General features: G+C 41.0%; 2 protein-coding genes across 4 annotated transcripts; one reads left to right on the top strand and one right to left on the bottom strand.

Moving 5' to 3' along the window:
* Window positions 1–4,980: 4,980 nt before the first annotated feature.
* Window positions 4,981–151,438, bottom strand: zfhx3 (zinc finger homeobox 3). 3 transcript variants are annotated; one of them, XM_036534780.1, is made up of 10 exons: window positions 151,080–151,438; window positions 94,911–98,031; window positions 90,045–90,541; window positions 66,274–66,505; window positions 29,591–29,698; window positions 20,186–20,322; window positions 19,436–19,636; window positions 13,207–13,330; window positions 7,316–12,832; window positions 4,981–6,834 (listed from the first exon to the last, which is right to left on the bottom strand). In XM_036534780.1, exons 2-10 carry the CDS (start codon window positions 97,993–97,995, stop codon window positions 5,069–5,071), a joined length of 11,667 nt encoding a protein of 3,888 aa, XP_036390673.1. In that variant the 5' UTR covers window positions 97,996–98,031; window positions 151,080–151,438; the 3' UTR covers window positions 4,981–5,068. The 3 variants fall into 3 exon arrangements, with proteins under 3 accessions (XP_036390673.1, XP_036390674.1, XP_036390675.1); XM_036534781.1 differs by lacking the exon at window positions 151,080–151,438 and adding an exon at window positions 120,191–120,245; XM_036534782.1 differs by lacking the exon at window positions 7,316–12,832.
* On the top strand, window positions 104,697–209,224 carry LOC118782303. Its single transcript, XM_036535609.1, has 11 exons — window positions 104,697–104,837; window positions 203,340–203,411; window positions 203,628–203,717; window positions 204,507–204,578; window positions 204,795–204,884; window positions 205,675–205,746; window positions 205,963–206,052; window positions 206,843–206,914; window positions 207,131–207,220; window positions 208,476–208,547; window positions 209,207–209,224. The coding sequence occupies exons 1-11, from the start codon at window positions 104,697–104,699 to the stop codon at window positions 209,222–209,224; spliced, it is 879 nt and encodes a 292-aa protein (XP_036391502.1).
* The last annotated feature ends 79,134 nt before the right edge of the window (window positions 209,225–288,358 follow it).

Genomic DNA, 288,358 nt, shown 5'->3' on the forward strand with positions numbered 1-288,358 from the left:
CATTCACACATTCAGCATCAAAAGAGCACAGGGCACCAAAGCATTTTGCTCATACTTTTTAATGTATCACAATGAGCAAGAAACATACTTGATGAAATATTTTCAAAGGAGTATATTCAATTACCATCTACAATCAACTTAACTAGGACAACAAGGTTTTTGTGACAAAAGTTTCTCTTTAAAAGTCTGAAGTTCCATGTGGTTTTTGTATGTTAGTCTCCATGTAATTTGGTACAGTTTGGAAAACTTCATCATATAATTACAGTAACAAAAAAGCTAACAAGACTACAGTATAGAAAAGACATCAAGAACAACATTTTTGGTTTAACTTGCTCTTATTTGTACATTGCAAGGCTGTTTTTTTCTACCCTCAGGTGGGCTGACTGGAGCCACAGAGCCGTCCTTGCATGGCTCGGAGGAGGAATATTTTGAGAAAACAGGAACAGAAAAAATGCATTAAAATAAACTCTGTGGCACCAGGAGTCACAAAGGTATCAGGGAGCTCCAGGTAACAGTTCATCTTTGAAATTGGAGCTAATGGTTTGTTTGGTTGCTTGTTAGTTTGGTAGATAATTTTGGTTGCTTTGCTTTTTTGTAACCACCTCTTTAGGAATTACAGTCTTGAGAACCCTCCTCCTCTCATTCTGAACCAGTTTTTTGATGCTGCAATGAGATAAGTTGACTCAAGAACAGAGCTCATGAGCTGCTGCCTGTTTGGAGATCTCTGTTTTTCAAACAGTGAGAGAAGCAAGAGAAAATGAAATGAGCAGCAACAACATTGACAGAAAAAAGGAGCATTTCTGCCCACTCTGTATGGAGTGTGGAACACATCAATCATAGATGCAATCGAAGCAGAACTGAAGGGAGAAGTGGCAGCTCCAGATATGAGAGTTCAGCTTTTCAAGATCTTTCAAGATCTCCACTGGTTCAAGAGTCTGTTCCCCTCTCAGAGTTGTCTGTAATAAACGAATGACTTGATATTGGAGCCACCGTAACTTGCATTTTGCTCCCATGCCCAGTTTTGGTACACCCACCAGCGCACAAAATAGCCTTCTCCTTCACCTCAAGGTGAGCTCTCCAAAGATTTCCCAGAGTTCTTTTTCTTTTTCATTTTTATTTTTTAAACAAAAAAGCTGATCTCTTGTTTTTAAATATATCTATATCTGTATACATGTTTATTTTCACAGTGGGTAAAAAGATGACCTCTACAGCAATACCTTGTTTTTTCTTTGTAAAATGTCCATTGAAAATCAAGTAAGCCAACATGAGTTGACACTTTTTTCAAAAGTGTTTCAGTTATCTTCTTGCGTCCTGTGCCGCAATAAAATATACAGTTGGGAGGGGCACCACCATACATTTTTCTTTTTGTGTTCAACTGCATAAAGCTTTGGCCACATTAATATATTTAAATAAGATAAAAACTGCTCAGTGCTTTATTATCATCAACCACCTTATTCACTTTAAAATTCAAATTTTAAAATCTTTGCTTTTAAAAAATCCAAGTTTGCAGTTCAGTACTTTTTGTGTGTAAATAAAAGTATACAATAAAATTAAAGCAATTGAAATGGATGCTGGCTCTTGCTGAAAAAAAGTGCGTGCATGCACGCCCCTGCCCGCCTGATTGGACGCAAATACACATGCAAGCACACACACAAATGCACATGCACACCCGCTTGCACACGCACGCACACACGCACACGCACACAGAGTCCATGCAGGCTGAATCTGCTGTGAGGACTTCCACACCATACCCCAAAACAGAATACACTTTGAAAACAAGAATTCAAACAGTGTCAGAAAACAAACAAATACTACACCATAAAGTGGCCCGATCATTGTATAAAGAGAAAAACAGACAAATTCAGCTATTCAAATTTAAAGCTAGTGTTAAATGTTAATTTATATGAGAAAAAGTATTATACAGAACCAAAATAACATACAATTAGTTATATGAAAATAATAATGTTTAGGACAATATCCAAAAACAAAACAAAAAACAAAAGCTTTCAAGAATAAACTGTACAACATTATATATATATATATATATTTTTAAAATAGTCATATGAACAATATTATAGAGAAAGTTATGTTGGAGGAGTGGCAAGCCTGAATGGCAAATCAATCCAAATGTCTGTGAAGAGCTTAAGTGTTTATACCACATCACATTGTTCTGCAACACCTAAAACTTTAAATACACTCCCAAAATCTATAAACCTGTGGCCAAAAAGCAGTTATTCACCAAGTTAACAAACTGGTTTGAGTTGGTGCAAAGAAATAAGGATATTTGTTTTTTGTAGGTGGTGGGAATATTTATTGAGCAGAAACAATTAAACTGCAATCAGAAAGACTGAGACACCTCTTTGGACATGAAGGCATGGCCATACCTCTTAACTTTCGGAAATGAACAAAGAAACAAACACACAAACAAAAAAAACACTTGCTCTTTTCTTTAGAGTGAAAATGTTCCTAGTAAATCTGTCCTAAAATCTGTCAGATTGTGCTTGAAAATGATTTTGCACTCTATCGAAACCTGGGGTGAGTCCCTTCTTGTATTCTTAGGAAGGATGGCTGCCACTTCAGATAAACACCAAATATTTCCTTCAGACGCTTGTAGGACGTTGAGAGGCATGATAACACTAAACCAGTGAAAAAGGTGAAAAGTCATTATCAGATGTGTGTTATGTACATTTCCGGTGACCACTACAACATTGTAATCCCTTTTGAGTGAAAGATGACCTTTTTTGGTTGGAGGGATTCTGTTATTGGTAAGTCCCCATGCCAGAGCTACTAGTGAGAAAACTGGAGTCCTACTGTTTTGCAATTCAGTATTATAAATTTACACAACAGCTTACAGTCACCTTTGGGAAAAAAAAACAAAAAACAGAAGAAATTATTGTAATTATAATTTATGAAATAAAAGGGTCAGTCCTTGATTCAGGGAAAAACCCAACAAACTCTTAAATGTGGTATTTGGAATGCACTGTTCTGTACAAATAATATAGATCATTGGCTTTCAACATTGGTGTGTTCAAAATAAAACATAATAAAAATAAAGTTAGCCAAACTGTCCTTTGGAACGTATATTCACAGTCTTCAAAGTTCCGTTTTTGCAACAAGAAAAAAAAAGCTTATAGCAGAGGGAGGGGAAAATGGTTTATTGTTTCTGTTTTTGTTAAAGCTTAGCCAAAAGCAAAATGAGCATGCATCTAGGTATTCATTTTTCAAAAACTACATTAGCAGCAAAACTTATGTCCTCAAAGACCAGACCTTATACATCTTCTTTAAAAAAGGATTCTTGTGTGACAGTTAAGTTAAACAAAGAGCTTTTTAACCTCTATCTTACAGACTGCAATGGCTCTTGTATGGTGCTACTCCACAATGCAAGGACAAGGGCCCTTTTTTGGTTTTTGGTATTCTTGTTTTTTTACGTATAAAGCCACCTGTCTGCTTGCAAGGAAGCAAAAACGGCAACTCTGATGCATACTCCTTTATTTTAAAACTTTCTCTTCTTTAACAAACAGCAACAAATTCTCAAGTATAAAGAAACCTCTTTTTCCTCATCCTTATGCACCAATGGTGAAAGTGTTTGTCTTTGGATTTTCTTTTTGTTTTAAAGCGTGAGAATCATTATTATTATTCTTTTTTTTCATTTTCATCTATGACAACGACAATGAAAAGTTCAACTGAAAATGAACTAGAAAAGACTGCAGCCACACTACATGAAGAGCCGAGGATCTGTTTTGTAGTGCAAGAGGAGTAGTAACGATTTCAAAATCTATAATGTAAGAGAAAGAAAAACAAAGGAAAAAAGTAAGGAAAACAGTAAGAAATAGAAAGAATTAGTCAGTGTTAAGTGCACAAAAGAAACACAAATATAATCAAATGTTTCTTGAACATTTCACCCAAGGTTTTCTTTTTGTCAGTATCGACCAAAAAAAAAAAAAAAAAAAAACAAAAACAAAACAAAACAAAAAAAAATCTCTGCCATATCATTCAATAGCAGTTGGGTGAATGGAAGCCAAGATGTTGAGAATAAGACAGAAATAAAGAATATATCAGTTACTGCTCCTTAATCTAGTCTATTGGAATGACCAAGACAACATCAAATGAAGCGCCTTTAAGTTGGACGATACAAAAGCTAAATGTACACAAAGATTTTTTCAATCTACCATACTGTTTAAATTCATTTCCAATGCAACAATCTACTTAACACCAAAAATGTTCATATCTATCATAAATACAGAAAGTTTTTTTCTTAAAAGAATCTTCCCCCCATCAACAACAATGCTCTCCATGTCTTGGTAAAATGGGAGTGCTAATTCCCCCTTTAAAACGATTTAAAATGTTTAAAATCAGCAGATCAGTTACCCTTTTTGAATCCCAAGAAAGCTATGCTTTTATAATATTTTCTCTTTTAATACTTTCTGCCTGTTAAATTAATAAAAAAAAAATCAAAGTTTTCTTCTGTTACGAACAAAAAAGTATAAAAACAATGAATTTCTGTGACAGAAAAAAGGTTGTGAGCTGTTGACCTGAGAATAAAATAGACATTACATTTTTTTTATTTTAGCAAGCCATTGGTATCTGAATGCTTAGATAGCAAGAAAACTGTAAATGTAAGACTATTCTCCCATACAGTACATACTGGCTTTTTGTTACTGTGCTATATACTGGGAAAAACTATGCAAAAAAGGGACAATTTGTCATTTGTCATTTGTAGGCAGGAGGCAGGGATCTGGGGCCATAAGAACTTAACTGCTGATCATTTTGTGTATATATATATATATATATATATATATATATATATACACACACATATATATGTTGAGATAAATGAAAACCAGCATGTTGATATGGGAAAACAATCCACTAACATTAAATTTTTTGGTTACAAGCTTTGGAATTGCAGTTAGTCTTTACACATATTTTTTTTCGGAAATTGGTTTGTATATTTTAAACATTTTTAACATCGCTGCTTTTTTTGTTTGTTTTCTTGTGTTTTGTTTTTTTTTTTGTCTTTTGTGTGTTTTTTTTTAAATATTGTCCATCATTGAAAGCTTGTTTACAATCAGATGGAGTCCGTTCCTACACTAGTGAGATTACTACTACAACTATTACTGTCTTTGAGACAGCTGGGCTGCTGCGGCTCCTCGGCCGGCCGGCTCAGCCTGTCCGCTGACTTCTGACTGCAGTCAGAATCAGACTCGTCGGTAAAGACGTCTGTTGGTATCGAGGTCTGAACCCCTGAGGTGCTCAATGAACTTGAGGTAACCGTTGAAGGTGAGGATACCGGAGGAAAAAAAGAAGTAGAAGGAGAAGTGGCATTGGGTTTCCCAGCTGAAGCTCTGGAAAAAGGGGCCTGGGGCCAATGTTTGCCGGCAGCAACAGAGTGTGGGGAGGTGGCCGCGGAGGAAGAAGAGCACGAGGATGATGAGGAGGATGGCAGCATGGTGGCTGATGATGTTAGCGGGGGAGTGGGGCTGCTGTTTGGTTGAATGGCAGACTGCGAGGTAGATGCGGTGTTAGGATCGGGGAAGCAGGCTGAAGAGTGAGGTAATAAACTAGAAGCGTGCTCTTTGGCATTTCTGGCTGATCGCTTGATTGTTCTGTGTTTGTGCAAAGCTGACTCCAGATGTTGACTGAGCGCTTTGTCCCCGTCCAGTGTAGCATTGCAGGCCAGGCAGTCGTATAGGCTGCCATCCCCTGTGCTCCCACCACTGGGGACCCGAAGCAACATCTCTTGCAGGTTTGCCACAGACTGACCAAAAAAGCAGATAGATTTCAGGTGGCTGACGGCTGCCTCTTCATTGATAAAGACAGCTTGACACTTGCCGCACGCCAGCCGGTACTGTACCTTGGGGACAATATACTGGTCAAGAAGGGGGTCCGTGTTTTTGCTGTCCATCTCGTGCTGCTCAGAGGAAAGGTTCTTGCTGGAGGAGGAGGAAGATGAAGAGGAGGAGGTCTCGCAGGAGGGAGTGCCTTTCTGATCTTCAGTTTTTACTGACTCTTTGGCAGATTCTTTGTGGTCTGGGGTCCCTGGGGGTTGAGGGGCAACTGGAGTTTGGATCACTTTGGGTTGCTGGAGCTGCTGAAGATGCTGCTGCTGCTGCTTCTGTTGTTGTTGCTGAAGCTGCCTCTGTTGCTGCTGTAGTGCCTCCTGTAGACTCTGCTGATATTGCTGGTAATGCTGGAGCAAGGACCCTGGAGAGAGCCCCATCAGAGCTTGTGACAAAGCTGGGTTGTATGGAAACAGGCTTTCCACACCATACATTGGTTGCAGGTAGCCACCTTGAAGAGCCCCAGGGATCTGTGGGGCATAGTATGGCGAGAAGCCAGGCATGAAGTAAGGTAGGAACTGACTGGTGAGCAGAGCTGTGGGGTCTGATGCTAGGGCAGCCTGCAGAGCCTGAAGCTGAGTGGAATCCACCACATACTCCATGCCAGGTGTTGGCATAGAAGTGGCAGGAACGGCAGCATCAGGCTTCTCTTTCTTAGCACTGGCAGCAGAAGTGGAGGGTGTGGGGGTGCTCCCTGTTGAGGTCTGAACGGGGGGCTTCTCTGTCTTCTCCTTGGACTTCTCCTTCTCCCTAGACCGCTCAGCACCACGCTCTTTGGAGGGTTCAAGCCTAGGGCCTGCCTGTGTGGCTGCAGAGGTGGAGGTGCTGGTGGGGGTAGAGTGGGTGGTGGAGGTGCTAGCCTGGGCTGAGCTGGGTGAGGCTAAAGAGGAAGAGGAGGGAGGTTTGTTAGGTAATCCAGATGTGGGGAGACTGGGTGAAGGTACACTGGCACCAGGCATGTTCAGGAGGTTTGGAGGTTTTGGAGGTGTTAAAGCTGAAAGACATGAAGGGGGTGGGAGTTATAATTAGGAATCAATGCATGTGTGACTGTTGCTAGTGAATTCAAAAGCAAAATTTTGATCTGTACAATTTTTTTGTTTTTCTTTAAACTTTTTGAAGTTTCCTTAATTTTATGAATGTCAAATATTTATACAAATTGATTTTCAAAATGCATGTTATTTTTGAAGTGGTTACCAGTCATACAATCCATGAAATCTAACAGATTGGCGTAATAATGGCATGATAAGTAAACATTCATTATCAACTCACAGGGTAATATGGTATGCACAGTACAATCAAGGAAATCAGCCTATTATTAGGATTTCTTCCTATTGTAAGAATTTCTAAGGGCAGAAATAATGTCCTTATGTTGACTCAGTCAGAAGGATAAAAAAAAAAAAAAACAGCAGGGTCAAACCATCTCTCATGGGATTTTGTACATTTGTGAGCCTTTTGATGCCTGAGTTATGACATACCTGTGTTTGATGAAGTGAACCCTGGTAACGAGGGGCTTCCAACCCCTGGCAAGAGGACAGGGGGGATCCCCTGTAGAGTGGGGTAGGCTGACGAGATGTTCAGGGCCTGCAGCGCAGGACTGTCAAACATCCCTTGTTGCTGCATGGCTTGCTGCTGTGCCAGACCCAGGACCTCGTTAGCTTTCTTGATACGGTCCATTTCCTGCTGAGCCATTAGCTGGCGAACAGTGGCTGGGTCAAAGTACTCTTTCTCCTTGTCCAGTTGGCTCCCAATGGTGTCCTTCACCTTGGCTATGTGCTGTTGAGAGAAGATGTGGTCTCGCACTGAGAGCCTAGCACTGTACTTGACACCACACAAAGTGCATTCTGTTTTGGGTCCCTCATAGGATGTCTGGTTTATTCCAAAATGCTTAGCCATACTCAGCTTGGCTTTCTTTTCCTTGGCGCGAGCGTTCTGGAACCACACTTGGACAACTCTCTTTGGTAGTCCAATGTCACTGCCGAGTACCTCACATTCCAGCATAGTGGGAGTTCTGTAGTCGTTGAAACAAGACTTTAACACTTTCAGCTGGAGATTAGTCATCTGGGTACGGAAGCGCTTTTGGCCTGGCCGTTCTCCACTATCTACGCTTCTGCTCCCAGATGCTCCAGGGCTTGGTGAACAGGGGTCTGCGAGACTTGAGGTCTCACTGTAGTCCATCATGGTCTCATTTTCAAAGTCCTTGGCATAGAAACTTGTAGCAGGGCTCACTAGCCCTGAAGACATCTGGTCATCATTCTCAAGACAGGGGGCTGTACCCCCTGACTTTGAAAGGAAGTCACCACTATTATGACCATGCTTTGTATCTGCACTGTCATTGTCGGCATTAGCCTCATCACCAGTGGTGGTATCGGTGATAGCCGTGTTCACTGAGGAACAGTCATCATTGTCTAATTTGTTCTGATCAAAGCTCAGGTTAACAGAGGACATTGTCGGGCTTTCAAAGTCCTCCATTCCTTCAACCTTAATGGATGTAGGGCTCAGCAGTGCCCTAGGAGACAGATCCATGTTTTTACTCACTGGTGACAAAGATGAACACTGTCCTTCATTGTTGGTGGGGGTGAGGTGTGGATAGCTGGAAATATCCAGAGGATCCATCTTAAGTGACATGCCTTCCTGATCTGGAAGCATGCTAGACAGATTATAACCAGCACGCTTAGCCTCATGCCAGTGGCGAGAACGAATGTGAGCTTCCAGGGCTGTTTTTGCCTTGAAGAGTGCACGACAAAATGGACAGCGACGGTGAGCTTGAGCAGGGCCTACAGCCCGAAACTGTCCTTTCCTCTCTCTGGCTCTGGTGTTCTGAAACCACACCTGCACCACTCTCTTCTTGAGGCCCACCTCATGGGCAATGTGGTCAAGCATTTTGCGGGTGGGGTTGGAGTCCAGCAAGTATTTCTGGTATAAAATCTCAAGTTGCTCGGGAGTAATGGTAGTTCTGAGCCGCTTGTCCCTCTGTGGCTCCTCTCCACCATTTGTGCTGTCATTTTCCCCAGGACTTGTACCTGCTTTTTCCTCCAGCTTCCTCTTCAGGGAGTTCATGGTGGAGGTAGGTGTTGAGGGCGAAGTGGCAGAACTGCTGGGTATTTGTGGCATACCTCCTGAAAGAAGCTGACTGGCTAATAGGGGGTTGCTAGGATCAAACAACATAAAAGGCATGTCCATGGAACGGTCCAGAAACTGGGGGTGAATAAACTGATTTTGCACTGTGAGGAAGTGAAGCTGCTGGTGCTCCTGCCAGTGCTCAAATGAGGGGAAGGCAAGCTTGCACTGATCACACTGGTAAGGTATCATTTGTTGGGTGAGCTGCTGCTGCTGCTGTTGCTGCTGTGAAGCAGATGTTAAAAGTGGGTTGAGTGTCATGTGGGAACTTTGAGTAGGAGCTGGGCTGGCCTGAGCTCCAGAGGGACCACTCTGCTGCTGCTGTTGTTGGGGGGAGGGAGAAGAAAGTTTGGTGGTCTTTGGAACTGTTTGTGCCTTCTCCTCCCGTTCAGGCCTTTGTTGTTGTGTCTCAATCTGTAGCTGCTGTGGACTCTCCTGTTTCACAGACCCCAGATTCTCCCTTCGTTCACAGGATGTTTCAGTCGAATGTTTGGGCTTTTCATCAAAGGAGTTTGATGCATTTGCAGGTGAGGCTTCTTCTTTTTCAGAGGATGTCATGTTTGAGAAAGCTGAACCAGACATAGGGAGAGGGCAAAGGCTAGAGGAAGAAGGCATGGGTGTGTGGCAGGAGGAACCTGATGGGGTGTAGTATTCATGTGAAAAATCCACAGAGTCTTCATTTTGACTATCATATTGCCCTTCCTCATCTTCATCTTTGTAACAGAGCTTCTTTTGGTGCTTGATGAGATCAAAGATGCGCTGGAAGACCAGGCTACACTTTTTGCACTGATAGTTCAGGTTCGTGGTACGAATATAGCGGTCATTTGACAGCTCTCGGCGCTCTCCATCTTTGCCTCCATCACCCTGATTCTCATAATTCTTGCGGGCTTTCTGACGTGCATTCTGGAACCACACCACAATGACGCGAGTAGGCAGACCCAGCAAGTTGGAAAGCTGTTCGAACTCATCATCTTTAGGGTAGGCATTAGCATCAAAGAAATCTTGAAGTACCCTAAGCTGGTAATCAGTGAACCTTGTTCTTGAAGACCTCTTGCTCCCATAACATTCGTGTCTCTGGGGCTCAGGGGATGGTGGCTTGGAATCCACTTTTGCATCCTCTAGAGTGGTGATGGGTGGGTTGTTGAAGTTGTAAGGTGAATCCTTATTACGTTGACGTTCTTTGAAAAGGGTGTTGCGGAACCAGTGCTTGATGACTTTTTGGGGCAGGCCTGACTTGTCAGCCATCTCTTTGATCTGCTCCTCATTGGGGGAGTTGTTGATATCAAAATATTGCCTCAGGACTCTCAGCTGATCATCAGTGATGCGTGTACGTGGCCTCTTGTTTTGCTGCTGTTGCTGCAGCATGGCTGGGGTGAGTTGCTGCTGGTAGAGCTGGGCCAAGTCAGTGGCTAGACCAGGCTCCACAGTGGGCAACTGGGCAGGGATCTGAGAGGGTAAAGACTGGAGAGACATAGGCTGCATCATAAGTGGAGAGAAGAGAGGCAGATCCATTGGCATAGGAATCTGAGTTATGGGGACTGGGGGCTGAGGACCAGGAACAGCTGGAGGTGTAAGAGAAGGAGCAGAGGCAGGAATATTTGGCGTTGGAGCTCGCTGAGGTGCGGGTGGAGGTGGCGGAGGTGGCGGTGGAGGTGGGGGTGGAGGAACAGCCTCAGGAGTCTGAGGTCTCAGGGGATACAGCCTGTCATATTGCTCCCTGTACTCTTTGGCGAACCTCTCCAAGGAGCGAAATGGGAAGAAGGACTGGTGGATATGCTCTTGATGACTCTTCAGTATCAGTATATTTGAGAAGAGCTTGCCACAAGCTTCACACTCCAGCTTTTCAAGTCCCTCTATGGGATCCACAACTCTGCTGATTCCTGCTGACCCACCTAATCCTGAAGATCCAATTCCTGACATTTTTTTCTGTACTTTCTGTTTGTTCTCATTATACTGGATTACCAATTCAAACCCAAAGTTCTCCAAGAGGGCCTTGGTAGCATTTCCACGAGCATCTGAGGCAATTCTTGGAGGAGGAAAGCCAGGTTCATGGTTTCCCACTATTCCAGGCTGCTGCTGATCTTTCCTTTCTTTAGACTTCACATTGTCCAAGCCATCTTTGGAGATGTGTTCATCTAATTTCTCACTCATATCTTTATCCCTTTGGCCATCTCTGTCTTTCTCATTGTGGGAGGCAGGTTTTGGCTTTTTGTCTGCCTGATGCAAAAGAGTTGCATTTTGTTGGAGTAAAGCCATTTGACCTTGAGCCTGTGTGTGTGCTTGTTGTTGGTGCTGCTGCTGGAGATGGTGGTGCATCAGCTGCTGCTGCTGCAAACAGCTCTGCTGGGCCTGTTGGGCTGAACTCTTCAGGTCGTCCAGCACAGATGAGGTGGATGCACCAGCCAGACTAAGTGCAGAGCTGTTGAGGCTTATCTCTGGATTCAGCTGGAATTCTGCCCCAGGGATATAGAAAGGAAAGAGTAACTGTTGCTGCTGAAGTGGCAGAAGAGCTTCTGTTGTCATGGGGAAGTGCTGAAGGAGTGCTGGATTAAAAAGTTGGGACTGTAGTAGGGCAGCTTGTTGTTGGAGCTCTTGCTGCAGCTGGGCCTGAGCCTGAGCTTGGGCCTGAGCCAGCTGTTGCTGCTGTAGCTGTTGCTGGCCCCTTGAAGTAAGCATGTCTGCAAATTTCTTCTTCTTTGCATCATGGTTTTCAGATGGTGAGGGATGACAAGCTACTGAAGAGTTTGCCAAACTGTCAATGCTATGAGACTGGTTAATGAGACTTCCCATCATGCTATGCACAGTCTGTGCCCCTGAGGAGGAGCTATTGTTGCTTGCGGTTGTTGCTGAGTTAGTGGCTGGGTTAGGACTAGGGGTAGAAGTGCCAATAGAGGAACCCCCTCCATTTCCACTAATAGTACTGACAGAGCTACTGCTACCACCTGCAGCTTCAAGTTTGGCTGCACGGGCTTTGGTCTGATGGAGGACGGAGCGCATGTGAATTTCAAGCGTTGAGCTCTGGCTGTATGCCACATTACAAGTGCTGCACTTGAATGGTTTGTTGTCTGGACTACTGGTGGATTCAAGCTGACCAGTGGTGGACTCCTGTAAGGCTCGCTTGACCTTGTGCAAATGTGAGACAGAGTTATAATGGACCAGGAGGATATTCTTTTGGGTAAAGGACTCTTTACACACTGTGCATTTAAAAGGCCGGGATGGATCCAAAAATTTCTCCATGGTAAAATTGGGGCCTTTTCTGAATGGCAGAGCACGCTTAGGTTCTGATCCAGAATCTTCTTGGACTGATCCTGAGTCACTACCAGTTGGACTTTGCTTCTCCTCAGGGTCACTTTCCTCTCCTTCCTTGTCATCCTCGCCCAGAGCTACCTGGTCCTCTCCAAGTGTTGGATCACCCATGACCATGATGTCTCCATTCATCAACAAGCCCCCATACAGCTGCTGGATGTCAGCTTCACTCAGCTCAAGGTGACTAGTTTCCAGGTGTTTCTTCAAAGCCTGTAGGGTCCTGAAGCTGCGCTGGCAAAGACAGCACATGGTGGCAGCCCTAATGACATGGTACTGTGAATGTAGCTGCAGCTTCTCCACAGTTTTGAAGGCTAGGCTGCACTGGTTGCAACGGTATTTGTAGACATGGCGGTCTGAAACAGGCAGCTGTGGCCTTTTGTTATGGACCTCATTGAAGTGCATCTGGAGGGCACTGGAGGACTTAAAGACCTGGTTACAGCCTTTCTTCCAGCACAGGAAACCAACAGTATCTTCCTTCATCACTTGCTGATCTTCCAGGGGAGACTTGCCGACTTCTGGTACTTCTGGGGGCGGTGGAACCCCTTTCTCAAACTCTGCGTCTGAGGTTTCTGCCAAAAAAAAAAATCCATAAGAATAAAGGTTTCTCTCTCACAGGCTGACTCTTGTGCAACAGAACAACTTCCACAGAGGACATCTTGTTTCCAGGGGTCCTTGATACCTGCACTGTGTTTTGTTCCCCAAAGGAGGTTGCAAAGTGATAGTCAATTCAGATGCAGTGAGCACATTCTTACTCCTTGTAATCTGACCCCAACCACCACATAACAATACTTACATCTTCTTCCTCTGTCTCCCAACTATGTTTTCCCCACTGTGTTAGATTTGCATTACACAGAATAAAGGGTGAAGCAGTTAAATACCCATAAAGACCTAAAAGTGAGTAACCACTATACTTTACACTGAACGTCTGCAGTGCCAAACTAACCTGTTTGTTTCCTTGTGTCATCAGAACATGAGTTAGCTGGCATTGGCATGTCATTCTGTCCATCGCTCTCTGGGCCTGGAACTGGTATAAACATGCTTGCTGGCAGCACTTCTGAAGGTGTTACCTGAAATACCGAACATAAGGGAATCACATTAGATTAGATTCTTGGTAAAATTCTCAACAGAAGGTTTGAGTGTTTTTCAAAACTGGAAAATTACAACATCGCTTGTAATTATTAAATATGTAGAAAGAGTATTTAAGTTAACCCTCCTTGTCATTTACTACTTTGGAACCTATTAGGATGCTATTTCAATACAAGAACAAGTACAAGAATTTATCTTGTAAATTGGAGGTTCCAGATTACATACTTCTGTTTATGAAATCTAGAGCCACAAGTGAGCATATTAGTTTTTACTTTATTTACTATCCTTTGAATTTGCACTTTGATCATTGACGGTGTTTTGTCACGCCCCTGGAAAGTTCTGCTGCAGCCAATTAGTGAGATGGGCTGAAAGACTAGCTTGGGCAACTGAAAAGCTTATTACGTGGCTAATTAAATCATTCTTCCTCGTAAAAAAGTGCATCCCATTCCTATGGAAAGAAGCAGTGTAGAGCAATGCCATCATAAAGTACAGGCATGCTGGGTAGTTTAACCCTGTGTTTCTGAAGAAGGGAAGAGGACAAAAGAAGGTCTCTGAGATGGGTAACTAGGGTAGAGTGGCTTTCTGAATGCATAAAAATAAAAAAATTGTCTTTAGGCAACAAGTGTATTTTATTACATTTTAAGACAGAAAAATACAAAACACAACCATACAAAGAAACAGAAGAATAATGAACAAAGTATATTATGCCTCTATATACTAGCTTAATTTTTCCATTTTTAACATAGACATTTAAGGAGTAATGAATACTGATTAGAAACTGCACAAGCACAGCTATGTTTTGTGTGCATGCAAAAGGTTGAAATCAATCATGTGTGAATGACAACTCCCCTCTCCACTCTTGGCTATCTCCCCCACCACCTAAAAAAGTCTTTCCCCTTAAAAAGACGACAATTCATCAAAGGGGCTCATTAGCGGCCTGCTATTTAACAATAATCAGTGATTGAGATTGGACGAGGCTGGGAGATGAGGCACTGTCTGCTTCACCTTCCTTCAATTAACTCCCCAAACAGAACAATCAACTTCACTCCACACTCTGCATTTCAAATCATGGATTCCCTGTTCCTTGCCGTTCTCTTCAATACTCCCTCTCACTCCACCTCTTTTGCTCTGCTAATGAAAGGTAATCCTCAGCCTCTACCTACGTCTTTCCATCAAAATCTGAGACTGCCCTCCTACTGCTTGCTTATATTTCTGTTTCACAATCAAAACGAAACAAGGAGTGCAATCCCATGAATAGATTTGACATTTGCACCTCCAACCTCTCTATTTACATCAAGACTTTAGTCTACTCAATCCCTATTCGCAGCCTGAACATCCCTCTCATTGGGATAATTTGTTAAAACAATTTTATAATTAAATATTGGTTCCAATATACTTTTATTTCTACCTTTTGGGGACCCATATCCCTTGAAACAGTCACTCTGTTTAATGCTGTGTTAAATTAAAAAAAAAAAAACACTTGAAGAAAAGAAAAAAAGGAAAGAAAATCGCACAATCTGTCATGAAATGTGGCATGCGAGAGACAAATCTATGTTTAGTTTGTGCCATAAAGCTGCGGATATGGCTTCCTCTGTCTGAGGCTTTAAAGTGAACAGTCCTCCTGCCAACCTCCCGGTCTCCCTGAGTCGTGCTAATTAACTGAGAGTAAGGACATGTCACTAAACAAAAGCTTGCCACACAGACGTGTGTCTGCGCTGGCTGCACATTCATGCTGGATAAACTCTATCCTCTGAAGATGCAGCCCTTCTCCACTGTCTATGAGCTGCAGGGGTTGGGGGTTAAGCGGAACAGTAAAAGCTCTTTAGTCTGTCACCGCATGATTAGTCTAATCAGAAAAAATACAGAAGAGAAATCCAGGCCTTTTTTACTCCCTTTTTCCCATTTTTCATCTCTTCAAAACTAAAAGTGGTAATTTAATGCAAGTAGCATGGAGAGTGACAAAAACAAAAACGCTGGTGATTTACATTACAAAGTGGACGGTTCCTAGACAACTGCTTCATTAGGCGGAGAGAGGCAAGCACCAAGAGTACCCCAAGGTCACTTTTAATTTAGACCACCTAATTGGCAAACATAGTTCAAAATGGCTATCATCTAGCTAGACTCAGAATTAATGAAGCACAATTATTTTCATTACCCCTATCTCAGACAGACAGAAAATGAGATAGAGTGAGTATGAGAGCAGCAGGAGAGAGAAGGAAAAAGATGAGAGACAGAGAGGAGGAGGAGAGAAAGGAGGAGGCTGCAAGAGGAGAGAAGGAGAGGGAAAGGGAGGGGCAGGAGGTGCGAACGAGACAGGGAAGGAGAGAGAAGGCGCATCTTTATGCATACTCGGCAAGAAATAAAAGTCACCTATTTCAGAATTCATTAGGCTTCTCTGCTAGTGGCATGCAAAAGGATAGAGTACCTTTCAATTTATTTCCACTTGTTATAAAAAGGTGCAGGTTTTAATGTGCATTACATTAGCTCTGCTTCTCTCTTCTGCCTTTTGGAAATGCTCAGTGTATTATTATCTCTATAAAAGAAAAAATATTGCCACCATCCATACTAATATCCTCACCATTTGCTTTCTGGTTGAGGTGCAGAGATGGCTGGAAGGTTATCACAGCACAAAGACAATGAGTGATTAGACAGGGAATGCCTCAATTTGGTCACTGAGCAAAAAATGCTGGCAAGCATGTGCTGAATTTAGATTTCTACCTTTCATACAAAAAGGTGTAAATAGGCTAAATAAAAGGCAAAATAAAATGCCTTTGGTTTATGAAACTGAGAAAACACAGTAATTTTCAAGAGGTAAAGACAGGAGAGGAAGAGAACAGGCACAAGGGAATGGAAATGGGGATCTAAAAAGAGGTGATGTAAGAATTACAGTGGAATACGAAACAGTTTCATGAATGCCCTCAACAATGAAAAAAAGGTATCCATGGTCTGTTTTATTTATTTTTTGCTTTGCCTGTTTTTTTTGTTTGTTTTGCTTTTTTATGCTCCCTATATTTTACATTTTACCACCCTAGAGCCATGTTTCATTTTTTCATAAAATACACTGATCATACCCTAAGCACAATCAACAGAATACAGACTAAGGGGAGGTCATGGTTCCTGAGGAATTCTTAGAAGGGAAAATATATTACATACATACACACACACACACACACACACACACACACACACACACACACACACACACACACACGGAAATAAACACATGTTCACATTGTTACACCCCCATCCCCTTTCTGTTTCTCTTTGAGATGGCCTGAGTGCAGGTGGTGTCAATGTGCTGCTGATCTGTGCTAATGAGCCAACTGGTCGCACCTGTGCCATCCTGTTTTAAGAGGAGCAACTTTTGCCTGCAGAGAGGAGAGACACACAGAGATGGTTGCTCCCCAGCGAGTCATCCACTTTTTGCGTTTTTTTTTCCTCCCCAGTTTATTGCCTTTATTTTTTTATGTTTTGGGCTTCCCTGCAAGACGTGAGAGCTCCTTCTGTCTAGCATAGTGTAGATAGAAAGCGTAGCCTAGGAAGCAGTCCGGAAGACACTGTTTTGTAAACGGGAGAGAGGTAAGAGTTCACAAGACATTTAGACCAACCTAGCCTACCCTTATTTATCATTTTGTTTAATAAATTTCCCTGTTTGTTTTCTACCAGCCAAACGACTCATTTGCTCTTTTTTTGTGACGGCTGCTTATGTTGGGCCCATAGCTGGGCTGTAACAATATATAGAAGTTACATTAAATCCATTTAGCAGGTGCTTTAACCCAGAGTGACTTCCAGTACAAGAGAACAGAGGTGCGTCCATTCAAGTAAATGAGCAATAGCATCAGACCAGACTAACAACACTTCCAGACCAATGACTATGAGATCAACACCGTTCAAGCACTACCAGAACTTAACTTGTGCCAATCTAGAAAACCAAAGAAAGTCAAGTAGAGACACTATCAATTACACTACATGGCCAAAAGTATGTGGACACCTGACCATCATAGCTATATGAGCTTATTGGACATCCCATTCCAAAACCATGGGCATTAATATGGAGTTGCCCCCCCCCACTTTGCAGCTATAACAGTCTCCACTCTTCTGGGAAGGCTTTCAACAAGATTTTGAAGTGTGTCTGTGGGAATTTGTGCCCATTCAGCCAAAAGTGCATTTGTGAGGTCAGGCACTGATGGACGAGAAGGCCTGGCTCGCAATCTGTGTTCTAATTTATCACAAAGGTGTTCAATGGGGTTGAGGTCAGGGCTCTGTACAGGCCACTGGAGTTCCTCCACACCAAACTCGTCAAACCATGTCTTTATGGATGTTGCTTTAGTGAACACGGGCACAGTCATGCTGGAACAGGAAAGGGCCTTCCCTAAACTGTTGCCACAAAGTTGGAAGCATACAATTGTCTAAAATGTCTTTGTATGCTGTAGCATTAATGTTACTCTTCACTGGAACTAAGGGGCCTAGCCCAAACCCTGAAAAACAGCCCCAGACCATTATCCCTCCTCCACCAAACATTACAGTAGGCACTGTGCATTCCGGTAGGTAGCGCTCTCCTGGCATCCGCCAAACCCAGATTCCTCAATCAGACTGCCAGATAGTGAAGTGTGATTCATCACTCCAGAGAACGTGTTTCCACTGCTCCAGAGTCCAGTGGCCGCGTGCTTTGTACCACTCCAGCCGTTGCTTGGCATTGCGTATGGTGATGTTGGACTTGTGTGCAGCTGCTCGGCCATGGAAACCCATTTCATCAAGCTCCCAACACAGTTCTTGTGCTGATGGTGCAGCCGGAGACAGTTTGGAACTCTGTAGTGAGTGATTCAACAGAGGATAGGTGGTTTTCATGTGCTATGCGCTTCAGCACTCAGCGGCCCCGCTCTATAAGTTTGCATGGTCTATGCATGGTCTCCTCTTGACAGTAATAGCACTTACAGTTGACCTGGGCAGATCTAGCAGGGCAGAAATTTCACGAACTGACCAGTATGACCCATTCTACTTCCAAGGTTTGTCTATGAAGATTGCATGGATATGTGCTTGATTTTATCCACCTGTATCAGTGTGGTTGAAACACCTGAACTCAATAATTATAAGGGGTGTCCACATACTTTTGGCCATGTAGTGCATCTCAATGTAATTATATCACATTAGATTAACATTAGGTCAACAGCCATAACACATCACAATAACAGAAGTGAATATAGGGCAACTAAAGGTATGCAAGTTAGAAAAGAAAGAAAGGAAGATGTTTTCATGGGCCAAGCTTGCCTTTCGTCAGAGATAATAAATGTATTCATTTAATTTCAATTAAGCTGTATCACAATTACTTGAATAAATTAATAGTAAAAACCTTTGTTTTGAGCAAGTGAAGGTGGAGCTGGACCAGAAGAATAATGTGTCTTCAAATAAGAAAGAAAAGACAAGAAAAGCTTGAAAATGACAACTTTGAGAATTATATTTATAATGAACCAGTCTCTCTCAGTCAGTTAAGAGTTTAGATGAAACCTTCTTATCTGTGAAAAATGGAAAAAGGGTCAGGTAGGGCAGGTTAGGATAAGGCTATGGAAGAATCCCTACACATCTGACTTATAATGATTCAACAAAGCACCTAGGGCCATTTTGCAATTAAAAGCTTTCTTATGGTTTTGATTAGGATGCAATGCTGTCTCAAATGTCACCAATTAGAGGGACAGGAGACAACCTACACTACTATATGCTTGGGCAAAGTGAGTAAGACCCAGTGAGTCATTACCGGCATTTGACTAGCCCTTCAAGGGCTTTAACCAATCCTTCAAATGACTACAATAGAACAGACAAAGGCAGGGCCAAACACTGCACAAATGGCAGCATAATGTATATATTTAAAAAGTGGCACAGAGCTCTTACTGTTTGAACTCATGGGAATAGGGTATTTACAGATAGAGTGGCCAAGGCACTTGAAAAGGTTCGATTTATACATCATTGGATACTTCAGCTGCTAAGTCTTGGCTTGACTGGCAGACTGGCAGACTGCCATATCCACAGCTGGAGCAGACACGTATGCACCCAGACAGATAAGACACATACACCCTCACACACACCCTCACCGTGGCAATGAGCTTCTCCACACAGTCAGGTGCCACGCTGTGGAGGTGAGTGAGGTGGAACTGCAGGTGGACCTTGTTGTTGAGCATGTCCTGGCACAGTGGGCAGCGAAACATGGGCTGAACAGAATGCTGACCCATCACGTGCATCCTGAGGCGGTTCACGTCAGTGTTGCTGTACTTGCAGTAGGGGCACTGATACATCTGGGCATAGGGAATGATAGAGAAAGGGAGCCATGGGTGGGAGTTAATAGGGCAAAACTGGTGAGCCCCCACATGCAGCCTCCACTGATCTAGGAACAGTGGGCACCTCAGGGAACAGACAGACACTGAGCATCTCTGGCATACACTTCAAAGCCCTCTCATCTCTCAGATACAATATTGATTTTCTACCTTTTTAAATGATGAGTGATGCAACTGCAGCAAAAATGCAGAAAAATAATCATCAGGATAAAGTGATAAATAATGTAAAGTGGACTGGAGTTTTTCAGAAGTTAAAAATGCGTTTTAGACATACAGCTACACTCTCTATTTTCCAGTTAATGGTTAGCTAAGTGTATGACATGCATAGTCAAAGCAACATTTTTTAATTGAAATAACTTCAAATCAGTTTAACTCAATAGTTGGTGTAACACTAGTAGAACAGAACAAAGCCTCAGTACTATATTATATTCTAATATACATGAGTTGGCATGCACTGTGCCAGAACCTCTGTATTCTGTAAGGATACAGAAGCAGACTGCAACCTCTCACCTGCTCGCCAGTGCTCTTGTCAGCTGTCCTGAGACGCTTGGAGGAAAGTGGGCTCTCTGTTGCCTCAGACCTTGAGGAAGGGCGTTTGGAGGGGAGTGGAGAATCTGTCCGGTCCCTGTCCACCTGGCAGGGTGCTGCTGTAGAGAAAACCATTTACAAAGAAAATCAGATTTGTAAAGGTGGGCCAGCTTAGCAGCCCAAGTAAAAGCCAGTCAACATCATCCTTTCTTAGGTGAGGGCTTTGAAATGTCTTCTTAAAATGCAATGTGACCACATTTGAAAGGAGTTTTGGCATGAAGTGGCTGATTAGCCAACCCTCCCAGTAAACCCTACCATGCTGTTTCTTCCTCTCATCTCGTGAAGCCAAAGAGAGAAACATTTGAGCTCCATGCAGGTGCTTTTGACTACTTGTCTTTCTCAATGTCTGATCATTAGGATATCAGACAATAAGAGAGACATCTATTCAAAACATCAGTTATCTGTGTCAGGAAGGTTTGAGTTTCAGTCACTTGTGAAACAATGTTTGAAGCCATGCTTTGGTTCCTGAGAGATTCACTCAGCCTAGAAGGAAGCAGACTGTTACAGAGCCAATTTCTAGCTCTGATCACTGCTACACCTGTATCATCAGACTCTTAACAAGAGTCATACACCTCTGCTATTTTTAACTTCACTTTTACTACAGGCTATTAAAACAATTACCACACTTAATAAAAGGTATCCTAGCAACCTCTACTTCTTGCATACTGTAATCGGGGTGAGTCTGTCCTTCCACAAACTGGGCCCTGTAGCAGGGACTGAAGATACAGGAGACAGGGGAATTGGAAAATTACACTGACCAAGTGGCTACCAAGCTTTGATGTAGCGTAAAAAATTGAAATTTCTGACAAATTTCCAAAAATGAGATCACCACTCATAACTATTACACTATTCCCATTGGTCATTCATTAAATATGCAATGTAAGTGGTTCCAAAAAGAGAGTAGAACTTCAGATGGGAGAGATGAAGAAATTCTGTTGGTGAGGCGAAAGGTGTATTTTGGCTGATAGTGCTTAGAAGTTGTACAGCCTAATATCCTTTGAAATCCCAGGAGAAGTACTGACCTACAGCTTGACCTTCCCCAGGTAAATCCCCATCTTCTTTGTGCCTACACAGCAACAGAGCGCCAGTGCAACTCTTGACTTTACTGGTTAGAAAAATTCCAATTACGTGTCACTGTGGGCCAGCTGAACTGTGACAGGGAGTGTGTTTCAAGAGCCTGGTCCAAAGCACCTCTTCTGTGGCTCAGAACCCAGCACCATCCTTTTCATGGCTGCAGAACCACCGCATAATCAAGACCTGATGAGTTCTCATTATAGTCTCTTTCATCTCAATGAAGGGAAGTTGGAAATAACATTACCCTAAATGGATATCTGGTCACATGATAAACATTCACCTTCAACAAAGTAGAGCAGGTGCAGGATAGGACAAGGGATATCTTTTAGATGAGCAGGAGAATGTCAGGCAATGTTAAACACAGTGCAAAAAAAGTTAAAGGAGAGTAATTGGCACGTACCTGCCTATCTTAACAAGAATTCCTTTTGTTACAGCCCAGACTGCCACCGCAGTCTCAAAAGTGCTCAGCTAGCTGGCGTAATATTTCACATGGCTAATCCTTTTAATGCAACCTGCACCGCATTAACAATGCAGAGATCCTCTATCTCCTCCAAGAGTGCCTGTAGAACAAGAGGCTCTGGGCTCAGCCAACCAGAGCACTCACTTCCAGTTTGAAGTAAGGAGTGAGAAAGCCAAACAAAATAGAAGCTGCAAACAGAGGCATTACAGTTGAAGGATAAAAATACTCCTCTAAGCCTGGCTCGTAAAGGAGCCAAATCCACATGGAGCCAGTGCCGGAGAACATAGAGTGGCCCACTCCCAGCCGCTGGCAGAAAGAATTTAATGTGAAATTTAAGAAGGTGTCATTCTGGCCCTTAACAAGGCCATAAAGAGTTAAATTTGGCCTGATTTGTACAGTGCTGGAAGAGAAGGGGCTGTCGGGGGGCAGGTTAAGCAGGGCTGACCATCCTCCTGCTCCAGACATTAAAATGTCAGCTCCAATCAGGGTTGGGACAACTGAGCTGATTACACAGTGGGGGCCCTCACTTCGTTAGTGCTGCCCACTGGATCTCTCAGAGACACAGGGATCACCCAGAGAAGGCTTATTAGGTACAGTCAGACCCAATCCCATTAAACATATCCACCAATAAACAAAGGAAATGTTAAACAAAAGAACCTCCCATTCGCGAAAATTAACCTCCCCTCAATGGTGCTGCCCCCCAACACTCCACAGCCATAGTCTTGTTCTTAGCACAGGGTGGTAAGAACATACAATTCATATTCTCATAACTGCATTGCTGGCATTTCAGAAATGCTTTTGATGTGACCTTCTGCTTTGAGCATGATTCATTCAATGTGAGCAGCATTTTTACACCTTTGGCTCCCTGAATTCTTCTTTAAGCTTCCGGTTAAAGCTATAACAGGTCACTTACTGTTTTTTATCTGCATAAAAATCTTCAAAAACAAAGAGTACTTAAATCTGCACACGTGATGAAGGGCTGATGTCAGACACCTGGTCAAGCAGCCGAGGTCTGTCTGCTTGTCTGGGATGGCACTCAATCATTCCGGTATCAACTATCAGCACAGTGAAGGTATCAAGTAGTAGGGCTCAAAATATTTCAAAATGAACAGAAGGCATTCTTAGGACTATCAGCTATTACACTGTGCATCTTAAAAAAAAAAAAAAAAAACAACAACAACAACACAAAACCAACAAGCAAATAATTACAACTTACAATAAACACAAAAGAAAGAAAAAGCAAGGCAATAACAGGATTGAAAGGAAAACAATTAGATAGTTAGTGAAAGTAAACACAAGCTCTCTGCCTGAAACGAAACAACTTCCCACACTGCTTTTATCAATCCCATCTGAATGGTTTTCTAATTGATCCACAATTAAGGGATAAGCCCATTGGAGAGATATTCGTATTGCCTGTATACTTATTGAGAGAGGCCAGCTAAGAGAGAAATGAGGCCTGGAAAACTCAATAAACAGCTGCTTGACTGGGGGAATGCCTTCCCTCGTCATGGCTGTTAGGACACCATAACTCTGCTCAATCATTTTCTTTTAAAGCCAAAACCACTCCTGCCACAAACCCTGTGACTAAAGCCCAGATCCCATATCCTGTTTTTTGTTGTAAAAAAAGAATCACACAATGAAACTGGGAACATACCACAACGAAAATGAAAAAAAAAAAGAAAACACAGTGGGCAAGGTGACTGGATGTGTCATGCTCAGACTTGTATTGTAAAATGACCTTGTATTTCAGTCTATGAGATCAATATCATATATGTTGACCAGAGCATTGGCTGCTGCCAGTTTCTCCACTCTCAGTGGATCATGGTATAACACACAAAGTGTGTATCACTTTTAGTATGAAGAGAAACATTGTTATAAAAAAAAAACACTGAACACAATGAATTTGGCTGATGAGGTAGAAACCTTGACTGCCACTTGAGTTGCTCAAAAGTATTATTCTAGATTACCCTTGAGATGTTATTTCACATTTAAATTGCTGCATGAAATGACAAACAGTTGGGTTTTTACATTTCTATGCCTCATCTTTCCTTTAAAACCCAAGTTCATCATTTTGAGCTGTTATTTTGCATTTGAAAGATGTCATGATCAGATCAGCTATGCATGTATACAGAGCTCTCATGGTTTCTCTTATGCTTGTGCGATCAGAAAAAAGTCAACTGTTTTCATTTCTGTCCCTTACAATAACCTACCTGGGCCATAAGCATGACCTTTCCATCTCAGAGATCAGTGACTGACACCCTGACACCTCAACCCCATCTTTAAACATAGAAATCACGATGGCAGCCAACCAGTTCTGACAGGCCCAAAGAGTGGACTTTTATCAAAAGGGAGAGGAGAAATCTTAAGAGTCAATTAGGTGATTATTAATTCATATCCTCTTTCCATAAGCTGGGGGCTCGTGTTGCTGAATCCCGTAAGTGAATTGGACTTTGGCACCTTACCTCACCTAGAGTAGCAGGGATGCATTACTCAGCCTGTCAGGAGGATGTCAGCGCAAACCTCCGGGCATCCAGAGCAATAAGGACCTTGTTCTGCTTTTAAGGGGAAAAAATGACGGCTGCTTGTGTATCTGAATGACACAGGCCTGCCTGAATTGACATAACGGGTTCCCTACTATTAAAATCTTGTGCACTCACAGGTGCCATCATGCCATTACCATGGAGTCCTCTGGAAGTGATATGCAGAGACAGGTAGTGAACTGGGAGCCATAAATAAGGTTTGAGAGAGAAAAGAGAGAAAAACAAAATCCCACTGGTGTTCCTTACGAAAGCACTGCTGTCCACTGAACACAGCTGACGAGGAGTCCCAGGCGTATTCTGGGATTGCTCGCCCCGTGGGCAGCTGGGAAAGGTGTGTGTGTGTGGGCTCAGCCCCTTGTCTCCCATTCCCCTCATTCCACATGATCCTGCGCCATCTTGGTCAACTTGCTCTTGCGAGATACTCCAGTTATTAAAATGCCAATGTTGTGACTTCATTCCCAATGGTGCCCGAACCTACACCAGGTGACACACGAGGATCCCTGCAGCCAGTGCTCTCCACTCTGCCCAGTATCCAGCCACTTCCTGCCCTATTTCCTCTACTTAAAACCACTACTCACTCAGCAATGGCCAACTTCCCACAATGCCCCACTCACTGTCTCAGAGACTAGGCCTGAAATTCACTACCTCTCTTCCTTTCATTGCGCTGAAGAAGAATCTTCACCCCAAACCCTTGCCTATAACCTGCATCTCAATTGGGCCAAATTACTATACCTCTCTCCTTTTCCCTCTGTGCTAAATGACATAGGTTACGCTCGCCCCAGTCCCTCAGCAATTTAACTATTAATATGGAAAAGCAGGTTTTACTCCCCAGTGCTACAACTCATTCTCTTTTAATGCGTATGCTAACAATAACTGAATATTATCTCTTTTCTCTCTGTCTTTTTTAATCTACAGCCTGTGCTGGAGCCCTGAGCGACGTGGGGTTATATTCCATTTCACCTTATATTTCTCAGGTAATTACTTTGCATCAATTAATTTCAAATAAAGAAAATTACAGCGAAAGCCTTCTGCCAAAGTAACTGCATACTGGGACTCATCATTTCTCTGTATCCTTGGTGTATAACCCTGCCTTTATTAAATGAAAAAGCTTTTCTACTGCAAAGGAGGACCGCTTGTGTAAGCCTTAAAGGCATGACTGCAACAAAGACAAATTTCAAATGAAGAAATTAAAAGAGATATCAATTAGTGGGCGCATTATTAATCTGCAGGCTGCTGTGCAGGAGCATAAACCATCTTCACCTTATGAGGACACAAAGGGAGGGCTGAAAACCCATTAGAAAGGGGCACCAAAGCCATGGACACACTGACAATGGTTAATGTCTTTGAAGGACAGCAAATAAATATACAAATATTTATCTGATATATGTCAACTTTTATATTAACGATAGAATGCTCACGTGTGAATATCTAATTGTTTCGTAAAAGGAACTCGGTGTCCTTTAATGTCAATTTCTCATGTTTCAGGAAGAATCATACGCAATATTAAAAAATGAGTTATTTAAAATATATACAATGACAGCTGAAATGACAGTGTGGCCCTGCTTGCCACTGTATCCTTTGACAACTTCCCACTGGCAACATTACATTCAGCATAAGAAGTGTGAATGAGTTCTTTATACATACACACTACCTTAATACAATACTACCTTCTTTATACATACACACTACCTTAATACAATACTACCTTAATACTACCTTTATACAAACACACTACCATCACTAAACATCACTATACTTAGCTTAATAATTAATAAGCTAAGTATAGTGATGGTAAGATTAAAGAGGATGGATGCTGCTAACATTACACTTTCAAAGGGTTGGGAATCACAAATTGAAGATTTATTTGCAAAAGAGATATTATTATTATGGAAACAGAATTTTAAGTGAAAGGAACAATCCATCACAGACATCACAATCAAATTTCAGAATGTTTTTTAGTCTATTTTTTTTTTTAGAACAGTAGATGTTCTGAATACCACATGTCCGAGCAGCTGCTCTAGAGTATGCAGCTTGGCTTTAACATAACATACTTCAGACCTCTCTCACTGAACAGCAGGCTGAATGAGATACAGCATGAACTCTCTTATGCTACTTCTTCCCACCACATGTAGGGGGCACTGCTGTTTTCCATGGACCAGACACTGCAGGCTATGTCTGGCTGCCTCTCTCACAAATCCATGCAGGATGCAGGACCAAGAGTTCCACCAATCACCTCATCATTCATATGAGTAAATAAATAAATAAACAGAAAAGAGATGGGACCAATTTGGCGCAGTGCCGTGCTGGTGTCACGATGCGGATGGCCTGATCTTTAATTTTATTTTTCTCCCCCCTTCTCTCTCTTTAGGTTCTATAATTTGAACGTGTGGAAGGGGAATGAGTGGAATTATTCATAACCCTGAATTGCAGTGGACTCCCCCAATCCCCCCCACCTCAATACTAACACTCCCAATACATTTATGTTAAACATGTCAGATCGTATTCTTTCCATTCCTCCCTGCACTTGTGTATTAACAATCCTTCTCCCTCTCTCAGCACCCCCAGTCTGCTCCACCCCCGCCCCAAACACAACCCAATCCTTTTCCCTTTTGGTGCCGCCCTTCCCAATATCTACCCCGCCATGATTCTGTAAGCCGCTACATTAATACCCTCTCTGCTTTAATAGTGATTTGGTTCCCCGTCCTCAAGTGAAAACGCTCCATTTCACTAACACTGCCTCAGCTAGGAGTACACGGCATATGCAGGGGGAAAAAGGCTTAGGGCAAGCTGTTTATAAATATTTTATATGCTACATTAGAAAAAACCCCAAATTGCTTATTGGGGAAGGTGACTAAATTGTAGCTTCTGCCAACATGATATCTGTGTTTTAAATAAGTAATGATTTCAATGTGCAGCCTTGTGTCACCATTGTTTTTCCAACCCCCTATCTTTTTCATAGCAAATAATTACATTAAAAAAATGTCTGTGTGGTTTCATGTGAAAATCATGGGACTAATACAGTGATGAGACCACTCTCAAGAGATGACATGCAAAACCTGTAAATGTATTTTACATATGCCTATCATATCTCTCTTAATTTATTCGATGAACTGTGAAGGCTGTGACACAAATTAAGGAGAAAAAGACTGACAGTGTCTTTTAGCAGAATATACAATTCCAACCGCATTTACTAATTTGTGTTTCCTTTTAGTTGCTCTTATTTAAAGAGGGAACCACTCCTACAAAACCAGGTCCCAAAGGATGTATGACAGACATGAGTAAAACTGCACACCAGCAGACAAACTGAGGCTCAATCCATTGCAGACATACTTCTGGATAACATGCTGGCAGCAAACATCACAGAACAATGCTTCTTCACACTGGCCATCAGAGCATTATCACACAAAACAGCAATGCTAGTCAGTTGCAAATGTTAGATAAAAGGAAAAAAAAGCAATTTTCCATTAGCCTGGTACCACATTGCTACTCCCAGATCCCAACCTGGCCAGGTTCCTCTCCCCCTCTCCCCTCTTCTCCTGTGCTTCCACTGACATCAAACAGTCTCTGAATTCCGCTCACTAATGCATGAGCTATTTTTACTTAACAGGTTCTAATAAGCTGCTGAGAACCCGTGCATTTTTCATACACTAGCAGATTTTACCTCTGTGAAAACCCTGAAACACATTTATTTAGTGATTAGCTACTAACAGAAAGGGGGCTTGGAATTGAGCATACTTGTATTAAGTGGTATATCTTTCAAAAAGGGAGAATTTTTCATCTTAGATCCATACTTGTGTACACCACAGGTAACAATAAATAATTAATCACACTGCTCATTTTAATGCGTTTAACAGTACATCAGTGTGATGTGTTACAATATTCCTTTAGTGATTTTTAGATTGCCATGCACATGATTATTTTCCCCATTAGAGGGGAGTGTCACAGTTTTGAAGAGGTCTGAAAGAGTTAGGGCAGTGGGATTTTCTGAAGAATTATTAAACAAACTTCCTTTACTGTCTTAAAAGTTTTCTCGTCTTCATTTCCATCAAGACAATCATTTTAGCACTACTTACACACTAGGAGTGTGTTTATAGTTTTTAAAAAATGTACCACAGTTAAACCTCACAGCTGGGGCAACCAACAAGCTCAATGTGAAAACAAATGCATTTTGCATTTGCATTTTATGGCCCTTGTTAAAAAAAAAAAAAACAAAAAAAAACAAACAATGTTATTGTATTATGATAGGTAAAATAATTACCTTCGTAAAAGTTATCTTCTGATATAGAAGATATTACTGCACAGCATGCACAGTAATAGTATTCGTATGCTGGTAATAAAAAATAATAATCAAAATCTTCATCTTCATTATTATCAATAATACTGCTACTAGCAAACATCACCACTGTTATTGATAAAAAATTAAATAGTCCTTGAGATGTTTTTGTTCCAATTTGGCTGTGATTTGCATGTCCCTGACAGGGCATGGCACAGACTCCTCACCTTGGAGTAGAAGGGGGGAAAGGGCCAATTTAGCAGCAAGTATGATGTGAACAAAGTTTAAAGACACATCATAGGAGCACCGATTTCATTCCTAACATGTCAAGCTTGAAGCATAGAGAGCACACTTTACCTCTTGGAAGAGCAGAACATCAGACCAAAAGCCCACACAGACAATGTTGACTGAAACCACATGAGTCAAACAGCACACTACACTCACTTCAGCCCAAAGAGAGGGCCAAATGCCCTTCTGCAGTAATCTGAGTCAGGCCTCAAGAGAGGACTCCATCCCATGGTATTACAACCCCACATTCAACTGCTGTCCCAAGGTCCAGTTCAGTTTTATCCCATTTTTAGTGAAAGAAATGCAAATAGAGAAGTCTTACATATCCATTAACATGTGGCCTATTGGTAGTTGTGTTCACAGGCCCAGAAACCTACTGTCATTTGACCAGGTTACCTTAATTAGTTGCTATGTTATATTAGTATCAAACCACATTCTACAAGTGTAGTTTGTCTCCAAAGAACAGGTAAAAATTTGAAGTATTTGAAAGAAATACTGATGATTTTCTTTATGATGTTTGGTAAGGAATGGTATAAAAAATCAAATATGTGTAAAAGTAAGCTCTTAAATTTGTCAGACAATAAAAAATCAGACCTCCAGGTCTGGCCACTCCTCAATGGATGTGTGCAAGCATGCAATTTCCTAAAAGGCACTGTTCTTTGAAAGGTGAAGTCACAAAAAATGGGCCTTACCTGTTCCTTTGGTGATCTCCTTCTCCCCCCCACTCTCTCTGTCTTTGGTTTGGTCCTCCTGGTCTGTGGTGGTCTCACTGGCTCCCTCCACATCCTCACTCAGCTCTCCTGAAGGGGGAGGAGAGGACGGAACATGTAAATCATCACTTCATCAGAACTGGGAGATGCAGTTAAAGGGACGGTGACATTTTTTTTGATCGGAGCTTGAAATAATTACAACTGATAGCAAAAATTGCAAAAGTTCTGAGACAAAAAGGGTTTATTTCCCCTATATATTTCATCATTATTTTAGCTTGCATATCAGTTATTTAGATTAACATTTTAAAGGAGCAGCATATTGATTTCTTCTACAGAAAATGTATAAATTAAAAAACGTGACCATTAACAGTATTGTTAAAGGAGTAATAATAATTAAAATCAAAATGAACTGATATGTCAAAGCCATGGTTCTTCATTCATACAACAGCATGAAACAAACTTCTTTATAGCTTCCTCCATTTAATATGGATACACAACTGAAGAAAACCACATACATGTGGTAGAAGCATACACACATTTTCCAAGAGGATATAAGTGTGTAGACAGGAAAAATAATTGTGTGGTGAGCCAGATTCTACTGTGGCCAGGGATCCTTTCTCCTTCCCCACATTAATTATAACAGTCCTATGCAGCAGATTGCATGGTTTCTTACATATGTGATGCACTACATTTTGCCAACCTAATGACTGTGTAAGTGTACAGGTAATGTAAAATAAAACCATAAACATTTAAAATTTTCAGAACCAGCATTCATTTTTCTCTCGAGTCAAATAAAGAAATTGCCCCATATCCCCCTTGAAAGCCTCTGGTCAATATTCTAGGCCATTTAAAAGCACTGAACTAAAAACAATGGATAACCAATAACGTCATCTGTAAGTAACATACAAGGAAAGAAATGACCAAAAATGGATAATAAAATGAGGATCTATATTCTTTATTTCCCCCCAGCGACCCTCTCCACCTAGTTGCCCGTTAAGTTTGTTTAAAAGTAGTGTGACTAACACATGACAACATTGATTGGACAATAGTAAACTGCACTTCAGTCAATAACCCCTATCAGTTATTACACAAGTCAGCTAATTCTTGGCAACCCTACTTAAATGTTCTTTTGAATGTCTCGCCAGTCTCTACACATTGGGTTATTGATATATTGACACTGCAACAATAACAACAAAAAAATCCTGTTCAAATATTTATTTCGCTGGTCAGTTCCACACGGCAATATTGGTAAGATACATGGGAAAGACCTACAGCCACAGAACCACATCTGTGCAGGCCCCAGTAGCATGTCAAAAGTGACATTTTACAGCTAGTCATTTCTCTTTTCTACAATCTATGTAATCCATTACATTGTAACATATCTATCCACTAGTACGTGACCTTTCCCAATGCTCTTGTACGTACACAGGGTTTGGATGTACATGGAAAGTTCCTTGATCCTTCATCATACAGGCACACAAATAAGCAGTTATTGTTCCTGAGCTGATTCTGTTAGATGATTTATTCTATTTGCTGTATGATGACTAAAAACACAGGTGACTGATAGCTCTGTCACCTTCATTTCTATTTAAGTGTCTGTTTCTACAATGTAAAAATTTAAGTGTGGTATATTATTCAAACTTGGTTCCTTTCAGGTGGCTGTGGGGTGAATTTATTTATCAGTTGTACAAGGCATGAATCTGAGCCCCAAAAGATGTCTTGCATAGGAAAACAAGTGCTGTGGTTGTTCAGAGTAATTAATCACTTTTATGCTGAGGTGCTTGCTAAGTACAATACGTTCTGTCCTCCCTGATGTGTTCTAATGCTTCAAGACTATTCCTTCTCAATAGGGTCACCATCAAGTACTACAAATGATTCAATCTTCTACATTCAACATGATAAACACACACTCTCCATGACTCTGTATTCAAAGATGAACAAAAGAAGAAAGGACCCCGAGCAGACGTACAATAAGCATATGTAAAACTGCTTATCCACTATAATCAGACAAGGCTTGCCTGAATTCTATAGCTTGCAATGAGTGTTATTTTGCATTTTGTTGTGCTGTTTTAATTATTGATGCTCCTTGAGAATGTATAATGCCAATAATTTCAGACCTCAACATTACTGTGGTTTTAACTGTGCCTGTCTGAAAGCACGTAATTAAAAATAACACCATAGCCTAAGGCAAAAAGACATTCAAAGTAAAATCCATAAAGCCATATGGTTGATCGAGCATATGTAATTTTCCCCATTGTAGATAATATTTCCAAGATTGTCTAAACAGCAAAACAATCAAATTAAAAATTGAACAATCCACAGTTTATCTATCTGGCGAGTGTAAGAGTAACAGCAAAGACAAAAGAATTCACACTACTGATGTTTTGTTTTTTTTTTTCATTATGTGTCACCAAGGTCCCTTTGACATGCAGAAATAAACTGAAAAAAAAAAAATCCATGTTAAATACCAAAAGTTTCATAGCTGGGGTTTTACTGTATAGCTCAAGAGCAATTACAGCTGTCTATCTATAATGGAGCATACATATACAGGGATGTTTGTTTCCTGCCAACCAACATATATCTGCTCCTTTATGTTCACTCAGGTACAAACCTGCATCTCAGGGTTTGTACTGAAATGTAGGTATCTGAACCAATACATTAAATACATTTTATTCACCTGAAATGAAGATATGTTAAATTATATGAGTTCACTTTATTTAAATACTGTTGTTATACAACTTTCTGCAGAATGTCTGAGGAATTGTCAGAGTCAGTTATATAAATTTTCTGTTTTATTTCTGTTCCTGGTATTTTTGTGACCAGAGGTGTTTTCTGTCCACTGGAAGATAACTGACTCTCAGTAATTATAAAATAATAATTCCATCAACTATTGGTACACTGGTGTTTTCATGGCTCTAAAGTGACTTTAGCACCTAAAGTGATTCGATATTACCTTTGTGAAACTAGCAACACTGAGCACAAAAGCTTGGCCTTCCTGCCTCCACTTTAAAGGAGAATGACTGCTGTATGGATTAGGCTGTTATGCATTATTGCTTAGAGCAGACAATGATCCTGTGTTTAAAAAATGGTATTTAAATGGGACGACGGTATTTGAGAAAAAAAGCATGTTTAAATGTTCCCAAGATCGCACTTGCATATTTTTCTTTTTATTATTGTGCATGTTTCTATTATGTTACCATAGCAACCCTAAAGTTCCGTCCAGCAGAACCCATCCCATGCTGGCAAGGCAATCCTAACCAACCCAAGAAAAATCAGAGGGCCACCGCAAACAAGTCCCGGAATTAGAGCTAACCCAAGCCTCTCAAAACCCAGACAACTCTCTGAGAATTAGCAAAAACTACCCTGGCAAGTACCCTCCGATTACAAAATAATCCATGAGTACGTTTTACACCTTAAAAAAGATTTTTTTTTTATCTCCCCTTTAGGTTCTTCCCTCATGCCTAATTCCACACACTGAACTCTCTTTTGTTGAAATCTTATAGTAATCCACTCATCAGATTTTCACACCATTCCTACATCACTGAACACAACAGCTGTCACGTTAAAGTTCTGCAGACAGATCCTCTGCAGGACAGGCTTAGCCTTTCCCTGTCCCTCCCAACATTTTACACATATTCATAAAAAAATCACCATAAATGATATTAATCACAAACTACAGAGTTCTAAAACTTTTGGTAATGTATGCAAAAATGCAAAAATTGTCATTCACATGCTGCACTACACCTTTAAAAGCGACATGCTTCTTCCTCATCTCATTATCAATGGTATTACACAATGATTAAAGCCAGGCCAGACATAATTAATGAAAGGTCACAAGTGGCCTGAGAGGAGGTAGCAAATAGAAGATGTACAAAATGAAGTCAGAGATTAGAACTAGGAGGAGATAGGAACACTCAAAGCTATGGCAATAGGCCATTTCAAACCCAATTAAAAAAAAAAAATATCAAGGACAATAGCCTGAAGGTCAAAATCCTACTAATTGTCCTCATTAACCCTCCTCCTGAAATTATATTAAACATTTTTTTTAATCTAATGATATGAATTGCTTGAATGAGCAGGCTACTGCAACATAATATTCACATAATATCCACTGCTTTTCAAGTAAGTAAGCAAGCACTTTGTGTTCTAATATTGGTCTTCTTACAGGATGACCAGGAGAGGTGATAACCTTCTTGTCCCCTACAGCTAACTGAACTCATCTTACTGGAGACCAGGACAGGACAGATGAGTCTGACTGGAGCAGCTTTCTCTGTGAGAAACACATCTCCATTGCTCTGTCTTCCACCCTGCTCTCTGCGACTGACTTAATGAGAGTGCAGGGGCTCAGGCACACCCATAGGTGTCACCCTACACAAGCCGAGAGAGAGCTCCTGCACACACATATACATACATATACAAATGCACAAGCACACATGTGTGCACGTGCGCACACACACACATACACACACACACACACACACACACACACACACACACAAGATGAGATGGAGAGGCACAGACAGATGAAGACACGAGGAAGATGGATATGCTTTTAAAAAAGAGGAAAAAAATATGAGGATGATAAAAGCAGACGCTCAACAGGAAGCAAACACTGAGCATGAGGCACGGAGGCCACAAGAATTATCTCCAGGCAAAGGAGAGAAGCCTTAATTTCCCAGTAAGAATAATAAAGTAATGCTAATCAAAATAAACAGAGACAAACTGGGAAACAAATAATTGAGGGTAAGCTTGACTCCTTCAGGAGCCTGCAGGCATAAATGAAGGATAATTTAACAATACATAAGGCCTTGTCCTGCCTCAGCAGCTTCTTTCCAGACGTGAGACCTGAGGAATTGGTTGAGCTGACAGCAACAACCCTGTCTGCTTCACACAGCGATTTCTGGAACTCAGCCACTGTCTTCTCATTACAATTATTATAGTTATTGTAACAATTGTAATCATTTTAAACAGGTGTCTCAGTACTCACTGTAATTCTGAAGAGCTCTTCATAGCATTATTTGAGACTGAGTAGCTTCCTGCTTTTTTGTTTTTCAGAAGCACTGTTGGACAAAAGCAATCTTACTTCACATCTCACATCTACTCCGTCTTTTTTCCTGCTTCTTTAAAGATTCCTCCAACTCCCTCCCATTCACTCTCACACCCATTCCTCATATCAAAGCTTGGCCTGACTCTGGACTACACAGTGTTAAAATTAAAATGACAGGAGTGTACTGTGGGACAATGGGACATAGGCCCCATGCTGGTGTTCTTTCACGCATTGTCCACTCCTGGTATCAGCACCTCTGCGCCCCCTAGCCTCTCCCCACCCCTCCCACAAGGCCCATGTCTCAGAACCACAATACACAGAAAAATACTCACTTGACCTCCCAAACTGCTCTGAGTACCCCCTCCCCTCTGCATCTCGATTCCTGAGGCATTATCTGTTTCTTCAGTTTACTCAAATAAGAGGTTGAAAAATAATGCAAGAAAAAAGTTTTGTAAATAAATAAAATGTAAATGTAAAATGTAAATAAAATGTAAATATTAAAGAATACAAACACATGGAATGTGGGATGGAATATAAATGGAGAAGTAATCTTCAAGAGAATCTTGAAGAATGTGTATAGACAAACTGTTAAAGATGATAAAAAATGAACCTGGTACCAGCCAATGAATAACAAAAAAAACAAAAATAATATGATACCACAATACAGACAAACTGACATAAACAAACTGAACAGATGAACCCTAATATGGAAACACAAAATGTCATAAGTATACCTGCTCTGCACACACACACGCGCATGCATGCATACACACATACATAAACATGTATGTAACATGTAAAACAGGGTACCTTCATGACTTGCTTAAAAGGATGAAACTCTCTTTTGGTGGGTGTCTGAGATGCATGTTAGATTCCTGACCTGTCTCCCAGCTGGCCCTGACATGACCCTAGGAGCAGTTGGAGGATCTAAATGTGAATGAATACTTTGTGTTTCCATGGGGCTGGGAAGGGGATGGGGAGAGGGGAGAGGAGTTGGGGGTTATTAAACGTGTGGGATAGGGGGTTTGGGCAGCTAATAGCTGAAAAACTTTAAAAAGCAAGTTAATCACAAACAGCAGGGATAACTCACACTGCCTTAGATCAATACAGCTACCACCCCCCCTCCCCCCACACCACCACAGACACACACACACACACACACACACACACACACACACAATCCTTCAATCCCCCTCTCCAACCATCCCTCATTTTGGTCTTCCAAGCAACATTTAATGTGATCCCCCAGCATTTCAAAGTCTCTGGCCATTTCAGTGGACATTATGCTCATACTGGTCATTGCAGGTCAATCAGATGGAATTCATTTTATGTGTACATACAAGACTCTCTTTCTCTATCTATGTATATATATATGATGAGCCAAAACATTATGACCACCTGCCTAATATGCTGTTGGTCCTCCTTGTGCTGCCAGAACAGCGCCGACCCGCCGAGCCATGGACTCTACAAGACCCCTGAAGGTGTCCTGTGGTATCTGGCACCAAAACATTAGCAGCAGATCCTTCAAGTCCTGTAAGTTGAGAGGTGGAGCCCTCCCTCCACTGACTTGTCATCTTCCCACAGTGCAGTGCATCCTGGTGCCATCAGTTCCCCAGGTAAACGTACATGGCCATCCACGTGATCTAAAAGAAAATGGGACTCATCGGACCAGGCGACCTTCTTCCACTGCTCCAAGGTCCAGTTCCGATGCTCGCGTGCCCATTGTAGGCGTTTTTTACGGTGGACAGGGGTCATCATGGGCACTCTGACTGGTCTGTAGCTATGCAGCCCCATAAGCAACAGGGTACGATGCACCGTGTGTTGTGACACATTCCTCCCGTAACCATCATTAAAATTTTCTGTGGCTTGTGCCACAGTAGACCTTCTGTCGGTTCGGAGCAGACAGGATAGCCTTTGTTGCCCTCGCGCATCGATGAACCTTTGGCGCCCAACACCCTGTCGCCGGTTTGTGGTTTCTCCCTCCTCGGACCACTGTCGGTACTCACCACTGCTGACTGGGAGCACCCCACAAGCCTTGCTGTTTCAGAGATGCTCTGACCCAGTCATCTGGCCATAACAATTTGGCCCTTGTCAAAGTCGCTCAGGTCTTTACTCCTGCATCCAACATGTTGACTATGAGAACTGATTGTTCGCTTACCATATAATCTACTCAGACCTTGGCATGTGCCCTTGTTTGGAGATGATCAACGTTATTCCGTTCACCTGTGAGTGGTCATAATGTTTTGGCTCATCAGTGTAAATGCACATATTTTTTTACATCTGAAAGGCTTTCACAACTATCAAGCTATCCCATAGCTAGTATTAGCAAAATATTTTATTTCCTCAGTAAAAATAAATAAAACAAATGCAGAATTACTGTAATCTTGTATATTTATCATTATTGCATTCATGTAAGAAATACCACTTTTTGTATTTTGATTAATACTTGTGAGTCAAGTGCCAGTGGATCTGAACCCACATTCTGGGTTAATGTAATCTGAAGGAGAGAGCACTCAGTGGTTTCTTTCAGTTTGTACCAGCTCAACTAAAAAAAAAACAACAAAGAGAAACCATTAGGCTGCTTGTGACAGATGCACAAACACACCATATAATAAAGTGACTGGGGTGGCTGCGCTTTTCCTTGCCCTGCACTGGGCTAAAAGCCTGAGCATAGGGCTGATGGCTCACTGGACATTACTCTTGGATGCCTGGGGGTCATTTTCCTACACAAAGAGGAGAAATACACGCTTTTGCTCCTTCTGTCTTCTACATGGTACTGACTCACCTATTTCTAGATGTGCTGGGGGGTGGGAAGATTGGAGGTGGTGGTGGTGATGGGTGGGGTGGGGGTCGGGGGGGTGGGGGGAGGGGGGTGCAAGAAGGAACAACAAAAAAACACCATTGACGTTGTCACAAAGGGCAAGCACATCAGCACTGAAATATTCACCAGTGGCTCGGAAAATGTGATGGTACAGTTGTGACAGCCAAAGAAGCTGCCCTCCGCCCATTTCACCATCAGGACTGAAGCATCACAGCCATTCTGAATATGTATAACCCAGAAAATGTATTGATTTTTCATTTGGCAAAAATGGACATAAAATCACATAACCTGAAACTGTCACAGCCCTTCTGTTCATAGCTCATCTCTCCCAATGTTTGCTTTTGTAACAAATGCACTTTAATTACCAGGTAAGTACTACAGAGCACTTCCCCATGGAGTCACACAAGCAAATATGTATACACTCTGTTAATTTCACACAAACGTGTCATGTTAATAATTCTTAATAATTACAATACACTTTCTTTGATTTGATATCTACATAACTCAAATAAGCACAGACCACTGCCCAATCAGGGACGAAGCAAATTCTAGCTTATCCCTTCAAATTCAAATGTATTAATCTCTCTGCTATAAACAAAAATCAGTAGAACCATTTCAATCATATGAACAAAAAAATTCTTTTAATTCACATAGCATTACAAAATGCTCTTTTAAACTGGATATATATTAATGACATGTACAATTATTCAATCTTCTACAACAGGAGGCATACATATGTGTACATTAACAAGTAATTAACTGTTTAGGTCTCTGTGTAGGCATCATGGGCCAGTATGATGGACCATCTGAAAAAGATCTGGGCCTGTCGATTTATCGATCCTGTCATTTGCATATCTTTGTAGTGCGTCTATCTGCCTCTGGATCAGTCTGCGGAGGTATTAGCAAAAAAAAAAAAAAAAAAAAAAATCAATGTGTCCATAGATGATGTACACAGCATGCACCTTGCTGTATGCTGGAGTCAAGCTGGCAACTCCCTTGTGGCTGTGTGTTTCTAGATTTCTATGCACATTTATGGAGTAGCTGCACAATATTCCTTATCCCTCCACAGGGTGTATGACTTCAACACTCTCTGCACTGTACTGCACTGCAGAATGCACCCAATCACACTGGTGTCAGGCACATCAGCTTTGGCTTTTCAATACACACTGGTAGAGTAAGCAAAATGTTTTAAGAATATCAAAATAATTAATCAATACCATTTAGAAAAAAAAAATCTGATGTTATCACCCGTTAACATATATATCTGAGTGTTTTTACAACTGGCTTTACCTGCAGAAGAGGAGCAAACCTAACCTGTTAGCCAACTACACTTCTATTGGATGTGTACTGGTGTACTGTGTCAGCCCACTGTCCAGGAACACACAGGTACTGTGGCTGTCTGAGTGCTGACAGTTAAGCTGTGATGACAATGAAGTGCCAGGGTGTGACAGATGTGTGCGTAACATGGGGACTAAGGGTTGTATGGAGTGATGACACTCACAGAGCAGGCAGAAACAGAACAGTGACAATGGCAGTATAACAGGATGACCTCTGTGGTTCACTGACCATTTCAGTTTCAGTCTTTTAGGTTAAAAATATAAACCTGACATGCTTTGGCACTGTCCAAAATGAAAATGAAATTTTGCAAGAGACTCAGTCTTCAAACCTGCATGATTCATGGTAATTGTTATTGCAATGCTGAAATGTCCTGGTAACACACAATGCAGACAGTCAGAAGCCAGCAGACACACATAACCTGGTCTGTGACATCTGAATTCCATGCTAGGCAGCTGTTAAGAGTAATCAACTAAATAAATGCTATGAATACATCTTTCAACCACTCTAAAACATTCACAAAAATACCACCATTTACTGAAAACAAGATTCTGTTCATTCTCCCTTTATCAAGCTGGTTTTTAATAAAAATCAAACATTGAGTGGTTTCTTTTCCTGTTCCTCTTTCTCTCTCTCTTTGCATATCCTTTCCATTACTTTCACATGAAATATGAAAAGGCAATATCCTCTCTGTGTTTGTACTGAAGCGTAATGCGATTGTGTTGTCATTTATAGGAAATAATCGCAAACCTCTCTTTCATTTTCCAGTTCAAATAACCATGAAAAATTAGCCTGCAATGTCAGGGGGGACAACAAAGGGACACGTTCAGACTATCGCTCCACCACCGCGCTTGACATTTCTCCTTAATAGGAAAACGGGTGGTTGTTTCTTTCTCTTTTTTTAACCTCTCTTTTTTAATTAAAAAGTTCTGCACTTTGATCTGAATAAATCTGTCCCTTTTCTATTCTTTGAAAGGTGGGGAGACTAGGGTGTCAATGCAGAGATTACTGGCTAAACCCCCACCTCTTCGAATGGCCGCTATCCAGGCTAAACACAGCCACAAGACCACAGGAGGGTTTGGGTCTCCCTGGCCACCACTCTGCAGAAGGGATAAATAATTCAGCAGCTATCAGACTATCAAACACTCACTCGAGACATTAAGCATCAAGGTCCATCCAAACCCATGGGCTACTTGTTCTACAGATAAGAAGTGTAATATAATATCTACAGCAGCACTAATGGTAACTGCTACTCATGGACTAATCGCAAATCAGTCTTTGAAAACCTTCATTTTCAGTACGAGAAACAAGAAACTCCTTTATTGGTTTGCTTTTAGCACTATAACTATTGTAGGCTTTAATAGATAAGTGCTTTTTTCCACACTAATAATGTAGGCTATAATCAACTCTGTTTTCTAATGCAATTATTATGGATGCGCTGTATGCGGGTGTCCTTCTTACTGTTTTTTACTTCCAGTCACAGTACATTTCCTGCTAATGCAACAAAACAGCCATTGTTCAAACACCTGCATTTTACAATAAATGCCGGAGAACTACACATTATATTTTTCTCTATAAAGTAAGAGTCCCTCCCAAGTACTCTCTGCTCCCACAGTGCAAGCACAAGCTAGCTGAAATTCATCTCTATTTTCACTGCATGAAATAAAAATAAATAAAAAATATTTTCCCTTCAACTTCAAATTCCTCAAACAAACGTGCTGGTGGAATTAAAGAGTTGTGTAATGAATCCCGAATCCCCCCCACCCTCCCGGGACACTGTCAATAGAGGATGAGTTATTACAAGAGGTGAGTGGGCAGGCAGGTGCAGATGGGATTCCAATGTCCAAGCTGACATGTCTTTGATCCTTCCATCCTCACTCTACACTACTCACAGAGAGATCCCATATTTGCATCTGGATATATTTCATGGATTATACTTTGAGAAATCATTTGAAACTTGTGAAAAAATATAAAAGATGCAACAATTCAGGGCCTTATCAGCCAAAGTATTTGTGCCACCTTATTTCATTGTTAACTTTTTAATATATATTTGTATACTCATTTTGAAAGTGAGGATCTCATGTAATAATGTAACTTGTGATGTATAAACTGACATGTCATGTGGAAAGAAAATAAAATACAAATAGTAGTCAGGAGGTTTTATCATTCACTTTTTCTAATGCATTAATGTAATCTGAAATTCCTTGTTTATTTACCTATTTCAATATATACTTGAACTTCGAGTACTTTATCATACAGGCAGCTATAAGTCAGGGGAAGGAATGCAGCATAGTATTTATCCATTAGTATATCTAGTTATCAGTTTAATCTCAACAGTATATCCATCCAATCTCATACCAGCCCATACTAATCTAAATCTAATCAGTTTACCAATTTGGTGTGTGGGCGCCAGCTCATCCGAGAAGGAGACACTCAAAAAACATTCTCTGAAATGATAATCTCGTCAATGTAGGATGAATTTCGCCCTTGGTATTCCCAAGAACTTTTCCCCCCTCTCTCGCTCTTTCTCCCCCTTTCTCTCGTAAGCCCTAATAATGTAAACTGACTGCAGTTCTACAGCCCGTTCTCCTGTATTCAGCTCCACCAGCCAGGGTCACACGTGTCAAGTGAGCACACTTCATTTCTTTTCAATTTTCTGCTGCACACTATTTGGGCTTTTAACTCCAGCCAGACAGTGCTGGAGATTTAATTCTCAGCTGAGCCCTGAAATGTCCGCACTTTACAGCCGTTTGCTGCTGTAATTCGCTATTGCTGTCTCTCCATCTTCCTACTTCCCTCCCTCTCTCCCAGCACACAGACATGTTCCTCCCTGGGCATTTGGGCCCAGAGTTAATCTAACCACAGTGCACTTTGTATTTAAAGTTGATAAAGCAAGTGTTCACTTCATTAGTTTTTAAGATTATACTAGGACTCTAGGAAGCAAAGTAAACATATCTCCATCCTTGTTGATATTGTATTTGTTCTTCAACACGTAACCTCCAAACCTCCTGTAACTTCAGCCACAGAGAACTGAGCCAAAGGTGTAGGCCGACAACTCACTTCCTTGAGAAAAAATTTAGGTTATTTCTGGATAAATACTCCTTCAGAGGACACACTGAGAAGAAAAGTCATAAAAAACTTCTGAGTATACATGATGTTGAGTCAGTACAGCAAACAGAAAACACTTTGCTTTGCTAACTGGCCAGGTTTACACTTTCAAGACTTACGTTTTGTGGACTGCAGAAAAACATGTGGAGAGGAGATAAGACAGGAGCTACAAAAATGAGCTCTGACCAGCCTCTCAGCATGTGTCACTAATAAGGTTATTAATTTATGCGGTGCTTGGAACATTATGAGAGATGCACCACCACATAATTTAATAATACTTTCAAACTTTCTGAGGAAACTGTTAGCTTAATGGTCCTGGGATCACATCAGCAACATTTGTGAAATGAAAGGTTAGCCGGCCCTTTTTGCTGACTCCACAGATAGGCATGGAAATTAGCAGGTCGAAAGGAGCTACGAAGCCCCTGATCTCACTCGGGCATTGCAGGGGATTAAAAATTGTACCTAATAGCCAACCCCTCTGAGACAAGAGCTTGGCTAAATTGGTTCCACGTTACTTTGCCTGCCTCATGCTGAACTCAGTTAGAATAGGAGCTCTGTGTCTTTGTTTGCAAAGTTGCCATGACTGTTGCCATTTTGTGAGGGGAGGCACTTACTAATTAGTCAGGGAATCCCTCTTATTATAATGTGGGTGAGAGTCAGGGCAGGTACAGTATCAATTATTCATTTCACAGGTAAATATTTGGTGGTCTGATGGCTGAGACACTAACAAGCGAAGGTGGTCTCTTGGGGCTGGTGAGAAAACAAACTTTGGGCTGGGCAAACAAATCATGCTCAGCAGTAGTTAAAGGATGCATTTCATGATTACTAAAACAGTTCAAGTAAAAGCTAGTGTGAGAAGGAAGCATGGAAACTTTTCCTGAACACCTTGGGAATTAAGCAAGAAATACATAACCCATTCTATCATAATGATAAACAAGCACAGCATTGTGAGGCCTGCTTTGGCTAAGACATTATCCATAGACAACCATGTTCGCAGCTGCAGTACATAATTCTCTTTTCCTGTGTTCAGGAAAACAGAATTAAAGTACAAAAACTGTGTGGATGCCATGTATACCATCGTGTAGATGTTCTTCCCTGGCTTGTTTGGACACTGCAAATGAGACAGGGCTGCTTTACCCATCCTAGTTCATCTCAGCCTAACTCTTCTAACCCCTCATCCTCTTAAATCCAGCCCAGGGCCTGTTCTCCCTCCCCATGCTAACACAGCCTTCAAGATATCCCTGCCCTTCAGCCCATCTCCAGCACCCATCACCTCAAACCCAGCCTGGGCCCTTCTTGCTCTGGCCCTGCTAACCCGGCCTTGCATGACTTCCACTCCCCCAGCCTGGGCCTGGCCCAGCAGCCTCTGAGGACAGCCTGTGATAAGAATTCATTTCTCCCAATTATGTGCTCTTGTCCACGGCCTCAGTTCATCAGTTCAGTGCAGCCAAGTCAATGAAGGGGCCTGTAATGAAGTAATCAGATGCAGCCTGGCTCCCTGGGCCCTGCTCTCAGCTCCCGGCTCCCAGCACGCGAAGGTGGGGGGAGGCAGGCTGTACAGTGGAATTAATTCATGGCCCTGTCTTCATGGACTGGAGAATAAGCTGCTCCCGTTTCCCCCCTTGGACTCGCCTCTCTTGGGGAGAACCCTGACTGTGGGTCAGTCCCCTGTGATTCCTGTGCTCTGGTACCCCAGCATGGAACAGGTTAACAGGGTGGCAGGGAGCTTTATTCTTCCCACGTGTGGAGGCGGAGAGTTGAGGGGCTGCTGGGGAAGGCAAGACTAGGGCTGGAGGGGCTGGCCCTCTCTCCCTCTCACCCTCACTCTCCCTTTCCAACATGTGGAAACCATTACTGGGGCTTTTGTAAGAGGAATGCATGTGTTGAATAATAATCTGTGCCTTAAACTGGTGGATTCTGGTTCTCCTTTGTATTGTAAGGCTGTGAGTGTTCCACCTTAAATAAAAAAGGGTTGTTTGATCTATGTAATATTTGTTTTCTCTCTCCTCTAGAGATGGACCAAGTCCAGGATATCTGTGATCCAACTGCAGACCTGATAAACACCAACACACTCATATATACGCACACACTCAAGTAATTAGGATGTGTTACTTCTATTACATGAGCATTTCAAGAGTTCACAGCTACAGCCTAAATTTTATGGATGCCTTTGTCTTTTTTGATACAAGCCCACAATACAATGACTGCACTCAACCAGACAGCATAATGTCTAAATGAACAGCAGTTCAAAAAGTACACGTCAAAGGGACTCAAACACGGGAACTGGTACGAGTACTCATAGTAATAATTCCTTCTTTTTAACACTGTTGTCTCAGGAGGAGCAGCAGTGTTGTTATGATTGTGAAACCTCAGTGGAAGAGGAAATTTTCACATAAAATCCCCCACAATGCCAGTTTGTGCGAGAACAGTTAAAGAGCAAGTGGAATTCATACACAAGGCAGTGAAACCTAAGTTTAACAATAAAGCCACAGATTCAACATAAAACAAGATGAAATAAAGACTTGTGGCTTTCTTAGAGCCCCAAATCTAGACCAGAAGTCTCATCTAATTGTTTTCAGGAAGTCTGGTGCTCATAAATATACCGTCCTCTTATTACACAAAAATGCTTCACCTGTTTTTAAAACTGCCAGCCGACTCACCCTTAGTGGGCGGTGCAGCTCAGTTATGGTAGTCCTGATGGGGCCAGCACTGTGTTCAGAGGCCACATCTCTGGCACTGTGCCACCCCTTCTCACAACCACCACAGAGGCACACTGGTGCCCTCTTCTTTGGCTGTGACGGGCGCCCCTCGGAAAGAGGCCCTGACGGCTGGATTCCACCTGACAGGAGTTCCTTAACAAGCGGCAACGATTAACCTCAGGAGCAGGCAGCTGCCGTGTGATGTAGTGTGCTTGCAGCGGCAGAAGGGCCCTATTGATCCCACACATACTTGGTGCCTTCCAAGTTGTTTATGATCAATATGCAAATGGCCTACGGCATTGATTCAATATTAATTTTCAATTAGGGAATCCTCCGGGGCTCCCGCGGGGTCAATATAGAACCATTCAAAGCGAGGGCTTGAGAAAGTTCCAGGCATTGACGTTCCCTTGCCCAAGACAACTTACTTACTGTTTATTTAACCTGCCCTGTTGTAAGCACTGATTAAGGCTGCAGGTTTCAGGCAGAAAGACTGATGGTGCTTTCCCTTCACTTCCTCAAATGCCCTCCAATAATAATTCAGATCTACACTGGATACTAGGTAGAATTAATGGAATTAGTCCATCCTGAACACTCCTCTTGTTATCTGGTTTTCCTGCTTTATTGCAATCCATTTTCATGTACAAAACAGTTTAAGAAATGATCTGAAAACAGTCTTTTAACACATTAGCTTTTCACTCTCTCATATCTGTGTAATTTCCTTTCGTTTAACAAAGGCAAGTGCAGCAACAACTAACAACTGTAGTCAGCCCCCTGGCATTAGATAAACATGGAAGAAACTACATATTTAACACATAATCACCTGTCCTTGAAAGGCCTCAAAACAGCTAAACATGTAAATAATTAAGGATGCTTTCAATAATTAACAGAAAACAATGACACAGACATTAGTCATTATATCTGATTTCTCATTCAGAAATTTCATGCAATTCTGAGTTCATGAGAAGCTTAATAAGGTGGTTGTCTTTTTCTTGCAGTCTTTTTTCCAGAATAAAAGCATGGTATTTCAATTAGATTTACAAGATGTCATCTTATCTTCTATTTTTGTCCCTAAAGTAATAAGCTTCACCTTGACTGAAAAAAAAAACAGTCAAGAATGTGGAAGAAGAAAAAACACCTTCTCGTTAAATAGCGTCCTCTGATAAGTGAGGTAATGAATTCCAGACAGGACTAGTCTTGCTCCTCAATTTGAAAACAATAGTATTGATTTATAAGCGTGTTGTATTTCCTGTACTGACTGCATGTCTATCAGAGGCAGCTTTATTGGGCTTGTCACTGTGATCTCCTCCAGCTGTTCAACACATCAGGGCCTGTCAGCTGTGGCCTCTCATCTGTGTAAAGACAGAGATTGAGGCGAGTAGGTGAGACGGATGATGTCACCATGCAGGAACGCCACTACAGGTTGGCGTGGAAAACAAATCCCTGCCGGTAGAGGAACACAGTCCTGAGTGAGGCGGTTCATCATAGCTGGGGTTATGAAACCGCAAGTACTCGTTCAATTCCAGCCTTCCCTGGGTTCATTCTGAAGCTGAAGAAGCGCGTGGTTCTCACCACTTCCATTTCTTTAGCATGTGTATGCTGAGAACCATAGTGAGAAAAGCAACAACATAAGAAAAAGTAACTCACAATTTCAAGCACAAACATTTTGGACCTACAATAAAACTTTACGTCATGGCTCCACCAGTGAAACCTGTGCAACACAACTGCACATCCAAGACAACCAGTGGACAGCTGTTCACTGTGCACCCACAACCAAGGCTGTGCAGAGGAGAAATACTGAGGAATAAGGGACCCAATGGCAGTGCCACTTGCTGTGCTCACCAGCTGATACACTGCACACTCTTATTGGTTTAGGGATAACATTAATTACCACATTGCTCATTAATGGATGAAGCCTTTATTGGTCCCATTGATCAGCAGGACTTGTTAGCCATCATCCTAAGCAATGGTGGATGTAACAAGCTTACATATTGGCATATCAATTAATGCAATCAATGCCTGGCCAGCAGCTGCCATTCCCTCTTGCTCTTGTGTGCTCTCTCCCTCTCTATTCCCCCAGCTTGTTAGGAATATCAAAGACAAAAGGCTAATGTCAAACCAGTCCTTACTGAAGGATTCCCTAATTCTTAGTTAAGTTAAGCAGCACCTTCAATTGGCTTGAGAAGGACATTCCAGGAGAAAGTATGTAGTGCTTTCTGGCTTGCAGTTAGCACAGGTGGACTAGTCACTACACTGGAGATGCTGCATACAGTCAAAAGATGTATTAAAACACCAAGTACAGTTGAAAAGATCAAAAACAGCATAAAATAACTCATCTATTTCAAAAGTGTACTGACATAAAATGGAGAAATGTAGGACATCCACTCAGATTACTGACTTTCCAAGGCTGCAATGTTCAGTAGGATTATCCACAACATACATTTTGGCAAGAGCTACACTTCCTAGCATATCCAACACACAGATCACTTCTAACTACACACTGCTCCAGCTGTCTCCATCTTCTCTCCCTCAGTAAATCTGCTCGGACTGGCTAAACCGGCTGTTTCTTTTCAAACTTTTTAATTGAGATCAATGCTGCTTTTTAAGACTCATTGATTAGCACTTAGAATCCCGTCTCAGTCCTGGTTTTTCAAAAGAAGGACTGATGGGAATTTTCTTCTTTTTTTTAACTTACGCTTTTCAGAAAATGCAGAAAGTCAGGAAAGTGAAAGCAATGACTATAAGAACAGGGCGTGACAACTAAAAGCACACCATGACAAAGTGGAGGGATTTAACACAGGCCTGAAGCACTTCATTTGCTTAATAACAGATCATGCCACAAAAGCAGTAGGTTATAAAGGGAAATCATTCTGGGAGAATGTCTCACTTTGAGAAATCCTTTTTGGAGGCAACACCTTGTGAGTGCTCATCATTTGCTATCCCTATGTCAATCAGTGTGCATACAGTCAGACGTTAATATAACAGGCTACATACCATATTCCTCCAAAAAAAAAGAAGGGAGGGGTACATCGCTCTGGCTGAGCATGTATGGGACACTGATTTTGAAGCAATGTCTTATATCTCCAGTGCAAGCTGCGCCACCTGGAGCAACTCCAAAGTGGGTCATGAGTCACAAAGAGGCTGGGGTGGGGTGGGTGTTGGGGGGGTGTGATAGGGAGTGTGCTCGGCTGCTCCACTCTGGGATGACCACATAGTGTCCGCAGGGGCAGCCTTAAACACTCTGCTGAGCCCTCAGGAAAACAATGGCCTCCTTTGATTATTGGTGCTGCTTGGCCCTGTGGCTCTCCTCTGCGACCCACACCCCTCCATCATAACACTCAACGCTTTTGATGTCTGACAGGAAATAATCAAACCCCCCCCCCCCAACACACACACACACCACAAAAGCTTTTTTGGAAACTATAAAATCAACTTCTTCGAATCTGTATGCTAGACACTAGCATGCTAAGTAGAACATATTTCAATCTGTTATATAAATACTTCTTGAGTTTTTCAGATGTAACAAGATGTAGCAAGTAACACCATAGTTTCTTCAGAAAACAATATCAAAACACAAATATACTCCATACACTTACGCTGTGTCTAAAAACAACTGAGTGTTTATAAAATGTATGAAAAGCTTATTCATGAAAAATGTGTAAATGGTCAGAAACACCTGACAGTCCCACTGTGGGATGAGCACCTGTTTCCCCTTGCTGTGCACAAGGGGAGAGTCCCGCAGTCAGTCAGACAGTCACCCAAGCACTCATTCCATCCGGGTCTTTCTGCTGATTCCACGCGCAGAGCTTGTCCCCAGAGCAACACACAAGTGGGCTGAGCAATTAACAATTTCATGCTGATTGCCCGAAGCATGTTTTGCTATGCCATAAAGATAATGGCATGAAGGGCACAGCACACCCTCTGCCCCCCCCCCCCCCCCCCCCTTAGCTGCACTCCCCATTGCCTATGTTCTCTGCTGCATGAAGCACATCCAAGTCCCTGATATTATTGGAGCTACACTCTGCCTGCCAGCATTATTAAAGTTGCTCTCTGTTCAGAATGCGCATTTAGGAAGAATACATAAATAACTCCCCGGAGAATAAACAGGTATGATTATTAAAGAAAGAAAAAATAGATTCCCCGGCTCCCACTGCCTCTTGATTTGAAAGTCTAATTTGGCAACAGCACAACAGAAGCGCAGGAAGACAAAACAAACAGGTTCCATTCCCCAGACAGACAGGGTAGCACGCGGTATGGGGGGAGCTGGTGACAGCCCCTGTCCCCCACCACCCAGACTACCATTCTGACAGCTTCAGACGTGTAGCAATGCATTCACAGCTGAGCAACAGGAAGCGCTATCTGCTAATAAACCTCCATGCAATCGCCTCCATAAGCAGTACACATCAAACGATTTAAAAGACTTGAGGCTGGTAGCTAAGATCCCCCCATAGTAAATTTGAGCTGGAAACAGAAAATAAAATGCTGGCATCAAAAGGCGTCTCATGCGTGTATATATACACATATCCTTGTAAACCACAGAGGGATAAAACAATATTCTGCAGCTAAATTAGTTGTCTCTGTTAAGTTCTGTGAAACCTGCTGATTCCTTTATTCCCATTTCTTACAAAAGAGTGGCGATTCACATGCTGGCACAAATTTTCACTTTCTTTTTAAAAATTTGAGTTTCTTCTGTTTCATTTTTTCTCTTGCTATTTCGATAAACTTGCATGGTTTAATACTGTGCCTTATACAGACAGAAATTTTCAAGCACGATGAACTGATATGGAGTGGCTATTTGAAGGATACAAAGCATTCAGATGAATAATACGGTGTGTGGTCACAGAAGTTTTACAGTGTCTCTCTAATCAAACATAGTTATGTAACAGGATTTTTCAATAACCACACTTTACATTTCAATATATGGCTGAACACTCCTCTACAGAATTGAGAAAGAAAACAGCACTGGCCAACTCTAAATCATTTTACTTGACATACCACTTTCACCATTACAGTAATTTTAGTAGCACTCTATAGAAAAGACAGAAAATGCATTCTGGAAATTGTTAAACAAACATGCAAATGCGCACGCGTGCGCGCACACACATGCACACACACGCGCACACACACACACACACACACACACACACACACACACACACACACACACAACTCAATAACCCCTTGTTGCATTGATGCATGGACATCACCAAAACATTGCTCTTGCCCCAGACAGTTCAGGTGACCCATACTGAGACCAGGGGTATAAAGCTGCTCTTTCATATTCACAATATTGCTGTGCTAATGACTGCACAGCTTAAAATGCAGTAGTTCCACAGCTTGCACTGATAAACTGAAGATTTATTTATTCAGGATTTAGTGTTGTAACTAGGAGCTGGTTTTACAGGGTAATCAATCAACTGGGGGTGTGTGACAATCAGAACAGAGCTGTGGTGAGTATTAAACATACAAACGCTTACAAACACAAAAGACTAGTTTGCAATGTTTGTTCAAATTGTACTGATATACATATTCATCTGGGTACAGACCACATTCCTTGATGTTTGCCAGAGCCTACCTAGCAAAGGTAATGAGATAAATAAATTTACACTTTAGACAAAGGACAGAATATTGTATTTTTGATTCCAGTTTTCCATAATGGAATTTAACACTCAGCCCCTCTTGAGCATTCATATCACTGAATTTAAAAAGTTATTATGAAAAGAAAAAAAAAAAGAAATTAACATGGAAATTTAACATGACCTGAAGGTGGACAATGCTGAGGGGAGGTGTTACTGGGCAGTAGTGACCTCTTGGCTCCTTTCCTTCTCCACCCCTCTCCCCCCCAGTTTATCCACCCCCTGGTAGTGGCGTGTGAAAGTCCAGCTGGTGTACTGAAGACTCTTGCACATTGGAGGTCACACATTTTTTATGTTACCACCATCAGTTTGCATCCTGAAGTGATTGTGGAGTTGGGAAAACAAGTAATAATAATATTAAAAAAAAAATCAAGCTCGTCTAATGCATGTGCTGCAACCCCTCCCATTCAAATACCCCCTAACAGCCCCCACCCCAAATCTAAATTGCAGTCACATCCCTCCGCTCGTAGGGGGATAATTGCGGACAGCCAATAAATTACTACTGCCTCCACATCAATTATAAGCATCACGTCTGGCAATGAGGAAAATGAGATCTTGTGACAAATTTCATGAGGCTTCGCTGCCCAGCAGCCTTTCTTAACATGCTACAGATAGCAATCCCTTATCTGCCCTCTGTAATGGGGAGCTACGAATAGAGAGATGGAGCTGCAGCCATTTAATTAAAAAGCTGGGGGGGGGGGGGGGGTAATTCATTGAAGAGGCCGAGGAAGGAGACAAAGCCTTTGTCTCCAATACATATTTTGCTCTACATTGTCACTCATTGGGGAATGAGCTTGCTAGTTCGCTTGATAGCCATTCCATTTTTTTGTTGTCCCTGCAATTTTTTTTCCTTTTCTCTTATTTATTTATTTATTTATTTGTAAAGGAATTATTTCCCAGGAGGCCAGTGGAAAGCTTTATTTTCTGGTGGGAAGGGCCAGGTTCATCTGAGTGAAGCATTTTTACAAATGATTGCCATGGACAGACTGTAGGGCAGAATAAAATGGCCTCTTCACCTAATCGTATTCCCACCTGGGGCTGCCGGGGAAGGGTGGTGGCTTCAAGTGCACCATGATGAGGATTTATGGCACAGAGTGAGACAAATAAAATACCAAAAGGGATGGACCTTACGTCTAATTCAGAGCACAATATTCATTGCATTTTCAATCGTGTGTGCTGCTGGAAAGGCCAAAAACGACTGCTGCGTTCAAATTATGGCCATACTTTCTACTAATATTTAACATCATTAGAAAATCATTAGAAAACCATCATAAAACCTGGGATTATGACTACAGCATTAAACACAATAATTATTCAGCGTGTATATTCCCCTCTTTGCCAGAGAAATGAAATTTCCTTTGCTGAGATGATGCAGGTGAAGGAAGAGCATTTTCTTAAATAATGACTACATTTTAAAAACATTGAGCTACATAAATCACTCTACTAGTATGCTAATATGACCCCCCCCTCCCCCACCAAAAGTTTTCAAGTTTTGTTGTTATAGCACAGTGTATGGTTAATGCAATTTTGCAGAGACTGCTAATAAGCTCAATTTACATATTTTTTCCATATCTTGACCTTTGTAAAAGCAATTACTACTCAGATAAGGTTTTTGGGGTTTGGTAGTCGGAAACATGCCTGGTATATATCAAGATAAAATAGATAATTTAATGATGTAAAAGGAGCTTAAGGAACAGCGAGCCAAGAAGAGTAAGTCATTTGCATTTGTCCCTCCTAATTGGGAGCGGTGTGTGCCCCACCCCCCACTCTGTGGGAGGAAGGGAGTGATGCTACATAGGGAGGAGCTTGCATGTCTGCAGTGGGGGGTTGCTAGGGTTTTCGGGACTCAGGCAATACATGTGGCTGCACAGAGGCCCAGGACATGCAGTGCATTCAGCACCACTACCCTGCTGTCACAGAGCCCACAGACAGTGGTCAGACCACAAAACACTAGTAGCAGAGCTCTGCACACAGCAAGACAGTAAAGGTGGTTCAGGAACGCATGTGGATTTTCCCAGGGATTGCCCCAGATTTCTTCCTCAGCTAACTTCCTCCCCACCGTTCCCACCCCTTCACTCTTGTTTTTTCTCCCCCCTCCTCTGGCTAAAGGTAAAGTGCCTCAACTTTACTAGCATCAGCCCAGACTTCTACAACTTCTTCAACTTCTAGCCCTCTGCAGAGCTCATGCACCCTCTCTGCTCTTTTTCTTTACTGCTACAGCTTGTTACTCTCGATTCTTTCTGTGTCTTAGTGACAGCCTTACCTGGGACTGTCCCTTCAAAAACATTTAAAATTTCTATTATATCCGGTATCCAATATATCCACTTTCTATGTTTTATGTGGAATTCTGTAGACATCAATATATCAGTTAATCAGTAAAAATCTGTAAGCCAATGCCTTGTACTCACAGACTAATAATTTCCACTGTAGTAGAATTATTTCATACTTTCAGTAATACTTCTAAAGTCCATAACATATATTTGGTGGATCTGGTATCTGTAGTCTTTGTAACAGTGACAACCAGCAGCAGAAAGACAATGATTCCGGTGCGACCAGTGTCTCCAAAAGAGATGAAAGGTGTTGGGGAAAGCCCTTGCTGTTATGAGTCTATAACATGGTCTATGTTTCTCAGAGTATTTTCTAAGTCTTTGAAAGGGTGTTTCACAGGGTTCCCTGCTGGGTCTGGGTGCTAGAGGTCTCTCTCTCTCCTTGTCCTGGAGCACAGAGGTAGTGACCCACTGACCCCCTTCTAAAAGGCTCTTAAAAAGCACACTGAGTTTGAAGAGAAGCATAACCATGTTCTCCCGCATCCACACTGAAAACAGACAATGGCATCACAGTGGTTGAGCTGGATGCTGTGTTCAGTGAGGCAACTCACACTTAAGCCCAGAAAACCCCCCAAGCCTGTGAATAATTTGATAGCTCTGAAGTCTGTACACAGTAAATATTCAAATGGTATTGAAGAACAAGTGCAACATGGTCACCAACATGTGAGACCAAATAAAAATGTGCAAACTTTGGTAAAAGATTAGTGAGTGAGTAGAGATACAAGTTTTTGTTAAACTACTGAATAAATAAACATTCTTGGCTTTTTTCAGCATGGGCTGGAGTGTTGTCCTACCACTAAGCTGAAAATTCTTTTAGAGGCAGAAAAACAGGAGGTTAATATAAGAGCAACTCCTTGTCAAGCCATTGAAGGTAATTCAACTGACGCTGATGAGAATCAATGCTCCTTTGAATGCACTGCTTGGCAGAAACAGGCCTTTTGTCCCTTAAACTCGGCTGGCAAAAAATGATGCCCTTCGAACAATGGGGGAAGAGGTGAAAATACAGAGTGCGACAGAAAGGGAGCGCAAGTCTTCGCTTTATTCCCTTTCACAGAGGCAAATGGATTCAGAGCACTTTGTGCATTAATCAATCAATATCTCTCACTGTACATCAATGGCATGACCAAGTTATGAATGACCTTTCAAACAAAAAAAGGACACTTTAATGTGCACAAGACTGCTCTTGGCTTAGTAACTTTGGCTGGGTTTTTATCGCGCATGATTACACCTTTGCGAGCCATGAGGCCATTAATAGCACACTAAATATGACAAGGTTAGTTGTTATTCAATTTGCACATGGGGGTGGGGCGGTGAGGGGCAGGGGCTGCCCGGATGTCCTCTCTCAGGGGAAACTCTGAGCTGCTGTTCATTTTATTAAAATATGCCATGATTCTGTTTGTTCACAGAAAGTAATTTTTGCATTTCTCTGCGTATCTGGACCCTGAGCTTCGCAGACGTCTCCTTGGCAAAAGGACGTAGTGTTACAGATCACCAAGAATGTACATTCAGGACCCTGAGCAGATCTCATAAATGTTAAGTGCACTCTTTTGTAGTGATGCTCAAGTGCTAATTTAAAGATTGTTCCTATCTTCGGATGAAAGAAGGCGAGAACACTGTCATACTTGAGAGAAATCACTGAGTGTAGAGGTGCTCTCCACAGCACTGCCGTCGACAATTGAGTACAATGTCACAGAACAGTTTTACCCAATTACCACAACACCAAAGGGCTCTGTGCATCAAAGATGTGAGCAAGACACACAAGCTGTAGGACACCTTATTTCTCTCTTGCTGTCTGTGACCACAATAAAGCACATATACACAGGAACAATGTCTCTACACACCAGCAATATACTAAATATAAGTTTAAACTTCAGTGAAATCCTTTTAAGGAACACTGGCACCCCTGTGAACTCCATTCACACTGCTTGTCTAAACGTACATTCACATAAGTTTTCACATAGGTTTCTGTTTGTGGGGCTGGCATACAGCACAGACTCAGTCACTGCATATTTATTTAAGACTGTTTCTGACTAAAGAAAGTAATTGCTCAAAGATTAGATATGGCTGGCAAACATGGCAATGACTGCACTCAACCCATTCTAAAATGTTTATCTCAAATTGTGACTTACTGCATGCAGTAGCTGATATCCACCTATCAGGTACCATATGGGACATACTAAGCCTGCTTACAGAAAGGAGAAACATGGATACACTATACTACTGGAAGGGGCTGTGGGGTGGACAAAGCATAGAAGAATTTGCCTTTTTCTTTTCTGATGGGAAGGAAAGGGGGGGGCGGAGGGGATCATCAAAAAGGCTTTTTTGCCCCCTTCCACGGATCTGCTGAAGCGTGGAGGTGAAGCGTGTAGGCAGAGTGGAACGGACAGGAGCTGACTGTAGGAAAAATGCAGAGAAAGGAAGAGCCTGGACTGAGAGGACAAATTAATGCCATTGTAGGCACCCCACAATGGGGTTGCGGAAGGCCCTTAAACAAAAGAGACATCGTTCTCTCCCCACCACCCAATTATATTTTCTCACCCCACTTTACATGACAAAAAAGCCACCCCATTTTTCCTAATTCTCCCTGCCATATTATGCCCCATTGACACACACACCTTGGAAACTAAACAAGCCTCAGATTAACGCTGTCCATGTGACTGACAGCAACCTGCATGCACTCACTGCCACTTGCACCGTGACTTCATTTTGCTTTATGACCCAAAAGCCTACTCTGCCTCAACCTCATTGGGTGCTTGGGAACATTCACCATACACATGACAAAGACACTCATTCTCATTAAGTGTCATAACTTTATTCTGTTTTACCAGACTTCATACAATGCCCAAATGATCATCACCAGCACAGTAATCAGTCAACTGTAAAAAGAATAAGACATCTACTTACATACTCACATCTTGAGTATTTCAATGTACATTAGGAATATAATTTAGGAGCATGTCTGTCATTCATTTACATTAATGATGATCACACAAATATGACTGGGAGGCTCAGGAATGGTGTGGGATAGCAAGTGAGTGAGTATGTGTGCATGTGAATGAGTGCACACATGAGTGAAATGTGCAGTTTTAATAGCCATTGACTGACCTGTCATCTCTGAGGCTGCTCCCTCCCCTGACTCATTAACGCTGCAGAGATGGGTGACAATGACCTGGATGCTAATTTCCCCTCCTGTCCTGCCGGACACCGTTCTGACATGCCATTAGTTGCTGCTTTTATGTTCTAATAACCTAAGACCAGATATGGAGGTAAAAATCCGTAAATACTTAATATATTTATGAGCAGGTCCAGTGTGGAGCTGCGTGTCCTGTCAGCCTGCACTCTGTGTGTGTGAGGGCCCAGTCTGGAGTAGGTCCTCTTGGAACATTTCTAGACCCTCATGCACAATCACAGAGAGTCTTCAAATTAATCTCTCTACTGTAAGGCATAACTATTGTAAGATACTATAGCTGGCAAGAGCTGTTGTACTGGGCATCTGAGAAATTATTTGTTTTGATCCCCCCTCCAACATGTAACATGTACTGAAAAGTGTTTTTAAAAGTTACAGAAGAACACCAGTGTGACCAATTGTGGCTAACGGGGAGAAATCTAGAGCAGCTTTTGAAGAAATGTTGAGCTGCTGCTCTTGACTGGAGCTGGCTTTGCATGTCCTTTCCTCTTCACTGTGCAAGTCTGCTGAATTGACTCGATATGCCAGCTCTCCCGTATGCTTGCTGAGCAGGGAGCGTGAAAATTGACCTTTGCTTGGTTTCTAAACACTGGATTATTCATCTTAATGCTTCAAATTGGTCAGGGTGGTTTATCTGCTGGTTTCCAACATTTCCCCCTTCTTGCCCCTTCTTTCTTTGTGTCTTTAAAATTCATTTTTAAATGAAAAAATATGCTTTCCAGAACTCTAGGGGCTCTACAAATTACCATGCCAAGGATCTCGAAACAATAAAACAGTGAAACCTTATAAAGTTCAGCTGGGATTGGAAATCACCAGGATATGATTGCATATGCAGTAACCGTTTTATAGGCAGTGTGTGAAGAAAAGACAAAGGGAAATTCAAAGCACATCACAAAGATTTACTTGTGCAAATACTCTGTGCAATTTTAAGAAAGAGAAAGAGGATTTTTTTTTCAGCAGAAGGCAATATGTTCGCAGAACAGAAGCATATATGAGTCCATGTCTTCTCTTATCAATCTTGGTGAAGTGAAGAAGTGTTTTTGATACAGTGAACAGCAATGTAAATTGTAATGTTATCAGATAGGATACTTTATGCAAATACTAACAAAATACTAAATTATACGATATAAGAACAACAGCTAATGTCTATGACGTGAAGTATATCTTTGATGTATAATTTCTCAAATAGATGGTGAGTTGTTCACCACACTGTCTGAGAAGCCTTGCCATAAATAGTTATTATATTGAGCAAAGATGCGCAAAAATATTTTTTCTATGAATTTTTCAAATAACATCGATCAATAACCCAAGGGTGGCTTATTCAGCCTACTTAAATAGGCTGTTGGGGAATCTGTCCTGCAGCAGCTAATAAAATAACAGTGACAGAGACAGTCCACATCAGACAAAAAGACTTTGTCAAGAATATGCCTTCAACTGAAGCAGAAGGGGTGTCATAAATCTCCTCAAGTTAAGCAGCAGGAATGTCCCAGTCTGTCAAAAACAAATACCATCCTGTCTCAGACTGTCACTTATGGAATCTTCACATCTGCTTAAACAGAGTTGGGCCTCAGCCCTGGCAAAGGTCAAGACTCCACCAATACCAGAGTCTTGACAAATAAGTTTTCTAAGACCATAGCCTATTTATACAATCAGCAGGCCCTGACCACTGCACTACCCACAACCTTCAGCACCTTAAAACCAGGGCTCATCTTGGAAGCTGTGTTCACACTTTGTCTTCCTTGTGAAAGAATCTCCTGCTGTGGCACACGGGCACTTAGACATGGGCATGAATGTGTGGTTTAATCAATACAAAGCACAGACCGAGGAAGCCAGATGAATCCACTCATCCCCATGGAGTGGGACAAGCATTGTAATGATGCCTGTCTTTCTACTGAGGTATGCAAACTCCCAGCTCAGGGCTCAAAAGTGCTTGAGCCATAACAGGGTGTGAAGTGACAGGCCTTCCAAAGCAGGGGGTAGGTCCCCAAGTGGGTCTAGTGCTATGTGGGACACTCCAATGTGGGGAGGAAACATGAATGAAGTGGTGGGGAACCCGCTGGGTCTGTCCCTGCAAATCCCCCACCTGAGGAAGCCTGTGAGGAAGCCACTGATGTCACATTGATCACGCGCCTGCAGTCTCTTTCTGTCCGCTGCACTCGGTGTGAATAATCAAGCTCTGGCTAAATCGATGGTTGATGACAGGCCCACAGGTAAAGGTTACAGGCTTGACTATTGAATTATTTCTTCTACTTTCTCATCAGTGCCATCTGCTCTCCTGATTTTAATTGATTGGACGAGTGGACAGGATGAGTTACTTGGCTAACATGCGGGTCCTGATGTAGGTCTGCATGAGTGCAGCCTAGTTTCACATTCCACCCGGGCTATGCAACATCTGCTGGCCATGCAAATTAGTGTCACAACATTCATTACAAACAGTATTCAAATTTTCTTTCAGTGTTCGATTGATTTATCTTTCTTTATTTCCTTAAGAATTTCTTTACAGACCAGATATGTACTTTGCTCATTGTGTTTTTGTTCTGTAGTCAAACAGAGAAAACAGATCTGTTCTGCTGAATGTGTGCTCATCTAGAGCGCAGATCATCACCTTTGGTCTACTCATGCTTTCAGGGGTTAAGGAGATGAACTTATTATATATAAAAGACAAACAATCCACAGACTTGGATTCAAAGTTACAACTGCCTCTCACATGTTGCCCATTGTCAGGCTGTGCCGCCTTAACTCTGACAGTGGACAAACTGCTGGTCTGGCTTTGCAAAATACAGTAACACAAGTGCTTAAGAATTTATTTGCTCTCATTCCCAGAATACCTGACATGCACAAACAGTGCAATCAATAGTAAATATATCAGAACATACTGACTATGAGATCATAATGTATGACTTGGTGGGAGTCCAAGTAATCTGCTGAGAACTAGTATTTGCTCATGTAAGAATAAAGGTTATGGCTCTTGGAAGTCCACAAGAGAATCGAGGAAGGGACAGAGTTAATAGCCGTCAGCTGTTGTAGCAGCTGATGTAATGTCTGCGTATGTGTGTTAGTGTGTTTTGCACAGGAAGGCCCGAAACAGCCATTGATTGGATTGGATTTAAATAGAACACTTGAAAATATTGATGCATGGTGATTCCAGGCAGTGTGCTGGCATGAGTCACACTGGAAGTCTGTATTACACTAATATTCCCTAAATAAGCAAAGATGGAGCTTGTTCTCTGGGCCCCAGACCTCCATTATTGCTGTTAATATCCAGTAGGGGACCAGATGGCCATGTCTCAGGAAAACACAGACAGCGGAGGACAGAGGAGAAATTGGAATAGATGCTGCCATAGGAGATAATCAAAAATAGCTAAAGATCTCCACCAGAGATTCACTTAAGAATCTCACTGTCTTTAATAGCTGTCTTAACACTCAAAATAATATACTTAGGATATACAGTCTACAAGCAGCACCTGAAAATTCCCTTTAGACAATACCCTTAAACCACATGACCAATACGGTTCTAAAGACCTCTTTGCATTTTCTCTCACAATCTAGATCATCTGAATGTCTATGTTGTGACTTCAAGGTTTAAAAGAAAGACTTTGACCCAATGTTCTCCTGATCCCTACTGAGTTCTGCTGTTTGGAACCACAGACACCAGCAGTCTCTCATGGCCTTCACCGCTGGCAGACAGCTCTTCTCTTTTGTCTTTTTTTCCCCATCTGCAGACTACCACTCAGACAGAAGGCAGTGTCATCGTATGCCTGCAGGTCTTCTGCAGCCTGCAACTTGGCACCCTAACCACCAAGCTTATGCCTTGCTCTGGAAATTACCGTCAAAGCTTCAGAGTATATAAATAGAACTCATTAGCACATTTGGTAAGTACAAATGAGATGACTGTCTCTTGATGGACTGTCTATCTTTTGTATCAGCTTTCAAGAGAGTGTCTTGTAATGATAGGAGAGGGAAACCAATATTATAATGTGCTCCCTCTCTTCTGTCCATGACGCACAGCGAGGGGTTGAAAGGAAGGACTCAGATATCTTCAGTGACAGAGGAGCCAGAGGCCTATCTGACCCAGACGCAGCAAAATTCTGTGTGTGTGTGTGTGTGTGTGTGTGTGTGTGCGCCCAGTGCACATTTACACCTTCATGCCACTTCTGACACTGAACTGGGCCTCACTGGTGGCACCTTACCTCTCACTTGCCCTTTGCCTCTTGCCAATACAACAGCTCTTTCTTCTCTCCTACAGCAGAAATCCATCCATTTTCTTTAGATGCAGCTGTGAGAGCACATATTATAACCTGTCCCCTGGATTTTACCTTTCTGTCAGGGCAGCCAGAGGACATGCTGTACCCCTCTGTGCTTTATGGTACAGTAAAAGAGTATGACTGAATGTCACTGGGTTTCACCAGTAATCCCAGAAAAGAATCATGGCTTGTTGGTCACTTTGCCACTACAGGATAACCTGGCAGAGAAATTTAAAAAGCACATGTCTATAAACTGATGGAGGAAAAAGAGGCTTCCTTGTTTAAGCTTGGAAGATGCAGCACTTGCGTGTGGACAATCTATAAAGCCGTCATTTCAACTTTTCAATAAAAGACTATTTTTCATTGTTTCAAAATGAAAGGTAATGTATTTATGAAATTCCTTGGGAGACATGCTTTAGGTCTGCTGCTTGAGCTGCACGCAAATCGAACAATTTCCTCTTCTCTTCTGTCTGCCCCTTGGCCAGGGATTATGGGAAAGGCCTCCAACAGGGCTCATTCCATCTCACCACCAATCACACCCATCCTATCTGGAGGGCCCTGCCGCAATAACACACTTCATGAAAAGAATACACACAGCTTTCTGAATGACTATTGCAAAATTTCAGTTTGGAGATGAGGTGACAGAGATGGGGGGGTTGGTAAGGGGAAGGTTTACTATTGCCACCATCTGAACTCATCCCACCTCTGCAACTCTCCCTGTCGAAGCTGCTGTGGAACCTGAGGACACAGAAAGCCGGTTTGCCTCTGCTTTCATCTGGGTGCTTATTTGCTTTCGTTCCAGCAAACCTGTAATAAAGCAGACGCCATTTGAAAGGATGGAGATAATCCGGGAAGGTAAATCCTTTATTGATCCACAGAGTGCGATGCCTCTTTTGGACCTTAAGGGCAGCTGACAGGCGAGGGTAGAAGGCTGGCCCCTAACAGAGGCAACAACAGGCTAAATCACCACAGCCCAGTTTGCGCTGTTCTTAAATACCACCGTTTTGTCACTGTTGACATCTTCTGTCAACTATTCCATCCACTATGATAAGCAGTTGACTTGCTGGGGGATGGTGTCTATTGAGGTAGCTATAAAGGCATATGGTCCCTCTAATGATCTTTGCTTTGCTTTCACAGAACATTTTTATGCCTCTTTTTAGAGTTGCAGGTAGAATCAAATTATAATCACTAGCCTCTTGCTTTAGCCAGGGGTAGAAGGAGGATGTCTGGGCAGTGATGCCAGTTAAGCCTCTGAGGCTTGAAGTGCATCCCTCTTTTCAAAACTGCATTCTGCATGCAGTAACTGAATGCATCCATTATTTAATTTCCTGTACAGTTAATACAAACATTTACATATGGCCATCGACTGACAGAATCCACTCTTAACAACTCTTAACTCTTAACAACAACACTCATTTCAAAATCAGAATATTTTCAGATTCAAACAGGAGTCAGTGAATTCTACCAAGGAGTCTTGCCCTGAGAGGCTGAGGGCCCTGGTTGTGGTGCCACGTGTGCCAGCCCATTCATACACACATCTGCTGTCACAGATGGGGATTTCCTCCTGCACTCAGAACCAAGATGACACAGCCCACCGATCAAGGGCCTGCTTGCTAGGCAAGAGTTACTGTAAGAGATAATCGGCACAAATTAAGGGAAGCCTTCTCCCTGCCCCTCTGTCTTTGCTACTGATGGGCATCCCACTCTCCCACCTTCCATAATCTAGCGTGCTTGCATCCTTTCATACACTCAATCTGAAAGATTTCCCGGAACAGAGCAGCCAAAACGTGTGTGTCTAACAGCGGCATTGGAAATTCAGAAAAGATCACCCCAGGATTAAAAAAAACAAAAAACAGGCAAATATCATCATTATAAAGATATTTGTTACCATCACAACCTCTAACAGGGAATCTATTCAAATACTGTCATTACTGTAATTTCGTGGGGTATACATATTTGCATATATTATAGATTGGAAATATTATGCAAAATCAATAAGATATATACTGAACCACATATGTCCTCCCTGCAATGAGTTGAGTAACCACAGGCAGCTGGTGCTGTGTTTCAATGTGGCAGCAGTTTGGGCTCAGTCTGAGCGAGTTCTGTGGTAGACAGTCACAGTGAGGCCAAAGGCTCCTCAGAGGAGAAAGGCTTAAGAAAGATAGATGGAAGTTAAAGAGCAACATGCTTAACGGTACATTTCCAGGGGGAAGGAGTTAAAACAATGCGTGCCTTTTATGCCCATGCTGGCCTAATCGGAAACTCATCTCTGCATTCTTACCACTCTCTGGGAGGAAGACTGAGGTGACACATGTGGCATCACACCCTGCCCACCTCCCCATGCTCTACACCCTTCCAACTTCTCCACAGATTCCTTTGCACTGCATTCCCTTGCACTGGTATTGTGTGTCTGTGTCGATTGTGTCTTCCCCTATCACATTCCTAAAGCACAGGTCTGCAAAGGCAAGCGGAGGGACAATGGCATATGCTGACTACAGGTTGCTCCAGTCCCTTTCAAGAGGAGCCTACTGCACACAGCTAGAGTCACATTATTAGAAGCAGTAGCAGCAATTATAATTCCTCAAGTGACAGTAATATAAGCAACCTGAGGAGAACTGTCAGTCTTGATTAACATGAATACTGTAAAGATTAGAAGTGCACATCCAGTTACTAAAAATACAACTGTTAAAATGATCCTATTCATTAATATTTTTGATGAGACAGCTCACAGTAAAAAAGTGAAATATTTTGGGAACGGGCTGAACATTTGAAAATATCATTATTTTCCCCAAAGATGATTCTAACGCCTTTACAAATCACCAGTAAATTACATCAAACCGTTTTTAAAAATGAATATGTAACAGAGCTCTTTTTGTTGTACAGTTTTAATGTGATGCTTTAAAGTGCCACATACATTAGTTGGTGTGCATTGCTGTGTGATACAATTTATATTTTAAAATTCCTTCCTCACTGACAGTTTTGTGAAGAAATCCTACTATAAACCCTGTATATTTAACTTCTTTTAACTTCCAGAACAAACATCTTTTACAGAAAATTACTAATATCATCACCTTTATTTACCTAGCTGACATAACTTCAATTCCTCTTCATTAGTTTTCAGCTCTGCCAACATGTGATATGAGCAAAGATGAATAATTTTTTGTAGGGTAGGTTCACTTATCTGACAAACAGCTAGATATAAACAATGCTGCTTTTATCTTGTTACTATATGATGATGACCTCACAAGGCAGTTGTGAGAAATTCCAGAGGTCATAAGCGGGGAGGATGCGAGAGAGAGAGAAGGAGAGAAGGGGGGTGGGGGGGGGGGGGGGGGATGATACAAAAGGAGAATGGAGGAGAGAAGCTTAGCGCCTAGCTCCATTATAGAGACGTAGCCCGGCACCTTGCTCCAACTGTGCTCCAGGAGCAACAAAGCAGCAGTCAGGGGAATTATTGCCTAGCTGACCCAGAAATCCAAGGCCAGCTTTGTTTTAACAAGCAGGGGAACCTTTTACCACTTTCGCAACTGTGCCTCAACCACAAGAAAGAACCCAACGCCTCAGAAGAACAAGCACGGAGGAAATTAAATACTACACCAGGAGGGAACGATTCAGCTGTGTGTTCGTTTGTGTGTGTGCGCCTAGTTGGGGGGTGGGGTGTGGGTGTGTGTGTGTGTGTGTGTGTGTGTGTGTGTGTGTGTGTGTGTGTGGGGGGGGGGGGGGGGGGGGGTCCAGTCATTGGGGGTGGAATGAGGCATTAGAAGCAGAGCTTGAGCAACAGAGGAGGGGGCACAGGAGTTCAGAATGCTGATGATGAGGTGTGTTCATTATCACAGTAATTCAATCAAGATGCTCACATAGAATGAAAAAGGCTGACATTCTTTATTACACACATCATTTCATTTAACAGACCTTTTAAAAACATACATAAGGGGGGGGAAAGGGAAGAGAAAGAACTCCCCGTTTCTCCTAAATGAGCTGTGGCTTGTTTTCAAGCGGCTGTTGGTCTGCGCCCAGTCTTTTCCTGGCATTAAGTGCGGCTGGTCTACGAGGCGGGAGTCTACATATGTAACACTATCAATCAGGCCTTCAGCACTGAAATGAAGTCCGTACAGTCTGGTAAACAAAGCGTCACAGGCTATTAAGGGAACACTTCCTTTTAAAGCACCAACATCTCTAACTGCTCACTAGCATGCTTATGCTGTACCTTATCAGGGGGGAAAAGACCAGCAAACAAAAAAAGTCAGTTGGGAATCAAATGGGGGAGTCACAGCAGTACTTCTAGAGCACTCATACCTCAGGTTTTTGCTGAAAATAATCTAGAAAATGAGCATTTCATTTTACCTTTAATGAGTTCTAACCCTGCCCTACATCAGACTGATGTGACACAAGGTCAAATTCTCAATTGCACTAAGAAAAAAATTACAGTTTTATAATGTATTTTTTAAATATTATTTTTATGACATCAACAAAGTTGAACCCGAGTTGAATCTGCTCTGGAACAGAGCAGATGGCTGTAGAGGCAGCAACATCACATAAACAAAAATAAATCATGGAAATTCCTGCCTTTCTGCTATTGTAAACATATTAGGATTCGTTATGATATGATAAGTGGTCTGTGAGCAGACACTAGTAAATAGTGATGAATATTGGTGGAATGGCAGGAGAATTTCCAGTCTATGTGTGTGGATACAGCACTGCCCGTGCAATCTCCCCTGCAGGGGGATCATTAGCTCACCTACAGAATTGCTTTGGTGTTGTTTGGAAACACAAACATCTATTATTATTGTTCAAAGGTAAGAAAACACAAAAATACAACAAAAAAATAAAAGCCACATTAGGACCCCACTGCTCCTCCCACCCTAACCTAAGTAGGACCGCCTCTTGCCTCCGCATACTCACTTGTCCATTGCACTGTAGTCATTAACATATTTGGAGTGCAGCGAGCAGAAAGCTTAATTGTCCTTAATTGCTCGGCTAAATACATTCTGTAATGATTTGCCTCAGATCTGTGACTGGCTTCTGCGTGATTTCCCAGCCCTTGGCTTCATTATCCCTGCCTCCTTGGAACAAAGCGTCTTCAGAGGCCATTTTTACATAACACGGAGAGCAGGGCATTTTAGCTCAATGGGGCCACACAATGACGGCCCTTTGTCAGGGTGCTCAGTCAGGGGGCAGGAGTCAAAGTAATTAGAAAACCAAATATGGGCAGACACAAAGTGTTAATTGACCGGGGCTCACTCTTTTTAATCACCCTATAACAAATAGCCAGCCCCTTTTCCCTTGCTGTTGTTATTTTTGTTGTTGTTATTGCTGTTTTCTCCCCTCCTCCCTCAAAAGTGTTCCTGAATGTGTTTTTGGTGGCTTTACAGCAAAGGCTTACGCCATTATTCAAAGTCTACTGGGAGGAAAAAGGGAGGCATTACTGATTCTGGAACAGTCACTCAAAGCTTGATAGCTCTACACTTCCCTCTTGTACAGCCAAGGAGTCCACTGCATGGTTTACTGTGACTATCAGACAAACTAATAAATGCACCCTAAATGCATTTTGTACTCAAGAAGCATTTATACCTATTTGTAAGAGAAGGGGTAGGGCAATAGTTGTGTTTTTTTTTTTTCATTTTAAAATCTATTCTGCAAATCACATGGCTCACACCTAATGGAGGTGAAACTTCTGCGTAAAATAGGAGGCAAAACAAACACAAACTCTGCCCTCACTTTCAACATTTAGGAAACAACGTTTCTTCTTTCATGTCGATGTCACTGTGGAGGCTGTATGCTGTTTTGAGCCCTTTGGCCAGCCAACGGGAGATACAGCACAGCTGTTCTCCAGTAATGGGTTTGGAAAATAAAAACAAGGGAAGCCAAATAAATCTCTTTTTCTATGTCTATGGGACATAAAACAACAAAAACCAAACCCAAGAACGACTGAACTGCGTAACTACAGTAGTCTTTCTCCTTTGTTCAAAGTGTTCTCAGTGCTTTTTAAGAAAACACATTAAATCAAGTCATTTTAACAGAAATGTGGTTCTTCACCTATAGGAAGTACGCCATGGATGAACAGAGTTGTGGACCCTGTATTTAGCTACCACTTATACTTCACCCTGAAGGACACACAGAAGTGGAGACAGCTTCTAAGTGTGTAGCTCTGCACATGGATAAGGCATGTGTGAGTTTGTAATGTGTTGCTCTGTATTTGGATGAGGCAGTGAGCACGCAATGCTCTTTATGTATGGATCATGGGGTGTGTTCAACTCCTACCTGTGTCGGCAGAGGGGCATTTGCGAATGGTGAAGATGGCACTCAGTTCTTCCTCCTCCTCTGGCACGCCTTTCTGCAGCCTTTGCAGTTTGCGCAGACTCTCACTGCGCTGGTGTTTCATGGAGCGGACGTGCTGGATGAGGTTCAGCTTGGCCTTGGTGGAGTAGTTGCACAGGACACAGTGGTAATAGCAGGCATCCACCTCAACTGCACTCTCGTGCTGCTGCAGGTGCTAGGAAGATCAAGAGAAAGACAGGTATTTTAACCAACAAGATGCAATTTGGCACTACTCACTCAGTTTCACTCATATGGTTCGCAAATAAGCAAATCAATGACCAATCACAGCCCTGTTGTTTAACACACCACCTTTTATCAGCCAGGCCCTTTTCGACTGAAATGAGGTTGTGTCTGTTTTACTAAGCTAACAAGAGGAGAGTGGGCAATTGTAAAGTCCCAGGGGTATGTGTGTGCGTGCGCATATGAGTTGGGGGGGCTCCCCTGAGGATACGTAGGGCCACTGTGTTCCAGACAGAAGGCAACATTGATCCCCTTCACTCTAGAGAAGCTGGTTGTCTCTTCCTGCGGCTCTGAAAAGGAAACTCCAAACATCTGCCTGTTTCACGCATGGGATGCTAAATATTGATCAGAGTGAGTCAAATCCTCCTTTTCACAGTGAGTGAGTGTGGTGGTGGTGGAAAAGGACATTCTAAGACAATCCAGTGCAGACTCCAGCAGTCTTGCTACAGACAGACAACATCCAGGGCATAAAAGCTCAAGGGCAGCAGACCTGCCTAGCTGACCCTATTCAACACAGAAACTTTAACTCTCTCCAGCAGGAGGCTATAGCCGAGTTTTCCCAATCCCTGCACTGATGTGACAAAACAGCACCATGAATGCAGAGGAATTCTTCCAAGTGCTCAATGATTTTGTCACTCTCTATAGCACATAGAGTACAACAGAAACATGGTCCGTTTCCATTTACAACCAGTAGGCAGGCATATCCATGTTGTCATTTTGTTCAACAGTAACTCTTCCCAGGTCCTCGGTCCTAAGTATTATGGAGGAGATGCATGTTGTGCTAAACAAGGAAGCTTTTCACAATTCCCACTCACTTTGAAGATAAAGGGTTAAATAACTCTCAGCCCACCACAACAAAGAAATTCATTCCACAACTACACCCTAAACTAATCTAAAGAATGATAGATGGTCATGACATCAGGTCTCAGATCAAATTAGAGAATAACTGAGCCACTTACATGCCTGGCTGTACTATGTGTTTTACCCACTTTCTTACACATTTTATAGTTGAGTAAATCAAATTCATTCATACAGTTACTGTAAGCACAGTATAATATATTCCTTCAGACATCAGCAGTGATTGTATCTGTCAGGATGTGTTTACTCAGTGTTCTGGAAAGTCTTTGGGTGGACTGCTTTGACTAAAATATGAACTGTTAAATGCAAGCTTCTTTCAAACTGTGTTTGACATAAGTGTTTTTTTTTCATAATCTTTCTGGCGTACTTACAGGTTTTGAAACGAAAATTATGCAAGCAAATCAGACTGAATGCTACACATACTCTAATTTTCCAGATGTGTACTCTAGAGGTTTTTTTATGAAATAAAAATGTGCTTCTTTCTGTGTTTCATTAACTGTCAATTATCAACACAGACACAGGAGGTGACAGAAGGTAAAACCTCTTGCTGTTTTTCTGTTCAAAACATGCATTTTCTCCCATCAAGAACTCTTAATCTCCCATGCAGACCACCCCCACAGTCTGACAAAGGTCAGGCAAAACAAATGGATTCATTAAGAAAAGCTTGAACTAGCTGCCCTCCAGCGCGTGGAGCCAATATGCCTAGATTGCTCTGAATTGCAAAATGGAAACATTTGATTTTTAACCAAGTTAAATCTGCATCAGGTGTTGACAGAAGGAAAAAAATGCTATGTTCCCTGAAATAATCTCATCCCTTTCTCCTAATATTTAATTTTCTGGCAATATTGCTATAGAGTTTTCAGGGCAATTATGTTCCATTCACCACAGGATCACATTTCTCATATCTGCTCTGCAAACACCTAAACTGTACATTAGGAATCCACTTCCAGGAATAGGAGTTTTTGCAAGCCCCACTGGTCTGGCTAACAGAGTTATAGGCTGATTTTAAAAGGGTCTGTCTCTTTCTGTGCTCTCACTGTGGCCATGTTTGAAGCTCTTGATAGTGAAATTGAGTAGGTGGTGCTGGAAACACCAGCCTCCCCCTTACCCTCTTCACACACATTACATCACAGCCCAGGTGCAACCAACTGTGACAGACAGATTTTCTCTCAGAAAAAAAAATCATAGAAATTGCAAGATTTCTGAACTGGGCAGCAGTGCACCACATTTAATGGGAACAGATGTCTGTACTTGCTCTTTAAAAGTCAAATTTCTTCCATGTATAAATGAAGGCTCCAGAAACTCTGCAGAAAGACAAAGGGCCCATGAAAAAGCAAACAGGGTGACACCTGACCTGAACTTCAAAGTTTGTCATAAAGGTAAAAAAGTAGTAAAGCTTCCTATAAAACTGAAGTGAACCCGAGATGGCCCAGTCTCAACACAGCTGTGTATCAATAATAATGTGAGAGTTCTGTGGTTATTGACCTGGCCTGAGAAGGGTCTGAAATACTAGACTCCAGTCCCTCCAACCGCTCCTGTCTGTTGACTACAGACCATGCTGCATGTTTTCAGAACAGATAAATGAAAACTGAAATAGGGATCACAGTTTAACACTAAACTCTGGGCTAGAAAAACACCCAGGAAACCTTTCACCATGGCCTACATCATCATTATGTACATTTATCAATGCCAGCAAAGGACTTAGAAAGAAAGAAAATAACAGACAGAAAGCCTTCACATAGGAGTATCACTATATTCTCACTACTTGTTTCTCCAGTCTAAGCCCACCTGAATATACTCTTACTGTGGGTAAGAATTATAATATGGAAAATCTAAATAGTAGCAAAGAGCTGGAAAGGATTACAGTATAGCCATTGCAATATGGCCAACAGGGACACTTAGTCGACTGGATTCCATCAGAAAAATCTGTGAGACCAGATCTGAAATGGACCACATTTTCCATGTTAAACAAAAACACACCTTAAGACACTAAGCCTGAATGTGAGAGACAGTAATGGATGAGACAGAGCCTATATTCCCTGTGTCTGTTTCCTATGATCCTGAAGTTCCAAGCTGATAAATCACCTCCAACTTGTGTGCAAGAATTCTGCGGCCTAATGAAAAAGTCATGTTGGAAGGGAGGAGGAGCTCGTCAGGGTGCTGTGGCGGAGCAAACACTCCCTGTGTAGCCCCTGCTCGAGGCCTCTGATAGGGGAAGGGCTGGCCCCTGCCCCGCCCATGCATGGCTTCAATTTCTATCAAAACCCATTAAACTTCTTGCTGGAAATTTACTGCAGAGGTATGAGAGACAGAAGTTTGACTGTAATAACTGTGCAGTGAACCAGGAGCTATGGGAGAGGCATATGGCCTTGTGAACGTGCGCTGCACTACCTGACTGCAATGAGACTGAATCTCTCATGGGAAGGATGAATCGCTCTCTAATGCTGTTAAGTAAAGAGGAACGGGGGTGGCAGGGGCGGTACCTGGCCATTTCTCCAGCAATTCAATGCTGAACCTTTACCTTTAAAGAGATTTTGTGTATGTATCAATTTCAACACCCACCATTACTATGTGTAGATATGCACTTTTATCCACTTTAAAAGGATGTAAAAATAAACCTCCAGTACCAGGAGGAACATAGCTGGAAGCTCACTGTAAATGTGCAATGGCGCTGAATCTCATCCCATGGGTGATGAGGAGGGCCAGCTACTAGCCAGCAGCTCTGTGGGGAGGCTTCCACTACGATAGCCAAGGGGAGCAGTGAGCTTTCTTCAGCTGTTCATGCACACTCACCACTCTGTGATCAGACCCCAATTTCTACCATTCAATTTGGCAGCACTCTTAATATAAAGTTAATGCATTAAAACGGATGGCCATTCACTGGCTGAATGGCTATCAATTCTCCAAGAGCCAAAATCCTTCTGTGAATGAGCCAGCGAGTGCATTGCTTTGCAATTATCTCTGATTCGCAGCACTTAGTGCTGAGGCTGAACACTTCCCGGACATTGTCTGAGTGATTTCAATGCCACTGGCAAGGCAGGTGCAGGCAACAGAAGAAAACAAGCTCCCTGCACAGTAAGGATCATGTCTCTGTCCCACACAGTTGTAATGGGGTCTTACATTTTATAAATTTCTAGTGGCAATTGTGATCTTTTAAAGTGAACTGGCTTCTAACTTGACTTTATTATTTCACTGAATAACACCAAGTACTCCTTGTTGTATAGATGTAGTAAATGTCATGTAAAAGTTTTAGTTCACTCAATTAATCAATAATATTCAATCCTGAAAAGAAAAAAAAATGATTTTACCTCTTGTGCCGAGACAGACACTTTCTTCAAAACACACCTTCTATCTCACTATGCATGAGGACAGAGTTTGGGGTGGACTGGAGATTGATCAGGCTGACACATTTCCTTTCCTTTCCTTTCCCATTTCCTTTAATGCTGAGTCTTGTCAAAAAGGCACTGTGATTCCCCTGAAAGGGAGGCAGGCTATTACCTTTGGAGTCTGAATGCTTCCGGTTTGCCTGTGATTCCCTGCCTCTGTAGCAGCTGTAAGTGTGGTAGCTGCGTTGGACGCCAAGTTCACCGGCTGATTCAAATTAGCCACTGTGAGCAGTGACATGCCCAGATGCTGCACTGTGGCCAGAGGGACCCCCCCACCCCCACCCCCACCCCCACCCCCATTCCACACCCACCAACTGCCTCACAGCAGGTCTACTGTAGTTGGCTTTCTTTTCACCTTTCTTCTCTGCTAATACCTCACAGTTAGCGACAAGGAAAGCAACTACACTTTTCTTCCAAAAAGTAACAGTGATGGATGAATTAATCACAGACTGCATTTGACTGTGATACTATGAGTTGTGGAAATAAATGAGTACATGCAAAGATGAAATGAAGAGGGAGGTCGAGAGGTTAAGGGGCTGTGCTCCTTACTGGCCCAGCTTTAACCACTCCCCTTCATTTTAACATTAAATAATGCAATAATTATGGGATTCCTTTCCAATAACTGAGGTTGTACAATGTAAAGAATACACTTAACTGGAGACAAAAGGTGATCAATGGATATGGTCATTTAGTCCACTCATTTGTGCATGTATGGGGGGTGGTGACAAGTAGTTAAATGATGTATACTCTTCACACATCCACAAAGAAAGAGGCAGTTAATCCCCATTTGATAATGTTTCTGCCTTCTGAAGAATGGCCCTCAATCAGCTCTGATCAATGTGTCCACATAATTTATGGAGCAAGTCACTCTAGCAACAAATAGGCAACTTTAAGATCAATGCCTTGCACAGCGATAACAATATTTGGATAAATACAGGCACAAACACATTATGTGCACTTTTAATGGGAGCCAGATAAACACATTTCCTTTTAATGAGCTGAGCTGCTGCTTATGCCATGCACAGCCAATGACTTTGAAATGGGCAGGAAATGATGTCGAGCCCGGAAAAAATATTCATCGCTTGACATTGCTCTCCTCTCTAGGCGCCTAATTAACAGCTTAGCCTCCTGGTGTTTTTATGAATGTCAGCCACAGAGCACAGCAAACCACCAACAAGGCAGTACAATAACTCTTCCAGCAGGAGGCGACAGCTGTGGGGGGCTTAAAGTGAGGGACTTAAAAGGCTATACTACCAGCTGTTCTCTTTGCTCTGTCATGTCATCACTATCTCCATTTCAACTGCACACACACAGTCTGAACCTGGAGGACGGTGACAAGGGACTCACCATGCCCTTTCTTCATCCACCCAGCATCCACCAGGGTGGGCTCTGAAAAGGCATTTTCATCTGATCAGATGGGAAGCTTCCCATGGAAGAACTACACTACATTGGACAGACTTCACAAAATACTGTGATGGAGGTATATAGCGGCCGTGTAAGGGCTAGACAAAGGTGCATTTCTGCGTTGTAAATTCATATATTTACTGGTTACAAACAATAAATAATAACTCACACATCATCTTTCATGGATGTCAAAGCACTTTACAGTGAAATGAGAGTGACATTTCAACCACCAACAGTATCTATCACCCACATGGGCAATTCACAGTAGCCCTTTTCTGTGAGAATTCTCACCTCCCATTAACTGAGGTGCAGAGTGAGGGACTATATAGCCAATAAAAAGGGGAGATGATTACATCACCCAGAAGAGCTGTGCACATTGCCTTAGTGGGCCCAATAAGAAATTTTGCCAAGACCAAGGGAACCCCGTACTCTTTCTAATAAGTACCTTGGGATGTTTCATGTCCACTATGAATGAGGACCTTGACTTTCGTTTCTCAAACGAAAAAAAGAAAAAACAGCAATCAGCATCCTTTTCACTGTAGTATGATACGAGATTTCACCTTCGTCCAGAGGAAAGACTGGCCCCTACTGGCTCACCAACACCAATTCCAGAGCAAACCTGGTTTTCCATGGTCTTTCACTGCAATATACTATACCAACCCTGTTCCCACTTAGCTTCACTGATCAGGCAGGAGAAAGTTATGGTATTGTATGGCTGTTGGCAATATCAGGTAGCCACCAAAACACATTAAAGCTTTGGCAAAGGATGTCATTCAATTAGGAGAACAAACCTTGATGTCAGTTGTTGATATTTTGCATAAACCCCTTCTCAGGACAGGAGAGGTGTGTGTGTTCGCATGTATATTAACCCACTTCGGCTGGAAAAACGGCTACCCCACGCAGGAGGTACTACACACATCTGGCATGCTATGTCTGTGATGATGGAGCTCACTTCAGACAGCCTGTTGGCAGACAATGGACACAGCTAATTCAACTCAGGGACTGCTTTTAAGCCATCCCCTACGCTTATTCAACATTTTAGTTAATATTAATAAGATCTTAAAAAGATCATCCAAGTGAATAATCTGTAAGCACTTATATACTAGTAATGTATACGTTTTAAATACATATATAAATATGTGTGTGTGTGTGTGTGTGTGTTTCTTCTGTCAAGCTGGTTTATTAACAGCACTGCTGATCTCACACCCACTTGAAAGATGCAGACATGATATGACAAAGGGGTCTGAAAACAATCTCATCCAGCTAGCATTGTCTGGCTTACAGTTCTGCTGTACCCAGTTTGGCAGCGTAAATATTTCATTACAACATAACTGGTTGCTGCTCTAGGCTAGGCAACAAGGCTGTTAAAAAACTAATGTTTTTTCATCCCTTTTTATCTAAAATTCACTAAGCAGTAGCTGGAGTTGAAGTCGACCCTTTAACACCACCAGTCAAGGACTTGTTTAGACTGCCCACCCCTTTGCACCCTGCCTAGCCACACCACATGCTCCATCTAATTAGGTATACTAATCAGGGTGCTGTGCTAATGTAAATATTTAACAGATTCTTAAATTGGGAACTTTGAATACCATCAAGGTGCCAGCAAAGGGGAAATGAGCCCTTGGAATGGTGGACTTGAAAATTGAAATGAAAATTTGAAGGGGGGTTGTGTTGCAGCACAGAGAACCATTGAACTAATTTGTGTATACGGATATATATTATGCATCCAGTCAGTGGGATTGAACCTAAACAGCACTTTATTGACCCCCTCCACCTTTCCCCACCAGTATCCACACCAGAATATGCCCTATCCATCTGAACACACAACAGTATGTTCAGGAATACATCTTGGTCTGAAAAACAATGCACTAATGCATTCATTCATGACATAAAAGGCAGTCAATAAATAAATCCTACAAAGCCACACACTTTATGTGGCATACACTGCAAACATATTACATTCCATTCTAATGTTGCTGGTCTCAGATGACTATTTTTATATTAAATTGCAAGCTAAAATATTTGATAAATATTACACATTTAAGAGAGTTACTCTCATCATACAGCTGAAGATTCAGAAGATTCAGAAGATTAACCTGTTAACTGCCTCAAGCTAGCCAGCTAAGCATTAAATGGGAAAACATACATAGCTGTATAGGATATTATGACTTCCAAATGCAAATGTAATGCTTTTATAAAATTTCAGTAGCATTTCTCTCAGCCATCCTTACTCAAAGAACACCAGTGAGTATGCATGTTAATGGTGCTCAAGTGCTTATTCAAAAGACAGTCTATCATCTCTGTACCTTGTTTTGTTCAGGTTTCTCCACAGTTTCCACAGAAGTGTACCAGAGAGGCAAATTTATCAATACATCTGTATATAAACTACATATATAAAAGGTAGTAAAAAGTAAAGTAAAAAGGTAAGACACACATGATTTATATGGCATTCTTAGAGGAGCAAAATTATTTTTTCCTTAGAGCTAGCAGTCTTGAAACAACAACAAAAAAAAATCATATCACTGAAAAAAAGCATGTTTGTATGTTCATTTGATTGAATTTCTCCTTTTGTTGTGGGACAAAACAGAATTTAGGGTGTTGCTGCAAATCTAAACAGAACTGATGGAAAAGTGAAGGGGTGGACCTGACAGACTACTTCTTGGAGTTGTGATAACGACCCTCTTTAAACACCTGTACACAAATGAATGTTCTCCCTTCTTCCTCTTGTTTCTGTGTTTCCTCCCATGTTTACAGAGGCAGCCGCTGTATCTGCAGTGAATGAGAGATCAGCTTCAGAGCTGCAAATATCTGCCCTGCAGCTCTCCTCATCTTGCCCCTGAGCAAGTCATGAATTTGAAATGCCCCTTTTTAAGACCTGGCCTCTAACCAGGGTCTGGAGTGTGTGCACTTGTGCTGAAAAGCGAGGATTGTCCCAAGACACTATCACCCCACTCAAACACCCCAACCATCCCTTAATCGGAGCCTAGCCCAACCAATTCTCCTGGGCCCACCAAACAGCACTTTTATGAGGTCATTTTGCTATGCTTTCTCGCTACAGATTAAAAACAAAACAAACAAAAAAAAAACTTCACTTTCCATAAAAAAGGAAACAAAGTGCTCATTGATCAGGGTGATCAATGGTAGATCAATAACCTAAACCCTCATCATTCCAACCGCACCATAATTACAGCTGAGATATGGTCGTCATCAGAAAAATCAAACACAGGCTGGGCTAATTGGAGATGGGCTATTGCTGTAGTCATGCAGCCAGTTTTACAGGCCTCTAAAAGACCTCAGCATCCCAAAATAACCACTCCAGCCATTTGCCTCTGTGTCATCACTGAAGGCATTGTCCTGGACGGACAGTCGGGGACATCTAATAGAGGGCACAGCAACCTCCAGCACAAGAATGCTTTGTTTCCCTTTTCATGTAAATTACACAAGCAGGTTATAAGATTACATTAAGCACTTTTTATAGGGCAACTTGTGATTTTAATTTATTAATGTTTTGGAAGCGTGCCCCCATTTGGCGATTCAGCACTGGCCTTGCTGTCAAGCATTAATATATAAAAAAAAGCTCCTGCTCTGCGCTAAGAGCACTGGCACAGAAAAAGTGGCTTCTGAGAGCCGCTGACAGCCATGAGTGAGCTGGCACTGTGTGACAGAGGCATCAGCATGCAGGGCATCAATGCCCACACACTCTGACCTCAGAAGTCACTGGACCCCGTTACTGTAGTCATAGTAAAGTTACCCCACACTCCCACTTTCTTAGTACAATAAGGGTGACTTATAAATTATACTGTACATTTGGTAGAACTGAAAACAGTAAATTGACACATTCCATCATAAAAAAGTTGTATTCTTCCTATGTCTCAAATTCCTAAACCACTTCGCTTACACTGCATAAAGAGACTTGGCAGAGGAGCACTATAAAGTATATAGTTTTAACCACCTTTCCCTCTCTCTCTCCCTCCCTCTCTCCCTCTCATGCATTCTTCACTAAAGAGCCAGGGGCGCCATGCTTGTAAAGAAACCACAGCCCTTTGAGTGCTTCTTGTATTTACAAACGGAGGTATGTTGGAATCAAGGGAGTTACCACATGACATAACTCACATTAAACAGTCAGCGGATAGGAAATTTATAGAGTGGATCCAAGGTAGGTGGAGCACCCAGGAACACTGCAATTGTTTAATTATGCTTTCCCAGCAGAAAAGCAAAACTTACCTAAAACAGGGTACTGTGTGAGAGGTTGCTGACGGCCAGCTGCTCACTGCAGTGCCTCCTCCTCCCCCAACTCAGTTTCTCCTACAGGCACAGGCAGGCTTCCCCAGGTGTTGCACACTATCTCTTTCCTAATTCCACACCTACTGTTACTCCAGTCTTCTCTCATGCACACACTCCTCTCTTACTTTCTCTCTGTCAATGTCTTTCCCTATCAGTCCCTCCCTCACAAGCTCACACTCTCCTCCTCTCACACCCTAACACCCTAACCCTACCTCTCCTCTTCTCTCTCTCTATTTTATATATATATGTATATATGTATATATATACGTATATATGTATATATATATGTATATATATATACATATATACACACACACACACACTCACATATATATGTATATGTGTATACAAATGTGATGAATTGATGGTATTGAAGTCATCTCCTTCTGTTCTTATTTAAACAACTGCTCATTTCTCTCTCTCCCTTTCTCGCATGCCCAATCTCACCTCACTTTTTATTTCACCTTCATCAGCAAGGGAACTAAAAATAAGTGATAAATGGAACACAATATTTTAAAGTCTTATCTGTTATCTGTTCTTACAAGGGAATAACGGGGTAGTTAATCCTCCAGATCTCTCCAAAATTGATTAATCGGCATGCATGCACAATCAAGTAAATGATTAATATCTTAGTGCACCCCAGTTGAATAGTTACCCCAAAACTATCAGTAATAATTCATTGCCCTTATGAGGCCAAATTCTTGTCTGTTCCATTTAACATCACTCTTCTGATGTTCCTGTACATCTTTGATGGTCACCCACATTTGTATGTGCAGTACCAAATCAGACACAGTGGAGAAAAATCCTGCTTTACATTCACAGAATAACATTATGTACCTGCCGATGCACAATAATTACTGCTGTTAAAATTCAAAACCAAAGGTTTAATGGAATTTACCACACATATCTTATTGATGTATCATGTAATATTAGGGTGGTACAAAGTGGCCTCCTACCTTGGCAGAACAAAGGCCCATGTTTAGCAGCCAGGCTGCTCTCCCATCACCCTGAACACACCCTGTCCTGGTGATGGATCTCCAGTTTATTCAGCTATTTTAAGGACAAAGGAGGGAATCTCCTTAGAGAACGCTTTTCTTTCACTGTGGTTGCCCACATTGCACTCCCTCCCATGGAGGTCAATAAGCAGCCAGATTCTATGTTCTGCACATATCTGCCCTGTACTGCCATGACAAATCTAGAAGTGAACTGAGAGGAGGAAATTTGGGTCATTAAATTTTATATATATTTGTAAAAGCACCTGGACAATGACAAAGATAACCAATTTTACCATACTTAAGGCTGTTTGCTTGTGCAGTGGAGTAACAGAACAAACATAATGTTTTAGGATTTAAAACACTCTTCAAATATCTTTGCATTTGTTTGTATGCTGTAGGTAATGACTACATATAAAGTGTAGTTCCTAAGTGTAAACATGCTGTTTGAGAATAGTTTTGGAATATATTGCTCTGCAAGCAGGAATAAACGTTGAGAGAACCTACAGTTCCCAAGTTGCACTACCAACCTCCTGCTGACCACATCCGGGACAGCACAGACCCAACCATAAAAAGGTGCAGGGGGCAGGAGAAATAGAGGGATTGTAAAGCTACTAGCACATCAGATCATTATTTTATTATATATTTTTGTATGTGACCTGTTTCACACATCTCCTTTAAACTTCTTATAAAAGAGATGTAATTACAGAAATTTTACATATAGCCCTGAGGTGTCAATCCAAAACCTACACTGGCCTCCGATGAGAAATGCTGTTAGCATCTTGCGTGTGTATGTGCTTTTAAATACCAGACAGGTGGGGTACTAACTCATCTCCACCAGAGCTCAATAAATTAATAAGGCTCTGTTCAATATGTATTGCCTTTTCCTCCCTTTTTGCTCACCTATTTGTTTTTGCCTGCAGCCCATACAATGGGACTGGCCCCCATTCGCTCCCCAATCCATACACTTTAATTGCTCCCTCCAGCCCTGACCCCTGCTCCCCATCACTTTCTGATATACAGCATCTCTATTAAGCTTGGAAGTAGGTAAATATTCTTCTAATGACCCTTAGTCCTAATGACTACATTGAAAATGGGAGGAAAAAAATCAATCCCCTCTTTTTCCTTTGTCTCCTTTCAACACCATTAGTTTTCCCTTTTTTATCTGATATTTGATTTCAAAATATTTTTTTCAGAATTGAGGCTATAGAGCCAAAACTGAAACAGATATATTTTATTTGCAACACTTTCTGAACAGATGGATTATACTCACTGTCATTTAAAATAAAGAGTCAGAGACAACTGGCCCCATTATTTACCTAATCAGTAAATGCAGACCAATGTTTGGATATGTAAAACGTAGCAGGTAGGACAGAGACACTTCTCTATAAAGGTAACTGATTATTCCAGAGGCCCTTTTTAGAATTATCCTGAATGAACAGTCCCAGAATTCCATCTGGCCTCTGAGTCCATATCTCCGTCTGGCTGCAGTGTGGGAGAGTCAGACAGAGTGGTAGTGGGGGCTGGGTTGTCGATCGATGCAGTGATTGGCAGTTAATGGCTTTTCCTGTTCTGCCTTTGTAACCTGGGCCTGACGGCTGTTGCCACTGATCAGAAATGGCAGATGTGGTTTGATTTTTGTATATATAATCCTGGCCTTGTGGAGATGGCTTCATCATGTTTAATGATTTAAAAGTTAAGTTGAATACTGTGGATACAGAGAGGCCACTTGTGAGAGCGTCCCCTACACTATAGCGAACTTCATAAAGATTACCGTAAAACTCAGCATAACCTATTAAACATCATTTGATTTGACACTAACATTTTTAAGTATTTAAGGACATTCCTTTTAAATCCATATTTCAGCCTGTTTAATGGAAACAATAATACATTTCAATAAGCAATAAGCCTTAGGGTATTTTATTGAAAAGTCATTGCAGAATGTAATTTTTTTGTAAATGTCAAGTACATTCTTGTCATGTTATGTATTTTGGGATGCATACATCTGTTGAATATTTAATATAAAAAATTTCTTCTGATCATACTCACTTCTGATCATACTATCTCCTACTAAACTATAAAATAAAATAAAAAATATATAATGTTAAATGCACAGTTTGTACCTTGCCTGGCAAACCTTTTTTTTGCAGTTTTTTTTGCAGTGCTTCTAATATTGTTGACTCTGTATGGCTTTTTGCTTGTGTTGTATTGTACCTCACTTGTAAGTCGCTTTGGATAAAAGTGTCTGCCAAATAAATAAATGTAAATGTAAATGTAGAATGAAGACATCATTAAGCCATTGTTGAAAAATAAAAGGAACAGTAACAAACAGCATTAAAGGTCAACATTTTCTCAGGTTGTCTCTTACAAACAATATGTTCAAACTACTGGCTGGTTACCAAGCTAAATGCGATACTAGGCAGCTTCATACGATGACTATGAAAGTATATTTTCTCATAATCTCATTTAATATCCTTTCATTTTGAATTAGAATGTGAGCTTCTGAACTCAAGGTAACTGCATATGAAAACCAAAGTTGCAATCAAAAGTTGAGCAAGAGAAATCAGACTGGGGAGATAAATATTTTTCCCTTTTCAAATGTAAACATCTAAATATGTCTTTACTTTCACATCCACATGGGCAAAATACAAAGATCCTGGATATATTCACTTCAGAACACACATGTTGGGGGCCTTGTTTGAGGACGGTATTGGGTGACAAGTATTATACAAAACATGCCAGCTTTCTACATTTGCTACAGTTTAGCTTATGATGTTACAGTGCATTTATTCTATTTAAATTCAGCAACCCAAGTAATTTCAAAATTCCCTCTCCTAACAACTTTTTATTGCAGCCAAAGTAAATGAAATCATTGATTTGAACATGCCAGCTTTATACATGAAAATAAAAAGCCTGTATTACTTATTCACAAGTGGAAATAAACATGACGGGGGAAACTTGGTCCTAAATTCAAGAACAAAAGCTATTACAACTGGGATCTTGAGACATGTACCAAGACCCTCACTGATAATAATGGATGAAGTCTTGTGAATATTTGTTGTCAGTATTTAGGACATAATTTCATATGGTGGTGCATTCAAAGCTTCCCTAACAATTTACCTTTGATGATATAATAGAGAACCCTGGCTGTGACATCAGAACTGTATCAGAATTACATAAGCACAAAAGCTCAGTTCTGGGGGATCTGGAGGTCCAGACCACTGGCATTCACTGCAACAGAATTAATATACAGTTTCTCCCCCTGCAACATCAACAAATATTTAATATTGCCTTGCTCATATTCTCATTAATAAGATGCGCAGTCTTTCCTCTAGGTGGTTAATTTAACATAATGATAATTTAAATAACCATCTGCATACTGGATGTGCAATCTACTCTCATGGCAAAATATAATGGCTCCAAGAGAACTTATTGATACAGCACAGGCCATACTTGTGGTTTAAATTACTTCAACTCTTCCAACAATGTGTAAATTGGGGAATGCCTACACATTGACACAAGTAGCCTTTATCCAAGTTTAAATTCTTTTTTTTAGGTTTGGTGTTGACCTTACAAGGGGCATTGGAGTGGAAGAGGAGGGATGTGCATTAAAAACAATACATCTAAAATCCCAACTGAGTGTGCACTGCCTTTTTTGTGTACAGTCTTTGAATGGGGAGTGTTACTATGACAGGGTGCAGTGGCTCTATAAATCTTGCAGGCCTTGTGAAAACTGCCTTAGAAAACACATATGTGTGAAACAGTTTCTACTGAGCACAACCTTGTTCTTCCTCCTTAACAGCTGTAACCAGAAACAATACAGCCCAGAAAGGTTGACCCCTTCACCCCTTAGGTTAGGTGCATAAGGGTGAGAAGAAAGGCAAAAAAGTCTTCACGCACTGTCCTGTATTCCATGGATCCACTTCTGAACAACAAAGAACTTATATCACATTGTTTTACCAAGCATGACTACCCAGTCAGACAGCTAAATAATAAATTATTCAGTTAGGATTTTTTTCAGACTTCAGAAAACAGTGGCACTGAAGCAGAACAGAGATAAGACAGATGTTGCCAATTTTGAGGGAACTGGTCGACTGTCTACATCTATGTGCTAAGGATTTAGGCCTGTAATAGTGTGCACTTGCAGACTCAAGCAGGTACTGAGCCGTAGCGCCAGGATTGGCTGGCCATTGGCTGCTAAACACATAACAGTGGTGGGGGCGTGGGTGCACAGAGTGAAGGCAGAAGAAAGTTTTGATTGCCCCCTTGGACAGATGACTTGTCCCTTAGCTCCATCTCTGAGCACCTTAATGAGCTTAAAGTAGAGCCCATGGAGATAGAGGGGAGAGACAGAAGAAAGATAACATTTGGGAAAAATCTGTGGATTCCGAGCGAATACCTTTATTTCCCTTCTGCTTTCTGAGCAGCTTTCTTTGATTACCTGTGAGTATATTGCCCCCCCTCACCTCCTAAATCAATACCCAGACGTTTCCACACAGGCACTCGCACAGGGAGCTTTTTCTTCTGTCCTTTTCTTATTCCCCTCTCTCGATTTTGCACTTTTATTTATACGAGAATAAAGGCCATGATGAGAAAACAAGGTGCAAAATGATTTTTTCCAGAGGCCCCCAATAAAAACCAGATGACACCCTGGGCTGCACTGCTTAATTACAAAGGGATGAAATCTTCAGACTACATCTGGAGAAAACATTGCTAACCCCCCCAACGCCCCCCCCCCCCCACACCCCACCCCAAAACACCAGCAGATTTACTGCTCCCAGCTCTCGTCCCTGGACTGCAGCAGACGGCAATTAGGTGAAAAATAAGACTGTTCAGCGGCCTACTATCACTGTGGGGGTGGGGGTGGTGCTGATTCCTCTAACCCTGGACTACAGAGTCGGGGCCCTGTGATTCCCCGTCAGGAGTTCAAACCTCCCCAGGACCAGAGCTGTGTGTGCTGGGTGTGTTCCCCAGGACAGCTGCACCAATATTTAATGGGACCTCCATTGTTAAATGAAAAAATCATTGCCCTCAGCAAAGATTGCCTGGTGGCGAACTGCGAATGACCCCTGTCTTCCAACTTGTCTTGTCTTTACTGCTGCCAAACTGAGGTGGGAATTAATCTCTGGTGTAAAGAGGAAAAATCGCAGAAAAAAGTAAGCAAAATTGCAAGGAGAAGTATATGACAGGAAACATACCTTCACAACACAGGCAGTCCATAATTCTACCCCTAATGACTAATTAAATGTAGAAGTTATGCAAAAAAAGTAGCATGTAACAGGGAAATGGGAAGACATATCTCAGCCACTATGATAAACGTCCACAGACCATTTACGTATTTGAATTTACCTGTCCTGGGGTGCTATTCAGCATACCCACTACAGACACAGTGAGGTCCCTGTGCGAGCACCTCCTGCCTGTGCTCAACACTCACCCCTCCCCACGGCAGGTCGTCCTGAATAGAAAATGAAGAGCAGTTTTGCTGGTCTGACCATGCAGAGGCTGTTAATCTGGTCGCTAAGACACCGTTGTATTGATACGGGTGAGCCTGTAAGCTGCCCTGTCTCTCTCTCCATCCCCTCAGCTTAAGAGCCAGTGAGGTTCAGAAGAGGCGGGCTCTGCCTTATCAAAGGGGCATTTACCTGCCACAGAAGGCTGCAAGTCCCCAGGGTGACCTGCCGATGTTTGACCAAGGCAGCCAAGAAAGGAGAGGTAGTGGATGCCATGTATAGGACTCCTCCTTTAGCAGGCAATGCCAACAATTAAATCTCCTCATTATCATGGGGGAGCAAGACAGAGAGAAGGAATTAAAGACATGTGTGTAATATCTTTACAAAAGAGAGGCTGACACTGCTTAGATAAAATTCAAAGTGGATAGCATAAAAAGAGACCCTCTAGTCTACTTCTGCTCAGGATGCTGATTCTCTCAGATGTAACTCTAATGAGGTGTAATGCTCAAAAATAGTTTTCACACTGAATCAAAAAGGGCTGCATATTTTCTTTCTTAATGTGAACTGTAATATTGATCTGTCAGAAGTTTTATGACCTGCAGACCTACTGTTGAGTGAGGAAATAATCCACCAATCCACCAGTGCATAAACAACACACTTTTTTCCCTACAGAGAACTCTGAGATGACTTGGGTGGGGGGGTGGGGGTGCAGGAGGTGAGGGAAGAGGGCTTGGCCAAGGAGAATGTTTAGATTTTCAGGCTGAATGGATTAAAGATATTTAACCTTAAGCAGGGCTGGACACAGGACCACCCACTGGTCTGCAGTCTGTGTTGATTTGTTTTGTACGTGAAGGGTATTTGCCTTGTTTATTAATGTGAGGATGGAATGAAAAGAGAGGGAGGAGGAGGAGAGAGAGAGAGATATGGGTGAGTGATAAGGAGTCTTTGTAGCCACACCCTGGCTGTGAGAGTGCGTGAGGGCCTACACTGGGCCCGTTGGGCTGGACCAGCAGACACTGCCTTCATCCACCCACACAATCCAAACACAGACTCAGCTGCTCTGTATTGTATCCGCCCCTCCCTCGGCTGTATCTCCCTCTTTCTGCTGATCAGGCAGCAGATAATAGGATCAGAGACTTCCTCACACACCTGCAGGAGTGTACTTGCTTGCTCCTGCCCAGCTGCCCAACCAGCTCACAAATAAAAAAATCTAAGCAATCATTAAAACAATACCCAAGGAACTCAAACTCCCAGCTGACCCAGGCATGCACCAACTTTGCATTTAATTCATTCTGGCCCAGTGAAGGAGCTTTGTGTGTAAGCCCTACGTCTCTCTGCCCTCATTTAACTCGTGCAATCTAATATAGCAAAGGGAAAAAAAGGCTGCATGCCTTATTCAACACTGTGGGCCATGCACTACGCAAGTCCTGGTGCCAGACAGGAGCTGGTGTGCAGTGAAGTCATAACCAGGCCCTCTGGAGTGAGAGCTGGGACATTCCAATAGACTGGTGCAGTCAGAATCCCAGACACTGAACTCACACTCCTCCCAAACCCCTCCCCTGTGTTTCTGTATTGACTGATAGCACTGCTGACAAATCTCGTCATATTCATATCCACCGATTTCCTCCCCTACACCCGCTCTGGCTGCCCTCCACAGCTGTTTGAGCCTGTTAGGGTGCCATGGCCAGAGCTCACACTCCCTGCATCCTATTAAAAGGAGTGAATTTCAATGGCTGTCAGAGTAGTGTCAAGTGCAGAGAGGCCTTTCAGCACTTGCCAGTACAATATAATGTATTATAAAATATAATGCATAATATGTAAGGTAATGTATAATACACTATATGGGCAAAAGTATTCGGATGCCTGACCATTACATTGTAATGACATTGCATTCAAATACATATACTTTAATATGGAGTTGGTCCCCCATTTGCAGCTATAATGGCTTCCACTCTTCTTTGAAGGCTTTCCACAAGATTTGTTTCTGTGGGAATTTGTAGAGCATTTATGAGGTCAGGCACTGATGTTGGACGAGAAGGCCCGGCTCGCAATCTCCGTTCCAGTTCATCCCAAAGGTGCTCGATGGGGTTGAGGTCAGGGCTCTGTGCAGGCCAGTCAAGTTCTTCCACACCAAACTCATCAAACCATGTCTTTATAGTCCTTGCTTTGTGCACTGGGACACAGTCATGTTGGAATAGAAAAGGGCCTTCCCCAAACTGTTGCCACAAAGTTGGAAGCATAGCATTGTCCAAAATGTCTTGGTATGCTGAAGCATGCCCTTCACTGGAGATAAGGGGCCTAGCTCAAACCCTGAAAAACAGGTGTGGCCAAATACTTTTGTCCATATAGTGTATCACTTGCTTAGCACAATGCTTGCTCTACCTTATAGATCTTTTTATTTCAAATAAATGGGATTAATACTGTACTTTGAAAGAATTTTGTATTAAACTTATTACTTAACTGCTGGCCATAGCCATTGTAAGGGTCGAAGCTGCTGCTGACAACAGAGAGAGGTGTGCAGGTCAAATGAGTGGCAGCCGCAGTAAGACTGAAGTGTGTGGTTTATTAGCACAACAGTACCAGTAAACCAGCCCTGAGCTCTTCCCAGAACAACAGCAACTTTTCTCCCACCTGCACTATTACTTGATAACCATGATAATTAGACTGTCTAAACGAGTCTGTCTCATTTTCAGATTGACCGCCAACTGTCACTCTACAGATTGATGTCTGGTGGGATGTACCTACATAGTGTGGGTGTGGCTGATGTTCTGTCCACTGATGATGACTCGTTCAGACCACAGATGAAAGGAATTGCCATGACAATCCAGACAGCAGTTAAACGTTCCCTCATGACTTTAACTCTAAATTACAGTCCCATTTTATTTGATAATAAAAACAATCTTCCTGGAGCCAGTGCAACCGCTATTTATTTGTTAAGATTATCATCATTACTCTTATGATGATGGTCAGGAGGATGTAGGATGAATCATGATTATTATGATTGTTAATGCTAGAGGTCATGGTGATGGTATTTCTGTGTTGAAAACTTCTGTGGAAGGCCGGACCTTTGTTAAACTTCAACTAAAGGCCTTTTTGTGTGAAGACTAATCTCTTAATTGACATTACAGCTGTGTTACTGAGTTGTTCTGTGCAAAGCGAAGACACATTCTTTCTTCGCAGTCCAGTGATCCAGTTGGACTGCTCAACAGGAGAGCAGAGTGAGAAAAAGAGTTTTGTGTGTCCAAGTTAGTAAAGCTTTTTGCTGGATCATAGGGCAGGCTTGGATTCCTGTCAGCATGGAGTTAACATGAGACCTGTGAACACGTGACAGAGAGCTCTGTTCACAGGAGTCTGGGAGCCAGCACAGTGTGTGAGTTTGTACAGTTCTGTATGGGTTCAATCGAGCAGGACAGGGAGGGCGGGGGGGTTCTTGGGTAAAGATTCCCCATGTGATAGTGACGGCACTTTCTTCCCCACTCTCCACAGCCGAGCTGCATCTGGAGTGGATTTTGTGCGAGCAGACACTGAGGAACATGATTACATTCAGTTAACTGCACTCTAAACTGATTATGCATGTGCCAAGCTAATGGACTACATTTGCAAGAGGAAAAATAACATCCAATCAATCTCAATTACTGCAGACCGCACTGGCCCCCGAGACAAGGAAGGTAGCCAGCTAACCCCAGCGCTCCTCCTCTCCTGCAATCACTGCCCGTGAGTGCATCCTTGACCTGGCCTCCTGCCGTGCTGCCCGGAGAGACCAGCCAGGGCCTGGCCTACAAACATCCTTCCTGGTGACAGTGGCCAGGGTCTGACCTACCAATGTCTTGCCAGGACATAACAGTCAAGGTCTGACCTACTAATGCGCTGCCTGGAAAAAGCAGTCAGGGTGTAGGTTCTGTCTTTGAAGCAGAAGTGACAAAAACCATATGGGAAGCGTAGAGCCTCCATTTCACCTATGCACCAGTCTCTTCCTGGACCTTCACCCTCGATGACAAATTTCATATATGGATGACTGAGGGGCAAAAACACACGCAGGTCTAAGTTATACAACTTATTGTTTCACAAAGGTTCACCAAATCTAGCTAACTGTTAAGTCACAATACATTGCTGCCAAAAGTTCTTACCTTATAACATGTTCTTGCTACATTTACCTTTCTTTGATAGCAAAGTTTGATATGCACATTTAGCTAAACAGGTTATTAGCTCCCCTGCTAGCAATCTTCCTCCTACAATGCTACCTGATACTAACTGCTACTGTTACTTGTTGACGCAAAAGGCCATGCCATGGCTACCTTCCATTAGCTCAGATAATGAGTTGACTCTGCGTTTGAATATTTACTTCTTCGTTTTAGCTTTATCAATTATTGTGTAGTGGTGTGGTGTTAACTTCAACAGGTCCATGAGTCTGTGATTGTCCTTGATAAGCAAGATAATGAGGTAGGTAACCAAGCAACTCTACACTTTGACAGGATTTGAACTGAATTGTAGTCTGTCCCCTCTGCATTAGGCTTGAGGTGAGCAGTATGCTTGACAGCTACTTGAAAGACACCAGAGGATGTAGGCTTTTGCAGGAGAAGGGGATAAAATGTCACCCATGAGAAAAGGCATGGAGAAGTGGCATGGAGGTCCCAGCTGACTAAGCAGCCACTACCACCATGCTATGACGTAGTCCAGCCCCGTGTGGGGGACGAGGGACACCGGGGAGAGGCAGGTTCACTCACCCACTGTGGTCGGAACGAGACGCTTTTGCTTTCTGAGGGCTTTCGGAACATTCCGATACGTGGGCCAGTATTTTTAGAAAGCCCTAATATGGGCTGCATACCACAGACTCTCAAATTATCCCATCCAGCTCAGCCCTCAGTTTAAACCTTCCTTTTTAATTCCAGTAATTACAGGCTCCAGTTTATACGGAGCCATGCACACAAAGGGCCTGCTTAATGCAAGCCAGTCTGATTTGGGTGAAGTGTCCAAGGAGCTCCCACATCTTACAAGCTGTTTATGCTGACTTGATTTATTTTCATCCCAAAAGGTTTAAAAAAGTAGCAATTTACATCAAATTTCTTTTGGGCAAGAATAAATAAATATGATTTTTCTTTCCTTATTCACAGAATGCATGACATTTGCATCAGGCATGGTAGGCTGCTATAAGAGCTCTGTCCACGACTACGAATTCAACCAGACAAAGAAAATCTGTCACATCATGACAAGGCTCAACTCAGTGATCACCCACTAATCACATTCCTGGGTCATGAAATCTAGTCATGCTTTTGGTTGAGTTGTGAACATCTTTGTTTAGTGCATGCTGGTCTAAATTGATCATGAATACTTTCTTATGATGGCACCATTCTCAGGCCAAATGTTCAGGGTTATGTAGATGCTCCACATTCTTTATCGGCTCTACGTTTTGAAGAGTCAGTTTAAAGGAGCTTTAATGCTGATTATGACTGGCTGTGCTGTCATGACTGGACAACAGCACGTTCTCTGCTGAGTTGTAAAACTCTAGGTGAGAAGGTGCAGATGTTCTCATCTCACCTAGCTGTTCCATGGAAGTGAGAGAGAAACAGACACTGGTTTATGCAAACTGCCTGCACTTCTTTCCCTTTTTCTTGTGGCTTGTGGAATTATGAGATAACAGTGGTGTGTGTTCTGGTTAAATGTGAGGCAGTGCCGTTGGCAAGTGGGCACAGTGCCATGGCACAGTGGCAGAGGTTGGCACCAGTGGCACAGCAGATTTAAAACCTCAATCCCGCTGGCGCGGATGTGTGCTCAGCCTGGGGCACACTGAGGCTGCTCCGCTTCCTCAGGCAGGACAACTTGCCGCTGGGGTTGTGTTACATATCTTAATCATTGTGGTATTTGTAAATATCCCAGCTACATGTCTGGGCCTGAGCTATGAAAACAGTTAGAGCCCGACGCTGCTCTTTCTCCCGCTCCTAAGATGGGATGTCCGAATTACAAAATGACCATCAACAAAGACTTCTCTGCAAACTCCCTGCAGAATCCCTCTGGTGGGCCTTAATGGCTGAAGTGGGACCTGAACCTCACACCTTTCACTTTAATGGACTGCTGAAAAATGTACTCTTTGTGCTACAACATATTCTTTCAGTACAAAGAGCGTCCAAACAGGAAGTATGCGATAAAAACATTCATGGATTGCAGAAGCTTTTTAAAAAGGTGGCACGTTCAATCTGAGCATTAATGTCAACTCTTTTGGATATATTTTTAAATGTGTCTCTTCTATCACGGTTTTATAATGTGTTGAAATATGACTAAGCCTGCTTGTTTTTCACTCTGTCATTTATAATACTGTTTTCTAACATCAGATTTATTGCAAAAGGTACCAGAGAACTTTGCTCTTTTACAAGATGGTTATTAAACATTGTCAATGTCAAAATGTGTTAAGAATACAACATAGTCTTTGCATAAATAACTTTAAACCTATCTATTGTAGCATAACACTTAAACAAATCATGGTGGGTGTGAGAGTCCCCTGTGTGAAGCAATGCCAGTTTGGGTTAAACAGAGCACAGTCCAGCCGCAGACACTTGGATAGGTGGGTAAGTGGAATCAGGCCGGTTAGATTTATGGCCATTTGTTCAGGGAGTGTTCATCCATTGGCCATTATGGAATGATTAGGGGAGAAGGTGAAGCTCCAAGTCCAGCAAAAATCAATATGCCTGTCGAGAGCAATTCTGCCTTCCCGCTCCGAAGAGTATTAGCACAAAACCCTGTCTTTTCACACTTCTTCAGCCTCTGTCTTTCATTTCCCCTGCTGCCCCTCTCGCACACCTGTCTTCTCCCTCCCCTGTGCCATGCCTCACACTTTACCTGCACCTTCTTCTTTCAAGTCCCTTTACATATTACAAAACAGAGCCTTCAAACAGCATTGGTGGGGTGACAAAAGCAGGCAATGGAATGCTGCATCAGTCCTATGAATTTATTTGTTTGTTTCTTGTCCATGGAGTTTTATGCCTGGAGCAAGAGGATCCCACCGGAGGTATGTGACTGGGATCTTATCTGCAGATTATGTGTGGACAGCAGTTTTGATCCTGTATAAAGCAGTGAGAGGTGACAGGCAGACAGGGTGGGACACTCACCTTGTACAGCTTGAGGCTGGCCTCATGGCGGGAGTTGACTGTGTGTAGCCGCAGCTTCTCCAGGCTATTGGTGTAGTAGTCGCAGGCATTGCACTTGAGGTGGACAGGGTTTCCAATGGCTACACACTTGAGGCGCCACTCATTGCCCTTGCCCCCTTCCTTGATGTGTGCTACCAGCTGGTACTTCTGCACGTGCTTGTCGGTCTTGCAGTGTAACTGGAAGTTGGCCTTCAGCTGGGTGGTGTAGCGGCACAGCTTGCACTGGTGTGAGTCGCCCACCACAGCACGCCACTCTTCCTCAGGCAGGCTGCGCTCTGCACTCATGTGCAGACTCAGCATGTCCAGGTTGTCGGTAGTGAAGTGGTTGCACACAGCGCACTGGAACAGCTTAAGAGAGGGATCGCTTGTCTGAGACAGGCTCTCCCCCAGGGTCATCAGCTCCTCTGACACCAACTGCCCACCACCAGACCGCATGTCCAAGGGGATCTCTCCACCTACTGAGGATACAAGAACACAGGGCAGCATACACACACACACACACACACACACACACACACACACACACACACACATACATACATACATACATACACACACACACACACACACACACACACACGCACACACACACACACACACACACACACACAACATTATTTAGTTACTCCTTCAGTATGCTCTTCCACGTTCAATTCATGTTTTACATTAAACATAGCTTTTAGGGATTACTCTTATCTGGTTATCCATTATCTGGTTATCTATTTCATTTTATTTATTATTCAAGCTTTTCTAAACATTAGGGGTTATTTAGAGTTGCTGGGAGGGGGAGAGTGGGGCAAATGTCTCATTACTCACAGTTTCTGTGAACCACACTGAGCATGGGAAATTTCCTGAAAGGTATATCGTTAAATCTTCTGCAGAGAGCCATGTTAGTCTCTCCAGTCAAAGTGAATTTGTTCTTCAGTTCCAGTACCCCTCAGAGGCTAATGTACATGTGTGTATTTATGTACCTAATTTTATTAAACCAAGATTATCCTTTGAGCAGGGGAAAAAAGTTCAACTTTTCACAGGAGCAGAAACTCACTCTGCTACAGCACAGTACTCTTTCATTGCCTTGCACTAAATCAGATCCAGTAGATGTGAGTTACAAAGAAAAAAGGATAAATTTATTGTTATAAAATAGAGATGGTAAGATTCACCGATTCGCATCGGTAAATAAAATAAAAGTTCACAATGCAATTGCCCCGATTAAAAAAGCGTGCACCGGATACAATTTGGGATGAACTTGGGATGCATCATTTCTAACATCTTTGCATCGGTAAAATCTGATTTATTTATATATAATTATTAGTAGAGGCCCTATGCCTTTATTATTTAGAAATGTGACCAATAATTTGTGACCAATAATTTTATATTTAGATTGATTCCTCCTCTCTAAACTGTTTCTCAAGCACGCTCTCTCATCTCCACTACTGTCAGTGGCCAATTCTCATCAAGTCTCTCGGGGGAGTAACACAGATTATCATGGAGGAGGAAGAGCTACATGTTCCTCCAAATTACTACAAATCAAATGTTTGGCAACACTTTGGATTTTTCAAGGGAGACAGACAATTTAACAAAATGTGTAAAATATGCCGCTATAAAGTACACAGACAGCAAGACTAACTTTTTTAATTAATTCATGATTTGCTGTCTGCTTAAGAAGAACCAAAGAAATAAAATCAAACTGTCTGTACCATACTGAATTGCATAGCATCATATTCTTTTGCATTGCATCGTATCGCATTGAATCGCATTGTGTTGAATCAAATCATGTCAAATCGCACTGCATCGCAATAGGGGTGAATCATATCATATCGCATTAGTAGTTGCTTCATATGTATCTTTAATGTATTGGATCATTGTCAATGCATCGAGATGTGTTTCGCATCGGCCTCAGTGATGGAGATGCACATCCCTATTATAAAAGAACTAAAGAGTTCTCATACACACATCACTGTAAATCGACTCCAGTCTTGTTTAAGGAATAACAACACCTCTCCATTTGGCTAACAACTAACCCTATTAAACTAACCCTAATTAACCCTGCACTATACATATATGCAGGTTCTGGAGAAATAAATAAATATCTCCTAAAAGCAGAGTCAACACTACTACAAGGTACAAAGAGCATGGGGGAAAAGAGCAAAGAATAGCCTGGGAGTTTTTGCCTTTCCTTGCTGAGTTTTAATCTATCACTGCCCAGACTGCAAATGCTGGCTGACCCCACCCGGCTTTACACTAAATTAATTCCAGCAGCCTGCTTTTATTTATTACTGAGGCATGCAGGCCACAGTCAGACTTTTCTCCATTACCTGGTTTTTTACAGCCAGAGGAGGGAGACCTCAGCAAAACCCTTTGAAATCACTGGCGGCTCGACATCTCAACAGAGTGCCTTTCTCCTAGCCATGGACTCATCAAATAACAGAATCAAAAGGCAGTTCAAACTTCTCTTCACTAAATGGTTTAATGGATGTCTGTGAATCTGCTGTTTCCCGCTATCTGTAGACTTCATTATACACAGGCTCTTCAATATCATAATCCTAAGAGATTATGATTTAATTCAAGTCCTTTTCATTGCTGACGCAAAGGAAACAACAGCACAAAAATACGTACATTTCTCAGAACAATTACACTGAACGCCTGGATGCATCAATTCAAGTGTGTGAAAAAAATCTAGAAAAATGTATTCTGAAACACAAACCTGAAAGGGCTGCATGAAGAAGTCTTAACTGTATCTTGTGTGTTTGAGGTTTGGTGAAAATGCCAAAGATTAAACGTTCACTGGCTTTGCTGGATGTTCAAAGGACTCTTCCGAAGTGTTTCCCCATTGAAGCAGCACATTGGACAACAAAGCAAGGCAGAGCATACAATAGCTACTGCCTGAGAGCTCTGGCTCAAACTGCTCTGGTATAGTTCTGAGGATTAGGATTATGAAGAGACTAGGTGAGATTGTGTGGGTAGAATGTGTCATCTCTTTCTGCAAAGTAGTTTGAAACTGTGAATTCTGGGGCAAAGAAACTGGAAAAAAGAAGGGAAAAAGAACATCTGTGCCAGTGTGGGACAGGGGGAAAAGGGTGAGGGGAAAAATAAAAAGAGTACAGTATATTTGTTTCAAAAACGGAATTGTTCTGAAAACAAGTGATCACTTAGTGTGAGACTGTACATAACCAAGTGTGTGTCAGTCCTTGCTTCCATAGGGGCACGGGTGCATGCCTCTGTAACACCATAAGATCCATCAGCAGACTATATTCTCGTCAGCACTGCTCTACAACATCCTTATTAAATGTTCCTTAGCAGGAAAATGAACCAGATGGCAAAAAAGAAGAAAGAATTAGTCAGCGCAATCAATTCTTATTCATGTCTTTGAACTGGTGACAGTGTGAGACAAGTCTGTACAAACTTTGGGGTTGTAGCTGGCACGCAAAACACTCCGCGCTGCTGTGGAATTACCCTCACTGGGGCTTTTTCTCTCCTCCGTTTTGACCAAGATAAAATTTATAGCTCTAATTACAAAGTTAGATCTAGTTGCAGACTACAGCAGCATCTTGGGAATAATGACATGAAAGCGGTCATGTTCGGTGGAAGCCTTTAAGATTTGGTCATGTAGAACACTCCCACAGCCCTGGCTTCCTCACTCCTTTTGTGGGACAATAAGGTGACAGCTGCTGTGACCCAAATATTTTACCACACTGAAGAACTGAAGCACTGGATCGAGGTGCCAGGGGTAGTCTGTCACTGTGTATGTGTGTGTTAGTGTGTGTCTGTGTGTGTGAGAGAGAGGTGACTGAAATCAGGAGCAATCACCTCTAAAGACGTGCTACAAAGTAAAATCCCTTTTTTCCATCAGTCTAATGGGTGAGAAACACTTCAGCTATTTTTCCACCATCGTCCTTCACATGAACTGACACACAAACAGCTTGCTCAAGTGCAGGTACCACCAACCTTGTCTTTTTCCTTAAAAACACCTTTTCAGCACAGCTAAGGTGAGAGGTTGTCCTTTCATAATGGACTTTCTTTCCTTTTCCTTCACTGTAAAGTGTATTGATTATACTACACTTAACAGTTTGAACATCTATTCAGGACTGACTCCAAAAGCGGTTCTTTTAGAGATGGGGGGAGGGGGGCAGAGGAGTAACTCAGATTAATAAAGGCAGGTTGTCACACAGAAAATGAACTGAAGTTTTTTACTAGGTAAAGTAAAACAGTGAGGCATGGTGAACTTGTGCTCCTATGCTGTCCTATTTGAAGTGTCTTCATAGTGGGGGCAGAGCCTCCCTTTCCCTCTTTCTCTTGCTGGCAACAAAAGAAACTGTGTCGAGTTCAGCAGGGCAGGTGTGCCCTGGGGCAGCGAGCAAGGAGAGAGAGCTGGCATCTCTGCCAAAAATGAGAGTGACAGCAAGAAAGAAGGGGAGAGAAAACACTAACCCCTTCTTGATTTATCAACCCTTTGCTTTCCAAAAAAAGAGCATGGACAGGGGGACAGCCATGTTACCAGGGGAAAGGGGGCACTGTGTGGTAGTACTTAAAGTAGTTTAAAAGGTGGGATCTAGTCTTAAAGCCTCTGTTTCTTCATGTGAATGAGTTTTAGCACAGTTTTCACTGTTTATTTGCTGACTGAAGACAAATGGCTGGTGTTTTGTGTGCTCTATCATTTAGAATACAAGCTTATACTGCATTGTATTTAAAAAACATTAGATAAAAAATGTTAGATTTTCACTAGGGTGGGCAATCTGTAGTCTGGGGGACCTGTAAAAGCTAGTTTCAGGCTGAAAAGGAGGGGAAAAACGGCTAGCACTGCTGCCCTAAGTAACATAGTTATCTTACCTAGTGTAGGGGCCAATGCAGCCATGTTGGGGTCCAGGTGGAATCCACCTAATAAGAACTGGGTGTCGGGAACAGAGGGGTCCATCTTGAGGCCTGGAGGCAGGCTCATGTTCTGGGTCAGGTAGTACTGGTAGAGCTCAGCCTCAGAGGGCGAGGGCAGGCCTCCCAGGCCCAGGCGGCCATGCTGCATCTGCGTCACGTTCTGCTGGAGCAGCATCATGTTGTGCATGTGCTTCTCACTGGTCATGTGGATCCTGAGGTTCCGGGCAACATTGGTCTCGTAGTCGCATACCTCACAGCGCCACGTGGGCTTGCTTTTTGGCTTAGTGGGTGAGGGGGCCCCACAGGCACCACTCACATGGGCAGTGGACTGGGCAGAGTGGTGGTGGTGGTGGTGGTGGTGGTGGTGGTGGTGGGTAGGGTGGTGAGCAGTGGCCTGCGTGCCTGAAGGGACGGTCACCACACTGCTTGGAGCATGTCCAAACACCTGCTCTCCTGTGGGGGCAATAGAACTGCCGTTCTGCAGAGTCTGCATGTTGTTGAGGTGCTTGTCAGACTGCATGTGGATGCTGAGATTGCCCTTGGTGGTGGTGGAGTAGTTGCAGACCTCGCAGCGGAAGGGCTTGTAGCCGCAGGTGTAGCTCTCTCCCCGTGCCAAGCGGGGGTGGCTCTGGCCATTGCTGCAGTAGACACAAGAGCCCCCGGAGTCGGGGTGCTTCTCCTTCATGTGGGCCTCTAGGGTCTGCTGGTACTTGTAGTGCCAGTTGCACTTGGGACACTTGAGCGTCTTGCAGGAGTTGCGTGAATGCATCATGGTCATGTGGCCGCCCAGGGAGCGGGAGGACCCCAGCACAGTGTCACACTTGGGGCACTCTACCCCGCTGCTCCCAGCGACATGGCTCTGGGGACACTCGCCAACACCTGCCAGGTCACAGGGGGTCCCGGGGTATGAGTGGCCATGCGCGTGGGGCGAGGGGTGCAGGTGGTGGTGGTGGAGGTGGTGATGGTGCAGGAGAGCCCCACTGTCCTCCTCTCCCTCAGCTGGGCTTTCATTTGGTTCAGGAGCTGTGGCACTATCTCGATTGGCACTTTCATCAGCGGCAGCATCGGAGGCCAGAGGGGAGGAAGCAGTGGCGGGTGGGCAGGCCGTCCCGTCATCTTCGCCCCCTCTGCCGGCAACTGCTGTCATTGCCGCGGGGAGAGCGGGCCCCTGGCAGTTAAAGCTCAGAGGGAGCTCTGAGGTCCTCCCCCCACCATCTGCAGCAGCCCCAGCTTCTGACACCCTGACAGAGGAAGAGGAAGTCGAGGCAGGGTTTTTGCTGCTGTGCATGGGGCTAGCTGCAGGGGGGCAGGCGGAAGGCTGGAGAGCGCTACTAGGCATTAATAAAGGAGATTTGGAAATGCTTTGGTTTGAGACAGCCAGTTCCCCCCCTTCTCCGCTGCTGCTGCTACTGCTGCCACAGGCCACTGCAGTGCCTTCTTCCTCTTCCTCATCTTCTACTTCTTCTTCTAATAGTTCCTCATCTTCCTCTGACCCCAGCTCTGAGCCAGGTATCAGTTCTTTGCCTGCCCTCACCTCCCTCTTCACACCTTCTCTCCTGTGAGCCCCCTCTTTTCCAGCAGGCCCCTCTGTTCTCCTTCCCTGCTCAGGCTGGGCACTGGAGTCTTTGGCAGGGCCTGGGACTGAGGTAAGCAAGGGCGGCTTGGGGCTGCCAAGCCCTCCCAGTGTAAGGAGGGAGCCTAACGGGACTTGCTGGGGGCCAGACTCAGAGTCTTTGTTAAGGAGGGCCCCGTTTCCCCCACCACCGCCACTCCCCGACTCTAAGTGGACTCCGCTGAAGGTGCCATAAAAGCTCTGCCCGGAGCTAAGGGGCACCAGCGTGGGCGGCATGGCGGAGCTCTTGTTTTTTGGTTCCAGGAAGCTGATGAGGGGCTCTTTGTCCTTCCCAATGCCCTGGATGATGGCAGAGGCGTGCTTGTGTCCCAGCAGCTGACGCTCCTCCTCACTCAGGGTCATGCGGTGGTCATGCACGGCGTGGGTGGCAAAGGAGCGCGCATAGCCGAAGGACAACTTGCACAGGAAACACATGAGGATGGGCTTGCCCTTGCCATAAAGGGCCAGTCCATCGAATTTGGAAAAATCCACATTGTTGGGAACATCTTTGGATACGCAGGACTTCTTGGCAGACCCGTCGCTGTTCAGGTAATCCTTGTTGCTTTTGTGCCGCACATCGAAAACGCGAAAACTGTGCAGGACAGGACTCAGGCCTGTCATGGTTGAGGTATTGGGGAAACCTTGGTCTGAAGAGCCGAACCACTTCCCGAAGGACGAGGCTATGTGGAACGTGTTGATGATCTGAGGGTAGACCGGGGGAGAGGACCCGGCAGGTTCGCCCGGCTTCCCCGTGCTGGGGAGGGAATTTGTGGGGAGCAGGCCGGGCGCCATGCCCCCACCACTTTGGATCAGCTGGCTGAGGCTCTCCACAATGTAGGCTGAGCCATCAGGCTGGTAGACGATCTCTCCAGCCAGGTTCTCCACATCACTGGTCTCTTCCTCTTCCTCCTCCTCTCCTTCCTCGCTCCCACTCTCCATGATCCCTCTCCGTCGTGCCTGCTGCTGGCGCAGGAGAGTTGGCATGCTCCCTCCTCCTAAAGCCATCGGCACTCCAGGAAAGGGCTGCAGACTTGGGAAACAGCTGTCAATCTCCATTTCATCCAAGTCATCCAATTCTTCATCCTCCTCCTCCCCACAGCTGCCCCCTTCCTCCTCTACCTCCTCCTCTAACCCCTTTCCTCTCGTCCGCCTCTGCCTGGAGGCTGAGCTGTCACTGGGGGCGGAGGGCGGGGTCCGGGTCTGCTGCTGATCTCTTACACCCTCTCTAGGCGTGCTGAGGGCCTGGAGCTGGGAGGGGTAGGGTACAGACAGTGACAGGGGCTCTAGGGAAGGGGGCTGGCTGCTGAGAGGGACCTGTCCGTTAGAGTGATCGTTCCAGGGCTGTGGAGGTTGCTGTTGTTGTTGGGACGTGGTGGCGGCGGCGAGCCCATCGTCTGTCCCAGAAACCACGGGAGACTCACAGCTTTCCATGCTGATGCCTACATGAGGCGTTCATCGCATCCAGGCCTGGAAGTGAGAAAGAGAGGGAGACAGGAGGTTAGCGTAATGCGTATTAAAGGACCAGTTTAATTCAAGAAATAAATAGGGCACTCTCAAATCACACAAACCTACAGTCATTTTTGAACCCTTTCTTTGATTCATTTTAGAATGATCATTGGCATCTTGACATTAACCATTTCCTTAAATATTGACATTCAAACCAGAGATTAGAAACAAATTGATGAATAGAGCTTCTGTCAACAGAAATCACAGAACAGGCCTAATGTATCCTGCATCGAGTTTGAGACCAAATTAAGCTCTACTTGAAAGTAGCAGACTGAAGTAATACTGAATCTTATATGGTGAACATTACACAAGCAATGTTTTCAGACACTATGCTATGCTGTGTCCCAAATGATTAAAACATTCTCTGCCTCCCCGTATTTATTTTTATTTACTTATTTACCTAGGGATGCCAGTTACAGGCACGGTAAGACACTCTGCCTGCCCCACTCACCCTTCACTCTACATCAGCTGACAATGTCTGTACACTAGGTGTGAGACAGAAGTCTGAGATCTCATCAAGGAAACAACAGAGTGCTCATTATTTTAAATTATGTGCTGAAACACAATACCTCACACAAGCACTAATAATCCATTTAAGATTCATATTCCTGCCATATTGGGAATTACCCATCTTTCATCTTCACCTTGCAAACACCTCTAATCTTATGTTTTCTCAACACTACATACATCTTTTTCCAGTTAATATTTGGCTGAAAAACATTTTTTAAAATAAAGAAAAATATGTATGTGAAACATTTAAATGCCTCTGCAATTGAATTGAACATTAGTATAGATAAGTACCAACACTTTCCACTACACCACTTTAGGCTTCACTCCTCCATTTCTATGTATGCTAAAAATGCAGAGGAATAAATTACTGCGGTTACAGAACTCTTTTTCCTACCGCTCCCTACATTGCATTGCTGAACGCATTACCCCCAATTGTTTGTATGTGCATATAAACACACCAGAGAAGAACCAAAAGGATGAAGGAAATAAAGCCATAATCTGACAATATAGCAGCTGGGCTGAGACTCAAATGCAGCTGTGTTTGGATCCTGGAATCCAACAGTTTCTGTAGTTAGCAGTGTTTCAAACACTCCTATTATCCTCCGCCCCTAAAATAATAAATGGGAGCTCTGCTTTCTGGCTAGCAGCGCCCCAAGCTCCAAAAAGCCCCAGTGCAGGCTGCAATATAGAATAACAAGGAGATAAAATGATGGTGAGAGATACTGCTGAGCTAATAATTTCATTAAAGGGATGCAGGCAACATTGATTAAGGGGGGTGACGGGACTGAAACCAATAACTCTGGGCTGGCCTTTAACCTTGGATGCTGAATATTACATGAGCAAAGTTTCCCGGCACTGTGCTGCGCTGTGTCCCAGCTATTTAACACATTCGCTGCCTCTATTTGATTTATTTAGTTATTTACCTAGTGATGCAAATTTCAGGCACGGTCAGGCACCTCACTCTCTTTAAATCAGCAGGGAGGGTTGAGAGAAGGTCCGCCTTTGAGCATGCTTGAACACCCCCCATCCCCCATCACACACGCACACACACACACACACACACATATATGCACACACACACACAAGCACAGACGCACACACACGCACACGCACATGCACAAACGGAATCATAAAATCCTTCTATTTTTCCTATCATCTGTCTTCACCTTTTATTTCTCTATTTACTAATTATGAGTCAAGTATATTCTGAACATAATTTTGTTATCAAGCATATTGTCAGCACAAACTTTGATAAGGATTTTGATAAGGAGTGTAAATTGGTCAACAGCCCATGTTGTGAATGGTTGAAAACCATTCAGGTAAGAGACATTAATTAATGAAGATGTCAGCCATTTTGTGCTTGTATATTGCATAGCTCATGATTTGCAATGGACATACCCTTAAGTCATTGCCCAAAAGGCAAAACTGGGGATATAAAGAAGGTCATGGCATTAACAAGGTTACTTAATTATACATTATTCAAAAATACTGTGATACAATGCTAACAGATGAGGCTCATCTGTATTTAAAGTTGGTATTCATTCTTAATGTTGTACTTATTGGAAACACTGGTTTGAACCACACAGCTGCAACCATCACTGTGTGCAAAATGACTGGAAGAGACAGCAGAGGGAGATGAACAGAAATGCAGAATGTGAAAGAATTTTAGCCACCTGCTTGGCAGATGAAGTGAAGAAACATTCCACTCTTCTAAAGATGGTTTTCTAATGGAGCCATGAGTGAATGCTCAAAATTTTGCTCCATGTTTTTACTCTGCCATTTGACTGTGCAAAACTGTAGAAGCCAGGCAATCTGAAACAGTAACAATATCTTAAAACTATTCATGTTGTGTGTGGTTTTTACCCAGAAATGCAAAATTCCACTGACCCTGACCCTTCCCGTGAACAATGCACCCACTTGGTAGTCTGTTAAAAGAAATGAACTATGGCAAAAGAGCCGTGGAGGGCAAAGATAAACTGGGCTTTGTAGCTCAGACCATCCAAAGAAGTTTTCCTAGCTGAATTATAAATCATAAATTTTCTTGTAAAAACTAGTCTATGTAGGAGGGCACATAGGCTGAAGTAGTGTGTGAGTTGCTCAGTTTCCACCAGAATCTAACAGAGTCACATAAAGCATTTTAACATCAGAGCTGTTCAATTAGACTCAACCATGAATTTTTTTTTAAAAAAAGTGCAAGCTAGTGGGCCAAAAGATTTTGCATGCATTAACAAAAACTCTACCTATCACAGTGTTTTCTTTCATTCTTTCATCTCATTTTCTCATCAATCTCGTCTCGTGTTCTGAAACACAGATTAGGTACATTCCATATCACTAAGAAGATATACAAATGCAAATTGATTTAAAATACACTTACATCACAATTATCATCAACTTTATTTTTTTTCCATATTGTCTGCAGTTTCACATATCTCTGAAGACTGAAATTTTCTCCATCACTACATATCAGAATCTTTACTGCCACATGAAAAGCATACAGTATGCAATACTCAGTGGTCTTCACTGTTGCTCCAATGTTCAGAACAAACAGTAAGGCTCCCATCCTTCCCTTGTTATTGACTATGCTACAAGGCTTGCAGAAAAAGAAAAAAAAAACAACGGAAACAACAGGGAGAAAGCCAAACACAGCCAAAAACAAGCCCACACCAACAACAGGAGATACTCTCAGTGAAGAGACGGAAGGAGTCCAGAACTATGGGAGTAAACAAGGACTCAAGAACTTGCCAGAGATGGGCACTTCTGAGATGGGGAAATGTAAATAGTCTTGTACTCTCTAGAAAGGCCCCACACTCACTGCAGAAGATAACTATCCGTATAGCCTGTATTCACATCTCTCCTTAGAGGAATGTTGTGCTTGAGGCAGGAGCCAGTCTCACATGTGATCCCATGCAAAAACAAAGCACCTCGGTCTTAATGTGACCAGACAGATGACAATCTCCCTGCTCTACTGTACCTTTGCAGCATGGTATTCATTCCCCATCTTCCTCAGAGCAGAGCCATGTTATTATACCTAGACAGACAGCACAGCGTCTCAGGGAATGCCATGAGTCAGAGGAGGAGACAAGGTACAATTCTCACTCACAACTGAAGAGACCACAAAAGCTAGTTCCTCTTTTCAATATGTAACAGAGGACAACAGAGAAAAAACAATACCTCACACATTGCCCTATTTGAAAAGCTGATTAGATTGTGATTGATAAAAAAAAATCAGAATGAACACAGACAGAGAGTGTCTGGCTGTCATTTGGAGTGGACCAAAAATGAAATAAGTTTTTATTTATGGGCCCATTCATTAACTGGGATTTGCCAGTGGACTGAGTAGGGAATTGAAGCCTAGGAACCCATCTCATTATCAGCATGCAGCATCACCTGCCTTGCGGCTCCCAGAGGACCAGGGCTCTCTGAAGTCTCCTGGGGAATTAACCCTCGCGTAGGCCCAGCTGGGAACCCCATAGGGTGTGTCCTCTACCTCTCTCCTCCTTTCCCCCAAACACTATTCTGAGACAGAGGGGGTTGGAGGCAGTACCTAGCTCCCCACCACAGCTACCTCTCGCCTGTCACATTGACCTCTTGTTGTGAAGCTTCTCTGGCTTTACGAAATGCAGCCATCATGGAGCCTGGCCACTGAAGGGTTAGTGTGCTTATTGAAAAATCAATGGCGCAAATGCTAAGCAAGTTACAGGAAAACGTGGGAAGGAAGGGTTCCTATTGATAAAGCAGAGGGCCTTTGATGTTGCACAGGGGACGTGTTTATTGATAGAAAAACCATTGTACTCCTCAGGCGAAGCGAAAGGGTTTGCCTGCAAAGCTGTTCCAATTAACTGTGAATGTATATATACATTTTCTCCTTTACCCTTAAACCATTTTAATTCCAAGCTAGGCCTTTTATTTCTACTAATCTTTGGTTCTTAGATTGTACTATGTCACAAGCATTGTCTATAGAGCAGAACAGTAATGAACAAGGCTCCTGCAGCTATCACCAGAAGGGTGCCCCATTTCCTTCTCTGAGAAATATTTCCTTACCTGGGCTAGCCATTCCACTCTCAGCCCAAAACTGTTTCAGGTTTGGTATTCAGCCACAGAGAAGCGTATTAACTTCAAAGTAGTGTGATTCTTCAGCCACTCAAGAGCGCTTTTAGAAACACAAAACATGTCTTGTCAAGGCATTGAAATGTGCCGTACATGACCCCAATTTGATACAAAGAGCTCACATTCATTCATTCAAAATTTAACACCGAGCCAGTGACTGACCTCCACACACTTCCTGCAGGTCCACTGCTGTTTCTCTTAAAATGCTCAGTAAGAATTGATATTGGTGAAGACAAGAGAGCAACAACAAACAGCTGCATCTGCTGTAACCTCAGCTGTGATCTCCTTCTCCTGACCGCTTAATACAAGCTCTGGGACACTCCTGCTCCTACTTCAGGAGGCAAAAAGTCAACTCAGGTCGATGGCACTCAGCCTGTAAACACTGCTTCCCGTAAAATCAATGATCTTCAGTTCTAGCTATCAGTCTGTGGCACAGAAATAGCTGCGGCTCTGATGCGACTGGAGGAGGAAAGGGGGGCATCAGTGCGGCGTGGCTGGGAGTAAAACAGGAGTGAGATAGCAAGGCAATCATGGGCACAGTCATGCTATACCATGACTAAATTTACACCAATTGGCGCTGTGCTACACCACAATTCCCAGAATTCCTCTCAGGGACAAAGGTCTCTCAGCTAGGTCAACCCTTTGGATTCTTGCATCTAGTAATGAAATATTGCTTAGGAGTAATTATGATTCCTGCTATAAATGTTCCTTGTGTCTATCTTACAAACATACCCCATGGGGCAAATTTAATGCACATTCCTATAGGATTCCTTACAGGTTTTCACCTATAGTTTGGTCTGTGCTGTAGGATATTCATCTGTCAAAGTGGTCAAGGTGAATTATAGTGATTTTAAAACCAATATGACTCCATATATGCATTCCTTTTTTCTTTGTCTAGAAAAAAATGTAACTTGAACATCACAATATCAACAGGCTCTGCTTTTGTGGGTCAAGAAGCCAGTAAAATGATAGATGCTACTACATAATATCAGATTAATACTGTTACACCACTGAAAGACAGACTTTTCAATGTACTACAATTGTAATTTTGTAACCAATTGGTTACAAAAACATACCATAACTTTACTAATCTCAGATGAGAAATCTTTAGAACTGGACCAATCAGAGTACAAGCAGGTAAATTCATCTGAGGGAACAATGTGAGACGGTGGACTGTCTCCACACTTTTGGAGTGTGACAGAAACAGCGCTGTGGTGTAATTAGAAACAGTTAATTAGCTCTGGGTTAATTACACAGTTCTTGGGAAAAGTGGTAAAAGAGCTGGTGGGGTGGCAAAATGAGCTTAAGCAGGGAGCACACAGCAGGAAGCTCCCAGTCTCCCGCCAATTAGCCGCCAGCATGGGGGGCAGCCGTGGCAGACGGGGATTTCAAATGAGTGCAAATTTACACCACCACGCCATAAAGATCACAAAATACATCCAGCTTAAAACACTCAGAAGAAGGATACTTTGCTATTTTCACTTGTTGTTTTTGCAACTCATTCATTTGTCTAAAAGCAATTCTAAACTGTACTGATGAATACAAATATTGCATTGTTAAGTAACCTTGGCAACTAGTTCTATGAACTATTAGATTATTACATTAGAAAATAAAACAAATAATAAACAGCTTTAATATATTCTCAGAAATAAATTAAAAAATGGCTAATTTCAGGCAGCCCATACAACAAATGACAGAAACATACACTGTGTTATTTCTTTGTGCTGTCCTCAATAGTTTGTTTACATAAAACGTTGTGTTCTAGAAGTGGGACAGAGGTACTGATGTATAATCAGAGAAGGGAAAGTCTGCACATACCTCAAAACCGTACATTCACCCCATGGGCAACCTGGCACACACAGCAGGTGCAGCGTATGCCAAACTCTCTGGGGGGAGGTGCCATTGTGAGAAAGAGTGTGGCAGACACACTGTTTGTATGTTGGGGGAAGGGCTGGGTGTATATGAAAGTCAGCCAAGTTGCTACACTCCTTTTGCAGGTAGCTTACTCTATGTGCATTGCCTGTGTCACAAGTGCCAGGTGCGCCTGTTCAGTCTGCGCTCAACTGATCCAGGCCTATTTACAAACCAGCCGGGAGCTCCACACCTGCATCCTCAGGTCCCGGATCAATGAGATGCTGGAAGCCAACCAGGTGAGACACCATGAAAATGCCTTAACCTCGACCAGAGCCATAAGATTTAGCTTGGATTTTACACAGATATGACACTGCCCCAGTAACTGATTGGTCTCATCACATTACAAAAAAGTACAGTGCCCCATTTCACAATGGGACATGCAGTGCAGTAGCGGTGCTTAAGAATTCAAACCCACTTTTTTGCCTAATGGTTCTCTGTCAGATGACAGAGGAAATATCATCATGGGACCCTGAAACAACAGTACTAACCATTTCTGCATTAGGGAGGCTGGTTTACTGAAATATTCCCTCTCCAGTGAAGGAGTGCTCACTACAGATGCTATGCAGCCCTAAATACAGACACAATGCAGGTACTGACATGGCAGTAACTGCCAACAAGCAACGTGGGTGAGAGGGAAAGGTCAGGAGTCATACTGCATGCACCTACTGCTTCCACCTTTCCAATAAAATCTGTCCAGCACATACATGAACTCAGACTGGCAACAAGCTTTCATTTTCAATTACTTATTTGAAACTTTTCTATCTTGGGGAAGAAGGATTTCTAGCTGCTACCAGGACTAGTTTGTATATTTCGCCTTTTCTGTTTGCTGTCATTCCTTTTCTACACAGCAACAGGATGCTGGTGGGGGAGGGTCATTTACTCTTGTGTTATGAGCACTTGGTTGCTTGTAAATGTTCAGCCATCATATAAAGTGAAAAGCAGAATGGAGCATAGAAATAGTGGAGTAGCATGTCCCTCCTACATTTTCCCCTGTCCTTTCTTTCATCATCAGGACATTTTCTCATCCCGCACAGCTATTAGTCTTAAAACTCAAGAACCTATTCAAAAACACCAACAAACTTATGCGGAGGCTGAGTGCTGTTTTGTTGGAGACTTTGATTCTGAACAGGAGAGCGTCCCCCTTCTCTGGGCTATCAATACCGCAGACCTCAACAGAGAGCCTGCGGCACCATCCTTCACAGGTACACCAACAGTGCTCCCACATGCACTCGCCTACATCTCTCCCCAGCAGGGCAGCAGTTAAAGTGAGCCCACCACAAACACAGTTGTTAGGATGATCAATATCATTGAAATATTAAACCTTAAGAAGCAGCATTATTGATTGGGAGGCCAATGATAAAACTGTTTATTATGATAATCTCTGGGCTCTGTGTAAACGCTTCCATGAGGACTCACTGATAGCAGCAGACCCCCCCCCCGCCCACCCCTCCCCTCAAACACAGGACATACCAAGCTTCCTTTAGGGCAAAGAGGGCAAATAGGAGAGACAAGCTAGAGATCTAAAAAGTTACCTTCATCTTTAAAAACACCAGAGTTACAATCTCTGTAAAAGGCCATGTTAAGAACAACTATTCAGATGACACTCAGCGCTACCTTCCATTTGCACAATGATAGGGAACATTGTGTGGAGAGTAGTGATTGCTATTTTGGTGAGTCAGGAGCAAAGTGACCAATGCCTTGCCTTCATGCTAGGAGTGCCTCCTCCCCCACCCTCTCTGGCTGACAGACTAAAAGGCGTGGGGATAATGTCCTTTTAATCCCGGGTCTTTTTAAGTAATCCGAACAACAAATACCTCAGTAATGACCGGGTCCTGCACCTGGTAAAACAGCACCAGGCATTCTCAGGCACCTGGAATTGGCCAAGTATCCCTGAAATAGCATTCTTAAAGGGACAGACACCTTGTCAAAGGCCTGAGGCAGACATGCAGGTAGAAAACCATGTATCGACTTGTAGAACACAGTTTCCAAGGGAAGTCAACCCAGTGGGTAGAGAAGATGAGAGCAAAGACAGAGAACAGCACTCTGCTTGCAGACATAATTAGGGTGACAATAAGTGGCTTAACCTGGGACAAACAGCTTATGGATAAAAGAAGACCCCCCCCCCCCCCCCTTCATAACACATTAGGGAACATAATGACCAAGATGGAAAGATGCAAGGTGGCAGTAAGCTTGCATCTTGTGGTGGTCAGGCAAGCATGTGGAGTCTGCATATACAGAAGTAAAGGGATAGCTTCACTAAGAGCGTTACATGAGAGTTAGGCACAGTATTTCATTAAGTGCTTAAACCATGGGTGATAAGATCTCCTTTGGGTGGCATGCAAAGGCAAAATGACCAAGAAACCTGAGTAAACGTTGAGGCAGCTGTTGATAGCAGAGATCTGGGAAGGGTTCTGATGTAATGTGTACAGTATGGAGAGCAGGGCAAGTGTTCAAGGATTTTAAGAATCAACCAGCATTTTTAAAAACAAACAAGCACTATCAATGACCTCGCCTCCCATCTCTTACATACATTCCTAAACACAGACATACAGGACTTCCAAAGAGCAGTTTCTGTGGCAATGATTTCTTTACAGAAAAAGAAGGCATTAGAGACAAAGCCAACCGTGACCTGGCCCCTAATTCTACAGTGGTACACCCTGGATAAATAATTAGACAGCTGCTTTGAAGGCCCCACATTGACTCCCCATTCACTTTCCATAACACATTTGCTAAAGTCATTAATGACAAAGATTTCGAAAGAAAAAAGCTAAAATCTTTCTGGTACACAAATACTTCTTTTATGAGCCCTGGCGTGCATTCCTCCCTGCTTAGCTGGAGCCCTCATCCTGGCAAAGCCCTGCACACACTTTAAACAATAAAACCTCAGGGGAGAGTTGCTTTTTTCTGTAGTTTTTTTTTTTTAAATCTGTTTTATTTAATAACAAAGAATTAGTAAAATTAGGTAATAATGTATTCTGCACTTTAAAAAACGAACTGAATGTGGTGTTGTCCTGTGAGCATCTGGATGTTTATAGAAAGTTTAAAAATGGTCTAAACATTTTAAACCATTTTAGTAGATGGCCCAGAAGGATAGCCCAGAAGTAAGAGTTAGCAGAACTGCCAGCGGGAATTAAACGGCTCCTGCTGATGGCCCCAACTCTTAACGCTAGGCTATTCTTGTACAACACTGGATATATGTCCAATTAGCTACCCATGCTCACACTTACTGCAGGGCTATTTTTAAAGGATGCAGTGTTGCTATTCAGGCTAATTTTCAACAGCAAGATAAACAAAAAGGAGCTGACAGCTGTAATCATGTAGGCTGTGTCCTCCTATTTTAAATGGTGACTTGCATATCATAATTGGCCTTTTTCCCCAGCGTCCCTTTGAATCTCAAATCTTGTGAAGGAATATTGGCAAACAATATATTCTGACAAAAAGAAAAACAATGTCTAAGACTTACAGTCTACAGGGGCAAATAGAGACCTTGTTTAAAGTTACAAAAAAACAGCATGAGAGGAACTTCACTAATGTATATATGTAAGTGTGCATCCTAAGGAATAATTGCTTCAAACTTTTCATTTTCATATGCCTTCAGATAAGTGTGGCTCACATGATAAGGCTTTGAGAAATTATATCAATTGCTGTTAATACTTCAAGTACTTCTGTAATCAAGCACATCAGATACAATGAGGCACAAACCACACAGAAGCTATGTATTTACATACATGTATGTAAATAAATGACAATAATGACCAGAATTGGAAAGGACCTTCTGAGGAGGATGAAGGAACTGAAAATAATAATTCATATTCATTATTCCAAGTAAACAAGGTACACCAACTACTAGATGATTAGTTTTTCATCATTAATCAAGACAGATCATGACAGTTTATATGAAGTGCAGTCATAAATTTGATCTTTATGCAGTAATTGTTTAGAACCTGCACTACAGTACACAAGGACTGGTGCCAATGAGGACTTCACTGTCTTGTGGCGAATATTTTGTCTGAGCTGTACTGCTATGAAGAACTGTCAACAGAGGAAGAAAAAGCACAAAGAGAAAACAAATTGTTACGTGAGTAACAAGGTGGCCTCAGGGCCAAAACTGAAAGAAGCCTCTATGCTCAGCTCCAGAGTATGGAACTTCAAAAGACATTTCCATCTTGTACTGCACACATCTATGAGAAGAGCACTATAAACACTGTGGTGCGCTGAACTCTTTGCTTCAGGAAAATTGCAATTATGCAAAAAGGGGAAACAGAAGATTGTGCTCATAAAACGAAATGCAAGGTTTTTCTTGTGTTTGTTTAAAGACGGTTGAAAACCAACAATGTTTCCCGAGCATGCAATGACTCTCTTTGTTGCGTCTGAGTCCCAGATGTCCTTGTAGACCAGACTGCAAGCATTTGATTTGCAAACTTGACTTCTGATTTAACTACAGCCTACAGCTTGTTTGCCAATGCTGTGACAAGCAAACACAATAAGCAGATAATCACAATTCAGCTACAGTGTGCTCTAGTCTGGGCCTTTTATATCAAACTAGGTTGTACTCAGGGCAGTGACTCTGAGGGTAAGGGGTTAGTTTAAGGCAGACAAGTCAATAGTTTTCATAAAGAGAGCAGCTGAAATGGTGAGATTCCTAGGAAGACTGTGTGAATCAGATCACAGAGCAAGGCATGTCACTGGTTATACTTGGGAGTGAGTGAGGACACTTCAAGCCTGCATTAGTCTGCTGCGGGAAACTGATACAGTACTAAGACTGCTAAGAGGAGGTGATCAAAGTTGCTGGCACAACAGGTTTGAGACAATCATGGCACTGTGATGCATGCCAAGACTTACAATACTGAAAATCTTCAAATGGAAATGCATTTATAGACACAGAGTTTCTGCACATGGCTCATAAACAGAGTAAAATCAAAACTGATATTATGTATGTGTAGCTTTTGTTAAAAAGATTTCCTTATTCCTCCATGAAAATGACAGGCTGGAAATCTCTGTTCCGGGGTCTTCGGGTCTTTAACACACTGTGCCCCTTGTACCTCATATTGCCCCTATTTAACAGAATGCCCGCATGCCTTGCCTGATCTCATTCTAACAACCTCATCCTCACCACCTCCAGAGAACAGCCGTTAAGCAGGGCACCTGTTAGATATAAATCAGACCACAGTGCTGTATTTGGGAAGTCAGGCATTAAGCATGACATGGGCTGTGAAAGTACAGATCACGCTGACCGCAACATGTAGTTGAACCACTGCACACCAGACTTCAACCAAATGAGCCTCAATTCTCTTATCTCCTGCTTCACAGCACTGAATGACATGCTTCACACATCTGGCCCACAGCTGGGTGGCTGTGGAGCAAGAAGCCTAAGCATCATCAAGCTGAACAGCGATCGCAATTGGGAGAAAAATGACAACACACCAGCATGGTCCCCCATCTTAGAGGCCTTTGACCATTATCTACAGTATCTCATTCTTACTGACAACGAATGAAATAGATAATGGTCAAATGACAGGAAAAGGGACTCAAACCTTAATATTTGGAGTCATGAGATTGCTAATGAAAACTGTGGTATAGACTGAACAGCTGATCTAAGAGCAAGAAGAATTGTGTTGAAAGTGAGACATGCCGTGGAAGCCAAAAGAATCTCTGTCACGTGGCAGCCTCAGGTCTCAAGGTCAGCGCCACGAAGAGAACGAACACATTCCTTAGCACTTTCACAAGTATCTTCAAAATGGCAGTCTAACCCTCTGTATTCACTTCTCCTGTTTCAAATCTTTGCTTTGCAGAGTTCCCCTTCCCCAGGACCTCACAGTTAAAACATCTAGCAAAGATGTTTTCAATCTGAACTTCACATGCAGCAGTAGGGGGTAAGTAGCTCAGATGAGGAACAAAAATCTGCAAGAGATTTATTCACGGGCTACCTCAAACAGAGGTGCATTTAAAAATGTGGCTTCTTTTGTTGTCCTGAATGTTGGATGGTGGGGGGCAAATGGACTGGCACTGTAGGGCATGAGAGGAGTGCAGACTGGCAGGGTCAGGATTGTGCATGACCCAGCTGTAATTTACATGGCTGGGTAATTATTTGCAGGATCAGAAGCTCCAAATGAGTGAAAGATGCCTCTTGTTGGAGGCTGATACAAGGGGAGAGGTCAGGAAGATTAGACAGGAAAAAGTGGTTCTCACTCCAAGGAGGGCTATCTGAGACTCCTCAAGGCTGATATCTCACCCTACATGCCTTTCAAGGTCTCACCTGTCTCCAAAAGGCTCAAGAGATAGTACTGCAGAGCAAACTAAAGGGTCATACAAACAGAAGTACCAAATACAGACAGATCTGCCAGACTTATGCTGGTCAGACTATATATAAGATATAAATATAATAGAAATATAAAAGATGTTAGGATGGGCCACAACACATCACACAATGCATACCTTTTTTATTAAAAGCTTACCTTCCAGGTAAGCTTATAAAGGTGAACTGTTCACTGGTAGAGGAGAAGAGAGAAAAGCCATGACAAATTTAAACTGAAGAGGCTTTGGTAGTTACTGTTTTGGTGCAGCAGCATGAACACAAGTGCTACTTTTGGTGATGTGACTATTAGCCAGTTTGTGGGGGCTAAACGATATCAGTCATTTTGTTGACACTATTTGCTATTGTTGGTAGCCAGTAGATAGTGTGGTTTTGTTGGGAACCCGCTAAGCTGAATTTTGGAGTCACTGCCCCTCATTAGTTCCCTGAAGCTGAGTTGGACTATTGCCTCTGAACAGCGACGGCAGGTTTGGAGTGCCTATTTTGTTTGATACTATCATCAGTGGTTCTCGAAAACTGGGACAAAAATACATTTTCCCACAGGTAATCTCTGCATTCTTTAGTGCAAAACATCACCACTGCTGACGATGACTCACCGCATGTTTGGTTGTGAGCCAGGGCAGTAAGCAAGCTAGTGTTTCTGTACAGTTTTCTTAACTCTGATGCACATAACAGCTATTGCTATACATTAGATCTGAGGACCAGAAAGAGGAAAAACTGAAATGGGCTTGATGGGAGCAATGGTGCTACACTGATTACTTGCAAAAGTAGATGAGTATACAGACTTTACATTTAATACATACACATGCACAAGCACATACATACACACGTACACACACAAACATGCACATTAATGCTGTTAAAAAGAGGTTTCACTCCATTGCAGAATCCAGGGGGATTGTACATTAAGAAGCAGTTGAATCAGCAGTGCCTAGCGGACCCTGAAACTGCACATTTGATGCACATTTAATTAATGATGTCATTGTTTTGACATTGAAAGTGCATGCCAGCAAACAAGATAAACAAGTGCTCACTCTGGGGAGAGTGCTATCTGAATATAAAAGGAAACAGCAGCCTGAGAAACCCCATCCAAAGCACACTGAGTCTTCACCTCAGGCCCTTAAACTGCTAGAGTGAATCCCCCAAACGCTGAGCAGAATATGTTATACACTAAACCCAGCAGTCCTGATTGTTTCCAGTGTGTAAGGCTAGGGATCCCAGCCAGATATAGTACAATACTGTGAATGGAATTCCTTGCCTGTGCTGGGAGTTTCCTGACAGGCCAGCATGCCCGCGTTCTGGGAATGCAAAGGGGTGCACAGATGCCCAGAGGAAATGGGAATGCAGCCACATGTTCTCACACATACACACAATCCCACACAAAACACACACAATTTCCAGGTGAGGACAACATCATGAGGAGTTACCTAACTGGTTTGCCCAAGTCACACAGGTCTAAAATCATAGTATGGTATTTCAGGCAGATATTTAAATTTGCACGCTGCTGTATGTTTTTGATGTATATGACTGTGTTTATTAGGGGTTACCAGGGTTGTAACTAGTCCTATGTCACCCCATGAATTCTTCCCCCCATCTAGGACTACTGTTGTATGCATTCAACATTCACTCATATGAAGTATGACAACTGGAGTCCCCATGTTCTTCCTAGCCCATTATCATTCTCTCTTTCTGGCCTTACTGATTCAACTCTATGCATTCATGTCTGCATATGGGACTTGTGGATATAGGTTGGGAATGATACCTCTTCCCATATTTGAGTTGCAGGTTTGTTAGAGGACTTCCACACTAATGCTAATTGGGTGAAAGTCAGATGTCTCTGAAGAACATTTGCCCTTCTGACTAACAATTTTGGATGGGATATATCTTTCAAAACCTCCAAGAAAAGATGAGTTAGTCATACTAATTTGAGCCAGCAGTACTATGAAGACCACAGCAGGGATATTACTGTGCCTTCTCAGTAGTGTGTCGTGTGGTGATTGTGGAGGACAGCTGTGCTCTAATGTAAGATGAAAGAGTGACCAACTAGTTAGGGCCTGTTCTGCATTGTGCACCACTTTGGAGGTTTACAGTGAATGCAAACAGTAAAGACCAGGCCTGCAAAACTACAAATGCCCTTATCATGGGTACCTTTATGCAGGGCGGGAAAATCGCTGCTCTTACCCTCTACCTGTCCCTGTGATCCTTTCTAAATATGCTGTTGAAGGCAGCCTAAGCACATGTTTGAGTAGTTTGCATAATTCAAATAGATAGTCAAATCAATATGTTCACAGCTTACCTATGCCAAAATTATCTAACAAAGGTTAGACATTAATTGGGACAGAGACAAGCTTACTGCAGAAACATCAAAACCACTGAGCCCTTCCTGGGGAAGTTGAACGTCAATTGCAAGTTTTCTAATTATGCTGTGAGGTGCTGGCTCTTCTTGATCATGCTGCCTTTTTCTGTTTGATGGTTTCAAGTCAATCTAAGCTACCTAAGCTCTTCCCTTGCCTGAGGGAAAATGGAGACAGATGTTTTTGCCTCTCAATTGTTCTGTTGTTCCTGAGGTGCTAAGTGCTATGAACACTTCATCTGCGAGTCAGCTGCCCCACCCATAGATTCACCTCATGTTTCTAAGCATAAACAGTGCATGGCATTTGTAAGGCTTCAGATGTTACCAGGCAGTGCGTATACATTAATGGAGACAAGACCTAAACAATTAACTCAAGTTATTTCTAGAAAAAAATCTGAAGGCCAAGATACACAACCAAACAGCTTTGCTATAAGGGGAGGGAGAAACAACGAGAGAGAGAGAGAGAGAGAGAGAGAGACAGAGAGACAGAGAGAGAGAATAAGAGGAGAGAAAAGAGAGGAAAATAAGATTCAGTGCAGGTACAGGCAACACCTGTTTGTCTCACTGTCACATTATCATTATTATTATCACATGTAGCATTGCCTGCAGTGGTGTACAGTGGGTGTGTCAACACATTCCCTTCTGCTGTCTGGTATGTGCAGGACACCAGTGACACCCCCCAGCTGGACACTCAGCCTACAAGGAAGGGCCATTACAAGGGTGGTCGATCTCCTACTTTAAATTAGCAGCACGTCAAAATATATGCATATGTACACAAACATCATTTAAACTGATAAATCAGCTAGTTCATCTATACACTGCAAGAATAAGCAACTTATCCATATAAATTTGTAAAAATGATCACAGAAAAGCAAACCTGTAATCTTTCACCATGTAAATAAACACAGACTATATGAAGATTTACAGTAGCTCAGAGCAGATCCTAATTCAAAAGAGAAGCTCTGGCCTTCAAATCCCTCTTTGAAGAAGACTAGAGCATCCACTTCAAACAGTGGACACATCGAATCCCAAGAGCTCTCTCCTTTCCTCAGTTTATAAAAAAGTTAAACATACTACTGATAAAACTGCAGCACCAAGAGGAATGTGTGATGATTGCATTGCAGGTGGAGGTGCTTAGATCTTATTCTCTCAGATCATTAAAATAGACACTGTTACTCAAACTCCTGGGCACCTTCTTTCCTTTTTTAATGGGAACCTTGGAAGCTCCCACAAATGAAGCGAACAAATAAGAAAAAAGCAGCAGATAGCTAGAGGGAGAGAATAAGAGAGATAGAGAGAGAGAGAGAGAGAGAGAGAGAGAGAGACTGATTCGCAAGGCACAAACAATTATTTATTTACACAGTTTTGTGTGTGTTTTCAGTGCCTGTCTGGGAGTGACAGCGTAGTACACCAGAAACCCTGAGCGCCTGCCAGGTTGCTGTCTCTGTTCCAAGAAAGGAGGGGATATTTGCTCATGTGACACTTTGACCTCTACTCTTACAATGAGGTTTTTATACATTTTTCAACATGTTGGAGTTTCTACAGTCTAGTTATGTACTAAATACTATGGCTAAAATTACAACCCAGTTTAACAAATAAATTTCAAGACATGCAGATTCCAGACCAAGCTCAATTATGGAGACATTGTGCACATGCAATACATTGATTTTTCACAACATTTTGGGTACAATTTGGTGAAGATCAGAATATCATTAGCATCCCCCAGCTCATCTACAGAGCAAGAGTCAGGGCACACACCCATTAAAATGCAGGAAGGGTGAATTTGAACCATAGCCTCTATATTAGCAGCAGTGACACTGACGGCAAGCGAACATTAGCCCTCTTTGCCACCACCCATGCCTGAGGGTCAAACTGTCCTCATCAAGGATCAGGTCAAAGCCACATAACTCTTCCCCTAAGGTGAGGGTCACTGTGATACTCCAGCTGGCCGGGTCACCCCAGGCTCTGTGACCACAGAGGTTCATGGCAATACAATAAAGTAATCAATTCCACTGAAGGACTGTGGTCAATAATATACTCCAAGGCTATTAGGGGTCACCACCTATTTTGCTGTTCCTGAGATTGTCTTGTCTCAAGGTGTTCAAAGGTTTCATTTTCAGAGGGCTATGTAATCAAATCTTCATCTGCTAAAGACTGTGGTAAAAACAGCACATAGAACAGTAAAACATCTCGAACATTATGTAGGGCTGTGTCATCTCACTAGAATACGGACAAAGTAACTTTTTCATCACAGTAATGCAGACTGACACTCAACCATACTGTCAGAATTTGCCTGGGCCATCATGAATCTTGGTATAACACATCATCCAATGCACAATTCCTCTCCTCCTGTGCATGCAAATATGTAATGACACAGCTCGCCTGAGTACTCAAAGTCACCACAGGCCTGTTGTCATTCAGATTCAATAACAATAGTACTACTCTATCTTGCTGTCCACAAAGCATCACGTTGTTAAATTTTCTGCATTTTTGTATAGTGCAGCACAGATACAAGGTAAGTAGAGTGCTGCTTTGTAATTTGAAAGGCTCAGTAATTCAATACGTTTATTCAGCACAGGCCATCCTCTCCTGGAACAAATGTAGATGTTTGTTTTATTTATGGTCATTATTACAGTGACTTCATTCCAGGAGGGATTCAAGGCAGACCTGCACTCATACTCTGGCCCATTCCTCACAGGAAACTGATCCAACTTCTCAGACTGACTCCAGGCAACATCAGAGTGACTCCTATTGTTTTTTGACTTTCTCCCCTGTGTTCTCTCTCTCTGCTGTGAATGGAGGCAGACAGAATCCTTAGATGCTGCCAGACTGAAGAGGCAGTTAATTCTTGGCTGCCCTCCCTCTCTGCTTAAAGAAAAGTATAGGGTTTCTCACAGCTCTAGCAGGCTGGATACAATGGAGATCTCAGAAAGCAGGCATCACACTCAAACTCACACTCAGGTCTACAGACCCCTGGTTCTCCTCCTTCAGCTCCCTCTAACCCCTCTCAACTCACTCACACAATTTCAACAAACAAAACTAGCTTCCCTCACTTCACCACCCAAAATATGCATTAACAAACAGCAACACAGACTCAGTGGCCAGGAAAAATAAGCCAGATTCTTCTCAGACAGACCATGTTAAAAAGTCTTTAGAAGAAAATATTCAGAAAGCCAGCTTTCTTTAAAGTTGACAATGTAGAGTATGTCACCATGAACCATTTTCAAATTGGTAGACATATCTGACAGTTAAACTGGTATAAGCCAACATAGCAATGTAACTGACTTTTAGCCCCCCCATCCCCCCTTCTCCCCTCTTCCAATGTGTACAGTGACTGCAACACGGGACATCATTAGCTTCTATAATCAACATGCTGTTTGCATACATCCACCTTATTCTATTGATCCCTTGTCATTCATTAAGATTCTGGGTATATAATTAACATCCCAACTAGCTACCCCCCTTCTCCCTCTAGGATGGCCAATTCCTCTGCTTGCCAAGGGGATTTCAGCAGAGGGCACAAGTGGGCTTGTCACAACGGGCACTAGGCCAGGACGAACCCGGGACCCATCGCCGCCTCCGGCTGTCGACAACCCAGCCAGCTCCCCTAACAAGAGGAGCCCTTCTCTAGCCGCGTTAACTAAAAGGACAATTATCTGGAGAACAATGAGGCTTTTCACAGGGGCTGTGTTGTCATTAATGCAGTGGATCTGGTTACAGCAGCCAGCTTAAGCTAATTAAGGAATGCTATCTACAGACTCTCATTGCTTCTTAATTAAGTAGGGCTCATTTCAAAATGGGGACAAACTAAGAAAATTATGGGGGTTTTTTTCCCTTTCAACCCCATTTTGCCTAGTTTTTGGCTTTCGGTTCAAGTGATAAGGATTAGCATGTATCAAAGTCTAGCCCCACACAGCATGCCTCCTGCTAATGTCAATTTATGATTCTACTCAGCACCTCTCAACATTTTTATATCGATCTCTCTTAGCAATGTACTGAAGATGAACATTTTATTATTATTATGCATTTTTTATCTATGATTGAAAGATGCCCACCTCCACCTCTGCCCAAAGGAGGTAAGAGAACACCTGGGTAGCCTGCTGAATCTACAGTGGACACTGAGGTTGGGCAATTCACAGATTCACTCATATGGTGGCAGAGCTCTGCAATCAATAATGCATTTTTTATCAGGTCTGATTAGGGCTTATTTCCGTAAAAGGACACCGGCGTGTCCTAAGAAGGTTCCCAGTCACCAATCAATTGCCACGGACGAACAGTGTGCAAAAAGGATAAGAACCAAAACGATGATAGAATATCAACAAAAAGAGGGCTTTAGGAGACCTGGCAGGATTTGTATTTGCCCCAGGCACTGTTTCAAGCGGGCTGACCCTTTTCCTAAGGTTAAGATAAGATGCAGGCCTGTCAAAAGCCACTTCATATGTTTAAAAAAAGATGGACCCTATGTTGAGCGCTCCATGATCCTAAATATCAGATGTGATAGACAGCAAGGATATCATGTCAATATATTGGTGTGTAACCTCAGGCCCCTGGAGCCAAAAGGTTCTCAGCGGTAACGTGCAAACTGTATGCACTGTATATGTGCTGGTTCTCACCCAAGCATATTCAATCACACTGGGTTCAAGCAGATCTGGTTTGGTGAGTATATGTCCATACTTGCAACACATTGTGAGACAGGCTACAGCAGTTAATTGAGACTGAAGAAGTAAACAGGCAGCCTTATAGCTGGGTCTGTATATTTTCATGGGAAGAGGTAGATCAGACAACAGTCAGCCTACACTAAGAAACTCATATCATTTTCTAGCAAGGTCAGCTTCACCTCCTGAAATGTTAGAGGAGTGAAGAGCTTTATGGCAAAAATATGACATACATTTGTGACATCCCCCCTACTCCCATCCCAAAAAAAAAAGTATACCTTGAATAAGTTGTCATTGTCAGGACACTTTCCAACCCTCTGAACTCGTAATGCATTTCTGATTACATCAGAAAAGGATGCTATTTCTTACTTTGAGAAACTGAATGTGAAACTTAAGTGTAATCAATGTCCTAAATATCAGTATTACAAGCAATGTCTTGTAGAGGAAGAGGAACATGTTTCTGGAAGATCGCAGCAAGCAAGTTCTTACTAAGATAATTCTAAACAGTAGTCTTTAGACTAACTGACACAGCAACGCTACCCTGTCAAAGCAAAACACATAATATAATTACAGCTGCTTATTACTTGGAAAGGATTTTCCTTTGCTCTGCCTAGGTTTTCTGAATGTGATTACATGGCCATGGAACAAGTTTAGGTACATAATTATTCAAAATAATTGATTTTATATGTTAGGAAATTAAGAAAATAGGAATACATATTTGTTTCACTCATTCAGGCTCTGATCTTGAACTCACAAGCTCACAATAACAAACCAATGCAGCTTAATGTCACAGACAGTCATTTCCATTTAATCACATCATTTCCTCAGAGCAAAATAATGTTAAAAATTAAGAACATTTAAACAAGCCCACAAGACACAAGAGAACAAAAAAAACAATCAGACACTGTAAATTTTGATTTCAAAGGACGTACTCATTTAATAAATCAGTTGTGTGGAATCAAGCTCTTTAGTAAATATACCCAGCTGAGAAGCAGCACTGCATCTGAGAGAAGCTCCACCCTTGGCCAGTAAGGTCCCCATGGTGCCTGCACCCCAGGACCCTCATGCCCTGTGTTGGATCAGACAGAGGAGAAAACTCAGACTCCACAGCTCTTCTTATCAACAGCAATGCTGCTCCTTTAATTTGCCCTGCTTTTAGCCTCTCAACAAGAAAAATGTAGTGTTTTAAGTAATCCTTGTTTGTACTGACCATAATTGATAGGGTAATCCTGGTTTAACACGCACTAAAGCCAGTGCTTAAGAATCTATTAGAAAGGCTAACAGCTTAAAGAGACAGGAATCTATCTCAAGTTGGGTTGCCTTGAGGTATCCACATAAGCCAAGAACTCAATGCAAGCAGGAAGAACCCTCCATAAACTCACCCAAGGGGGGTGACTGTTTTGTGTGGTCTAATTGCTTTTTTTTATTTTGTTGGTTCCCTACCATACAGATTAAATGTGACTGAAGTCAATAGCAGGCGTCCCTCTGGATCTTAGAATTAATAACCCTCTTTAGGGAGGACTTGGCACTACTCCATCAATCTGGTGACACTCGTGCCGGGTGGCACTGTGTTGTTCCCAGCCTCACCACAGACACAACTCCACAGACACCACACCAAAACTCCTTGGCAACTCAGCATGACACATGCAACCCCACTGAGTCATAAAAGTGACAGCTAGCCATAATCATTATAAATCTGCTAACATCCCATTGGGAGAGCTGAAAGAGGGCAACATTTAGTCACACTACGAGAGAAACCAGAAAGTCAGTAACAGCAGGGAGAATACATCTTCTTTATATGGTCAAGGATTAGTCTGCACTGGAGCTGTGAGGATTCAAGTGGATCAGTCTAGGGGGAGCCTGGCTCTGAGACTGAAAGAGGATAAGAACTTTCTGTTCCATCAGGGACATGCTCCAAGCCGGGCAGCACAGCATGAGGACCAGGAAGTGAGCACTACGTGTGACTTGTGAGGGAAATTGAAGGCCCTGACTGAGCCTGCCGGACAAGCACCTAGAGACAAACACTCATGGAGACAACCCTGACAAGAGCAGTGAGGCTGTGAGTGACGCATCTACATGCACACACACACACACACACACACACACACAGTGTAATCTCTCAAGCTGTCTGCCCTAATGAGGCCCGGTACTGTAATTACAAGGCACAGATTTCAGATCAGGCACTTAAGTAGCCAGCTAAAAGTGCCCCGAAAACAAAAAGCTCTGTAATTATTGTCTGCCTCCTCTCCCCTCTGTGAGTTCGGTTACCTGCCATGCTGTTGTTTTGTGAGGACCCCGTTGTTTCCCGGATTCGCCCTAATCCATGACTGGACGCAGCGCTGGCAGTCTGCCTGCATTCGTGAGATGCACATTTCAGCTCGCGGGGGCGAGTGACGACACGGCACACAAAGACAAGAGAAACCTGAGTCCTAGCTGCCCCACCACTGCATGAATGCATTTTTTTAAAGGGGGAGGGAGGGAGGGGGCTGTTCATTTTGCACCACACAAAAGATCCATTGTGCTATGAAACTTTATATACATATTAGAAACTTGAAACCCTTAGCCTCTACAAGCTGGATTCTTGTACCTGTGAGCAAGATAACATTACCTACCATTCTTTTCTTTAGTTCCAGAAAAAAGAAAGCCTTCAATCCTATTTTTCTACAGGGTCTAATTCCCTATGATGGATTCCTCTTTTTGAGTTTTATGGGGTCATCTAATAGCAGTGATAAGAAGCAGAGGATCAGGTCTCCAGGTGGTTTTGTGGCCTATTAGGCAACACATTCTGCAGGTCAACCTTTCCAGGAGACACTGGATCAACTGAGATTGGAAGTGAACATCCTACTCAGCTGCAATCACTATCTGTTTCACATCTCAGATGCTCAAAGGGGAATTTAACTACTCATTCTGGAATTCAGAGTTCACTTCTGTTTCTTTCAATCCTGTTCAACAGCACACACCTCAAACAATCCACCCTCTGGAGTTCACCCTGTTTTAAACAGTAAACAGTCACTAGAGAGAGGGGTGTGGGAAATCGTGTGCTTAATGAGTAAAAGAAATGCATATTTTCTTTTGTTTGGCTCATGTCCAGTCTTATACAAACAGTTGTAGGAACTCCTTATCTGTTCCTTTACCAGTAAAGTTAAATAACCACCTCCACAAATCAAATAAATTCTAAGCACTGAAATATTTGGGGGGATACAGAGGGGACTGGTAGGGAGGGGAGGGGGGGTCTGGGGAGCCAGGTGACCTAGGCAGGTACAGGGTTGGGAAAGGGGAGAGGTAGCGCCTGGAAAAAACCCCAAGAATCACAAGAGACACCTCATTGGTGACTTCATCCTCACCCCTGTAATTAACTGCATCCATGCAACATTAGCTAAAGGTATCAGGGAGGGGTAAGCAAGACAGCCATTTTTATAATGACAGCCCTGCAAAAGCCACAAAAAGAACAGGCAAACAACATACTAGGTCCTGGGTCTTAATCATGAGCACGCTGAGATACAAATAAAACACACTCAAACTCTCTCTTAAACACACACACACATGCACACGCACACACAAACACACACACAAATGGCAGTAGATTGGGAATCCATGAACACTGGGGCAATGACACATTGCCTTTTAAAAATGCACAAGGATTATACTGCTCCTGCAAGTAGCAGGACTAAATCAGGGCACTGTACCTAAAAAATCAGCCTGAATTTGAATTATATGGTTCACACTTAAAGAACAGGGTGTGTTTACTCTCATTTTGTCATAAAACTAATTTATTAAACCATTAGGGCTTTGCTGTCCCATGATGTTTTTCTTTTCACCACTTGTGATGCATGTGCACTCTGAGTAAAGTAAGTAAACTTAGGCTGCATTCTCAAATACTACAAAGTTCTACAAAGATGGGTGGATTGAAGTGTGCCAGTCGAGGTCATGCCTGGTGCTTGAGGTATGGCCATGCTCACATGTTCAAGAGAAGTGATTCTGCATAATAATGTCTACTGTATCAGGATGGGCTCACCCTATTCCTGGTTCCAATTACCAGCTTATGCCTGTGCAAATTTGCCATATAGAGTTGATGTTTTTCTGTCATGTGTCAGCAAATGCAAAATTCATTAGAATTCAGACAATACTACAGCAAAACAAAGTCTCCTTTGAAGCTGGCCTCTTCAGAGATCTGCCCATTACTGAATCAACTCATCCACAGTAAATCCAACAATGTGTCAGTTATGGGCCACTTTCTCAGGACCAGCTGTTATTTTACTATGTTCTTAATGTGCAATGCAGCATGATCAAAGGGCAAAAGAACATTCCGATATAGCTTTTACCGTCATCTGGGGAAATTTATTAAAAGAAATTTAGCCCATCAAGGCTCTTTGGTTCTGAGAGAGAGATCACCGGGCTTCCACAGCATTGAGTGAACACCATAAAGTTTGTAACCAGTCGTCTTTTCTTTCTCTACATATTTAATGAAGAAGTTATGGACTAGTCTGAGAGAGGGACTCTATTTTTAAAGGATCCTAAAATATCAGCATTAACTGGGTGATTCAGATCCAAGTGTTGAGCGTTCCACTTCCTGTTCTGCCTGAAATTGACTTTTTCCATGGCTGCAGCTAAGAGACAGAGCTTACATTCAATTCAAACACTTTCTGATACCAATAAAATATTCAATTAATTCAATTGTTCAGTTCAGATACAGCTAAACAGTTTATTCTCGTTTCACAGATACTGGTGGACTTTGAGCATACATTCTGTTGATCTAATGCAACTACCATCAAATTGCTACTTGCAACGATAAACACTAGGATAACCCAAGACAGATGTTGCACACTAGTACATGTATTTGGATGGAGGAACACAGACGATCAGGATATTTCAATATATAATCCACTGTTCAAGCACTCAGTCGTGACAGCCACATGTTCCTGAAAAGGAAACATAAAGAGCCAAATGTGAACTGTGGCTTTGTTTGTTCCCTGTCTGACGTTAGACAGGCTTTGGTGGGGAATGCGGGGGATGCCGTTTTTGTCAGCGCTCAAACAGAATGCTACAGAAGCAAAGAGAGGTTTAAGAATATTTTAATGGGCACATTATTACCCCTACCTGTTTGCATTCTAGTTTAATGGCTGTGTGTTTGAAGCTGGCAACAGCTGTGGTGTTCTAGTTCTTGTTTAAAGGTCAAGCCACTGAACTGACTTCACTTGAAAAGAAAGAGGGAGTGAGTGGGGAAGTGAGAGCAAAAGAGAGAGAGAGAGAAAGAAAGAGAGAGAAGTTACTGACATAACATGGGATTAGTTGAGGGAGAGGTTAAAAGTTTGTTGAATTGCGTCTGGCTGCTTGCCTGCTCCCCTGTTTATTGCTCCAGGCCCCAGGATCCTCTGCCAATGGTAACCGCACCTGAACTTTTCGACAGCGCTTTAAATGCAACAACAAAAGAACAAGCGTTCAAAGCAATCAATAGGCTGCGCGGCCATGCATGCAAACCTTGTCCACGCGACTCTTAACTGTACCAGCACTGAGAATGAGACGCAGAGAAGAGGGGAAAGCACGCGCAGTGCACTAACCCCCGCCAGAGGATAGCTTTGACTCACTCTGGTTAATCCTTTTGCCCCCGCACCCTCCCGCTCTCTGTGCCTCTGTTGCTCTGGAAAGCTGCCCAATAGCACTGTTCTCCTCTCATGGATTCCCTCTCTCAAGACTGAATTGGAACCTAGTTTTTAGAGATGACAGCCTGCAAGACAAAACTTTGGATAAAGCTAAAACAATTATGTCTTGCTGGAGAATAATGGATGTTGTGAGAGATCTATTGTAGATTATCTATGACTCCTTTTCCCTTTTATCCACCTCATTATTATCATTTCCTCTTGTACTACTATGCTCAACTAATTTGCGCATAATTTGCTGGATTTTACAGCTGAACACAGATGCAAGGCATAGGAATAAAATGGTTTAAGAAACGCTGACTAAGCTTTAGCCAAGAACTTGAGGGTAACAGCACGTTGGGCACATTACTCATGATTGCTTCTAACGAAAATGTGATAAATATGAATATTAGAACAATAAACACCCGCTGAATGACATTCACAGGAAGATAATTTTGTCTCTGTTTAGAGGTAGAGGAAAGCATGTCTGTATGACTCACATGATGCCCAGGACACAGACACCTTTCTGTCCCAAATCACTTCCCTGTTTCAGTGGAATTCCCCAAGTGAACCTGCCGCCTAGTCTCTAACATCCACATTCAGCTACACACAGCTCCTCTTTTGGTATGCAGAGACCTTGGGAGTAGGGGAGAGACAAGGGGAGAGACCACACACCATGGAAAGGGCTGTAAAAATCAGACTGAGGGTCCGTGAGATGCCCTGGTACACTGGCACACCTCCCCTATTTCCAGGCACTTTAAAGTAGCCTGGCAGCTAGCACAATTCAGTCTGAGTTCCCTCCTTACTACCCCCAACCGCTGAACTTGGCAAGGGGAGGAAAGGAATTCTGGACCTGCTCATTTTCACATGCACATCAAAAGCGATTAAGTGCAAGCCTGCTGGATTAAGAGGAGTCTCTGACCTCTCTCATCTTGGGCTAACCTCTAGAAAGCATTCGACTCACCCCTAGAAAAACAGTATCCAACTTCATTTTGGCCCAGTTCAGGTATCCGATTCGCTTGTGGAAGTAATACCAAATTACACAGCAACTGCTGCTAAACATTTATATAGTGTTTGGACAGCTGTCCCTTAACGGCAGGGTGTCTCAAGGCTGATTTTGTATGACTTTTGCATGGAATTAATGCCTCATTTACATTTCATAAACATAATATACATTTAGAAATTAGGATTGAAGAGTGTTCCTGGCAGCTCAGGGAGGCTGATCGTTCCATTACATTTCTTTTTATTTCTATAACGTCATCCCTCTCCTCTGGCTCCGCTGCTTTGATATGACCTTGTCCTGGCACATGGCGGATGGGCAGTCCTGGCAGTCTGTCTGGAGGTGTTGAGAGGAGACTGGCTTGCCGACTGCACTGCTGCCTGGCTGGGTTGGCAGGGGTTAAGGCTTCCAGAGTGACTCAGGTAACAACACATGTCCCAGCAGGCAATTTCATCCCCTGCTCCAAGCACAGGGATCTACATGACCCCCAAAGGGGGAATTCCACTGGTGTGAGAGGCTGAAGTAAGGGAAAAACTCACCCCTAAAAGCATGCTTGTGTTTGACAAATCAAATTGGCTGAATTTACATGAAATTTACCCTTCAAACCCTCATTTGTAAACCACACCAGCTTCAGGGAATGGGTCAAGATAGTAGTGGTGAGGGTGCTAAGGGTCTGAGGGACAATGTAAGGGGAAAGCATCTTTGTTCTGGCATTTTCCAAACTGGAACCAGCTCAGCCTGCCTGAAGGACCAGCAGGCTGGAAGCACTCCCAGACCCAGATACTCCTCTGTCAACAGAGAGATTCCGGAGAGGAAACAGAGCTTTACAGCTGTGAGCTGCAGACAAACACATCCTGCAGAAGACCGGCAGCTTCCACCAGTCAATGTGTTTTACACACAAAATCCATCCTCAGTTCTGCCTGCATTCTCAGGGTCCCCTATCCACAGCCAATGCTGTCAAATCCAAAAAGCCTGCTGTATATACTTTCTACACAAAGCAGCTCTCACAAGATTAGGGACAGCATGCATTGGCTGTAGGATTTTCAGAGGACGCTCTATTGAAAAATCAGGAACAGATGTGGGGGGAAGGGAAGGGGAGGAGCATTAAGGAAAGTGGCATTATGACAACAGGGAAGTCATCAGGGACTTGGGATGAAAGCCATAACCAATGCACATTTTTCACGTCTTTTTAAGCATTTAAGTCTTTTCAGGAAACACTAACCACAATTCACAGAGATCTAAAAACTCAGGATTCACCATATTGGACTATGAAGAGTTCAAATGCTCATGTGAAGGGCTGTGAAAGTACACCAAGTTTACCACAACCTGTAGACAACACTGAAGTAGTACCTTTAAAGATACAAAACTAGAAGACACAGCACTACAGCAGTATAGCCAAGGGGGAAAACAGCCTGACCCTTAAAAAGAAAAGATTATTTTCACCTGTAGAGTGGAATTTATGTGCATAAGTCAACAGCGCATCCTCATAGCAGAGCCCTAAAGTTTAATAATGACAGGACAGAAACTCCCTATTCAGCCTGACTGCACTAGCTATGCTTGCTTAGACTGAACTCTTGCCTTACTATAGGGAAACAGCACACTGTCAGTTGGGGTCTCTGAGGGGCTCCAAAGGGACAGGTCCTGATGGGACCCTGTCTCGGCCTGACTCCCTCCTATCCCACCTCCACCACATAGGAGGGAAGTAGAAGAAGGCAGCAATCCTCCCCGGCCAGAGTGGGGCCTGCTCCTTCTCTTGTCAGGAGTTAAATTGCTATTGGCTGCTCAATAAGCAGCTCTACTGCGTGGAGTGTGGCTCTTTTTTCCTCCTTCAGCTCTCCCAGTCTTGACAAGCCTGTATTGACAGAGCGGTTACACACTAACCCATTGGGGGAATCCTCGGCATCGTGCCTCAGGCAGCTGATAAATGGAACACATACGTTACCTGTAGCTTCACACACATACACGAACACGGGCGCATGCACACACACACACACAAACACAAACTAAGGTCAGCTCTCCCAGATACACTGATGCAATAAAAAGTGGTGTGAAAATAAGAGGCAGAGAGACGCTATGCTAATGTAATCTAAAAACAGCCCTGAGAGAGGGAAGTGTGATGGCCATGAAGGAAAAGGTCAAAGATGAAGTCTGACGGGGCCAGGAGTCAAGGGCCACAAATGTATGCCTGATCAATGTCATGCGCAATTTCACATATTTCAAAGGCAAGACACATTTCCACTTGAATTTGGCCAAACAACACTGTAAGTTTGTAATCATTTAGGAGCCTTTCTTTCAACACCCTCAAGAATCAGATTCATTCATAAAAAACCTGATTCAATGGCCAATTAGAGGCTTACTATCGGCTCACTAAACCCAGACACAGCGTCAGTATTGACACAGGGAAAAAGAGAGAAACTGTCTCTTACAACATGGATTGCACATGCTGAGGTATCAGAGGAAATCGCCAATATCAATCTGTCAGCTTCCGTCTGTGTCATTCAGCGATCCCAGAGGCACCGCTGACAGGGAGCTGCCAGGTCCCAGTGGGAGGAGTGGGGCAGGGACCGTGAGGAGTGGAGGAGCGTGCTGCTCCAGCTGGGATAGAGTGGCTTTCTCCACTCCCCCTGTGATGTGCAGCTGATAAATAGCTGGGGGTAAAGCACTTGCTTTCACTTTGCGATATGATGTCACTAACCTTCATTGATCCACAGCCAGGCAGGCAGGCCTTATCGCGTTCTCCTCTATGATATACTGTGATCTGGGGCCCAACTGCTTTTTAATACACTGCACTTTGGGTGACTGTGTCACAGGCTAACGTCTCGGCCTGGTAACACCTAAGGCAGTATTTTACTCTTACAGTCTGACAGCCAACTCAATTAAACAGACTTACAAACTCACTGGTCCTATGGACAGGGGAAGATAAAAATGCTAGGTGGAACAAGCTCACAGCCAAAAAGGCTTAAACATGCAACAGAACAAGAAAGAGCTGCAGGACTATCCAAACAGCAAAAGATCACAATAACACAGTTCTCAGCCTAAGGCAGAGTTCACCTGCACCTGTGGCTCAGTTTGTGAAGCTTGTTGTGAATCTAAGTGACTGAGTGACACAGCAGCATAGATGTATCAGGATCTGTGACTGAGGCTGCTTCACAGGACAGAGGATTGCTGTGCTGTGGGCAGAAAGGTGAGAGAGAAAATTCATGGTGGCATTCCTAATGCAAGATTCCCCTCATTCCCAAGGGACTAAACCGTGATCTTCAAACTGATTACCCCCAGCCACGTCTACACCTGGGACACCACCCTGAATGAAGAGAACAGAAACACACATACTCAGGGCAGCCTTACAAGGATGTATAATATATGGATGTAAAGACATAGCTCTGAGGGGGAGAGAGAATGAGAAAGAGATGTTTGGAGGCACTGTCATGGGAGGCAAACTGTTGTAAAGAGAGAGACAGGGAGAGAAAGAGAGAGAGAGTGGCAGAGATATTATAGACCTAGGGCAAGGGAAAAAAAAAAAACATGTCAAATAGCCCATTCCACATACACACACACACCATACGTGCACTCGCTTTCCTCCTGCCTCCAATGTACATGGGTATGGAAAAGCTGGAGATAAAGGAGGCTGGCGGACATGCGGCAGCATTATCCTGTCTATTGATTTTAGCTGGTGGGTATTAGAGAGAAACAGCAGGTTTATCAGGGCAGGCTCCCCCAGCACTTTCACTAACTAAACGAGTCTTTTCAGGGCTTATCAGACAAAGCGTCTATTACTGACACCTGGCGCTTCCCTGGACTAGGGTAGGTGTTCACCATCATCCTTTGTTTGTTTATTCTCTTTTGGCCTAGTTCTTATTCCATTTCTTCTTTAACCTCATTTTCTACACCTGTCCTGATAGTGTGATCTGCACTGTCTTTATACTACCCCCGACCTGATTTCATCATTCTGAAATGTGGGCATTTAACACTGCTACCTAACTGTATCAGTTCTACTCTCGTCTGCTCGTTGTGTGACTAAAACTTAAAACATTGTGTCTATGACACGCAGAATAAGCCATGACCTCTAACATCATTCCTCTCAGGTTTAATATAATTCTGCTGGGCTCTGGGTTTTAGGCACATAATCACAGAGATAATGAAACTAATATAATCCCTGAGAGCGGGAAAATACTTCTGCTAATCACTGTAAAATTAATGTTTTAATTACTAGAATGAAGATTTTCTTTTCAAAAGTTTTCAAACCCACCTTTGCAAACCACAAACTTTTTTACCCCTCTGCTCAAGCTCATTATATAATTCAAATATTTTCCCCCTAAAATTAAAATATAAACAGAAAGGCTCCTTTCACACTTTTGGTCATATTAGTAATGAAAAACAGTTCAGGTGGAGGAAATTCCCTTCAGCAGCTATGGTGAAATCTATGACTTAGTCAATGCACAAACTAATGGATTGTTTATTATGTATACATATAGCATATACATACATCCTATATATATAAAAACATATATAATCATACAGGGTATGGGGCATACTGTACATGAGCTTGTACATGTCTGAGTTTGCATGTGATGACATATGAGGCATTAAAAATACCAACATGAGAATACTTATGGAAAAAAACAACAGACAGAGTAGGCCTGGAAATACAGTACATTTAAACAAAAGAATGGCATTTCAAAGTCTTGTGAAAGCAAGAGAGGGTGAGCAGGAAAGAGAATCATAGCTTCACATGGTAGTTTACGGCAGAAATCAAATGGCCCCTATGAAGAGTCAGTGTCTTTCCTTCAGCCTTTCTGTATGTTGAAAACACAGGGACACAGACCAGCCCTCCGTTGCTGTCAAATATCTGTCTACAATGTTATAGGAGAAAATAAGAGAAGACTTCTGCCCAAGCTGGTCTTTTGCATGCCTGAATGAAGTTCTATATTCTTCCTCACATTCATTAGAGGCAGCACAGTTGGAGCTGGAGGCCCAGACAGGCACGCAAGCAGTTGCGCTCAGCTCCAGTGGAAGGTGAGGGAACAGGAGAGAGGGGACACTGCAGCTGGGCTCACCCTGTTTCTGGAGCAGACAGCAGGCCAGTGCTCTTTCCCGGTTGACCTGCCTATCCTGCCTCTGAGTCGGCCCTGTAATTTGCCGGGGGCGGAGATAAATCTTATCTCAGAGACCTGATTAAGTTTTTAATTTACACTCCAATCAATAGCCGAGGTCTATTGGCAATGTGTCTAAAACTCTATTTACCAAAGGATTCTCTGCTATCAATTGATCAAGGATCTGGGTGCCGTAAATTATGGGCCCACATGCATGTGTGCCTGCGCTGGGGGGCGTGCCACTGTAGCTCTGTATTTTTTTACATCTAAACCTTGCAAAAGATATGGAAAAAGTTTCACTACAATGACAGGATCAATATCCTCAGCAGGCTGGGATGTTGATCCTGTTTCTGAATCCTCCACAGTGAAATCAAAAGCACATAGAGGTCTGCTAGGGCCAGAAAGCAGACAACAGGTAGATGCTATGACAAAACAGAGAACAATATGGCATGTTTAATTCCCCATTGTTACAACCAATAAAGGCAAGACAGACAAATATGTATTGCCCTCTTGTTTACATATCTTTCACTAAGTTTCTCTGTTTCTTCTTGCAACTTCCTGCACTGTCAGCATATTTTTGGTTTGTGGTCACCATGGCAACCAGTAACCAAATTTCTAGCATACAGGCAAGGCATTACATACAGTGTCTAACTCACGATAGACAGTTGTGCCTTTAAATACTAAAGAACAGCAACACTCAAAAACTACTTCCTGAGAGTCACGCTAAAAGTGGCTGCACAAAAAGTCTTGGGGGAAAAAAATCCTTCCTTTTCTTTTCTCTCCCCTATTTCCGGTCACATTCTGCATGACTGCCATTATCTGTTTATAGTCCACACTTTCCCAACGGGACTCTTAAAGGAGAATCCACCACTGAAGTCTTTTGCTTGGAATTCCTTAACTGACTCTCTCTTCCACCAAGCCCTGGGATCTGCCAGGGGAAAGAGGGCAAAGAACTGTCCAGACACAATTCAGCACCTCAAAAACTTTCAGAAGACATCCTAAGGGCTATTTTAGGCAGCTCAAATGTTCAACATTTAAAAAAAATCTTAGAGAACTGGCTCAGGGGTTGGTGAAAGGACTGGTTTATATATTTACACCTTACAACCAACAACAGAAAGATGCAATCTACTTCACTGGCCTAACTGTACCTTGATTAGTCTGTGTGATCCTGATTGCAGAGGGTAAATGTCCCCTGCAATGTCTTCATATGACAGTGCAATGGGCTGCTTTTTGGAGCAACTTGCCATCACAGTAATAGTACTGGCACAGCTTTGTTCCAGTACGTCCTTAGGATGAACAGTGCAAGAGAATACAGATGACTGAAACATTAGCCTCAACTCCAACAACAATATATCCTGTAAGCACCCATAAGCATATCGTTCACACTTCCAGACCAAAGATGCTTTAAATATTTGCCCATCATTCCCACCCAGGGGAGAAGAGGGAAAAAGAAAGGCCAACAGAGGTGGTAGGGAAACCGTTGTCATGGCATCTCTTCTGCGAAACCTGCTGACTGTGTGATGCTTTAACATGAGATTACTCTGGACAGCTGACCTCAATATCATTGCATTCTGATGCTAAGAGAGACCTAATTGATTTTTTAACACAATACAAAACACTGCAAAGATTTTTACTCCAAAGCTCCTGGTATCCAAAGCAACTGCTTAACAGAATTAAACCAATTAACTGCAAAATAAACAGTTCTCTTTCCCTGAAGTGCTCCTCCTTTCCATGTCCACAAGGACAGAAAAAAAAACAAGGAGAACCACAAGCCTTGATTTACCACAGGCCTTCTGTTGAGGACCCTCATCCCCTAATGCTAACATCTCACCATTTCATTCTGAGTCCTTTTCTTTCTTGGAGGACATTAACAGGAGGGCAAGCCGCAGCGAGCTTCCATGAGCAGTTGCCATATCATTTCCCCGCTGTATCTTTTTCTTCAACTGTTTTCTATAGAAGTACAAAAAAATAAGGTTATGATTAATTCCAGAGAAGAATGTAAACTGATTCTGTCATTAAGTGGCAAGGCCATTGCCAAAGTGAAACAGAAATGCGCTTACACACATGCAATTATAGCTGCAAAACTTCTGCTCATTTGTGTGAATCCCAGCAAGAACTGATATGCTAATAGAAAAAGCAGAAAGTAGTGCTCCCTGTACAAAAATCTGAGTAGTTAAGTGTTAGGGTACTGTCTGACAGAAAGAGATTTTTCTCAGTGGAGAGCTGGCTGTATCAAGGACAGCACTTTTCACATTTCCAAACTCTAGAATTTTGAAGCAAGCATTCCAAAACATTACCACATCTTTCTGAACATTGCACTGTGCCCCCAATTCTACAGACACATACTATCTCTCTTTCTCTCTCTCTTTCATGTACACACAGACACACACACACGATTTCCACAGACATCCGTTAAAAGATGAAAATAAAAGGATCCTCTGAATTAAGACTATGAGTAATAATTGCAAAATATTCCACACTAAACACAACTGGAACAGAATTCTTTGACATCTTATGGAACAATTATGCTCCATTCCAGGTTTTCTGCTTGAGGGTTGACAGTTCTCACAGCAAACACTGTCCAGGCATCCTCTCCAATGACTTCATGTGATTCAATTGTGGCAATAATTATAAAAATCAAAGGTCTGAGTTTAATGGGAAATGTTTTTGACTGTCCTCTTCATGTTTCTCATAACCACTACAAGTAGCTAATTTTGTTTCTCATTGCATATCAAAATAATGCTATTTATATGCCAAGATTGGATTTGGCTCCACTGAAAAGCAATTCCTTAGGAAAGATTTAGAAAACCTTTCTTGTGATGGCTACAGACAGAATGAAGTAGCACTGCCAATGTAAACAGATGGCATATTCCTGGGCCCTGAGTGCGAGGCCTTGAAATAAAAAACAACCCTCATGTGACGCATGTTTGATAATTTGATAATGCCAATGCATGGCATCTGAAATTAAAATTAAAGTTAAAAAGACATTCCTCAGCTCCTGACAGTGACCCTGAGTCCTTGCACAAGGGTAATGCCACACTCATTTCCCAGGCCAACCCAGTAGATTTAGAAGAGACAAAACTTTCAACAATTTCACAATTTCAGTTATAAATGTATCACTGCATTCAACATAGATTTCGGTTCTAGAAACTATATTTTCACACAGGGAAAATAAATGTCTATGTCTCATCACAAATCATAATTAAAAATTAGCCAAAGAAATTCAAACAAAATGAATCTGAGCTACTACACACACAAAGCCATTCAAAACTTATTTCCCACTTTATTGTTCAGTTTCTCCAAACTTGGGAGGGTCTTCAAGAACCGTCTTGATGACCCACAAGCAGCTTTGTTTGAAGGCTATTTGTCTGTTTCTGTCCAACAAACAGGAGCTGTTGAATGTCAGAAGAGGGGCGGGAAAAAGGGGAATGGCCTGTTCAAATGAGCTTCTTTCAGAGACAGCAGGTTCATTTGAGCTACGGCCTCAGCCTTAACTCACCACCGTAAACTTTTCTGTTGATATGCAAAGCAGTGTGGATCATTTGAGTCCCCATGGCAACAGCACCCCTGCTTTGCACAAATGTAATGATTAATCATGGTTTTGATAACAATAGCTAGAATCCTAGTTCTTATATGAAGAGTGTGTGTGTGTGTGTGTGTGTGTGTGTGTGTGTGTGGGGAGGGGAGAGGTACAGGGGGAATTGTTACAACCCACCATCCAATCTCTGTGGGCTATTCCAGCTCCCAAAGTGGGGGATTGGTCAAACACAAATATCAGTGCACTTGGACTCTTTTCTTACACGTTCAAAAGGAAAACAAGGGTCAGGTATGACAACAAACCTGATAGGAAAATATTACACGCTCGGGCCTTGTGCTGTCCTCTAGCTCTACACAGCAGCAGCCACTATATTAAAAGCATACTACAGATTTCAAATGATTCCAATCAGGAGCAGGGCTCTTGTATGAGCCAGTCTCCTCTTTTACCCCACCCACAGTCTGATGAGCAAATTCCTCCACTCTCTGCTTTTTGTCAAAGTAAGCCTGATTACACAAGGATTCAGAGACACAGTGTCACTTTTTAATGAATTCTTCCTAAATAATCACTGTAATTTCCAAGTATTCCATCTCTTGTGGCTCATTACAGATGCCATGTTTGCATTTGCCTACAACCTCTGAATGCCTCCTGCAAACCCCTCAAGATATAAACAAAAATTCATATTATGTATATGTATATTATACATACATACATACACACACACACACACACACACACACATATATATATATATTCTGTTCTGTGGGAATGTATCTAGTGTGACATTAGAGACAAAGCATACAGTGTACAACAGTAAAGAGAAAATCCAATATATTCATCTGCTGCTACATAACATGATGGTACTCGCTGCATTCACAGGCACAGGAAGGCGACTGGAGCTGGGGCGGGCTGTAATTCAATCAGTGCACTCCGGCTTGACGCAGATTCACTTTGTCAGTTGCACTTTACCATTAATTCATAATTTTGAAAACGGAGACAAACCAAACAATCATTTCTTTCAACTCAAATACCTGGTAAAGGGGGTGGGTGAAAATCTAATAAGATTTTATTGGCTGTCCCCCTGTAAGCAAATTCTCTCTGTCCTTTCTGTTGTCTGAAGTCATCTGTCCATTTGGACAACATCTGCAAACAGGGCAAGGTGCATAAATTTTCCAGTTAGTCTTTCACTATCAGACATCATTTATAACTACACTGAAAACCAGTGCCATACTGGACCGTACTGGAAAGAGAGGAAAAAAAAAATCAAACAGATTCAAACAGGACTCATTACATTTCAAACTTGCGGACAGAAACAAAGGGCAGGCAGTGAAACTTGAGCATAAACATTTGTTTGGAGGCCCGGATGGACTGGCCAAGGCTGGGAGAGGCGCTGCCTGTCAGCCCATGCTGCAGAGGGTTAACAGAGAGCCTTAAGTGAAAGAACGAAGTAATGGTAATGAGCAAGTGCTCAGAGTGGGACCTTCTGCCCAGCCTCTTCCTTGCATTAGCAGAAGCTTCTTGCAGTTGTAAGGCCCTGTTGGGTCATACAATCACAGGCATTTGCATTCCTGATGGAAAGAGCTGGGATAAGGAGCTGAATGCTTTTCTCAACTTTGTCAGAGTTTGAACACACACACTGACACACACACACACACACACACACACACAAATACAGAAGGAGAGCCGAGGGGAGAGAGGTAATCTGGCAGAGGGAAAGAGGAAAAGCACCTTGAGGAGGAGTTCAAGACAGATCAGAAGTAGAAAGACAGAGAAAGGGCAGGGAGTGAAAGAAAGGCATAGCCTGTATGTGACTGACAAGAAGAAAAAGAATACAAAATAAAGCAAAGGAAGCATATGAGTGTCTAATTTGCAAACAGAGAGACATTGTGCATACAAGGGTTTGGATGCTATTTTGTATGTGCACACTTTTCTGAGTGTATTTTTGTGTGTGAATGTGAGAGAGGGGGATTTGCAAAGCCATGGCCCAAGTCATGGCCCATCCCCTTTTCCCAGGACAGAGGTCCAGAGAGGCCTCATATTTCTTGCTGCTGTCAAGCCAGAGAGAGAAAGGAGAGACAGTGAGAAGCAGCTGTTTTTACAGAGGGGCTACAGTGGAGTCTCACACTTCCTTTGATCGGACTCTCTTTGCCAAGCTAAGCATCCCCCCTGTCCTGCACCTACCCACTGAATTGGGAGGAAGAGCTTACTATGGCAAAGGGCACAGGTGTACAGCAAAAAGCAAAAGTTTGTGTAACATGGTGGCTGAACACCAGCAACAAAACTAACACATGACACCACAGTCATGTTCCTCTCTCTCCCTCACCCACCCTTCCTCTTTGTTTTAATGCAAAACAAATTACAGAGGAATGCAGCAAAGCAGGTCTTGAGATTGCCATTTATTATGTGGAGGTTTGTGAATATGGCAGTGTGTGCATACATATAGGAAGTGCGCATGCATACACACACACACACAACATGCACACAATTGATGTTTATACTGAATAATCAAACAGACACAACTGATTAGTTTTTACTGCAACAGAAAGCGTTGCCGCAAGATGAACTGTGCATCTGTACAGCTGAAACAAAAAAGTTTTGTAACTCTTCCAGCAGTCCTGCTGTATGAAAGGTCAAGCCCAGAATTGAAATTAAAGTTCCCTCCGAGGTGACTGGGCCACATTCAAATCCACAATTGACCAAAGCTCTTTCCATCATATCTGCTCACAAAGGCTACCTCTAAAATGAAGCTACATGTCTTGATTAAAATTTCATCTTCTATGTTTAATTTTTTATCGCTAGTTCCAATCATAATTCCATTATTGCTAATTACTTACAACACTGTCATCACTTCTGAGCTGAGGACACTTCTCAATCCACAATGCCTCTCATTCTTTGCCCTTTCATATTCCACTACAGCTGGTCCAAAGGTCTAAACATATCAAACTCAGCCTCAATACGACTCCTGTAGCCTCCAGTGCAGCAATCTATTTTCTTTATTAAAGGGCATGTAGGAGCACATTCATTTGACAATTTACAACTGTTTCATTTCATGTAGCTTTTCACACTGACAAAAGAAGACAGACAACATCAAGCGCAGCAGTGCGGTGCACTCACTTTGTAACGGCCATTTATAAAAAAAAAATATATATGCCAATGTGCCAAGATTTATTTCACTACTTATCCTGAATGTGCCATGCCAACGTGTGATTGGTTATTTACCAATCTGGAATGCAAATTCCAGCGCTGAGGTTTCCAGACAGAGATCCCCTCCCCCAAAGATCTGATATAGCTGAAATCTCATGTCAGGATCTAAAAATGTCTGAATGCAAGGAATACTAGACTGAAAGTGGAAGTACTCAGCCCCCGAAACTGCTTTCATCATGTTCCAACAATAATCGTCAATTAAGCGTTCATTATTTGCAATATGGCAAAACACTCAAATGTTTCTAGGAAATGTGAATCCCAGACCTCATTCTCTTTGACACTTATAAAGAAAGATACAAAACACATACAAAGAGTGCATGGTAAAATGGAGCACAGCTCCCACAGAGTGTAACTTTGTGTAAACATGAACAACAACAACAATGAATAAATTTGTTCTCATGAACAATAAAACATCACTGCTCATTACTTCTCTCTGGGGACATAAAATGTGGCAAACCTATTAAGATTCTGTTCTTGGTTTATTACTAAATGGGCAGACAGATGCTTAGAGCTGACCGGAGTATGTCTGGTTTCACTGCTGTGAGCTAGCAGGAGTCCAGAGTAGGCCTGCAGCCTCCTGGGTCTCAGGCAGAGACTGTTGCCGTGTTATTTGCAGCTTGTTCTCCCTGTCCAGTAGCCCCTAGTGACAGCACAGGGAGGCTGAAAGAGGCTGCAGCCTTCTGTGGCAGGAAACCAATGCATTAGTCACTTTAGAGAATCATCCTCTCCAGCTGAATAACTGTAACTGTACAGTTAATATTTGCTTCTGTCTGTTTGTTAATTTGCATGAAATTAAAATGTGACCTAAATGCATTTTTAACACCCAGAGTAATTAATCTAACATTTGCTGTGTGAGGGTGAAAGCCAACAGAAATATTTTCTCTGACCAGTGAAAGGAAACGCACAGAGGAATGAGAAGCAGGAAGATACATACATAAAAGAATGAGGCACATTGTTATCTCTTCAATGCACTACATTATACACAAAACCATGGGGAGGGGAGTATCCACAGAAAAAGAGGATGGTTACAATGGGTATGACTAGAGAAAGAGAGTAATAAGGAAAGACAAAAAAACAACAATAAACAAGCTGGGAAAGTCCGTAGCGTGTAATGCGCCCAGCTTTCTGTCGCTGGCACAGACACAATGGCCCTGCTGTAATTAACCAGACAACTGGACATTTGCATTTACATATAAATGCGCTCACAAGCAAGTGTTAAACAAGCTGACACAAGCCGTATGCATCAGAGACATGAGTCCCACCCCTTCCCCCCGGGGGGTCCTGGAGACTCACACACAGAGAGGACCCCCTGTGTGCCCACTCGTGCTGCTTGCTGGCACCTATCTCTGTGGTTCAGCACTGCACGCTGGTGTCTGGCAACACTTCATAGTTCCTGTTTCTCTGCAACTTATGAAAGTAGGCAATTTGACTTCCTACTGTAAAACCACATAGCCAAAGCTAGGACACAACCAGAAGTGGTCAGCACATGCTTATCATACAAGTATGACTACTCAAAAGGTAGCAGGGGAACTGTGTAACATAAAGGAAATGAATAATTTCTGTGGACAGATCATACCATAGATGTCAGACCTTTGAACAGGTAGTTGAGACTGGGATGCACCTTACATGTAAATATTACATGGTCTGTGTGTTGCTGAACCACACCACGGTATTGACCTGAACTGTGTTTATTCTGTATAGACCTTGTATGATGGAGGCTGTCATTTTAAAGCCACGTGAGGCCATGTTTATGCACCAGCCAAATAGCCCAATGCTCTAAATATAGTGGATATTGATTATTGTAGACTACGCCTGAATATAGTCATGACTCACTTCAGAGAGACCAGAATTTATTTTTAACTGCATATCTTCAGAGAATACAATTTAAAATGGATGTTTGTTACGCAAACACTACACAAACCAATGAAATACCTTTAGGGAGCTTTAAATTTGAACTCTCAATATATAAGCCTGTACTTTCACTATGTATTTTCACCTGAAAAGGCCTTTTTCTTCACCCCTTGCTGACCTGCATGTCTTAGATCTAGTAAAGTCTAGACTTTGGTCCTGCCAGGTAAATAAGGGTTTGTGGAGCCCCGAATTATAAATTTGTGTTGCACATTATATTCACTGAATTCAGTCAATTCTGTTCTGAAACCAGGAGATTGTTACCTGACAAGACTGTGCAATATAAGAGGAGCTGAAAACACCACCTGATGACAGGAGTATCTGTGACTGGTGCAAAGAGGGCAGCATGCACTGGGAATATCTGCACCTGTATAAACACACAGCCACACAAACATGCACAAATGAACATGCACCAACACACACTCTAACACCACTAAGATTTAATGTAAACCCAGCCACAGAAGAATAGACGAAGGATATATACAGAATTTAGCTGCAGCACTTTTTTCTATAACTTGTAATAACTCACTTTTGTATGCCTTTTTGTATTGGAATTGCTTTTAGACTCAGGCAGCCCTTTTACAAAATCTGGAATTTATAATATATTAAGCCTATTATAAATAGTTTATATAAATATATTTTATTTAGTGTTTCTAAAATTCTTTCTTTACAGTCATTGGCCTTGGGGTATGTGTTATTCTCCTCATGCTTTTAATTTGTAGATTTTCTGGTGCTGTTTCTTTCCTTTTTTGCACCCACAACTGTTAAGGCTCCAGCGATTCATAAAAATCTACAGGACGGCAGCAGGTGATGAGACTTGTGCTTGTAACCACTCCCACAATCCCTTTCTATTATAAACAGAGCCTGAGTTACCAAAAGGCTAGCAGTGCTGTGCCAGGACAAGAAGCAGATCATCAGAGCTGAGCCTGGGAATCTCTGCTCTGCACCAGCACTTCAAAATGCAGGCAGAGGAAATAATACTCAGAGACTATCTCAGAGGGAACCATTTGTAATGTTTCCGCCCCAAACCAGTTTCAGGAACCATTGGGAGGCTCTTTTAAGGGTCTCAGGTAGCCAGGACTCTGTCAAACTCAAAAACGAAACCGGCACTGTAGAGAGCTTACACTGGCAACAAGATAGATTCAGAGATCACTCTCTTCCCTAAACTTTCAGCATATCCAAAGGATCTGAGCACAGTCGCTCAGACTGGCACTCCCACAGGGACAGTACAGGACCTGAAACAACAGCTGCCTTACACTCAGCGGCAGCACTGAAGACACGGTGACCCAAATCCCCACAATCTCAGCCATCCTGAACAGGCTGTGCTAACCAGGTTTGGGCATCAGGAATGGTACTGCGTAAACTGGCCAGCTTTAGAGCTGTGGCAATGTCTACATTTCCAGCAACCACAAGCAATTAAAACTTCTGCTCCTATAAGGCTCTTAATAATCTAGGCCTGAGTCACCCACTGAAAGACAAACAGCACCTCTGTATGTGTCTCTCACTCAGTGTGTCTGCTTACGTAGCTGAGCATCTCTGCTGTAGACGTGCGGAGGAGAAAAAAAAACAGCAGAAAAAGGACTGACAGATGCCAGCAATTACTAGGCAAACCATATAAACAAAAACTGCAACACATGGCCAGGTCCAACTTTCCCTTCTTTTGAGCTTTTCAAGCAATGCAGCACTTGTTTGCGGCAACCACTTCAAAGCCATGGAGGTCTTTGTTCATGCATGCTCTCTGCAAAAAGTAAAAACATTCTGACCAGTAAGGACTGGTCAGATCAAATGGAAAAAAAGAACACTTTTGCAGATATGATGAGAGCATTAAGAGATAAGCTCCAAGAAATTGTCTATAAATCTAAGAGGATACTGAATACTGAATGTGAGTGTACACATACATGCATGCATACCCTCAATAAATACAATACATGCAGCAAGGAGACTCTCATACTGAGAGTCAAATGCAAGAATCAAACCATTAAAAGCTGATCTTAAGATCAACTCTTAATGGAACGAAACCAAACCATGAAAAACAGACAGCCGGTGCCACTGAAGGGGTCAAAACATAACTTCGCCCTGGTACCCCTTCCCTGAAACCCCGCCACCAATCCTGACAGCCACCAATGTGCATCCCGCCACATTCCGAACTGCAGCATGATATGGGAGGGGGTGCATTTGGACTGTGTGCAGAATTATGTGCAGAGGAGCAGTTTGGCTGAATGTGACAAGATGTGTGTTTCAAGGGGGCTGGTGGATGAAGTAAAAGGAGCAGGTCTGCTCTGGCCTCTTTGTCTTCCTGTGTATGTCTGTCTCTTCCTCTTTTAAAACTGTCCTCTACTTTAATGCTGTATTGGCGCAGACAATATCTGCCATCAATTTACAAGGAATTTTCAAGGTACCTGTTAATTTAAACAAATAAAATAAGCCACACCTCTTTTCTATGTAATTCAGTAGTGCAAGAAAGAATGAGAGACAGAAACATGCAGCTTTGCCGGACAGACATCAGGTGATGTGATAGGGTGCTATAATTTGGCCATGAGGAAGTGTTGATTTAATTGGAGCCTGGACTAATGCTTAATATAGCCTGTAGGACACCTGGTATAAACAGGTTACACCCAAGATGGGGTTCAGACAGTGGCAATTACAAGTCAGCTGCATGTCACAGCCAATCAGCAGCCTTACACAAGACATCAGACAACAGGAAACCAATCAGCACAGTCCCCCTTGCTCCTCATTACACACATACCATAAGAAGAGGATAAGGGGACACCAAGTGTTTTTCCCTTTTAATTACAGTGTCTGAGAGGAAATGACACTATGACAAATACAATCATCACCATAAACAAAAAATAACAATAATAAAAACAAAAAAAACCTAGACTGCAACCACAAATGTGTCTGCCTGTTCAGTAATTATTATTATCATCAGTCTATGTTAAAATAATAGAAATAGCAATAATATGAATAATAATGCTAATCATTATCATCATAATAATCACAGACAGCAGCATCCAATCATTCATTAAAATGAAGAATCCCAAGAAAAAAATTATAACTTCTACCATGAAAACTAAAATTAAATTGATGACATTTTCTGATTTATATTTAGTAGAGGTACTGTATATGAACCATATCACTAGAAGCAATAATAGTAGAGACATTCAGAGAGACCTCAAACACAGAATCAAAGAGAAAAGAGGGCCTTAGCCTTGATGTTCATTGACACCGCAGAGCCAAAGGGCTGCGTTGTGACAATGAGCAGAGAAAACAGACTACACAGGAAGACAGACAACATTCAATACAATGATATTCTCAGGCTACACTGAGGCACAGTGCATTCTGTGAGTAAAGCCTACGTGAACAGTACAGAAGGCTTAAAAGAAGCCAGTGAATGAATGAATTCAATAGTCTATAAAAATTGTCAGTTTCAGATAATTTTGTAATTAAGCTGAATACAGATTTAATTTTCTTTAATGGCAGACCGCACCTTTACTGCCATCATACTGCAATATTTACATTCACATTATATCTGCATTTAGATTCAACACAGCATGGGATTTAATTAATCAAAATCAGAAAAATGACAAAAACCTTGCCACTGATCTATAACCACAGAAATTTTTAGGAATTTTTTTATTTATACAGTGCATATTGTATGTATATGCTTTCACTAAATATGCAGAAATAAAGCAAAATAAATAAATGAATAAACAAATAAATGTCTATACAAAGAAAATAAATATTCTGTGAAATTTGTGATTATTTGTACATGGGAAAAAAAAAACCCCACAGGATTTAATTTTCAAAATTCACACAAAAGTGACTACAAGCACATATAGACATGTGCACGCATAAAAGGCCGACACCAGAGAGCTGGAAAAGCGTCAGCACTTAGAGGCCATTTTATTGCTTTGCTGTGGTCAAGTGAGGTGCGCCGAGCTCAATTCCACCGTAACAATGGCAAAGAGGGCCGTCGAGACAAAGAGGATTTACCCTGGCTCTTAACCCCTTCCCTTCTGACTCTGCCACTCAGCGCGGAGGGGGACAGAGTGCCGTGAGACCCTCTGAAAGGACAGAGGAAGAACACACACTTCACTGACCACAAACATGCATGCTCACTCACAATACAAAGCCTAATAATCCCATTCAGAATGCCTCCGTGTTCTGAGCCTTCAGAAATGAACTGATCAGAAATGACGGTGAAGGTGTAGTAAAGGCCTTGTAGTGAGAGATGAGACCTTCAGTAGAGTGCTGAGCCCAGAGAGCAGCGCTGTCTCTATCACTCCATCTCTCTCTCGCTCTGTCTATCCTTCTGCCCTACGGGGGACCCGGACTGGCTGCAGCGCATTTGCAACTGAATGACGCTTGTGCTTGGAGGATGCCTTTTAAAAACAGAAGAAGCGAGAGGGGAAAGAGGGGTCCCCGAATCCTCCTTTTCTTTTCTTCTCCCTTTAATCCTGAGGAGGATCAGCAGAGCAGTACACATTACGGAAATGGCATGGGCCTAACAGGGTCCGACATACCCCCGCTCCACATTCCGGCAGCTGTGCGCAGCCAGGAAACTGCCCCCGCATACTCACTGCGCAGACACACCATCATGGACATGGCCAGTGCTGCACATTGTACACTCATGCTACTGCAAACACACTGCCACCTCACTGCTCTAATAGGCACATCTCAACACCACAATGTTTCACAATTCAGTACCATACCATTACATCTGAAAAGCACAGAACTGATCTACTGTACACAATTTTTTGACCAGTTAATGAAATGAGCTTAAATAAAAAATAATCTTTAAATGTCCCTTATTAAGAAAACACTTAAACATTGGAGTGTAACAATTATTTAGTTCGTAAATTCAATAAGAAAGTAAATATGAGAAAACATCCCAATATATACACTATGCCTGACCAAATACAATTATAACCCTAGCCAAATATTGACAAATCTACTTCTAGCTGCAATTTCAGAATAAAAAAAATCTGAAATAAAAACAGTCTTTGTATGTCAAATCAATAACAATTATAACAATATTTCCTTCTATAAAAATACAAGCAATTATATGAAAAATGACAACACCAAGGAATTGATTGTGTGTATACACACACACATGCAATATGCTCCTAAATGCATACACTCTCTATAAATCTTCAGAACGCACTCCTGGTCTACACGATGGTGTAGTGTGCAGCTGAGTGTAGCATGTCTGAAGCTGCCGCGCTGATCCTGCGTCTGAGCAAGACACTGCAACCTGCCCCAAGCCACCCGGGCCTTCGCATGTCCTCACTCCCCAACTGAATGAGCAGCCCGCTGTCTGCCAAACGTCGGCCAATCGATGCAGCCACACACACACACACACACACACACACACACACACACACACACACACACACACACACGCACGCGCGCACACAGACACACACACAGACACACACACACACACACACACACGCACACTCTCTTATGCAGCTGCCAGAGCCCAGTCATGCTAGCTAGCCCTGACTCTCTCAGCCTCCCTTGATTTTTGGAGAGAGAAAAGTAAAGGTACAACAAGCGTTAACCCTCTTACAAACCAATCATGGGGACTGATTGCATTTCTGCTCAGTAGGGGAAAAATACAGCAACTCTGTACTAACAGTAAAATGCATTACCAGAACAGAATATACTGAAAGAAAAGCACCATACAAGACAGATATCTGTTTGTGCTAATAATTCTAAATTTTACCTTCCTGTTAAAAATGAAATTTTATAGTATAAATTAGCAAATGTAAAAATCAAATATAAAACATGACAGTGTGGAGATTGTTTACATTATACTGTCATATAATACAACTAGTAAGGATTTGTTTCCTTTGCTTATAAAAATAATTTACTGATTCAAATAAATAATTTACTACAAAGCACAAATTTTATGTCATTAATAGTAAGCATAAAGTAAATAAACTGGGAGGAAAAAATCTCATATACACTTTTTTTTTTTTTTTTTTAAAAAGGGACAAGTTTCTCCTCACCACTAAGAGCAGGTGTAGACAATCAGGTGTGTGACTATTGTGCTGGACAGGCAGATGTGTATGTAGGATGGTTCCCAATCCTGAGAGTGCTGGGTGCCCACTGGTGCATCTGATTGCCCAAGCTGCCCAGCACTGCAAGCCACTCTACTCCACTTCAGCACAGGGAGCCCCACTTCCTGAATTTTTAATATCACAGCTTCCAGTTACATAACACATATTTAAGTCCCACAGACCAAATAAAATTACTGAGAGATGCATTATTAGCTGAAAAAAACACAGGGAAAATAGCATCTGATAATTGCTGGTTTGCAGAGCAAGAGTAAAGAAAGGAAAAAAGAAAAGGATTGCACCAAAGTCACAGGCCGGGGGCCCCATGCATTGTTCCACAGCTCAGTGGTCGAAAAAGAAAATCCACCTCGGCAGACTCCGTCTATGTATTCCCCATGTTTTATGCATTCTGTTCTTTGTGATGATAAGCACCAGCTCAGAGGGCGGAATGCCCGGCTCAGAGGTCCTGAGGGGGTTGCCGAGAGTGCCGCAGAGTTCAATTTGGCAGTCTCTGGAGCAGCCCCCCACCCCCCAGGCAAGGCCAGGCACGGTAGTGCCCGCCCTGTCTGCACACCCAAATACTGTGTGACCCCCACCACGGAAAGCAGTAAGGCGCCTCCCCAAAGAGAGTGAGAGAACATCAGCCCCACTGCTGTTCACAGTTTTGTGATATGGAACTACGGGAAGGAGAGGCAGGGAAAATGGACACCATAATACCATCAGGATGAATATATTCAGTGGGTAATTTGGCATTAAATTTGGATGTTTTATATTCACATTTTGCATTTTTCTGCTGTTTGCTGATTAAATAATTTCATTTTCTTTATCAACATTCATAAATAACTTAATAATTAATCAATTAAGGCATCCCATTTGTGAAATCAACTGCAGATAATGCAGTTATTGAAAAACAAACTCATTTAAAAGCAGGGAAAATGTGTTTGTAGATTGTGGACTATGGTATGGACTACAGAAATGGATGGTAAAAGCTAAATGCATTGTGTCTTAAAATATATCAATCATACAGTGTACACAAACACACACACACAGAACACACCACATAGCAGGTGAAGGCTGAATAACAAATACAAATAAAGGGTGATTCTAATCAATATTATTTGCAGATAATTTGTAATACAGATTACAACAAATTATTATATTTTGATTACACATGTATTTGGATATAACTGCATGCTGATTTGATCCTGAGGCCAAGCAATATATATGGGTATACTCAGTTACAAACAGTATAAAAAGAGGAGACTCCTTGATGATTCAGTACCTGACTGAAATTAAACATGGTATTGGGGCTTACTGTACAGAAGCTTACTGTCTCTCAAATTCTAATACATGTAAATACACACATCCTCTGTGCTTTATATTTTGATACCAGTGTGCCACTCTTACTATACCACGCATGTGCGTGTATGGCTGAAATGATGGCAGTGATGCTGATAGTTGGGGAGTCTCGTTAATTTAATTCAGGAGAAACCTCAATAGCTTGAATGGCTGACTCCCGGTCTCCTACCTAACATCCACCACCCGCTAGACAATACAACAAACACACAGACACATACACCTCAGTGATTGTAAATCTTCCAACCTCAATGATTTAATGATTGTTAACACGATGACATATTGTGAAACAGCACACCACAGAATTTCTGCCAACATCACTTCAAAGAGATAAAAGAACGACACCTAGAACAAAAACATAGAAAAAAGGATGGGGGAAAGAAAAACTAGGAAAAAAGTCAAGGCTAACAGAGCAAACAGACCTGGCGGGGGATGCAAGGAGCACACACCAGGTATCACACACCTGAGTACAACACACTTCCTCTCGTACCCGCCCCCAACATAGGCCCCCGCCCTAATCCTGGTCCTTAATGACACGACTGACACGTATGCTCTCATCTTACAGTTTGTAACAACTAGAATAACTGGTCCTGACTGCAGCGGCTTACATATTCAAAACCATAAGCTGTAAAAGGATCCCCTGCTCCTGCTAAGCCAATTTACACTCAACCATACAGGAAACAGACATGGCCGCACGCATTTTTCTCTCCCCATTTTTATGATTCATTTCCCTGCTATCCCCAATGGCAGAGGGGTCTGTCTACCTACGGGCTGCAATCACATTGGATGACTAACAATGAGAAGAAAGAAAAACAGAGACAACACAGAGAGAGAACATAAGAAAATTAATGCCAGGATGAAGAATTAATACATGGCATGATGGAGGGACGAAGACTATGAAAAGGCAGGGAGACTGATGACAAAATCATAACAGAAAGCTCTCCTATTCCGGCAACTGTTTCACCCTACTAACACACACAGTAACACAGGATACTGGAGCTCTTCTCTGTCCTCACCACTTACGTCTTTAATCATATAAGAATTATCATCATCATACTCATCACCACTACAAGAATAAATGTGAAGCCATACATTCCTTGCCTGTCACCATGTGATCTTGACTCAGAGCTCTCTCAGGCTGAGGAGAACAGAGTGGGCTTCCCTAGAGAGGCCTATGGAGCTAACCCCCGGGAGAGAAAAAGACAGACAGAGGGGGGAGACCAAGGGGGGCAAGCAACACAGTGCATTCTCCACTGCCCCATAACCACACTGTCCTCCAGCACATGCTGCTCTAATATCACTTCCACCCGCACTAAACACAGCCTTAGACCCAGATTTAATGCCATGTTATTTGAAAAGAGCACATTTTCTTTCAGCTGCGCAAATAAACAAGTATACCTTACTACAAACTTAAGGAGAGCTAAATAACATTTGTTGTCTTTAAATTTTGATCTGGTGATGACTGGAAATAACAACTTGATACTGAATACAGCACTGTCTTCATTATGCTATAATTATAAACTCACATTGAACATTTCCATTCAGAAAGCTTTCTATATCCATATACTCCGCTTTATAAATTGACATTATTATTGCAATAATAATAATAATAAAATAATAATAATAATAATAATGTGTGGATTTATATACAGAAATTAAAATAATTTCAGTGTATAAACAAACAGAAGCATGCACTTTCAGTAAAGAAAAGGCAATGGCTATAATCACAATTAAACTAAGTGAAGAGCAATATATAGAACTGTTTAGACATTATCATGTGTATAAAAGAAAAGACACTGTGTACATTTTCATATATAAAATAGCACAACATTCTAAACTGCACAATAACATCATTAGTAAAGCTTGTACGTATGCTTAGTATATTTACAAAAACAGTACACTTTTCAAAATTTCAGTAACACTTTCTGGTAATATAATATGCATTTAAATAACACAAATGTAATAAAAGGGAAAGGTTGCTCTATGTGTCTGCTTTAAAAAATGTTGCATAACATAAACAACCTTTCCATTATTTTTTGTTTCAGGACCATCATAATTAACCCAGTATTCTGTAAATACTATGTACAAAATTGGGGGGGAAACGCAGTTCACAATCAAACGTCCATCAACAGCTGTTACAGCCTTGTTAATACAATATGAATATATTCTTGAGGAGTATTAGGAATGGCATTGTGAAATTTGTTTTTTATAGCTTTTGTACAAGAAAAAATGTAAAACAATCTGAAATGACGTGCCTGCCCCTCAAATTTGCATCCAGTTCCCAGGGCATAATGCAAGTTTGAAATGCAACTAGAGTGTGAACATGCACTTTCAGCTAATCCACTTAAATTTAATGTTAAAGTACACAACTTTCTCCAAGAAACAAAAAGCATGCAGGTCTGAAATGATCAAGTGAGATCACATAAAATTCATGATGTATTAACCTGACACTGAATATAAGCTATTTTTTGTCTACAAAATTTTGTTTCAATAAGCCTGGTTTCTTGCATGTTCATGTTTCAGATACTGTATCCATTATAATACCCTTGATAACAAAGCTCACCAACTTAAAGGATGACAATACACATCTTATTTTACATTATAAAATTAACTCTTCAGCAGCATCACAGTTATTGTCAACAAATGACTAGTGGATGGCCTGCAATCCTGAAAAGGGGTAGGCTAAATTGGAAAAGGGCATTTCTGCTTTCTTTGTTTGTAAAGCTCAAAGGCAGTGGGAGTGCAGACAGAGCACTAACATTATGCTATATCCCCTTTTCTGTGTGACGCCTGTAATTATTAACACCCCGTGTCTTTGAGCCGTTGCGGTAATGCAGGCGTTGTGCCGAAAAACACAACATCCAGACCTATGTGTTGTACCCCCTCCCTCTTTACACCAGTTTTGACATAACTGAGTGCAAAAAAAAGACAAAATTGGTTGGTGGTGGATTATTTTGTTAAAACATTCTAGTGCAACCATCTTCCTGAGATCTCCAAAATTTAAGGATGTTGAATATTAAAGGTGTCAACAGCAACAGGACAGTGCCCTTATCTTCAGCTATCAAGTCTTTCTATTTTCATTTTTTCATCCTTCTCCCTACTCTCTTTCCTGACAAAGTCATATTTACAGGCCTGTGTTGTCTATGTGAACTACCTCCCCACCTCTGGTTGGGAAAGCCTGACTGGTCTTTGGATCCTGCCTGCTTTTCTGACCTCCCCGATGCCTTCTCTATGACCCATGGCTATCTGACCCCTTCCATCTCCCTGAGATCCATTCTTTCACTTTCCATACCAACCAAACAATATCTAACCCTACCAGGGCTTCATTACCAAGCAGTCTTCTTCCATGAACCCCTCAAAATACCCTCATTCCTTGTACCTTGCTGACCAACCGGAGACTCTTTATCTGACCCCCACAATCTCAGTGCTCCGCTTTGTGTAACCCCTAAACATACCCCCTCCCTCGCCTCCCTTCTGTCCTTTCACTCTCACTCTCCCCCTGCTTGTAAATGGAGGGGTTTTGCCTTCTCTTTCTTTTTATCTCTCACACACTCACTGAGTGACCCCTGCTCCCCTGTTTCTTGCTGTCTGACCCCTAGTCTCTAAGCCTCCCTCTCTCGTTCTCCCAGAGCCAACACATCCACTGCATCTGCTGGCAGACCGCTTTTTTCGCCCGTCTCTCTGTCTCGAAACCTCGTCTTCCCGTCTCGCTTTTTACTCCCGTCTCCGAATATCCTTTCACTCCATCTCCATCTCATCTGTTTTCTCTTCTTTTGGCGCTTTGAGTGTGTGTGCGTGAGTTTATGTGTCGTCTATGTCGTGGGGTGGGAGACGTTTCCGCTCTTTCGTGTCTATCAGTCCGTATCTTAGAGGGACTACATTCTCACACCAACCTTGTCGGTCTCCCCATTCCTGTCTCTACCTCTATCTATCCGAATTGCTACAGCTTTTTATCTATCCCCTTATTTTTGTCCAGCTCATACTTTTTATGCTTTATATGTTGATAGTCCAACCATTGTTTTTCCCTGTTGGTAGTCGCGCTAACTTAGCTAGCGATTTCACTAGCCATTGAACTATTCCAAGTTATGTTAGCTAGGTTCGCTAGCTAGTTAAGGTTGTAAAATATTTGATTTTGTAACATATTTTAAAATACACTATTGATTGATAATTAGCGATAATGTATGGTAGTGTCGCCATAAGCGTGGTTCCCACTACCAATTGCTTTTGGTAATATTGTTCACATCAATCGTTTTATGTAGTATTGTCAGGCTTTTTTCGTTAAACTGTTCTTTATTTGCTAAATCCTTACTGTCTTACTTTTGCAAAATGAGAATCCAGCTAACTGTTGTCTGTCTTTCCGTTGTTCTTGCTTCTGAATGTTTCCCTGTCTTTCTTCATTCTGTTCTCTTCCTCCCGACCCGCCGCTAAAACTCTATCGGCTTTTGGTTTAACGCTTTCCAGTATCCGAAGTTTTGATGATCCGCTCTTGTCACGATGGAGTCCGTTCCGTTTTTAAACCCCTCACGCTCACAAAACACACACACAAGACGATCGATTTACATGTGACTCCGTCAGGGAATGAGCAAGAATCGACTTTAACAACGCTTCACGATATCCACCTGGAATGAAAAATAAAATTTAACAGCGTCTAAACTGGAAGAGAGATAAAGAAAAGTAGAGGAACTGACTGAAAGGGACAACAGGGCGGACAGAAATCGTTATAAAAGGACTCGGATAGTTAAATTGACGTTAAACACCAAGGATCATATACGAGTGGAATGATATCGAAAACAGAAGAAAAGAAGAGTGTAACACGATGTGGTATATTGTAAAAGTGTGGAGGAAAAGACGGTGTTTTCCTTTCGCCGGACGCAAGCGGACCCACAAGCTGGACTTATGTGTTGCTTTCCCGGCTATGATCACATGCAGCTCCCGCTACCTTCCGACTGCTCAGCGCAACCCTTTCCTTTAGCAGTCATACTTAAAACATACCATTTTAAAATGTTATTCTGTGAGCTTTTTCTGATCCCACCAAAATGCCCTAATTTGTTTTAAAATCCAAGCTTTGTGGTCTGCCTTTTGAAAGGAATCGCTGTCTTTGCCCGTTTCTTTTCTTCCAGTCATGAGGGGAGCGAGGACGAACCCAGATGTAAACACAGGTAACGATACGAATAGAACAGAGAATAAAACAACTTGCATGAAAATAACTTGCGATCGCGTGTTATTTCTCCAAAATGAGGAAATAACCAACCTTCGAAATGATTAGGGAAAAGACAAGAAAAACCTTCATTTAGAATCAAAACTGTAAGAAAAATCCTGAATCGGATATAGCTACACAGAAAGAGAAACCCAAAGTTGAAACTTACAATTTTTTGCAGCCGCTTTGTGATCCTCGCGTTTTAATCCAGTATAGAGACGGTTTGGCTAAAGATCCCATCAAGGCAGTCCCTTTTGGTCAGTTTGCATTTAGGATGGTAAAAGAAAGATCATTGTTGTTGCGGAGTGTAAAAAACCGAAGTATTAGTTGTAAAGGCTATATAAAAATAATTTGGATGCAAAGCAGGCGATGTGTCTTGTGTTAGAGGGAGAGAGGAAGAGGTGAAAGTGAGATCTGATGATTGAAAAGAAAAAAACTCTTTGGATCTTTATTCCTGCTAATTAGTTTCCTGCAAAAAATGGCTGTGATTAATTCAGTGCGCATGTGCTTCATTACACAGGCACGACGGGAAGGGCTAATTAGCCACCTTCTGGATCAATAAGATTCAGCAAAGGAGAGAGCGAGGGAGGGAGAGAGAGGGAGGGAGGGAGAAAGAGAAGGAAGGAAGGAGGGAGGGATAGATGGATGGATAGATAGGGAGAGAAAAAGAGGAAAGTGATGATCAGGGATTGAAAATAGGGAATTAAGAACAGCGGAAAGTAAAATACCAGGAGTCTCATTAGAACAGCAGCGAAAGTTACCAGCGAACTGGAATGGTACTGCCAGAGAAAAACAAAACCATTTCTTTTTGTGTTGCATTCTTTTTTAAATTATATTTGCGTGCATGAATGTGTTTATTTGTGTACTGTAATATGTATGTGCATCTGTGATTTTTCTATATTTTTTATTATTTGTTATATTTTTAAGAAACTTTGCAAGTTGCCAGTAAGAGCAGGAATGCTTCAGTGCTGGGACTTTCCATGAGTTTGTCAGATAGATACTTTTGATATGAATTGAAACAACCGCCAGTTTTCATAGACTGACTTTTGTTTTGAGAAGCGAGGAATGTAGAAAAGACTTTTTGTTTGTTTGTTTGTTTGTTTTAAGGAGAATGGGGAGCAAATTGTCTATTTACACGTGTTTCCGCAGCGATGTGGTACACGATATACACATACTTTAACTACTTACTTGAGATTCTAAAAGACAGTCCTGATTTTTATGACCAGACCTGCTATAAGACTGTTCATGCATACGTCTTTAAATGACACTTGACTTAGAAACGCATATTGATCTATCTCATGGCCTATTGATGATTAATTGCCTATGTTAAATGCTGATAATTCGAGTTCGCGTAACCTGTATTGCTTGTTTGGTATCAATGAATTAGGACATAACGTTACTTTCTAATCGGTTTGGAATGTTGGTCAAAAGTTAGCAAAACATGAGGCTATGCAGCACACGATCAACAACACAATCAAATAGTTTGCAGCTATAGGAAACAATATAGCCTAAAGGCGGAGGAAACTTGAATGCCTGTTCACACAGATCACACAGATATCAAATAAGTTTGGAGAATCTGTTTATACATTTCTTCCATTTATGTGTAGCCTATATGAACCCATTTAAAGATGCAAACAGTGAACTCAGGCTATCATGAGACACCGGAGAAAGTTGCCTGCAATCCTGAAACAATACACTGAGATTTAGCAAGACAAACTGCGGTAGGTCCCAAGGTAGTTGTGAAGCGGTGACTAGGAGAGAGGAGATCTAAAGGGATTTTAGACAATGTAATGTACAGTAATGCAAGTCAGCAACTATGGACAAGACACTTGATATTTCGGTACAAAATACATTACGAGGAATCTTAGCGCTTCGTTAAAGCAAATTTAGAATCGCAATCTGAGCCGCGATTCAAAGCATAAACCCCCAAACTTTCTGGCGTGCATTTATGCTAAACTCAATCTACTACCGGATACTGATATCCCATGCAGGTTACACACTGACTGAAAAGGATGCGAATACCTGTGTATATGCAGACTATACTGTTTGCTATGGATGGCGATACGGGAAAATTTAATAGAAAACTTATGCAACTAAACTTGTCCGACACATGTATTATGTGTGAATTCAGTGAACGTTAATATGGGTCTATTGCTGTATGATGTATCCTCGTATATCCTTGCTATATTTGACAAAAATTAGGATACATAAAAAAAACTAAATTTTCTCCCACCCGTCGGCTGTATACATGTCTTTGTGATGGCAGATCATGCAATAGGTTAATCTTCGTTAGACTTATGTTATTAGTATATGATAATGACCTGTGATATTTGTTATAAAAGTAAATTCTTTCAAAAATCCCTCTTTTTAAATTGTAGTAGCAGTAGTTTGCATTTAGAAAACTGTATTTCCCTGTGATGTGGTGTAATGGCCTCATGAATTCGTTTAATTTCATAAGAGTACGGATGAAATTACAGGATGGGAAATATCATAGAAATACTAGCCTATTTAAAATGCAAAGCAAATTACATTAATGCCTTAAAACTGACGTCGTCTCACTTTTATATTATAACTGATAAATTGCAAAACTTCCAAAGTCCTGCGTTCAAAGAGGTGACATTTGATCAATAGTAACAACTGTAGTATAGATCGACTAGGTTCTCTACAGGTCGTCGTACAACCCCCCCCCCCCGCCCCACAAACATTTCGCTTAAGTAGTCGTTTAGAAAGCTTGGTTTCCCCAAAATGGCCAGATTGTTTTTTTCCAGAATTCGAAATTTGTAACAATCCCTGCATGAGTTCCTCTTTGTTAGGATAATTCCATTGTTGATTCCCTGCAAAAGAATGAATAATCTTGCACACTCTTTACGCACAACTTCCCTATGTAAGGGTCCAAGGGGTCTTAATCGTCATAAATAATATTAATCTCTTTGTTTTATTTAATTACCCATTATGTTTATTAGAGAAATACCGGTGAACTAACAGATTCAGATATACAATGAGCATACACAAAGTGCACAAAAAGAAAAATAATGCGAATAAAAACGAAGCAGGTATTTAACTACATAATGTTACCTGTTATGGGATGCAAATTCCCAGTATTTGCTGCTTTATTCAATAAAATTCGCGTAATGGTAGTGGTATGTATAGGCAGTGTCTAAAGTGTTAAAGCAGTGGAACAAACTGAATATTGTTAATGCTGAACATTTATATGCTCCGCATTTGACTTTGTAAATTGCCTTTCTAACAATGTATGAGTAGCGTTTCTTTCTAATATTTAAATACTACAAGTTATATTTTCTACCTGCGTGTATTATATGGGTAACAATAATTGACACGTCATTTTAAGTGTAGCGGTCGAATTTGTGACCCTTGTATTCAAATTTTGCATTCTGGCAGATGTCTCACATCATAAAGAAATGCAAATTACATAATATTCTACCTAACCACGCATATACTAGAATGCCAGCTTTTTTAAAACAGCATATAAAAAATAATATTAACGGAAGAGTGGCCTAAGACAGCAAAGTGTGCGCGCGCGTGTGTGACGAGCATATGTTTGTTACGTGTACAGCTTGTTATTTGTATGGAAGCATGCAAAAACGTAACCCCATTTTTCCCCAAGACAACCGGCCCGTTGTGCAATGACAAGGCATGCATGCAGCTTCTTAATGCATATGACTAACCTCTGCAGCCTTGTTACGTAAGCAAACATGCATTCATCCATTTTTGAATTGGATACAGAGGTGCTCATATTTTGTGCAGTTGAAAGCAGACGGAAGGGATCTCAAGGATTTGCGATGTGTCTGTTCTCTTGGGAAGGGAAGATTGTAAAACTGAATGGTAGAGAATAGAGTGGAGATAGAGGGGCAGCGAGATAATAAAGGCCTTAGTGTGATTGGGACGCGTGGAGAAACAGTATAGAGCAAGCCTTTAATTTATCTGTGCATCGATTACAGAGGTGTAGTTCTGTCGCTACTAGGTGACCTCTACGTTCCAAAACAAACTAAATAACTGTTTACCTAACCTGCAAATGTACTTAAGTTCCTCTTAGAAGAACCAGTTGTGTTGGAAAAAAAGATACTCTACCGCATCTTTGTATTCCTCACGTGAATTACCTCGAAACGGATGTCTTTGCAAAGCACGAGTTCATTCTACCGGTGTTTCTCAACACTTAAATGAGCAGTACCATAAATGCATCAAACCCTGTGTGATGGCATGTGGGTGTCGAAACAAAAGAAAGAAAAAAAATCTCAGAACACAAATGACTGAGGCGACTGAGCATCCTTGGCCATCCAAAACTCGTGCATACGTGCAGGGGAAACTAGCTGCGCGCATGCATCCAAACCTTTAGTGACATTAGTCTTTATAGTAAAGTTATACACTTTAAAAGTATATATAAACGGATTAAAAATAGATTTCCATTACAATGTTTACATAATACGTTACAACTGCCTCATTTTGTAACGAGGTATTTCGATTAATCAAAAGTGTTTCTGAAAAAAAATCCTTTGTGAAATCCACCGAATGAATAAATAAGCACATTCACTTACTGACTTGAGTAAAATTTATTTTAGCGGATTTCTTACTGTGAGACATTACACCTAATATGTAAATGTGTGTGTGTGTGTGTGTGTGTGTGTGTGTGCGCGCGCGCGTGAGAGAGAGAGCGAGAGAGAGAAAGAGAGAGAGCTTTATCTTGGCCTCACGCACCGCGCGTGCCATCCCAGAATAATAAAACACTGAGGGGAACGGTGAGGAAATGAGAGCGCGTGAAAACGTTCAAAGATAAAAGCAACTGTCCGCTATTGTCTTGCAGCGTTATAAAAGCATGATGAATACAGTTCTGAGGATTAAAGGACTTTGTTGAATTTTATTAGTATAAGGTACCTAAATCTACGCCTGATGTCTTAAAACAAACAAGAGAAGGTACTACATATTAACTTTCGTGAACGAAAGAAACCATGCATTTGGGGGTGAAAACCCAAAAACAAGCGAACAAACAAAAACACTATTAATCAATTCGTTCACGTATTGATTAGATAAATATCTGCATAAAATTCGCAGTGAGGTGGGCAACCTAGGTGTGAGTAGTTATGTTTAATTACTCTGTAGTTTGAAAAGTGAGGAAAAGTCCAAGCAAGATCCACCAGTAGACCACTGTCCGGCCTGGTGCTCGGATTGGATAGGGCGGAATAGTGTGCTCCTATGTCGCCAGGTGCAATGGCAGCGCCCTCTTATGTTCACTCTGACCACGAGGATCAACAAGCGTATCAACCTGCCTCACAAACCCCCACAGACCTCTAAAGATACTTTCTTTGCTGTTGTACTTTGCGTCACAACGCTACCCAATTTATTCACATATATGCAGAAAAGAGACGAGAGGCCACCTTCCACCGCTCTACCATCTAATAAGATGCAGAAAGACATGTTATATATCTTATGTGTGTATTATATATGGTTTTATATGAATATGTGCATGCCTTACAAAAATACACATTAAACACGGAAAATGATAACATATTTACAGATGAGTAAATATTCAGTATGCTTCCCCTGTTCAGTTCATGTATGGAAACGGCATATGATGTTATTTTAGTGTTAATGCAAAAAAAAAAAAAACAAAACAAACAAACAAAAAACGCGCCACAATAGTTAAAATTCCCGTTAAAACTCGACACATGTTAACATATTCGTGAAGAGCGCTAAACTAAAATGTACTTTCACACTTAAAAATAATTCGGAGCCGTCAATAAACAACATTTGACAATTTTAACATCAATAGGGCATCACACTGAATAAATCAGCGCAGATTAAGTGAAAATCATGAGTATACGTTATCGGGATAAAAACATCCGTTTGCCAATCTTTTTCATGTTTTATAATACCATATTTCAGTGGTATATACTGTCACAGAATTAATTTCGCAATTGATGGGCTTAGTCTTTCGTTGAATCTGGCAATTGCATTCTTTGCTTTTTGATTATACTGAAGAGACATCGGAAGGTTCACTGTGTGGAGGTAAATACTGCACGTTATAGTATTTAGATTTAGGTTTAGGTTTGGACACATCAGGAAGTTTTGTATACTTATAAAGCATTACATCACATTATGCATAATTAGTTGTGCCAACAGTTCATCAACATGCTTCCAAAACGAAGACATATATTAGCCTAATCTATTTGATTTTCATCTAATTGATATCATTCGTTTTTCGTATAACAACGTGTATAGTTATATCTGTGTACAGTTATTCGTTCAGTAACATTTTGATCATGCTATACCGCATAATTTTAAATAGCATTCAAACAAATATGAACAGATGTTAAAGTTGTTAGCACCACTAAACATCTTGTGAACACCATACACCTCCCAGTTTCTATTACAAAATCTCTTTTAATGAAAGTAAATTATGTACATTTCTAAACACAAAAATATACATATTTTACTTTCATTATGTTACTTTCAAAAGAAATAATGTGTTATTTAGGCAATCGATAACCACGTTTGCAATGTAACGAATGGATTCTCACATTAGGGTCTGTTCTCCTTTCGGACAACAGACAGACACTTACTTGCTACCGTTTGCCTTTCATTAACACCAGAGTCTTTGTCAAAATTAAGATGTAAGCGTGCTGTTTCTCTTTTTCTTTTCCAATGTATTATTCTTTTTAGTTGGATGTATGAAAACATTGCAAGGAAACTGTCAAAAGTTTGTATTCAGTTTTGCTAGGTCTGACGCATTCGGTTCTCTTGTCTGAAGTTAACTTTTCATTTTTTTCATTTCAGTGATTTTTCCACCTAAATGTACGCTGGGATTCAGCCTGGAAATTATTTACTTCTCATTTGAAGGATACTTCTAACTTAATTTTTATTTTATGCAAATAAAGCTGAGCAAGTCTTTAGCAGAAACGAGTAATGTGTTAATTGTGTAATTAATAATTTCTATCTAGACTTTGCGTAGGCATGGACTTACATTACGCATTTCAATAAACAGCACACATTTCGAAATTGTGGCACCTGTGGCACCTGATTTCTGGCGTTGACTTATGACTTATGATATTTTGACTTATGACTTATGATATTTTCCAATGTACAATGTACCTAACACAGTAACAGTAACACGTTAAAGCTAAGATATACATAAAACATAATATGCACATACATATATTTAAAATAAATGTATCGACGATTCTGTTTCCACCATAATGTTCTTACAATATATCGGTGATAAACAAAAGTCTAGTAAGCAAGCCGCGAGGTTCTACATCAGGAACACCATAAACCTCTGGGCATTCTATGAAAAAGAGGGAGGGGGGCTTCAACCCTATAGGGACTGTTTCCTGAGGTCCGTTCTACAGAAGTACAGATGTTGAAAAGCAATGTAACTACATTAGAATAGGTATCTTTATGCATTCAACTTGTTCAGCAGGACTCATTCATTTACAAATTAAATAATATAGCGTTTAATAGATCGTTTAATTGCACTGTTAATTATGATAATTTCCTTTATACGTTCATGTGGGAAAACATTCTTTAATAGTTACTCTGCACAGAAGTTCAAACGAAATCGTTGATATTTGCTGTTTAATTAAACTATCTTAGTTATATGGCATTTTTAAAAACGGTCTGCGTATTATGAACGTAAATCCCTGGTCCATAGCTATATTGTGCGTTTAAAGTAAATGTATTAATTTACCTTTGATTAATGAAAACTTTCGATACGGATGCGTGAAGAATCACACTTTGTTATATTTTGAGTTTCTTATAAAGAAGTGTTTAGAAAGTATTTAAAAATCCAAAATAAGTACTGAAGCATTTAATAGGTTCATTTTGACAATATGTTTCTGTGCAATTACTAAATACGCATTAAACATGGCTTGTGTGAAAACTAGACAGTAATGTGATTCATCCTGCCCTGGGGGACCCTTCGCCCACCCCGAACTGCATTTGTCAGTTTCCCTCCTGTCTCAGTAAAAACATTTAATCTTTTCCCAGGTAAAATAATAATAATAATAATAATAATAATAATAATAATAAACAAAATTAAACAAAAGCAACTTCGCACTGCTAGTTACATGGTTGTTGCGTTCCTATGAAGTTATACATTGCATGTTGAGATTAAATATTTATAAATATAAATAAAGAGACAGACGGCCAGTTTGATGGACAGAATACTACATGCATATAATAATATTTTCACCCTTAGTTACAGTAAAGCTATGTATTGACTCATGCATTTCTGAACACAATCTCAGTATAAAATTAAGTGAATTTATAAGAAATACATAGACGTATAGACATAGAGTTTTATGTGTTATGACATAAAAGGGCGCATAAAAGAATAGCTTGACTCCTCTCCCAAGGGGGTCATTGTAGAAGACACCATGGGGACACATGGTTATGGCATGGTCAGTGGGAGCCTTTCAGTCAGCGGTCCAGCTTGACTGGATTCCAACCAAAACCACATGCTTAGGTTGTGAGGGTTTGTAACCAAAATAACATATCTGACAGGGAATTTTGTATTAACACACTCGCGCGGGTGCACGCACTCACACAAACACACACTCGCACACACACGAACTACATCAACATTGGCTATAATACACACATTTGCGAATCATAAGTAGGAGTAAAGAACTGACTTCTGTGTTTGTTTTAGACTCCGATACCTCAGACCACATTTGGTGCATTGAAAGCAATTATTTCGAGACGCTGCTCAGGAAAGCCCCTTCATCGTACGACAATGAAAGTTGACAGGTGGAAGTAGCCACAGAAGGGCAACAAGGATCTAGGACTGCCGCCAAGGGTCAACACACAGAGTTCTGTAAGCGACAGCCTCTGGGAGGTATTCTATTATCTGACATATACGACTGGATTATGTGTCTGCTATGGCCATAAAATGATTTCATCTTCAAACAAAAAGGGTTGACGCATTTCTTGCAGGGAAATACAACCATCGCACGATGTAAATACTGCAGTGAAATATTAGCCTACAAATACACGAGCTCAAATAACGAAAACAGCTTTATGGCTATGAATGTTCTCTTGGACAAACATCCAATAACAGAAGCGGCAAAATGATTTTTTAAGAGTGAAGATTAGCGATATTTGGAAATTTGAACCACGGCAATTTCAGTTTTAAAAGGCAACAAATAGCCTCAGCAATATAAATGAACTGATAGCATAAATTCTTGTAGCCAAATGGACTTGCAGGTCTACATGCAAAATTTATATTTTAAAGGTCTGCGTAAAATACGTTAAATTCTTATTAACTGAATGGCAATATTGCCAAACTTATAATATCCCAAGCAAGATGGCATGCAGAAGGCCAATCATTCACAGATGTCATGTATGGCATTTATACTGTACAATTATGCTGACTATATGCGACGTTATAGTGTTGTTAAAATAACCTTTTATTTATTTCGTTAAGCCCTTAACCTACTTTAAGTGTGAGAGCACAAAAGTTAAATTTAAATGTGAATTACCAAACCGGAATGCTTTATAAAACACAACATCGACATAAACTAACGATCTGGAGAATTCTGTGCACCTAATTGATCTCACGGAAGAGCAACAAGAAGTTTAAAATTAACAAAAGGAAAACTACAGTTATATATACATAAGTATAACACTCATCCTTAAAGGGAAGGAAAATCATATATATGCGTGTGTGATAAACGGCCATGCCTGTATTAATTTGTAAAAATATGTATAATGTAAATAATATTGTTAACAGATGCTCCATATCTATGCACAGCTGGTAAAATAAATATTCTGAGATTATTTTCAGGAAAATCAGTCAAATAACCACCTTGTAAGATGGTCATGATATAGTTCATTTTGGATGATATTTGATAATGATGAGAGGGATTTATTGCTGTACAAATACAAAATACAATACATTTTTTGTAAAAAATTAAAAGAAAACACTAGTTAATTAATCATTTAATTACCAGATAATGAATATTGCAATACATATGATAGGTTTGTTGTGTGTAGTACCGTTAAATGAATGTCACAGTGGTACTCTACAACATTTCCATTCGTGCTACATTTCTGATGACTGGAATTAAGGTACATTTCAGATGCTATATCCTTTTTATAAACAGAAGCTATGCATTTGATAATTTAAAATGGAGTTTTTACACATCACCCTTTAGTGATTTGTTTTTAATTTTTTACTTTTCTTCTTTCAATTGATGCAACACACTGAAACAGTTTTCTGTGCATGAACATCAAAGATGTCCTAAAGCCATAGATTTAAGGTATCTCATGTCATTGAATCAACTTACATGCTGTAATATTCATTAGTTTGTTAAACTGTCACTATTTATTTATTTTTTAAATCTTACATGTCAAATGAGGCTCTGCCATGTTCTGTATTTAGATAAACATATGCAGATATTTACATTATTTAGATAACTTCCATCTTTGTTACACTTAGTTTGAATGAGCATCTTTAAAGGAATTCAACATTCAACAGTGTGGCAGTCTTCACATTACACATTAAAAACCTCTGAATGGGTTCTTTGTAGTGCAATACATACACAGCCAAATACTGAAAGCTGTCTTACAAACATTTCATCCATAGTGGATCCTCACCATGCTACATCTTACTTTGTTCAAAATTCCAGGGACCCTGGGGTGGATGGAAGGTAATTGCAAGCGACCGCAGTGTCTAAATTGAAATTAAGAGATGCTTAACCATACCTGTTTCCTCCAGCACCATGACCCCTTTAGCAGGTGAGGCCGAGGCTGTTTTTAGGGAAATGGAGAACAGTCAAGCTCCCTGTTGGTGTGCAGTCTGTGTCCAAAAAAGGCTGCAATGGACTGGGCTTGCCCAGCCCTGGGGCCCACATGGCAATAAAACCAGGTGGTGAGTGAGTCTACTCCCCAGCTAGGTGTGAGTTTGTTAGGTTAATTAATGGGAGAGGTGTTTATCTCCACAGTACATTAACACTACAGGGGGTAGTGTCAACGCCAGTGAGGAAATGCAAGCAGTTTTAAGGGAGTGCTCTTGTGGGAGGAGGACCACTTCAATGAGAGCTATCAGAAGAGATTTTAACTAAGCTGAATAAATGATTATTTCTCTTAGGTCTTTGCTACTCACAAGCAATGTGGCTCTGTCACACCTTTAGTTTGATCAACACTGTCACCAAGGTTGTGAGGGCCACACAGAAACTTCACTAAGGGCTAAACTAAACTCTACATACCAGCAGTGGACACAGGCTGCATGCTAGCAAAACTGAGTGCAGCAAGTGGTTTTTAATATGAACACGTAAATAGTATCAGACTCATCAAAGTTGTTATTTAGCAAGTGGAGTGACCAGAGTCTCTATGTGTTACTGTGAGGTTAAAGTTCTTGTTTTACTCCAGTGTGATAGTCAATCATCAGAGTAGGCCTCATCTGGCTATGACTTAATTTTGCCTGCTTACACATAGGCATGTGTAATGCAAACCATGCATAGCTCATGCAAATAAACTGGTGATTATCTACTGTATCTCTGAATATCATGCGGTAAATAACATGAGCAATTTCTTCTCTACCTAAAAAGGAAATTAGAACTGTGTTGGTGTATTCAGTTTAGAATTGTAGATGTGCTGTACAGGCACTGTCCAATTTCATATATCTTTCATGTATGAAATCATGCATGATTTTCCAGAAGGCCATGGAGGGCTGATACAAAGGGGCTGGTCTTTGCTATAGTGCTGCACATCCCACATGTAAAATGGGCTCTGGTGTTGGAGCCCTGGGCTAGCACATCTCCATTAGCAGAGGGAGGGGGCTGCTGGCGCCCATTGTTTGTGACTTCTGGTGCATTATCTCTGTCCCACTGTAAGCCAGCTGACCCTTCAGGCCCGTGATGTGCTTCTCGGAAATGCATTTCAAGTCACGTCCTTAATTAGTTCATGAATGCGGATATTGTTCCATGTAATCCTTTGAAGTGTTTATATCTACACACACACACACACACACACACACACACACACACACACACACACACACACAAATCCTTAAAGATGCATATTAGAAAAATGAAACTGATATTTATGTATTTATTTTTGCATACAGAAGATGATTCCCTGCTGTGTACTCATAATTTGTGGTGACCTAAATTTCAGAAAATTACTCAGAACTTTTCAAACAAAGGTCCTGCTTTACTCAGAGTTCTATGGGCAGGCTGTCAGCCCACGACGCTGCCTTTGGACGCTACCATGTTGCATTCTTATTGGCTTAATTCTATTAAAAATCATTTCAATGAGTTTTTAGGACCTCTTTGGTTTCAAGAATTTGTTTGAGTGAGAAATATTGTATTCTATTGCAATGAAAAAGAAAAAAGATATTCTTTAAAAGTATTGTCTTCCCACAGTGCCTTCTCACAAGTGCCATATTTCTCTTTAATATCAGTAATGCAGCAATTGATGTAAACGTCCTTTTGTATATTTCCATGGTCAATATATTTGTAGCACACATGACTTGGGATGGATTTCAAACTCGGGACATATTTGGAAAAATAATTTTAAAAGACGATAATAATTATTAAATATATCCTTATGCAAGGGACATATCAAGGTGTCTACTACAACTGGAGGTTTTTTCCAGATAAGCTATATAAAAACATGCTACACAACTCATGGATATATCTATCAATCTGGAAATATGCCACTAATATGGTGAACTGTAACACTGGCTCATCACATCTTTTTCTTTTAAACTATTACTGTAGTGTATATGTATCTAACTATCCAGACAGCAAAGCCTTAACACAGGCCATGGTGCATTCTAGGTCTGCCTCACATTCGGTCTGTATGGAAATATTGACCCCTTAACCCCCATTCCCCCCACCACAAATAAGCATATCCATACTCTGCACACACAACCTCTCTAATGCCATGACACCCTCTGCCTTCCTAATGACCAGAAATGACATTTCAGCACTAGCTCTGGCAAAGCAGTTCTCTCCACCTTAATGAACTGTAACACACTCCAGTCTCAGCACTGTCACCCCTCTTTTTAACAATGAACACCACAACAGTCAATTCACACTACCCCAAAACTGTGGGTATGTATGCACCTTTTCATTTTCAGCCAAGCAGTGCAGCCACCACATACTCACAGCAAAAAAAAACTCTTTTTGGCCATCCCTGCTGCCTGCAGGGAGTCAGTAACAAGCCCAGGGTAAAGATCTATGAACCAAGCAACCTCCAGATATCCAAACCCTCTGATCCAATGGGAACAAACGGGAGAGTTGTGCATGAAAGAAAGCCATTTATTGCCAACTAGTCCTACGCAGAGCCTGGGAGGGATGCCCCACAGCATGTTGAAGCTGAGTGAGGTGGCCAGCTTCAAAGCTCTGAAAGAGTTAAAGGGCCAGAGGTGGGTAGAGGGAGGATGGGGACTTCACAGTCTTACCTGATGGGGTTTGGGTTTGAGTCACCGCTGCACAGAAGCCTGTCTGTGTCTTCTTTTCAAGTGTCTGTTTGAAGTTGGCGGGTGGAAAGGTCACACTCTCTGAGTCTCAGCAGGCCAAACAGGCAGCAACTGGAAGCCAAAGGCTATGTCCAACGTTGAAACTTTCGTCTTTGTGTATAATCAAAAATAATGTAAAGCTCTCAGATCCAGTGCCTGGGCACCATTAGTAGTGGTGCTCATGCATGATTGTGCTGTATTCCCAGAATTCCAGGTAATTCCAGGATTTTCCAAAACTGAGATGCCCTGGTAAGACTGACAAAATGAAACTGGTAGCAGAGGGAGACTTCGTGGTCACATGTGCATGACACAGCATTCCACGGTGATGGCACCACCTGGAAAGAGAATGAAATCTGTGAGAACAAACTGCCAAAACCAGGTAAAAAGTGGAATAAAATCACACACAAACACATATTTACCCATTTACAAACATACACACAGTAATACTTATGCATAACAAAATCTTCTCCAGGAGTTTTCCTCCATAACAATATACTATGGATTTCTCTCATGTCCCTTCCCTTATGATAAATACAGTGGACTATGAATCTCATTCAACAGAGGTACAAATTAGAACAACATGACTCCAATCAAGTCTTTTGAAATCTTTAATAAGCTGTTTTGGAGAAAAATGAAATTAATATATTATTATTTTCATTACAGCTGCAGGACAGAATCTCGTCATTTCAAAATTACATTAAGTCATGAATGTAATTGTTTTGAGTAATCTCCCTTCTAGTGCTATCGTAGGCTCTTTGAAATAGATTTTTCATTGATTTCCGGAGAAACTTAATTTCCCTGTAACCAGAGCAAGACATATTCCTGTAATAACACTCATTATTGTGTGTTCTGCAGAAGATCTCTCATACACAACAACAAAGTCACTTAGACAATAGATATTTATTCAAATGTCAATTTCTGCATTAAAAATGTACTGTGTCCAAATTCCATATGGACCATATGCATAAAGCAGAGTGAATGCACTTGTCATGGACTGCAGGTCTGATAGCTCTCCAGTGAGAGAGCTCTAGTTAGCAAGTAAAGAGCTGACGAGGAGACAAGCTGTGATTTCCGTGCAGATCCCTTTGGAACCCTCTTATTTGGCAACAATTTATGATTACTTTTACCTCTGTGCATAGAATAGAGTTAAAGCTGGGATTTAATTGTTCCCAAGAGCTCTTATTAACTTGTTGATGAGGAGCTCCAGGGAGCAGCACTTAAAACTGCAACAAAAACAACCAGCCTAGGCACCTTGGCAAGGGGACAGAGAGGGCGGGACTTCCCTTAATAGACACCGCCTCCTTACAGGGCACTGTGCGCAAGAGTAGGGGGATGGGGGCGTTAAGGCAAGAAGGGGGCTATGTTCTCTCAGCATCACCTTGCATTTGTGTGAAATCTCATATCAGGAAGTGCACTTAAGTGCAGAAAAGCACTAATGAAAAAGGTATGTATTATAAAGTTGCATTTTTTCACCTCTGTCCACTTAGAAATTTGGGTTCATGCTAGTTTTGTGTCCTCTAGAATGAATAAACAGCACTGGCTCTACAAATACTATGAGAGGCAGTCCTCATTTTAAAATTCATCTTAAATGCAAATCAAAACAAAAAAGAAAAATGTTTTCTACTCATTACTCAACATCATCAAGAGTAAGAGTAAACTAATGCCATTTTATTGTACTTGATTATTGTAATGTATTATAAATGTACAATTACAGGTAAATGAGGGGGAAGTATAATGGGATTTACATCACTATGTCCCACCAATAACTGATGATTAATTATTTGCAGCTTGGTAACAAAAACTATACAAATAGATAATGTATGAAAACGGTCAGTGTAATATTCTGAGAAATGAGTGAAGGATGTGCAGTAATGTATGCTGGCAGTATCTGAATGTTGTTTGATAGTGAAAAGTAAAACATTTTATATGGTAATGCAAAGCAGAGCACATTAATGGATTGTATGGTACTTTTTTCTCTGCAATGGTAAGCTGAGAAGTGCATGTGGTTTCAGTGTACTCTCTTTCCAGGTCCCAGATCAGTAGTGGTTCCAATACCTATACACTCAGGCCAAGTGACCTGTGGGAGATCAAGCCAAATCAATACAATGCCCCGCAGCGCCACGTGGCTGGAGGCCATTCTTGACCCTGGGTATTGATCAAGGGCGGCTCAGCTGCCAATAGCTATGTGCTGGAGGTGACACTAGGCAAACGCGAAACCAGAGGTACTGAACAATGTTGGGGGGGGGGTGCTGTATCATTAGTGGAAGTGTTTGCAGCATACCGCAGAAAAGTAAATTCTACTTAACTAAATCATGACAACTAAATAGTTACTGCATAGATGAATGCAGGGGATCTCTGACAGTATCAGTGGCCTGCCTCAACAGGTTTCTCCAGTGACCAGACCCATGACAGGGAGCCACAGGCAGACAGCTGTCAGTGCCCTCTACAATGGCTATGTGTCCCTGGCCTGAAGGCAGGCTTAGCCTGAGGTAGACCACAAACAGACTGGAAAAGGAACATGATTCATGTAGTAAAGGGAGAGCGTGTGGTGAAAAGAAGCCATTGTAAATGAAGGTGAATCTGTTCCTAAATGCTGTCAGTGTACCTCATGCAGACCCATGTGTGACTGAATGGGGAGGAGTTGGAGCTGAGGGATGACATACCATATGGGTCCTGCTCCCTGCCATGCTCCTCTAGATTGCCTGGCCAATGTTGTGGTTCCTGTGTGTGTGTGTGTGTGTGTGTGTGTGTGTGTGTGTGTGTGCTGTGGCAACAGATTCCCTGGGAACCACGGAGGAATACCACTGCGTGAGAAGGGGAGACCTAGTGCACTTTCTCACGCCCATCTGAGATTATTCCAAGTAGGGTGGACACAGAGGGAGCTGGAATGAAGTGCCCAGCGACCAGAACGTGACTCTGTCAAAAATGCTCTCTCAAGGCTAATATTTACATCTGCTAACAAGACTGGCTGTAAAGGCTTTGGTGCCTGTGTTAGAAGCGTGTCTCCACACAGAGCTGTTTATTAACCAGATGAAGATATGGAGAGCACACAAATTTCACTGAAACCAGAGAAGAGGTAGAGACTTCATTTCTGAAGTTTAAATACAGGCAGATCTTTTCTTCCTCACTGATGAACCAAGTATACGTCATTGATGAATGCTACCACTTCTTGCTAGGATCCAGAGCACTGATAATACATCTGACCATTGATTGCCAATTCCTCTTTGCGGTTAAGGCATGTGACTTTCAGCTCTAATTATTCATTCAGCTATTTACCATTACTAATTACCATTACCACAATTAAATGAAGTTCAGATGTGCTACATTTGTTTATGATTGTGTACATCCTCCTCTGCATATCCAGTGATCACTTTGCATGGTGCTCCTCTCTTTTTCATTCAATTCTCAGCCTGTGTTCCATTTATGCTTGTCACCTCTTGCAGTAATTGCTGAATGACAGGAAAGCAATACTGAACACTTCATTATCAGAGTGACAAACTGAGTGGACCCTGCCCCCAAGCTGCTATATGGCTCTGGTCAGCCTGCCCTTATTGGCCTAGGTCATGAGAGGTCAGCCACCCAGAATTTATCAGCTAGGAGTTTACAGGGCAATTCTTATCTGCATACAGCCAGGTCAGTGGCCCTCACAAACTATTTAGTAAATTTATTGATTGTTGTCTGTCCCCACCAGTTAGGGTAAACCTAATTTCCTATTAAGGGGAAATCAGGAGCAACCTTGACTTTAATGTGGGCTATGCAAGCCTGTGGCAAGAACAGACAAAGGTAATCATGGGCATTGAGATGTCTGTGGACTTGAAGAAGGGTGAAAACCCATGCAGTGAGTGCATCTGGTGCAGTTCCATCAAAAAAACAGGAGTGAGTGTGAGAAACCATGGAGGCAAAAGACAGTGGTACAGTGAGATTGATGCAACTCTAATATTGTAGAGTGTATATGGTGGTCATGCTTCAGACCCAGACACATAATGTCATCTACTTAACATTGATGAGACCTTACAAGACACCTTGTTGTGATCAGTGGATGTAAAGGTTGTGTAAGGCAGCCTTACTCTTTTGTAAAAATTCTGAACTATGCCTTGACTGAGTCATTATAATGCTTCCACCCAACAGAACATACTTCATCTCCAGCCTCTCTCTTTGAAACCCTTCTCCAGTGTACAATCCCAGAATGAGCACTTTCTTTCTTTTCTGCAACTAGATGCAAAGAACAGACCCTCATCAAATGGAATGTTATCATGTTAACACCATCTGTGTTTGTTGGTGTCACTCCCTTTGCGACCAATCAAGTTAAAGGGAAATGGCAGTGATCAATATTTTTACAAATCAGTATTAGTTACTCTTCGAGTCCCACTGGAATAATCTACCTTCAAAGCCAAGTCATGGATCATCTCCCCAGCTGCTGGCCATGGACATTTAGATGTGGACAGATGCAAGCGTATGAGCAGCTCCCGGTATTTAGATACTAAAGTGACTGCCTACATTTAGTCCATTGTTATATTTTTCTTTTCTCAGCTCATGCACAGCACCCTTCATATTAAGTGACAGTGAAGGTAACAAGAGCTACATAGCTGGAGAAATGAGCCACCATTTGCCATGCCACTTTTGTTCCTTCTAATAACAAGAGACACAGAAAGATAACCCAGTTTTAAATTTTTAGATAAACAGCCACAATTGCACATTTAAATAATAAATGGTTCCTAACTCCATACAGTCAACTGCATAGAGATAATTGAAAACAACATCCTATAAGACAAACACTTAAGCAGTGCTGGTTCAGAATCCTTCATAACTTCAAACACACAGTCATAAACAATGAATAACTCCCTAAAGGAAAAGCAAACGTCAGTGTACAATTTCCCTCTAATTAAAGACATTAAAGGCAAAGGGACTATCACTGTTAAATCTGATGCTTTTGGCTTCAGGAAAAAAGGTACCAGTGGCAAATATGAGAGTGAAACAAGAAAAAGGAAAAAAAAAAAAAAAAAAACATTTTATCACAATCTGTCAACAAGGAATAAATATTTCAGCATCTGTCCACATTCCACAAGCTTTGATACAAAACAAAGTCGTTCTAAATAGTAAATTAGCTAATCTTATTTTTTCAGCAATAACCTCTGTAAGATGCTTCTGTACATAAAACTAGGCTAAGATTTATGGTTCAAAATTACGGATGTGTGGTGTTCAACATATGTTGCAACTAAAATTGGAAATTTTTTGTTAGGCATTAACTAAGAGCTATAGAACAAATAAATCATACAATAAACAGATACACAAGCCAACAGAGGAAAAAAAAAAGAGAAATTTGATGCTTTTAAATACGTTCTTTCTGAACATACTTAAAGCTTTATCTGCAATAAATGGCATGATGACAGGAAAAGGAAAACAGAACATTTTGGATATTTATGAATGTTGATCAGAGCATAGCTGTGAAAGTCTATGTCAAATTCATAACCCAAAGGCAAACACATATCTGCTGTGCGATTCTGAAAAAAATGCAATGATAACGGTACACACCCAGTCTTGACAAACAAGTGCATGTCCCATTCATACAGAAAAAAATCATACAAGTGTAATGCAGATATGCTGATGTCATTTCCTGTAACTGCACATTGGTCATTACAGCATGAAAACCATAAGGGGCTACTTCTGGTTTCAGTGCCTCATCAATGGAAAATTAAACTGCTCCCCTACTGTATACTTTGTCAAAGCTGACAAGAAGACTGGTTCAATTTAAAATACAATATAAAATTGACTCAACATACTCTCATAACAATAATAGAGCTCATAAAAGGTTCCTTCTGAAGAATTAACTGCCAGATTCATCAAGTTCATAAAGCAGAGGACCTCATGCCTGTGAGGTGGAGATTCAAGGATTAAAATAAGCAGACCTTTCATAGTTTAAAGCCAGTTTACTCCCATGAATTACATCAGGCTTTATCAATGGCCTGAGCATCTGCACCTCCTCCTTGAGGACCACAAAGGTTTTCTGAGACACAAAAGACATCAACATAAAAAAACCCAAAAAACTCTGCTGCCAGATTAGTGGGTAAAATGCAACGGCAAAAGTGTTACTGTGACAGGGCCATTCTGAATAGGGTGTAGCCTACAAAGTCACTGACATGAGGTTAACAGGGTCAGACAAGTAAAGTAGTCCTTTTGATAACTGTCAAGAGTCCTGCAGCAATGACCTATCCCAGGTGCATGGATCATTTAATTGCAAGAGGAGGACAGTCCTCTTTGATTCCCACACAACAACCCAGGCAGTATCGGGACGTGATTGGTGTTAAAGCATTACCCCCAGCATGGAGAACCGGGCACAATGCAGTTCTGAGCTAAAGTCAGCATCCTAAATTGTTGTTCCTAGCTTCCCATTACTTTCCCCAGCTCTGGTATTATGGCCATAGCCTAGCGCCTCTCCAGGGCCAAGACTAGAGATAAAGATGAGTCTCACTGAGTAAATAAGCAGAGAACTGAGTTATACTACGGGTGAAGGAGAGTAATGCTGCAGTTCATCATTCTCTCTTTGAGTGAAGCATTGACCATATAATGTGCTCTTGACCAGCTTTTCAATAATAACCAAACATTCCTCCTGCCAAGTCATGACTGTGTAGAGCATTCACCAAAGCAGCTTATTGGAGACCACGTAGCATTTTCTTTGCCAACAGATGACTGAGGACTCAAGATTATTCTCCTCTACAACTTTTCGGTGATCACAGCACATTCTCCTCACCAGTTTGTCACTGACTTCACAACATTTTACGTGCCGTCTCATCACTGACTAAAGAGCATTTGCCATGCCAGTTCAATACTGACCAGAAATATTCCAACTACATCAATAGTATATTAAGGGGAGACACTGATATCATTCATCTAAAGACTGATTTCATGTCATGAGGTCCATTGGGTCTCCTTCCCTCACACTGGCTTTATCCTGCAGCTATGGACTGATACATGCGTTAGATGACCACAGTGCTTCTTGAAGACCCTTTGAAGTGAGGAAGCAGTATTTACACCAGTAATGTTCAGTGGGCAAGAGACAGGATTTTCTGTAGAGTTATTTTTTATAACCTTTATTATTTTCCATTGTAAATATTCAAATCCACATCTTAAACCCCATCCTAGCGAGAAAAATAGCCAACAACAACATATGGCTCTTCAACTATTTTCCTTCCTTTCCTTTTAAAAAGAAACCATTATGAAGATTAACACAAAATCTGTGCAGAAATGATGAAATGTGCCTGTATGGGCCTGTTGAAAATAATACACTGTAAAAAAAAACTTCAAATGTAAATTTGGTTTGTGCGCTCACGTTTTTTGTTTCCATTATTTGTTTGGATGTTTTGACACTTTCAGCATTCCCCCCTTTTGGCTTGAATTAATTTCTCCAGGCTTGAATATTAATCCCAAATCAAGTGGGATTAGTTTGCTATTGTCCCTTCCGCTGAGCTCCTGATAAAGGCGATGACACAGAGAGGAAATCTTTACTTCTCTGCCCTGCAAACAAAGCCCCTGCTTCCAGAGATAACAGACGGCTCTCTCAGGCAGGCCTGCTCCCCAATGCACATTGAGGATGCTCTCAGAAAAACTTTGCCATGGTAGATTTGCACGCCAATTCTGCCCTTTAACCGTGCCTTTCCCGAGCTTATACTATGCATTTTCCAGGGTTTATCAAAGAATACAATGGGGTTATGCTTTAACCATTATTCTCCAGGCAAGAACACTAATTTAAATGCAGTACTACACTGAAGAAGGAGGCAGCACTACGATCTCGCTGTGGTGCAGAGAGAAATAATAATGTGTGGGAAAAAAGAGTGCATTACTGCATTGACCTTTCCTACTTCTGTGGTTTACAAACAGCTGTGAAGAATCTTGTTGCCTCTTTTAACATCAGAGACTGACTGATAAAGGCATTCCACACTTAGACAAATGTGTTCTCGTTTGCTTTAATAACACAAAAACAGATGTTCAGGTGAACTGTACAAATGTCCAGGTTGCCTGCCCCCATCTTAATGGCACATGATGGCATGAGACATACTTTTGTTTCAACTTCTTTTACAGAATGTCTGCTGAATGAACATGACATACAGGTACAGTAGGATATTTAATTTCAACTCAGCCTCTATGGCAAATCTGCACACTAATGTCAAGTGTGTGGAAAATATTACACATAACTCAGCGCCCATATTACACAGCTGTGTCTTCACCATAATGATAATCACCTTCTTGACATGTGAGTCAAGTGCTGAAGATGCTGCAACATGTGAGCTTTGTCATGGCATTGTGAATGCCACAGGGAACATGTGCTCCCATCTACACCATGCACCCTGGAGGTCCTGTGCTAAGTACGTGCTTGCTAGGGGGCTGCAAGGAAATGCAAAGGACTCTTGGGCTGGGAACGAGTGCGCTGACTACCTAATCCAGCCGTTGTTTGCATATGATGTGACTGAGATGCGGCTAATTAGTCACGTGTGTACATGTGCTTGGACAGAGACACCCAGTCTGGAAAGAGTTAATGGGAAATCAATAACAGAGAGCTGTGTGCCAGCATAGAACTAGGGACAGTGAGGTGGAGAGAGAGGGGCAGGGATCTTGTAGCCTGTGATAAGTACAGACTTTCCAGATGTTATCTGTCATTCAGATGATAACACTGGTGGCCAGATGCTTATGCTCATTTGGAATGAATATAAAGCAGCAACACTGGAAGTCAGTTGTACAAAAAATCAATCATGACAGTACTTACAGACACACTCACTTCTGCCACAAATGTGTAAAAGACATCTGGATGGATGGCACATAATTATTGCAACGGCATAATGTTCCTCAACCTGCTATAGTTGCACATGCTTCCCCCACATTTTTCATGGAGGAAAGAGGGAATATGAAAATATAGCAAATCTAATTTTCTTCTTGTCAAGTTCTTGGGGGTGGGGGGTGGGGCTGTTGGAAGCTGGAGGTTCAGGGGAGCCAAGGGCAGGTCCCCATGCGGGTATGTTTGTTTTGGAGTTTTTGGTTTTGAACTAGCCAGGGGCTCACTTCAATGAACTTGCTGCTTGGAAAGGGTGTTCTGGGAAATTAGACCTCAGTGTAATTAACAGAGTAAATGTAGAGCTGCCTTGATTTGGATTACATTAACATATCATCAATGATGTATTAATCAAATTCAAATAAATACTTGCACAGATTAGCTTACTAAAGTAATTTTTGCCCCGGCTAAGAAAAGTGCGCAAAAGGGAAAAAAAAAAACTGTACTGAAAGCACTCTAGATTTGCCTTTCCATTGCCGTTCAGTGGCAACTTACAAATGCAATGGCCTTGTGTACTTATGGCCATTAACTCTTTCACCACAACACTAATTTTCCTTAAAATCAAGAAGCTATTAGTTTTAGTACATTTACTTAAAGTACATTTAACAATGAACCTGTGAAATAAATGAATGCAATACTAACGAGAATCAGGCTTGCAATGCCTGCAGCAGTTAATTTGTGCACTACTACTCTGGGTTTGATTTTCAAAACTAGCTAAGAAGATTGGGAAAGAGTTCTTCACTTTTATCATTTACTTACAAATGAATCTCCTCTGCTTTTGAATTCTTTGTGTGTTTTTTCTTAAATGTATGTTTTGTTTTTCTGTTGTATAAAAGGTTGTGTTGTATAAAAGCATGTATTTTTTAAATGCTTTGTTCACTGAGGGAACTTTATACTCAGGGATTTTCCTCAATATAATTCATCAAAGTAGAATGCCAATTTTTCATTCCTAATCCTTTTTGCTGCAGATGAGATATTTTTTTCTTTTCAGACTCATTAAGATTAGAGTGTTTTGAAAGTGTTTTTTTTTACAAAGTCCCCTGTGACACCTTTTTAAATTTGCATCACTGGAAAATCCCAAGAAAATATTCACTTCCTTTCTGTGGCAAAAGTTTAACCTACATATTTACCTATGATCTTTATGTTTGGTTTTTAAAGTAAAAGATAACTGGCTCATAAGGAGAGATAGTGGAGATGATATGTTGCAGAGAAATTCAATATTGTCTGAAAGAGTGGTCTATAACCATCATTCACAATGCTGATTGCTTACAGAATCTAAACTGACTTCCAACTGCTGTCTGGTAGTTTTTCATCAACTGATATGGTGTGCATGTGTGATGCTGTGATTTACAACAGAGTATGAAAGGGTTATTCAAGGTTTTTAACTCAGGGTGTAGCACTGGTCTGGAAGGGTGAGGGGGTGTGGGTTAAAATCCCAGACCCCAGTTCAGATCCCTGCTGTGTTTGAACACACAGCTCTGTCTCGGCACCTTTCCCAAATGTTCCTTCCCCAAGTGTCACAATCTGGTTCCATTTTACAGCTGGCCTTGGGACTGTAACAGAGCCCCTTTCTCCTCATCCCAAACCGCATATTTAATCCTTGCGCTTATGTCAAACTTAATTACGAGACCTTGTATGAAAAAATAACAAGTGTGCCTTGTAGGAAAGGGGGAGAGGGGGAGAGGGGGAAAGGAAGGGAAACAGAAGGAAGCAGAGGACAGTGGGTGAGAGAGGGAAAAGAGTGTGTGTGGATCAAAAGGATATGTTACTCAAATGTGCAGTGATGTCACAAAGAATACACATGTGACCCCTGGGAGTTTAACTCTTTCATTATTGGTAGGCAGAATCTGTTCCCATTCCAAAACAAAGTCTGGAGTCTCTGCCACTGGTAATGAATACTCAACTAAAAATCCTCAGGTTTTCCACATTCTTAACAAAACTTCTTTGTGGACAACTGTGCAATGTGCATCCTGGTTTGAGATTTGGTTCATTACCATTTTATCTGGGATGTTTACCATTGCAACAATCATTAACTTAGCTCTGACAGAATGGGGTCCTTGGAAGAATTGATTAGATAAGATACAGAGCTCTGCTACAGTGAGACTACAGTTGACACATAGCAGTCTTTGCCACTGGTGGCCTAATTCATAACTGCACAATGTGAGTGACCTGGCTGCTGGGCTCTGCTTAAATGTCAGGAAGCAGAGTTTGAGAGCTGGCTGCCAGCCTTATTGGCCCCTTCTTAACCTGACATGCCGACAATCACTCACAGTGTGTGCATAAAACTATTTACTGTATGGAGGTGGAAAAGCCTAGGATAGATGTTTAGGTTGTCAGTTTAAAACCATTACCTCCAGCTTGGAATATGTGAATTAAACCTGTCTTACTCTGAAATACTTAGACAGCACTGTGAAGAATAAACCTTTTGAAAAGTCTAAATCAGGTTTGGGGAGAAAAACCAAAGCTTCAGCTGGAGAAGAAAAGCTTATTTCAACATTTGACAATCACAGCTTCATACAATCTTCACAGGCAAAACAAACTAAAGGCAGTGCATGTATATACTTTTAAAGGAGACAAGCTGTTAAAATGTGAAGATCTGAAGTTTTGGAAATTTCTAGCGGCAAATAGATGTAGAGCAGTTGGAGATAGAACAAACAGCCACGCAATTAGGAAGAGGCAATCCTCCATCTTGCCCCACTCCACCCCCTCTCCACCCCTACTGACTGGGTTCTTCCCAGACTGGGCTAGTCGTGCCCTCTGGTCAGCTGGACAGTGGTTCCCATGCCACAGGCAGTGGGACTGATGCGCCACACAGAGGTATTTATAGCAACCCAGCTCCAAAGGGCTTGGAGAGAGGGCAAGATTGTTTTCCTTTCCATCCCCCAGCACTCCCACCAACCCTCACACGGGGGTGTTAAATATATACCCAAATACTGAGAGTGGCACCACATGGGGACAAGAGGAGTCACAACTTTCAACATATCCTAAACAAGGAAGCAGTGTTTTAACATGGATGTAGCTGAAATAGTAATTTAATTCAAACAAAGTGACCACAGTGCTCTCATTTGGCCTACTGTATGCTATAACAATACATTCCAGCACACATTGCTTTGCTAAATAGTACTGTACCACACATGGCTGCATTTCAACTCACATGTAGCTCACCCTGTCGTAGTTGATTTATACATCATAAGACCATGACTCAGTAAATGCAGTTTTTACCTCAATGTAACTGTGTAATTTAACATCACACATTTACTACTTTTGTTTTATTCTGACTGGCCTTGTTATTTTTTCATACATTTAAGTGTAGATCCCACAGATTAATGCACTGAACTGACACAGAGGGGGAAACAGAAAGGAAGCCAAGACACACTAAGAAGGATGCAGCAGGAAGAAGACAGAGAGGAATAGAATGGAGAAATGAACCAGGAAGAGATTAAAGAAGTGACAAGAAGTTCTAAAGCAGGAGCAGCAGGAAAAACAGCACTAGCCTAAACTCCTGGCCAGACCAATTTGGGCAGGCAGGGTCCAATGCATAGGGAGTGGGCCCTGAGGATTTAGACAAAGAGGGGGCCTCCATCATTGGCAGAAGTTCTGCCTCATCAGACAGAGTGGCTGGATTTTTCCCCATACTCCCTCTCTCACGGTGTAGGATGTCTAAAATTACCATGACAAAGTGCAAGTTATAAATACTGAAAACTGTGATGAATACAACAGTGATTACAGAGGCTGAGATAATTGGACTAAAAAAAGAGATACATTCTCATACTTTTTTCTCCATGAGTTTTCCTCAGTATAGTAATCATCTCAACTCACATAGTAACTCTGTGTGAATGATTCTGAACAGCTCTCCTACAGTACTGCTGCCTGCCTGAGTTTTTTCCCTTTCTTTTACATTTAAATAAGGTACATTGAATTCTACGGTTTTAATGATTACTGTACTTGAAGAGAAAAAAATGACTATGCACACAAAAGAGTTTTTTTAAACGAGCAATCCCCTGCACCAACCACCTCATTCTATCCTTGGAGGCAGGCATAACTTCTGTTTTTTAGTGGCAGTGGGAAAATAGCAGCTCATGTTTTGTTAGATGCTTCACACATTCCTCACTCTGTCATTAGAGTACACTGTTCCAGGCAGGGTCTGGGCATGAAGAAGGGTAGGATATGACTATGAGAGGGCATGATTATGATAAATAGAAGTGGTAAATAGCAAAGCGTTCACATTAAGAGTTTTATTTTAATGATCAGGCAATAAAAGGCATTGTGACGGTCCAAAACTTTAAAAAGAGAAGTATTTCCTTACATATGATTAGTAAAACAGAACTTTCACAGATGCTTCAACTTTCCACCCCACTTTATTGCTCCAAATCGAGCTGTGAATAAGTAGAGATTACAGACTGCCTGGCAACCATAAATAAATAAATCTCTCTAAATTTTCAACCAGAATGGTGTTTTTGTACTTCTGAGATCTGAAAAACACTTTCATTTGCAGAACAATTTCAGTAGCAGCTGGACACTTTTTGTGTAAAAAAAAAAAAAATCACTGAATACACTTTTGCTCTCTAATTGAATTTGAAAGGGTCCTGCAATACTGATATGCTTTTAACAACATCACAACATGATACATACATTGCACTTAATGACAAAAAGGACACAGATTTGACCTCCGACATGAAAATCATAAATGTTTTTTATATCATCAGTGCACAACACTAAAAAACACTCTGAACATTAGTTTGGTGAATGTATGTACAGAACAATGATGATATAATTCCAATTTTTGTTGGAAGATGTGGCCAAAAACATGCCTGTCTGATCGTGAGAAAACCAGACACATTTAATCAACTTCCCAACACAGGCTAGAGATTTGGCATCAATGTCTGGGATCAGTAAATCATCCATAGAGTTATTTCACACCAAACCTCACACACTCTGTGCTTTGTCTCAGTGGACAGACAAGGTCCTGCCTCCTAATATTTTCTGCTGGAGCATAAACCAAAACTGTGGTTACTGAAATGTTATAAAAACTACAACAATGCTGTATCCTCTCAAAAGTCTCCAAAATTCAGTATAATGGTACAAGCCAACTGGTTGTAGTTTTACACAAACATGGCAGGGTGGTGGAGCTTGCTGGAATCAGGAAGGGTGATTAAGATAGATTTAATCCCATCCTGTAACAAGGCAGAGTTATTCTGATACCTAAGGCTGACTCAGATTTTCTAGACAGTCGAGGATGCTGCTCCATCCCTCACCACGACCCACACGGCCACCCATCCTCGAATGCATTGTCTCCTTCTGTGGCACTGTCTGATATGAAATATTCACTGTACAATCATTTCAAATAAGGAAAGGTTGCACCCAGAGAATCCATTACTTGTTTGTTCAGAGGCACTGAATCAGCCTCCTGTATGCTGACTAGGTGTGTTGTCTTCTTGAACTGCCGGAGTTGTTTCCATCTTGTGAGATACCTTTCTTAAGTTTTATTATAGGGACTGAGAATATCCCTTCATCTATTCCATGGCCTTGATTAAATCCTGCAGATGCACCCAGCACGGAGAGGAAAACCCAACAGTGTGTCTGGGATTCACAGATCCAACATTATTACAGCAGGTTAAGACACATCCACCACAAACCACTGTAATTCCACATTTGTAAGCACTGATGATTTTTAATGACAGTAGGTCAATGTGGGCCAGTTATGACCAACTGGCTGCTGCAGACCAGAGGGTCATGCCCTTAAATCCTGCTGCCGAGTTTCTACATGAGGACAGTAAGCGTGAAACGGGGAAGTCATCAAATTTGAACATACTGTATATATCTTGGATGTCATAACTTGGGTGACTGCAAGGCAAAGGGGCTCAGTGGCCTTTTCATGACTGTGGAAAGAGAGTTGCTACAAGCAATGCGATGAGCTTCCTCCACCCTAATATTAATTTACCCCCTACCACCATAGCAATAGAAACAGCAGGTCTAGAGGGAGTTGCATTGAGATTCACTGCATACTCCCACTCCCCTGCTACCACCACCCCCACTAGAAATAGTGTTTCATTACATAAATTATGCATTCAAAATGAAAGTGTGAGTGAACTTGCTTGTGACTGTGTGTGTGGGTGTGGGAGACATCAAATATTGTCTATATATACTTGTGATAATAGCACTTAGTCTCAGTATAAAAAGAAAATGCTGTTAGACAAAATAGTTTTATTGTTGCAAAAAAAATAAGAGTGTAGAAGAAAATGTCTTATTTTAATGTGTACTTTTTTACTGTTGCAGGGGTCTAGTGGAAGTGCAAATATTTTACTGCAAGACAGTTGGATTCCACTAGTTTTCAGGGATATGCTGCTGCAGATCTGAATCAATGCTGATTTCACCATCCATGCCTGAGAGGGTGAATGGATTCTCTGTAGTGAGAGTGCTTTGAAGAGCATGTGTGAGTGTATATTTACAGGGCCCTCTGCTGTAAATGCCAGAAAAGATGTCAGCTGAAAAATTTTTGTTTGTTCATTCGTCTTGTTTTATGAACCCTCCTCAAAGCAGCCCCCCTCCCTCAAGTCATTAAATGGATCAATTAGAACACAAGTGAGTCCTTGTCCAGGCCAAGTTGGAATCACTTTGAAAAAGAAACCATTTCACCTCATATTAAGCAGTTCTCTGTCTGCTCTTTGGCATGCTGACCTTTTTCAGAGGTCTGCCTTGTACTCGGGAGGAGCCAACTGATGATGCGCTGGGCTAATTAACAGCCTTGACGTCAGACTCCCAATGGCTGGGTGACTTGCATCTGAACCCTAGCCATTAGTCAGGCCATGTAGTTCTGCTTCTTTAAGGAACTTGAGATTGACTCTGCCTCTCTCCTAAATAAAGAACAAATACAATAACTGTGGCTATGCATGAGGAAGATCTGCAGAGGTGTCCTGTCCTTGATCACTGTGTCTGTTTTTTTGGCTCTTCACTAAGGGGGCCCTTTGAGAGAGAAAGACACAGAGACAGAGAAAGAGTGAGAGAGAGAGAGAGAGAGAGAGAGAGAGAGAGGGAGACTGTGTGTGTGTGTGTGTGTGTGTGAGAGAGAGAGAGAGAGAGTAGACAGTAGTACTCCAACCTCAGGTTGTATCTGCTCTTTTCAGTGTACCTTATATTCCCTACAGTGAAGGCTGGGTGGATAGTGATCTAACTTTGGTATTCATTCTCCAGACTGTAGAATCCAAACTCTATGCTATATGCTCAAACCTAAGTATAGTGTGCACTGTTAGTTGTTCAACATTTGTGAACTCATGTATGTAGGTTGAATGGTTACCTTGTAAAGGAAACAGAAGCATCTACCACGATTCTTGCCTCCCTAGAACTAAACTAAAACAATTTCATTTTAAGTTTAAAACTAAGGTGGCATGAAGAGCTTTTAAGAATGTCCAGTGCCTTGCATTCACAGAGGGTGAAAGGGGAAAAGATGGACAAGAGAAATGTCAGTGTTTGAAAAAATTAAAGCACAATCAACAAGCTCTACATCAGTGGGAAGGGAGCTGTGCATGTTCTAAACACATGGGGGGTAGGGCAATTGGTCATGGGTCTTAATACTTTTACAAGGCACAGTATATTAGATACTTTAGTGATATTTAGCTGGCACTAACAAATTTGTTTTTCAGTACAAGATGTGTAAAGTGTTTTGTATCCTATTTTTAAAATACTGTACAGGTAGCATATTTACCTTGTTGGATGGTATTGCAAACTATACTACTTTATTGATTTTCATCTTGTTCTCACCTCTCCTCTCATGACTGCATTCTTTTTCATTTCATCACCCATGCATTCCAGTGAATGAATATAGAAGCATACAGTATATAAGATCAACCAATGAACTAACACGCAAATCAATCAGGACACTGAAAGTCTGCGCTTGGTTTAGATTTGTAAGTACCCCTTCAACTATTCACAAGTTATGTGTTGAGGTCAGCGCTGTCCGTGTAGTCATCAAGGGTGTGGTGCGGGCCTGGTGGGGACACTCCCCCAGCAAATGACCAATGTTTTTCCCAAGTCTTGAATTGGCAGGACACCTTTGCCTGTTCAACTGATTCTTTTATATTGGCTTGCTTGGCTGCAGTAGGAATGCATTCTGCCCTGACCCTGAGGGCACTCATCCAATCAGCTCACTATCTCTTGAAAAGGGCTCCATAATAGTGACATTTTTCCACCTCGTCAATAAGTGGTGAAAGCCACTCTCTCTCCGCTACTTGACCGTTTAACTTCTTCCTGAAAAGGGCCTTTCTTTCTTCCTACTTCTATTTCTCACTGAAATCAATAAAACTGGAAAAAGGAATGAGGCCGACCCAGAAGATGCATTAACTTGTGTTCTCGGCCACAGCACAAAGAGACACAGACAGCAGGGAAAAGGCAGCTGAGACCCCTGGCCTCCTCTCCCATCACTGGCTGAGCTACAGCATGCACAGCAGGCTGCTTCATGCAGTTCCAAATACAGTCCAACATGACATCACTGCCAGCGTACACACACGCACATGCATGCTCACACATGCTCACTCACACACACACACGCGCACACACACACGCACGCATGCACGCACGCACACGCATTATTCCACCATAGGAAGGCAATGTTTGACAAATTTGTACTTAGTTGTATTTTACATTACTTTTACATTACTTAGCCAAAATTTAGCTCTGCTGTGACACTGTCAAAACACTGTTTGGTAGCCTGAGGCTCTGTCACATGTTTTCAGTCATAGGCTTCATGTAGCATGGATAAAACAATATCAGCAGAGTGCAAGCAAAATGTCACAGAAGAGGGAAGAAAAGGAAAACACTGAAATTGGATGCATTTGCAGATGAGCAAATAGCATTGCATCTGTGAAAGGGTTTTGTTTGGTTCTGCTGCCTGAGCTAAAATTGATTTCCATGTGAAGAGTGTGGCCTGAACCCACAGCCTCTTGTGAAATAAAGCGTACTCTTATGCAGCTTGTCTGCTAAGAGGGGGAGAGGATGCTCCTCACAGTCTCTACACTCCACCAAAGCCACCCCTCCACTCACTCCAAACAAAAGCAGGAACTAATGGGACAGGGTCAAACACACACCCCTCATCTCACTATTCACCATCATGCTCCAGAGCACTGGAGTGGAGGACTATCTTCCCAAAGGCTAGGGGCCAATGCTAGGGGAAATGCAAGCAACAAATGTGCATCACAGAGCATCAAACTTATTAGATTTGAAAAAAAAAACATGATTACAAATGGGACTTGTGTCATGTGTGTCAAAGAGACTTACAAACAAGGGAAATGGTGCAATTGCCTTGATGCTCTTTGTGCCTGCAGTTTGAACCCATTCCTACTGTATTTGTCCTTGATACAAAATCTAAATACCATGGCATAAACTGACTTTTTAATTGGTTTGGTATGAGAGAAATTATTTCTTAGGACTGAAATTCACTGAGTCCTGAGTGTGAGGGCTTCAGTAGAGTACACAGTATGAGTTCTCAGTTCTTCTTGCAATCAGTGATTGGATAAGTAGCTGTCAAAATTAATTTAAAACACAAAATTAATTGGAGACCCACTCACTCAATGACAAGTTGACGTGACAAACTGTGTGGTTTGGGCAGGTGTCACAAGCCATAGGGGGAGGGACCACAGTAAACCAACATGTTCCAGGAGGAAGGATCTGAGGCTAGATCACACAGGCCAGGCCTTTACCTTCTCTCAGCTCCCAGCTGGAGCAAAGATGAACAAGCATGCCAAAACCGCAGCACTGCACAGCAGAATCTGCACACTAGTACTGGGTTCTTTCCAGTTCAGTTTCTTTATGTTCTTTCTGTTGTTACCAGCTAACTCATCACTTGACTTTCTGATATCAGTCACACAATCACACCTTGGCAATTCAAGACTTTTCGTCCAGCCAGAACGAAGCTCTTAGCACTCCACAAGTATCCTTAGTATGCCCAATTTACTGTGGTTAACAATATCATCACTTATTTAAGAGGACAGATTTAGGAGATCACTATTTAAGGTTACTGGTCTCAATGGGGATAATATCGTGTCTATATTTTACACTTCTCTTGCTCTATTGTTGAAGATGAAGGAGTGAAGCTCATGTACACAGGGACACAAGATTCACACTGATGGCCTGCTGCCTCCTGACTCCTCTTTCCTTAATGTGCCGAATTGGAGAAGAGGCTTTATCACAGGGTGATTGAGGTCTCAGGAAGAACACCAATGGGAAGACCCAATGGCTGGCACACTGGCCAGACTTAGCTGATTGGGCAAACAGGTGGGCATGATGCTGCTTGTGCTCACAGAGAGGAAGAGAGGAAACTAAGTGACAGCTACTCATTAAGAATCTGGCACTGCCTGCAGCTTTATGCAAATTGAGGTTTCTTGCTGGGAAGGGGTGGGGGAGTGGTACGGTTTGGATGGCAGCCAGCATCTAGCAGTGAAAAGGTTAAATTGTGCCGCTCTGGCTTGCCTGGCTGCTCGCTCCAGCTGGAAAGTTTCGCTGAGTGAGCTGGGTAGCAAAGGGAACAATGACGAAGGCAGACAGAACCCCTCTGCAACACGGCGGGCAGAATGGGAACCAATCAGGGGCATACCGCCTCCTTCACTGTGCCCGAATGGCACTGTTCCCCCATTCCTCCACCGTCTCCCTTCCTCCTTACCACTACGGAGCTGCCTGCAATGAATTTATAAACATTTTTCCAGTGAATCAATACTGGTATTGATCAACCATTGTGTGAGCGATATGTCTAAAACCCAGAGCAGCCTGCAGCTCAGAGATGGGAGGAGCAAAAGAGAGAGGCTGCAGAGAGGAAGAAGAAAAGAAGGAAGAGGGAGAGAAGAGAGAGAGAGAAGAGAGAGAAGAGAGAGAAGAGAGAGGCTGTAACCACAGAGAGAGGGAGAAGAGGAAGAGGGGAAAGAAAGGGATCCCAGAAAAACGGAGAGATGGAAGAAAGGATGTACAACACATATAGGAGAGGCCATTGGGAATGTGGGGAATGTATTATAATCGGCTTCTCGTTAGGAGGCGGGGGGGGGGTGGCTAACGAGTGGAATTCTACTGCTCTGAGTGTGTGTGGGGATTTCCTAGAGAAGTGACAGTTGGAAGGAATGAGACGGACAAAGAGGGAGAGGGATACTGAGGGAGTTGCAAGAATATCCCACATGAAGCAACAAATACCTCAGAACTGGGATACGCAGTACCTATGGTGGGCAATACTGGGTCAGGTCAGCTCTTGGTACATGTGTGTGCTTGTGTGTGTGTGTGTGTGTGTGTGTGTATGCTTGTGTGTGTGTGTGTGTGTGTCTATTCCTTTGCTGCTCTGTTAGTTTGTATGTAGTATGTATGCATGCATAATTGTTCCTGCCACTGCACTGGGTTTAATTGTAACATGTCTGTTTCAGGTAAAACAGCTTGTGCCTGCTTGGGAAGAACAGGTATTGCTCATACCTGCTCTTCTGAATGTTCTGCAAGACTGCATGGAGGGCCAGGGCCCAGGAAATACTCTGGTGCTTTTTTATAGACAACTGGATATCAGTGGATGATGAATATTGAACCTTGAACACTGTGACTACTACCAGGACAGTATATTGAACAAAGGGGCTGGTGACAAGACTACTTTGCTGAGATTAAAAGATCTGCAGAATCAACACAGGATGGCACAACTGCAGAGGAATACAGTGCAGAAAGAATGAGGATGTTGTATAGCTCCCCATGTTGGATCTAGGATTGATTCACCATGACTGAATCACCACTATTTAATACTTATTTTTCAATCCTGGACATTGGAACTGGGGTTCTTTACAGTTGCATGTTCTCTGTGTTGTGGTTGCTGAACTTGCACAATGGTGGATCACAGTGAGGTGCAATAATTTGCTGTATAATAATTTGCAATAATTTGATCCCTTCAGAGTGGGTCCAGAGGGTGCTGGATGAGATGCTTTCTTCATGCACTGTCTGGTGACAATGATAAAAAAAACCACTCTGAATCTCTTTGGATGTACTACATTTACAAACACCATCACCATCAACAGACCCGTGGGACAGCAGCCTCACAAAATCACATGACCCAGATCTCCTGGGAAAGTAATTTTTCTTGAGCTGTTGATCATGTATAAAATATAGTCTAATGCTAAGGTGATGTCATATAGAGGGAGCTGATTTGTCTGCGCATTGTTGCTCATACAGGGTGTTAAGTGCTGGACTGTGGAATGCTAAGACCACAGGCTTTGCAACACATTCTCCATGTGCTAAAAGTGAACCGCATATGGAGCTTTTGCAGAGATGACTGGAGGTCTGGAACAGTACAGATAGACAAGTACATATATAAACAGACACAAGCCTGCATGCAAAGGCTCCGTCATACACACGCAATGACATATCTTATGTAAAAGCCACATCCTGGTCTACAGACAACAGACAAAGGAGCTCCCACAAGCAGATCAGCAAATACATGACCAGAAAGACCCAAATACACAACAGGGCCAACATATAGGTGCATGTACGCATTTATATCTATACCACTGTTCATTGCAGTTTGAAGCAATGCCTCTTACTTTTTTGTTTCATTGTATGTCCTGTATACAAATGTGAGGTGCTTACTAGAGTCCTACATCTGACTGAAAACACCACAGCCATGAGGATGCAGGTCAGACATAACCTCTGGAGATTTCTGTGACAGAGAATGAAGTTAAAAGTTCTGCAGTGAGTTCTTGCAATTTTTATTTGCCTTTTCTGTGTTTTTATAAAATTTTTACTCCATTTTACTGATTTACATCAAAAGCAGAAAGGCCTGTCTCCATGCGTGGTTACAATATAGTATATTTAATAATTTCACCACCAATGAAATGTTTTCTCCTCAAAGACAGCTTATCTCAAGAGAAAACAATAGTGGTGAAAGTACAAAGCTGGAATGTTATGCCCTAGTCATGCACACAAAATAATGAAACGGTGTTCTACTTTGTGTTACCTTCATCTGGGATATTTAGTGTGAAAAAGCCATTAAAATCACTTAGACTGCAACAACTGCACACACACACACACACACACACACGCACACACACGCACACACATATCTGTGTGTGTGTGTGTGTCTGTGTATATACAACATATCACTGCTTATAGCACTTGCTTTGTTAGAATAATTGGGTATAAAGACAATGTTTAAACTATCGGAAAATTGGTAGAGTGAGGGAGAGAGAAAGGGGACATATTGGCGAGGGAGAAGAGAGGTTGGAAGAGGGGTGTAAGGTGGATAAGGCCGAGGCGTGTCAGTGTGCATTGTTTGTGTGAAATACATGCATGAAATGAGTGATTAAGCTGAAAATGCAGTAATGGGGGGGGAGGGGTCTGATCACAGTGCCTCTGGCAAACAGTCTGACTGTGAGATCTAACTGGATCTACCCGCATGGCAGCAATATCCTGGAGCACTTAGCTCTCTGTTCACTTCACACTCTCTTTGCTCTGTCTTTTCACTCAGAAATAGCCTTTAGTGGGAACCATATCTCTACTGCTGCAAGAACTCATAAAATTACAAATCACAGTTCTCCATCTTATTTGCTCAAGAAACCTTGGTTTTATCAACTATGTGTCATGGTTTGCTTCACCTTCCAAAAACCTTTCTTTGATATTTGAGTGTTTTACATTCATACTAATATACACTTGATCGTGGTTGGAAAGGGACCTGTGGCTCAGTAGTTCCATAGTTTATATTGTCTGTGTGTTAGCCACTCTGTTAGAAGATACATTGTAAATGAATTAGAGCAAGAGTTGCAAACATGATTTAAAATTCCAACACACTATTGTGAATTTTACAATTCTATCTCTTGGTGACCTTTGAAAAACAAGAAGTCTATCCCAACTCAGTGAGACTCTACAGTGAGTTTGCACAGGAGCAGTGAAACAATCCAACATACCAGTGGACCACAGGAGAGCCTTCTGTCTTCAGAGTTCAAACATCTTCCTAGCAGAGTGGAACTGATCCTGTGAGGAGACACAACACAGAGAGCAAAGTCAGTTCTCCTGTCCTGAAAACAAATAGAGTCAGAGTGCTCTAACAGTGGGGTACAGGAAGTGGGCTGATGTTGCAGCGAGAGAAACGCCCCAGGGTACAACCAACAAGGGCCTACAAAGTGATATTGCTCTTTTTCTAGTGAATTTCACAGCCACCTCTCTGCGCACTGGGCAGAGAATCTGATTTGGTATGGCCTTTTCAAACCATGCAATCCAATGTAGGCTGGAGAAAATGAAAAGTACACCAAGTGAAAAAAAACACCACTGCTGTACGTATAAATGGATGACAAAATCCGTCTAATTGTGCTGTTACTTATTCATGTATAATGAATACAGTGATGTATGCTGGCACAAGTAACAAACTGACGGTGTCTGGAACTGCTGTCCATCATGTTTGGCGGGAGAGCTGAGGCCATGAATGGAGGAGGTGAAGGGAAGTGGTTTTGGTGTGAGCACCAGGCTACATGTGACACTCGCTAGAGATCTGCAAAGGGCCTGTGTGACGATGAGTGATGGCAATGGTGTCATCTTCTGGCCAGGTGCCAGCACCCCCTTCCCCTGGCTCCTAGCCCCTTGGGCACGTGCTGCAAGTTATTGTTTTCACGATCACACAATTAGCAGCGTTGCAAATTTATTTTGCTGTGCTCTAATGTGCCATAATTACCTCCAGGCCCAAACAAGGCCCATCGTCGCCCCACTCCCTCTGTGAGTGACAGGCTGGAAATGATTTGGCAAGAGTAGGGGAATGTTAGGATCACAAGAGGAGGAGGGAATTATGGAAATTTTACAATGGCTGGTGCATCAGATCATCCCTTTTAAGAATATTCTTTTGGTCCTCTTGACTGCACAGTGCGCATAGAGGGAAATAAGGTTAAACAATTGCTTTAAGTAAATACTCCAAACAAAGACCTCACTGTAATGTCCCTGTACGTCATACACAAAGGTGTTTGGACATCTGCCACCAGTAAGTGGAGTAGAAGTTACATGATCACCCATGATCACATGAGTGTGTGTATGCGTCCGTCTGCATGGCAGTGTGAAGAGGATAACTAAAAGTGTTATGGAAAGATTTGGATTAAAGTTTGAGAAAATTTTGTGTGTTCTGCTGTGAATGGTCAATACTCCAGGATTTTGAAAATAAAAGGACACTTTTGTTTTTAAATAAAATTTTTACATTTTTTTTTTCACAATCACATTCTATACTACAGAGCATGCTGTATAAAGAAAATAATTAAGATTGTTAAGATTATTAAGTTTATGTACATATTTATAAGCTTCATGCATACTTACAAGCATACATACATATATCTGAAAACATGCTATTTGTATTAAAAAATGTGAGTAGTAGTTTTTACTGAAGATGTTTTTCACAGTTTTAATTAAACTGATGTGACATGCATAAACAAGAGCCCCGTGCTGTCAATTGAATTGTTACCACAGAATTTTCCTGTATGACAAAAATATACTTGAAAGATTTCTTTTAGCTATGAAAGGCAGAAATGTAATTGTAGGGTTCCCAGAGCGAATCACAGGCTTCTAAGCTGACCTCCAACCTTTTTCACTTTAATATGACTGCTATCGCCTAGCTGAAAATTAGAAGCGTCCCTCTATTGTTCTGTCCCAACAGGGGGGTGGAGGTTGTTTAGAGTGAGACACCCCCATGTCCCTGACCCTTGATGTGATAACTTCCAGTGCAAGAGCAAATGGGGTGTGGGGGGCTCGTTGTTTTGTATGTGTACCAGTGCTTATATGTCTATGTGCATGAATATGTGTGTTTGTATGACTGTACATGCCCACTTGTCCGTCCAGACATTTGTGTATTTTACATACATTTGTGTAACTACATGTAAAATGCTCTCTTTCTCTTCTAAATATAAATAGAAAAAAAATTAATTAAAACTGAACAACTCAAATGTTCTATTTTGCAAGCATTTACAGTTACAAAAAACAAATAATTTGTTCCTTGTTTTCTGCTGTCACCATGGGCAACCATAAAATTTTGCCTTTCTAGTAAACAAAAGGGAAACAAAATCCTCAGTAACAAAGTCATTATTGTAGGATGAGCTTCATGAAGAACAGATTGAAAACATGACATGTAGTATCCCACAGTAGCTATCTGCATGAGAGCATCCAGTCCAAAGCTCCCTGCAATACACAGATATTCACTTGAAAATATGATACTTAAAGGTAACTGTGATAGAAGAAAATATGCTTGTGTGATGCAGCTACATACACACATTTACATATTATTGTACAAAATAAGATATGATAACTTAACCTTTCATCTTCTCTTTTCATTTGTAGCTATGTCAGTGAAAAGCAATCTGCAGTACAAATAGGATCAAATGTACAAATGTGGAGATGACTACATTTCTCTACACTGCATTCCACACAGAGTGCATTGATGCAAATATACAAACCCATTATGGCAGACAATTATGCAATAAGTACAATTCAAAAGATCTCAATTTTTTATCTATAAAGGTATAGAAAGCTATAAATCAGCAGGAAGTCAAGGTGGTAGACAAGCTATGTATATACAAACATATACTTTCCAAATTAGTACATCCTTATAATTTTTTTAAGAAAGGCATTATCCATTACAAGGCATACCTGCATACACATTTGTACACTGTAGTAAAAACGTACTACTTAAGATGTTACAGTTTGATGATTGTCTGGTCATGCTGTTTCCAGTCCATTGTACCAACAGCAAATGCCAATGTCGGTCCCCAGCCACCTCTGGGCCCCTCAGAAAAGCCACCCCAGGGAGTGGTGCATCTTTTATTAATCAGCAGCACTGCGGCACAGGCCCGCTTATCTAATTTAGCAGCCTGGTTCAGATGGAGATGGGGTCGGTGTAAAAGGTGGGAGGGGGGACTGCCAGCCATGGAGGGGTGCCTCTTTCACCACCTATGTATAGTGAAGGGGCAGTAGGACAAGGGAGGTGATGAGGATGACCTATCAGGCACCTTGCCACCCAGCTTTCTGACAATATGGCAAATTACCTTTTTTTCTGACAAGAAAAAAGAGGGTGGCCCCTTAATAAAATAGGACTGTCGGAGTGAGCTGACACATTGACTGCTCACTATGCAGAACCAGGCATGAATCCCTGAGCTCAGATTAAAATCCCTATTTCTCTCTGCTACTAAACAGTAGGCCCTTTATACTGTATGTACAGTCTCTCTCTCACACACACATACATAGACACTCTCTCTCTCTCTCTCTCTCTCTCTCTCTCTCTCACACACACACACACACACACACACACAAACACACAAATTGGTGACCCCCAACTCCAGGCCCATGCTTCCCCTTTATGGTGATATTTCCTGGTGATTTTCCTTAAGATGTCCATGAAGTCAACTCGCTGTGTACAAGATGTGCTTCCAAATGACTGTTTGCTGTGTAAGAATAGCGCACTGGGTTTTCAAAGCACTGCAAGCTCCCGCACACACACACACACACACACACACACAGTGAGACAAAGAGCGTGCATAAAATCAAGCTAGATTTACTCCCATTTGATAAGGGTACAAATATGTGACACAACTCCCCCTCTAAGTTTTCTTTTTTCTTTCCTCACCCCTCTTACCCCCTGCACCTCCACTTTCACCCTCTCCACTCTCATCTGTGTCATGGCTGAGATGAATCAGTGTCACTAATGTTGAGAGTGCTTAATGTCAACCCCACTGCCCCAGGCCACAACACTGATGGACACAAACTATAAAATATCACCCCCCCCCCCCCCCCCCCCCCCCAGGGAGACATCACTCATGCCTTGCCCCACAGCCTTAAAGGTGGGAGGTTATATATGAATGTTTGTGTATGTGTGTTTGTATTTATATGTGTGTGTGTGTGTGTGTGTGAGAGAGAGAGAGAGAGAGAGAGAGAGAAGATAAGTCTGGTAAGCATGCTGGGCTTCCAAACTGTGCAGGGCAAAGGGTTGTTGGTGGCTTCTTCTGGAAGAACCGAAAGAATGAAATATCTGCATATAAGCTTTCCCTGATGTAACAGGTCCTCCCTCCCGGTGAACACAACCCTTCCACAAACAGACTGCTGACCTTCCTGCTCTCTACATCCCTGACCTCATAGAGGAACTCAGGTCAGCCAGCCTTTGATTGGAAATTAGAGCACTGGACAATTAATGTGGAGAGTGAGAGCCAGTCTCCTGCTGAGATCTTGGGTTCCGCACCCACCCTAAATAATGCATTAGATGGCATGGGTGACACCTATCAGTCGTGCCACTGAACACGTCACATCAGAAAACAGGTGGTGTGGAAAATCAGTTTTGCCACAGCAGGTGTTGTGTCAGGAGGTGAGAGAGGGCCTCCTGGAATTCCTAACCATGACTTTCACAGTCACTGAGCCTTTCCACCCTTTACTTCATATGTGACCATCTCTTCTCCAGGTATTGCGAGTATCTAGGAGTTTTTACACAAGTGAAAATAAACGTATCATTTCCTGTCTCTCTTCAACATCCCTATATTGTACTTGCTTTTTTAGTCATGGAACAATCCCATGAACCAATCCACAATAAGCTCACCCACCTCGATCCAAACTCCAAACCATATTAGTTACCATAAACCAAACTATACAAATGATATGATATAATTGCTTGAGAGCATAATCAATATGCACTAAGGAAACTGAAGATCTACACATAAGGGTTTCTTTTGTGAAATGAAAAATTCATGTTTTTCAAAATGGAGTAGCAGTGCAATACTGAGAGTATGTCTGTTGTTAGGCAATTTGTATTACTGGGTTTTTGAGGAAATGCACAGCAGACTACATGCTACATGCTGAGTGCAGATCTCAGCACACAATTAAAAAACATCAGCCCTATCCTCAACACAAACACTATGTGAAGACAAATCATGCTCTGTTGTTAATTTAATTTAAACAAAATAACAACACAAACCAAAAAAATCAGGGCCACTGAATCATATCTACAGTTGATTCAGTACACTGTTCCACTGTTGTTCTGTTCCACTCTATCAGAACCTGACCACAGAATTAAAAAAAAAAAAGCAGACCTGCAGAAGCAGAAATCTATTTCATGCAGTACCAAGAGTGTTAAACGGACTGAGACCACTGGACATAGGGTGTGGGAATGGGAGCGGCACAGCTACTTTGGGACAGCCCTCTTTTTGCCCTCTGCCTGACCTCTCTACCTGTAACCCTATCTTCCCTAACCCCTCCTGATCCATGACACGCGTCTCCCTCTCCTTCTGTCTGCCTTGGCGCCTGGAGACTCATCTATAATTCCTGATGAGTGTAATGCCATCTCTGCTTCATAATTATGTGATATTCCTCACCTCCAGACCAGCCAATGGGGGCAGAGGCTCTCTGTCTTAATGAGGGGCAGCAGAGTTCAGGACACAGAAAGGGGGGGGGGGGGTGTTGGGGGGATGAGTGAAAAGAAAGGGGAAAAGAAAAAGGGAAATTAGGAGAAAACACGGAAGGAGAGGGAGCGCAGAGAAAAGGGGAAAAGAACAGAACGAGTGTGTCTGTATATATGTATATATGTATAGATATATATAGCAAGAGAGAGAGAGAGAGTGAATGAGAAAGAAAGAGAGAGAGTAGTACAGGGATGAGAAGGGAAACTAAAGGCAGGCCACCATAACACATTAAAGATTATTAAAGCTTGATCATGATAAATCATGATAAATAAATTTTGCTAACGTTTTAATAGGTTTGACTTTTTTAGTTGTATAATGTGACACTCTCTCTTAATGCACACATCTAATAGTGCATGCTTTACATGCACTCAGTAAGGTGAGACCACAGTCTAAACTGAATATTACATTAGCAGCTACAGAGGCAGTCACCATAACAAAAGGTGGAGAGTCATTAAAAAACATGCTCAAGTATAAATCGCTCATTAAGAAATGCATCAATGCCCAAGACACAGGACAAGCATGACCAGGGTAAACCATGTTTCTAAAATTCCATATTTTTTCACCCTTGATTTTTCAGATTCCTATTGAGCTGTGTGCATTGCAGTCATGATAATCCTTTTGGCATATGAATAAGTAAATAACAACATTTTTCCAGTCATTTAATCTCCAAGCTGGGCAATTAGGAAGTCTCAAGTTTGTGGAGATTTTTTTGCTGTCCTTATTATTGTTATAGAAATGTCAAGCTCTTATTTAGCTGTGGAATGAATAATAAATGAGGTGTAATTACTGTCCTGAATGAGATGACAGGCTGGCTGGGGTCAGTGGTAGAGGATAGAGGGATACTTCTCTCTCTGTCGTCGCACTTTAATTAGATCTTGTAATTAGTTTCACTGATGGATCTGGGAGGGCCGAGAGGCTCCTGGTGGCTGCTCCAGAGGTGAGACAACTTTTTTAGCCGCCCTCTACAGCGTTCATTAGCGTGCTGGCTGTTGGTGCAGCTTTTTAAAAGGAGCCAAAGGGGAGTGCAGCCTGGCTAACCCAGTCTGCGTTTCACACTGACCCAAACTGCACCAATACAAGAGGAGAGAAGAGCAAGAAGGAGGACAGAAATTGAGGCAAGAGGGGAGGAGAGGTGAGCAAGGGACTGGAGCTGAAAAGAGATGACGAGAGCAGTGGAAAGGAAGGGAGGAGGAAGTAGGGTTGAACAGAGAGAGGAGGGGAGGAGAGGAGCAGAGATGAGAGAGCAAAAGAGAGAAAAAGGAATAAAAGAGCAAGAGAACAGGAGATTCCATAATCATCATCCACAGACAATAATGAACATCATGTCACAGTGAAGAAGTGACACGATCACCCAATCACACACACACACACACACACACACACACACACACAGACCAGGGGCCACACTAGGGAGTTACTGAATTATGGGGCTCAGTAAGGGATATTACCGGGTATAGAGCAGAAGATACTCAAAACAGTGGTTGTAGGGAACTGTAAGAGGTTATACTTCCATACTTCCGTGACAACATACCTTTACTGACCATACAGTGCCACCTTACCATGCTGATGATACATTTCAACAGGGACTCCACACTTCCAAAGGCACAAAGGTGGTGGTAGCACTGCTATCCCAAGGGATGCTAGGTATCTGAACCCAGACCCACACCACACAAAGCCTGCTTACCTGTAGCTAAGAATCTGAATGACTCAATGACAATTTGGTGTCATTGTGAATGCTGAAAACAGGCCAAGGATGTTTGTAAGGTGTCTTGTATTTAATGGTATATCAGAGGATGAGGTAAAGCTGATAAACAGAGGGCAGAAAATGGTGCAGGTCGAACAGATCCCAATAAACAGATATACAAACAATGGCCAGATATTGAAAAACTCCCCTTTCTCTATTTCCTCTCCTTCTCTCTCCTTCAATCTGTTGGCCAGGCTACACCAGACATCTCTCCCTAATCAGCAGGCTCGCCGCACACAGACTGGTTACCATAGTGATGTGCTGGCTGGTCGGCATGGCAACTGTTCTGAGGTCCACTATTAAAATGATGAGAGAGAAGGGAGGGGAAAGAGACAGAGACACAGGCTTGCCCTGCGACACACACACACACACACACACACACACACACACACACACACGACCCAAGAGGGTGGGGGGGGGGGGTGTAGGGGGGATGGGAGAGCAAGAGGGGGAAATAGGAGAAAGGGATGGACACACATCAAAGGAGAGAGGGGGAAACAAAATAATAAGACAGGGAGGAATGGAAGGTGGGGCATTGTATCTGAGCCTTCTGATACACTGTGTTGCAACAATACCATTAATCTAATGCATGACGTAATTTACATTTATGGCTTGCACATAAATTCATATACATGAAAAATGTATGTGCAGTCCTTTCTAATCTGGAAAAAGGACCATAAACTAATAAGATCTACTAAGATTATCACTACCAATGCATCTCAGTCATACGTAACATAAGATATAATAGAATTGTTAAATGTATGACATTTTATGGATTCATGTCCTGGTATGATTGTCAGAACTTGCAAACAGGCTTGTGCCTTTTAACTGTGAAATCAGTGTATGTTACAGTGACTTGGATTCTATGACTTGGATATTACCAAGATTAGTAATTGTACTGCATTCCTGTGCTCTTAAAACTCGGTGCTTCTGCGATATAGTGCTACATTCTTACACGTAAACCTGGTAAACAATGTTTCCAAAAAGAAAAGTTGCTCACTAGCACACTGTTCACAAGCATTTTGCATGAGTTTAAACAGAGTATGAAAGTGCATCATTCTCTTAATGAAATTAAGGGAGTAAAAACACATATGCAGGCGCATGGCTGTGAAATATGGCCTCCAGAAAGGCTCACTGGTCAGGCAAAGTACTCCTCTGACCTGGACTGACTCCCAGGACACTGGCTCAGGATAAGTAGAGTCTGATTTCTGCAGGGTCAGGTTGAAGATCCTGATCATCATAGCCATAAGAGAGGATTACAGCAATTAACTAATTAGAGATCCCTGAACCAACAGTGCTTCTTGGTTGGGCCTTGTAATTAATGGGAATGCACATATTACTTCACCTTCAGTAATATTTTTTTTTCTACTCATTTATGATAACGGTACATCGTGGTAATGGGATATCAACTCACTTATTATCAAATACGAAAAGATGTGCATCTGCTGCAAATTATGAATGAGCTTTATGTTTTACCAATTGCCTGGGCACTCCTCATACACACAATCCAAGGTTATACATCCATCAATCTCCTTTCACAGCACTACTACCATTGACATTAACATTATCAAATATCTTTATTGTGAAGCTTAGCATATGAAAATTTAAGAATTTGCCCCCATACTAGTATCATACAATTTCTCTCAGTCATTGTTATTAGTAATGATAGTAATGGTGCTCAATAATAATAATTAATAATAATTTCAAAGCAGCAGAGAGATTATATAAACAGGTGAAGACATGTCTGTGAAAAAGCCCTCCTTTCAAGTTCTGTCCTGGTGCTTAATGGTGATGACAAATGAAGTCTGTATGGAAAGTGGCCCACATCATCACACCAGGAAACTTTGGAATACAGCAGTTTTAAGCCCTGACCACTCATTTGATTTTACCTTATTGATTTTATCTTGCTTGAATGAATTAACTGTCAATCCATGGGATTGTCAGACCTATTCAATCATTGGTTACGGTGGTATACGCAGTGTCAGTGGCATCCATGTGAGAGACATATCCCTCGCACTGCCACACCTCTCATACACCAGGGCTACAGAGTGACCTGCCTCACTGTGCCACTGCAAGTGTACCTACAATAATATCTTTTGTGAGACGTTGAGGCCTGTGATTAGTATTGATCAGCCCATTATGGTGAATTAGTCTCCAATTGGATTTCCCTAAGTTTAAAGCTAAGATCATTGCCTCACAAGCAACAGGACCTAAACTGAGACATGCAGCAATGTATTGAGCTGACACACAGTGGAACATTACACTCATGCAGACCTACTTGGGCACACACTAAAATGTGCAAAACAGAGCATTATTTGCCAAATGTAATGTTGAATCCCAACAATGTTTCTGAGAGGAAACTATTCACAAAATCATATATTCACTTCTTTATAAATGTATCAAGTATGAATGTCTTCTTCCTAACAATGCTAAGGGTAGGGGCAAAAATAATCAGTCACAGAGCATGCATATTTGATGGTAGCACAGCGCACAAGATGGGGCACTTTCCAGTGATAAAGGGCATTCCCCAAACTCAGACAGGTGCATGCTGAGGAAGGCTGTTGATGCTTTGCCTCTGTCTGCCCTTCGACTACAGGAGAGTAGCACAGCCAGACCCACACTTGCTGAGCAGTGCTGGGAGGGAATTCCCTTCTCCTCATCAGTGCTGACCTGAGAAGGCCATCCCTAAGGAGACCTGTTATCTCTTGAGCGTTGCTGGAGGAAACTGAAGACAGTGACAGTGATCTCTTTGGTGCACACAGCCTCCCTCGGTCTCCAGCAGGGCTACTACATTCTCCTTGTGCTTTTCATTCCCCAATTAAAAAGGGAAGGATTTATCAGGTCCAGGAATTCCTGCTTTGCACAGCAATCCAACACCCCCTTGCACCATGATATCAGTCTTAATTTAGACCTCAGCTCTAAGCATTAAATGATAATCAATTTTGTAAGTTTAGCAAATAGTTAATTACTGCACATTGCTGATTGATCCGGATATCTGGCAGACTGTGCTGAACAATTTATGTCTTTCATCTGCGATTAAAAAGGACAAAGGAGAAAAAGAAAAAAATTGAAAAGAATGAAAAAGAGGGGTAAAAAGGGACTCAGGAATGTAGGATGTAAAAATGGTCTAACAAAAGAAGAGGAATTTGGTTGGAGATGGTTAATAATGAGAAATGGATTTTGAGAGGTTTCAAAGAGCAGTATAAGTTTGTGGACAGTTTAATCCAGTGATAGCTGATACAGACTGTCCCACAGTAGGAAAGGGGAGTGCATTTATACTTGTGAATTTAAAACATTATCAACATTATAATAATGTAAAAAGACACAAACTCTCATACACAGTAACACACACACTCCACTGACAAAAAGCTAAGTGGGAGTACATTTTATGAGTGTGTGATGCATAGTGTTTGTTTATTCTTTTTGTTTTAACAATCAAGAGCAGTAACTGCAAAGCAAGTCTGAATCTAGTTTAAAAAACAATGCTTCCCCAGACTGCCAAAAATCAAAAACAAGGTGAATCATACAAATAAAAGCACCATTTCCAAAGATCTTCTATGAAGGATGGTATTAACAAAGACGTTGTTGTCATCTGAAAAGCCATTGCAAGAATTTTGCATGAAAGGCCTGGCTTTCTTGTTTCAGTAACATGAGCTGTTATGGAATTAATTACCAGAGAGATGGTCCTTTCAAAGCAATTCTTACATACTCATTGTGAGACATTTTTCTTTTTTTGCTGGGGAGTAAGACACAGGAGAGATCTTGTACTCCTCAGACAAGCAAGGACTTTCTCAAAAGCAGAATTATTCCATGCTGACAGAATCAAAACTCTGGGCTACCAAACCATTAATTTTCCTTCTGCATTGATTAATCCAATTCATTCAAATCTTAAAACACACACACACACACACACACAAGCACACACACACACACACACACACACACACACACACACTGCCTATACCTTCCACAAGAAAAATGTAGAGCAACAAATAAAGATCAAAGGCAAACAGGGATTAAAAAATAAAGCATAAATGATTGCCTTTCAGAGTGATTTACCATGGAGCCCATTTCAGAAAATGGACTGACAGTGTTCAAAGCTGAGACCAGTGAATCTGGAAGTTGCACATGTCTGAAATGACAAAACCCTAATGATTAAAGACCTCTGGAATACTCCTCTAATCCAAATCTAGAAGAGCTGTTTAACAGACCTCCAAAAAGAAGACACAGAGACCTGATCACCAGAATGTGTTCAGTAGGTCAGTAGCAGCAGCTGGCTGCAACAGAAGCAGGATGTTCTGCTTCACTGGTCTAACCCTTGCTACAGCCATACTCTTTTCGCCTATTCAGAAACCAAACTTCAACTCTAACAGCCCAGAAAAGCTCCTAATTATAAAATGCCCTTGTGTTGTCTTTTTTGCCTCTACAGCTTCAGCCTGATTGCTGAGTATAATATAAGCAATCAGCCGCAGAGTACTGAGGATTGAGGGCTGAGAAAAAATACTAAATACGGCAAAAATAAACCAAGGGGACTCCAGCACTGCAATTACAGCCCCTACAACAGAGCTCCTGGTGCAACACTTGAAGGCTACAGTGATTTCCGACAGAAAAGGTTATTAGTTTTTATTGGAGGAAATAGGTGCTCCGCGGCTTTAAATGACACAGTAATGTGCAGAGGTTGGAGGGCGCTCTGCTGACCCCCAGCTCCCCTGGGTCCCATTGCGCAGCCTGTGGGTCGACGCAGCAGATCCCCCCCCCCCCCCCCCCCCCCCCCGACCCCCTTCGCTCCTACGGTTCAAGCCTGACCCGGGTCACTGCACCACTCTCTGGCCTTGAACTCAACCTGCATACCCCTCCCCCAAAGCATTCTGTCTCTCTATACTGCCACACCTCCATGTTCTTTCTCATCCACCCTCACTTATACACCTTGCCTTTAGCTATTTCCACCTCTGTTATTTTCCTTCAACTCCCCTCCCCCCAAATATTTAGTACTACTAATTTTAAATAAGATGATTCATTAAAATAGCAGCATACTTCAGAAATAAAGCAAAGACTTAAAAAAGTTGTTTTTTTTTCCTTTTGGATGTTTTTAGCACTGACAGTAGGGGGGGACTGAATTCTATTGGGAAATTTGTGGTTGTGTGTCCCTTTCTCTACAAACTGTTATCGGTCTGATGCAAAAATTCCATTCTTTTAGGCAGGAAAGATCTGGCAGTAGATTCCTCTGGCCTACATAGCCACACATGTGAAAATATTTTCTTTCAGAGAATCTCACTGTGTATTTGCTCTGCGCCATGTAATGACTGTTCCTGTACTACACTGCATGCGTGCTCACGGACAGTACCCTCTTTGCAAATGTAGAGCCCACGGAAAAGGAGGAGCCCTTATTTGCCTTTGTGCTGTGCTGCCGGCCTGTGTACTTTCTGTGTGTGCCTTTGGTTTAGCATGTGTAAGCTATGGTCTGCATGCACCTTATGAAGTGCTTTGTCAGTGCCTACAGTATGTATGTCATGAGCATATATCATTTCCATGCTGCAGAAGCCCTTATTTATGGAACCATACAATTATTTTACCCCAACACATTACATTACTACCCATGCATACAGTTGGATGCACCTTATACATCAGATGAGTGCTTATCTGCACGTTTTTGTGTTAATGCGTGTGTGTACTGACCTAATAACAGGTGTGTGTGTGTGTGTGTGTGTGTGTGTGTGTGTGTGTGTGTGTGTGTGTGTGTGTGTGTGTGTGTGTGCGTGTGTGTGTGCGTGTGTTTGTGTGTGTTGGGTTATATGGTATAGAAGGACAATACACCTGACTACCCACCTGGGCTCCGGGGACCTAAGGGTAATAGGCGGACTATGCCATAGTCCTCATAATTCAAAGAGTGTAACTGCATTTGTTAATGTCTAAATAACATATTTTCTCATTTTCTTTGAAAGTCCACATTTACCACTTGACCTGATTTTGAGTGTATTCCAGTGTATAGAACAGCGCACCCTGCAGCTGCTGGCTGCATTGCAGTTTCATACACATTTTCGATACACACAATGCGAATTTGGCGGGCTTTCTTGTGATTGGCTGGTTTACGCATGTGGGCGGTATCTACAGACAGTCGACTCCAAGGTCCGCCCAGACATAGGCGATTTAAATTTTAAATGTGCAAAGCAGCGGCATGGCCTAATGGATTTACAGGAGGATTAAACGCATACAGGTAAGCATTTATATTTGTAAATATAGCTGCTTTTTGCTTGAGCAAGTGTTTCGTTTTTTAAAGTAACTGTAGGCTAACTTATAAGTAATGTGTTTTTGGTGTAAAATGCAGTTCAGTGCAATTTCAGATGTCTGTTTTGATGAAAATGAAGCCAGGTTAACTTACACTGCATATTTTATCTTAATTGGCCACCGTATGTAAAATCATTTTGGGGCGTATGAACTGGTTTAGCACTATAACTTCCCACTGGTCCCGCTTGGCATTTGGTAGGAGAGCTAACTGTTAGCTGCAGTTGTTTCAGGTTAGCCTGGAGGAGGAGACCATGTGAGGCAGCTAATTAGCAACTCATGTTTGTCTTTCAGAAAAGTGAGGCAGCTAATTAGCAACTCTACCTGCTACCTCTACCTCAATAGCTACCTGCTTTTTATCATACACGAAAAGGCTAGCTACACGGTAGTTGAGCAAGCCACCTTTAATCATAGCCCACTAAAGGCTAGCGAGCTACGTTTTAGCATACATAGACGGGCTAGATATACGGTAGGCTAGCTAGCTAGCTATTTTTTATCATACCCAACAAGCAGGCTAGCTAGGTTCTTTTTTTATCATACATGCTAACACGCCACCAGCCTGTTTCTCTGGTAGAAAGGTGTTGCTACACTTTGCGGGAGGGAAACGTGCAAAATACAGGCATAATTCTCTCAATGTGTTCTTGAAATGTAAACCTGTTTGCCTACCGTTTTGCAAAATTTTAAGGGGGGGCATATTGCTCCGTTTGCATATGTAATGAATTAATTTGTTAATTTGTTAAGCAGTGTTAAATAAAATCTGGCTTCTGTCCAGATATTGGTTGTACATTACTGGATTTCACAGCTGTAGACTTTTGTTTTCTGAGCATGCTTGTCTTACACATGAACATAATAATCCTGACAGTCATCTTTGGTAATTTAAGTTTTTGACAACTGCCAGTGAAACATGCAAAGGCGAAGACGCATTAATCCAAAGGAAGATGCAAAATTTTTTGTTAATACTGGAAGGGACAAAGTGGGACTTGACATCAAATACATCAATGCCTTCAAAGGTAAGTTGAATCTTCTGACTGTTTAATCATGATTAAACTTTAAAATGTGTTACTTTACTTTTTGTCACTTATTTGTTGGTTGTGTATGTACTAGGTCGTGGCATCTTCACCTCTGTTCCATTTGAAAAAGGAGACTTTCTGTTGGAATACAGAGGTGAACTAATAAGCAAGCAAGAATGTGAGAGGAGACAGAGACTTTACCATGACCGCTGTAAGGTGTTCATGTTCGAGTTCCGTTTTAATGGGAAACTCTGGTGGTGCGTATTATATGTCAATGCTTAGTCTAATTAGAATTAAACAACATGTTGCTTTTTGTTTGTTGAACATGCAGAAATTGTTTATAGAAGGTTCTTAAGTCAGGCTAATTTACACTGCCTAAGCATATAAATTGAAAGTAAATTGTTACTTGTGTTTTTGTAGTGTTGATGCAGCAAAAGAGGATGGGTCACTTGGAAGACTTGTAAATGATGACCATATAAAACCTAATGCCAAGATGAAGTACTTTGCTGTGCAAGGGAAGCCCCATCTGTGTTTGTTTGCAGTACGAGACATAAGTCCAGGAGAGGAGATCACCTATAATTATGGTGACTCAGACTGGCCATGGAGATGCAAGGTGGTCAAAATTTTACTTTGTGAAATTGATAGTTCTCATGAAGGAAATGCTCTAACTATAGAAAATTTCATGTACATAAATACTGTAAATTATCCAGCTTTGGTCTGAACATGTTTTTTATAGCATTAAAAACTGTTACATTGTTAATTGTTTTTCACTATATCAACTACACTGCCACATACACATATCAAAGATACTGACTGTATTAGAACATGTATGGTTCTCATGGTCTCATTGGTCTGATGTTTGTTAAAATCTTCAGAAACCTGGAGGAAAGTCTTCAGAGGGGCAGCGTGATGAGGAACCATCTACATCAGAGCCTTCTACGAGTATTCAAAAGCCATCAACAAGTCGGTGGCAAAAAAAGGCCTCTGCAGGTGTATCAACTGGTCTGCTCAAAAGCTTTGATAAGGTAAGTAAAATGTGTTATATGATTTGTATAAAAGGTTTGAAGCTACCTATGGATGGTTGGTGTCAGCAAATTTAACTTTTTCTTCTTAAATTTAATCTTGTATATTTAATCTTTTAATGTTGCTGATATTGTGCACAATTACACAGGGCTGACATTGACAATTTGCTAGTTATTTGTTCCCAGTAAAACCTTTTCAGTCAGGTCCATAGTTTCAATTTTCGTCTCAATATGCCTACATAGAGGTCAAGAAGTGATTTCGTTTTATTTAAACTATATGTTCACATGTAATCAGTTTCTCTCATTTCCTAGTTTTCCACTGGTAATTTTTGTTGGTTGTAATTACCATGACAGGGTTTGACAATTTAAGGTGGAAAAAAAAAGTTTTGATTTTGACATGGTATGAACACAACTATGCTGTCACATACCTGTAGCACAGATACAATGTATATGGTGGGTTGTAGATGGGGACCCTGTTAATTGTACCGTGCCACTACAAGCCATTGACTCGTTCAACTCTTTGGTACTGAGGCTAGCACAATCAAATAGAACTATAGATTAGAATGTCATCATATCATTGTTCATGATACCTTTCACATAATGTTACACAGGGAACATCCTGTCTTCAAGATATTTATGATAATATCATTTTTTTCCCCTTTTGCAGGGTCTTGAGGAAATGCCTCCGAAGGTTTGTGGGGCCACAAATTCCCCATCCACAACCGAAGATATTGAAGAGGTATGTCTTCATAAATCTAGATTTTCATTAAAATCTTGCATTGATTGTCTATATCTTACAAAATTATCCAATGATGTTTAAAGCAAAGTTTTCCTCATGCTTTTTGTCAACAGTAGGATGGTTTCTTTTATTCAGATCTCAAATATCGTGTCTAGTGGTACATTCCCAGTACCTGTCTATTTATTGTGCTTTTCCTCCGTTCTTTATCTGCTACAGATGACGACTGAGAGCAACCAGATCCAGACGGCTGCGAGCGACCCAAATCAGATGAGTCCATTGCTTGGTCCACTCAACAAAATTGTAAAGGTAAATTAAATCCAATGTACTGCTTAATGATGTTACTTGTGGCAAAATATTAAAACTGCCAACATGTTTCATTGGTGCTGTGTTTGTGTGTGTGTGTGCGTGCAGTTGCCTGAGTGTTATATGGTTTATATGGACATTGGTATGTAAGGGCGTTCTCTTAACATGCTTTTCAAAGCTTAAGTCAGTATAATATCTGAGTGTATGTGTGTCGAACAGTGAACCGCCCGAATATGACTTGGGAGGTCCATACAGTTTATAGGGTCCTGTGTCCAGGTGGGGTTGGTGGTGGCATCACTTTGGTTTTTAAGAATACTTGGACCACCTGCATTTGATCTGTATGCTAGTTTAATGTGTATGGTAAGCTGTTTAGTTACATCTCATGAATGGGGACCCAGTCACTAGTAATAAATGGAATTCATGACAAGATCTCATTTAAAATCAATCCTAGCAAATCTAAGAACTCCAAAGGCATGAAGTCACTCAGTGAAAAAGCTTACAGCCACTGCTTCCAGGTAGAGTGTGATCATTCTAGCAAGTGGGTTGGCAGTAAACAATGAAGTAATCAAGTGCTGAATTCATCAGTCGGCATTAACTTAGAAGGGTATAGTTTTCATAGTCTACAGACTGTAGTCATGTGGCCTGTTAAGTGACTGAAGAACAGTTTCAGAGTGGCTTTGTTTCCCACAAAACACTTAGACACGCAGCCGTGATACCTTTCACATAATGTTACACAGGGAACATCCTGTCTTCAAGGTATTTATGATAATATCATTTTTTCCCCTTTTGCAGGGTCTTGAGGAAATGCCTCCGAAGGTTTGTGGGGCCACAAATTCCCCATCCACAACCGAAGATATTGAAGAGGTATGTCTTCATAAATCTAGATTTTCATTAAAATCTTGCATTGATTGTCTATATCTTACAAAATTATCCAATGATGTTTAAAGCAAAGTTTTCTTCATGCTTTTTGTCAACAGTAGGATGGTTTCTTTTATTCAGATCTCAAATATCGTGTCTAGTGGTACATTCCCAGTACCTGTCTATTTATTGTGCTTTTCCTCCGTTCTTTATCTGCTACAGATGACGACTGAGAGCAACCAGATCCAGACGGCTGCGAGCGACCCAAATCAGATGAGTCCATTGCTTGGTCCACTCAACAAAATTGTAAAGGTAAATTAAATCCAATGTACTGCTTAATGATGTTACTTGTGGCAAAATATTAAAACTGCCAACATGTTTCATTGGTGCTGTGTTTGTGTGTGTGTGTGCGTGCAGTTGCCTGAGTGTTATATGGTTTATATGGACATTGGTATGTAAGGGCGTTCTCTTAACATGCTTTTCAAAGCTTAAGTCAGTATAATATCTGAGTGTATGTGTGTCGAACAGTGAACCGCCCGAATATGACTTGGGAGGTCCATACAGTTTATAGGGTCCTGTGTCCAGGTGGGGTTGGTGGTGGCATCACTTTGGTTTTTAAGAATACTTGGACCACCTGCTTTTGATCTGTATGCTAGTTTAATGTGTATGGTAAGCTGTTTAGTTACATCTCATGAATGGGGACCCAGTCACTAGTAATAAATGGAATTCATGGCAAGATCTCATTTAAAATCAATCCTAGCAAATCTAAGAACTCCAAAGGCATGAAGTCACTCAGTGAAAAAGCTTACAGCCACTGCTTCCAGGTAGAGTGTGATCATTCTAGCAAGTGGGTTGGCAGTAAACAATGAAGTAATCAAGTGCTGAATTCATCAGTCGACATTAACTTAGAAGGGTATAGTTTTCATAGTCTACAGACTGTAGTCATGTGGCCTGTTAAGTGACTGAAGAACAGTTTCAGAGTGGCTTTGTTTCCCACAAAACACTTAGACACGCAGCCGTGATACCTTTCACATAATGTTACACAGGGAACATCCTGTCTTCAAGGTATTTATGATAATATCATTTTTTTCCCCTTTTGCAGGGTCTTGAGGAAATGCCTCCGAAGGTTTGTGGGGCCACAAATTCCCCATCCACAACCGAAGATATTGAAGAGGTATGTCTTCATAAATCTAGATTTTCATTAAAATCTTGCATTGATTGTCTATATCTTACAAAATTATCCAGTGATGTTTAAAGCAAAGTTTTCCTCATGCTTTTTGTCAACAGTAGGATGGTTTCTTTTATTCAGATCTCAAATATCGTGTCTAGTGGTACATTCCCAGTACCTGTCTATTTATTGTGCTTTTCCTCCGTTCTTTATCTGCTACAGATGACGACTGAGAGCAACCAGATCCAGACGGCTGCGAGCGACCCAAATCAGATGAGTCCATTGCTTGGTCCACTCAACAAAATTGTAAAGGTAAATTAAATCCAATGTACTGCTTAATGATGTTACTTGTGGCAAAATATTAAAACTGCCAACATGTTTCATTGGTGCTGTGTTTGTGTGTGTGTGTGCGTGCAGTTGCCTGAGTGTTATATGGTTTATATGGACATTGGTATGTAAGGGCGTTCTCTTAACATGCTTTTCAAAGCTTAAGTCAGTATAATATCTGAGTGTATGTGTGTCGAACAGTGAACCGCCCGAATATGACTTGGGAGGTCCATACAGTTTATAGGGTCCTGTGTCCAGGTGGGGTTGGTGGTGGCATCACTTTGGTTTTTAAGAATACTTGGACCACCTGCTTTTGATCTGTATGCTAGTTTAATGTGTATGGTAAGCTGTTTAGTTACATCTCATGAATGGGGACCCAGTCACTAGTAATAAATGGAATTCATGGCAAGATCTCATTTAAAATCAATCCTAGCAAATCTAAGAACTCCAAAGGCATGAAGTCACTCAGTGAAAAAGCTTACAGCCACTGCTTCCAGGTAGAGTGTGATCATTCTAGCAAGTGGGTTGGCAGTAAACAATGAAGTAATCAAGTGCTGAATTCATCAGTCGACATTAACTTAGAAGGGTATAGTTTTCATAGTCTACAGACTGTAGTCATGTGGCCTGTTAAGTGACTGAAGAACAGTTTCAGAGTGGCTTTGTTTCCCACAAAACACTTAGACACGCAGCCGTGATACCTTTCACATAATGTTACACAGGGAACATCCTGTCTTCAAGGTATTTATGATAATATCATTTTTTTCCCCTTTTGCAGGGTCTTGAGGAAATGCCTCCGAAGGTTTGTGGGGCCACAAATTCCCCATCCTCAACCGAAGATATTGAAGAGGTATGTCTTCATAAATCTAGATTTTCATTAAAATCTTGCATTGATTGTCTATATCTTACAAAATTATCCAGTGATGTTTAAAGCAAAGTTTTCCTCATGCTTTTTGTCAACAGTAGGATGGTTTCTTTTATTCAGATCTCAAATATCGTGTCTAGTGGTACATTCCCAGTACCTGTCTATTTATTGTGCTTTTCCTCCGTTCTTTATCTGCTACAGATGACGACTGAGAGCAACCAGATCCAGACGGCTGCGAGCGACCCAAATCAGATGAGTCCATTGCTTGGTCCACTCAACAAAATTGTAAAGGTAAATTAAATCCAATGTACTGCTTAATGATGTTACTTGTGGCAAAATATTAAAACTGCCAACATGTTTCATTGGTGCTGTGTTTGTGTGTGTGTGTGCGTGCAGTTGCCTGAGTGTTATATGGTTTATATGGACATTGGTATGTAAGGGCGTTCTCTTAACATGCTTTTCAAAGCTTAAGTCAGTATAATATCTGAGTGTATGTGTGTCGAACAGTGAACCGCCCGAATATGACTTGGGAGGTCCATACAGTTTATAGGGTCCTGTGTCCAGGTGGGGTTGGTGGTGGCATCACTTTGGTTTTTAAGAATACTTGGACCACCTGCTTTTGATCTGTATGCTAGTTTAATGTGTATGGTAAGCTGTTTAGTTACATCTCATGAATGGGGACCCAGTCACTAGTAATAAATGGAATTCATGACAAGATCTCATTTAAAATCAATCCTAGCAAATCTAAGAACTCCAAAGGCATGAAGTCACTCAGTGAAAAAGCTTACAGCCACTGCTTCCAGGTAGAGTGTGATCATTCTAGCAGTGGACAATAAAATTATGACCTCCAGTTAGGTGGTGAGTGATAATTGTAGTTTTTAGGAATAATTGTATTCATTTCTATAGCTTAATAAAGACAACTTTTCAAGTGTTTCAGGTCTTTTATCATTTCTGTTCAACTGTTTTACACATGTAGGCCTAAAACATATGTAGACATTTCAGTCATGGTTTAGTTTTTTTGGATTTTGTAGGAATAAACAATAGATTAAAACCATGAATCGCCCCCAGCCTTGAAAAAAAAAAAAAAAAAAAATTAGATTCTCTTTTTTGCCCATATCACCCGGCCCCACCCCAGTAATCTAAACCATTTACAGTATTTGGGAATGAAAACTCCGCAAAATGATTCGAATTATTTGCACACTGTCTGGTTTCATCTTGACCTGCTGCATTGTGTCTGTTTAAAATGGTATGCCATTCATGATTGCAGCACTTTGCAAAGTACAATAGGTGAGCATTCATAAGTAGAACCTAGTATCTTTAATCCTGACTCCTGTTTTTCAGACTTTTGCAATGAGCGTAATTATTTTTTTCCATCTCCCAATCTCCAGAATACTGGAAGACATTCTTCAGAGAACTTAAGCTGACTTGCCACACTAGAAAAGTTTTTTGTTTTTTCTGGTTTAAACAACATCTAAAAGGAAACCGACCAATAGGCACAGAACACTGTGATAATTTTTAACATGTTTTCTCTTGTTCTCTATTTTAGATGACCACTGAGAATAACCAGAATCAGTTCACCAGTCCAAGTCAAATGGATCCAGTTGTCAACAGTGAAAAGGTAAATTGAATGTCACACTGATATTGGATTTAAATGGATTTGCTCTCAGGACCGAGTAGATATCAACATGTAAATGTGAAATATCTTGCTGCTCAAACTGTCTGGCACAAATAAATGTTACAATTAAAGTTTTGCCAACAGTGTCAAAAACATAGCCTGGTGTGCACAACAGCATCCTCCTTGGACAAGTGCGTTCAGTGTTTGGGACCTGTATCCTCCTTCAAGTGGCTTGGCTATCGATGCAGAGGTGAGATATTTGGTGAATTGGTACAGAGTGTGTCAAAGGGCAGTAGGTGGATATAAGTGTTGTACTCTAATGTATGATTAACCATTCTATAAAAAAAACACCTATGAAAAATGATCCTTGGTACACAGCATAGGCTGTTATACCAACTAACTTTCAGAGTTTTACGATGAGTAAAAAGGTGTTATGATGAACTTGAACACTGCTATCTCGCCTTGCCAGTGGGAGATTTATTGCAGTGTGGCATATGGTTCAGACTACTTAAAGATGTTTCATTTTGCCTTATTGACACCGACACTGTCATGTGTGAGGTTGTCCTGAATCCACCTTTGTATTCCACTTGGATGGGCAAAAATGAAAATCAATTAAGTATCTCTTAAATGGTGAAAAATTTTTGCTTTTTTATGTATTCCAGATCAGTCCAGTGCAATGACAGTAGAACAACTTAAATAGACCCGCAGTGTTAGCATTAACATACTCAAAATGTGTTACAGTTTGTTCAGGGGTCTGGCATAAATCCTGCCTCAGACGAATTACAAATGATGACCTCCAAGACCCATCACGGGTGAGTATCCGCTTAAGGTTTGTTGAACTTGAACTGTCTATAAGTCTCCATCACCACGTAAAATAATTTGCTTTCTCATCATTTCAGGAGCAACAGTTTTCTAAATTTTCTGGAGATGAACAGCTGTCAGATCAGGACAGCATTCCACATTCAGAACTGGACCACATATCAGATGATGATGATGATGATTCCGACAAGGAATATGTACCCGACTCAGAGTCTCAAGATGATGATGATGGTTCAGATGCAAGCATGCCCTTTATGCCGAGTCAGTCAAAAGCTTCACAGATTCAAGAAAATCCAGTAATACCTGATGATGGAACATCTTATGGGTCAAACACAAGCATCCCAGTTGTGCCCAGCACATCAAAAGGTTGGCCACCTCTTGAAGATCACATGGTTCCCAATGCTGCGAACACATCTGATTCAGTGAATTCTATGAAAGACTCAAAGGAAAATCCAGAGGATGAAGCTGAGCTTCATGAAAAAGACTTAACACAACTGACTAAAAAAAATTACTGTTATATTTGTGGTAAGCCACAAAGCAAAATTACCCGTCACTTGAAAACACACAAGACACATGCTGAAGTTGTACATGCTTTTTCCCTCCCTGAGCACTCAAAAGAGCGCAAGACATTATTAGAGAAAATGAGGAATAAGGGAAATTTTAGACATAACACTGCAGTTTTACAGGGTGGAACAGGACCACTGAAAGTAAAGAGAAAGCCAAAGGCTAAAGCACTGGCAGGAAAGTTTATTCACTGTATGCACTGTCAAGGGATGTACATTCGTAAGGAGCTTTGGAGACATGTCCGCAAATGCCCCTGTAAGCCAGAAAATGAAGATTTGGTTAAAGAACCTGGGAGAACCAAAGTACTGGGCTTGGCTGTAGCTCACGAGTCTGCATTCTGTCAGCAGATCTCAAGTGGAGTGTGGAAGCTCCTTAGTGTCATGAAACAAGATGAGGTTGCCTCAGTTGTACGAAATGACCTCTCTATTATTCAGTTTGCCCAGTCACTCTACAACAAACACGGACAAGACCCTACAAAATATGAATACATACGACAGAAGCTCCGTGAAGTGGGGCGTTTGTTGTTATGTCTGCGCACAGAATTCTCAGTACATAACCTAGAAGAGGCTGTTAAACCCGCTAACTTCCAGAGAGTTGTGCGAGCAGTAAAGAAAGTTTCAGGTTTTGATGCAGAAAAACACTCATACCAAACACCAAGCCTCGCGCTGAAACTGGGACATACACTACAGAAAATCTCTGACATCATTCATTGTAGGGCACTCATGGCAGAAGATGAAGAACTGATCAGGTCCACTGACATATTCAAGAAGTTGTACACCTCCAAGTGGTCTGAGTTGGTGTCCCACAGTGCCCTGAACACACTGAGTGATGCAAAGTACAACAAGCCATCAACATTGCCCTTCACTGAAGATGTTCAGATCCTGCATCGGTACCTTGTGAAATCTGCAGAAAGTGCCTTTTGCAACTTGAAGGAGGAGGCCACCACTCAGAACTATGCTCAACTTGCAAAAATTACACTTGCACAAATCATTTTGTTCAATCGAAGACGTGCTGGGGAAGTTTCAAAAATGCGCCTCAAAAGTTTTCATGAAAGAGACAACACAAAGCTCCATGAAGATGTTGCCATGGGGTTGTCAAAGACTGAACAGAGGCTCTGCAACTATTTCAGCCGAATCGAAATCATGGGAAAAAGGGGCAGAAAGGTTGCAGTTCTGCTCACACCAAGCATGGTGGATGCTCTGTCACTACTTGTCAATAAAAGAAATGAATGTGGTGTTTGTGACACAAATGTCTTCCTGTTTGCAAGGCCCAAATCAATGAGCCACTACAGAGGACAGGACTGTTTGCGTGTTCATGCAAGCCAGTGTGGAGCAAAGCACCCTGAGCACCTCAGATCAACACAACTCAGGAAGCATGTCGCCACACTCTCACAAGTCCTTAATTTAAAAAACAATGAACTTGATCAGGTTGCAGATTTTCTGGGTCATGACATCCGTGTTCACCGTGATTTTTATAGATTACCAGTACCCACAACACAACTGGCCAAGATTTCCAAACTGCTTTTATCAATGGAGAAAGGACATCTTTCCAGCATGCAGGGGAAATCACTGGATGAGATTGAAATTGAAGGTTTGTACAGAAAATGTAGTTTGTTTTTTTCTGAATGTTAAGTCAAAGCCATCCAGACTTGCCATAGATCAGTGGTCACCAACCTTTTCCAAGCAACAATCACTTTTCATGTCCAAATATGAGCCGAGGACGACTGTTTAGAAATACGAGAATAAAAGCCTACAGTAGGGCTGGGCAATAATTCAACATTATTGTCAGGGTGCAGGCATGGACTCGTGCGGACCAGACGAGTGCGGGTTTCACAGGCTTTAATGAAATCGCTGGGCAGGCTCGAGGTAGCAGTACAGGCAGGGTCAAAACCGGAAAGACAGTCCAAGTAAACACAAACCAGGAGCGGGGATCGGGAATGGGAACAGGCTGAGTTGGAAGCGGGTGGTCAGTCAGATCAGGGCAGGAGGCAGGAGTGGCAGGCAGAGACGAGGTACGAGGTCAGGCAGGAGTCGAATTATGATACTGATTTCAACCATATCACCCAGTGCTAGCCCACAGAGATGATCAAATGCTGAATAATGCTCTTTCTATATATCTTTTACTGCTGTACATCACAACAGGCTAGTAATAGTCTTTTTGAGTAGGGTTGGTACACCTGTACTGTGGCTTTTTTTTTTTTTTTTAACCAATATGAAGTTGTTTTTTATGTCCAGCTATTCATGTGAGTTTTACTAATACCATTTCCCAGATGAAATTGCGTTAAGTGACACTGAAGCCAGTGATGCTGAAGCCAGTGGGAGCGAATCTGATGACAGCAGCACAGCAATCACAGCGTCAGAGTGTGGAACTGTGGAGCCTGTGGATGCTGACTCTACAGTCACAGAGCAAGTCCATGACATTGGAGATTTTGGTAGGTTAACTCATTTCATAGTTGTGTTTCTGTTGATAAAATGTATTTTTTCCTGTGGAAAAAAAATTAACTTTTGTCAAATGATGTGTTTAGCAGGAACAGTGCCATCAGTATCGTCCGTAGTAAATGAGACTGCCCCTCCCTCTGAAGGTAAGGCAAGTTTGATTGTAAAGCACCTTAAAGTGCTTTAAATAAGACACATAAAGGCATTGAGGCCAGGTATAAAGTAAAGGCGATATAAAAAGACGTAAGATTTGTATCTTATAAAATAGAAGATAAAAGCAAGGTAAAATGGAATACAACAGAAGACTAAAAAATTACAGCACAGTGTAACATATGAATAAATAGCGGCACCCCGGTAGTCTACGCATACCACATAACTGCAACGTCCAATGGTTGGATTATGTCTGAGGACCTTTGTTGCATGTCTCACTACCCGTTTCCTGTCTCTTTGCACTTTAAACTATTGAAATGCAAGAATAATCTTAAAAAACGAGATATGCTAAAGTGGCTACTGTATTTTGAGCTTTGCCAGGTAATTTCATATGTTTACCCAAGACAAAATGGGTTCTAGTGATACGTGTAACTGTACTGTGTAGCATTAAAAACCATACGATCAACATGGAATATGTAATATGTAAAACTATACAATCACAAGCTCAATGTGTAATATGTAACTATATGGTCATATTAGGCCCTTTTCCTTATGCTGGTGACAAGTGTGGACGCGTTACATTATTGTACTGTATATATTGACAACCTACTTAGGCTATGCTGCTTTATTGCCAGTGCTAATAAAACTGTGAACCCAACATACAACTGGATGTATATACAGATAGATATATATCTAGAGGAACATGACTGAGGTTGACTTTAAATGAGAGTTGGTCGTCTGTGCTTTTTAGAAGTTTCACGGAAATGGTGTTGCTTTGAAAGAACTCATTTACATGGAACTCCCACGTCTTTACGCGGACACAACGAATCATTGCGCTGACCCACCCATGTTTGCATCTAGGTTCTTGCCCATGGTATGAAATTAGCAACATGATTTTGCCCAGGTATTAAATTAACTTTAGTCTGTGCACGGCGGACTTTGAGCGTTGCCAGCCGTGTTGCCCGTCAATGAAATTAGGGCCCATAGTCTTTGTTTGATTTCAAATCCAGTGTGTTGGAGCAAAGAGCCAAAAAAACTTGTGAACTGTGTGAACTGTAAATGACTTAATTCCATTCAAATATCAAAAGGTTCAACCACCTAAATAGATGAGCAACAAAGATGTTATCACAGTAATTTTGTAAAAGTCTCATGACTTAAATGCATTCCAAAGTGTCCACACTCTAATGTGGACTAGTCTAGTTGGTGAAATCACATCAAGTGAGCAATCAACTGAAAACATAAGGTGAATTATCAAGAATTTTGATCACAGAAACAAGTAAACAGGCTCCAACTGGCCAACACATTTTGTTTTGTTTGTGTGATAATTTTTTCTATTTTGCATATCTTCCAGGAAAAGATGCTGGTCAAGAACATGGGTCCAGAAGAGTGCCAAAGAAAGTGTGGTCTAAGGCTGAGGTTGCCGCAGTAATGCGGCATTTCAGAGATCACATATGTAAAGGAAAACTGGCCACCAAAAATGAATGCAGTCACTGCAAGCTGGTAGAAGGCCCTGTGTTAGCACAAAGAACAGTGCAAAATATAAGGGACTTTGTTAGAAACAGAGGAATAGCTGCAAAGAGGCAGTCACAGAAACAAAAGTTGTAAACCACTGGCAACCATTTGTGTTTTTTGTGCTTGTGTTGTGGTTATGCTGATGCTGCAATCTGTTTCCAACATTCATCTTTGCAAGTTAGATAAGAATGAGATTTTAGCAGGAAAGATAATGTGGGTTAAAAAAAGTTGTGGCTCTTATGTTGTGTGACAGGCTGTTGTCTGGCAGTCAGTGTCACTGCCTAACATAATGGTGTTGTTTCAGTTTTATGCAAGTACAGTTTAAAATTAAACTATTTAATTGGCTGTGTGAAAACAAATTATATATTTAGACGGTTAACTAATGGAATTTTAAAGGTTCAGTGCAAAAAAAGAGGCAGTCACAAGAACAAACTGTAAACCCACAGTTGTTCTTTTTTGGTTTTAATTTTTTAAATTTTTTGTGGTGTGGTTATGCTGATGCCTTAATGTTTTATACAGCAACCATGTTCCAAACATGGGTATTTGGAAGTTAAATTAGCCTTCCTGCTTAATTCTCATTTTTATGTGAGTTATTGTTCAAAGTCGTGGCACTTGTGTGACAGGCCGTTGTCTAGCTGTTACAGGCTGCTATCTGGCTGTCAGTCAGTTTCACCACCTGAGGTAATGGTGATGTTTTAGCTTTATACAATAAATAAATGATAATAAAATGACTGTTCCATTAATGCTTGGCGCTGTCAGGTTAATGTGTATTTATGTTAATGAGGAGTGATTTAAAAAGTGACATCATTGTCCCTTTAAAGACCCAATAGTGTTTTTTTTGGACCTAATAAGTCACATATTTGTCAAAAAGAGAACTGTCTGCGTAAACCACAATAGTATTAGGGTGGTGTGTATCAAGTTGTGTAGGGTGTATCTGAACTCTAGAGTGAGCTAATTTTTTTTCAGATTTTTTGTAGTGTTTTAACCTAACTCCTATAGCTCTAGGACCTCAGGAAAGGGTAGTCCATCTAAACCACCACCGGGCGGGTTTGGAGAAAATGTCCGGCTAGTTCATATAAACCCGTATGTGTGTGTGTGTGTGTGTGTGTGTGTGTGTGTGTGTGTGTGTGTTGCCCCAGTATCGGGTGTGATGGATCAGTTGGTCCCTGGGAGAGTGTCAACTGGCCTGACCTCCTAACCTCTTCTGGTCCTAATCAGTATTCATGGCTGGTGGGTTCCAGTTCTGACTGGTGCACCAGCACCTAATAGAGGGGCTGATGGGAGGCTGATGATGGCTGCATGGGAGCATTACTGCCTCCCATCCCCCTTGTTAAAGAGGAGCCCAACTCTGCAACGCAACCAGAGCTCTCTACCCCCATAGCACACTTACCAGAGCCAGACAGCCAACAAACCCATCAGCACTCATACAGACATTCACAGAAACACATAAAGACATACATGGGCTCCTTCATCTCTTCTCGGGCTATATACCCCAAATCCTGAATGCTGGAGAACAGCCTGTACATTAGAGGACTCTGTACAGGACGAACAGGTCAAGACCATATCCTCCGTACTACGAATTACACTGAAATGCTGCTTTTATGACACAACTAGCAAAAGAAATTTTTATCAGTTTCATTACGGCTCAGAGCTGAGTGTCCCATACTAGCCAAACTCATAAGAACATTAGAACATTAAGCTGTTCTTGTCAGCTTTTTAAAAAAATGCCCTATCAAAACATATTCTAGCAAACCACTGCCTCTCAAAGCTAACTGTTAGAAAGTGCAGGGAATTCGAAAATTAATGTCACTTCAGATCTTTGGTTAGGCATTATGAATATATGCCTGTGTAACCTTTTTCCTTAGAAAGGGCTATTTTCCATTTTCTGTGAATCTCATGATATGTAGGCCTCCTTTAATGAAAAGCCTCATTTTCAGAGTCATTGACATTTTTTTTTTGAAGTATTACTCTATATTAAAAATAGGTCTTCAGGGTTCTCTGTTGCCACTTTTCACTTTTTCATGAAGCTGGAGTTTTCTGAAGCTGTCAGGCTCTCTCCAGCTGTTTTCAGCAGGCCATGGAGATTGTTCTCACTCACTGGACTCTTAGAAAAAGGCTGTATATCTCCCCTGATAATCCTGAAGGCAGTAAGAAAGTGGACAGCCACTTGCCCCGAGGCCTCTCCTGGGCTCCCAGAGAAAGGGGTAATGGCCCTAACCCTGATGTTGCTTCTGGAGCCGCTGTTGGCTTTGATGCGAGAGCCCCTGCCCCGGTCTCCTGACGCCCTGTGAGGAAATTCACTGAAACAACTGGAAGAGGCCTGTGTTTACTCAGTCCCTCTTAATGAGGAAGGAGAGGGATTATCGGGGGCCAGGATCTCGCAAAACAGCTGCAGCAGATGTTTTTCCACCACTGGCTACGTCAGTGAATGTGAAGAGAGCGAGTGTGATTCCTTCTTTTTTTTTTGGCCAGTAGGGGAACCCCCTACTTTTTTGTCATTCCTCCCTCTGCCCAGATGTAGGGGCACACCAACACCAATGTGCACATGCCAGGTTGCATACAGCACAGCCTGGGCAGGAAGGCAGGAGGGAGGGAGACAGCCTGCTTACCATGCACCATGAAGTCATAAAGGATCAGAGCTTAAAGGATCCTGCAGGCAACTGTTTTTTTTTGAGGGGGTAAAGGCTACACCAGCTCACAAACATAACCATTGCTTTTCAACAATTTGTGCTATCCTAAGGGGAAAAATGAAGCCATTTTCTGAGTTGGTGAAATAACCTGTAATGTCTTAGTTTCATTGTATTTTATATAGATTTATTATCATTGTAGTTTTAGCAGGGAACAGTGAAATTACAGCAGGATAAAAGTCCAAATGGACCAACAACAGGTTAGGTCAAGAGGTTCTCCTACAGGGTCCTAGGAAGCACTGACCTCCACTCAGCTGTACTGCAATGGCAGTATCTGCAGACAGGAGTTTTTTCGAACGAAGAATGAAGCCTGAGCTCAAAGTTCAACCACATTAAGCTGCACACACACACGCATGCACGCATGCACACATACACAGAAACCCATGCACAAATATACAGACAAGGTCATGATGCTCTGTTGTTTATAATTCACTGAAGGATCAAATGACGCTAAACACTTTTACCACTCCGACATCTGTCCTTCTACAAGTAACACAACGTCATAAAACATTATTCCAAATGTTATTCATGACTTATAATAATAATTACCATAAAAGGCATCATCGCATTTTCCAATTGTCAACGCATTTCACATTGCATTTAGGATTAATTGTACTCTTTTTCTCTACTTAAAACATTGCATTTTTAATTGATATAAAATGTACGGTGATTAGTGATGTCACAGTAATCTTCCACTTGCTCTAGTAATGATGTTTTCACTTGTTTAGATTGTTTCAGATTGTTGCAGGTATGAACATTGAAGGAAATGGGTTTAAATGAGTGACTGCATTATCCTACAGATGGCCCTCTGGACACCCGAACACAGTCATAAGATTGACCTCCTTCCTCTGATCAATACCCAGCTCTATTGTCAACTCATTGAGCAGGGGATTAGGTTTAGCCATTGGTCACAGAGCACTACAGACACAAGAGCAAAGGTCAGCCCCACCGGCATGCTGATACAATTTACATGTGGATGTCAAACCCTGTTAATAGTGTCACCTGAGGCAGCACCCCTGGATGGGCCTGCCCTTGAAGTGAGACTGACCCCTACTTCCTAATCTCCATGGTCAGCCCGGCCTGAACCCTGCCTGACCCCAACCTGCACTGCCAAGTTCAAGGTTAGGCCAATGAGAGACAAGGAGAGGCCTCTCTCTCCTGTCCACTAGTGAGAGCCCTTGCCAACCATCTGCCGGAAAAGAGCACGGACAAAAAGGGCTCTGCGGCAAAGCACCCTAACCAGAGAGGCATGGCATAAATCAAAGAGGAAAAAACAAACAAAAAACCAGGCTGGAAATGAAAGGTCTCTTAGAAGGCATATGGGTACAACCTGAGGTATGCACCGCCAAAAAACTACCCCCAATCTGCTCCCCTTTGAAGGAGCAGGCCTGTTCATTTACAAGTTTGCCACTTTACAGCCATAAAATGCACTTGAGTGGATTAAGGAATAAATAAAAATAAAACCCTGCTTCATGGGTGTTGATCAGCAAACTGCAAACTGTAGATAACTAATTAGGAAAGATTGCTCGAACATCTGTTTGTTGCATTAAAGCATCTTGAAATTTCTCATAAAAGTAAGTCGTAGATTTATGTGATAATTACGTGCTCACATTAAAACACTAGGGGATCAGAATAAACTATTAGAGGAGCTGATGTTTTTAATGATTTGATGCCTTGAGACAAAGTTCAATTAATGATTCTGGATTATTATATTTATACAAAAGTGCATGCTTGCCAAAGTTTCTTTAGAGAGGCAGAGTTTAGGGAAGAGGACAGGCAAAGCAATCAATGCTTAAATTTTGGAGAGAGGGCATTAATGTGGGGGCTAGAGCAACAATTGATTAGACTAATAGGTGGCTGCAGTTACATGGTTGGAGTTGAACTGAAGTCAGAAAACATTTAGCAAGCCTGTAAATACCTATTATTTAATCAATTTTACTAAATATGTATTATCAAATGTGTCATCAAAGTCATTATTGCAAGCCCCTGGAACACATTCATTTTCTAAAGAAAAAAATATGAAATAACAAATAGAAGAAACTTTAAGATCATGAGATCATTACCACAAATATAATAAATATTCAAATGTAGGTCTGGTTAATTTATTAGATATTTGTTTCCTCATGTGATTATTAGATTATTAGGTTGTTTAACAACTTGCAAAAAGATATTTGAAATAAGAAAATCTATGAAAATCTACCTACAATTATCTTATATTAGTTTCTGATTCATGACCAGAGCAGAAATGTAATGAGAATACTGGCCTGGCAACTCACTGCCAGTGAAAATCAAATAAAATGAAAACACCTACCCACACAATAACCTTCATTTTAAAATTTTATATATGAATGTCATAGTTATAAGCGCAGTGACTTGTGATATTGTATCCATAATTATATGTGTCTAATATCCTCTTTTAGCTCTCTGGATGAAGTCTGCTTTTCTTCCTTGAATCCACCGCCTGACCTGACAACCAATACCTCAGTGGACATATCACAATATTGTAATGGACAAATTAACACTCTCTCTCACCCCTTTCCTCAATGTGCACTAAAGTACAAACAAAACGCACTTTGCATATGATATATTTTGCTAATTTTTCCACTTCAATAGAATTACAGTTTTGGCAATGACACTGAGAGCAGAAGAGCATTTTGTTGTGAGTGGAAAGTCCAGGCATGAAATGTTTCCTGACAGGGAAGACTTTAGGGCTTGATGCAAGAGCAAGATACAGCATATGGTGCAAATTAATATTCTTTCCTCTGTTGTTTCCAATATTTGAGCAGGGCCATCACTGGACATATGGGCCCTGTTGATGCTGACCTTTGTACTTTTGTACATATTTTTCCAGGTAATCACTGGTTGTAACATTGAGATTGCTTGCCTATGGAATGAAATGTTGCAAAAGTAGCCCAGTCAAATACAAATTACAATAAGCTGTGTACATTAAGCCATTTGCACTAGAAATGCCACATTGCACTCTACAATGTACCAGCTCACTCTACTGCACCATCTGCTTGCAATCCAATTCTAAGAGATGGAGAAGCTTCCATCTCTCACATGCTGAACTGTGGCAGCCCTTAACATGTTCATGATCTTACATCTGGCTCAAGAAATGAAGGGGATTGCCGAGGGAACTTAGCAAGGAAACGTCTCATATTAGGTTGAGATGCAGCCCTAGTAATGAATTTGCACAGTATGTGATACTTACCTGCTGTTTCTGTGGAGTTACAGGAGTCTTCTTGGACCTGAGGGACACAGAGGACATATTTAGAAACTGCAATCTTAAATCAAATATTGAATTCAATCCCATCAATCACAATCTTAACAGAGATCACCCACTGGAAAATAACTACAATAACAATACTGAGTTATCAGCCTTCTGATTCACATTCTCCTGTAAAACCTGACTGGCCAATCATATGAGACCCAAGGCCACATGGAAGAAAATGGGCAACATTGTGTCTGAATAGGCTTATAGGACTAAATGATCCTACTAATAAAGGGAGAATGATAATCAGGACCATGTGCAGTTTAGCTAGCTCTCTCTGCAACCTGCATCTTTGAGCAGTGAAACTTTCATGTCCACAGTGATAAAAGGTCAACAAGATCATAGACTGAAGATGTGTAAAGAGTTTAAGGCAATTTTAGTCCAACCCCAGTTGCTATGGTGTACTGTAAAATTTCATGGCCATGTTTAACTGTAAGCATATAATGTTTCCTTGTCTGAATTTTTTCTAGAATGAATAAAACATGTCAGATGTTGACAATGGCACACTGTGCTATTCACACATGTTTAATCCAACACACTTTACTTCACAGAATTCAATATACAGTTCTTAATAAATTCATTAAAACATTTCTAATTGGCAGCATTTGTGGCAATAAAGAACTACTGGCAGCAATTATGTTGCCTGGCAAAATTCACATTAGACCAGGCTATAAGAAAGGGACTTAATGTAAATGTATGTCCTGAACCCAATGCTTAATATCTGAGAAGTTTAGTACAGAATATCAAAATGAACAAGTTCTCTTAACACTTAACACTCCATTACTTTTACAGTGGGAGGTGAAGTGGCCTCTTTCCATCCATTAGTTTCTCCTCTCCTTCTACTCTGGACATTTTTTTTGCATTTGCTTCATGTGCAAGAGTGGAAGACACAATATTTCTGGAGCTGTTAATTACTTATGCGGATTAATAATGTGAAGCATGGCAGTAACTCAGGCTGATTTATTGTCCATCTAGAAGAATGCAGGGACTAGAACCCCATTTCCCTTGGCCTCTTGCAACATGCCTGTGATTAAGGGAGAGTGAGATACAGTGTGATATTGATCCCAACACCACTTCATTTTGCAATAACTATTACACAATATTCTGGCTTTCCATGGCCACTGATTTACACCATGCTGCTACTTGCATTAGCAGTAAGTGTTTTTCTCTACCAAATCACTGAGGGTCTCTACTTGCCCCCTCCAAAATGTGTAGTGGAGAGTCGGGTCTGGTTTCCCGGAAGCATCAAATTTGCACCATCATCAGGAAACACATGTACCACCTGTCTATGACCACGCTTGCTGTGAGCAGACTGTGCCAGGATCATTCGCTCTCTGAGACAGTGAGTTACCAGCCAGCACAAGGTTACAAGCCCAGTCAAGTCCTGGTAATGACTGAGAACAATAGCTCTATATAGGGACATAATAACACTCCAACTGAGACCTGAGATTCAATCACCACTGCCATCTAGCAACCACTCACTCACACCAAAACTTATCCTTCTGGTGACATTGCCACCAGAAACACCTTCAAGTGCAAGGGGATTTATTTATGATTAAAAGCTGACAGAATGAAAAACAAAGCCAAATTCTTTTCTCATTCCTAATGTTTTTATTTCATAAAACACAATACATGAGATACAGGATGCAGACCAGTAGTATAAATACTATGCACAAGTTCAGTTATAAAAAATCTTTGCTTTAAAAAAATGTCATGCTTACTCAATGCATATGAGCCAGGCTGTTTTGTGTAACTGTTTTTTACAGACAAAAATCTGAATGTGTGAGCAGACAGACAGACGTTTGTCAGCAGACAGAGGAGGCCATATCTGTCGGTCATCAAGTGCTGACATGATTTCCTCTCCAATGTAGCTATTTAATTATGAGAAATATCTGGTGAATTATGGTGAAAATACCTGTTCTACTCATGCATTAGAAATCTATGAATTAGCTGAGTGGGTAACAATTATTTTTACAATGGACATTTGAAAGGAGAACTTTTTTTGCAGTATATTTGAACTATTGATTCTGATCTCAAGACAGCAGCAACAGAGACAATTATGTGCTTCATATTTTCTATAGTCTTTTGTTATGTCTTCAAAATCCTCTACAGTGGTTTCTTGCACTACATGAAATCACTTAACATTTTTAAATATACATCAAAAAGAACAGCAACATAAAATGTTCATATCCACAGAGCTTAAACAGAGTTCTTTGGTACTAAAAGAAGCAGGAAGGTCAGAGGAAGAATAGCTTTAGTCCCTGGTGTACCATCAGGAGTAAACACACAGAGCCACAGGGCATCCTAAACTGTGTCAGGCATGTGCCAACAGACAGATAAGCAATGGGAGTCAGTATATTAGTTTGAGGGACAGGAGAGGGGGAGGAGAAGAAAGGGATGACATGTGTGCAGATACTAAATTCCCCTCCTCATTCTGCCAGTTTGAAAGCACCATACCCTGTCTGCCCTGCTGCTAAACAAAAGCACAAATGGCCCCTAATTGCTCCTCTGCTGTTTAACATCTGAGGGGTGGGGACTTGGCGGTGGTATGTAAATCAACCCCCCCTGTGAACACAGTCCCCTGGCATAAATGACTCTTTATCTACAGACGGGGCAGGCAGGAGGGCAGGCTGCCAAACGTGAGGCTGGCAAGCGTGGTAATGTGCAGACACTTGTTGCTGCCTTGCCTGCCTGTTACACCAGCACGCGCCGTACAGAAGAATGCACACAAAGGAGATGGGCACCCAGCAAGCTCTGTTCGGGTACTGCTTGTTTTACACGCCTGTGGAAAAGACATGTGTGTGTCTTTCAGGTTTGGAAACCAATGTCTGCTCCATTCTTGAACAGACTCCATTGTTTCCCTCCATTCTCAAGCTCCATCATCTGATTTTATGCTGGGAGAATGGGCTGGTTGCTACAGTTTTCTAAATCAAGATAGACTAATTTAGTGATAAGGTGTAACATGCATGTGTTAAAAAGTTAAGATCAAGTTCAGCTTTTTTACAGCAGGTTTAAATAATTGTCAATCTTTGACAGTAACAGAAAGGAGTAAGTTGTAGGACACTTTTTATAGGATATTACTGTACATACATGCAATCCTTTCATCAGGTAACAGAAAGGTTTAAATTAGGTTAGGTTGTTAGGTTTAAATTGCTTTAGGAATTATGAAACAGCTATGCAGGTTATATATTTCTTAAAACAGAACAATATCAGGACTGTATCTTAAATGTGCTTGGGTGAGTTAAGATGGTGGCCACAAAGAAGAGATTATAAACATGACATGAACCATGGCACTAGATGATTCAACAGCTCATTAGCTCAGAGTCAGACCTCAACAAGGAGACACAGCTGCCATTAGGAACCTGTAATTATAATGAAAATGATCACCTCCGTAAGAGTGGCTAACATAATGCTGATATACACAAACACATTTACCCACTGCTGTCTTTTTTCTTTAAGCACCGAAGAAAAAGAATACAAATGGATTTCACTGATAAATAATACACATTACTGGAAAAAAAATATGACAAAACAAATGTTTCCATGAGAGCAAACAGTATGAATGTTTTTCTGTAGCCAACATAGCCTGTCTGTAAGAGAAGAATGTGATCTGTTTTAGTCCATTTAGACAAAACTATAACTTTTCTGAAAGTTTCAATTGAGGGGTTCTGCCAGAAACACACTGACAACAAATTTGTGAATTTCAGTTTTGCATACTTCTTACACAATATGTTAGTGAGAAATATAGAAGTAAATATGTACAGTGAATTCTTCAGCATCAGTTCTTCTACTCAAAGACCCAGTTGCAGATTTGTCATTCAAATGTTCCCTCTCTTTTGCTCTACAAGGCATTACTGAGGAACCTCTCCAGATTGCCCTCATGCCCTGGCTCTCTGGCTCTCTGGCTCTCTGCAGGTCCTACAGCTCTCATCAATGTTACACATTAATGCATTTCTTATACCAGCTTGCTTTTCAACTATATGGGGTCTGCAATGATTTAAAGCCAGCAACAAACCTGTCCTATTTTCAGAGTGACATTATTGATAGACTGTCACTTAAGATTGTAGGTAGCTGCTAATAGTTATTTTATGGTGCATATGTCAAATCTAATCCATTTTTTTTCTGCTCCTGTGTATGTACACTGCATTAATACTCAAAGTTCCTCTCTATCCACAACCACACAAATTTTTTTCAAATACATTTTATTGCAATATATAACAATGAATCATTAATACTACTATTTACACTAGCTGATTACTCCTTCTGAAGAAAAAATACACAATATTTAACTTTCTTCTTCCTGGTCCTCACATCAAATATGGTTCAGACTATTCTCTAAGGTATGGATTTATGGGCACAAGGCCTGAACACATGATGCAACATATTTCTTCTTATTTCTCCTTGTAATTTCAGCACCTGAAATTATTCATACTTCCTTGTGGCATATTATGAAAACTATATTATATAAACACTGCGCTACAGAGAGGGGAGGGGGGGGGGGGGGTAAATGGTAAATATAAGGGTAAACTGCAGCTGAAGTAAAGACCAACTAACATCAGAAATCTATCTTGTATTCCTGGTTCCATAAAGAACAGCCTGTTAACACTGGTAGAGAAACAAAAGGCTCTTCAGAAATCATTGAAAAACATAGCCTCTCTCCAGGACCAGCTTTTATTCCGTCTTGCATGTTTGAATGAAAATGGTCCCTGGGATCTTTTTTTCTCTCACTCTTGCTTTATTCACCCCTGTGTTTGTGTTTGCCCTATAAATCTGCATATCCTCTTGTAACAGATTAGCCCCACTGTTTCCGTAAACAAAGACACAGTGTGTGGGTGCGTTGGTCCATGAGAGTGTTGCGCAGAGTGCAGAGGCGTCTTCCCCCTTTACCGAGATATTTGAGGACCCCAATTTGTTAGGAATTAATGAGAACACCTGCCCGGAGAGAGACGTGTGTCAGGATCTCACTTTGTAGATCAATGATTTCCCGGTTGCCAGGCCTTTTGTTTCACCACTTGAATCATCGAAGTCGTTTGAAATCAATTTAACAATTGTGTGTGAGACAGATTTGAGTATGTAAATGCTGGGGGAGAGTTGCTGGGGAGTAAAGGCCAGAGATTGAGCGCAGATGAGAGTGAGGGAGAGGGAGGTGGCAATGAGCATTATGATTGCATTAAACTGTGCTGAGTCCTTAATTTCTATCACAGCAGGGTCCCATGAAAAGGGGAAACAAAAAAAATGAAAGGAAAAAATCTGACCAAGATATAACAAAGAAAGGAAAAAAAATGGGCAAAAAGTCAATAATTATGGGAAGGACAAAAAAAGATGGGGAATTGAGGAGAAAGATGAGAGGTGAATCAGGGAATAGTCAAAAAAGGATAAAAAAACAGAGTGAATAAAGAAGCATATGGAAAGATGAGAGGGGAAGGGAACTGGTGAGAGAGGGATGGGGGTAGTGGGGTAGTGGGGGGGAGCACAAGTCATCAGCAGAGGGTTTTTATTGTCCGGTCGCAGGAGATGTGCACAAAAGCACTAGAAAGATTAAATTAAGTATCATATGCACTGACCTCATTGCCATGGTTACAGAACAGCTGAAAATATTAATCAAGCCGTCACTTGAGAGAGAGGGAGACAGTGGAAAATAGGGGGGAATGAAAGATGGAGAGGAGAAAAAAAGAAATGTTCGCTATGTGTGTATCAAGCAACACAACTAATTTCAAATGAATACAAATGTATAAGAGTCTCAGGCCCCTGTCTCTCTCCAGTCTATCCAGTCCATCTCAGGATTTAACCATCTTTACTTTGATATTGAAACTGAAATGTCATTAGCGGGTAAGATCAACTTGACCTTGGACCTTGAAGTGAACACAGATCTTCCAATTATTCCAAAGCAATTATTTCTTCTGTAACTAACAAAGGACAGCCCCTAAACCATACTGTCTTTCATTAGGACAGGTTTTTAGAAAAAATTAGATTGAATATTTTGGTACCGTTTGTGGTTTATATGGAGGTGCTCTGAATAAAAAATTCTTCACATTGCATCAACCACCAAATCTTGTTTAGGCCTTTCAACTGGAGTACCCACCTCCCAGTTTTGATGCAGACAGACACATTCTCATGTACTGAGCCTGGATCAATCAGTTGTTTTCTTGCAGGTTGAGGTCAGTAGTAAGGCAGTATTAACTGATCCTGTATCAGTTGGAGAACGCAGAAACTAATTCAGTCAGCTGAACTTGGGCCTTCCTTGTCTGCACAGTTTAAATATGAAATAAAAGTGGGATAAGATGAAATCACATCAAATTCGTACAGCAGTGTACTCTCAGCTGAATTCACAATGCTTGTCTATTTTTCTGTTTTTGTTTGCTTTTTGATGCCCAACAGACTTGAGTTGCAGTCTTAGAGAACTCCACTATAAAATCCCTTTACATGTCAATGAATTCACTAATGACACAATTTTCACAAAACTTTTTCATGCCATGAAAAAATGAAATGTTTTCATCCTTCAATATGCCATTTTTATGAAGGGTTATACTTATGTGTGCAGCACATCAGTCAGACAAATGTGCGCATATTGTTACAGACTCCAAAAATGATGACAATCATTTTCAATCATTTCTATTATTGTGCGTGGTTTTACCATATTTCCCTATGTGTTGCTGCAAGTGGAAAGTTGAGAGTATTGTTCTGTTTGATGAGACAGTGGAGTGTTTGCTTCATGTCTGCAGGGACTGTCACAAAAAAAAAACAAGCTATCTGAAACTACCCCGCTGAGCAAAATGTTAAATAAACAAAGGCCCAGATAAACAAGATCTTTCCATTTTAATGTCACAGAGGGGAAAGCCAACATTTTAATGCTACAATTGCCAGGGATGACTACCAGGGTGCCACAATTTTTTATATAAAGTTAACACAAATATATGGTTTACACAGAGGAGTATCACTGGTATTATTAATTATCTAGCATCAAAAACCTCAAAGCAGCACATAACACCCACACAATGGAACCAGTTATTATTTGAAACACAAATTCTGAAATGGCTTTTCTAAAAATCCCCAACATTAATGTGCACCTTCATTTTCTTTGAGATGTCTGTGCAATTCTGCTGGTCTTTTCATTTACACATATAATCTACTGTAACCCCAGTTCCTCCACCTGCCATTTGAAAATCAAGTGGTGATTTGGAAGACCCCAAAGGTGGAAAGTGGAATCACCGCTTGATTAGATCTTCTGGCATTCCCCCTCCATGCTATCGTTCCCTTCAGCCTGATGCAACCCTCACTGGAGGCCCCCAGTCACTGTGCCTGGCTTTTCAGTGGAGGTGCCATAGAGAGGACCTCGAGCAGGGTGGCTGTATAAATTGTCTGGGGTGACCGTAACCACTTCCAGAAACAATTTAATTCTACAGCTCCAGCCATCTCCAGCTGATCTACTTCTCCAAGGTCATTAACCGCGCCATGGAAGGTCACATGATTAATGAGTGACAGGCCCCTGGTGCAATAACGTATATGAGTGTGGCTCACATTAATTAGACAAGGGGCCGAGGAGAATGAATGGCCAGGGACAGCTTGCTCCCCTTGCAACCCCCAGCCCCTCACCAAGTCTCATACACACCATACACACACACACACACACACACACACACACACACACCCTCATATGCAGACACTGACACATAAACATACACAAAAAACCACATTGAGCATGATCCTTCTGCCAAATCATTGTCTCCAAGAGCTTCCCTTGTATCCACTATCATACATTCACACCAAATTTCAAAACATTTTCTAACAATATCTACAATTAATACCAGAGCTTCAATTAAAGTAGAGCTTCTATTCTCATTTAAGGCAAAAGCCAATACCAATCTGTTTATCCAAGAACTGAGAATATTTTGCTCTCAACACTGAATCGGTGCTGAATGGGTCAAACCTCACATAATGGTGAGAAAGAAAACAGATATTTATATTAGATTTCCCAGTTGTTTACTTGTATCATTATTGCCTCCACAAGTTTGTTTTTAAAATTCAAAGCAAACATAATGTAACATTCAAAATAATTTACATCTATTATTTGTGTACTGTGTTAACACCGTGAAAACTGAACGACAGTAATATATTTAGGTTGTCGATCATCTAACTGAGGAGACTAGGGAATGATGCATGCATCCTGTCAACTTAAAGGGCACCTAAGGCTGTTTGCTGAAAAATGACCAGTACTTTACCCCACAATAGCATTAACATACATATTTAATTAGACCTTGATATTATGTTTAAGTAATCTGGAATAACTAAATAGGAATTTGAAAAATAACCAAAGGGGAAGTGTTTATTTGGACACACTGTGCACACACTGGTCCAGACAAGGCAAATAGAACAGCTACACACACTCTTTCCCCGAATCTTAAGGTCTAATAGAACCACCCTAGCCAGATTTAAATGTACCCAATAGAAAATAAGGAGATGCCACTGAGTTCACAGAAATACAACAATCACTCCATAACTTTCAGTCTGTGCATTTTGAGTGGGGAGTCCTTGTCACCTGGAACACAATGGCACAAAGCCCTAGTATTACAGAAGAGAACTTTTTTCTTCTCACATTTCACAGTGTTCATGAGAAATGTTGTCCCCTCTAGACATAGTTGTTAGTGAATGGCAAGTATATCAATATGCATAAAAATATGAAATCATGAAAGTTGGCCCAATTTAGGTCACAGTTACTTTTCAATTCTTTTTTTCTGCAGACTGCACATATCTATGCTAAACCATGATGAAATTGAGGAAATGAAGTTTAGAAATATAATTAAGAGGAAAGCAGCTACTAATGACACAATGTTCCAGAGATAATAGTCTGAAACATAATACAAACACTTCTCACATTAAACAGATAACAAGCTTAAAGGAAAAAGCATATGCATGGAATCAAATATATGGCTTTAAAAATGCTAACATACCTTTAAGTCCAAAAGCAAGTGGTCCTGGCAATAATTTAAATATTTTTCGAGTGTCTAGTAATAAAAACAATTAATATTTTACTCCCCCACCCCGACCAAGAATTACAACATATGTGACCAGGCTGCCAAAATCCACTGCCTTCCTGCAGTATCAATCTGACTATCGGATAGAAAAATAGAGAGACCTACAAATCCATACAATTCACAGCATTGAATTTGTATGAAAACTCTCAGCGTGAAACTTCTGAGAACTATTTCATGGGGATATTAGCTCATTGTGCATCTTTAGGCATCAACACTGATATCTGACACAATCGACATGAGTGGGCTGTATCTACCACCTTTTTATTCAGCTTGTTATTATTCAGAAATCAGTCTCTTTTCACACAAAAGTTTATTTCATAATGTACTCTAATGAAAGTCCCTTTTATGTCTTTCATATTAAATACCAACTGCATTAGACATTCATTTGATATGTGTTGAAGCCTTTTGACTGAAAATGACAACATATTGTTAAAAGCTCTTTTGAATGTGCAGTTTCTCATAATGTAAACTAAACAGCAAACCAAAGTCTTAAGAATATGGAAATTATCATAATTTGGAAAGCTCTCCATCCTACAAAGTTGACACTTACATGCTAGAACTTCATTAAAGACATGTATTGTATGAATTATACAATAGATATTTTACTTCTTTAACAGTCCTTATTCCTTATGGAGTATTACATTTGCTTATGTATTGCACAATAGATGCTTAAATACAAAATGAAATTGGTTGATAAATGAAATGAATTGAGAACTTGCCATAATAAAACTGGTTATGGGAGTTGAAATGATTGCAGTGCTGCAAGGTTTGAAGTTCGGGAGACAGTTGATTGCACAGAGGTGTCAAATGAATGAAGGCGCTGAGTTTTAACCCAAATTTTGTTAAGAGGGCTACCTGAAACATGCTGACGGACAGCCAAATTTAAAATCTGAAGTATATATACATTTGTGTATATTTGTGCATTGCACAGTTCAGCATGGATTATGAAATGGAGAATCCATTACATTAGAATTTTAGAATGAATTTGCATTAATGCATATAAATTGTGTTTATTTAGTATGCAATTCAAACTTAAACAGTCTTACAAAGTGTTTGAACCATTCTGGAGTGATATTAATCTTGAAAAGAATGAGGGAAACAACAGATGATGCCCCTGGATGTCAATGAAAAGTACAATAAAACGGCAAGGCTTTGATTTCTGACATTGCCCTGAGTTTGGTCTGTTATATGGGAGTGTAAATGTTCCTCACAGAAAGGAGAATAAAAAATATCCATATAAAGGCAGTGATAAGATCTGGAATGTCTATACAAATGACTGTAGGATTCTAGTCTACATTATTATTGCTTATTCCCTCTGATGGATATTACGGAACTGACTGACAACACTGGAGTCACACAATGGCATGAAGTTAAAAACACAACTAACTCAACAAATATGTCAGCCTAAAATACATGGATCAAGAACATTTTTGCAATTAGATTAATTTCCTTGATACGTCACATTTTTCATCAACTACATATTATTTGAAACATTCGATGCTTTTATTGTGACTCCAGGTCAATGTCCTCACAGTGAAGTATACAACAAAAATACCCAGCAGTCTTTGCTTACACAACTCTATTGTGAAATCTTTCTTTCTACACATGAGTTTAAGGACAGAAAAGAACCTGAAAGTCTTAATGTTCATGTTGAGCCTACCAATTCATTTTATTTGCTCTCAAAACAGAAATGAATGTGAATGGTAGAAAGAAAACAACACCAACACATTTTTTGAAGATGGCTGTAAACATGTCCACAGAGTAGCAGCACACAATCACAGGCTCTCCATACAAAGCAGTAATGCTGAGATGAGGGCTCAGAGACAACTATCTCTGATAACACACACACACACACACACACACACACACACGTGCATACAGGAACTCATATGCAGACACTGACACATACCCACATACAGACAGAACATGAGCCATCAGACACACACTTCTGCACAATTGATGAGATTCAAAATTATTAAGGGACAGAAATAAACACAGTTTAAAGCTGATATCCATTAACATGTCAGACATTGTGGTAATATAAAATAAACAAACATCCTCCTTGCTTTAAAACACCATGTTTTAAATATTTTTTCTAATCCGATCTCAAATTCAAAATGACTGATTTCTTTGTGACAATACTGACTAAAACACAAAAGATACAGTCTAAAATGGTTCAGAAGCAAAAGTATGCAATGGATAATATGCACATGCTACACATGTTCTTGTAATAAGGATAATGTGAACTGGTAATGAACCGTCTGTTTACTTTTCAGTTAAATTCTTAGTACTATATCATTTGTAAATAAACTTGAATATTCATCAAAAAACATCTACAGATGAGATCATATTTTATAAATGCTGTCATTTTCTTTCATAATTGAAACATTTACAAAATATTCATTTGTTTTTCACACACTTTATATTGAAATCCTATTGAAATTAAGTTTTATAAATATTTAAATAATTAAGGGAAAATATCAGTTTATACCTGTAGATGAGAGCTATATTGAGAAAGCGGATAAACATTGTGGTGTAAAATTATTTTTCACTGCCATACATAAAATATGTTATTCTTAATTATATACTATATATATTTGATAACATATCAAATGTGTAAAAAGAAAAGTCCTACGTTTTGACTGTTCACTACTTTTTCCAGTGTCAATACAAAATATTTTTATTGTGTTTTATTAAAGCAAACAAGCTACTAGAAATCAGTGCCGAGTAAAGCAAAGAGCTGCACAGTGAAACGTGTCGTGGTTCCCAATCTGGCAAACTTCAGAAGGTGATAACTCCAGATGCACAGAGCATAGTCAGTCCCACACATATTATGCTCTTAAATCAGGTATTAATTCTGTATTTTGCAGGGGGGAGCAGGCTTCTCACATTATCATTAGAAGGCTGAGGCCTTCACTGACAGGTCCTCTAGTGTAACAAAATCTCCACTATGGGTGCAGGCCTATCCCACTGTGTGCATTCACCTGCCAGTCACAGTTATTCACTACATAGCTAGGAAAGGGCTTCTTTAGGTAAAAGGTATTGTCAGGTCAGATTATTGGTAACATAAAAAGTTTTGAGATATATAAACATTTTCATGCACCCAGATCCAGAATACATCGGTATCAGCCTCTTTAAAAAGCCTCTGTTTTGTAGTATTTTTTAGTATTTTACTATTACAAAGACATAGTGATCAATTTTAAAGACAATACTTTAAAATACATGGTGTAGTAACTTAAGATTTTAAGATTTTTTCAAGCAAATTCCATACTCTGAAAATAAATGATCATTGCTTATTTTTTATTTTTCTATTTTCTTCTCTAGATTTTACTGTACAAAATTAGGTTAGCGTTACTTGTTTGAAACAAATATCGGAATACTACTACCAATTATTTAAATGAAAAAGATAAAAAGTAAAATTTACCGTTGGGTTGTGTTTTCACATTTTGGCTGAATAATTTTATAAAAACGTTGTTGACTTCATGTTTATATTTATGCTCAAAAGAGAGGATTTCTTCTTTCCTTTTCCAGTGGATATTATTATATTTTCTCCCAGTTGGCTGCACCCCTGCCTATTGCCTGGATGTAGGTAGGCCTGAATTTTACTGAAATCCTGTATGAGACCAAAACATTTTGATTCCCAAGCTTGCTCCCCCTCAGACACAGCCAGCGTTCCAGGCAGTCACAGTGAAGGCCAAGATTAGCTGCAGAGATAGCAGCGCACCCAAACATATTAGCAACAGAGAGCCTCTGACTGCAGCTCTGCATTAATCAAAAATCTCACCTCCCTCACACAAATATGCACACTTGCGCGCACACACACACACACACACAAGCATGTGCACACATACACATGTGTTCATACACACAGACATGCATGCATACACAAATACATACTCAATCAAGGGGTAAAACCTTAGCGTTGTTGCTGTTGGGGTGGGGGGATGTGGGGGGTCTAGTGTGGTGTGTTCACTCTGATAAATCTCCCTGCACAGTATGGGACCTGAGTTATCATCTGTGATATAAAAAATGACAGCGGAGCCAAAAAAATCCTTGCAATTGAGGACAGGACGAGAGGAGGAGAGAGAGGGAGAGAGACTACAGGGAGAATACGTCAAAGGAAGCCGGCATCACTGCCTCGCACACATACACACAAAAACACCTCAGCTATTCCAGCTCCAGGTATACCTGTGACCATCAGAAGGAACAGTGTACTATCATCTGTCTGTGTGTGTGTGAGAGAGAGTGTGTCTATGTGTATGGATGCTAATGTCCTTGTCTTCTATGCATTTCTGTCAGGGTGAAAAAAATACAGCCTGGGTAAGTACCAGAACATAGCATGTGCCTGCCTGTATGGTTGTGTGTGACAATACTTTGTATAGTGACGGTGTAAATGTTTTTTTGAATACAGCAAACATATTACCTAAAATTGTTACATTTATGTAATTATGAAGTATTTAATATTTTTAAATTTTGCATGAGGCAAAAAAGTGCACTATTCAAGGGAACACAGTGTTTATTAAATGCTAAAATTGTACATGTAATGGGAATATTTGTGTTGCCATACAAGGTGTGTAAATGTGTGTTTCTGTGTTGTGGTCCTTGTCCCCTTGCCGGCATTCATATTCAGCCCCCTCCTGCCTGCTGCTGATTTCCCCATTCTGTCTGAAATGCATTTCACTATCAGAATAAATCACTGTCGCTACAGAAATGCATGGGCAGCGATGATGGATGGACAAAATTTTTGTGTTGATGTCTTTAGTGTTGCTGACAATTTTTCTGGTCCTAGCTTTTCTGTTTTCTTTTGCGTCTACGGGTAAACAAGACTAAGTGCTGACACAAACCTAAAGACCAAACCTTTCACCGCTCAGGCCCTGAAGAGTTCACTTTGCACCTCACAGACATTTTAATTTTGTTGTAGTACTGCTGCTTGTGTGTGTATACACATACACACACACACAAACACACACGTGTGTGTGTGTGTGTGTAAAACCTATACTGAGTCAGAAATAACATTCACAAACATACATCTACTTTGTTAAATTATAAGCCTGAAACATCACAATAGAGTTGTAATTTCCTCAATTCAGAAGTATAACACAGTGCATGTGAAGCTGACATTATAAGATGGTGGAGTCCATCTTTGATTGCATGCATGCACATTGAGCATGTTTTACATACCTGGCTTTGCATGCGTACACTGGGGTCAGCAATGCACTGACCCCCTCAGTATGTAATATGTCACCACATAACACCTGTATTGCTCTATTCGTATGTCATGTGCACAGCACTTGGCGTTTTGTCAGTGGCTGCACATCTCTGATTCAATGCATATACAGAGGGTCAAATGCCATAATAGTGAAATGCTTTTCCGTTGCCGCTTCTTTCCCCTGCACTCCCTTTAGAAAAAGGATCCTGCCCCATCACCAACTGAAAGTACCACTCACACACAGTCTCTGACCACTTGACATCTTAAAGCAGTAGTGCCATTTTCAGTGCAAAACACATGTATGCTGATACATACACACACATGCATGCACAAGCGTAAGCATACACACCCACACACACACACACACACACACACATGTACACAGACACACATTCTTTATCGGCTGGCCTGTTCCTAAATCCCAACATCTTATCCGGCATTTCCACCTGCTCCCACCTAGTGGGATCAAAACTGCAGCACACTTTCCACCAACTTGCAAAGAATCAATACTTTCTCCTGCAAAACACCCAAGTCAAAGAGTTAAGAGTGATACTCTACTTCAAGAGATACAATTCCAATGAACAAAAAAAGCACATACTGACCTTTCTGTCTTTTCCTTTCATTCCCTTCTGAGGTCCAGTCCTCACTTTTCTTCTGCTCCTTGCCCCCTACCTATTAGTCGTGAGTCGGACCTGTTCCCACACTGCACTAGTGTAGTGAACATCAATCTGTTTTCACACACCGTTCCCCATGCTCAGACTGCAGCACATCTCCCTGCCCTGATCAGAACTGGGAATACTGTGGTTATTTAGAGGCAGTAGCGCAATACCTGGGGTTGCAGACAGGCTGGCTAAAGCGTGAGGTTACATCTACAGTGCACTGTCACACACGCACGCATTCGCACACACACAGACACATGCTCACTCGCTTGCTCACTCACTGAAGGCAGGCACCGGCACAGACATAGACACACACGCATGCACTCAGAGGTCTCAGTACCTTGGCTGGGATACCAGGCACAGGCAGAGTGGATTCGGAGCGCACAAGGATACACACGGAGATGGGCTGGCAGCTCCGCTCAGTCTCCCTCTCTCTAAGTGTTTAGAAGACAATTTCAACAAGGGATTGCTCCCAATCTACTAGGGTGATCCACATGGATGAGTTATAATATGCTTGCCTCTCTCACTCGCTCTCTCTCTCTCCCTTACTCTCTCGCTCTTATGCTCTCTCTCTCTCTCTCTCTCTCGCTCTCGTTGCTAGTTGTTTTAGCCTATTATCGAGACGTCAGCGGTCTCTATACCAGAGGAAACCCTTCCTCTCTTGGAATCAGTCCTTATCCCCCTTCTGCTGAGCATGGGGTGTGGGGTTAAAGAGTGGCTTCGCTTGAATGCCTATTAGTTAAATTTATTATTTATTGCCAAGCTGCCTACTTTTTTTCTTTTTTTCTAGTGGATGAAAGGGGGTGGGAGCTGGGGCAAGGATCTGTAGTGAAGGGGTGCAGGGGAGGTGTGTGGAGCGTGGAGGATGGGGGATGCAGGATTTGGCAAGTGAGCCTGGAGGGAGGTGAAAAAGATATTAATTTAATTTATTTATTTATTCAATAACCCTGCTTCCCCTGCGCCTCCCTTGCAGACCCCTGTCCCATTCAATCCACCCCCCCCATGCCCCCCCCCCCCCCCAATGCATGCAGTCTGCTTCGTGACATCACAGCCATCTTTGCTGGGCTGTCCATAACTGGCCTGTACCTCATTTTTCATCACACCAACTCTTTAATTCTGTCTCTCCTCTCAGATGTGCATGCATGTGAGAGACAGAAAAGCGGCGCTACATCAATGTCCATCTTTAAACAGCTCCTTCAAAGTACTACACATCCAAATCACACTTTTCAGCTTCCAACTACACATTAAGGCATTAAAAAAGAGACTCTCAGTGAACTCATTTTTGGGCCATGGTAGAGGCTCTGTAGAAGTTCTTTTTGTAAGAGGATATTAATCAGGAGGGGACTATGCCACAGCTCTCTGTCCTTCCATTTCACAAGTGTCCTGTAGCATTTTTTGTTTTATATTTTACAGGCCCCTGCTACACAAGAAAAACATAACATAACATAACAATGGTGAAAAGAACTAGTTTGAGGAAATGATTTCTGTCTCAAACTGTTGGCAGACACTGGTGCAGTCCTACAGTGGGGCTAGGAGATCAGATAACAAAGGAATTTTCTTCCAGGAATGAATTCTATAAATCCTACAATATGAACAAAAAACAACAAGCAATAAAATAATGATGCAATTTAAATATTTTTGAATATACAATACTTACAATATTTTGGATTTCACACTGTAGCATGAATGTGAATATATAACATGAATGTGAATTTAACAGTTTCCTTAATCCTATTCCAATTAAAAACTGGATATTTAAATGCAGTATCAAATGTAACCAAATATAGAAGAGCTTTGACTATGTTTTAGTAGTAAAACCACAGTAAGAGCACATGCCTCCAGTTTTGGATTTTTCTTCCATTGAATGATCTGTGTGGCCAGATGCCAAAAACAAATGCTGCTGGAACAGAGAAGGCGCCCAGAACAAGCAAGTGACAATGGAAATGATAGTGTAAGGTGTAACTGCCAGGCAGACAGAAGGCCTCCATACACAGCCAGGGAATAGGTGGGTAAATTAAGAGAGTTAGAAATCATGACCATGCATCGGCCCCTTTACACACTGTCAGCACAAGTTCTGGAAGGTTGAGGTTTCTCTGATGGGCCACATGCAACCGCTTTCTAGGCAACATTCAGAGGACACTTGAGGTGGTGAGCTGGTTTCTTAACAGATTTGGCTCTGCCAATGGCTTAAAGAATGAGATGTGAATGACTGAAGTGGAAATCCTTGTGTCTCCATTGTATCATTATATGTGTAAAATTTGTTTGTGAAAGGAAATGAGTAAAAACTGAATGTCAATGATTACATTATCACAGTGAAGATGCTTGAGTTTTCTGCTCTTGCAGTGCAATAACCACATGCTTGCTTAAAAATTACACATGGTCTCAAAACTTCTTTCTGTACAGTTCCAGCAAAAAACTCTTAGCATTACCAAAACCATTTTTGAGAGCCTTGGAAAAAATACTAGATCAAATGTCTAGCAGCCTGGGACTGGCTTCTCCTAGACACCCCTGCATATCTGATGCCCACAGTCTGTTTGAGAAGCAGGGTACCCTGCCTCACTCTGTCCCACAGTTGCCTTCAAACTGCTGTCAGCTCCAACATTTTTAAAAGCGCAAAAAGATATGGATTGGCTAAAATTAACACGAAGGACAATAAATATTAATGCACTCCCATGTTACCAGCGACTTTTAAATGGGTTAAGTACAAGCCAGTGTGGTGGAAGGAGACCTGTTAATGTTCCTTCTCAATTAGCTGCCATGGCGACGCACTGCCTGGGCCATTGTCTATGACCCGCAATGCAACCACAACCAACTAAAAGGACCCAGGTAAATCAGTTTACACCTCAACACCTACCTGCTGCACATGACAGGGATCTATGCACCAAAGTCACTCTAAACAATTCCAGTGTGGGTCTTCTTTCATTTATATCAATCTGTTTTAGAACTTTCAATTTTCATAAATGGCATTATTATATATTATTAATATATCTGAATTATTCCTCATTTTCTTCTTAAAATGGAATGCTTTAATTCACATTTGAAGCACTCATCAAGGCCAGGCAGTGAAATGAATGTGGAGAGATACATTATATTTGCAAAAATGCAAAGAGCACATTAAAAATATATTGCAATAATAAAATATTAACTATTAATTTCAATACAGTAAGATAATTTACTCTGGCAAAAATCATCTTTTCTTTATTTCCATTCCACTCTATTTTTTACGACTAGCTAGCATTCTTAGTTCCTTGTTATACACATAAGATCTAGACACTGCACATAAAGTACTGTACATACAGTGCTGGGAATTGTAAATTTCCATCACAAAAACTCTGATATATGCTTTATTTTCTCATTTATTAGCAAGAAATAGAAAACAGGAGTCATAAAGGTTATTCCAACAGATCAATCCCTTTTCTCATGAGGAATGTAAAATTAGACTGAGCATCCAGTGCCTCAGTCCAGCACAAGGCCTGTACTGTCACAGTGCTCATTACAGTGTTCATCCCTACTATTTTTTTTTTTTTTTTTTTTGCTTTATGACTATATATCACAGAAAAGAAATCATCTTATCTACATAAACAGTTTCCCACACACAACAGTCAATGTGTCCTTTGAAATGACAGGACAGAGGAAGAAGCTGCTGTTAGAACTTTACCCTTTCACCATTCTGTTGCCGAGAAATAGTAACAGTAACAGCACAAATTTTCATACTGCCAGTTAAGTTCTTATTTATTTCCATGTTAGCAGCGGTGTCACTGGTGTTCACTAAATATGAAGTACTGTCTGACAAAAATGTGATCTTTTAAGGATAGATATCAATGTCAATAAATATTCACAGTAAAAAAATGTTATTGACATGGGCACCATAACACTGTTACTCATATAAGCCAATCATAAAACAAATGTTCACAGCATCTCCACCATGTTTTACTTAATGTTATTTGAAGACTATCCACTGTGAACTACTGTGTGCATAAATAGAATTAAAAAGACTGAAAATGGTTGCCTTTTTTCCGCCATCTAGCTAAATTAAGTACGTCATGGAGACCAAAGCCATAAACCGATCATGTTTTTTTCACAATAAAATCAACCATAACTGTATAAAGGAATAGGAGGAATTCCTGCTCAGCAGACACTCCTGCTCTTGAGTTGCAAATACGGGATGAGACACATATTCTCATGTCCTTTTGGCTCCTTGACCATACACCGGGGAACATAAAACTGCAGCAGCAGATGCAGAGAGATGTCCAGGAGCCATTAAGGGGCAGGGGAGAGCTGCTTAATTCCAAACCAGCAGCTGACACAGACCGTCTGCGCAGGTCCTCACAATAGCAGTGATAGTGACAAAGCAGCTGTCCCAGTGGTGGTGGCTGGAGCTTGCTGACTGTGCACAAGTCACTGACCACAGACTGACCATGCAAACTTGTAGATATACTCTGCTGTATATGACTTCATTCATCTCTGCTAGTTTGCACCTAGTAATGCTCTTCTTGGGTACAATTATCAAGTAAGTGTATGTACGTAAAAAAAACTGATGGGGAAGATGTATGGTCAGCTGTAATGAAAACAAAAAAGGACCATTCAAGCAAACAATAAGCATCATGAAAGTAGATCTTATTGTGGGTTTACAATGTCAAGTCTGCAAGTGAACATGTTCTCTGTGGAGCACACCACCTATTGCCCCTGACTGTGGAGATCCCAATTGCTTTCTGAAGAGCTCTCCATTGTCTGCTGTGATGAACTTGAGCCTTGGCCTTCAACCTAGGGGTCCGCCAGTCTAATCCCACCCCCCCACCCCACAAGGCTCAAGTTCCTGTCATACACTCCAGCTGATGCCTGCCATCAACGTGGCGCTGCAAAGACAGCGCCACTTTTCCATGCCTCCCCACGCTGCTGAATAAAACCACCCTAATGAGGGAGCGGGAAAATGGTTGCTTCTACTGACATATCATCTTTACAATGAGCAGGCACAAGCCAGGAAAAAAATTCACCTCTCCTTTTCCTACACCCTCTCTCATCTCTTCCTCTCTCCTTTTTTTTCTTTTGTTTTCCTCTCCATTTATGCCTCCTTTTTCCTATTTTTTCATTTCCTGCTCCCCTCTCACACTCTCCATCTCTCTCCCTGGTCATTTCCCTCTCCCCCTCTCCTCATTCAGCATGCGGATGCAGTCGTGTTATTTAAGAGACAAAGGGAGGGAATCTTGGGAAAAGACAGGTGGCTGTATCTGAGTGATGAGAAAATTACGGGAGTGAAATCCAGCCTAAAAAAAATCCTCTTCATTCAAGATAATAAAAATAAAAAAGAAATTGAAATCACGGCCCCTGCCTTCCCCTCTACCGTACAAGTCTGAGGGAGAAACTAGCATCCCCTGGAAGAAGGTCCACATATTTCTTTTCACTCACTTACTTTACTTATGTCCTTTATACATTTCTGCTCATGTCTATAATGAAGAGAAGACATCACACATCCCTCAATGAGAAACAATTCTATTGTTTTGAAGGAAAAAAAAAACAAAAAAGTGTTTATTTCATCTAATTCTGAACAACACATGGGGGGCAGGGGTCCTTGTAGAGGCAGTCCACACTGAAACTGTAAATCACTCAATCTGTGAGATGAACTGTGTGTCTCGGACTTCATTGGTTCCCATTTCGACCGCAGCGAGTGGCTAGGGCTCCTGACGCCCCACTGGGCTGGCTGCGCAGGCTGGTGAGTTGGCTGGATGCGGGAGGGATAATGAAGCAGGGACGATTTGCCTCAACACACCCTAACGACCCTGCTCAGCAGTGACCGTGTGAAGCATTGTCCTCTCTATCCTGCCCCTGTATCAGGCTGATTGCATTTGCTCCATCAAAAACATCCTCTAGGAACAGTAAGATCATTTTCCTTCAATACTCCTGCATCTTAAAACTGTACTCTTCCAAAAATATGTTGACATGTGGCATATTAAATAATTATGAAATAAGTCAGGTTTTTAGGTAAGATATTAATTTTAAATTAGAGAAAGGCAAAATTTCATAAATAGTACTTATTTCCCAAAAAATAATATATAATAAAACCTCACTGAATTAATACTGCCATTGCCCCTAATAAAAAAGAAAAAAAAAACAGCTTTTTTTCTACAATAACAATCTTGCAGAATTCAATAGTTGTTATTTCCATGGTACAGATGGATCTGTGGTATGCACATTGTATGTATGTAGGGCACAACACATTTGTTTAGAAAACAAAAAAAGACAATCCCAAATACAATGGCCACTTACTATTTATTATGTCCATTTGCTGTTTTCATCAGACAAGAGAACAAGGGCCTTGCTCCCATATTTTGCTCTGCCCTAAAAGCTCCTGAAAGAACAGACTTTGGTATATTTTATGGCAGACTATTCTATTCTGAATCGAATTATACAAAACATACAAATGACTAAACCCTGTTATTTTAAATGAAACCTGCTTTTAAGATTGTGACATGAAACAAACACATTTTCAAGAAGTTGATTGAGTTTACCAATATGACAGGTAATTATAGAGGGCCTGACCTTGGCTTACATGATATATTTGAGCAATTTGAGGCACATAAAGACATACATGTTTGCATATGTTGAACTGCACCACTGTCAACCTATCTGGACAACCTTGAATAAAATATCCCTTAGTCTATTAGGCTAAACAGCCTGAGGTGTGAGGTGTTCTCTTGCTTCAGAAATATTACAATAAACCAATTATGATAAGGCAATCATGCCTCCAATCAATTATTTATGGATTATATTTTTCAGAGACTGCATAAAATGACTTGCATTCATTTTTAAGTATACATTTTGTGGTGTACACCTTCAAAATGAATGTTTCCAGAAGATTTATTTTATGTTTTTGCCATCAACATGATCAAATTGATCTGATTCTTATACATCTCAGTCTCAACCCAAAATAAACTCTTGAGGGAAAACCTTGTATCACTGTGTGAAAAAATCTTAAATTAAGATATCTAGAAAGGGTGCTGTCATAGGTAGATTAATAACACTTCTCTTTAGAGGGTGAGCTTTTATAACAGTCTGTGTTATATGCCTGCTTCTAGGTTTGTGTTTTTTGGGCCATTAGCATTTGCTCCATGTGGGTAACAGAGTCAGACTCCTCTTCGTGTCTGAGGGCCAGGGCTAGGTGAAGGACACACGACACAAAGACAGAAACTGAAAGATGTATGGAGGAGGCCAGCCAGACCAGCTAATCGGACATTGACCGGACCTGTCTGGGGGTCAGCATCATCAGACTATCCCCAAGGACCTTACACCTGCCTGCAAACCAAAAACAGTGAAAATGACCTCTGACAGGTGCAGACAGAGGCAGATAGCTATTGGCAGGCCTGATGACCAGTGTCGATGAGGTCTCACATAAACAAGTGGTCAGTGTGTTAATAGCTGATGACCCCTGGGACCTCTTAATGCTGACCAGCCCGAGCATAGATGGAATGCGGAAGACAGAGAGAGAAAGATGTACTGCATGCCACCACAAATTTGGAACTGTGTACAGATTGAACACGTTCTCTCTTCCACTCATGAGTTCCCACAGTTCCCCAGAGTCTCTGCCGGCAGGTTGTGGTAAAGAGCAGTAACAAACTTTGCAGACACTTCTCATAATTCAGCCTCCTAAGCTTACATGAAACATTATCCACATTTGCACACTAACTTGTGTCCTTTTTTCCTTCTTTGGGATGTGTAACTGAATATCTACAAATTAAGCAGAGCTAATATAATCATTATCAAATTCAAATCAATACAAATCTAGCCCCTTAAAAGGCAGAAATGCTGAAATTCAATACTGTCTGCACCTCTCCACTTTCAATTTACATCTGATGCCACCATCAGACATGAATGGCTACATAGATACACATATGACTGCTAATCAAGTGCTTACAAAAACAATGTTTACTAATACATGTCTATGGGTCTTTTATTCAGTCCAAAGAATCTTAACACAACACAAACTTGATATTTCTTAGTTCATTTTTATGGATGTATGGGCTTTTCTTAATGGCTGATTTTGAAAGAAAATCAAATCCATTCAAAGAATGAAAACAAAGAAACCTAAAATGATGACATGTGAGTGAAACTGCTGGCCACTTGCAGAAGAGTGCTTGAGGAGTGCTCCCTTTCAGACAGAGAGAGGTGGGCCAGACACAGCAGGAAGAAAATGCACAGGGTCAAAATTTAAGTTGGTAGGTTGTCAGCTCTTTTACTGCCTGTAGGTGTAGTGGTTTAGACATAGAGTAACAGTTCACTTCACATGCAGTTTGGGCTCCCTGACCTTCCAGCTGTCAGCATTTGACCCTACTGGTCTGCACCCCCCAGCTCCAGCTCACAGTAATGCCTGCCAAGCCAATACCAGCTCTAACACAGCCTGCTCACTTCACAAACATGCATACCAAGTCAGGACCAGAACTGGCAAAGGCCTGTACATTTCCTTTTCACACACACACAAACACACACACACATACAGACACTTATCCAGGATGAGCTATTACACAGGCTTGCACACCACCCATTCTCACACACACACACACACACCATCCCAGACATGCCCTGCTTTCACACTACCTGGGGTACAGAGCTTCCAGTTTCACTTTTTCTTTCCCCATCCCATCGGTACAAACCAACATCCCAGTTCACGCTTGAAGATTCAATTTAGCTTGAGCTAACACATATTGTATGGTGTCCATCTTAATGCAACAGTGCTAAAAATGAAGGGAAAAATTTGGAAAGGCCCATTCTACTGCCAAACCTATCAAAATTTAAATGGTTATTTAATTTTTAATATGTATTTTTTTAAAGATATACACATCCATTATCAATTTCCATGCAGAAGGTCTAATCATATTTAAATCTGCTGTCAAAGGATGATAAACAACACTGATCACTATATTTTTCAGATGAACCCAGCCACAGAAACGCCATCACTGAAATTCCAAGTGACTTATTGATAGCGTTCCTGGACTGACAGCAACAATACCGACATCTCCATGATTGTATTCACAGAGACACCAGCAACAAGTTAAAAATGGCCAAGCTGTTGGGTATTAAAATAATGGGTTTTAAAAACATCTCTAATATTGTAGCAGTGCAGCAGTGTAATTGCTAAAGCTGTGAATATGGAACACTAGACATGCGCCTACATACATTACTTAAATCAATTCATGCTCTGTTTTAAAACAATTTTATGCATAAATGTAAAATAGGAATATAGGAATGTAAAATAGGAAACAGTCACGTTATCAAAAATCACATTACACATTATCAACTAAAAAGTATGAGTAATATTTTCACTACCTGTATTTCTGACAGAAAATGAGCAAAAATAAAAATCCTGATTAGTTCCCTGATGCCTACAGCACATATATCATCTCAAAATATACATTCTCTTTAAGTTGCTCTTTACCTTATGTGGTAAATATGAATGTTTTGCACTTGTAAGTGATTCTAATGTCCACTTGAATTTGAGTGTGTGAGGAAGGGAGATTCTTATGCACAATATCAGAAGAAATGAATGCATTAAAAACAGTTTAAATGTGCTACCTGCAAATAGATCCATTTCATTCTCCTGTTGTGTAACTCAGTGGAACTTGGACCCCTGTCCAAATTTACCTAAAACAAACATACACAAATAATGATTTAAAGCAAGTGTTGCTTTTTTCATCTTGAAAAATACCTTTCATTAACCGTCAAACTCCAATGCTATGTGTTATGAGAAATTAAAAAAAAGTTCATTTAAATGTTTACATTTTTATTTAAAGTTGTCAGATGACAATATGCAATGTGGTTTGATTGAAGGGGGAGTATCATAAGTATATATAGACACAATTAAATGTTGATTATGTTTAAAAGAAATGAGTGGGATTTGTTTTAACATCTTTCTCTGATACAATTGTTCAATGTGTAACAACAGTACAACTCCAACTATTTTTGAGTGTCAGATTCTACACTAAATTATCATCGTCTGCTACAGCAATTGCACCATCTGTTAACCACAAATAATCTGTATATTTTTTCATTTTGCTTGATGTGTTTTGTGTGCAATGGTACATTAAAAATTTGTGTAAATGAAAAGCAATGAAAAGCAATGTCACTTTAAGAAATCTTGATGTCACACTGTGAGTTATATAAAGTATACATATATATCCAATTAGTTCCGTAATTTCTGAACTGAGATTTCATCATAAAGTATTGAATATTGCCTTTGTGGTAAAACTTACCATGCTTTTCAAATAGCTATGATAACCTGCTGTACACAGCATATCTTTCCTCCCCATGAGAACACCCTGATTTTCCTTGTCAAAACATTCTGACACACTCACAGGTCAGAGGTAATGTCTGAACAACAGATGGTCACCACTCTCCCTACATAACCTAATATTATAATACAAAAATATTCTAATGCCAACACAGTAGTGTGACTAAACAAATCAAATCTATTGATTTTTTAATCTATTTTTGCATCATGTGGTTGCCAAAACATTTTTCTCATTTTGCATATTTGTTTTAGTAAAGACTCTTGATTGCATGATTTAATAATGCTGTGTAACTGTTTTAATGATAATAATTGATAAATCCTGCTCTGGACATCAGTTTTGAAATAAACTTGACCAATGTGGGTTTCAACAGTTGCATGGCATTAACCAGGGAAATTGAACAGCCAGCACCTGAGTCTCCCAGGTCAGCCACAATCATAGACATTAGTTCCTCTCTTCTCCTGATGAAAGAGCTTACTGCTATTTACTTAACTACCCCATGTTCCTCTTGAGTCTTACATTACATTTTAAAGGAACTGTCAAATTACGTCAATATATGGATCAATAGCACGAGACATCTCAGTTTCCCCCGGCACTAAGTGAATGTAAAAGGTGGTCTCAGTATGATTGCACCTCAGAAAGAGGGGCTATTTCTGCCTATGAGGTGAACAGCTCTCCAAGAATCTTATGATACACACGCAACTTTTACTTCTTCTTACTGACATAATGAGATTGTCTGGCTCTAGAAAAGTTAGAAATAACATACACATAACTACAGCCGCAGACACAGAGTGATGTCTAATTTATGTTATAATCAAAATGTATTTAAAACAACATTAATCATGCACTCTCATTTTTTCCCCTTTTTTCTTCAAAGGAATAGTTTACGATATTGTAAAACTGAATATAGTATTATGGAATTTTGAGTGGAATATTGACTTCTTTTGATTTAATTAACAGTTACAATTATCACTGAACTTATTATTAATCATTATTACAAATAATGTCTGTATTGTTACATCCAGTTAAAAGGGAAATTTGCATTTTATTATAACCAAGCAATTATAATTATTGGCTTGCAACCAAAAAAGTTTTCCATGTAGGTTTGGGTTGCAACGTATGAAATGAAGTGGGCTTCAACTCATCACTTGCAATGTTTTCTGATGCTGAAAACTAGTTTTACTTCTCAAATAAATTCTAAATGTACTTCTATTTTACAATCTTAGCAAGACGTATGTAAATATTAAATGGAGCAAGAAATTAATACTGCTAACATAGTATTATTTATTAATTAGTAAACAGCCATTTGTGACAGGCATTCAGGAATAACTAGTACTTTTCAAATGTACTTTTGTTGTCAAACGTGTACTCTTCAAGGGGAAAGGAATCCCTCTTCTTATCTAAATGGAAAAACAGATTCCCTCTGATTCCCTCTGTCATGACTTACAGGTCTGCCTTACTAAGGCTTAATTGCATTTTTTTCTTGATCACAAATATATTACATTCTATTATTTGAGTGGTACAAAGTAATAGTGTAGCTCAAGATATAAATGAATGTTTCACACACTGCCATGTCTGTCCCGTAAACAGGAGTCACTTAGAATGAACATATTACTAATAGGAATGGCAGAGAGGAGTGTAAAGAGCTGGCTGCTGGGTCAGCAATCTGTGCAGTGGAAATGGAAGCTGATAAAGTACATGCAGAAATATGGATCTCTCCTTGTATGTTACCAAGCAAGGTCTATTGACCCAAATTTAATTATTTTATCCCCCCTCCCATACCTTCTCCCTTAATTGTGATGTTTCCTCTGTCACTGACATACAGTCATTTTATAATGGACTCTTTCATTGCGCATCCAATGCTGCATTATCCCTGGGTATGACAGCATATCCAGAACTGATGCAATAAGTAGAAATGTTTGGCAGGAGGGCAATAGAAAGACAATGATCTTAAAATACTGTTTTGGGTTTTGATTGACTGAATGAATTTAAAAATGCTACAATGTAAAAAGACTAACTAAGCAAATATTGCAGATCATAATCATGACCAGCCATAACAAAAGCGTGAGGTTCATTACTATTCTATTTTGCAGTTTTACAGCTGCTAAGAATTTTTGATAATTATCCAGCCAAGGTTTTTGTCCATAAATGAAAAATGAAAAAAGTATTCATACACCAAACTTTGATTCCCAATCCTTGTGTCCAGTCCACAAACCTGATTCAATGTGCAGGCTAAAACTGCTTAAATGCATCAAAATGGTCCTTTCATTCTGTTTGAAATGCACTGCACCTGCCAGGCAAGAGTAATGGGACTGGGAAAAGCGAACATGTTGCAAGACGTCTGCGATATCAATGTCAGCTATGTTCACTACCATCTTCATCCACTGTCTGCACAATACCAGGGCTCTGGGTTCCCACCTTCAGCTCCTGGAGAGTTTAGAAGAAAACTCAGTGGGTAACCAGCTCCAACCATATTTTGTCATAGTGTCTGGCCCGTATGTTTTCCAGCAAAAAAATATGTAGTCTTGTTGCACCAGGTAATGTTACGCTAGATACATGGCTGGATTCGGTGCAGTGCAGGTTAAGGACGAACTAGCCCAATAACTGTACCCCCCTTCATTTAATGTTTTCCTCCTCTCACTGTGTTCTGTTGTCTTACACCGATCCTGTCAGGCCCTATTCCTTTTTCCTATCTTGTGTGTGAGACACATATGGTGCAGTGAAATTGCTGTCTGTGAAAGCATGCCTTGGCCTGTCGAGACTTCATCAATGACATTAAAGTAAAGGATAAAAAAAATGAAAATAAAGTGATGATAGTTGGACCAGGGATGCTTCCTCCTTCTCTCTCTCTCTCGCTCTCTCTCTGTCTTTCTGTTTTAAGAAGTGGAACATCAGGTGACAAGGGCAGGCAGTCTTCATGGGGCTCTTTGGTTACCAGGAAGGCTGCCTAGATGGCTGGCTGGACTCATTCATTTTAGTTTTTGATTTCTAACATTGACAAATGAAATTCATTGCTCTTCTTGGCTGGATTTAGTGAACATACTCCATGAAAAGCTGTATTCAGTTAAAGGAAAGAAAATAATTTTGGGTTTTGACAGCATGTCAGTGTAGAAGTGGGGTATTTCATGATATATGCATATGGCTTAAAATGAGGGGCAAGGAAGACATGGAGAAACTGCTGCACATGTTCTAATATTCCCCATCCACAATTCCACAGCTTTCATCCCTGTTTGTTCTGAGACTCATCATTGTGGTACCCCACTGTAGTAATGAGCAATATTGGTGTTACTACTAGCATTATAGTTATATTCAAATCTTCATATATAAATATAACCTTGCAGTGCCTACATATCAATTATTCTTTTAGAACTTTGTTATTGAAATTACTTTTACAACCAAGACAGATTTTGTATGCCTTCTAAAGGTTATCTATATCATAATTACTTTCAAAATAATTGCAATTCCATGCAAGATTTTGTGACATCTAAAATGGCAGTAGATAATGTATATACTGTGGATTTTTCATCTTCTGTTAGTGACTAAAAGTAAAGAATGAAAGGCAGTGAATCTGCCAGAAAGGCAGCAATGGAACATCACATGCGTGTTTTGTATTACAGGATTAAAATGGTTAAAAAGAAAGGCAACTTATTCATATCCCTTTGTTAAAAATGTACATGCTTTTGCAGCTATTCAACAGAATACCAATAAAATGTTTCATACAGGGATTTGCCAAACACAATACTTGCTCCTACATTTGAGACAACAAAAATGCAATCTTGACATTGTGCCCTAGAAGCAGATAATATTTGCTGTTCTGAGACTGATTTTCCTTTGTTCCAGGTTTATATAAACCCAAGACACTTGAAATTTAAACTCAGTTCAAGAAATATTATTTGCCACAGGGCAAGGTAAATCTCTTGGCAAGCCCTTTCAAAGGGTTGGCTTGGGTTTGTTTACAATTTATCTTATTCAAAAGCGAGTTTCTGTTTTACTTTTCAAAGGAGTACTTTCTTCAGTGATCTTGCAGGTCAACAGAATGATGAATGTCTTTTTTTCTATTTGAAGACAAAAACCAAAATAATAAGCGAATCATTAGAGAAAGAAGCCTGCTTCACCTCTGCTCCTCCACATGTCGGCCTGCTCTGCACTAAATATAACAACACATGCAAGATAATATTCTCCACTGCAAGCTGCTCAAAAAAGCACGAACCTATAGAAAGTACTGATAGATTTCAGCAATACATTACTTCTAAATATTTAAGCATTTTCTTAACATAAATACACAATACAAAGGAAGATATACCTTTAGATAAATACAGCTTCTGGTCTATAAAAATGAATGTGATAATGCTTCACACCGAGGTACCCAATATACCAACATCCTCCAGCCAGTAGTTGGTTGGCTTTGGTTTCACCAGCATAAGAGGCCATTCCCTACATTGTTTAGAGGTGGAATTTCTGTATTCAGTCTGTTCTCTCCTCCTGCTCTGTGCACATCTCCATAGAATGCTGTTTTGACCCCTGTGGCCTATCACAACACCCACAGGTCAAGATAAAAAAAGAGAGGGGAAAAAATGGGCCAGTCTGGCTAAATTCCCATCTGCACTGGTTAATTTAACCCCCTCACCTCTGACTATTATTCTATTGAAAGAACGCTGTATAGTAAACTGAAACAATAAAATACAATTAATCTTAGCCAACTCAAGCATCTCCCTTTTGTCATTAATAGTTAAAGGAGTAACGAATTTGAGCAGAGAGGACTTAGAGTTTTGAGTGCAAGAAATGATCAGATCCCTTTTCAGAAAGACAGAGATAAATGGAGAGAGATGGATGAAAAGAAGGCGAGCAGGAGGCAGAAGGAGACAGAGGGATAAAGAGACAGAGAAGGACACAGAGAAAGGACAGTAAGACAGCGACAGAGAAAGCACATCTGAGACAGAGATGCTCTCTGGTAGCAGCCCCACATGCAGGTGGAGTGGCTGCTTTAAGAAGGAGGCGTAATTCCCAGTGCTCAGGATTACACTCTCCTGCCCAGAGATTCATTGTTTTGTGAGGCAGGGTCAGGGGTGCTGAAGGCATTTTAAAGCATGCTACTCCTGAAGCACATTAGGCGAGACAGCAGATTCCAGAGGAAAAGGGAAGATGCAACATTGAAAAGCATGTGCCTTGCCCAGCTGGTGGGGAGAGTGACATGGAGGCTGGGATAGAGTGGAGGGGCAGCAATGCACACAGATTCACAATGACCACCAGGATGCTTAACATTCAGACATCCACAGCTTCCCGGGGACAAATGGTAAACTTTCTGTCATTTAACAAAACAAACCAAAGCACCGCAAAAAGAAAAAAAAAATGCCTCTGGAACTGCAAGCATAACAAAGAGCCTTCTTTTGCACATCAGCTTGATATATATATATATACATATCAAGCTGATATTAGGATACTTCATGGTGGCATCCAATATGATATGGCTGAGGTGGTGTTTTTTTTACTTAAAAAATATACAGGTAAAATATGGAAACTTTGTTTCCTGTATATCATCTGTATATCATCTGTATATCCACTTTTTAATATATCTATTCATCTATCTAGTCAAGTGTCTCAAATGTTCACTGGAGTTTATAATGCCAAAATTCAGGAAACAAAGTTTCCATATTTTACCTGTATATTTTTTAAGTAAAAAAAACACCACCTCAGCCATATCATATTGGATGCCACCATGAAGTATCCTAAAGTATCCTAACACACAGTCTATTGCTCATTAGTATGTGGACTTTCAAATTCGAAGGTGTACCAAATTGGGATAGCAAGATGAAGTTGTAATCACTTCTTAGCCATCATCCACTTGTACCTTCACCTCCCAGACAGCGAGTTATAATATATTATGACTTACATCACAGTTGCAACATTCAGTCACTAGTGCTTGTTTCAAAACAAGCATTGACAGGCAGTGGCATCTAACACTGTTTCAGCAGAGATAACTTTAAACCAGCCTGAGTGATTTTAGTGCTGTAAAAACTATTTCTGTCTGTTGTGCTTCATTGAGGTCTCTGGTACTGATGTGAGGTTCCCTGGTGTACCCTTTCCAGAAGCTCTCTCCCCAGCGCTTAAGGTTAAAGCTATCAGCTTGATTATCTGGTCTAAAGTTGTAAATGACTTCATTGAACAAAAGAAGCTACAGTTACTCCTAGCTTGCCATGCAATGTCTACATCAGTGTTTCCCCTTTTGCTTCATTCATAGGTTGTTCACTGTTTCAAAAGTACGTCAGAGTTCAAATGTTATGGCGGACCCTTATTTGATCTTTGATTTAGATGCAGACATGCTATTTTTTGTCTTTCTAAAAATGTGATTCAATGGTGTACAATTTCAAGTCCACATTATGATCAAAAACATAACTTAAACACACTGTATTTACTTTATTTGGCCAGTCAGATAGCATTAATCAGTCATGTAGTGCTATTAAATAACTTACTCTTTACATGTTAATATAAGATACAAAGCAGCAGATTAATCTTTTTGAAATTTACCTTGTACCGATGTAATACAGTTGCACCAAGATACCCCATAGACAAATACACTAAAACACTGCTGATTGCCAAAATTTAAAAAAAAGAATGTAAAGACAGCAGTCACTGTAAATGAATATCATTATCCGTTGTGGAAAGAAAAACAACTAAAAAAATAATTGAAGAATATTTGTTTCATTCAACTGGATTGCCTGTTTTATTTATTATTAGAAGAGGTGAAAGTTCACCACTGTTATCACAAGCCCCCCATGCATGACATCAGGACCTCTTTTGTTCTTTCAGGGATCTGGGGTGTTGTCAGATCCCAGCCTTAAGCAGCTACTGTCCCAAACCTCCAGCTCCCTGAGCCCAAGTGTGTAATGGGTTCTGGCAGCGTGTTGGTTAATAGGGAACAGTCAGGACTGGAGAATGGATATGTATTCATGTGCAGTGCAGCCCAGACCCTCGGTGACACTTCATCCCTGCTGCCTCGGGCCAGGATTAGAGCCAGGGCCGGAGAGAGCGCAGCCCGCCACGTAAAGCCGGCGGTAACGCGAAATCATTTTCATATTAACCTAGCCTTCCTTCCCTCAGTCTGACAGTGGCCAGGCCCTGCTCCCTGGGTGCTCAAATTATCCTCAATTACGGGGGAAAGGCCGGGCGAGGGGTTGTCACCTAACCTTCACCATCTGTTAGGTTCAAAGCCCCAGCAGCCGGCCGTCCCGGCTGTCTCCTGCCTCCTTGACCTTTCTGTCTTCAGCACTACCTCACCCCCGTCCCACTACAGACCCAGCTGGGAGGGTGTGTGTGCACCCATCACAAAAAGGAAAGAAAAGCAAAGGAAATGCAGCAATTGTGCAAGGCTTCTTCAGTGATACAGTCTCAAAATAAGCCATCCCAACAACAATACATCCAAAAAGGTTAGTAAAAAATATATATTTCTGAAGTTCAATCTTTTTTAATTACTGGTAGATTAGCAAGCTTTTTGATTTACAATGAACAATAGTAGAAACTTTTTTGTATCTGAGTCAACATCCTTTTGTTTAAAATAGCTAATACTATAACAAAAGACTATGCTTTCTTCAATCTGTTATGTGTTTATGATAATCTATCTTACCTACAGTATCTTGGATATTTTTGCTATGCAGCATTACATTTTTGCCATTTAAACGAATTTTATTTCTCTGAGAAAGCAGCTCAAAAACTATTGCACTACATGTTATGGACTATTTTTAATGTAAATAATAGAAATACCAGTATATGAACAGGTCTCTGCAGTGAATGTTTTATAGATTACCACTGTGTTAAAAGAAGGCAATGTTGTTTTGCACAGAATAATCTGTTAAAGAGTTTTTCCAGGTTGGCATCTATACACAAATCAAGCTCCTAGCCTTTTCTGTGTGGTAAATTGTACAAACTTTACTTTGTTCTAATACAGAAATCTAGCTCCTGATATACACAAGCACTTCAGTGTAATTAAACATTCATTCAACTTTGGGGTTAAAGGGTATATCAAATATTAAAGTGGTCTTATTTCTTATGAATGCAATTTTTCCTGAATAATTCAAGCTGTATTTTCTGTTTGTTTTTAACCTGTGTGTTTTAGTTGTTTCAGGGTGTCCACTTTTGGTGAGTCTGGCCACTCTGGAGAGACTTTTTCTCGGGTCATCTGCCAGAACCTGACGGCTCTGAAATAACTTTGAATAAGTCTGATAAATAATAGATGTAGCATATACAGTAAAGCAAACCAAGAGAAAGGGGCCCAGGACAGCACACTGGCTAGGCAGACACCAGACCACTCCTCCTCCCCCAAGCCAGCACCATGCACTCCAGACGGAGACTGACAAAGGTCAGAGGTCATGGACTTGACCTTGTAGCCCTCCAGAGAAAGTCCACTTGGTTTTCATCACACAGAATTATTCCATGGGAGGCCCAAGCCCCTGTTTGCCTTAAGAACATTATTACTCTTAACCCTCCTGGTAGTCAATTTTGATTATAACTTCACAATTTTAAAATCAAGGCTGGATTGTCTATTTGATAATAAAAGCTAATTATATTCAAGTCTTTATTTCAGATGCTGTTAAATACATTTTAGATATCAATTGTAATACTACTTTCTGAACTTCTGAAGCTCTAAAATGTGAATGCATTATGTATGTATATATGATGAATGCATTATTAAAATTAATTTGTTTTATAATTTGCATATAAACCATGATTAAACTGAATTCAAAATGTGAATCAATCTTTCTGAATGCACAGGTAGTCTGTACATTTCTTAGATACAATGAAGATTTGGCTAGCAAGTCATTATTTGCTTCATTCTGGTCTGGTCTTTACACAAGATGCTTTTTAACAGATTATACATAACAAACGTGTAATACTGTTGTTTTCTTATGTGTGTGCAGAAGTCTTTCATTTTAGTTTAAAGTCTTAAGAGTAGCTCGGTAAAGAAGATGGTGAGGAGAAATCGAAATACACTGATGAATGCTTACTATTTTAAGATGAGCTGGACTGATCCAATCCTAACTGTACAAGGGAATGTCAATGTCTGCCTAAAATGTAACGCGTATTCGTTGTTCGGTTTTTGTTTTGTTGTTGCATTATTATTCGTTTATGTTGTTGTTGGGAAAGTACATTGTAACTATCATTGAAAAGTGCAACCCATATAAAACAGGTCAGTTACTATCATGTTTTAATTTTATACTATTTGAAGGAAAAAATAATTAGTCAATATTATAATATCATGGTGACTAGCCGTTACTTGAATACTTAATTTTACTGGACCAAAAAAATTAATTTAATTGATTAATTTTAAAATCATTTTCCTTTTGTATATTTTGTGTAGTAGTTCAGTTTTATCCAGCTTTGAGCCATTATTTAGTATTTACCTATGTGTGTTCAACAAATTAGCTCTTTGCAGTTAATCGTCAAAACATGCAGCATTAACCAAAGAAGTCCTTCATCACGCTTGAGGTTAATACACCACTGGGAAACAAAAGCGAGTCACGTTAATAGCAGACTCTGAGCTACTGGGCGGGCGCATGCTTGTTTCTGTGCCAAAGTTTGTGACGCTAATTTGAATTTGAATACTGTTTACCACAGAGAACTGCTTGTGGGGGCCGGCTGCTGTGAATACATAAAACCGTCTCTTCTAAAGAGTTTCAATTAGGCTGTAATAATTACCCATAACCTTATTGAACCAATTAAGTACAATTAGCCTTTATCGTTCCTTAATAGACTGGATTAATTGCTGAGTATCCAAGTACTGAGGAATTTGTAAGATGACATGCAACAGAAAACAATTTACAATTCAGATCTAAAAAGAACAAGAACTACTACTACTACTACTACTAATAATAATAATAATAATAATAATAACTTTATGTATTCCTCATGCAATTAATTAAACTTAATTAAGACAGCTCATAATTAATACTGCGTGAATGTTTACAAATAATTCTTGATATTTTATATGACTGAAATCTATGTTTTTATTCAAGGGTATAATATAAATATAAATTCTCCTTCATTTTTTTATTTAGCTCAATGACTTTTATCAGAGTGACCATTCTCTAGAAAACAGGACACAACAATTTCGCTTTCATTCATTTTGCCCTGCAGAGTTGCTTTTCATAAACAGACCATGAAGCTATAATGACACAAGATCTTAAGTAAACATTCAAATTTTCCCTTTTTTCTGCAACTTAAGTTACACGTTCAAGTGACGATTCAAACGCCAGTCCAATCCTTTCCTCTATTTAAACGCACCCTGTAATTATTAAAACATTCATTACCTAAAACTATGTTGATATCTCATGTACTCTGACTTGTGTTATCAGGATCTAATCAATTTATTTAGATTTTTATCTTCTTTACTTGCCTCTGAAGATCCGCATACGCTTCGCAGCTTCGAAATACCGACCAAGGAGTAACAATAATACAGAAATTGTATAATTATTCTCAAACGACTTGAGATATAAAAAACGGCACAATTAGTCGGTGTAGCAGGCGAAATATTTCCCAACACAGATTTGTTATCATTAATCAATTAACGGTTATGAAACGAAATACAATTCCGAAAGTGGTGGATACAGAACATAACAAAGACACGGAGGACAAAGTAAAATAAATCACAATAGCCTACATGCTTCTATTTACATGAATAATTGTGTTACTGTATGATATCTACTGAAGGTGACAATAAATCTAAAGGTCTGGAAACTGTCACTGCAGAGAAAAAACTGATAAAACTTCAGGTGATTTTATGATATATCTGGATTAAGTATGAATATATGCATTAAACTTGGTGGAAAATATGAAAGCGATGATGATGATGATGATGATGATGAGGAGGAGGAGGAGGAGGATGATGAACAGAAAGAGGGGGATGACGATGATTTCGTCTTTCGGTCTTTATTCAGAAACTGGCATATATTCTACAATGTTTTCTTGTACTAAAATCTACAGAAAATATACAGTATACAATAGGCTACAGTAAAATCTTATCCACTAATTACATCAACAGAAAGTTCTTGAGAAAACGCTGAGACTGGAGGATATAAAATGATGCCTCGGTGCCCGTTTTTTCCCCTTTTGACAGTGATACCAAGGCATGTGGGTTTCATTTAACCACAAGAGGCAACAGATTTCTTGTCAAACCCACAACCAAGTTCAAGGTCCCGGGAGCTGAGACTTCGAGGAAAACGCTTCAAATTAGTACATCCGCCCCTTTCCCTTTCTAACAGAATCTGTTCTGCCTTTTCCACGCACGCGCGCACGTCCGCACGCATGGCGTTTCTCGAACGTACGCACGTACTGTAAATCGCGCGCGTGTCATGTTGAGCCAAATACCTCATGGAGTGCTTCCAAATTGTTCAGTCATTTTATATTAATATTTACATTTACATTTACATTTATTCATTTAGCAGATTAGCAGAATATTTAGAACAGTATTAGCAGAATATTTAGAACAGTACTAGTACAAAGACTACTAATACTAAAAATAATAATTATAATGGCTACTTCATGTTTCATAGTGCTTTTCGCATTAAGTACTTTTATAATTTGACATATCAGCGAGATATGATGAAAAGTTTTAAATGCTTGTAACTAATTGACATGCAGCTTCTAACTATGAAATCTGCATAGTTGCAGATTTAACAGGCCTACTGCTTTATTAGCGATTCATAATATCATATAGCCTATGTGCAGTAATACGATGTAGTAAAATCGAAATTCTTACAGTACTTTCTAATGATGTGTTATTTATTTTGAAAGTTTATTTAATTTAATGTTGTACATTTCAGTTTTGACTACGGGGATACTTGCGGTGATTTCGCGCATCTTGGTGGTACTGTACCTCTACAACAGGCGCCCAGTACAGCGCCGCTGTCGTTGTGTTGCTGGTTACTGCAACAATAGAATTTAAGGGACGAACATCGCTATCATCTCAGACAAATGTGGGCACGCTTGTTGAACTTGAATTAATTACACACTAGAAACTTTTTTTTGCCATAACGTTATGTAGATATATATTTCCAAATGGAAATCAAATCGGATTTCAAGTTTCGGATTTCAAACACTTCACCTTTACAAACATTAGGCCTATTTTTTAGAAGCGAAGATTCAACATATTCGTATTTTAATTGTAACAATAGAATTATGTTATGAGGTGTATCAAAAACATTTATTTTAAAACATGTTATTAGTATAAATAAACTGTAACTAGGCAGGCTAACAACTCCCAAAAAAGACTTGATTTGAGGATATCTTTTATTAGCGGCAGGGTTCACTGGATGGAACAACAAGTGCAAAGCTTGTAAGAGAAATTTATCAATGTAATTGTTTAAAAAGAAAAACATATCATTCAAATGTACTGAAATCTAAAAAAAAGTGGGAGTGAAGGGTATGGCTGATGTTTCCACTTTTTATTCACTCAAGTGAATAGACTTTGCTTTTTAATATAAGGACGCTAACAAACTATACTTAACGATAACAATAATTAAAATCTAAGCCAGTTTTTTTTTTGGTTTCCGTACAATTCCATGCCACTATTATTTACGTGGAATCAGATATGTCTTTTTCTCTAAGGATGATAGAATTATTAGCTGCCTTTTGTCTGGCGCGTGCACGCACATTATACGTCACTCGCCAGTTGGTTTAAAAAGCGTAAGGACATGTTAGCATGTTACAAAATGCTTATGTAAAATCATTACATATATCCTCAACATGCAGTTAGTATAAATTCTATCAAACAAATATATTTCCAATCACGAGAACTCAGTATATACATCATTCGTAATTTAAAGCATATACAAAGGTATTAACATTTTTCTGTCGTGTTGTTTTAAAAGTTACAGTGCAGTTGTTCTGTATCAGTCAGGTATTTCCAGCTGAAAGCTAAACAACTTCCTCAACTACAAGAGGATTTTCAAGCACTACAAGTATATACAGTAACAAAGTGACAGTAGAAGGTGTCAGCCCACTTAATTAGGAGGACTGAATTTTCAGTAACCACTGTGTGATAGCAGCAGTCATTACTGACAAACACCTTTTATCAAGATAGTCTTTATAAACAGAAGGTTAGGGGTGGCAGTGGCAGGGAGGGATTGCTGATGAAGCTTTTCTCTGACTGAAAGTTAAAAATAAAATTTGCCAGGTCATCAATTGAATATTTACAGAAATGAATGGGAGAGAAATGGAGTCTAGATCTGATATTAACTTGATGACAGAAGAGAGAAATCCGAGCATTGTGAGGACTTTGAGTCCAGACTGTGTTTAATGAGGAAGAATATAATGTCCAGGTAAGGAGGAGTTAGACCTGGCTTCCATGCAACACTTGTCATACAAGAAGACACCCTGTTTTCTAAACCTATCTGCAATTAATAACCATACAATCACTGTCAGTAATGAAACAGCCACAGGCACATCCATAGCCATAAGGAAGGCCTACTGATGAAGGCACCAGAGAGAGATTAAGTGATAGAGATTTTGAAAGAAAAATGTCACAGAGGAGCCTATACCAAAGAAGGAATAATAATAAAGGAAACCTTACAAGCAGAAATATTGTATAATATAAACAGACATTAATGCATATGGCAATGAATTAGGTCAGTACAGATTTTATGTTAGCACTGATAATAATAAAAGAAAGTAAATATCTCAAAATCAGTTTTGTAGGATACATTGTTATTTAGACTACTAAAAGAGCCCTCTCAGTTAGTACTGAGGATGATACTCCCACTTATATGCAGCTCACACATACCACAGATACACACACACGCACACATGCATGCATACATGCATACATGCACACACATACGCACACGCACACACACACACACACACACACACACACACACACTTGCTTTAAGGCCAGAACTGATAGCCAGCAAAAATCCACATATTACAACATTTTAAACAACCCAAAAATCTGAAAAAGACAGTGCAACTAAAACAATATAAGACCGTATAGAAGAACTATACTTACTGTAAGATATTTCCTGACTAAATACACTAATAGTGAGTACAGCCTGGGAAGTGAAAAAGGCTTATGACTGTCCTAGAAAGCCATGGCAATGCATACAAGCAGCCATGTGATGATCAGTAAGTTGAGGTAGACACATTGCTACACTGTTTCCCAAGGTGAAAGATGCATAATACATGGAAGACGTGGTTTAACAAAATTGCATAACTCAAAATCCATATTTTGAATAGAAAGAGGTAAAGGAAAAACAAAAAGTTATTTGGCCAAGGTCAAACCGAACATCATGTGCAACACAAAACCTCCACGCACAGTGACACCTAGGTCTCAATTCTTTAGAATAGATTTAATGTACTGTACTGCATCCAGACAACTAGATATCAGAAATTATTTTTTTTTACATTACAATAATTTTAACTGATTACTCTTGAAGCTTATGCAAATATCACAACCAGGTGTTGTCAGGTACAGTATATGTCAGTGTTTGCAATGTAAAGTAAATGGCTTTTGCTATTGGCTATCACAGTGAGACGTTCTCACACTGTCAGTGTTGTAGACAATTATTTAGGCAGCTTTTACTAGTTATGGAACCAAAAATAATCTTCAGTGATCTGTCAAAAAACTGTATGTGTTTGCTGTTGGCAGCACAGTGTAGAAATGAGATCTCAGAGAGATGGAAATGAACTGATTAGTCAAAAGTGTACTGGCTGCAATTCCTGAATAACACACTGCACACAACTTGACGGATGGATCATTGAGTGAGTGAATGTGTGTGTGTGTGTGTGTGTGTGTGTGTGTGTGTGTGTGTGTGAAAGAGAGATAGAGAGAGAGAGAGAGAGAGAGTGTGAGAGAGAGAGAGAGAGAGAGAGAGAGAGAGAGAGAGAGAGAGTGTATGCATGCCTATAACGGAAGTGCCTAGAAAAACACACTAATGAAATCATCAGAGCCACTTTACACATGGAAACAGATCCCATTTCCAGAAAGTCTCTTCATGAGAGACAGGTCACTAACATCAGGTTCGGTCAGACAGATAATTGTTACTATTGATTATAGGTTATCATATGTTGCGGCTATTTGGAAGATAATGCAAGGAGGTTAATCTGATAGCCATTAACCTCCTGGGCCTAGGGCAGCCACCACCTGAATTAAGTTCATAACTAGTTTTGACCACCTCACTGTTTTATATTGCTTGTATAGAATTCCAGTACTAACAGCAGAATGCATTTATGCAATTATTTTCTCCACATAGGACATACTGCAGTGCATCTAGGGATGTGGTGTTTTTGCTGCTCACATTTAAGAAAGAGCAATGGCAGACATCTGAAATGTATGGAGCCTACAAGCCTACATTTTACCACATTCAAATCTTCCAGGGTACTCTTCTTACTGCCTTTTGAACATTTCGGGTAATTTTTGAAAGCTGGTGACATTTTACAGAAACTTTTGTTGACTCGTTGACATAGCTTTTTGATGTAGCATGCCAATTTTTGAGAATTAATGAACAGCAAGTTCAGTCAATACATAATGTTGATTGAGAAGTAATAAAAGCCTGTGTTCATATGATTCCAGTACAATCGGTGAAGGGTAATGATGTATCTGGAGAGATGTAATAGATGTAAGAGATGGAACATGTCACTGCCCACGTTGCAGAAAATGATACATTCAACACCATTTGAAGTGGACATGAAAAACATCAGCTTGCATAAATGATTACCTGCGTTTTAGAAAGCTGAATCAGAAATAACGAAATGTGCTGGTCCAGTGAGTTGCTAAAAATTAATGAAATTCTATACGCAAACAAAATGTCACTGACCATGCCACACCAGTCAACTAACAAAACATCACAAGCATTTCCACCATATGAAACTGACATTCATTGCAAAACATCCAATGACAAGTAACAAATAAAATTTTCACCAACAATAACACAAAATTTTCATCGCATATTTCATACTTATTCTCGATGTCTCCAAATAAATTTAAATAAAAAGTTTACCTCTTACCAGAAGTCTAATACTAGATCTAAGGCTATTATTCAAACTATCTGTTGGATATTACGCAAGCATAAAAATGGACCAAACTTTAAATATGTCAAGACCAGAATAGGCCCAAACACTTTGCAGCATGACATCAAAGCAAAAAAAAAATGTCACCCCCTTAGAAGGAAAACATTAGACCAACAACGGGGAATGGTAACAGACACTGTTAACATCAGTGTCTAAATGCCATATCTCTAACAATGTACTCAAATTTTAATAGCGGCATAAATAGCAATATGTTAAACATCTCATAATGAATCCAAAGAGTTGCAATTTTGGTGTAAATAATTTCAACAGCATCTGTAGCCTCTTGTTGAGCACTACTGGTAAATGCTGATCAGAGGTGAAGGTGAGAGTGAAAGCATAAAGGTGTAAGAAAGAGAGCAAGAGAGAGAGAGAAAGGGGAGAGGGAGAGAGAGAGATAAAAGAGAGCGAGACAGAGAGAGAGAGAGAGAGAGAGAGAGAGAGAGAGAGAGAGAGAGAGAGAGCAGTAAGGAGACCTGTCACATCTGGTGATACAGAATAAAAGGTAATACCTTGTTTTGTTTCATTGTCTCCTCTAAAGCAGAGGCAGAGATCCAGCCTTGGTTCCAGTAATTATCCAACAGCAGGATGTGCGGTCCCGGCTTACTCCTGGCCCAGCTTTCCCACTGAGCTGGAGGGATGAGAGGGATGAGAGGGGAAAGAGAGGGAGAGACAGAGAGAGGAGCAGGAGTCAGAGTCCCTGCCACTCTGACACCATGACTGATCCATGTGAGATTGATAACAGACACACATACTGCCAGGCCTTCATGGTGACAGGGGGACTGCCTGGGAACACAGTGCTTTGTCTAGCCCAGGGACATGCATGCTGACCAGCACTCAAGCGCCTCAAATTGGTTTAGGGTTATGTTATAGCAAACGCATATTACATACACATATATATGCATATTGTATGCATATGTGTGTGTGTGTGTGTGTGTGAAATATATGGCCAGTGAATCTTTCACATCATCTCTTTACTTCATGTGTATAGTTTGAAATATTTTTCTGCCTTTTAAAACAAGCTGCATTTGCATTCATTGTCAGCCCCTGAGCACCTGCTCTGTATTCTAATGCGATATTCTCAAGCAGCTGGAATCAGGCCACAAAATAACAAGGGTCAAAAGTCTAACACTGAGCTCTGAGAGGGCCAGTATCACAGACAATGGCAATTAATAGTGTGCATATAAGAAGGGGTTTCAGTTCGTAGTGATGAGGAAAAACAGAAAAAAAAAACAATTGTAGATGAAGCTGTACATGTTTGACAGAATATGTTCATCTGTGGAAAAATATGTCTCAATAAAAGGAGCATAAAATAATGATGAAAAGAAAATCTATATGCTTTGTACATAGAATAAATTTTATCAAAGGCCTGTAAAAATTGGGTGCTGGATTAACACAGACAATTACTATTTAATGTCTATTGCTTGTACTAGTTTTAGTTTTCAATATTATAGCAATATTTAGTCAATTACTCATATGTAACAATTGCTGTCAGATATTTTGAATTAAATGTTTTTCAAACATATTTCACATATAAACTGTTTTCTGAATGGGATGTATAAATATGTATGTGAATCACTACTTCTTCAGATTAAACTAGATTAAACCTATATAATAGAGATTACTGCAAAATGAAGAAACTTGCATTCAGCTCACATTAAAATCAGCCCTGCCTTTCCCCCACTGATGAGGCAACCCCTATATGCAGATGGATGCAGATGGATGTATCCTCCAATGCCCTAGACCCCACAGCTGAACTTGAGTTCCAGGGCTCCAGATGGAAGGGAGGGCCCCTGACCTCCAGTGAGTGCTCCTTTTCACAAACAAACAGACCAACAGACAGGGTCGCTATCCTGTTGTCATCGACGGCAGCAATCAGCCCAGATTAAATACAGATCTCTCCCCCACACTGACTGCAGGTAACTGATCAATACCCAGGCATTATCACAGAATGTGTCCTCAAACACAATGTCAACATCTTTCTGCTAGTCCAAGGGTTTGATTGCTGATCTGTGAATGTGATGTCAGCCATCCTAACTGAGAAAGTGCTTCTACTGTTTTGCACAAGCTCAACCCCTAAGGGGCTGTATATTTGGATAGCACCTTAGAAGAAGACCATAGACCACAGCACTATAGCTCAAATGTTTTTCTCCATCTTAGTTCCTGGGTCTCTGCACCCCTATTCCTGTGAATGTGATTTTGTGCAAAAATATTGATTTTCCATTTGAAGTAAATGTTACTAAACTTCAGCATTTAACAGGCAACCTTTATGGCAAGGACCATTCTGAATTGGAAAAAAAGTGATGCCAATACAAGGACAAACATAGTAAAATGAGTAATGATTGATTGGCAAAAGCCAAAAACAAGGACAGTAAGACTTTTCAAACAGAAGGAAAAACACCATACTGTTCAGTGAGCAACAGGATTTCTCTGTAGGCTCCACCTGTAATCATTACATCAGAACAAAATCCCCTCCCCCTCAAACTCATACACACAGACTTTTAAATATTCACAACCCCCAAAACCTGTGACCCAAAGCATGCAATCTATGTACAGTCTCTGATGATTCCATATTTCTTTCCCCTGGGCCTTCCCTGCCATGCTAACCTTGTTTCTGTTTAAGATCTGCTCTGCTCTGTCTGAATAATGGTGTTTCAGAGTCCCCCTGGTTTGTGACTTGTACTTCGCTTATCAAAGCAAAATCTACACGACTCCCCAGGTCCTCACATTTACCTACTGCGCTGCTAAATAAGCCCATTTCTTCATCAAATACCAGTCAGAACAAAAAGGACTGAGGGACCGCTTCATGAATTATTGAGATTAAAATCTTTCTCCGATTTCCCCTCCTTTCCTCCCTCTATTTCCTTCCCCTTCCCTTCTTTTCTTATTGGGTTAAACTGTAAAACATTTATATCCCTCTATTCACAAGCAAACGAGCTCGGGGCAGGTATTCCATTAAAAATAAAACTTAAAGAAAGAACCAAGGAGAAGAAATACCTCAGTTGCTTCTAGATTTTAGTCATTTTTAATCAGCCCAGCGTTTCTGTACTCGTGAAGAAAGAGACAGATGAAACAAGCCAGTAATGATTTTTTTCTTAGTTTGCTTCAGATTTAAGGAAGTTCAAAACATAAAAGGAATGAAAGAGAAAGACTTTCTTACCTTGTATTATTACTGTCAATGCTCATTCTCTCATTATCTCTTTGTTGCAAAGGTCTAAGCAATTTCCCAACTTGTTAAAAAATGATAAACTGAGCATCAAAAGAAATATATCACTATTTATGATGGAAAGTATGTTTTTATAGAAATAAAGCATATGGATTTTGGAGATTGATCAAATGTTTTTAGTGCCTTTGTCTGTAGGCAAAGAATTACATCAACTCATTAGTCACAGAGGTGATGTAACCCATTGATGTTAAGCTCGATGAAAATAATGAAACCAAAAAAAAAAAAAAAAAAAAAAAAACAGAAGGGAGCAAATATACACAATAACAAGAGAGTGACATCTTTGTGCCACTCTGATACTGAAGACTGGTGAAGGAGTGGATGTGTTGCAGCACCACTCTGTGAGCATTAAAAACACACATATGCATATTTAAAGGTGTTAAGCTTTGACTTTTTGTTGCAAGCCTTACTTTTTGTTTAACTTGGGTTTTTGATTCCCGTAGAAAGCTTTTATACACCATATGCTATATGCAGTTGCATTAGAATTTTATTAAACTAAGATGACATTGATAACTTTGTTATGTGGGTAAACTACAGTATTATGATAAGCAATTGCCAACCTATGTTCTGCTGTTAAAGTCATAGACTGTACGTGGTAATCATTAGAAATAATACAAGCTGTACATCTAGAGCAAATGCTTTGCAGCAGGATGCAGATGTTGTCTTGTCCAATTCTATCCTATTCCTTTTGTAGAACCGAAATAAATATGTCGGTTCACTGGTATCCAAGCCTTAGATGGCACATATCCTCTGACCTCATCCCACAAGTGTTTAATGAGGCTCACATCTGAAAAGTAGGGTATCCATGGCATATCCATCATAATGTCATCCTGCAAAAAAAGATCACGTTACATGAGTAGTCTGAGGAGGTGCATTCTCCTGCTGGAGTACTGTTATCATTTTAGAATGAGCTCACAGGCAGACCAGACAGTGAGGTCCTGAGACTAGTAGAACATACTGCCATGCAGTCAGGCTGCCACTGACTACTACCGATGGAGTTCTGTAGCAACAGGATATACCTGCTTAGACCATCACACTGGAACCTCCCTATTGATTGGCCTGTTGCATCTAATTAGCTTACTGTTCCACAAGTCTTGGCCACTCTTCCCATTGTCCTTGATTCATCACTAAACAACACTTGGCTCCATTGCTCCATTCACCAGAAATGTTGCTGACATCACCTCATTACATAAATGAACACTGGGCCCTTGCATGATTGCCTGACCTGTACATGATAACTGAATTATGTAGCTACCTTCTCACAGCTGAGCTACTGATACACAGGTTGTTGCAACCTTTAATTCTAGATTTTCAATCACTCAATTTTCTAAGCGTAATTCTGTCTCTGACACTGACTAGTGATTTAAGGTTGCAAAAGTCTAAAAAAGGGGGTTAAGTCTTAACAGGGGGTTAAGCGTGTGGCTAAGCCAGTCAAAGTCACTTGAACACATGATAGTCATGTCTGCCATATAAGATTAGTTAATCACATTAGTGCAAAGCATTTAATCATCATCCAAAATCTTTATACTTCATTTTTGGAAAAAAAAATACATAAAACATAAAGTAGTGATACATTTGTTTCCAGATTTGGTTTATTATAAACACTTTTCTAATAGAAATAAGTTTTTTCTTGGGTCAAGTGTTACAGAAATAGAATTATTAAGAATTGCTTAGACATAGTACAAGTGTATATAGTGTCAATGAATATAAAATGCTGCAGTTTCAAGTAAAAACTGATTTACCCTATTGCTTCAAACATAGCACCGACCTGCTTATAACCACCCTAATTAAAACAATGCAAAATTGCACCTTATCAAATAAAATCATAAATAAATATAACACAGCTTTAGCAAACAACAGGGAAAAGAAAAAAACAATTAGGGTGTGCAATCCTCCAATATTCCACTTGTCCACTGCCAATAGCTATTTTATACATTACAAATTCCACAGAGGGCCAACACTGGCAGATTTAGCACTTTTCTTATATGACATCTTAGTAACTCATAGGCACCTGATGAAGCTACTGTATGACCGTTTTAACAAACATATCAGGACTTGTTCATACACCCAATAAGAAAAATTTAATATTTCATTTTCTAAACCATCTAAATCATTTTTGGTAGTATATGTGATTTCAAGCCTTGTCATTGAATTACAAAAATGTTATTTACCTGAGTGCTTGTGCCTTCTGTAGTGAATATGAAAACTTTTTTCCCCCAGAGAAAGGGGGAGTGAAATGGCCGTTTGTCAATATGGATCCTCTGATACCCTTGCCTACATCTCACATGTTGTTTCAGTGTTTCCTGCACTAGGAATTGATGCCCATTCCAATGTTGGGGTACTACAACACAAAAAAATAAACACTTTACAAGCACATATTTGGCCAGTGCAGTATGATACATACAATATTGCAGAAGACAAGTAAAAGTATCCATTATGCTTTCTGCCTCTTTCTTACGATAAAATGATGGTCAAGATCAGTAAAAATCATGTAGCTACTGTAAAATCTTTCAGCCCTTCAGCAGAAACCACCCACAATCAGCAAAACTGCCTGAAGAGCATTTTCAAATGTTCAGGGAACAATGGAATGGATAAAATATATGAAATCTTGATAAACTAAGCTCTGTTGTGACTGTTGATACCATGTTAATCACAAGTTATAAATTAAGTGCATGGCTATATTTCTGGGAATTTGATTGAAAGTGTAGTGAAAATGATGAACATGGGCTCTTCCGTGGCTCTTTTCTGCATCAAAGTTGGCAATCTCTGTAGTGGAGTATCATCTTAGCTACATGAGTAGCATCTTTTGTAAAAAATAATAACTGCCTTGCAGTTATCATTTTAGATCTTGCTGGGATTTCTTGACCAGGTAGGGCCACAGTCCCCTATGACACTCACCAGCACCACAGGTTTTCATTCCCATGAGCACATGCAAAGAGACAAACTCACAGTGGCAAACTAGCCAAGCCTTTTTAGTATTGCCACTTGTCCATGCACTGTGCTCTCACTTCCATCTCTGTCTGACCCATGCTAAGGATTCAGTCCAGTCCTGTTATCCATGACAGAGGTATAACTCGGAACCTTAATAGGTAGTTATCCATCACTGAGTGGTTGCAGCATGTTTAAATACTCATAATAAAATATTTCTAGAAGTTTACTCAAGCTTGCTCCCCGGATTCATTAGAGCATTTTGGCCGAGGTGATAAGCGCTGCTCCATCTCTGTCATGATTTATTAAGGAAAAAGCCTGCCGGGTTAACACTGCCTCAGGACACTCCAGCCAGAAAGCCATTTTAGGGGTAAAGGGTTGGAAAAGAGTCTGCCTTTGAACAGATTTATATCATCTGAAGCTCATTTTGAAATACATTATTTATAATGGAAAGAAATACTTTGGGGTCTGCCCCTTTAAATAATTCCAATTCTCACCTCTTTTTCTCAAACTTTTGGATTTCCTCTGCTTGGTAGCATTGCCCAGAGCTAAATCTATGCCCATTTGCTGCTTAAAGCTCAAAACTATTGAGAGGATGTGGGCATCAGAGCTACAATTTAAAAATGGATGAGCAAGAGATGATCAAACCAAAACAAATATCAGGTCTACCTCAATTTCAGAGAGTCTGAAGTAGCCCGTGTGGTCAGTTTGTCAGACCTTAGGTGACATTTATGGAATCTGAATGGGTGAGAAAGTGGTTGCAGGCAGTCAGATCAATTTTTAAGACTGGTCACTGTGATTATTCAGTAGCACTTAAGAGACATGCTGTCCCATGAAGTTGGGCCATCTCTTTGGGGAAAACTTTGACGTCAGCTAGTTATAAAGAAACCTGCTTAGTCGTTGGAGATACAGGTAACCAAGGTCTTTTGTGTTCAACAGTTAATTTCAAAACCTCCGACATCTCCTATGAGGTGCCTGCATTTTTTTTGCTTTCATTCTTTTCTTTTAAGAAGAAATGGGAGCGGGGCGGTGATAGTGATAGATGGCTCAGCGCTCTAACACTTTATCCAATCCAGCGCCGATTTCATCCAATAAAGAATCACTTGTGCACTCTCAAACTAAATGGAAGTCAGGCAGCGGAGAGAAAGGGGCTGCCTGGTGCTTCTGAGCTCCGAAAATCAAATTTTCTTAAAGCCACTGCAGCAGAGGCTCTCGGAGAGGTAGCAACAGCTATGACTGGCCAGGGCCACAGCCGTCTGCACACACGATTTAATCCATCACAGAGCGCCTGACACCATATCAATCAACCTTTCGTCAGCACGGCCAAAAAAATATATATTTCCATTCAATCGCTGCTGACTGGACTGGCCAGTACCCACTGCCCAATGAGGGGGGACGGTGGAGCTGGACGCAGACCAGAACCCTCGGGTGCCCCTCTAGTATGTAAATGAACAGGCTAAGGGTTTCCCTCTACCTCACCCACAGACACCTACCCAACATAAGCATACACCTTGCCCAAAGTAATAAACTGCACACAGTACAAATACACAGCTGAATAGAATATTTCACTATGATTGGAGTAAGCCCCTTGCGGCATATTGATTACTCAAAATATTGCTTAATGCATGTGTTGCTTTTTACCACATGATCCAAACTGATATTGCAAGCAAAATATATTATTATATAATATTGCCATACATACAAGTGGTGAATCCCTGTTGAAATGTGGTGAAATGCTATTGCTTGTCCCTTCTGAAAAATTACCACATGACCATGCACACTATTTCACACACCCATTGCTCATCATGGAGAATTTTCCTGATGTTTAATCATCACAGAGGCTTGAATAAACAGCACTGAAGTGTGGCTGCCCCTGATACACTCAAAATGAGAGACAGAACCTAGAGATCCACACATAAACTTAAAAGAATTAAAGGTGCTCTTGCTTCTGCAAACAACACAAAATATAATCAAGCCTACTGTCCTTTAATGTCCCCTAACCCCCCCATCCCCCTTTTCCAAAACCCTCCCATCTTCATCCTTTGTTCCTGGAAAATACCCCCCCCCCCCCCCCCCCCCATCCCACAGGCTGTGACTCCAATGGCCTATGATTTATAATTCATAGGGGCCGCTTTTATATTGGACCTTAGTCTACCTGATACCCCTCTACTGCCCCTCTCCCAGGACACTGGGAAAGGCGCTCTTCATTACGCCTGGCACCAGAGTCCTGCACCCCCTGTGAAGCCCTTTGTGTGCATTATCTAGGCTTCCTACTTGATCCAGCACCTTGCTTTCCTCACTACCGATTCATATTTTTATAACAGGGCTTTTCACTGCCCTGTTCAGTGATGGAGAGCAGCCACGGCCGATGTTTTCAGAGCTCCTGCTCTCGCCCAGCAGCCTGAGCTCTGAGTCAACAGCTGACCTGAGCCAGCTATGTTTGAACTTAAAAGACAGCTTGAGCTTCCCGTCAGGACTTGAACTTCGGTTCTTGGGATTAACACTTCCACAAATTCACCCCTGTGGCTCAACCTTCCCGCTGACTACTGAAGGCTCATGAACGGCTGCCTGGTGCTACTCTCATCCCGTGGGCTGCTTGAACCACAGAGAGGCTCCAGCAGACCCACACTGTACATGAAGTTGCCCCCCCCCCCCCCCCCCCCCGCGCACTGCCCCCCCCAATCACTGGGGGGTTGTCCGATTGCCAGCAGCAGGTTAAATGACAAAGAGAGGGTAGCTCAGCCAGGATCAGAGGCGTGTATTATTGTTGTTGTTGCTAAGTGCTCCGGACTAATTATTCCTCCATGATTTGCAAATGGAGCTGCTGTTTATTTCCATATCAATGGAAAGAAGGGGGGGATAAGCGTGTGGCTAAGCTGTGAGAGCATGTACAACCTTCACCCCAACAACAAACAGACCCCCCCCCCTCCGCCCCTTTGCACATTCTGCCCCCGACTGCGCAGTGCTCATAAAGAGCCAAAACAGAAAGGAGGAGTAAGACTCAGGCGGAAGGGGTGGGCAGGAGGGGGGATTGGCAGCAAGAAAGGCTCTCTGTGGAAGCAGTGGGTTGCCCTGGATTAGTTCACTTGTAGTGCGGCCCCACGCTCCACGGAGATCATTTAGGCAATTACCAAGAACAAAGACAGCGGCAGTGTTGAACAACTCACTTCAAAGGCCTACACCAGAGGAACAGTTACAGCGGACTGGTCAATTTCCATATAAACCCCCCCCCCCACCAACCTACCCTCTCCCTGCTTTCAAAGGCCTCAAGGCATTCTTGCTGTGCTAATGAACAGTAACCCCCCCCACCACCCCCCACCCCCTGCCCCTGCCCCTACCATGATGAGAAGTTCAAGATATACACTGCACTCAACTGCTCCACACAAAGAGAGGAGGCATAGAGCAGGACAACAACAACGAGTTGACTTTTTATTCCTGGATAATATTCCTGGGCAGGATTTCCTTTGTCTGCATCTCCATGTGCAGCCTGTCTTTATTCCCTTCTGCAAGAACTTGCAGAGCACCACACCTAAAATGCTTTTGAAAAGTGCATATGCCATCTCTTTTTTGTACTCTTTTAAATTATTCTTAAATTGAATGTTTTCTCCAGCTCACTATGTTGTGTCACTACAATTGTTACACCTTTAATTTGAATTTTCTGAGGCTTATGAAAAGGAAAAATGGATGTTCTCTGAAGCACTATTAATTGCAGTTTTCATAAAAGAGACAAAAAATACTATTATGTTATTCAACAAAATGATCATTGGATGTTTTTACCAAATTATAATATTGTATGTAAATTTATTCATAATATGCAATGGATACATGTGTCAGAAAAATAACAAAAATTTGGTCAGCCTGTTTCATAAAACCAGGTGTAAACTGGCTTGCTGGCTGTGGAACATATTGGTTGAAACAACCTCTCTTTTTCCACCTGCCATCCGCAATGCCATAAACAGTTTTCTTGTCACTTTGGCAATAGAGACACACACACTGTAAAGAGGTAAAGAGACTGAAAAATATATTAATAAGGCTGCCATAAAGATATATCACACCCAACTAATCACTTCTGGATAAAGGAATACCCACAAATTAACACAAGCTTCTTTGTGATTAGTATTACTTCAACCAATCTCCCCAAAAAATAATGTGTTCAGAATAATGGCTATCAAAGGGATGACTTATTACATTTGTTAGTGATGACAGTTTTGTGCTGAGGACAAGTCAGCATGAGGAAAAGTAGTACTTTGAGTCTGTACTGTACCACCGCACTTCGTACTGTGTGAAAACAGAATAATTGATTTTCTTATACTGAAACAAGAGTAAGAGGTTCATGACAGCAATGTCATCAGCAATGTTAGAGGAGGACGAATTTTACGTGAGACTATTTTTGACTTTCTTAGTAGTGACAGAAATTGTGGCACCACCAGGTTTTGAAAGACTTTTTCCTAAAACTGAATAACAGGCATTTAATATGACTGTGTGGTAAAAACAGAGGAATGTAATGCACTATATACAAAACAGTAGGCTGACATTATAATATAGATTTTTACAAGCTGAAAGGCTGTGTTGAAACCAATGTCAGCATTAGTTCAGAGGCCATGCTTTTGCTGATAAATAGTCACTTGATGCGGAGAGTTGCAGTACAATGTTTTTAGTGAAGATGATGGATTCTGTAGTGAATCCTCCTCTTTCAGCCTGGCATTCCATCCATGTCACACCCAGTTTGGGGGAGAAGCCTGCGGTGACAGTGTTCAACTCACAAAGCCAGCAAAGCAGACAATTTTGAATTAAGGTATGTATAATATTGCATTGCTCTTGTGAGGGCAGCTGTCCCATGTCAGCCTGAGAGTGTCTCTTTTTTAAAGATCCAAGGCAAACATACAAGCAACAAGATCCTCAATGCAGGATAGAGTTTCTACAAAATATAGCTGCTAATCATGCACTATAAATTATTCAGCCCAAGAAAAATCTTATTTTCCGAAATGTTTATTGATGTAGGTTGGCCAATGTCAGGATGGTGACATGGATATTTATGCTGCCATCAATGTTCAGAAGGGGGGGGTTGGGGGAGTTTGGTAGGGTCAGGAAGAAGGGAGAGATACGGAAAGTGTCCCACAAACATAGGAAGCTCTGCAATTGAATAATCGATGGGCACTGCGGAATGAGAAAATGAAGGAAAGGCAGTGAAAGAGGCTGAAAAATAATATGAAAAGAGATGTGAGCAATATGTATGGAAAAATTAAGATGAAAGAGAATGCAAAAAAAGCAGGGATATCATCAGAAGTCATCTTTTCATCCTCTCACAAAAGCAGTTACTGTGAGACAGAATATATAGATATATTAAAGCAGCATATTCCCATTACTATTAATACTAATAGTGAGATATCACATTGTGATGAAAAGGCACGATTCTCCCAATGCTAATAGTCACAAGAGTCATAATCATAATGTCAGAGGGTTTTTTTCCTACCACAGATGTTTAACTCGTATCCTTGCATCCATTTCACCAGAATCATATGCACTTGAATCTAACATTGGCCCTTTACCTCCACTAATATAAACAAATACATCCCTTACATTTATTGAATTTCTATGTGGAAATATAATAAAATATCACATCAGTGGCCACCCCTTTCTTCTTGCTCTCCTCTAAAAATTTCCTCTGTTAGGTCTGAATGCACGTCAGGGAAAATTGGCTGGTATGTATTTGTTGGAGACGCAAAACTGTTTAAATCTTTAATAAAACGACAAGGATGAAATATCAGACATAGTCTGCTGAGTACGAGGGCCAGGGTATTTGTATTGTGTCATCTGGAGGGCTGTTAAAGCTGCCTGCATACTTGGACCTATAAGGTTGCAAATTGCCTCATGATGATATTATTCTTATTTGAAATATTCCTCAGCTTCAACTGGTTTCTGTCGCCGCTGCTCTCAGGACCAGTGAAATTCCCCACCCCCCGGCATCAATCCTTTAAACATTTCTGCAGCAAATTTCATTTCTCTTAATGTCTTATTAATGCGATTTGGCTTTATTTTTAAATAAGTTATGTTTTGGAGGGGAGCTGTTGTTGTATGATGGAAGCAGATCACTTCAAATAACATACTTGGCCCCACTTGCAAATGAGCCTCTTCTGTTTTTTTCCTTTAAGTTATTATGAAAGAATCATTATTATGTGTGTCTGTGCATGCGTGACTGGTTTAATAAAATGATGATTCTCACCACTGCAATGGAATATTAAAACAGTTTGATGAAAAATTACAACAGCCATTATGTCTACTTACCATAAATGCTTGCTAATGTACACCTCTCATATTAACTGATAGATATGCATGAAATATATTTTACTGTTATCATGGAATTAAAGGCAAGACACAGACTGCTAGTCATTGGATGGCTCCCTTTTTTACTTAGTAAGCTATACCTTTTGACTTTCACAAGATGTCCAAAAATGAATCTGGATTTTGTAGTAAAAGATATTGTGAGACTACCCTTTCTCATGCAGGGGCTGAGTATGTGAATTATGGGAAAGAGGGGAAAAGAGATGCCCATGGAGCTGGAGCTTACATTACCCAACATTGCCCAGCAGGCATGGACTTTTGTACAGCTATAGTTCAGCTATAGTAGCTTTCTCTGAAACATGGTGATGAGGATCCACAACATATACATACACAAACACACACACACACACACACACACACACAAAGCAATCCTTAGCACGTGCCTGGTGTATACCCATGTCCCCTCAAGCCAAAGCTGTATGGAAAGTGCACTGCAGCAGCAGGATCACTCATTTCTCCTCTCTGCTAAAGCCCATATTGGATTTTCATGTGTGAGTATGAGGTTGAATGCATCTCTGTTCATTGTATTTTTGTGTGTGTATGCTTGAATAAGATATTGTATATATTTTTTTTTTTCTTGTTGCAACAACACAGGCAACCTCCAGCTACACTATATGGACAAAAGTATTCAGACGCCTGACCATTACATTGTAATGACATTGTATTCAAATACATATACTTTAATATGGAGTTGGTCCCCCATTTGCAGCTATAACAGCTTCCACTCTTCTTGGAAGGCTTTCCACAAGATTTTGGAGTGTTTCTGTGGGAATTTGTAGAGCATTTATGAGGTCAGGCACTGATGTTGGACAAAAAGGCCTGGCTCGCAATCTCCGTTCCAGTTCACCCCAAAGGTGCTTGATGGGGTTGAGGTCAGGGCTCCGTGCGGGCCAGTCAAGTTCTTCCACACCCAACTCATCAAACCATGTCTTTATAGTCCTTGCTTTGTGCACTGGGACACAGTCATGTTGGAATAGAAAAGGGCCTTCCCCAAACTGTTGCCACAAAGTTGGAAGCATAGCATTGTCCAAAATGTCTTGGTATGCTGAAGCATTAAGATTGCCCTGATGTAGTCTACAACAGCTGTAAGTAGCAAAGTTAAAAAACACAAAAAAAAGTTTTGTTTTTTTGGAGTTCACAGTTGGCGTGCAACACTGAGACATGCAGAGGCAATTCATGGAAAGGATGTGACTGTATTGCCACCAAACAATCCCTTTGAGCAACAGGGGACATTTAATATGTCGCACAGGGAAAGAGGACCTACTTAAGGACGCTACAGAGAAGCTGTTTCTGGTGCTTTCACCCTGCCACTCTAAAGGTTTGTATAGGTGCTCTCTAGTTTTAGAGGATGTTTCATGCATTTTGGATTGTATAGTGTAAATGTGTAACACTATTTATTCCGTTAGAAAAATCATTACTTTTTTTACTTATGTCTACTACTGTACATCTGTACCATACATGTTCACTGCCATATACTAGATATTTCATACACTCATTTGTTTAGATGAAGCCATTTGATAAATTGCATAATGATACAATTTTTCTGACATCAGTGTTTTGTAACACATATTAAGCAGAGAAGGTGAAACAAGGGTGATTGTTTGAGATCATTGGAGATGTTTTCAGGTATTAAAACCAGCTTGTAAGTGCCAATGCATCTGATTGCATTTCTCCAGTAAATATTTCAGCGGTATTATGCAAATGTAACACTTACAATCAGTCAAATTAATAATAAAAATATAAGATATAGACTGTTGTAAAGCTTGCACATAACCACAGAGGCATGGGGGAAGAAGTATAATGAGTGGTGTGTATTTGTTTCAGTGGAGCAAATGTGCTGTTTGCACATGCATGTGTGATAAGCTTGTATGCGCATGTGATTATAGCTACAGCCCCTGCAGAATGGCTTCTCAGCCGCTGAATGTCACACTGCTGCATCCTCTTTCCTGCATACGACTATTTGATTACCACAGATAGTCTGCTAGATAAGGGCCCGGCACAGACACACAGTTCAATTCCCGATCACCTAGCACCCTCCTGCTACACTACACTGAGCTGGTGGATTGTCACATATATGCAGACAGAACGCACATCTAGTACTCAGACAGTGAGGTATTCAAAATAATTGCTAACCATTCATTCTGAAAATAGGATGAAACAATACTTTCTAAAAAAAAAAAAAAATCAGAAAATAACATCCAATGCATTAATCATTACTGATAATCACAATGTAAAATTTTGAGTGTATAAATATTACAGTAAACTTGTATGAATTAAAATTTACTACATTAAAATTCCCTTTCCACAGGGATACTTTAATGGAAACGTCTGGCTGATCTTTGCTATTCAAGGGTATATTGTGACATAAAAGTCCATTACAGTGATGTTGAAACATCAGATCAGGGATCTCCAGTACCTATCAGTCCTGTCATCATTTACAAGACATGCTCTCTGCAAAAGACAGGCACGCCTCATTCCTGCAGGACTGCTCGGACCACATCATCTTAATACTAAGAGAAAATCACATCCTGTGTCTCAAGTACACATACAACCAGAACAGACAGCAGTTCACCTTCTGCAGAGAAACCTGATAGATAGTATCTTTATCTGAAAAGGCACCTTGGCCATCAAAAAAAAAACAGCTAGAAGTAATCATAATAATAATAATAATAATAATAAGAAGAAGAAGACCTGAAGTTCCAACAACAATCCTTGTTTTATTGTACATTTATGTTGTGAATTGTATAACTTTATGATAATTTGGTAATAATAAACTATTGCTCTGGTTGATTCATCTGTGTAAAATGTTTGCATACAATTTTTTTGTTATTCAGTAGCCCTCAGAAAATGCATCGGTTAAAGGACATACAGTAATTTGACTATGAGTGCTATTTGTGATATTAATGTTAATAGTGGGTAAAATGATCATCACTGTTAGTCTGTGAGTAAGCTGAACATATGATGAACAAACACACACACACACATGCATGCAGGCACGCATGCACGCACATACGCACACACACACACACACACACACACACGCACACACACACACATGCACGCAGGCACGCATGCATGCACGTACGCACACACACACACACACACGCGCACACACACGCACACACACACACACACACACTCACACTCAGGGTCAAGTGCATCCCCAGAGGACAAGAGAAGAACATGTTTAAACAACGTCTATGAACTATGACTATGCAACAACAAATGAATGGCAGAGGAATATGGCTTGGCCAGGCACCAACACATACTTTCTTTTTCATCCTCTCTCTGAGAGAAAATCTCATCCATTTAAACATGATGGGGACAGTGAGAGGAACATACAGAAAATGGGAGCTGAAACATTAAGGAAGGGGTTTAAATGTGAAAAATGATCAATTGTGAAATAAAAACTGTCTGTGTTCATTGAGAGTCACAGCGACATGGAAATAAAAGGCCTTTATCGCACCAGTTTAATTAAAGGGCTTCAAGCAAGCTTAACTAATACGAAGAGGTTATTATAGGGGATAAGCTTGACTTCATTAAAACTATGACATCATTTAGGTTTGAACCTTCATACATTCAACTCATTAATAGGGAATTACCCATACATATCTCTGGTTCATTGTAAATAATCTGTAGACAATTCCATTAAAACAGTGGGATTGGGTATGACAACTAAAGGTGAAGTAATCAAAAAACGTATAAGAGCTGTCTAGAAAAAAAAAAAGTTTTACTCGTTTCTTTCGGTTTTCTGAAAGCACAAAACAAGAAAAATCTAGGCATATTCCTTGCTCTCTCTTTATAATGCAGGAGACTCAATCCTCAGTCCTCAAGCCTTTCTGCGATTCACTTTTCTAAAAGCACCTGTCATTTGTGCTCTAGTCTTTTTTTTCCCTGCTACTGCTCTTTGTTTCTAGGGACTAAGAACTGGGCCTGTCTGTCATACAGTGGGTCTGGGAAGGGGAGCGAAGATTCGGGGTGGTAATGAGCAGTGGCCAGCGGCCACTCTGCTGTGTGGAACAGTGCAGAGAGAACGGAGGGCATCCACATTTCTTTCCCCCTCTGTGAGGGAGGAGCCCTCACAGTAAAGTAGGGGCTGCTCTTCTCACTGCACTTTGATTTTAATACCAATGAACTTCAGCAACACATGGATACAGAGGCCGAGTGGCACTATGAGTTCTGTACTGTACAGCTCTTAGATTACTCTCCCAACATGTAAAGTATCACATACTGCAAACCACCGGTGCTCATGCTGTGGCCGAAACCAGCTGAACAATATTACAATGTGTTGTTATTGTGAAACCTTTCAGAAAAAATGTATACTTGTCCATACAGTTTTCTCTAACAACATGTGTAAACCCATACCATTTATACAAAGGACGGCTATCTCTAAATGTGGCAGAAAGACTTTGTGGCTGTGGGTGAGCTGACCGTCAAAGTTTTTGGAGTCACTGGTTAAAACAAAGATCCTGAGAAAAATATCCATGCATGGTATATGGGAGCCTAAATAACAAAAACCGCATTTTTGAATGGAAAAGTGCTTATTTGTCTCAAAAGAGGACGCTTTGCCAGCATGTGCTAGGATCAGCATGCTTGATGGCATGTTATTAATTTCACTTTGATGTTATAAACATTGTAGTTTTAATTAATCATCAGAGATATTAAACCAAAGAGAAAAACGTGCATGAACAGGACAGAGAAATCACATGCAGAAACATATACAAAGGCAGACATATGCACAGTACAGGCGTGCTTCCACACGTGAGCACTAGTTTAGTGCTCACGTGTGGGAGCCTTCCACCATCCTTCCACCAAAGCCTTCCACCATCACCCCACCCATGCTCTGCTGTTATCCCCCTGTATCCCATAATGATGAGGAGAGGGATAAATAAAGTGCAGAGGCACATGCATCTCCAGACTGGCGAATACCATGGCAGTGTTGCTTTATTATTTCATTAAGTGTAAATCCTGTCAGTGGGCTCCCAACCCCAGCCCAGCCAGGCCCTCTTGCTCTGGAGTCGGCAGGTTAAATTACAATTTAATTACCAGGCCTTAGCCGCATAAGCTGCCTGGGAGCACTCGCCCCAAGTATAATTTGAAAAGATGGCGTCTCCCTTCATCTCCCGCTCTCTGCTTTGCCAGACCTGGGCCCCTGGAGGCCCTTCTCAATATCCCAACTAATTATCTCCTTCAAATCAGCCACGTATTACAGAGAAATATCAGTAATTAAGTTTTAAGAAAAGAAAAATTAAATCTTACGGAAGAATTTATCTATAGCTGTAGCCGAGAGGGGCCCTTACAATCCAATGTTCAGATTTCTTCAGATTCCTGCATGAGCTGGTAAAAGGAAATGAGGAGCTGCTTTTAGCAATGTCATTCCATTCCTTAGCAATTTTATGTCCAGATACTGTATGTGAGAATCCTTTATTTTATAGCCTTCACCATTTATTCCACATTGAAACAGTCAAGTTAAAATGGCAAGGGTGATCCCTTCTCTGACCAACTGCTGTCCACGTGGACTCCACTCTCTGCAGCTCTCCATTTTACACAGAGCACAGACAGTCCAATGGTTTAGCAGTCCCAGTTTCAGGCAGCTGCTGTTAAAGTAAAATCCTTGGTTCTCCTCCACTTAAGTTCTGACATTCACCCTTTGTTCATATCTTTACTTGTCCTGTATTAACACACCCATATTCTTCATATTGTATAACAGAATGAATGACGCAAAATACAGAATTGCCTTTAACTTTTCAAGGTCAGCCTTTCTCAATACAATTTAATTTTTTTTTTTAATGATGAATACATGTCCTGTGCATGCACTACAATGATGAAAAAGTCTAAAAAGATAGGTGCCTTTGCTTCTCCTGTGAAAGGCAGTAAGATGAGAATTCACACTGTACACACTGTGTGTGTCTGGACATTTATGTTGAGCCAAAGGACAGGAACACAGTCACATTACTGATACCATAAGTGATTTAAAACCAAGGGAAAAGACCCTAAGCAAACTTTGTCACTGGCAGTATGAGAGATTTAAACAATTATCCCCTTCTACTACTTCCACAGTATGTATTTATGCATTTTTCTTGAACAAGAAATGACCACTCGTAACATATCAGCTGAAACCACTAGTGAGTGTGTAGGTACTAGGCAGGTGTTTGGCTGAGTTTCAAGGTGTAAGACAGACACCCAGTCAAACTCAGCACAATGACATCTGAGACATCTGTATTTGACATGCAACTGGTCCCTTCAGAGTCTGAGGAGTGACACAAAGTACCTGGGGCCCTAGGGCAGACCTCTGACATTTCCTTCTGCTTATGTATTTAGAAGGTGTTAATAACTATAACAATATTGCATAAGTATAGGACAATCCAAGGATAAAAGACACAAATAAATGTGCATTGTTATGACTACCTACCCCTGACTCAAGAACAAATGCTAAAAAATGTCTGTAAAGAGAATAGGTAGCCGAACCTAACTGTTGTATGAGTGAAAAAAAAAAACAATCCAAGAATGTTATGGGGTAGACCCCTCAATCCAAGATACCCATGGTGAATTTTCCAGCTCACCTGACACTTAGGATCCCTTCACGGGCCAGTTGTTTTCTGGGCTCCACAGCTGTGGTTTGTTCAGTTTAGTTTCATTTTTATTAAAAAAAAAAAAAACATGGCACCAAGATGGCAGTCCCATGTTAAATGCCAGAGAACCGACAACGGATAAGTGACTCCAAATACACAGTCTAGCCAGTCCCAGAATAACAAGCAGCATGTTGAAAAGATCCAGTGATAGCATTGTTGTAGGCCCCCCCAAAAAAAAAAACGTTGTCTACCAGTGTCCTGGTGAAAACAAATAACGTAACAGAATGACCAAAAACACTCCAAGCCTCAACCAAAAGCTGTGACCTGGTCATCCCATTCAAACTGCATCCAAAACAACAGCTTCAAATTTCTCCCTCACTTTCAAAGTTGCCGCCATAAGTTTGTCTCTTCTCCTCCTTTTACAAGCCAGCAGTTCACCTTTATAAGATCTCTAAGGGAGGCTGTCTCTAGCTGCATGTAAGTAAGCATGTGTGTGATGTATTGTGCCCCATCTTAACAGCATATATAGCAGTGTGTACACATGTATCTACACACACATACATTAAACAAGCCATCAAATATGTAAAAAATGAGACACTAAATGCCTCTATCCACATTCTTCTGTTGAACAGTTTGGGTAGAGGGGACTGGGTGAAGCTATGTGTTTTGGTTTTTCTCTGAAAATTGTGACAGTCATATAAAGACTATAAACACAAGACTGTGGAGCAATGGTAAATAATTGTAATCTAATCATTTGATATTCCATAAGATTTCAAGATTACAAGACCATCAAGACATCACATATTAGCATATGTAGGTCATATTCTGTCATTGAAGTTCATCTCATTGTAAACAAGAGGGCAAATACATTCCTTGCAAACTTACTTTGTCTGCACTTCTCTCAGAATACAAAGCTGGAATATATTGTTCCATTTTATAAATTCTTGCCACATTCTTTCCCAATGGTGCATTATTTCAGAAGCTATTTATGTTAAAAGGAAAAAAAAAACAATGTTAGAGTAGCATATAACTTTTTCTCTCCTGAATGGTGGTGTAATTTTCTTAGCACAAGACAAGTAGGATATGTGTTAATTTGATACCTTAAAATTGTAGATCTCAGCCAAAAAAAAAAGCATTATGCTTGGCCCCAGGGAAATGTAATTTGAAGAAATCAAGGATCTAATTCAGTGTATAACTCCAGTGAAAAGTAGGGAAACGCTCATTTGCTATTCATACTCTCTTCATAAAGTACCCCCCCCCCCCCCCCCCAAACCCCGGTTTAACAAAGCCATGACAGAGCAGTGTATGCCGTGTGCTGTTAAAAACCTTTCTCCACATGAAAAGGGCCCTTAAACACTTTGATTTTTTTCCTTTTGAGACAAAGATAAGTAAATAGAGAAGAGACCATGAAAAAGGGGAAAATGAGTGCTGCTGCTCTGCACTCTTTCCACCTCGAGGACAATTGCAGCATTTTGGGTGAAATTGCCAGCAGGCTTTATTACGCTCCCCCAACCCCAATCCCCCAGCATGGAGACAGGGTCTTCTCTGTCCGTGCAGACCCCCCACTCAGACAGACCCTGGCAAGGCAAATTAGACCAGGGGGGTGCCTTTTGTTTCGCCACTCTCCGTGAGAAAAAAAAAATCCAAATTATTTCTCGAGCTGGAGCAATTTGACATGCTGTGATAACTGCTCCACAGAAACTTCTTTGACAGCATTGAAAGGGAAGATTTTCTGCCTTATAAAAACTCCCTTCCTTTAAAAACCTCCTCTGCTTACAAAAGACCTGCAAACTCATTAAGCTGTTTAATTACGCCCTTTTCTTTCTTCCTCTCTCTATCTTTCATCTCCGTCAAAACAGAGGGATGAAAAGACTAAAAGACTGCCCCCATTCAAAGTGGTTGGGGCTCTCATTATTACTCTCTCCTCATTCCTTTTTCTTAACACCTCTCTCCAGTCTCTATCTCTCATCTGCCTTTCACTTTTTTCCTCCAATCTCTCCATCTTTCATTATCCCCCTCCAATCTCTCAGCCTTTCAATTGTCCTACCAATCTCTGAGGTCTTGGTGTTCAATTCATGTTACAGTAGCAAAACTACAGTAGGGTGAACCTCATGGAGTCTTCTCTGGACATTGATGATATTTTACGGACAATCATCAAATTTTATTGACACTTATGCTGCATATGGACAAACTGCTTCAAGCCAGTGTATAGACCAAAAATGATACACCACATAAATGCACAAAATCAAACACTATCTCATCTATTCAAAACTGAAATACTGAAAAGCAATTCAAATATAGACAGATAAATGATTTATATAGCCAGATATCTTTTCATATGCAAATGAATATAAAGGTGATTCAATGAGGATGATTGATCTAAGGTTTATGACTGCATTACCCATTAAAATTAGCATGGCTAATATAATTAAAATAATCCTGACACTATTTTTTAGAACACTTTTTCTGCTTTCAACAAATCCCATTATCAATCTTATTTAAGTGACGTACTATTGAGACATTTAGCCAATTATATTAATGCAGCAGATTTATATATCTGTTATATCTAAATCAAGAGAAAGAGTGCATGCAGACATAAACATCAACTGAAGGTATTTTGAAAAGGCAGTTAAAGATGATGTTTCACTTTGAAAAATAGCCCATGAATGCAGAACCCAGATTTAGATTTTTGTCTTTTTAACTACCGAGGAACACACTGTAAGTACAATTTAGTGTTCATTTGTGCTTGGTATTTTTCAGCATTAAGAGAAATTATCATCTGAGGTTATTGGGATTTTATTCTTTATAAATACTATGACTGAGAAAAATAATTCTCATGTATCAAGGACATGTATCAAGGACAAAGGACAAGGACAAAAAAAATCACTTTTATAGATTCAGTTACTTCTCAGTTACTTTCATAGTACAGCTACTTCCCCATTAAAGGTCATTAGAGGCCTTTTTCAATGATCATTGACACCCTGAAAAACTAAGCAGAATGTTTCTTTAGTAACTGCATATTTCTAAAGAATCATTTGTTTTAGTAGTCTGAATTCAGATGTTTACTACAAGTAAAATGTCAAGCATGAAGGCTGTTTGCCCCTAAACCAGCAGTGTAGTGGCATAAAATGCCATCTGAGGCCTTCTCTAACTCCCTGTTTTCAGCACATGTGAAACATCCTTTTTATATTCTGTGCAATGTCCCACAAAAATTACAACATTAGCTATGTATGTTTATACTACAATTAATCAAACGCATCGAATAAATCCCTCATTTTTTTTTCAAAATAGGACTTTGCTTCTACCTTTCAAAATCAATGCACTTCAAAAGTTATTCTGTGTTCACCTAAGCATGCAATGATGATAGCCCCTATATAAACACCTATACTTTATACTGACATTGCTGGGTAGATTGTCCTTCTATCGCTGCAACAGCTCCAGAGCTCAAGTTCAGCCAGCCACATACAGGATATTAGCTCTTCTAACCACAGATTCCCTTTTTACATCTATTTCATTCTTTTTTCTCCTTGTTCAAGGAAGCTTTGTTATTGAGCTTAGTGTCCACAAATGCCATTGATCTGAGCAGCAACTCAATCCATACTCCCTGCTTTGACACCCTCTCAGCATGTTAGTAATACTAATCCTACTCAACCAGCACACTCATTGATTTTATAGATTTCTCCCAAAGTTGTGATAATGATATATCATTGTTAAATTTGGTAGAACAAACTGCTTTGCCAATCTATCAATGTGTGCATGGACCATGAGTCACAGATTGCCTGCATTTTGGACATCTCTCTCTCTGTGGTTTTATTCTCCCTTTTTATCTGCAACTTTATCTTCTTTCTTCCTCCGCTCCTCTCCCATGCAGGTCTGTAGAGTGAATTAAAGAGTTGGGCTCTCTCTCAGAGAATGCAGGCTAATCGCAGATGTGACTTAATGCACCTAACCTGGCTGACACAGAGCAGCCATCATATCCCATAAATGATAGCTGTTCACCTTCCTGAACAATGCCATTCACTGCGCTAAAGAACCAAGAAGGTGGAAGGAGAGAGGGCAAAGTTTTAATAGATTCTACAACTATGAGAAGTTTGTGATTGCAGCATTCACGTCTCATAGCTAAACAGTTCACAAGAGCGGGAAGGAAGAACTAATAGGCTACAGGGCAGTGGTTAGAGCTGAGGGGCAGTGAGGCAATTGCATCCAAACATAGCAAATGGACTCAGAGGGCAACAGGGCCTATTAGTAAAGGATAAGGACTGTTCAGAGGACCGCCAGGGCACCATGACAGGATGTCTGTCAATCAAGACTGAAAATGCAGCATCGAGGTAGATGAAATACCAAAAAATAAAATCCGTGTTTTTACTTTAAACTGCATACTATTTTGTAAGATAGGAGTGCCTCCTAGACAAGAACTACATGATTAAGGGAGACATAAGGGGCAGACCTAATAATTAGAGGCATCCAGAAAAAAAACATGCAGATGAATGATGGCTTTGATAGCTAACTGGCCTTTAATTCATCTCCAATCTTCTCCATGGACATGCAAAGAAACTCCAGTGGCATAGATTTCAACAAATTAGGGAGATCCAGTTGTCTGTGCAAGCACATGTGACCTCAGACACTGGACATGGTTTGGCACATGGTCTTCTTGAGGACAACAGAACAGTAGGGTGGATTGAAAGAGAAGGGTCAAAGCCCAGACCCTTTATAGGGCCAGGAAGGTGTGCAGACAAGCTCCAAAGCTTCTGTGTCAGAAGTGTCAGAAACTTAGACTGATGGTATAAATTCTCCTGTTTAAACTAGCACCAAGCCCACTAAGTGAGCATTTAAATTTAAACTCTCTTGTGATAATTATGATGAAACTGAATATGGGTACCAGTAGTTACTGGCCTTGGACTCATGAGCCTCTTAAGAATGATAACAACACAAATAACTAACAACTTAAATGTAAGAAGAATACTATTCAGTACTTGCCTTTTTAAAAAGAAAAAGACACAGTATATGGACACAGACAGCCAAATAAAAAATGAAATGAAAATGAAAAATAAAATGAAAAATGAAACTGTTGGTCTTGGAAGATGTGGTCAAATATTTATTATAACGAGAGATATAAGTATGGATAGGAGCACAGTGAGGAATATGAAACAGCAAACAGCACTTTATCCCAGGTATGGAAGAATTCTACAGAAAAACAGGCTCATGGAGCACCACCCATGTTACATGAGAGACTACCTGGAAAACAAAAGAAAAAAAATCAGTGAACCAGTGTATTACACTGGCATAGACAGGGAGATGAACATGATGGAATCAGCTATTGGTTTACAATGGGAGAGGCAAAAACAGCCCCATTGTCTACAAGCAGGCCCTGTCTTTTGGCCATTTCTGACAACACCTAATGGACAACAACCAACCAAGTGGAAATCTTAACTGATAAAAGCCTGAAAAAAGAGACAGGTGACATGTTTTGGTGTAGGATGAGTTATCTTGATTTCTGTTCACACATCAGCTCCAGAGGCCTGGATTTGTGCACTTTGGTCAGGTGAAATCTCCATTCAAGCACTTCTGGCCATTTTACCAAACCAAAAAATAACAGGATAGAGGACAGCCTGATACATTAACTCCTCCCCCCAATGTCTACCACAAAAAAGAAAAAAAAAAAAGAATTTACCAAGTGTTATATTTGTGTACTCACAGAGGGGTTTAAGATATTTTCTAGTAGATTCTGTAGTAGATTAGAAGAACAGTGGCATAGAGACACAGCAATTTGTGTACATCAAGAAGTGAAGTTATGCCTGCAAACAACTCCCGGCTACTTCAGGGAAAAGGTTCTGCTCCAAGGGTGGGGGAGGGCAGGAGGACGCAGCAATCTTCATGCCAACCGTTATCTCCTTAATGCGCTGTTTTCTGTTTATTAATAACCCCCCTTTCCCCCCATGTTTCCTTGCCATTTCCTTTGCATGCAATCTCGCTCCTTAAAAGGCACTGAGAGGAAAGCCGGCAGTGATTCTTTAAGGATTTGACTTGCAAAAAGCTCCTCATATATTGTTTATGAAAAAAGCAGCCCCCCTGCCCCCCAGCATGTTAGTTTGTTTTATTTACTTATTTTTAGACTAGTGCACTAGTTAGAGAGAGGCGCACTTGTCTGTGCACATCTGTGCAGATGAAGACAGATTGTATCCTCGTCTGTCATTTCTCATAAGAGGAGTCAACACACTTCTATTCAGGTTAAATATTCCTGGGTGACATTTTCAATGGAGTCAACACATTTCTTTAAGAAAGAAAATGGGGGAGAGATAATAAAAATGCAGAGAGTATGGAGCACAGCCGTAATGATGGAACAAAAATTAAAAAAAGAATCTGTCAGCGTGTGTCAGTTTGCTCCACTCTGTAGAAAATTCCTTTAGTGAAATCTTGCAAAAAAAAGAAAATTATCCCCCATAATTGGCACACTGATCAAAGACTGTGATGGCAGCTGAACAATAAAATCTTTAATTTAACAGAATTCATTATGAGCTACTGTTGTAATGCCATGAAATATTAGAATAAGTAGCATTGGAAAGAAAGGATATCAAATGATTTGCTGTTGAATGGTTTTGTTGACAGCTTTCCTCCAAGCGACTTGTAAGGATGGCAGAGGGAAAGAGGGGGGTGTTCAATAACATACCTGATTGCAGTTCATCTTAATCATGACCTTGACAGGTAAACATGACATTCAACACGAGACATGAATATGTATGGATATCTTCTCCATTCCACTGACTGGAAAGGGCACAGAGACAGCTTGGCTGTTGACAAGGATTTGGGGACTCTGCTCTGTAAAGTGTGCATTCCCTGACGCAAGTCATTTGAGGCCAACTTCTGAGTCCATCCAAGATAATGGACATCTAGGAGATGACTTGTCAGATTTGGTATTTAAAATAGTTTTGATTCATAGCGAAAAGCATACTTTATTATTTACCAACACACCATAGGTGTCTTCTGTCGGAGCCAGCACACGATCTGAGCTGCTGACCCCGTCTCTGGGCCAAGATGCACACCATGTATGTGAAAGAATTACGGGCCATAATCTGGGAATTGCGATGACATTAGAGGTGGTATCGCTAACATGCCTTCTCCTGTTTTCATGATTAGTCTTAGTTTTTATGAGTCAGAAAGGCCATCTGACTCCATTAGATCAGACAGTCCTGGATGCTATCTGTCCTTGAGGTGGAATGTCAACACATTGTTTTGGCTTAAGTTCTGAAAGCCCACCTCAAGGTTTAAACTGCTAAAAAGTTATTTGATTGGTTGATTTGAAGGGCCTCGGTGCCTCAGCAGTCTGTAACTCCATATGTTTCGTCTGTTATAGGTACCTTTTGCTTTAATCAAGTGGTCACACTATAATTCCATGTGATCACATTCTAAACAGATAGTCTCTGGGTTCTGTAATTTTTTTTCCATGGAATGATTTTACAACAACTTATGTCCATGCCAGAATACATACCCGTGACCTGAGGTTACATTCAAGTCACCTGGTACAGTTGAGCCAGAATGCACACACAGTGTGCCTGAGCCAGCATGCACACCACAGAAATTCACAGAGGGACAGCGATGGAAGATTCAGCCTTTCTCCCAGCAAACCTTCCTGAAAACTCATGTCTTTGTTTGCCAACATCATCACTGTAACATTGACACAGTGGGCAAACGAGGTAGCCCACTGCTCCCACAAAAAAGGGGAAAGGCCGAAAAACAGTTATAATTCCTTTTTTTCTTCCAAGAGCTTGCTAAATAAATGGCTGTGATGGACAGAAAGTCCAGTGCTGCTGGAGTGCACAGCTCATTATGTTCAGGTGAAATCAAATAAACATCCATACAACACAGATAAACATTAATTGGCTAAATGACCTCCCCACCCTCATTCCCTCTGAACCAATCCCCAGCTGTTTCCACAGCCACACTGGAGGTCAGCTTTACTCATTTCCTGAAACTCAGAATCCTCCGCTGGCAAATACATTACTGTGTATCAATTAGGCTGATTCTCTGTGTAACCCGAGACTGCTGACACTAATAAGGAGATGAGGAATGAGCCCCTTAAAAGA

Source organism: Megalops cyprinoides, chromosome 8, assembly GCF_013368585.1.
Source record: "Megalops cyprinoides isolate fMegCyp1 chromosome 8, fMegCyp1.pri, whole genome shotgun sequence".
Classification (NCBI taxonomy): Eukaryota; Metazoa; Chordata; class Actinopteri; order Elopiformes; family Megalopidae; genus Megalops; species Megalops cyprinoides.

Bases quoted from the DNA above. Each gene is read 5' to 3' on its own strand.
- zfhx3 (XM_036534780.1), bottom strand. From the start codon at position 97,995: ATGGAAAGCTGTGAGTCTCCCGTGGTTTCTGGGACAGACGATGGGCTC. The intron at 66,506-90,044 runs GTGAGTGTCCCA...TGATCTTCCTAG, and splicing joins CCAGCCTCAAGCTGTACAAG to CACCTGCAGCAGCACGAGAG. The intron at 6,835-7,315 runs GTATGTCATAAC...CATGTCTTTCAG, and splicing joins GTTCACTTCATCAAACACAG to CTTTAACACCTCCAAAACCT.
- LOC118782303 (XM_036535609.1), top strand. From the start codon at position 104,697: ATGTGCATTGCCTGTGTCACAAGTGCCAGGTGCGCCTGTTCAGTCTGC. The intron at 204,579-204,794 runs GTATGTCTTCAT...TATCTGCTACAG, and splicing joins CAACCGAAGATATTGAAGAG to ATGACGACTGAGAGCAACCA. The intron at 206,053-206,842 runs GTAAATTAAATC...CCCCTTTTGCAG, and splicing joins CACTCAACAAAATTGTAAAG to GGTCTTGAGGAAATGCCTCC.